The sequence below is a fragment of the Falco rusticolus genome, chromosome 15 (genome assembly GCF_015220075.1).
Source record: "Falco rusticolus isolate bFalRus1 chromosome 15, bFalRus1.pri, whole genome shotgun sequence".
NCBI classification, from domain to species: domain Eukaryota; kingdom Metazoa; phylum Chordata; class Aves; order Falconiformes; family Falconidae; genus Falco; species Falco rusticolus.
In genome coordinates, this window is record NC_051201.1 from 11220611 (window position 1) to 11457177 (window position 236567).

At 40.8% G+C, this 236567-nt stretch overlaps 1 protein-coding gene across 2 annotated transcripts; it reads right to left on the reverse strand.

The window, feature by feature from the left end:
- Positions 1-905: 905 nt before the first annotated feature.
- On the reverse strand, positions 906-186627 carry CHST8 (carbohydrate sulfotransferase 8). 2 transcript variants are annotated; one of them, XM_037409536.1, is made up of 4 exons: positions 186296-186627; positions 143849-144072; positions 4731-4768; positions 906-2305 (listed from the first exon to the last, which is right to left on the reverse strand). In XM_037409536.1, exons 2-4 carry the CDS (start codon positions 143955-143957, stop codon positions 1160-1162), a joined length of 1293 nt encoding a protein of 430 aa, XP_037265433.1. In that variant the 5' UTR covers positions 143958-144072; positions 186296-186627; the 3' UTR covers positions 906-1159. The 2 variants fall into 2 exon arrangements, with proteins under 2 accessions (XP_037265433.1, XP_037265432.1); XM_037409535.1 differs by lacking the exon at positions 186296-186627 and adding an exon at positions 186054-186235.
- Between the last annotated feature and the right edge of the window lie 49940 nt (positions 186628-236567).

Below are 236567 nucleotides of genomic sequence, written 5' to 3' on the forward strand. Positions count from 1 at the left end.
TGGTAGAGTTTCAGACTTGTTCCAATATGGCCAATTTAAATGTCATTGTTTCAAGGGGTTAAATGGCATGTGAACAAGGATACGGTATATGGAATTAGCGTGAAGATTTACAAAACCAGTGGAAGGTTGAGTATTGGATTCTCACAAGAGATTTCTGCTAGAGATGAAAGAAAGCCTTCTCTTTAAGTACAGAAAATGAACAACTGAAGTAAAACACCTGGAATGTTATTTGTGTGTTAGGTCAGATGTAATTGCTACTGAAATAAACAAGTGCAAATTGTCTGCAGCAAGGAAAAGAACTATCCTGTTGGGCAGGAAGTTGCATTTATTATTCCTTGTTATTATGAAGGAAAGATTTTTTTTTTTATATTCCTGGTGACTATGAAGATTAAACCAGAGATTTATGTTAATGCAAAGGATTAAAAGAATCTTAACAACATTTATAAAGATGCAAATGTTCGCCTGCATTTTATCTTTTTTCAGATGAATGTGCCATAAGGGAAATATTGAGGGGGGAGAACACATCCTCACTCTGAATTGCAACATCTGGTTTAATACTCCACTCACATGGTCCCTATTAGTTGTTTTCATCAGTGTGGTTTTGAACAGTGTATGATAGACTTTTTCTCCCTAACTATTTTAAGACTCTCGGGGTATAGCCATCTATGACCAACTTCAAATATATAGTGCCTGTTTAGTGTATGGCTTCATGCATTGCAGATTTCAATGAACTGTAAATATTACTCAGTGTATTCTTTTTTTTCTTGCTACTTTGTCACTTTCAGATTTATTTTCTAAGCAGGACTGAGCTTGAAATACTGGCTCCACTGCAGAATGTCCCCAGTTTCAAACTGTTCTCTCAGTGCAAACACAGGCCACACCAGCATGGAAAATTATGTGATTTATTTGGGAGCCCTGACATATTATACATATATGTACATACATTTCATATGGAGAAACTATAGAAAAAAATATGCTTTGAAAAAGGAGGCAATTAAGGTGAAGGTGTAAACATCGCTAGCCATTTATGTTCTGTTTTGGGTTTTTTCCTGCTCTTTGACCAATTGTTTACTAACAGATGAGTATTTATAAACAGAAGCCACCTGGATTTCTTAGGCAAGTCAACTGATATGACCGTGGAAATGTCACAGCTCTCAAATCAATATAAATCTTCAAAAGGTTTTGAGTAGTTAAACATCAAGTAATCCATATAGTAAAAGTCATAGCTTCGTTGCCGTTGAGAAGGAGAAAGCTGTGCAAAATACTGTTGTGTAATTTTAGTGGTAGTTCTTTCTTCATTGGAGTGTCTATCTTTAAACTTGGGGAAAGTTAAATTTTGTGGTGCACCAATTAAGTGCAAGAAAAAGTTTGCATCTTCTTCCATACTTTCAAATTTCCCAACAAAGTCGTAGTCTATTAAACATGGGCTGCAAAGCCTATTGACATGATCCCAGTGGATATCCATACCCACTGGCCTATGTACATCCAGGAGATACTGAATGAACTCTTTAAATTTGACTCCAGAGCCTGTCCTTAATGCTTCTTTGGTGGCATTGACACGGTATCTGGAAATGATGGCTTTTCCAAAAACCGGGTGGTAGTAGTTATTTGGATGTTCAAACTTGTCCCGAAATGCAGATACCAGCTTTTCAAAGGGTTCACGAATAAAAAGCATCTTTGTGTAAGTGTTGAGCCTATGGTAAATTCCTTTGTGATCAAACCCATCCAGTCTTTTTAAATAGTTTCCGTAGTGCACTGTGTTGTGCTGTATATCTTTTGTGGAAGAAGCCAGCCCGTTAAGAACCATAAGCACCCGTTTCCAGTTAGAGCAGCCAGCTTTTGGTACTTCACAGTATAAAACTCTGTATTTGTCTTCTACAAATATTCTAGAAACATGATAAGGAGTGATTATTCTTCTATTATTACTCTTGTATTTAGAACATGTTTCCCTCATAATCCTCTTTCTTTCTCTTTGGATCTGATAGAGACTCTTCCACTTGTTGCTTCTATCCTCAGATTTAAGCGTGGGCAGGTTGAGAATGGAGCTGTTTATGGAGATCAGGATTGGGCTCTTTTTAATTATAAATCTCCTCCTCCGTTTATGGAGCCCAATAGAATTAATTTCTTCACCTTTCTGTTGATCTTTCATTGCAAATGTTATGCTGCTTTGCTTTTTGTCTGTGCTTTGAAGCTTAGTGGGCACACTTTCAGATAGGTGTAATGAATCGCTCTGCTTTACTGTTGCTACTCTGTCTGCAGTATTTTTTCTTAATCTTCTATCCTGGTTATTGCTGGAAACACAGTCCTGATGGGGGGAAAAAATAGATTAAAGGTGTTAGTAAATGAGAGAGTGTCAATCTTAACAGCTTGTACAATTTAGTGGGGATCTTTCATACGCTCTGAGTTCAGCAGATTTGTACAGCAAAATGCATTGCTCCAGGTCCTCAGCACTGTGCCTATGTTGTGGTATGGACTTTTCTCTTGTCATCTGGTTCTGTGCTTACATGAAATTCAAAGGCTGAGATGAGCCTGAACTGGTAAATTCCTGTTCAGATTTGGTTTTAACTGTATTTTAGGTGGTGACTGTACCCAGACTTTGATAGAATAACTTTGTCTGAGATATGTTGTCTTTGAAATTTCCCTAAAATGTATCTGAGTATTTTGAGGACTTCAATTATTCCAGGCTGCTTGTTGTCACATGAATCAGTTTGCCACCCCCACCCCCCAGTAACTTTATCTTTGCAGTGAGGGTAGTTGTGTGGAGAGTGAAGGCTGTCAGGGAAGGGAAGGTTATAATGTTTGCAAAGTGGAGTGAGGGTGTAGAGGGAGCAAGAGTGGAAAGAGGGAAGCAGAAAGGACTGCAGTGAGAAAATGGAGGCTTTGCAGAGAAGTGGGTTTGGTGAGGGCTGTGTGAATGGAGACTCCAAAGGGAGGCTTGAGTGAGGTGAGCCTGGGACCAAAGTAACTGGGACTTGATGGGAAGCAGTAAGGGGTGGGAGTGAAGCAGTGGCAGGGGTTAGGCAAGTGAAAACAGAGTAAGAAAGGTGGGTCTATGGGTAAGGGGTGTCTGGGACCTGCTCTTCCTCATTAGGCAGATCTCACTGGTTAATACTTCTTCTGGCACACAGCCCTGATGTGCTCCATTACTTCCTGCTGAATTAAATCCCAGTCCACATGTCTGTGCCTCTTGGACTACAATTAGGTTTTGAACACTGTTTAACTACAGGTCATCCCTGTTTTGGGAACTCACCTGGGAGCCAAGTGCCATATGAACCACAAGGGAGTATTTCAACAGAGGAGGCAGATGTAGATGCAGTGTGTTTATTGCTTACCCAAAATATTTAATGTTTGTTTAGAGGTTTTACAAATTGTGAGTTTCTGATTTTTCAGTCTTAATTTGCTCCTTACTAGTATTTAAAACTTATTTAAAAATAAGATAGTGGATGAATTTTAAGGTGTACAGTATGAGGATTAGTAGGGTCATGCTCTTTCAAGGTGGCAAATCAAATCTTAATTGTAATGGTGATTTTAAAAGTGTCTGTTGGCTGAAAAAAGTGATGCTCTAAGTAACTTGTACTGTTATGGAGGTTATATCTTGCTACATCCTTTTAAGGGTGAGAGACTTAAAAAGTCTTAAAGAGACTCAGTAGTCATTATGAAAAGCATTGGTGATAAAAGAAGAAAAAAACCAAATTGTATTATTTTGTAGTTGACTTGCTTAAATTGTTAACTTCTATACAAAAGTCCGAACAGATCAGTATTAAGTAGGATTTTTAGAGTACTGTGCAAGTTGTTGCAGAACTTTAGGCTTCTAAAATGTTTTGTTCGCTATGGTGGTAGTGGAGGTGGTATGTGATGTGCAGACTGGGAAAACAACTGATAATTTGTCATACAAGACAGTGTGTATTAAGTTGCTGGGAGTGATTGTTGTACTCTGCCCTTACCTAAAGAGGTTGTTTCCAGTAGTCGAAGGTGTATTAAAGTTTTTGTCTATGTAAAATACTAGAAATACTTACCTATATTACCCTTTACAGAGTGGCTGAAATTCAATTGAATAAGAGTAACTAGACTCATGATGTGGCTGACATTTCAAGGTTATCAAATTCAAACTTCCTAGATATGCACACATTTAGTGATAACGATGATAATGAACCTATAGTTTTTGGGAAACTCAAATGCCATGATTTCAATGTCTTCTGTCAGTCTAACTCTTCATCCAGAAGGTCAAGCTGGAGCTGTAGAGATGGAGTGATGTCAATTACATCGCACTGATTTCACCAGGCAATGGCATTTGGGTAACAGCTGTCAGCTGCACAGTTGTTCCTTTGTGTATCTTGCACTTGTCCTTTAACTATGAAAGCACTGCTATTTTGAGTGTGCTAACAGCCACTAGATGGAGGAATTTCACCAGTATTTTTCTTTTAGCCCATTTTTAAGTACCACCGAAGACATTTGTTTGATCGGTATGATTGCATACAGAATATTAATATATGCAAAGTTTACAGTATCTTTTAGCAATATCCAGTCTAGGAAAAAACTCATAAAACTAAAGTTGCATAGCTTATCAAATTCATATTTTAAAAGGAAAATTTGTACTTCATGGCAAAGCTTTGATGCATCTTTCCTTTTCAGTGCTTCATTTCCAGTCTAGTGGCCTTATCTGAGCCATCTCTATCCATACTGCATACTCAGGATTTGGTACGTTTTCTTTATGTACTGCTGAAACTTACTTTTTTTGATTGCTGGAATCCCATGTTATATTTTATCCCTAAACAAAGAAAGAAATCAAAGTAATTATTTAGAAAAAATAAAAACATTAATTTTTGCTGGACTGGTTAACAGTATGTCCTCTCGGTAACTAAAAAGAAAAGAGGAACAAGTTCAGTTAATGCAACAAGTAGACCAATGATGAATCATACATAATTCATGTATATTTCATAGTTAACAATATCCTAGAAAGGCTTTGTTTAATTTATAGATGTCATAGCAGTTGTAGAATGGTGTGAATGTCTCTACATTCCTTTTACAGATGGGGAAACGGTGATGGAGAAAAGTGATTGCTTAACCTCGGCCAAAAGGCCAGTAGCAGAATAAGAAGCGGCTGGAATTAGTGATCCTAGGTTAGAGCTCTCAAAAAAGGCTGTTCTTTGTGTACTTGCCAAAAGCTGTGTCGTTCCTCCCCCCTGCAACTGTGGATAGTATGGTACTTAATCGTAGTAATAGCTTGCATTGAGTACTGCTGTAAAATCACAGCAACACACAGTGGAGTTGCATGTAAGTGAGGTACAGTTTGCAGAGTTATAGAGAGACAGCACAGAACTGTGTTTTGTCAGATCTTCTGACTTCTACAGTGATTTCTGCTTGAAAACATAATAATAAAGATGTGAAAATCCTAGAAGGCAGCTTTAGCACATGTGTAGGATCTCATTACTGTTTCTAACCTCCGCTGAGTATAAGTTAATAATAGAGGAATGTATAATGGAAAACACTTCCTAATGATGAAATTAGTTTGGGGCTTTTCAACTTATAAGACTGCTATCTGTCATCACTGTCACTGTTGCTTGAAAACTTCAGTTGCCTAAGACTTCAGTTTAATAAGTCTGCATTGCATTACAAATCCACAGCCTTTTTGACAAGGACAATTACAGATAAAGGTATTGCAAAGCATTATAAGTGAAAGCGTCGCTGGGATAGCTCAGTCCCATCAGACTAATTTTCATGGTGCTATGAAAGCTCTCAGAAGTACTGTGTGCACATAGTTCACATTGTACTTTATTGCAGTTAAAGTAGACTTACAAGATCAATCATGTTTTGTTGTGTTTTTTTTAAATCGGATCTACAAACTGGTGTTTATAGTCGAATCTAGGTAAAATTGCTATGGTTATTTCTATGCTGTTAGAGCTCATCTAGCAGTGCTCATTACTCTTTTGGCTCATGTTTGAGCTTTAATTCCACTGCAGCAATTTGTAAGCAATAAACAAACTTGAGTTAAGTTGGATAGGGATATTGTGATTCTGTGCCTATTAAAAGCAAAGGGCATATTATTTTTACTTCATCAGAAGTAAGTTCCAGACATCCCACGGAAGGACTCTTCAGCCTTTTCCTAGCAGCTTCTCAAAAATGTTTAGCTGTAAAATAAACTCAGAAGGTGTATTCTAAAGAGAAACGGAGCTAATCTATAGCATCCTTCTGTGAGTTCTGGAGGATTAAAACTGATACTGTTGCACCAGGCTTTAGGAGATGTTAATTGAGCTGTTGTGCAGTTCTTGGTGGGATCAGTTAAAGAACCACATTTATTCTACGGCTATGTAATATGTTACAGACCAATGAATGTATGGAAACTGCTGTCCATAAAGAACAGCAAAAACTGAGCACCAGTGCTTTGAAAGAATTGGTACTAGAGCATGGGTGATCTGTTTAAACCATGAAAATGTTCTGTTTGTCAGCAGACGTAACCTTCTTTTTTGCTAACCCTAAAGGTATAACTCTAAGCCACTTGAGCTAGATTTGTATTGGCTGCTTGGCCTTTGCTCAAAGGCATCGTTAATACAGCGAGTTGGAGTAGTTGCTTAACTTTCACTTTAGGCTTTCTTGTAGCAAAGCTTGAAATTGAATGTTATTTTCCTTATAAATTCAGAATATTGTTATACTCTTCTTTCTTACAGGCAGAAATCATGTGTGTCAGGTACAGCTTTGAGAAGTTAACGCTGTTAAGAAATTTAGTCTGGTATTGTGGGTTGGTCAATTCTGCTCATTTTATATGGATAACTTTTGGTTCTTGTGTATATGTAATGCAATGCACTTAATTCTTGTAATAATGTTATTACAGACATAGCCACTATTCTGTTCAGTACCTATTTATTATTCTAGAGTATTTTATTTTTGGTCAGTCTTTAAATTGTCTTTAAACTTTAAATTGAGCAGTTCAAGTCACACTTCATCCTCTGTCACAGATCTTGCAGGCTTACTTTGGCTGTCGATACTATCAACATGGATAGGTGAGAATTTATGTATTTGAGTATTGCTCCTACTGTGAGCTAGTTATGCCTACCAGTGTAAGATAGGAGAATGGTTGTGCAGTCCTCCCCAAAAGATATCATGTAATGTTGACAAATCTGCTGCCTTTCTGTGAAAGCGTTTTGAGCTTTCCACAATTGAAAACATAAATAGGTGAGAAAAGACTTGGTCACCTATTGGAAAACTGAGCAAGTATTTTGGACAGAATCGGATGCAAATAGGCATTTGCTGTGTCCAAATTAGAATGTAAAACTTAGGGTTAATTTTCTTTTTTTAGCTGTGGTCTCTTGTCCTGACTTCGATGGGAGCAGTGATAGCTTGTAGCAAAAACACACTCTTTGTGTAATTACCTGTTTAAGTTGCTATGTTTCTGCCAGGAGCAATAATTATTAAAAAAACCCACAAAATTGCAAAAAGCAGCTATGAAACCTGTCTTGTGGTTAATTATGACTAATCATGTTTTTGCAGTAGTGTTTCATAAAGGTAACTTACTTTAGAGATTAATACTTTGCACTGATATGCTGTGCTTTAAAAAAAGATTTAAAATAAATGCTAGTAGGAGATGAGTAACTGTTTAAAAATTATTCTTAATTTACTGGCTTTAAGATGTAATCAGAACAACAATTCATGTTTAATGTAAATGTTTGGTGAAGTGCTTGCCAATCTCTTCAATGTTTTCTGAATTTGTGATTTCTAAAGTTGGCTTTTTAGCTGTCTTTCTCATGATACAGTCTGTCACTTGAGATTTAAAGCTACATAAAAACAAACCCCTCTTAAGTGCAATTAACTCAGCAAAGTTGTATTGCACAGATCTACTATACTAATCAAAATCTAATTGTAATGTCATGCTACATCTTTACTATCAGTGTTACTTACCAGTTCTCAGATGTTATTGCCAAAAAGTAATTTTTTTCCCCCATAAATAAACCACCAGTGTCTGCTGCACCCAGGTGAACTTAGTGATCGTTAAACATTTGGTGCCAGACACAATGATGACCAACATCTCACTACAGTTCAAACAGAGAGAATAGCTGCACGACAGAATCATTCTATCAATTGTACATTATGTCAGTTTTCGTGTTCTTTTCTCTTCCCCTTGTACAACCGTGATTTTTCCAGACCTGAGCTTGGCCTGTGTTTTAGGTCTGCTTTTGTTGTCTTTCATGAAATACTAGCCTTATGCTTCATCTAGTCCCACCATATACTTAAACCCATTGTGAGCTTTTTTTTTAAGTGCTACTAGCAACACAATAAAATGACCATAATCTTCTCTGTGTAATGCTATCTAGCTTTGCCCCTGCCTTCTCCTCTGTCTCTGCTTCAAGACCTATTTGGTTTGCCTCTGGTGTTTTCCTCTGTTCTGAGACTACACTACAGCTGAATATTTTAAAATAGAAATGATAACTTCAAGTCTGCATCTGTGACTCCACCCTTTAATGGGTTTTTCTGAACGGTGTATACTTGTTTGCATCACCCTAACTGATTTGTGAAATATACTCTGGAAGGGCTGTCGCTTTTATTGCGTGAACATCTGTGTCAAGTGTCCTATTTGTATGCGCTCCAGTCTTAGGTCTTTACTCGATGACAACAACATGTACTTAATAGAGAATGAATAATAGACTAGTAATCAGAATTCTGGTTAGCATTAAACATTTTCAGTTTGAAAAGGATTTTCCCCACTGTACTGGGGTTAACGGTCTTTTTCTGGTGGGGTTTTTTTTATCATTTAAAATGAAGAACTGCCCATTTCTGATCAACTTACTCTGGTGTCTAATTGTTTATGTATTTGAATTATATTACTCATTAAAGAAATGTTTTTAAGATTGCTACCATACCATTGTAAATAATTTTTTTACGCATATAAAAAATGTAGTGTATAAACCTTTTCTTAGAATGTGCTTTTATTTTGAAATTGAGGCCTAATTAATGGATTAAGCTTTTTATGTCTGTATGCTTATTGTATGCTATGTGTATATGCTGCTTGTATCTAAAATATATAGCTTATTTTATTATGGACCCCCCCCCCCCTCAGAAGTCCCCACCTACCTCATTTTAGTACGGATGAAATTAATGAGGCAGAATAAAGAAGCCTTAGCAAGACTGTAGCACATCTTAAATTGTGCTTCAGGAAAGAAGCAAACCTATACAGTGACTACATAACCGAACCTCTTTGAGTCCCTGGTGAAGCTGCAAGTATGCAGTGTCATATCTCACAGATGAGTAAACTTTTACAGTGAATTTCTTGGTTAAATGATACACTGCTGAGCCCTTGTCAAAGCTAAATGCTCAGTGACAGGACACGCATCATAGTGTTTTACAGACTTGTGAAGTCATATATTTCTGAGATACAGAATGTCTATTTTCACATCTGTTTCACGCTAATTGTTGCAGTGGTAAAGACAGCACAAACAGTTTTTACTCTGTTCTCTGTGAATGAGGGGTTGCATGCAGGCAAACTATAGCCTCTTGCAATTTGACCAAAGAACTTGTCTGTCACTCTTGAAATGAAAGCAGTCAAACGCAGCTTCCATAGCATTTCTCACTTTTGTGGCAGAATAATTATATATATAATGACAAAAATAAATTTATGTATGAATTTTAAGAGTGAATTATTGGGGAACTCATTTGTAATGCAGCTTTTCTGGAAAAAAAATAAATAGGTGTTACTGTAAATATTTTATTCTCATCTCTATTGCTACAGTATGTACCATGTAGTGGGTACATTTTTCCACTTTACATGGCAAAGTGTAGCATGTTATTTGTTACTATTCCAGCTTTTTGCATGTCAGAAGCAGAAGCTGATAACTGCATTTGCCAAACTGACCTGTTTTTTAGGTTGTCACGTGTTGAATTACAAACTCAAATATTGATTGTCTGAAATGCCAATGTTACCCCTCGTCGTGTGAAAAAATTAAATCCAGACTCATACAGTGAGTCTTTAGTAACGTCTAGATTAGAATGTATGTATCCAATTTCTAATTGTGATGTTCAGTTCACCAGATTGCTCAAGTAGTGAGATGTGGTTTATCCACTGAAGACTAAGGTTCTATGGCCCAGATTCTGCTGTACATCTCTGGGTGTATCGGATTCTCACTTACATGCTATCTAGGTAGTTGCATGTGTGTATCCTTAACATACCATGTGTCAGTGGACTGTGGGCTGTAGAAACACTTCCAGCTGGTGTGAAGCTGTCCCAGCAGAGCCTGGGGGCTGAGCTGCTAAGAGAAGGATCCTCCAGCAGGCTTCATTGTAGGGCACATGGGCTGCATGCAATAAAGCTGCAACTCCTTGAAGAACCTCACTGTGAGAGTGACATAATTTTGCCCCTGGTAGGTGGTGTGTGTTCCAGGGGAATCTTGATTTTTATAGCTATGATGGAGAATAAGGACTGTTAACTTGAGAGTAGTTCTTCTATGGTGCTATGTTAGTATTTCTCCAGATGCAATTATTGGCTCCTCTTCAGTGCTTTCTACAATCTCTATTTTTGGCTAACACTTACAGCCTTTTTCTTTTGTGCTTTTCCTGCTCTTAATATTCATGCTTTGTTCTTTCCAATAACTTCTTTCCCTTCACTTTTCTTTCCCTGTATAAAGAATTCTCAGGCTCTGCTCTGACACTGTGATCCAGCACTTCTGAGGGTGTAACAAAAGTTAAGCTTGTAATATTTCCAGAAACAAGAATGTCTGCATTTGATTAACTCCATTTTAATTGATCCTTCTCAATTTGAAACTTACTTGTATTCTATTGCTTTACTGTTGTCTTGCCAGCAATGTTGATGCTGAAAAAAACAAACCACAAAACTCTCATAGGGAAAATCTAGCTGGGATATTTCATACCCTTCAGAGGGATGTTCATTAACAACATCATCTGACAGGATTGCATTTTTATTCTAATAAAAATATACTGCATTTAAAGCAAGATTTATAGAAAAAAAATTATGTATTTCCTCTTTTGAGTGCAGTTAAATAAAATGATGTTTATTTATTTGCTGTGTGAACATTAAACCTTCTTATGTTCTCATGCCTTCCATGGTTCTGGTATCCAGCATCGATCTCCTATTACTCTTTGTCACAAAGAAAATGATTCTGAAGTCCATCTTGCTGATTTAAAGGAGATGGAAACTTAACAGACAGTTTTGATGGTTGTTTCCTTTGAACAGAGGGGGATGGATGGAATGTTTCTGTGGCTATTTCACAGTCTCCAGAGCAGCCCTTTGGAGCTCCAAGTAGTTAAGTATGGCTCTGAGCAAAGAGCTTCTCTTTTCCCTATTTTGAGAAGGCATAAGAAGTTTGCCAGCTACCAAGGGTTAGGGTTTTTAAAATCTCTTTGAGCTGCCTTTCATGTGTGAGTTCTTTTGTAAATCAGATAACTCTGATTTTTTTATTATTTTTTTTTATTCCTGAGTGTTTAGGTTTTTTGTTTCAATCCTACCATTGCCAAGCATGCAGTTCTTAATAGTTTAAATGTAATCTATTCGAGAACTTTGAACTCTGACTTGCGGCTTATTCTTAAGGAGTTGTGGTGAAGTAGAACACTAGCCAAAAGACAGCCATTCACTCTCCTTTTCCCCTCTCCTGTGCTAGTATTGTGCACAAAGTGAATTACTTTGTATTGCTCTTGAGCTTTTCAATCCGAGTCAGTTTCAGAGAGGTGGACATTGAGTCTTAGCGCAACCATTAGCTTCATATTTCTAAACCAGGCAAATCTGCAGTTTCCCCATCCTGTAGGCAATGCAGTACTGTGCTGGATTTGTGTCATGGGGTACTTACAATGGTAGCTGCCTGTGTGCTCTTCAGTTGATTAAAACACTATTACTCTGGCTTTTTGTGGCTGAAATGACTTTCCATCTTAATGAAGCAAGGGAGTCTCTGGACAGAAGTATTGTATATGGGGAAAGCAATGCAGTTCTGAAGGGCATACCCTGGAAATAATTAAAACCATTAGGTTCATCCATCAGTTTGAACAAGAACAAAAAAAAAAAATTAAAATGGGGGAACTGAAGTAGAGATCAGTACACACGTTAAGTGACTTGTAATTTTTGCCCCTTGAGGACTTTAATACTGTCAAAGAACTTGGTGTTCCTGGTCTGTTTGTGGTACTGGTAGCCAATACTGTACATCTAAATCGAGCAAAACTGCAAAAAGTCATCATTCAGAATCACTGCACTTGCTAAATTGTGGCTGCTGCTGTGTTGTCATTGCTTCCTTCTTGATTTCCTGATTAACTGCCTTGTATCCAATACTCTTGACATAATGTCCCTCCTAACATTTTAACTTAGGCCATCCTTCATGCACAGCTTTCTCTGCTTTTTTGGGTAAGGGATTCTTGGAATAAAAGATCACAGATTGGAGCCGGTACCTACCGTTTCTAGACGTGGGTGCCACCTGAGTACAGTGTTCATGTCTACACAGTGTTTCTCAGACAGAATACCCAGGCTATTCTCCTGCTGTTGTTTCCCCCCCACAAAAGCTTTATGCCTCTTGGACAACTTGCCTTACATCTGTTTTCGTGTATGTATTTGTGTGTTGTGTGCTAGTAAGAAATACTAGCTCTTGAAAATTTCATTTATTTTCCATTATCTGAAATGCAACTTCATGTGAGAAATAATTGGTTTTATATGGTTTGCTTTGCAAATTCTTTAATTCATTGGGGTCAAAGCAAGAGAGAAGCAGAAACAGAAATAGTAGCATTTTAGGGGAATAATTTTCTTTTGAATCAAAACCCAATTAAAGTGTTGCTGTGACTTCCTGGTAAGTCCCACCACCTGCGTATCTGCAGTGACTTTGTTTGCTGAGTATTGTTCAAAACTGTGGTGTTAGTCTTGTCCAGAAAGTTGTTAATTTACATTCAGACTTTGTAATGAGGCTTTCTTTCATCTGTCTTCTACTCCATTGTTGAGATCATAAGTTGTTTGAAGAGAAGATTCTTGTATTATTTGGAATCTGGAAACGCTGATACTTCCCTGAATTGCAACATGCTAATAGAACAGGTATATGAACCTTTAAAGAAAGATCACATACTACAGTGTTTTTTCATACGTTCTTATGTTCCAAAATATACCAAATCAATCTCCTTGACTACATACATAATCATGTAACTTACACTTGGTCTGTTTCCTTGATAGCTAATAAAGGAAAGTGAAATGCATGGTACCTTTATCTTGCAAGCTGAATTAAATGAATACAAGAAGCTGTTTGTGAATTTATGAGGAAGGTATCACTACTTGTTTGTTTTGTCTTCTCTTTGGTATTTAGCCATGTTAATTAGAGAGTGCCGTTTTCTGTCTTAATTTGTATTCAATAAGAATTCTATGAGGAAAGCAGAAAAGTCAAGCTTGTGCTATTGCATTCGCTATTCTTTTTGTGGATGTATCCCTAGGAATATTGTTAATTAACTTCATCAGCTTTCAGGCACTGTCAGCAGTTACTTGCAATTTCTACCTATTACCCTCAGTTATTCTCCATTCTTATATTTAATATTTGCATATTGCCTTCATAGCATGACTTTGACAAAGACATTACACTTTATTCAAGATTATTAAAAAGCAAAAGTTAAGGTTTAAAATATAGCACTGCATTTATATTTAGTAGCCTGGAGAACTGTTCAGGTAACCAGAAGAGTTTGAATGAATCTCGGGCAAGCACTTGATGTAACTTGTGGCCATAGTGGAGCATGGGATAGCTAGGCAGAATAGCTCACCTAGAACTCCAGAATGTTTCAAGAAATTGTGGAAGTGGGACACTAAAGCTTCAATGGTCTTTCTGTTGAAGCGAGGACAAAGTAATACAGGTGGAATTCTGGACTGCTTTTGTGTCGCTCTGTAGCGGTATTTCTTTGGGAGAGGAAGCACAAATGGAAAGAGAGAAGGCTGCAGGCAAAACTTGAAAGGCAGATCTACGGAGACATGCCTCTGAGTGATAAAGTTCAATGATGTGATAGATTGACCATGTATCAAATGCCACAGATGTGCATCCAAGTGCTGTACATTATAATGTTACAATTGGCTGGAACTGATAGTTCTCATAGTTAATTACTGACAGGTCTTCCTAGTATAAGAGAAATATGTAGCATTAGAAAAAAAAGTTAACACCTGCAACTTGGCTACAAAAACATAGTGCAAAAAGGGTGATAATTGGACAAACTTTGATTCATGACCTGTAAGAAACAAGCAGGAGATAGCAGTTCTGGGAAAGGTGTGAGGAGTTGAGCTCTTTGCCAGGCCTTTTATTCCTGACTAATGAGCAACTGAAGGACAGTGGTGATTTTCTGTTAGCTGTTTCTCACTGGTCTTGTTCTTGTCCTTCGTGGAGGACTTCCTATTTCTTGTTAAGGAGCTCACTTACTCTCTTCCGCCAGCCAGATTTTAGCGACTATTTGGTAGAACAATTTGCTTGCATAAGAATAGTGTCTTGGATTATTTACTTTTGTATCAGTAAGAATGAGGGGGAAATTATTCTTCTCAGGGAAACCTAGTGATAACTGTTTCTGCTAGCCATGTAACACAGTGTGGTACCCAGGATTTGTCCTGAGCTGGAAACCCAGGTGGGAAGAGTCAAGGTGCTAGTCTTGAGTTCTAGCAAGACTGAAACTTTTTAAGGGTAATTGCAGGCCATTTTAAGATATTCTGAAACTTTTGGAAGTCACGAGTTAACTTTTGTGTAAAGCTAGGAAAAATCCATGTAAAGCTAAAAAAAATGGCCATTATGTTTTTTAAATTTATGACGTTTTTTGGAGAACTGACCTACTTGACTAAATACAGTGAACCTAAGATGCTAGCCAGGAAGATAAATGATGGAATAATCACTGTTAATTCAAGAAATAGCCATGAAGTTGAAAGTGGCAAGGAAGTTATATATCCTGAAATGGCCTGGGAGTAGTACAGATATCTGCACTCTCAAGAGATCATGCTGTGTTACCTTATTTAGTGATCCAGACCTTTGTCTGTCTTTCCAAGTGAACACTGAACTTGATAACAGTCTTTATCTTGGTTCTTCCCAGTTGCTGTATAGTCAGTGGGGATACAGATATTTTTAGGGGTGGACTTGCAATCAAAAGTAAGGGGAAGACAGTCTTCAGTGGTATTTGGTTTGGGAGTTCTGCTGTACTCACGTCATACTTTGCATGGCTTGCATGTAACGAGTGTTCCAAAATAGTGCACTTCTCCTTTTCCAGGCAGAAAGGTTTTAATTTCCCTCCACCAAGCTACTACTGTATTTTTCTACGTTGGACCCCATATTGAGGGTTTTGTCTTTAGCAGTGTGTTGCAGCAAGTGTGTTGTATGGCAGCTGCTCACCTTTACATCCTTGAAAATAGTAACTGTGCTGTATTGGGTCTGGCCAAGCTCCCCAGCAGCGCTCGCAGTGCTGTGCTCACATTGGTAGCTAGGCAGGGGGTGATAACACACCAGTGTTGTGGCTACTGCTGAGCACTGCCCGCACGGCACCAAGGCTGTCTCGCCAACCCCCCCTCACCTGCAGGCTGGGGGTGGGCAAGATCTTGGGAGGGGACACAGCCAGGACAGCTGACCCAGAGTGACCAAAGGCGTATTCCATACCATGCAACATCTGCTTAGATATAAAAACTATAAGAAAGGAAGAGGGGGGCATTTATTGTTTATGATGATTGTCTTCAGGAGTAACCGCTATGTGTACTGAAGCCCTGCTTCCCAGGAAGTGGCTGAACATTGCCTGCTGATGGGAAGTAGATAATAACATCTTTTGTTTTCCTTCACTTCCATGTGCCTGATTTGCTATTGCTTCATTAAACTGCTTTTACCTTGACCCAGAAGTGGGTTTTTTTCCCCCATCTTATTTTTTCCTCCCCTGTTCTGCTGAGGGGGGGAGTAATAGAGTGGCATGGTTGGGCACTTGGCATCCAGCAGAGGTCAACCCACCGCAAGTGCTTTCTCCAAGAAACTGGAGACATGCTCCAAGATGGCTCTAAAATGTACTTAAAACAGAGGGGAGTGAAGCAGACTTACCTCATCCAGAGGTCTCTAGTTTTAATACTGTGGGGTCTCCAGATGCTATAATGTTGTCTCAGGAAACTTAAGAAATAAAAGGTAACCAAGCCAAGTCACAAATTAAGTGAATTGTTCTCAACTCCAGTTTGTAAAAAACCAACATACTGCCGTGTCAAAGCACTTCAAGGCTATGGTGGCAGATGACATGAAACTACATCAACAATCAGACACAGGGAGAGAGGTGCCTATGCCTGACAAGACAATGCCAGCAGGTCAAAGAGGCAGTCAGATTGTCCATGGAGGCCACCAGGTCAATAGGCAACCTCCATCAATAAAGTGGCAGTTTGGTGCTTGTGTTTTCTCCTTGGCTATGTAAATGGCTATGAAAAGTAGTAGTAAGACACCTGGAAAGCTGGACTTAATGTCTGTACAAGTTGTCAAATATCTCCTTACCGTAGTGGAAGGCACACTGCTTGAGGACAACAGGGTTTTTTAAAATGGGAGAGAAGTTCTTTTGTTCCAGTTGAAGGGATGAAGAAACTTTGTTAAGGTAGAGTGATGTTTCTTGCTGCCTGAGAAATCTGACTCATTAACCCTAGGCAACAGGAGAAGAAATTCATAGTAACTTGACAAAAGAGTACTAAACAGGAAAAGAGACTGAAAGGTGTTAGACTTCTCCCAGGGAGATTTGAAATGAACAGAGAAACCTATTCAGGATGGAAATGGGAAGAACTCCACATAAACGTGCTTGTGTATTAGATAAGGACTGGTGGTTCTTTTAAGTTGCAGTAGGTCTAAACTGTTTTGTGCAAGACTGTGCTGAAATGGACATGCATTGCTGAGGGAACTAATGCTTCACATGATGTGTGTGTCTTGCAGGTTCAGGTGCTTATAGAACATGGTTAAGCTTTGGTGAAGCATTGTATCATGTGGGCATTATATGGCAGTTCAGCAGGAGTGAGATTTGGAGGACATTTGCTCTGTTAACTACTGCTCACAACTCTTAACATTAGGAAGTGGGTATCTCAGGATCTGATCCATTTATTTACAGCTTGGTATTGGCATTGGAGGGAGGCCTTTGGTGCCTCTCTCCCTACACATTTCCCAGAAGGACTCTACATTTCCATTCTAGCATTATTTGTCTACCCAAAGTTGACTGCAAATGATTTAGATGGGATGCACAGAGAGCTGCTGCTGAGGTAAATGGCTTTCCCCTATCCACGTGGCTCTTGTGTTAACTTTAGTAGTCACTGCCTCTGCCAGGTCCCTGCATTTTCTTTCCTCTCCCCTGCACAACTTAGAAACATGGGAGCTGACACAGAAGTAAAAGAGAAGCTGCAGCAGTGGTGTGGTGGTATTCCTCAGGTATGTGAATGAGAGAAATAGCTTTCTGTAGGAACTGGTGAATGTTCTCTTCATCTGCACACCTGGATAAGCTACACTGGTCTTCTAAAGGAGTCATTTCTGCTATGGCAGGGGGAAAAGGCAGGCGTTCTCTGGTCACTCTTCCCTGTTTCCTACAGGTACTACTACTTGCTGTGCAGCCCACTGCCTGGGCTGCAAGAACAGAAAGTACTCTTAACATATTTGCCTGCCGCTGACACTCTGATCCATCAGTGGTACCTGAAGAACCCCTCTGCCACTGCTATTTTATGGCCACATCTGCATTTTTCATTCATGCATAATACTTTCTAGTATCCTAATGTAGAATGGTGCATCAGCCCAAGAAGGGGCCATATGAACTGAGAGACTGAATTGTTTGCATCTACCTTGACAACCCAAATTTGGGATACCGTTGCTATGACAATTGAATAATCTGATTTTGTAAGTCAGTGCATACAGTGAATAGGAAATTGGTTGCTGAATATGGTTAGCCAAGATTGTGACTCTTAGCTGATGAAAAGTGTGTGAATGTGTCTGACTTTCATTGAAAGCTTTTCTACGATGATCATTGTTCAGAGCATTTCAATACATATTCGTGGTTCACTCAGTGCATTGCATACAATTATATACAATTCATTCTTTCCATTATGCATTGGCTAAAGGATCTCTGAAGTAATCTGCCACTCTGAATTCAGTCTTCTGAGACAATTATCTTGCATATGGAACTATTTTCTGACAATGAAACACATGACTGACTGGTTGTGTGGCTTACACGTAACACTTTTTTGATGATCTGCTCTAGTGCTGATTAAACCCCAGGATTATAGCAGGAAATTATACACATACAGGACTTTATCTGGCTATTTGTTTCATCTGAAATGCAACTCTTTCACTTCAGATGGAGACGTTTTACGGAGCTACTGAATATCTTGTTGAGTTGTTGTTGAGTATGCATGTGGGTTGTACTCTTGTGTGGGAACACTTAGGTAAGACCTACTTTTGAATCTTGGAGTAGTATATGCAACTCTGCTAGGTAGCCTCTAAGTCTCAATCTTTTGTGTGTTACCTCAGTTTTTTATTAATAAGTATTTTTACCTTTGACAAGTCATTTCCTTTCAGTCCTTATTTCCACTTTTGATGTTATGTTAAACACATTCAGAGTTGTGATTTCATTGTAACTGCTGGTGATTATTACATTTAAAATGAACAGTGTCCATCAGAAACAGCCTTTTACTATTTACAAATCTGATTTGGTGGTCTTCTCAATGTCTTACAGTCAATCTGTTGGGGGGGGGAAATAAAATAATTTCTATTTTTACTCCAGTGGCTTAGTTCTCTACAACTTTATTGCTCATTGTTCAGAAATGAAACACCTAAAACCTCTGAACTCCACTGTCTGAAGATTTGCTAATCAGAGAATCTGAATTGGAAGCGTGGGTTTAAAAAACAAACAAACAAACCCACAAACCCAACTTTGTTATAACAGCTCCTGTTTAAGCAATAGTTACTTATGACTGTATAGCACTGTCTTTTCAACTATGAAAAATTTGGCATTTACTTCAGTAGGTACAGGATGAGTTTCTCAGTGAGTGAGTAGTAATGCATTATTGATTTTTTTTTTTTTTTTTTGCATGTGACTGTAAACCACTCTCCTAATCTTTGTACTCATATTGTGTCTTCTTGCTGTTCTTGGTTCCTAAGAAGAATTGGGAAGTTAGTGCTTTTCCACTGAAACCATGTATTTTGGAAAACTACAGTGAGCTTGCAAAAACCCAAGTTTCTTCCTGTTAAATTTTGTTAAAGAAAAAAATATTGGATAAAATTGCCAGTGACATTTTTGGATTCCACAAGAACTTTAATGTAGGCGAATAAATGTTTAAATATACTCACAAAGTTTTGGTCACATTTTTCATCTCATTGTTAGCGTGCCTCAAAAAAAATGAAAACCACCAGGAAGATGTATAGAAAAGAACATCAGTATTTCACACACTCGCTGTTTTCCAACCTTTTCTCCTTGCATAAGAAGGGACAGAATTTTTAAAACTGTCATAATGTCTTGTAGGAGAAGTTTTAATTATCCAAAAAGTGAAGATGTCAGAAATGGTAACACATAAGGACTAAGTCAGAAATAAAATTTTGCAGCATCATTTAGAATGGATTTAAATGTCTTATCTATGTTTCCTGATGCAAATCTAGCTTTGCCTTTTGTGGTGTAGTGGATTTTTTTTCTGTTTGTTTGTGGGTTGTTGGTTTTTTTACTGCTTTTATATTTTCTTTTTCATCTTAAAGTATCTAAGTCCTTCTGTCAGGAATCGGTTTTATGCTTTTCATGCAATCTCAGATTCTGTTTTCACAGATGCTCTAAACTTTCTTTGGTGGAGCTGAAATGAACCGAGACTTGCAAAGGCACAGCACATGCAATTTCAGATAGCTTTTCTAGACCTTCTGCTTTACAGGACATAAAGATTCTGTTTATTTTGAGAAAATGCATAGTAGCATGGCCTTGAGTCCCTTCCCATAACTGCTTGTGCATTTGGTTTGTTTGCACAAAAGTGCAGTTCTTCAGTGTATATTCCTTGGAGAATCTGCCATGCCCAGTATGCAGAGGAACTTGACAAACCTGCTTTTTCATTTGTATGTGTTTGTATGTGGTGCAGGGCTGATAATCTTATAAAAGAAGAGAATATTTTACACTAACAAAAAATCATTAAAATTATAGGAGGCTTGATCTGATTGCAGTTTAATACCTCTTAAATTTGAATCCATAGTTCTATTTTGCTTGTAAACAAATAAGACTCCAGACTATCAGCTGACATAACTGTCCTTCCCCCCCATTAAGGAAGGTGGTAATTACCGAGCTGTTGACAGCAAGTCCTAGAAGAAGCAATGTGAGTGATTTCCTTGGTGACTGTCAAACTCTTTCAGACAAGGCTTTCAAATTACATTCGTAATAACAGAAGTACACTGTGGGAAAGATAGGCAATGTGGTCTTTAGCGAGCTTGTTTCTTGCCGATATACTGAAATGAGCTACCAGCCATTCCAGCTCCATACTGGCATATTAGCTTGGGGAACTCACTGAAAGACTAAGTGATTCATTGCAATCTTTATTTTTACAGAGAAGCAACGACATCCTTAAAGTTTAGATGCAGAACCTCCAGTATAAAGTCTGAACATATTTTTGCAACACTGTGTCCTCAAGAGATCTTTTCTGCAGTGACTGATTTTTGTATTTCATAATGCTGTGTTTCTTAAAAAGAAAATAGATACTGTCTTGAAGAGAATTAATAGAACAAAAATTGTTAAGTAATCTGCTATGAGTAAATAAGCTAAGTACAGGTCAGGCATTTTCAGAGTTTGTTGCTGTGCTAGTTTTGGCTGGGATAGAGGTAATTTTCTCTGCAGTGGCTGGTAAGGGGCTGTGTTTTGGATTTGTGCTGATAATATAGAGATGTCGTCGTGATTGCTGAGCAGTGCTTACGCAGAGCCAAGGCCTTTTCTGCTCCTCACCCCCTCCCCCACCAGCGAGTGGGCTGGGGGTGCATGAGAAGCTGGGAGGGGACACAGCTGGGACGGCTGGCCCCAGCTGACCCAAGGGGTGTCCCACACTGTATGACATTGTGCTGCTCAGCATATGAAGTTGGGGGAAGGAGGCGGCAGGGGGGAACATTTGGAGTGATGGAACCTTGTCTCACCAAGTAACTGTTAAGGTGTGATGGAGCCCTGCTTTGCTGGAGATGGCCGAGCACCTCTCTGCCTGCCGATGATGGGGCGGTAGTGAATGAATTCCTTGTTTGGCTTTGCTTGAGTGTGTGGCTTTTGCTTTACCTGTTAAACTGTCTTTATCTCAACCTGTGAGATTTCTGCCTTTTACTCTTCTGATTCTTTCTCCCATCCTGACGGGGGGGAGTGAGCAAGCGAGCGGCTGCATGGTGCTTAATATCACTGGCTGGGGTTAAACCACTACAGTTACTTAATATACACAATACTAATTTTGTGTTTTGCTGATGACGTTTTAAACGGGCTCAATTTTCAACAGTTTGCAAGATGGTAGGTTTCAAAGCTGAGGTTACATAAAATTATGAGTTTAGCATGTTTGACTTGGTCTGTAGGCTTGGATTCATCACTAAACTTCTCTGCCTCGGTCTCCACAGCTGTAAGATAGGAAGAATGTGCCTTCCTCAAGAGGAGTGCATTGCATATTAACTGACCAAATACAAGCAGTTGGTGCTCTGCAAACTTTATAATGGTGATCTCCTCTAATTAAGGATTATATTGCTGATCACAAGCAGTGCTTTTCAACAAAGACTGACACTTTGTTTTTAAACTTCTGCCCAAAAGGTTTCCTTGTCCTATTCTATGCTACCTTCTTTGTCTTCGAATTTCTTCCAAGTTCGATCTGTGTTTATATGTTAATGTTGATGGACATAATCACTGTTGATGCAGACATTTTCCTAATGCTCTTACCATGTGTGCTCCTTTGATGGGATAGATTTTCAAATACCGTTCATTATCCAGTTGCTTGGCCTCACATCCTGTCTCGCATAAATTGTGACAGTGGACTAACTGGTATAGAGAATAGAAATATCCCTTACAAAAGCTATTTGTGTATAAATGAACCACTTGTGTGATTTTTATTGTGGGAGCTTGTAAACTTTATTTTGTTCTATAGAATGTTTCAAACCAATTCAGATGTAGATAAGATACGTAGCTATTAAATCAAAAGGTTTTAATGTTTAGGTTTTTTTAAATACTACTTTCTGGTCACATTCTGAAAATCTGTTTAATACTGTTTAAAATAAGCCTGTTCTGTTAATTTTTAGGGATGATTTCACCTTTGTCAATAAAGTAATGCAAATAAAGTCTTCCCTGTTATGTTAAAGGCTACAGAGATCTAAAACTAGCTATGTTATCTTTGCTTAAACCATACTCCTCTGTGAGTCCTCCAAAAGGAATTAGTCTGTTTTATTGCTGTACACCAATTTTCCCCATAGAACTGTGCCGCCTCCTTGTTCTCTTTCTTCTCTTTCAACACCCTAAAGGCATCACAATAACCAAAATGAGTATACGCAAACATCTTGAGAGAAGTGTCTATTAGGATTTCTAATGTTTTGAACGTTTTTCTGCCTTCCCTTATCTGCATGTGGCTTTGTTTAAGCAATAAACTTGCAAATAATTAGAAATCCATACAGGGATTTCTCTTGCCTTAAAACTACATGGAGACTGAGGAACCCTAATTCACTTGCTATTGAATTAGAGAATTACTGAATACTAAATTAATACAGGAACCCAGAGTCAAGTGAAGAATCTCATTTGTTTCAATGGGATTTGATTATATTTATCTGTATTTAATGTTTCCTTCAACACAAATGAATGTCCAGCTATTTGTGACATGTAAAATACTGCTACTAGCTCAAAACTATTGAGTACCAATTCCCTTCTTCTATGCATCACTCCTATTGAAATTGAGACAGATAGTAATGAACACATCATATATTTTTATAAGAATATTGCTGTTTTCATTTGAAGTAAAAGTTATTTTAAATAAAAATAATTGTGGTGTTTTAGACAGTAAGTTACAGCGCTAAGAATGCAAATCTTGTTAAACACAATTTAATAAGATCAGAAAATATTTCTAGTTGATTTTCATTGTCCAAATTTGGTGAAAAAAATAGATAAGGTATACCTACTGCAAAAAGCAGAATGTAGGAAATCTGTAATGATTTTCTTCTTTTTTTTTTAATAGCCAAAGCTGCTATTTGTAGTGTACATGAAAGCCTTTGTTTTTGCTATGTAGTGAAAGCTAAAAACTTCTGTTTTATGTGGCTCACTTCCTAAAAGTAAGGTTGTACAGTAGTACCACCATCTCTCATCAGATTAAGGTGAAACTGCATAACAGCATGGGCATGAAGATGTCAGGCTTGTATTATTTCTGCTCATGGTCCGTTATTTTTCCATTGATCTTTACAAGAATTGCAGAATCTTTTAGGTTGGAAAAGACCTTTAAGACCTGTTAACACAGCAATGTCAAGTCCACCACTAAACCGTCTGCATAAATGCCACGTCTACATGTCTTTTATATACTTTCTATACTTTTTCAAGCCTATAACTCTTCTAAAAAGCATGTCATTAGATAGATATTGAAAAGAGAATGCTGATGATGGCTCTACAAAGCCAATAAAGCTACCTTTATTAGCTTTTATAAAAGTAGTTATTGCTCATAGGGTCTTAGTCTCCGCAGGCAGTGAACCACATTTAGATGTTTAAAATCTATTTCTCACAGGCATCTCCAGAAGCCTTCTCCCCTGCACTTACAGTGCTCCACCATTGTGAACATACTACTTCTTGAAGTTTCTGCCCAGTGAAGTCAAAATACAAAGTGTTAAACTTATTTACTTGTTAGGTGTTGCTAGCTAGTAGAAGAGGTCACTGGTAGCTCCTGGGAAAGGAACAAGTTTCTTTCCATTTCCAGTCTTAGAATAGCTAAGACAGTAAACATTAATTTTCATTAAGCACTTTGCTATAAATCTCAGTTTAATATCCATTTCAGATGTTCTAGATAAATCCTTAACCTTTCATTTGTTCCCTCTTGTAATCCTGTATCACTGATGAATCTTGGCAGTGACAAATGGCATTGTTAGACCCTGCAACTACTTCTGTTCATGTTCTTCCCCAGTGTGTTTTCTTTAGAGGGAGGAAGAGGGGAAAGGGACAGGCTGGGAAAGACTGTTGGAATACTAATGCCCATAAATGGCATCCGACTTTTCTTTCTTTTTCTCCTGTTCCTCAAACTCTGAGCCTGTCTGCAAAAACTAGAAGCTGCCCTCTTACTATTTTTTTTTTTACTGTTTTTATTTTTAACTGGACTGATATAAACTATTTGGTTGTCTTGGTAGTAAATTAAGTAATGTTAGATGATCACTTAGAGATCCACAGCCTTCCAGATCATTTAGTTCCAACAATTATGCATATAAACATGTGAAGTAGGTTGTTTCCTCAGGTAGGAACTACCTTATGTCATTGAGATCACTTGCAACAAGTTTATAGTATTTCTGCAATAATTTGTCTGGTAGCCAGTATGATTGAAAAAGTGACGCACACTTTGTTACAGTAACCAGAAAGTCCAAAAATATGCTCCTTTTTAAAGTTTCTAGACTTCTGTGGCAAAAAAAGCTACTGATTGTCCTACTGAAGAGAGAACTATTGTCCTACCACAAGTGAGATGTCACATAAATAGCTGATTTGTGTTGGACTAGAATGAACTTGAACTCTGAAACCTTTGGATCTGCCCCAACTTTAGCACCACCTGATGGGAAGACTCGCAGACAGGTACAGTAACAGCTCAGATTTATGAATAGTGTTATTCCAGGTGTCAAAGTGTGAAGATAGATGTAATTAAGCAATAACCCTGTCTTCCCAAGGACAAATTAAAAAAAACTTTCTGTACTGCTTTTTCCAGTTAAGATCAAGGTGAAAAAAAGGATTTTGACTCAAGGTTAGAATATAACTTCTAGTGAAATGAAGACACCAGATTAATTTAGGAAGCTTTCGTTTTGGGGAACATTCAGTTTCTCTTATAATGGGATTTCCTGAAATACAAATTTTATGACTATCAGAAGTATTAATGTGTAATATGTTTAAAAAATCCCAAACCAACCAGGTCCCACCCACCCCAATCTACTGATGCGATATGAGGTGCTTTAATTTTCTTTGTGTATTTTCTGTTTTGAAGAAAACAGTACAGAAAATTTTAAGAAATGAAGTTAACTGTACACGTCAGCTTGTATGTAATATAACAACTTTGTAGTTAACGCTACTATTAAGCGGTCATGAAACAGTGTAAAACTGTTTTAAAAAATATTTATCTGATAGGAAAACTTTTGTTTGGGATAATGGGAGATACATTTCAAACCCCGAGTTTCATATGGAAAATATGCTTTGTGACTAGTGAGGATCTGTACTGGTAAGGTTTTCTGGCCTGAGCAAGCTGAACACAGCTGTTGGGTTGCGCGCTTGCTTGCTGTGTAGTACAACCGGTGGAGCTTAAGACATTGCATCAAACTGTCCTGTGCTAGAGGCTGCAGGGACTCCCAGCTGTTAACGCTTCTGCTGACCTGTAGTAGACCAGCACAGTGACCTTTTTGGTAGCTGTATAACCCCAAGTTAACCTGGGGGTTATGTTAACCCCGTAAGTTTTGAAATGAATGAGAAAGTTGCTCAGGAAAACGGCTGCAGTATCCCAGAACAGGGCAAAGAACAGGCTCAGTCTTCTGAAGAGATCCATGTCTACAGCTCCTGGCACATGGAAAAAAGTTAAGTACATTCAGTACCTTCTAAGACCTGGCTCAGACCCTATATTTTCATGATACTGCCAGCTCAATCTCGTTTCCTGTTATTGGTTTAGTGGGAATAATCTTTGCTTAATATTAATAAAGTTTTGGGGCACCCTTGAGAGCTTGTTAAGAAAGAGCTTGGATTCTCCATCACTATGTGGAATGTAACAATAAGGATAATGCTTTAATTGCATGGTTTTGTTTGTCACAAGAAATAATTAATTCTGTCCTGTCTTTTTGAACAACCGCGAGGATTTTTGTGCTGCTTGTTAATATATTTAGATTAGATGCTAAAGTGAAAGCCTAAACATGCTGTCATCTTCAGACGCACTCAGGCAATTAGGGTGCAGCTTGTGTTATTGTTTTATAATTCAAGCCTAGTGAAGTCATAAATTAAGAAGCTCGTTAAATTTTCAATTGCATTAATAGGAAAATTCAACTTACTAAATTCTTTGGTAAGGCCTAATAACAAAACATTGGAAATACATCTTTATTTTTTTCTCTATCTTTGTTAATCCTTGTTGCCCAGACAGCCTTCTCTACTCTTAATATAGGAAAAATAAAGTAATAGGAACAGAAGTTGTAGAAAACAATGTCTCCTACATGGATTTTAACATTGATCCTCCTTGTCACATTTTAAAGCATTTTTTTTAAACTAATTCTTATGGTTGACAGCCTGCCCCATAAATAGCAGCAGGAATCTCAAATAAAGACTGATAACGCTATTTTTTACTTGCCAATGCATGACACAACTTGATGCTCTAGGTTGAGATATTTTTACTGTTTCCTTTTCTAAATAGCTCAGTTTACCCTGCAATTGGAAATTGTAAGTGTGTGTATTTAATGGAGCATGCAAATATGAAACTGCTCGGTGAGCTGTCTGTACTGGTAGGAATGGTTTCATATCCATTAAAATAATAATGACTAGATTCACAGTTGTGATGAATTTCCTTATTTTTTTTTGAGTACCAGCTAACGGTTCAAGCCCAAATTATTTGAAAATTAATGTAGTTAAACCCAGTTATGCTGCAGCTGTTTTTTATTATTATCATTATTCACTGTATGGTAGGATGCTCACTTTGTAACAGTACGAGTACTAGAGAAATTCTTCATTCATCTTGATAGGTGTTGTTTATTTAGTGGTTATCTCAATTACTGCCAAATTGTAGTGAGACAGAGCAATGAAATAATGATGAGGGGACATGAAATGATTTGCACATAGTACCAACTCACTCTACATAAGTATATACACAGAAAGAAAAATATATGGCTCGATAATTTGAAGACTTCATTGTAAATGTGAGTCTTTTCCAAACAGTAGACTAATAAACTTTCTGATGCCTGCTGCCATTCAAAAGAAAATTTTTGAGTGAAAAAGCTATCTTCTAGATCTAGTCATACCTACCAAAATTGTATCTATTGCCTGTTTGCTCAATTAACTGTTCAATCTGGACAAACAAATGACATAGGGCAAAAAGAATCTGCGTTTCATCAGGCAATTTTAGGGCATCTGTTCCTGAACTATGTTCCCCCAGGTGCACAGGTCCAACCTAGTGCTCGTGAATCCAGTGAACTCCTGTGGACTGCAAGGTTTGAAATCACGGACCTATTCAAATTCTCCAGTTGCATCTTGCAGCAGGACATTCAGTAAATGATCTTTTGCCTCAAAAAGATATTTGGTATTTGAAATATTAGCTCTTTTTGCAAGACACCTATCTAACTGCAAGGTCAATTACATTTCTCTTCTTACTTCTGTGAAACCTAGTACTTTCTTTTTGCAGGTGTCGGGGGTGGAAATTGGTACCGGAGCTAAGTGCAGTCTGGCTTGGATGCTGCTGCTCTTGTAACTTTCTTATAATAAGATTTCATGCTAATAATGGTGTAGGGCCAAGTCATAATCTGATGTGTTCCAGAACAGGGGAACGCAAAATATTGCAGGTTGTTGGGAAGGGTGGTACTTCTAGTCATGCTTTTATGAGGTGATTTTCCTCTGTTCTTATGTTACTGTCACTGTCAGTAATGAAGTGAGTTGCCAGGAAAACAGGACCTAAATACCCTCTGAAAACATAGCAAACTAAAATTAATCAGGTTTTTAGGTTTGATACTTCAGGTCTCTAATTTATTAAGCTAAAACTAATGGTACTTTTGGGCCTGATTCATGATGTTTAATTGCTCAAGCTTGTCAATATAGGACATACAGCATTCCTCTTTTTTTATATATATATTTTTTTTTTCCTCTTTTTCTTCCCCCTGCCTCAACATCAAGTCTAGCAGGCTCAGGTCTGTGCCAGTGCACTACAGTCATGCATTGCCTCTAGTCAGGGGTCATGACAGAACCAAAATGCTGGCTCTGGGGAGGCTACCATGTCTTCCTTACCCATTTCAAATATTTTATACAAAGTCAGAAAAACAAAACAAAAAACCTTCAAACCAAAAGCCAAACCACAAACAAAAAGGAACAGGCAACTCATAGCTCCAGTAACGTACGGCCTACTGGAGTACCCAGTTAGATTTCTTTTCCTTGTGGTCTTGTCCAGTTACAAAACCATGGGCCCACAATGGTGTGGATTGCTCTTTGACCTGTGACATTCCTTATTTTCCCTGTTCTTATTGCTGTTTACTTGTGACCTCATCTCTGCTGAGCTCAGCCAGAAGGTAGGTAATAACTCTTCCCTTTCTCTTGTCACCAGATGTTAATTAGTGAATGTGCTAGTTTTGGCTGGGATAGAGGTAATTTTCTCTGCAGTGGCTGGTAAGGGGCTGTGTTTTGGATTTGTGCTGATAATATAGAGATGTCGTCGTGATTGCTGAGCAGTGCTTACGCAGAGCCAAGGCCTTTTCTGCTCCTCACCCCCTCCCCCACCAGCGAGTGGGCTAGGGGTGCATGAGAAGCTGGGAGGGGACACAGCTGGGACGGCTGGCCCCAGCTGACCCAAGGGGTGTCCCACACTGTATGACATTGTGCTGCTCAGCATATGAAGCTGGGGGAAGGAGGCGGCAGGGGGGAACATTTGGAGTGATGGAACCTTGTCTCACCAAGTAACTGTTAAGGTGTGATGGAGCCCTGCTTTGCTGGAGATGGCCGAGCACCTCTCTGCCTGCCGATGTTGGGGAGGTAGTGAATGAATTCCTTGTTTGGCTTTGCTTGAGTGTGTGGCTTTTGCTTTACCTGTTAAACTGTCTTTATCTCAACCTGTGAGATTTCTGCCTTTTACTCTTCTGATTCTTTCTCCCATCCTGACGGGGGGGAGTGAGCAAGCGAGCGGCTGCATGGTGCTTAATCACTGGCTGGGGTTTAAACCACTTCAGTGAAGTTTCCGTTTACTGACTTCCTGATCTTCAGAGGGATGAGAAAGGACTTTTCAAATAGATTCTGACTGGGCTCTAAGGTATTTATTTCCATAGCTAAAGGTTGTTGCACCCTCAGTATAGAGAAGCGTGTCAAATTTAAAATTTACAGTCACGATAATGAAGATATTCACAGTAAGGAAATACTGGTTGGTGAAACTTCAGTAGTTATTCCCCTCTTCCTGAAATGTGGAAGTTTACAAGCAAGTTTCTGTGTAAGGAGGTAGTTTGTCGAGTAGATGATACCAGCAATGAAGGGGCTCATTTTTGTTTTGTCTTGAACCAGTATAATTCAGTCTTAGGTGAATTGTCCTTCCTCTTGGCAGCTACAATCCTGTTTGCAGTTCTAGGCTTACAAGTATCACTTATGTTCGCTGTATTTGGAGGTGTATAATAAAGAGCTGAGATACAATGAAGGGTGCCAGGCTCATGCTCACAGGAATAGGATTTCCTATAGAAATGTAAAATTTCTTGTAGAAATGTGATCTGCATTGAAGATTGTTTTCCCGAATCGGTGTCATAATGAAAACAGTTTTGTTTGGTTTGGTTTAAGCATCTATCTTTAAAATTTATAGCTATAACTGAACAATTTGGTTGAACTACTGGCTCTGTGCAATGGTTTCTTAAAGACTGTTTGTTAGAGCAATGTGTTCTGGCTTTTTGGATTTTTCCTATTGTTAATCAATAATAAGTTTTAATGTACTTTTCCATTTATTTCTTTGAACAACACTGCTGCAATAACGCATATTAGATAATTTCATTAACCTTGGCTTTAGACTTGCACTAAGAATCTCCTTAATTGGGCAAGTGTAGCACAGATGTGAGGCCTATGATTACTGTAGCTATGCCAATCTACTGGCAATGTGTCATTTTTAATGTGACAGCTGTATTCCAGCAATCAAGGGTTACAGCTTCTGGCAGTGTGATGTTCTCATTATGCCATTTCTGCTCTGCAGTAAAATAATTATTTCAAAGCAATCTGCTTCCTTCTCATCCCTAACCTGAGATCAGAAGTCTTCCTGTTTATTGTTTTGTGACTTCTCATCTAACCGTTATCTGCAGCAGCTGGGTTCATGTTTAAAAGTTAGTGTTCTAAGACTGACCTAAAGTGTATTATTTAAAATAAAAAGTGTGTGTGTGTACTTATATGTGTGTGTGTATATATATATAAATAAAACTAGCAAATTAAAATCTGTCCCAAAGTACATTTCTCCTTTGAGTAAATGAACTGGGAATACCTAAAAACTGTGGGAGGTTTTTTTTATACTTATGTCATATGCACAAATTATTTTATGAAATTGTCTTTCAGTAATCTATGACATACTAAAATGAATACTTTCTATAGTGACTTCATCTCAGGAATTTTAAAATAAAGGCTGTGCAGTGTCTATCTTGAGAAGTTGCCACAGCACAGGCTTGAACCAATTTGACTGATTTCACTTGAGATATTTTTAAGAGGGATATTTCCGTTGGTTTTTTTTTGTCCTGAAACAGTGAATGTTCTTTGAAGTCCAAGTGGCAAACAATGTGAAAGTGAGTTAAGAGGTGTTATGTTACCACAAAAAATAGGCTCACATTTGCAGAGAGGTCAAAGGCTATCCCTCTATCCCCTTTCCCCCCTTCCCATTTCTGAAATTGCTCTGGGCATCTGAGCAACTGGTAAAGGAGGATGGGTTTTTTTTAGTGTCATAGACCAAAAGATCAAGCTAAATTAAATGGGAAAGTACCATTAAAGAAGCCTGAAACAATTCTGAATTATAACTGTGTGACCAAAAATAGAACCAGCTTTTCTGGGATCTAATGACTGCAGTGGTGATAGCAATTGCAATGGAAATTAGAAAAGCATCTTGTAAAGAGAATCACTTTTCATCAGCACCTTATTTTTAATAAATCAGTGCTGAATTTTAATTTGTAATTCAATTTCCTTAATGCATTCACCTTGTGTAACTGAGAAATCAATATTATTGGATGGATGTATTGTTTTTTGTCTCTCTACTTTAAAGGTCACAACCTGATTCAAGCAACTATAAAAATTAACATTTTTTCAGTAATCTTAGGATAGATAAGATTTCCCTGTAGCCTTAAGAAAAGTATACTAAATGTGCTTTTGGCAGCAGAATAGTTTGATATGTTATTGCTATGTGACAAATCCAATACAGAATCCTTATTAGTAATCCTGTTAATGTTTCATCTAATGTGAGGGAAATGGTAAATAAATTGTGGCTTCAACCCACTGCTGAGCTTCCAATTACTATTTTTCTCCCTATCTGCTTGCAATATGTCATTTTTTTAATATGACTGAAACGTTCTAACAATCAAGGGTTAGGATCCTAACAGCATGAAGTCCTCATTACGTGATTTCTGCACTACAGCAAAATAATGATTGTGAAGCAAGCTGTTCTCCATGTAACACTTATAGAATAACTCATAAGACTACCCATTTACCAGCTTCTGGTTATGGATTCAATTACTTTATGCCTCGGGTTTGTGGATGTTGGAATCATGTCATGCATCTGTCTTGAGCTGTGCCATAAAAAGCATTCAAAGTGAATAAATTACAGGTGATGTTCCCCAGAAGCACTCTGAGGTTTTTGCTTTTTCCCATGCCACTGAAGGCCGTGTCTTCTAAAAGTTTAATGAAGGTTTCATAAACCATAAAAAAGCCCACTAGAATGTCATGACCTTCTTTCATTTTCTGATACTGTGCAAAAATCTATGTTTTCCACAATTAAAAGGGAGAAGAGTATTACACTTGAGAGACAGCATTTAAATGATACGTTATAGTCCCAAATACATATTACACAGAACTGAAGAGGTAAATAAACAGTATTTCAGATGGCTATGCAGATCTTGTAAAGAGACATTTTATTTTTCCAAACAATACGTCTTTGCCTCCTTCAGTATGCAGTATAAAACTGGCAATGAAGTATTTATGATTTCATCTTCTTATTAGCAAGTGACTCTAGGTACAGCTGCTGTATATAGTTTCTTACGTTAAGCATATATAGCAGGGGAAAGTTCAGGGTGCCTGACTGTACTGCATCTGATCTATAGCCAATTCTTTTTCTTTCTATTACTATACGATAAAATTAAGGCATAATGTAAGGCTGACCAAATGTTTTTTAGAAAAGCTTATTTTTTTAAGAGGAAGGGATCCTTCTGTGTTGACAGTAGAAGAGAACTTGTAAATGGTGAGCAATGGTTGATGGGTGATCTAAAATGATTACCAAGTTTGAAACTCAAACAGCGTACAAACCATACCGCAGTTATAGCTCAATTATTGATTGTGCTTTTATGAGAAATTCAGCATTAGCTATTGTTTGTTTGCTCTCTGGTGCCCTGGAGAATGCAGCGAGATGCTTGCTTGAAAATGGAAATAATGAATTCACTCGAAGCAGGGTCTTGCTCCCTTTCCTCTTTCTTTTTTTTTTTTTTTTTTTTTTTTGTGTCATCCTCCCACCTCCACACACACCCCCCACCCCCCATCTTTCTCAGCTTTACCCAGTAGAATTCCACAGAGAACGAGGTAGTAAGGCTACCAATACTGTCCTAACTCTCCTTAATATCTGGTAGAGCCCTACACGCTGTGTAGCCATACGTTGTGCTCCCAGCTCACACTTTGCCTTGCAGTCCACAGAGCTGATAAACAGTGCTGAGGCAACTATGGTGTCAAATATTTTTCTCTCTCACAAGTACTCTGAAGCAACCTGAGGGAAAATTTTAAGATTATGCTGACATGATGAGAGAGGTTATACGTGGTAAATTCTTCACTGTTTCAGGAATTTGGCAGACTAGCAGGCTGGCAAGTATTCCCTCATGACAGACAGGGAAGCCCTGTGATTCAGGACCGTGCTTGTTGCATGCAGACATGGAGTGCCAAGGTTAGACCACATACATGGACTGCCTTTTGCCCTATAAAATTAGGTTTCCGTACCTCAGAAAATGTTGGGTTTTGCCCAGAGGATGAAATGTATGAACAATTTTTGGATGTAGATACACTGTTCTGATGCATTTGCTGTGTGTGAAATGCGTGCCTGGTGGGTATGAAGTGGGAAATGCTACAACACCTGAGGAATTTGTAATCAATATGCACAGCTCTCTTGCTTTTAAGGTTGGCATGAAAAGAACTTGAGTAATGTTAACGGCTTGCTCAGCTCCAGATAGCAAACTACATCTAGGGAGACAGGTGCTCAGGTGTTACACTTGTGATTAGATATTTAGGTGTGGGGTTTTACTAGATATGATAGTGACATTTTTATGATTGTTTTGTTTTCCCTAACTGCTCTATTTTTGTAGTTTTTGAAGTGTTACTTTTCTGACCTTTGTTTGATATCCCTCATTTGCAGGATCACTCAGAGAGCAAAAAGATGCCATTTTATGTATCATTAATTCCTTATAAACATCTCATCCCTTGTTACTGTTCCTTTCAGTGTTTGATTAACAAAAGATTAAGGATTTCAAGTCACATTTCTCTTAAGCCTCCAAAACTTATGGGTGTTAAATAATTTTCTAGCCACGTGGCTAACATCATACATCAGCTGCATGGCTTCTGGCAGCATTAGGGAGGAATATAACGATCATATTATCATTTCATTATGCTAACGATTAATAGACAAACATATATATATATGTGTGAGCTAATGGGCAACCTACTCTAGAGGCAATGCCTGCAAAATCATTACCTTCCAATATACTGAAAGTGCCAGTTGTCCACCATGTATTGGTCTAGAGAATGTTTATTACATTAAACATACTGGGTATTCCTATTAATATAAGCTACTTGATTCAGTAGATACCACAGATATCCAGAAGAAGAATATTTAGTGGATGATGCACACGGAGAAACAAGAATCAAAGGGTTCTGAGTGCAAACACTACAGACTGGATGGAATGGGAGAGAAATAGAAGAGGCTGTGTATGAGGCAGTTGGATTTTTTGTGATTAAAGGAATTGGGAGGTACCAAGCTCAGCAGAATGAGTCAGAGAAAGTGTTTAACATCATTTTAACATAACTTCTCATAGGAGAAAGGCTTTAATGTCATCTCTTTTCAAAAGCTTATGGTGTACCATTGTTATAGACATATGCAAGATATATGTTGGAGACTGGATCACTGCACTCCTTTTTTTACCTGCCAAGTCTATCAACTGAATTCTGAATTACTGCGGTGTCTGTACATGTTTCTGAAAGCCCTGCAGTGGCAGGAGGCAAGATTCTTTTTGAGTCAGTGAGGAGTAATTTTCCAAGCAACAAACTCAAATGGTTTCCCTGATAGATGATGGAGTGGCAACGAGTGTTGGCTGCCTGTAGATGCCTGGGGGACCTTGCAGTAGGAAAGGCTGAGATGTGTCTTCTGGCACAAGAATGAGGAATATGGGTGTATAGGTATACAGATGTGGAGAATGTGGCAGAAGTGGAAATTCTCTGAGGATGTTTGCTGAGGCCTGGGGAACTTAAGGGCATGTTACAGTTGTGGTGACTGTGGAGAATTTTTAGCTAGATCCAATTTTGGGGGCAGAAATGCATGCGTGGGATTGGCCACCCATAACCATCCCAAGAGATTACTTTCCCCTGCTTTTCCTATACTGCTTCCTTGTTGTTACTGCTAGAAACATGACAAAGCAGTTGCTCCCCTTCAACTATGTTTTGCCTTACTAAAGATCTCCTTTGACTCCTAGGTTATTTAAATTCCATTATGAGAAAAAAAAAAGGCAAACAAACCACCACCTACCACTGTTTGTCACTCTCCTGTCATTCCTGCCTATATACTTCTGCAAGAGCATTCTCCAGGCTCAATTGATCTGCACTGCAGATTTGAATCCTACCCTGGGGTGACACTGGCAATGGTGGGGCTTCTTAGTTACTGCTCTGCAACATCTTTTTGGAGGCAGGCTGTTCTTTTGCATAGTGTAGCAGGTGTCTGTAGGAGACTTCCAAGTTGGCAGAGGGAGTTTAGGCTCTGCTTCCTTGACTGGATGGTCAAACACCATCTAACACAGTGCTTTTGTCTTGTAGGGCAAGGGGTTATCAAGCTGAGATGCTTTTCAGCTCTACCGTTAGGACTCAAGGGACTCATGGTGGGTTGCTGTGGCTTTTTTCCTTTGTCATTATTGAGGTTGATCTTTTCCCATCCTTTCGCTGTGGTAGCCCCTCACTACTGGAAGGTAAAAGCACAACTTATGTGATATGTTGGATAGTTGTGTAAATGAGTGCAGATGTTAATTTAATAAAGAAAAGTTACTATTTCAGTCGTGGTCCTCAGTCTCTCTTCTGTATCCAAGTCAGTGATTTCCTGTAGGTTTTTACAGTCATCCTATGAAGCTGATACAGAAAAATAACCTTTGCTGTAGAAACCTACAAGCGGGTTTGGGAAAGGATAGCATTCCCTTAAAACTTGATAGGATAGCAATTAATTGCTTTTATTCTTCATTGAGATACTTTTAGTTTCTTACTACAGGAATACAATTCCAAAATATAGGGTATAATATTTGTTTTACTGAAGCCATGATGCTTACTTCATTGGGACCAGATTTTTATATGTAATGTTTAAAACTGGCTGATGTAATAGAACTGGCTATTGTTCTACTGACATAACTAAATGTGAAGAAGACTGACTATATGAGGTACGCCTTGTTGCTGAGCTGAGAATTACAGGTCAAACTACATCGTGCACCTAACTAATAAGTGGAAAAGAAACCAAAAAGTTCAAATAAATGGGCCATTTATCGCAAGATGATCAAAATGCAGAATCGTGAAGCCTAACGTTTACAAAATCCCAGCTTGCTTTAGTAATTCTACATCTTCTAGAAAGAAACCTTGGGATTTCCATTCATACACTTCACTAGAGGTTGGCTCTTCTTATATGTGAAATAGGAAAGGCATTATTAGCAAATAAATCCTGGATGTACTTAAATGGGTGCTTCCTGGATTGACTGTTAAGGACTCTGTTATCTATCATACCCCTAAACTAAATTCTAGCTACCTATGTTACATATCTTTCATGTTGTTGTGTAACACCATGTAGTGTGAAGCATGTGAAGTTTCACAGTGAATATTGCATTTTTGTTGTCATATACTACTAGCTGTTCAACAGTCTCTTTGCATCTTGTAAATACTTATTCACAGTAATTTTTGTTTAAAAAATAATCTTACATTTGGATGCTCATAAGGCTTTAAATTGCATAAAGCTCAAGAGTACTTTGTAGAGCTGTTAGCATAAATATGCAGAAACATTTTTTTGTCAGTAAAGAAATCCAGTGGGCATGTATAGATGTGAGTTTTCTAACTGCAGAAACATTACATGTACCTGCAGAGTAGAAAAGGACTGATCAAGACTTTTGAACTGTTGCCCTTGTGTGTTTTATTCTACAGCTGAACATGTTATTAAACCAATCCAGGCATACCAGGCAACAAGATTTGATGAGACCTATTGAATGCAGAATTTTCACAATGGAACTGCACAAATTTATTTGGCACAAGTATCTCTTTAACTATTAAACTCTGAATAAACGTGTGGCCTCTGTAACATTTGCACCTACATAATGTGATTGATAAACTCGGGAATATTAACCCGAATGCAAAATACAAGAGTGATGTCTCCGCCTGAATCCGGTCTTGGCTTCAGCTTTCATGAATGCTTTGGTGGCAGAATGCAGTTAGTTGCTTCTCAGTGAAGAAGGGTATGTTAATGCTGTACAGGGATCCTGGAGAAGGCGGCTGTCTCGGGTGTAAGCCACAGTTGAGTCACTTTGGGCTTACTGTTAGTTGTAGAAAGGGTTGATAAAGTTCTTACGAAATGGCTACAGCGGAGTAATCCTTTCTGTGATGTTTTGTTCAGAATGGCAAGGGGAAGAAAAAGCACCCCTATTTTTGGAACTTCTTATGTTATATTGTCAGGGAGACTTTTAATTGTTTTTTTGTCATATGGTGCCCTGAATGAAGGCAGAGGGTCAAGCAGTGTTGTGCTGCTTAGAGGATGGAGAAGTGAAGCCTTTGCCTGCTCCACAGATGGGGCAGGCATGTGTCCTAGCAGACAAATATATTTTCCAAATATTTTCCAGGTGGTATTTCTGGTGGTGGCTGGGTTTGTTTTGCCCCTGGGGAAGGGGGGCATGGGATTTTCCAGCTGCCTGCGGTTGATGCCTGCATGGAGATGCAAATGATTGCTGCAGCACCCCAAACAAGATGACAATCCAGCAGCAGTCAGATGCTCAGGCGGGATGAACGTCTCATCTTTGTATGGTTCAGATAATCTTTAGATATGGAATAAATAAAGTAAATTGGGGCAGTGCCCTGGGATTTGGCTGCTGCCTTGTAAGACTGAGGAGTCGCTTTAGGTCTGTGGGTCCCTGAGCTCAGCCAGATCCTTATGGGGCATGTGGCTTCTTGAAAGGAGGAAGGCTTGGCAGGGGGGAGTATTCATTAGGAATAAAATAACCGGGCAGCAGAGGATGCAAAATTGGCCTCAGCTTCCAAGAGGAAGCTTCCAAGAGACTTCTCTGGGTTATCTATATGCATGAAGCAATTTGTGTATCTATAAGCAAAGATGGTTACAGTTCCAATAAATGGGAGGTGATTCTGCCTGCCTGCTCTGATGAGACCCCACCTGGAGTACCCAGTGCAGGAAAGATGCGGACCTGTTGGATTCGGTCCAGAGAGGGCCACAAAAGTGACTGGAGGGATGAAACACCTCTCCTATGAGGAAAGGTGGAGGGAGTTGGGGTGGTTCAGCCTGGAGAAGAGAAGGCTGCAGGAAGACCTTATAGCAGCCTTTCAATACTTGAAGGGAAGTGGCTTATAAGGAAATGGGGACAGACATTTTAGTAGGGCCTGTAGCAATAGAACAAGGGGTAATGGTTTTAAAGGGGGTAGATTCAGCCTAGACAGACTTTCTTCAGATAGAAGGAAGATTTTTATTTTTTTTTTATGGTGAGGGTGGTGAAACACTGGAACAAGTTGCCCAGAGAAGTGGTAGATGCCTCATCCCTGGAAACATTCAAGGTCAGTTCGGATGGGGCTCTGAGCAACCTGACCTAGCTGAAGATGCCCCTGCTCATTGCAGGGGTGTTAGACTAGATGGCCTTTAAAGGGCCCTTCCAACCCAAGCCAGTCTGTGAAAAACAAAAACATCTAAGCCTGAGACAGGCAATGTGAACATTGCAGCAAGTCACATAGGTCCTGAAGAGCCATCCAGTTATCACAGTTCCTGACTGTTCAGTATGAGCAGGCAGGTATATAGAAAGTCTCTTTCAGGTATGTTGTAGACACAAATCTAATCACTAGCGGTGGTCTCTATGTTCTGATGTTAAAGTCGCTCTGTAGTAGCATTTGCTAAAATTTCTCTTGAAATTTTATAGATTCCACCCACCCACCCCAGTTCTCTGGAAAATGTGAAGGTTTTAGTTAAAAATACTTTGTGTTTAATGTTTGAGCCAAATGCAATGTACATGAACAGTGGAAGGCTGTGGTTTGGATGCGTCACACTGTTAATTTTTGTACCTGGACACACTGCGATGGCTGGAGACAGCAGGATGGCAGATACAGTCTGAGCTGCTATGGAATCGTGGGGGGAAGTGTGTGAGATGTCTGAGGTTTGGCTCTGGTTAGGTATCACAGCTGCACTTGCGACTGGGATTTGTAGCTTTATTTAGATACACTTGTTTTATGGTTTTGTTTCCCTGAAAATTGTTGCGGATTTCCTCAGAAGAATTTTCTCCTTCCCTGGCCTTTGAAGATGCTGCAATGTTGCACCTCGCAGTATTAGTGTAAATTACTTTTCAAGAAAAGTCAGTTTTAGAAGACTTCGATGTTCTGATCTGCAGCATGGGGAAAGGCAAAGAAAACTATCATAAGAGGCTAAATAAAACTAAAATAATGATAAAAATGGAAAAAAACCCAAGTCTTCAAGTTTATGATAAATTTTCTTGGTAAAATAAGCATTACAGTACTTATTTCAGTGACTCCATTTTGTTTCTGGGAATGTAGAAAAGTGCCAAAAGCTACCACATCACGGATGACTGTGCAGCTCTGCTAATTGCAACAATACTTTTTCTGCTGTGAGTGCCTGTATGAATCTGAAGCCATTTAAATGATTTCTTTTAGGCCACTGAACCTCCATTTGGCGGTAATAACTTCTTGGTTGCTACAACCCTGTGCTGGATTTGGAGCAGTGACCTGTAGATGAAAGGCTCCGTTTCCTATTTCCAGTCCCCTGAGTTAACCAGTCTTGGCCCGTTTTTCTTCCCTTCTGCAAGCAGCCACTTCTGCCTCTGGAGTTCCTGACTGAAACAGGCAGCAAAGGAATCATTCGGTGGCTCATATTTCCACTTGGGTTCAGTGATCAGGATCACAACAGAATTAAGTGTGTCGAACTGAAAGGGTCTTTTGGCTTTTCTTAAATGTTCTCTGTGATATAAATGTAACAAAAGTAGCCTGTATTCCAATTAAACTTAAACAGCAGTTGTAGCAGGGAGCAACTGCTGTGCACTCACAGGATAAATCAGCTTTCCTACTGGGATCCACAGCACAGTTAAAAAAGGAAAATCTATTTCAGCAACCTCCCATAAAAAGCATATGCATTTCCTTTCTATCTTGCTTAGTTCTTATTATGTAGTTCTTATTTTTCATGGATACTGAATACCTATGACTCCATGTGGGGTCAAAATCCTTATAATTTCGGAGAATCTTAAACAGTAACATCATGTCTGCACCACCTTTTGCAGGCAGATGATGGATAAGCTGGGCTTATCAGCTTTGTTTTAGTTCTATTCCAGATCTCCTGTGGGATGTTGTGTAAGTCATTCCTCCCTGCAAATGGGAATAATGATTCTTTTCCTGTTTGGCTCTTTTTCTGCCTCAGGTGGAAAATCTTTGGGCCAGAGATGGTTTTTTGAGCTGTTTGACCCGTACCTACCACACTGAGTCTTGAACTGGATTCTAGTTGGGAGGACTATCATGGAGCTGGACCAAATCCAGTTCGTTGTCACCATTTTTGTTTCTATTCAAGCCACAGCTGCATCTGAGCCCATGGAATACGACTCATTAATGAATAGAGAATGATCCATTTTGAGTATTTGAGTACATAGAAAAGTCTACAGAGATAAGCCCTCAGTGGAAGACTCACTGTCTACCCACTGGTGGTAGCTCTGTTAGCCGTGTTTTAAGACAAAAGATGTTTTTCACACTTGGCAGAGCAATCCAGAACTGCTATTTCTCCAGAGGTGCATCAACAAAATTCACTTTTCACTGGCCAGCTATGATTACGTGTTACCCTTAATTATGTTTCTTTTTGCCTCTTGCTACTGTACTGTGGGTAGAAATGACCTTAGAAAGGCATATTAAAAACTGACACTGGCTTGTGCGAGGCTTTGACCATTAGTATTGTGGTAGCCAAAAGGCTCAGACAGCCAAATGTACCCTTCTGTGGACTCCAACCGGACCAAAAAGAGAACAGATTTAATTAAAGCTATTATGGAAGTAGCGCTGCATAATGATTTACCCGGAGTGAAAGCCAAAGTCACATTTGTTGGAGATTAATATAACTTCATATGTTTGAAAGTTCCCTATGTTAAATGTAATAACTGAAATTTCATATCTGCAAGCCTAGTTGTTCCAGGCATAAAATGAAAACCAACTCTGTATTTACTCAGGCCATTTCTGTTGTTTGAATCACTTTTATGGATACATGAAAGAAAGTCTGATGAAATGAATTATAGATATAAAAACCAGCAAGAGTACACAATATAAAAAATCTGAAAGGCATGTTAAAGGTAGTCTTGGGAGTTCAGCTTGACAAAAAAAAAAAAAAAAGTATTTTCTTCTTCTCCCTCCTCTTTTTTCCTGCCTTTTTTTTTTTTTATTGCCTATTAAATTGAGATGAGGACGAAGAAAGATATTAAGAACTAGTTTTTCTGAATTGGAATAGGAAGGATTGTGAGGCAGCAGGAAGCCCTGTGCATTGCAGAAAGTGGATGGCAATCAATAATAATGCAATTGTAAAGGTACATCATTTTACAAAATACATCAGTGGGACGGTAACCTGGAGGATGTGTATGAAGCTTTGCAATAGGAAGAAAAGTTCTGAAGTATTCATTAGCTAACCCTAATTGCCAGATTATTTTTCCTGAGGCACATGAGTATCACAAGAAATCCACAGAGTTGCAACAGATTAAGAGGAAGCTGCTTAAGTGCCACCTGAGAGAGTGGAATAGTGTAACACACTTTGGAAAATGGACATCTTCTGGTATATATTTTTTTCAGATGTATCATATTTATTAGCTTTACAGGTGGTCTTGTTGGCTGTACCTGAAGTAGTAATGACTCAGAAAATTCTGCCTTCCTGAGAAACGTAGGAAAATAAATGGACATAAAAGCTTTCTAAAGTCTATTTAGAGGAAGAGTCAGTATTATACAATGAAAAACATTTTCATTTGCTGTTGTTACATGTGATGAAGTAAGAAGCAGCAATATCTTTGAATTGTTGATTAAGTTTTGTGCATCTCAAGGTGATTTCTGTTAACTAAGTTTTTCCTCCAAATTTCACATTCTCTTGATAAAATGGCCCATTGTTTAAAAAAACGGATAATTTACATCATCCTTAAACAGAAGGAAAAGGTACCTGAAGATTTTGTATAAGTGTAATTAGGCAGTTATTCTTAATGGAGAATTACTTTCTTGATATGTAGCTATGAGTCTCTGTGTTGTATTTTCTGCAAGTAACAGAGAAAAGGGAACAAAGCCAAGATGAGACAAAAAATCTGAAAGCAAACAAGCACTGTAGTATGATTAATGTTTAAAGGAGAGCTGTTGGATAATGGTGTTGAGCTTATTATAAGCACGTCTAAGGAAGTAATTTTTCTCTTTAAAGTATGTATCACCTTGGATTTGAAATTTAATTTGTTTTATTTTTCATTGATATCTTGCTTATTAAGCAGAGTGCTCTTTTGAAGGGGAGAAATGCTTGAAACAATATTTTAAGAGTTGATTTATTGAAATACATTTAAATACTGCTGAAAGATACTTATTTTTTTTATTAGAAATGTGTGAATGTTTAGTCAAAAATCCCAAGCTACGTTTCAGATTTAAATTCCCAAAGTAAACTCTTCCTGGTTTGACTGGAAAGAATATAGCCTCCAAAACCAGCTCGTTCTGTCTTTCAGACATGCTGATGCTCATCTTTGAGCAGACGTAAGGATTTCCTAGCAATTTGTCTCAAGTCTGATACTGAGTCCTTTCGTTCCCATAGTTCTTAGTAGTAGTTCTTCAGGTGGCTGTTTTAAAGACCTATTGGATATAGCTGCAGATGTGCTTTGTTATTTCTGGCGTTTGAAGAGGTGAGCTGTTGTACAGAACTTTGTTATACTTGTTTTGACGTAAGCAATTCCTTTAAACACTGTCAGTTATTGATATTTCTAGAGTACTAGGACTTCAAGACCCAATCAGAATGGGAGGAGCCATTCTTTCAGATCTTACTCTCCAAGAGGAAACTTGGAGGCAATGGAAACAACAAAAGTCTGGAAAACATTCACTGTATTACTTTTTGTTCCCAAACTAAAAGAGAAATTAATACATGATAAAGCTTGACAGTGTTTCCAAAGCTTACGTTATTTTGTTTAAGGCTTATATTTTTCGTTGTCTTCTACCGTAACATCTCCAGAAATATTCTGTGAAATAGGAACAGTCAGCTTGCAAATACGTTGTCAGTCCAGTTTCATGGATAGCTATCTGTATAGCGAGAGGTCACAATGGGGTGGAATCAAAAAAGACGTCCCAAGCTGGTTTCCTGTTTCCTTTGAAGTGTAACACATCCTGCAGCTGTCAAAATTACACAATACGTTTTCAGAAAGCAGAGATGATAAGACTGAAATGCTTCTGTTTTTGAGAATTAAAAAACTGTGGATGTCTGGTCACAGGTCACATGTTACTGACTACCTATACTCTTGTTGGGTTCATTTATTAGTAGGAAAAAGTAAACATTTTTTTCAGGTTCAAGTATTAGATTATTTTCATTTGAGGAGTTCATTGCATCTTTTCTAATTATGAATTAAAATGTGCTGGATGTAAAAATGGGATAAAATGCCTTTTGTAAAAGTAACAATACTAGTTTTAATTAATCCAATTTAACATAAGATTTTCTTAGGGATTAGATAGCGTTTTTTTAATAATTTGAGTAATAACAATTGGTTTTACTAAATAAAGTATGATTATTGGTATGCCTTATCTTTCTTTAAACAAATGCTGTATTTCCCTGGTTTAGGAAAAATTACAAGAACAAGGATTACAAAGTCACAAAATTCAAGTGCAAAATTTGGATGCTTCTGGATGTTTGAAATAATTAGAGCTGAAGAGAGGCCTTCGTTCTCAGCGAGTCTGTCATTTTTACAAAATTATGTAAATATTGTATTGGTATAAGCAAGATATTGTTGTAAACTCAGAATGTTTCCTTCCTTAAACTTTTGTACAATTCATCATTTCAGGTTTTTGAAAAGAATAATTATTTTTATTGGGGAGAATCAGAATGTTTTGTTTAAGGCAGAGAAAAACATTTTGAGGTGTACTGATTTTATCTGAAAATTTTCTGGCAAAACAGTAGCAATTTTGCAAAGCATGTGATTTTTCACTAGGTATTATTTTTCCAATGCTTTAGTGAATAATTCATATTGAAATAGGGGGGATGAGCTAGAAAAAGTTTGTATGGCCAGTCTCTGTAGTAGTGACAGTAATTGTGGCGGAATAATTGATGAAATATCATTTAAGTTTCATTCCCCTGCTTCTGCTAGTTGTAAATACATTGTGCTGTAGGCACCACATTCACACTTAATTAAACTGATTAAAAACAAAAATCACTTTGCCTTTATCTTTTCTTTTTTTTAAAAAAAGAATTAAAATACAAACTATATACCTCAGTGTCTTAACATTAAAATAAACTAAAATGTCAGCATTAGCTGTTCAATTCGTTACACAGCTTACGACCTCAGCTCTGTTAAGCGTCTCACAAGCCATCAGTATTTACTGTTCAGTCATTGCTGACTTGCAGCGTTCAGAGTTATGGGTAATATTAACGATTACTAAATTGCAAATTACTTTTCATAGCTAAAACACTATATGTTTTACCTATAAATGTGTAGCCTGTTGTAGAGATTTCAGAGCAGATGAAAGGTTTTCTTAACCTTGTAGCAGATGTGCAAGTGCTTCTAATAACTATTCACAGTGCAAAATAGCTTTGCATAAGATTTATCTTTTACTACCTTTCTTTGCCCATAGTATAGCAGACTGTATAACTGCATGGGATCATGTTAATGGGCTGGCTGCTGCATACCTGCTCTAACTTTTGTTAGATTTTTAGGTGGAGCAACTTAGACATGAACTTCAATTGATGCCTTCCATTGAAGCTGCTAAGAACTTTAGTTCAGAGGTTATATTTAACCCCCTATCGGATAAGGCTATACCCAGACAAATTCAGTGTATAAAAACAAAGTGCAGATTCAGCAATTCATTTAAGCTGTTAACTTCTAATTGGCTCTAGTTTTCTAATATTTTCTTACCTTTTGTAAGTTTTTGAATTTGTAGGGCTGTGTCAGTACCATCTACCAACAAGCATGCTGAGCTGCATAAAAGTTCAAGTAGTCAAAAGTCAAAAATAGTGGGACTTTCTGTGCAGTTGCCATGCATGGTGCTTGTTGTGACTGCTGAGTCTTGGGTTTCCTATGTTGAGACAACTCTTGAAGATAGGCTCTGTTTTTTTGAATTTAAAAACTTTTTAGTTTTGATAACTGTAAAGCAGTATTTCTGTTCTGTCTTCCCAAGTTATTCCTTTCAAGGAATTTTCCATAGTTCTTTGACACTAAGTCATTTATAATTTTCCTATTCACCAGAGCACTGTAATCTTTACTGTCTATTAACATATAGTCACTGCAAGACAACCCTAGCATATTAGGTCTCCAAAAAAAAAAAAAAAAAAAGCCTGCTATTAAATATCTATTACAAGGGTAGACGTCCTTTAATTAAAGCACAGAGGAAAAAGTATTTTGCTAGTATTTAGAAAAATACTCATCATAGTTGACATGTTCTGGTTTTGGAGTCAACAAGAAATGAAAAGAATCCTATTTATTCAAGGTTGCAGAAGAGAGCTTGTTAAAAATCACTGTCTCTGAAGTGCAATGCCAAATGGTTTATACTTTTTAAATGTGTGAAGTTTGAAAGGTAGAATGGGCTGATGTGTTTTGCAGTTCCTCATTAATATGCATTATCATTGAAAAAATAGTTTAGCTTATTCTCTTTTTTATTAGTAAAGCTATAACTGGGTGATCCTTGGGAGGCTGAAAATACCACTTCTGAAACAAATGTCAGAAAATCATACAAATTTAAACTTTTGAGTATCTCTTCTGAGACTGTGTGCTAGTTCTTGCTTTTCTGACACTTAGGCCCCTGTCCCTGTAGTTAATCTTGCAGAAATGTTGGGAATTTTAATGTGCTATGGGTCACGTAAGATTCAAAGTCCATTAATGCAGTTAGAATACAGGCCAGCAGCTGGATTTGGAGACTTCTATTTTACGTTTGTATCTCTTGATTTGTATGGTTTCATGACTGAATCTTCAGACTTGTTAGATGCTAAAACAGCATAGGCAAAGTGTTAGTGCTGGACTAGCTTATCAGTGAACTTGACTGGGAATAATTAGTTCTGGAAGAAGACAATGGAATATCTTGGGAAGATAAAAGGCAAAGGGAGGAGAATTAATAAAGTTATTTTTGAAATTAAGCCTGCTAGATAAAGGCATAATTGTCAGCTAGATACTGCTGAGTAGTTTTGACTGGTGTGATGCTATTGGCATTGGTAGTTGGGTACGCTGGTATTACTGGGGGTTCTAAACGCCTGTAAATTAAAGGCAGCATATCACTGTGGCAGCTTTCCCCTTGCTAGGGCCTTGTTATTGTAATTGTCCCTGGGGGATGCAGCAGTGAACCCAGTCTGTACTGGGGCATTTCTTTTGTAGTGCTGACCTGAGGTAGCTGGAGCCTGTGGTGTCGAGCAGGTGGCAGTGTCCACCGGCAGTGCTGCCTGCCCTTCCCGTCCATGGCCCTGCCAGGGAGGAGGGCAAGGGACCAGGTCAGAGTATGCAAGGAGGGTGCTGTTGGGTGCAGGGCAGAAGCAGAACCTTTGATCTCTGTAAGTATTTTCTATTAAGGATATTGCTGCCAGCTCTCTAGATTCGCATGGACTTGGGCAGCATCAAATACAGACGTGTTCTTTCTTGAAACTATCACTTCCTTGGCACTGACAGGAGACCAGCAAGCATCTCAATGATGGCTGTAGGGCTGTGAAGGAAATCCAATATGTGTTTTTATAACATTTTTATTATTCCGCAGTAGACAGCCACCGCCTTTTACATAAACAGTGGGTGGCAAATTCAGGAGCTGAAGTTCAGCAGTGATGAGATATCTCATGTAAATTTATTTTGTGTAACTGTTTCCACATTTGTTTGGAAAAATAAGATGTACGCATATTTGAGGTACATGTATAATTTTTTATCCTTCACGCTGTTACTTTGTCATCTTTCATTCTATGTTGGGCAAGGATTTTGTGCTTTTACTTCTAATCAAAACTGCATTATAAATAACTCCACCTACTTAATCTGTCCAGGAGTGAATAAGCAGCATTCTGACATCATTAGACCAACATCATTTGGATTTTAGTGGGAAATACAGATTTTGAAGGTCAGTGATGGAAAAATTAATGTTGGGTTATCTAAAAACTGACAGTACTTAGCAAGTCTGCTTAGAGATCAGAAGTGATGTAATTTCAGCAGGATGGATTAGTTGTCAAAGCTTTGAAAGTATGCAAAAATGTAATTCATCATCGGGTTTTTCAGCTCTGTATATTGCCAGTAGAATTTTGTGAGTGTGTGTGGTATGAATAATTTGCCACCATTCAAATGTATAGGAGGTAAAGAGAATCAAGATTTTGTGTCATGGTACTTCCTTCCATTGTGATCTGACCTACCTGGCCAGTTTCAGTTGCATGTTAGTCCTGTTCTGTCTTTAAAAAAAAAAAATAAAATCACATTGTTTTTCTTTACCTACCCTATTCCAGGCCTTCCTCTTAAAATATATCCTTGACAACTGTCCCATTTCTCATTGATTGAAAAGAAGGTGGTCATGACTTTCCAACCATACTCTGTCAATTTGGAAATAAAAGATACTGCTCTGTCAAATGTTGAGAGAAATTCTCCTTTTGAAAAAGAAGAAGAAATTGTCTAGCTAGCATTAAACAAAGGCAGGAAGTGAAGCGTTTGTTCATTTTATGAAGTCTGGTGAATTCTGATAATGAATCCTTTTACATATATGATATTGAAGCTTTTCTAATTCCAGGCAGATAAGAAATAAAAGTTACATATTTCAGCTTCAAAGACAAAAGTAACCTTTTATCACCTAATTTAACAATCTTCTTAGTAAAATGTCTTAGAAGAATGCGAAATGTTATTTAAATAATAAAAAAGCACCATCTTTGAATAGCAGGGTTTTTTTAATTGCCATAATCAAAGAAAAAACATTTCCTTGCTTGCTTTAAATAGATCCTCTTAATGACAGGTTTTTCCTTAATGAGGAGGAGAACAAAGGAACAGCTCTGTGCATGTTGGTGTGACTTCAGTATGACAAAAGTTCTGACTTTTGACAGCCTGCACTAGGAAAATAGGAAAACTGGAAGTGGTTTAGTTAATGTGTAACTATGAATAGCTAGTTTGCATTTTAAAACATAAACTTCTTTATATTAGCATTTGAAAATATGTTTTAAGTAGAAAAAAAGCCAAAGATATTTTACACTGCAGGTCGCATAGTGTCTTAATTCACACTTTTTTTTTGATAAATAATACCAAGTATCTTTTAAAATTGGGCATTCTTGTTTAGTAATCTTCTGTGAATTTTGTGAGTGATAAATAGCTTAGAATAATTATACAAGTCAAGGAGTTTTTGGAGAGAACTTGTTCTAATACTAAAACTAGAAGGGGAGACCTCTAACATACCGATTAGTAAATAACAGCAGTTAGTGCTACTTAAATTCATGTGGTCAAGTTAACTGATGTGTGATAATACCTAATAGCAAAGGAGAAGATAATCCTATACTTAATGGTGATCAGATTTTCTGCAGTTGACTAAACCTCAAAAGAATGTTCTACGTGTGGTTCTTTGCAGAGAGCATTGTTGGTTTTAATAGAAGAGATTAATTTGGTCTTAACATCTAAGCAGTAAGTCAGGTAAAATATGAAAATGTACAGGAGGGGTAGAAATCTGTTTTTAATATTGGATCTTAAAGCGACTTAGTGAGTCCCATTTATTTTCTAAGGAATCGTATTCGTTTTCAGAAATTGCTGGGTTCTGTAAAACTTAGGAGGAGTGAATCCTTCTGCTACGAAGAAAATTGTGGATGCCTTTCTGGTGTGATAATACAGCATAGTTACCCTGCTGCAATGTCTCCCATACCTTCGTGGGGAGTTGCACCTCTGCCAGAGGTGGCTGCCGTGTGCTGGTGGGTGTCTTGGGCTTGAGCCATTGCCAGAACATCTGCCTGTGCCTGCAGACAGCCAGGAAGGGTAACAGGGTAACCCTGGGAGGTGCAGCGGGCTTTCCCAGCTTAATATCACTATTCCTGTTGTGTCTTTCCCCTAAATTTCTTAAATTTAGCCTAAAAGTACACAGATGTTGGATGAGACAAGAAAGGGCACCAAGGTGGAGCTGGCAATGATGGGGCAGCAAGAGGAACTGGGGGGCAAAGCTTGGCTGCTCTGCAGCAATGAATTCAGAAATTGTTGCCCTGCTGAGGAGGTGGGGCACTGGTGTTTTCAGGCAGGAGGGAATGTTTGCACCGCTATAAGCTTTTTGCTATTCTGTCAAATTGTACTTATTTTACAGCCACAGGCTGCTCCAAGAATAATTATAGTTTTTGATTGTGTACTAAGACTGATAATTGTTTGATACCAGTTTAATTGGAGAGGAAATGGCCACTAGCTTTTGAATGGCAGGAATGCATGTAGTTTCTTTTGCTGTCCGTAAAACTATGAATCGCAGAAACATATGGGTAGAATTATGGCTGTTATCTGAAATGTATATGAGATAGAGGGCTGGGGAACGCCTCCCTCCAGTCCACCCCTCCAGTGGCGTCTGCTGGAAAGGTTACTGTACAGAAGCAGTTTTGTAAGAATTTCCTCCCTTCTGCTCACTTTTCTCTCAGAAGCATCTGGTGCAAAAATGAACTAGAATATGAAACTGGATTCATTATTAAAATAAGAGATTATAATTTCCACGTCATTCTCTCTATTACCCACCCCCTACTCTTTGATAGTAATCTAGTCTCATAATGAAATTCATGAGGCTGCAACAACAAAGGAGCTCATAGAACAGGAGCTTGTCAGATGGTATAGATTTGCATACTAATGAAGATTATGATGTTATTAATATTACAAAAAACAAAGTAGTATCCAAATGAGGAATGATAGATCACAATTAAACTCCAAAAATAAATTAAGGAATGTATTCTGCAATACAGCTACATCTTGCAACTGCTGAAGACAGAAGTAAACCCAGTTCTTGTAACTGAATTATTTTGATTTGTGTGTTATTTCAAGAAGGTTAGTAAATGTAGACTTGTAATATGTTTTATGTTCTGTACTTTATTGGAAAAAAGGACTCAAAACTTCAATTATTTTCAAGCTACAAAGGCTGTTCACAAAAAGTACAATGGATGGGAGTTCATAGGACTGAGGTTCAGAAGAACATCATGCCTTTGACTTCCAAGTGTGAGGTTAAGACAGGAGGCTTATCCACCATTGGGTTTTTATTCCTGTCTTTGCTAAAGGATTCTTGACTTAACTTTGGACAACCTTATGACAGTTCCCTTTGCTTGTTTGTTCAGTAATACAGGCTCATAGACTGCACTGAGATCAGGAAAAGAAGGGCAAAGTGAAACTAAAGCTTCAACAACTCACATAGTAGGCTTTCCATCTTCCATGTCTTCTGAACAGTTAAAGGTCTTGGTTTGCTCCAAAAAGAGCACTTGGCGTTTGCTAAGTCTTATGTCAAATGACAATTTGAGCAGCAGTTTTCTGGGCTTGATTCCCCTTTATTTCTGCTTTGCATGATAATGATGCCTGTGCAGAGACACACGTGATGCTCTCAGAGCAAGGTAGTGGTGTTTTTAGATCTACTAGAAAGGAATCCTAAAGTGCAGGAGAGTAGACACGCTCACTTCCAGTGGATTTGCTTTTCAGTTAAAATATGGAACTGTGAGGGTTACCTGTGTGCATGCAGCACTATGATTTTCCAGATTATTATTTGCTACAGTTCAGCAAATTGAATGTGTGTGTTTGTGAGGAAGATGAGGAGGGTCAGGTTCTCACAGTATTTGGCTGCCATGAGAAGCTTATTCTGTAGCTCCAAAAACACAAGGAATTAATTCAGCCTCTGTCAGTCAACGGGAGAATTATAAAAAAGCTGGAGTGTCTCATTGCATGGGTGTGATTGAAGATGGTGATGTGTTTGTGAAGATTTCAGCGACTCTTAGGGATCATGATAGAGTTGAGTGAAATTTAGTGTTTGTCCGTGTTTGTGAGCCTAACAAAGCAATTCTTGCTTTTCTGTTACACTGTAACTTATCAGGGTAGTTTTGCCCAAGTTAAAGTAGTCCAAGCCTTAAATCTAAGGCGAGAATGATGCTTTGACAATGAAGCTTGATAAGGACAAATTGCACCCTGCAGACAGTCAGATTGGTGCAGTTTTGACGCAGTCATTGTGGGAGCAGGACTCAGTAGTGTGCACCTAGGAGGCCTGCAAATCACAGGTGCTAAAAAATCCCAGTGTCACACCTTTGCTGCTCTAAAGGGTTTCTGTATGTTTGTGATGTTTCTGAAGGAAAGGTGAGAGACAGGCAGCCGTTTGGTACTCCAGTGCTGGTCAGCCTCTTGCAGAGCTGTAGAATGGAAATACAGGAGCCAAGGAGGGGAGGTGGCAGATGCTGAACATCAGCAGAGGACTCTGCTGTCCAGCTCCACAGCCTGGGGGAACACCCCAGCCCACAGCCAGCTTCCTCAGGCTCTGTGCAGGAAACAAGAATGGGTCCATTATGCAAATATTTCTGTAAAGAGAGCCATGGATTCATGTTCAAATATTTTTAAGTGTCTTTGTTTATAAAATTTTGCCTTAGGCTTATATTTCTTTCACATTTAATTTTAAATAATGGGTTTAATGTGTTTCACATTAGAAGCAGCTTAATTCTTTTTAGGGATTGTGAAATAAGTGGTTTCATAATAGTGTCCTATGTTTAGTAGCCTCTTTAGAGCTTGATAGATTTCCAGTATCTCTTTCCTTTTTCTCATGATAACAAAAGGTTCTCACTTCACTGTTAATGTGGATTAATAAATCTACATTAAATAAAACATGTAGGAAAGTGTCAGTTCTGACAGCCAGAATTGTACTCATTTGTGATGTCTTCTTTCAGAGGCATTGATGAGTGAGCAACAGTTCCTCGTAGTACTGCTTTATCTGATCAAAAACATTTTAAATTTGAGAGAACTAATACAGTACAGTGGCCTGGGAAGAGTACTGCTTGTTTAGTCTCTTCCCTGTCAGTGCAGAAGTCTTCTCTAGTGGCTGTTTGTTGGCGTCTGCCTCATCGCAGACAGCAAGATGGATGATGGTACCTGCAGGATAAGCTATGCATGGCAGACACTGGGATATGTACTTCCTGATGAACAACTGCAATTAGGAATTATGTGGATCTTTTAGCAGGGCCTCTGACAGACCCACTCTGCTCTCTTTGGTTGCAAGGAATGCGCATCTCTAAACCTCCTTGCTTTAGCTGTTCTCTTTCCTCAGGCTCCCAGTGTACTTCTCCTTCACAATTTTGCATTAGTGTCTTTGACTGATGAGAGGAACCCCTTGTGAGGTTGTCACAACCTGCATGTTCAATTACTGTGTATCTGAACACAGAGCTGTCAGCTTCCTCCCTAAGCCAGAGTTTACTGTGGAAGCCAGATTGAGCTGATCTGAGCTGGTGGAAGTGAGAAATTACTTCTTATCACAGGCTAAGGCTATTGGGTGGCTCAGTTGTACTGGCCTTGATAGATATTGCAGAGAGGCTGTGCTAACTCCTGGGTTAAGGCACAAAGACACAGGTCAGAGGACTGGGACTAGAACAACGAACTCTAATGGCAGAGGGACCAATCTGTGTAAAAACGTCGTTGCAAGTTTGAGATGGGTTTGTACTTTGTACTTCTCTATTAAACAGTGCTAATCCCTTGATGTGAAACAAATTCAGAGAAATTTCGGGGTTCCTCTTAGCAACCCTTAAACCCTAATTCTTCAGACTTACTCATAAAATACCACTTTGGACTGTCATATATTCTGACTATGAGGTAGAAGACTGTACTTCCATTTCTGACTTTTATTGCTTATGAAGACAATGATAAATAGAAGTTTAATACAGTTTTGACTAAGACTGTAGTTTTCTCTTTGCCTTCCTCAACATTGACAATGATCTAGTGCCTATTTGCCAGTATATGCATTAGTGGCCTTTAGACAAAGCACAGCGGTAGCCTGGTATTTAACAGTGCAATAATTGCATGACAGCATCGTTTAATGGAAGTCTTTGTAAAACTGGAGGCAAAAGAGCTCTTACAGCTTTTACTGCGTTCAATAAGACTTATTTTTAACATCTTTCTCAAGGAACTAGGGACTGTTTTGCAAATGTTATACTTTATTGTTTGTTTTTCTTCAGTGGAGCACAGTGACTATTTAGTATGGGGAGCTAGGGTGTTTAGCAAAGCCACCATGCTCCTTCCTTCCTTCCCTCCTTCAGGTATGGTAACAGCTGTCTGTGCTGTTTCTGTGAGTCTGGTGCTGGGCTGAAATGTTGCTTCGCAGTGTGTTGGTACGGCTCGCTAGTACATTCAGGTACCAAGGGCAGTCTTAGTTGTGGTTTGTGTAGCCCATTAACATTGCTGGGATTTTGATGGTACTGGGGCCGAAGCTTCCTTTCCTTCCCCTCTGTTCCTCCCCTGAAATCATGTTAGTTATGAGGATATTGCTTTATGCAACAGAAATGAATCCATTATCTGGCAGAGAATCAGTTTCTACAAAATATAACTGTTGAGGTCAGAAGCACTTCACTTTCTTCTTCCAAACAGAAATGTCAATACAATGCAATTTTCAGTTCTCTTGAACTGGTGCATAGCTCTGAATGAGTTCATAGCAGGAAGTGCTATAATAGCCTCCATTCACTGTTGTTGCAGCCCACACTGTTTTTCATCCAAGAGACATATGCCATTGACCAGATCAAGGCTCTTGCTTCATCCGTATGAAGTATCTACTCAGAATGAATGCATTTGCCCCGCTAACAGTGAAGTCTGATTTTTCTCTGATGTGTGAGCCTGCTTTGCAGAATTCAGAGACCATTGTTTCTGATTTGACAGAGACAATGAAGAAAACGGATTTCTAGAAATTTCTGCATATCCTTAATTTTTGTGGTAATCTCTAATGAAGGTACTATAGGCCAGGGCAACCTCATTTAACTTGCAGCCTGCTCTACTTTGGGCAAGAGGTTGCACTGGAGACCTCCAGAGGTGCCCTACAACCTGAATTTTTCTGTGATTCTGTGACACTCTTGCATTTTAGCAGGTCATCACATTTCTACTGTGTTCATATTTTGTACTGGTTAATGCTACCTTTCGCAGCTCCACATGTAAGAAACTTTCCTTTCCTTTGGAAGCATTAAGGTCTCTGTTGCACTTTCAGTGATTCCCAAAAGAATTAGAAACAGATTGTATGAATTCTATTTATGAGTATTTTTGAACAGAGCTGTGAGACACGGCTGGGCTTAGGGAGTTGGTGGGTCTTGGTAGGAGCAGGTGAATACAGGAGAGTGTTCTGAAGAAAAATGTAAGTTGAATCCTAGTACTTAAGAGGTGATTGCTCTGAAGCTGTGCTTCCCTACTCATTTCAGTGTGATCATGATTTAAATTACCTGTCTGCTGTTTCTTTTCTGCAAGAATTTTGCCTGTAAGTGGTGCCTAAAGCCATGTTCTGCAGAGCCAAAATTTTGCTATTTGAGGTTCAATTGATTTTTCCCCTTCAGTTTAAAGGGAAAGCTTCAGGACACCAAACATCAATACTGTGACATTGCAGATATGCTGGGCAGCTGATGTTAAATGCATTGCACGTTTGGATCTTTTCCTGTGGCTTTCCCTTTGCTCAGATGCCTTTTGCAATTTCTGAATTCTTTTTCCCATCACAGCCTCATTCCCCTTTTAGTTCTTCTTATTGTATAAAGTCTCTTTTAAGAGAGAAAAAAAATTTTTTTTCAAAGGATTTTCTGTACTCGGTATCATTGTTGTGTGTCTGTTTTATGTCTCTCTTGCTTCCTAAAACAATTACCTCATCATTTCAGATCTACTTGTATATTAACAGCTAATCAGCTTTTTACCCTCTGGTCTTCGTGCCCTTCTTCACACAGTTTCTGACACTGTTATCAGCGCGCCTCCCCTATTTTGTTCACTATTTAATTTTTGTATCACTCTGTCCTCTTTCATCTCTCTGTGCCATGCATATTTCAGTGTAGTTTCTCTTCTACCCAATTAATTTTGTTCTATTTCCTCTGCCATTTGAAGAAGCTTCACTGGTGAAATAGTTCACATAATAGAATTCCCTTTCCATGCGCTCAGTCTGTAGCAGTATATAGGCCCGATCACCCACAGAAGTCACTGGCATAACTTAACTGGCAGCAGTGCTGCAGACATTATCCCTAGATAAGGTACAGTGGTGCTGCTTTTGTGCCACTTTCAAACAAGCTCTTTGGGGTAATAACGAGCCGTGTCATCTATTGCCAGCATGGTTAGAGATGAGAAATGAACGGCGTACCCGCTAGCATTTCCTTAAACACCACAGACAGCCTCACAGGGGAAATCTTCAAAGCAGTAACAATATTAAGAAACTGAACCACGCAACTAACAATATTTTGATAAGAATTTTCCTTTAAAAAGCCTTTGCTTTACTCATGGAAGACTTAATATGTCTGAAGTATTTGGCTCCGTGAAAGAAAAAAGAAGTAATCTCAAGTTTACATGCAAGTTGGCAGAATTTTAACAAATGAGCCTTCAGGTTAGTGCTGGCAGGATAATGCTTTAGTGCTGATAGTCTTCCAACACTTTCTGCAATTTTTATCATCGGTCTGGAGAGGATGGGCAAGTTCTCCTATAATTTACTACAAAGAGATCATAAAACAGAGAAGTCCTGAAGAAAGATCCCCAGTGGTCTTTTAATGTCCTGTACAGCTAAATCCTCTTTTTGAACCTTAACTGAATTTGTCCCTTAATAAAAAGATGGCTAGTTAAAACAGATTAATATCTTCACTGTTTGCATTGCTTTAACTCACAGTTTAAAATACAAACAGTGTAGGCAAGCACAAAAGCCCTGTTTCCGATAGTGATTGTGATTTTTAAGAAGGTTCATTCACAATCAAAATAAGTCACAGGAGCCAATTTTTCTCTTGGGCCTCATGAAAACCAGTAATGAATGATACTAATTTCAGTAAGGGAGACATCATATGTGGATGTTACTCGTAACATTTATCAGTGTTTTTCTGGTGTATGTTCGGTAGTGTAATTCCTGATTTACAGCAGCAGGCCTGCACACAATTCATCTAAAGGCATTTTGTAACTTTGTCATGCGGGGGTTTTTTGCAATAATTGTAAACCTTTTTCACCTGGGAAATAATCTTTATCCTTCTTGTGGTTAAGGCTTTGTGGTTGAGTGTAAACAGAATAATTACCAAAGTGATACATTTCCTTCCCTTAGAGTAGTAGACTCTAAATGGACTCAAAGGACATCAGGGAGTTACATACTGAGGAAAAAAGGATCATGTAGCATACTGCAGTCAGTACGGAGATCTACACATTTTTAGTTCATGTTAAACCTATGAAAGAAGGTGGTGTTTTCAAGTGGAGTTAAAAAACCAAAACCCCACAAAAATGCCCCACCCATTTTGATCCTGTATATTAAGAAGAATTTTTGCTATCTAGATTATCGGATTTCATGTATGTATATTAGCAGTCAAAATGTTGAATTAAATTTTTAAAAGTGCTGAAACGACACTGTGAAACATGCCTTCATCTCCCCAAATCTGAAAAGTAACCACAAACTTCATCTCCTCAGTCTGCAGAGCCCAAAGAGCTCACTAGGTATGTCTCAGCTGTGCTGGGGGGAGGCAATACTTGGCCAATAGTAATGCAACAAAATAAACTTAATGACAAGACTCCTGTTGGCTTCCAAGGAGCAGGATTTAGCTTTGCACTTTCCAAAAATACTGGTGGTTTTGTAGGGTCTGATTTTGTATGAACAGTTGCTGAATATCTGGTTCTTGTGTACCATATATTGTGAGAGGGGGCGAAAAGGAGTTAGATGTCTTCGTAACAGATTTGCTCAAACCTCTAAATCATGAGGTATATAGCTGGGTTTTGTACTTGCATTTGGTGCCTCTTCTTGCAAATTTCTTCTCAGCAAATGTAGGCTAAGTTTAAAAAGTCAGTTCCATGATGTCCATATATAGCTGAAAAGATTATGTGAAATCTGAACTATATGTTAATCTTGCTGGGGTTCAATGCTGTGGCTCCAGAGGGCCTATGCACCAGGTACATGCACAAGAACACACCGAGGCTTAAAATGTGTACTTCCTAGGGACCACTTGGAGGTTGCAAGTACTTGACTACGTGATGTTCCATTCTCATTAGAACTGTTAATTCTAACTAATGTAGGAATTTTTTTCAGATAAGAAGTTTTGGAACCTGGTTTCATCAGTAGTAGAATTCCAGATCTTTTAAGTGTGAGTCTGCAAAACACACTTTTAAGATGAATTTGATTTTTATTTACTTCCTGTTTCCAAGTAAATTCCTGGTCACATACAAGAACTTTATATGTTGCCTTCTGGCAGTCCTTGAAAGAATTTTTTTTTCATAGCAATTAGGCATGCACCACTTTAATTTACAGTTCTTTCTAAGAATAACTAGAAAGCACTTCAATCAACGCATCTTTTGTGTGTGTAAATGACTTGCATGCATTGTGGTGCTTGAAGTTCTGAGAAAATAAATTTGGTTTTGTGTGTCAGAATAGGCAATACAGCAGGATTTTATTGTGATCATAATTTAACATAGTATCCAGCAACAGAACCATAGTTAGGGTATTAGTTCAATATTTGGACTGGTGCACAATTGGAAACATAGGAAGAAATATTATAGGATATATATAGGACCACAGGTGAAAAGACACTCAGTAAAATATTCCTCATTTATTGGTGGAATAGCAAAACCAGTTCACATGCTGTGTTCATGTGTTTTCCTCCTGCTTCAGACAGTATCAGGCTTCCTTTGAATATGATGCAACATCAAAGTGTTAAGAAGCTTATAAAAAGGAAAAAGAGAAGGGAATGTGATTTGAATGAACTCAATATGGGCTTTCTTAGTATACAGAGCAATATATTTTAGCATACAACTAGGCAGACTGTTTTGTACTGGGAATGTTTTTTGTAGTGCCTGTGACCCTATGAACAGCTAAACTGTGATTAGATGCCTTTGCCTATACATTTCCTGAAAGCAGGTCTTCTGAAGTGAGCAATGCATGCTGAGCTAGAAACTCATTTGAAATCCTGACTTGACCAGTTCAGATATGTGCTGAGGAATGATGAAATGATTTTTGTAAAGGCAGATCGGCCTTCCAGAACCCAAGGGAATGATGCCCTTCAGTTCCTGGCAGGATCGTGGCATCCAGTTTTTAAAAGGCACGTACAAAATGGTACTTCGAAGTCAGTATCTAATTGAGTCGTTGTCCTAGTAATTGGTTTGACTTGCATCTTTTTGAAGGCAAAAGCAAGAAGAGTGCTTTTTTTGGTTGGGACTAAACAGAATTTATAATATTGCTATGTTATTAAAGATGGTAGGAGGAGAGTATAATATTAAATGAGAAGGGTGTGATGGGCTATTTTGGAGGCAGAGGCAAGAGTGTGTCAGTCGACTGTGGCACAAGGCGGGAGATAAGAGGAAAAACTGAAAGCTGAATACAAAAGAGCGCTCCTCTCTCCTGCGCATGTATGCAACAATTAGATCAAAGACCACGATAAGCATGAGCTTGATGAAATTTAAAGTTGGCAGCACTGCCTGTTTGGGTAATGAGGTGTCAGTGGAGTGAAGATCACAAAATGTAACTACAAAAGAAGCAAGCCTGCCAGGCATTGTTAAACCTTTGCTTTTGACTGCAGTCTGAAGATTCTCCTGAATCCTTTATGCAATGAAAATTTTAAACAATGTGATTAACCTTAACTATGTCATTAATATAACACTGGATTTGAAACATGCTGTGCAGTCTCGGTTGCACCCTCTCTGTTAATCTGGTATTTGTAATTGATTAGGGTGCATAATAGTAGGCAAAAAGATGCACTTCAATCAACTGGGTACCAGCTTGTACACACAAGAGCACAAGAGACTCCTGCTAGAGAAGCGTTCATAACTTAAACGACACAAAGGAATAGGAGTGAATAGATACAGATTCTAGTTGTTACCTGTTATGCTAAAATTTGAGATTATTAAAACTGAGAAGCTTTGAATAGTTCACAATTCAAACTTTATGTACAATTTAAGCATCAATAGTACTACTATGTTGTACATAATCAAGACCGTAACTATCCATAGAATTTAACCAAATGGGCCATTATTAATTCTACTGAAGTTAATGAGTGCTTTTCTACTGATTCAATTTGAATCAGCATTGGATACAAATACTGCTTTAATTTTATGATAACTTATTTAAAAAAACAGAATGCTTTTGTACCTGCTTCCATTCAATAAATGCCTGAGCCATTCTGGGTCAGTAAGAATCTTGCATACTTTATTTAATTCTGGATATTTGCCTGAAGTTACTACACATGGAATTCCTCAAAGCATTTCCTCGATGGCTATTTTCAACAATTCTTAACTGTTGCTTCGAATGAAAACCGCTTATTTTTGTGTCTACTTTCATGTGTTTACCCTGGTAAATACCAGGGTAAATTTATTGCATTATATTTTATTTACTGTATTATAATACAGTAAGCTCTGGGAAGATGCTAACACACTCTTGTGTTACACATCACCATTTGAGAAATCTCAGTGTCTTAGTGGAGGGATCTTCCCCAAATGATATGGTTGGAAAACTGAGGTGTAAATATATGGGCTTTACCTGAAATCACCAATTTGTAACTATGCTTAGCCAGTGGGAGAACCTGACAGTCCTGTCCCCCACTTCTGCAATATACCTCCTAGGCAGTCCTATTCCAGTCTTATTTTACCATTTTATTGCCATAATTCCATTTGTTAGCCAATATACCTCAGATGTTTGAGAAACTTGGGTCTTAAGTCTTACATACTCTATAAAACAAGCCGGTTCTTACTGGATTGAATTATTTCACTAGAAATGTATCTCAAAATCTGGTTAAAAGCTGTGATTTTTATTTTGCATGGTTTCTGCAGCAGGGTGTTACGACTTCATGGAGCTGCATGATGCTACCAACTAGTGTGTTAGAAAAAAAACATGAGGCTGTGAAAGTTATGCAGATCTTGTGATGCAGAGGCTTTCTGCCTGCAAAGTAGGTGATTGTTCTGAGACAAACTGATCACACAGTTTGCCCCATATTTCCTACTATCCCATCTGCCAGTAAATATTATTCAGGCAAAATACTGAAGCTCCTTATTTTTATTTTATCTTTCAAATTTTGACACCTAGAAATTGAACTACTTATTTTAAAATATCCTTCATCATCTTTCACTGAGATTTTGATTAAGTGATGACTGGTTTATCTGAAGTGTTGCCCTTCACAGTAATCTTTGCATGTCAGCATGATGAGTGCAGCTTTATTTGGCTAATGTTATTTTTCAGGCTATCTTTGGTATATTTTTCTCAGTTTGCTATGCATTTTTTTCTCCCCTTATTCTTCCTTGTAAGAATTATGCCTAACTTCTAACAGAGTGCTACAGATTTATATAAAACTCATGATAGTATGTGCAAGTTTGTGAAATTAATCTGATCCTCTGGTTTGTACTTTCAAACAGATACTTATCCTTTGCTAAGTAACAGGAGTTTTGTAGCGTTTTAAATGACCCTTTGAAAGGCTTAATTAAGGGATTGAACTTTCATGGAGGGTAAATGATCATTCCTTAACGTTGTGGCTTATTTGTCTTACAGCAGTTTTATCAATAACCTGATCACTTTTTCTTTGTCATCTATTTTTATTTTTCCTTTAGCCTACTGTATTGTGGGGGAATTAACTAAATAATGAAGACAGAGTTATTTTAATTGTCTCCAGTCAGATTTTCAAATTGTCTCATGACCTCTGTATCTGAGTGCCTGTTTGAAACAATTAATTGGTGACAAGTCAGGCAGGGAGGGTGGTGGCAAAACCCAAATTGCAGACACGTTTGTTTTTAATTTAAAGAATCACTTTGCTTCAATGGTCACATTCATCTGCTACCTTGATGTGCAACAAAATATGAACAAACTTAATTATCTAGTTGCAAAATGTTTCAGTATCTAGAAAATGCAGTACTTAAACCTGTGAGGAGGAGACACTTAACTTCCTGATGTTAATGGTCTTTAGAGTATAGCTTGAAATAAAGTATTTACCTCAATATACTAATTGTTCATATATTTATTCTTAGTAATGTCTTGACTATTTTGAGCTATTGATAAAGATTTCATTCATATTTAGATTTTGGTGAAGAAGGATGTGATTGTTGCTGAAGTTCCTTTACTACTGATTGTACAAGATCCTCCTTTTGCAGTCTTCTCTGCTAGTTGACTTTTCTGAATTAATTGATTTAAATGGATTTCTGGTTCTACGTACCCTCAGGTATCCTTATGATAAATCAAAGCTACCTTGAATTTATCTACCTTTTCATATTATACGCTATCTACAGGAAAGCCTGTCAGTACCGAATGTTAAACTGTGTCTGTTTTATGATGTTCATGTAGAATTGTTAGTCCAAACTGCTGAAGAGTTCTCTTCAATTAATGGAGGGAAAAAAAAAAAAAGAAAGAAAAGAGGGTGTCTTTAAAGAACAGATATGTTCTCAGAGAAATTAAATACTATCAGGAGCACTTTACATTCCTTGGCAGGTTTGCATGTTGTGCACTTGGGGAAGAAACATGTATTCAGAGTTCTGTGAGGTAAGCAGCCTATTTTAGCCTGGAAAAAGAATAGCAGAAAATAAACAATAATGAGCAAAGTCTGTCTAAACCTCTGCTTCATGCTAATAACCAGAAAAGTGCAGAACTTATGCTGACAATTCAGTCAAAACAGCCAGGTCCTAGGTCATCTGGGGGAACAAAATGCTAGATTTCAATCACTGTTCAAGAGGCTGGATTGCTAAAACTGCTTTGAAGTTCTCTCTTGATGTTCTGTTGAGAGATTGAGAATCAAAACTGCAGAGAAGTTAAGGAAAAGAAGCAATACCTGAAAAAAATAAGTTCATAGGCTTTGAGTTCAGGTGGGTTTTTTTCATGTTTTGCTTTACAAGAATGTTTTAAAAAATAGTCTTCAGTGGTCAAAGAATTGCTGAAACCAGTCTAACTATCCCAAAATGAAAACACAGACTTAGAAGCTAAATTTTGGGCTGCTGATTTTGAATGTGTGTTCCTGATCTCTAGAGTCATGTTAGGAGATGCTATATTTAGAAAATGTCTTTGGTGATCTCACGTTACCCATAGTTCTTAACGCCTAAACCTTTTGTTTATTCTGAAGGTGTTGCAGTTTCTTGTCTGAGCTAGTCTGATTGTCCAATTAAAAGGTGATTTCTTGCTGTTCAATGTGTCTGTTGGTATAATTTTTTTCATCACAATCAGTCATTCACAATGGCAATCAGTTGATTTGAATTTTATAGCACCGGCAGTGTCGTGGCTGTCTCTCTGAGACAAACTTCCCACTAATTCCTCTTCCAGTATGAGAACTCCTATTACCTCCGAATTGCATAGACTTTACTGCAGTATGCATAACACAATAAATCAGGAGCAACAGTTAATGAAATTGTACTGTAAGGTACATAACAATTTTTTAAATAAGGAGTATTTTTAGGTATATAAACTCATTACTGTAATTTCACTTTCCCTATGATATCTCTTCTTTCTAGCCAGGGTAATGATCTGTCTTATCACTAAAGTGCCTCTACTGAATCTTTTGAAATGTCAAAAGAAAGAACTAATATTTACATCAGAATAATAACTACAATTACTTACCCACTTTCCAATTCATTTGGAGTCGATTATTCTTTAGTACTAAGAGAAATAGAGCCTTATTGTAATACTGGAATGAGTTTAATTAATCCTTTTTCACATACAGCAGTCTGATAAATGAAGTTCAGCCCATAATTTAAGAGCTTGGGGAAATAGTATGATATTAAGGGTGCTTGGAGTGATTGACAGTGTAATTTATCATAAAGAGCAGTAGTCTGTCTTACCTTGGAGTTCATTCCAGTTTTGCAATTAATGATTTCAACTGGGGAGAAGATCGTAATTCCAGGAAGACTTTCCAAACAAAAATTTTACGAACTTCTTGGTATCACCTGTCATTTACTACACAGGTGTAACCCTTTATTTTTAAAAAATGACTGATAAAGAATGCAGTGTGTAATACCAAAAGAGGTGCTGAAAAGTTCATAGGAGCTGGAGAATATGATATATTTGTCTAATAGAATTTCCCACAAGCTGGTATCATATTTTCATCAGGAAGGAGAAAGGGTAATTGGATTTAAATGTCAAGATGTTCCTTCTGTAGGTTTGAAGTCACACATCTATTTTCTCAGCTGCAGTTTTTGCTTGTGATTATGAAAACTGTACCCACTTGTCACTGAAGATGACAGTAAAGAATTCTCTAGGAGTGCAGTAAATGCTGAACCGTAACCTAAAGGTTTGACACAAGCAACACAACACCACTGGTACAGACAAGAAATAAATTATTCCATTGGATTTAGTAGATAGTAGGAGAAATAGTGATTTTACTAAGAAGCAACCCAGATAAAGCTAAGAAAGATTAATTCAGCAACAGATTTCTAATTCAGGAGAATACAGACTCATGTGTCCAAGAGGTGAAGGCTGAGTCACCTGCAGGAGCACACTGGCAGATTTGTTTTCCTATACCCCACGTTTTTCTAGATATTTAGAAGCAAATGCAATGAAACGTTCCTAGATCATCACTTATTTCCCTAGATTGGCGCTTGTGGTATGTTTAATATAGTAACAAAAAGTAACAAAAAAGGGGTTTTAATAAATTATATCAAAATGTGCAGATAGCTCCTACTACAATTTCCTCAGCAGCAGTTCTGTTCCATACGTTTGACCCTTACTGCTATACTGAGTAGGTGTGGGCTGACTCCTGCTGAACTAAAAAATAGCTTCAGGAGCACAGTTAATGCTAATAATCATTTGGTAAAATGGGGTAAGAAAGAACTGTCGTCATCTTCCTTCAGTGTCTGTATTCAGAAAGGGTGTCTGGGCTATGCCTTGTTTTTTCAAGAACCTCTGAATTGGAGGAGGACCTAGGGGATTTCTCTCATGTTGCTGAGGTACGAGAACCCCCACAAAGGCCATCTTCTATGAGTGTTTGGTTCCTATTCCTGTTGTGTGTTGTGTTCAGCTGTAAGTGATTAGATGCGTAAAATTACTTTTTGTGAATAAGGACAGCATAATTTCTTATGCACCTGTATGTTCTATTTGTTATAGCTATGCTAAATATACTTAAAATAGACTTGTTTTACAAGAACTGTTCTGAGTATATTTGTTAATTTTTCCCTTTCAGAGATCAGAGAGAGGATGGTAGTAGTGCTTTAGGAAATGCACAGCTCATGGATACTATTTGATACTGAGGTAACTTTTGTGGATCTCTCCGTCTGTGCACTCTTATTTTGAATATGCAGTATCCTTGCGTTCTCTTATTCTGTTCTTTTTTCACCCCAGTTCTGGACTGGTATCTCAAAGATCCAGCAGCATTAAAGACTGGTTTACTTAAGAGTACTTCAGTATGTAAGGTTGTACCTTGGTTTAACAAGGGAAGAGTGCTGAGCATCAGGGAAAGAATTAGGGATCTGTGATTGCCTGTTGGATCAGATCAGGAGAATTCATAATAAGGAGGGATGGAGGCAGGGAAGCCAAATTACCGGTGCAAGATGAGGGAGAAGTCTGATAAAATAAGGGAAAAGAAGCCCTGACCACCAGAATTCAGTATGGCCTTAGCTTGTGTTTTCTAATTGATTTCTAATAAATTTCTACTTATGCTTTATCTTAGAGCTGAAGAGCATTTAGAAGCCTGGTAATGGTGGTGGAGCTCAGAAACCTTGTTCCCCACTGACTGGCGTGCTACATGGCATATTTGTGACAGCTCCCTGGCAGTCAGTTAAATCTCCAGAAGATCTTGTGTGGACCTCAGTTGTCCACTGTCAGAAGAGCTGGGCTTAGAGACTGCATTCGAGCTAAAGACCTCAGCTTTTTTTCAGACACTGGTGACCAGACCCTACAGCATAGTGAGAAGAGACAAAAAACAGTGGTTACTGACACAGAGCAAGTTGATTCTGTGGGGCTTGCTCAGATTTGTGAAAACATAATCCCTATATTGCTGTTCCTAAGTAGTTCCTTCAGCAGAGTACAGGCAAAACATTTATTCTCTCACTGGTTGAAAACTGCTTTTTCCTTAATGAGTGCAGTGCAGGCAATTTTTGTAAAGTGTTCCCACTTCCTGCACGCTTGACAAGTCAATGAAAACAAGACGGGAGAACGTGAACACCGCTTGGGGTGAGGGCTGATTTGCAAGGCTCCTTGTGGAGAAGAGGAGAGTAAAAGTTTTCATGTTCCACTGATCTTCAGTGCAGCGGGTGACTGACGGGCATCTGGAGAGCATCGCGCTCCTTCCTCCTCTGGCTTACTCTCTAGGTGCTGTAGTGCTCATGTACCAAAGCTGCTCTGTCAGAAAGTCCAATTTGACAGTTAAAAATTTCTTAGTAACTTCAAGTTTCTGAGTTACTTAAAGCAATTCACAAGAGATGCTGGGGTTGGGAAGCAAGAGCTTTCAAATAACCTGCTGCTGTTGATACTGTTTATGATAGTGCTGTCTTATGCTTTTACAGTGCCTTCTCATTCCAGCATCCTTGGTAATGAGATGCATCGCTAAAATTCAGTGGGTGGACAGTAATAATCAGATGATAGATTATGTGTGGCAGGGTAAGTGTGTGGCCATAATTATTACCAAAGACACAAGTGCAAATCCCAGTTCTTACAAATAGCTCTAAATGAGCTTTCTTATCTGTGCATCATAAGCATGGCCTCCTTCAGACAATGGATAATCAGTAAAGTAGATTTTAGTCATTTTTATCTAAGGATGAAAAACTACAATCCTTTTTTTATAGTTTTACCGGTATATGTGGATTGTCACAACTAAATCAAAAAATATGACTTTATTTTTTCATTTTATCATCACTGTGTCTCATCACGTTACAGTCCCATGTATATCATTACTCCCTGGGCTGTTAATTAAATGCTTTTTTTCATACCTACCCTTGAATATCAAATTAAATTGTTGCTTTGATTTTTAATTCCTAGTTGGATGGGAGCTTCAGGGTGTGGTGGTGTATGTTTTGTTTGGGGTTTTTGTTTTGTTTTGTTTTTATTTTGTTTTGTTTTTTTAAATCTATGAATGCCAAGGAAATTAAACCTCTCCTTTTCTACCAGTTTGGACTGACTGGTGTACCTGGCAAGGCTGCTTCTGTACATTGCCAGGTTGTTCAGTACCATATATCTCGTGTACTTCATCCAGTCTCAAGCTATTTTTTAAATTCCACTAGTTATATGCTAGCAATACAAATTTTTGTTGTGCTGTGACTCATCATTGGCCCTATGTAGTCTGATATTGGGACACCTGGTGATGCGATGGAGTTACAGCTTCATCATTATTTCTGTGGTATTTGGTGAAGAGGGAATGTTAGGAGTTAAGGTTTTGAAGAACAGCCAGCCAGTTGAAATTGACTATCTTACACGTTAGGTTTCCTCTGCTGGAAGTGTGCAGTTTGAAGCTAGAGACCCTGGAGCCCTTCCACAGCCCTCACTTGCAGAGAGCTGGGCAGAACTGGAGGAGGCTGTGATCCACCCACCAGACACAGGCACAACCCCCCAGACTATGGATAAAGGATGAGGAAGCCAAAGACATCAGCAGAATTAATCGGACACTATTTTTAAAGCTGCAGGATCTTACTTTTTGTTCTTCCCCCCCCTCCCCCCCATACATACACATTGCAAAAAGGGGCCTGCAGTGCTCAGTGAGGAGGTCCACGAGGTCTCTTTGATGCTGCCTTAATTTCAAAATGTTTTATAAAGGGTCACATGGCAGGCACAGGGGCAAGATGAAACCTAGTATGTATAAAAAGTTTTCCTAGGCTTAAAAAGTTTAGGAACAGCAGTTCTTGAGAGGATGAGGTATACCTTCACAACGCCTGACAGATGTCTGCCTAACCTGTGCCTATAAAGAATGATAGGGTTTCCATAACCTCTCTTAGCCGCCTATTCCATTATGATTACCTTTTGATGTATAGAGATTTTCTCAATAGAAGTCCTTTTCACTGAGAATTAAGCCAATTATGGCTTGTCCTCTCCCAGCAGATACAGAGAATAATTCATCAAACTCCCTCTCACTAAGAGCCTTTTACATTAAAACAATTGATCTCATGTCCTCTTCTGATCCTCTCTTTTACACATGGTGGGGGAAGAAAAAGCATTGGATCTTTGAATTTTCCTCTATTTTTTCCAAAGCATTTTTTAGCATTCTTACTAATTTGCTTGAAACCCCCTGTTCTGATCCGTTTGCTCTGACAGGGTGTACCTAGAAGTCAAACAGATTAATTTCTCTTCAGACTCCAGATCTTTATGATGCCTGTTCCTGGCAATTAGTGACTAAAACAAGAGTCTTATGAGTGTTGTGTGTTTGGTCAGATCTGTGAACATATGATCTCCTTATAGCCACTGTTGAAAACTTCCTTAGCTAAACATAAAAAGTCCTGAATTAGGACGATCTTCACTTTTATAACTGATCTTTAAAACAATACCTTACCGTGAACACCCCCCCCCTTATGTTTTTTTCCAAGTTCATTCTCTCTGTTTTATAAAATGTTCAGAGGGAGCAAATGAAATAAGATGAGTACAAGAATGGTGTTGAGGAACAAAGGAAATTCCCCAAAAGTATGTTTATGTGCAGGATCAGTTAGAAAACATTTGCGTTTTCTCTCACAGCTTTTTTCTGCTCTCCACAACGTTCAAGTGCCAGTGGTAGGCTCTATGTCCCATATGGTATGTAGATGTTCTAAGTGATCAGTAATTTATGAAGTTGGTGATTCTTAAATGATTAAATTTTCAACAATGATAGCAGGTTCCTTCTCTGCTCTTGTAGTTATTATTCCTCTGAATAGTTATATATCAACAAATGCTGAAATAAATATTTTAAAACATTTTTTGTAATTGTTATGGCCCACATTTTGACTGACAATCTTTTTATTAACACTGAGGCTGTATAAAGAGCATTCCATTTTTTGCATTTAGGATATTAATCATCTTTAGTGATGATGGTTTGCTGTAATTCCCAAGTGACCGAACTATTCTTTGTACTCTGACATAATTTTTAAATTATGGATATAATGATTTACTTGAAGAGAATCACATTATGTAATGGGGCAGACTGTTACAGCTGTAAAATCCCACCAGATAAGGTGGAAAGTCAGTATGGTAATAAGGTCACTTGGGATTACTGTTTTCTAGAACCAATGTCATTCCCAAACCAAAGGCAAGATTTGGCTTCGTCTTTACGCTTGGCCATAGTTGTAATGTTATGCTGGAAGTGTAGTTTTCAGAATCCTGAAGTGTCAGCATGACTGTGGTTTTGAAAGATGTCTCATAAATGATAAATGTGAAAAAAATAGAGAAGCTTTTGAAGACCTTTGACTTGAAGCCCCGAAAGTTAGAGGAAACATCTTTTTCTGGCGTTGTCCCAGTTCTAGTAAATATTTTAAATAAAAATCTCTAGCTTGCAGAGGCTATCCAGCTTCTAATTTCTGAAGAAATTATTTCAAATATAAATTTAATTGCTGAAGAAAAATGTTACCAATTATATAAAGGAGAGGAAATTGAAATATACCCGATCTTTTATGCAGGAAGGAAATTTACCACGATATTGTGCAATATTTCAATCTGTAAGATCTGCTTTGAAGTAGTGCACGAATGAGTGGGGATAAAGCTGCGTCTAGTTCCAGGCACAGACCTCTGATATGGATGACGTGCTGAGTCAGCAGTAAAGGTTTCTGTCCGTCTGAGCACACTCTGAAGTAGAGCCAGTTTTCTGCAGTGGTGATCTTTCTATTTTTTCAAGCTTCCTATCCATGTTGAAATGATAAACAGAGAAGACAATGTCTTGTGTAAGGCTGTGCCTGAATAAGAGTGAAGTCCCAGTCAGTGGCAAAACCTTGTTGTTGAATTTTTAGGCTGGATGTACAGCTGTCATTGGATTAATCTCACTTTTTTTGTTCCCAGTGAATCCAGGAAATTATGAGTTGGGTTTCTATTGATCAGCCTCTTCTGTCATATAGTCTTAAAACAAACCTTGATTTTTACAGTGCGTATGGAGGATTCCTGCATGGCCTTTCTGTTCTTGTGCAAAGCTGTGCAGTAGTATTTCCCTTGGCTTTGCTCATCTGAGAATTCTTTTTGCAGAAACAGAATGAGCACTGAATTGGGACCAGGAACCAAGTGAATAGAGCTTTATTTTAACAATAACAAAATTAAGTGAATAGTACCTTTAAATTTTTCAGCTACCTGGTTTAATTTTGAGTTTTAGGGTTGCTGTCTGAGCAGTTACGTTGAATTTGTGATTCTGTGTTCTTGCTCATTGCTCTCCTAGCACTGCTGCTTTATTTGCAGTAGCATCAGCCCAGTTTCTCTAATTTGCTTTATTATATTGGCAGTGTCCTTAACCAGTGACAGCCAAGGCAGCATGTTTCTGTTACTGGTTTCTTTTTCTGTAAATTGTAAGAGTTACTACTTCCCCTTTCCTGTTAATGTATCTTTAGTTTATGATAGATGATATCTCTGGGAATACCTTAAGCAGCAGAGGAATCTGGCTTGCAGTGTGTAGCAAACCACAGTTTGTTTGTTTATTGAGTTCATTTTAATCTCTGGATCTGTGATCATAAAGTGCAATGCAGTTATTCCTTTATCTCTAAATTAAGGTAATTGTGGGGGTGGATTTATGGAGAGGTTTCGTTATATCAGATGGAATTCTTGTTTGTTTGTTTTGTTGGATGATTCTGAAAGCTGGAGAACTGTGGATAAAGAAATTAAAACACTTTATTGCTGCGTGTGAGGATCACTAGGATGCCTGATCTCTTCTCAGAAGCAGGATTTGGAAGGCTATGGATGAGTTTGCTTGTTGCAGAAATGTAAGATAATAAAGGTTGAGACTGATTTTTTTTCTGAACTTTGTGAAAACATTATGGTTTACATCCAGCCTCCTTTAGCAATAGTAAATTTACCATTGTGAAACAAAGTAATATTGAGATAATATAATACCAAGATTTTCTTATCAGAGATTTGTATATACCAATTATATATTCTGTTTTCAGCTAAGTCTGTTGTCACCAACTAGATATAAAGCAGAAGATGGGTTGGGTAAGGGAAGATATTTTCCTTTAAAGTTCCATCTAGTATCGGGAGGATTTTGAAATATATTTCCCTCTGCTTCATAGCAAAGTCCCCTTCAGGAAGTGGGCTGGCAGTTGCAAGGTAGCGGTGTTTTCCTATGTTCCCATTTTCAGCTGAGCTGCTGTCACTGCCTTTGGACACACTCCATGTCATGGCAATGGTGAATTGAAATTTATTTGCTGAAAGAATCCTTATTGAGGTTTACAGTGCACTAGAGCAGGCAAAAAGTCTGCACAGTCAGTTGCAGTGACAGAGATGAAAAGCAGTAACTTATAAAGCTTTTCTATTTCAATTGCACTTTAGTCGTGTATTTGTACACTTCTCTTCCCAAGTAATATATTTAACAGCCTCTGGAATTTACGATGCATCACAGTGGTGTATCACAAAATTTTGGAAAAGACATAGGTTAAAGCTATCCTTTATCCTGAAGTCGGTGTTACCTCCTTACCACTAGTGAATCTGTGCCATTTTGATTGCTGCTATATTATGTCTGCCAGGGATGACTTGTACCCCTAAGAACTTGTAGTTGTTTTTTTTGGAAAGCATTGAGGTTCAGGATTTGTATCGTATTTATATGCTAATGTTTTAATCAGATGAATTCTCCTTCCTGCATTTTACTTAATAAATGATGACCTTTCTTCTCTGCTCCCTATCTAGTAATATATTTAGATGTTAAGTATAAATCTTAGAAAATGAATTGCTTATGTATGTTTGCCATATGATATAGCTCTCTTTTGGTATGAACGAATGTTTTGTTTAAACAGGAAAACAGATTCCCTAGCATCTTTCTTTTCCTTTTTTTATGTACAGAGTTAGGCAGTTCAGCATGGTTCTTATAATAATATATAGCTAGTATGCTGTATTATGAAGACTCTAAGTACATAATATAGTAGATCTATTATGTGAAAGCATACTTAACTAAAAAAACTCATCTGATGTGGGACTCAGTTTGCAGTCTGTTCAAATATATCCTTCTCTGGTCACTGTGAAAAAGGATGCTTGGTTGAACTAAGATGTGTTTGGTTTTAGTTTGTGTTCCTCCTCATGCTTCCCCACCCCACCCCCCCCCCCCCCCAACTTTCAGTAATCCAATAAAAGTTTTTCATGTAGGTGCAGAAGCATGTGCATTGTAATGAACATGTGCATGAACTAAAATTTTAAGTCCACTCTGATTGTGTTATGACATTTTCTGTTAACACTATCTGCTGAATAAAATGACATACTAAATGTATAAATACTCATTCTTCAGGGCAAAAATTACTCCATTACCTTAGATGGATCAGTATGTAGCCCCAAGAGTAAATATTTAGCTCTTCATAGAGAGCCTTTTTAAATCAGGATGGCATTTGTCATGCAAGCCATGTGTTAAAGGACAGGATATTCCTAAGATTTTGCTTTAAGGCATTTGTTAAATATGACACAGGCTGAAGGAGAATTTTCGGTGTATACTGTACAGGTACCTGCGGGGCTGAATGTCCTGGCAGAAAGAAATCATCATCATACCGATAGGCTGGTATAGAATTTGTATCTGATCATTAAGCCAACTATCGATCGCCTGTGTCATTGTAGAAGAAGGCATGTTTGAGATAGATGTAACATTTGCAATAAACACTTTAACGTTGTTACCTATACGCGTGAATATTTTATATTTCAGATGTCTGGTGGTGAGGGTATTGATGTCAGGATTAAAAGACTTGACCCTACTGCTGCCTCCTGGAGAACCCCTACAGATGCTAAAAGTGGTTCTGACATGAAGTTCTGCCGTGAAATGCTTTGAAAATTATGCCAAAGAGGGAAAGAGAATCAGCACAAAGGAACAACATCAAAGCTGTGCATTTTGGATTTTAAGAGTAAAGTGGAGCAGCTGTGAGCAAAAGCTCCTTTAAACAAAGACTGACACAAACCTGTAAAATGACCTTTACCCAGAGCAGTGTGGATGTGATCAGTAAATTCAAGAAAAGCTGAGGTGCTGTATGGTAGCTTAATGAGCTTCATGGAAAGGGCAAGCATGAAATTAGTGACGAATTAGTTTGTTGTAACTTAGGTATTTGTTGTCTTGTTCAGGAAGGATGTTTTCAATTTTTTTCCAGCTTAAGAGTTGAGATTAATCAACAGTTTTAAAAATTAAATGCAAGGAGCAGTTTGGAAAAGAGGTAATATCTTTTGTATTCAGCTGAGGCTGTGATACTGGAGGGAGAGAGGTAATGAATGCATGAACAGTCTGAGTGGAAGCTCTGGATGTGTGAAGAAAGGGAAAAAAGTGAGATATATACCTTCAGGAGATACTTTAAGGAGTGGCTAAATCACATCATATGCAGTTATATAGTGGTGGTTCAGCTTTGGAAGGATGAAGTTAAAACTGTTTGATTCATATGGCATATTAGAGATCTCCTATTTATTTTAGCTTTTACTCATCAAAAAGAATCTGTAAAGAGATTCTGTCCAGGGTAAAAAGAAGAACAAGAAAGTAATGGTTTAACGTTTTTGACTTTCCCATGAATGTCTTATAACTTCCAAGAAATCTCATTTTTTATAATGTTGGCAGAAAAAAGCTACTTGTTCAAGGGACACTGTAACTAATAATTGTTTGACTGTGGGTGAGTGCACATCCATGCATGTGTAAAGGTAGCTCCTGACCTGAAGGCGGTTGTTTTAATGGGATATGTTGACTAGGTTGGCACTAACAGAGTGGAGCTGTGTAAACATGTCTCTTGCCAAGCCAATTGTGATTAAAGCCCCCAGTAATAGGAATTTCAAATATGGGATTAGAGATTCCAGAATAACTTTAAATTAGAAATAAAGTTGGCAAAGTTGGTGGAAGCACTGTCAACAGCAGCCACCTTCAAAATTACGGGCAAAAACATTATTTTGTAGAGTTTGAAAAACAAATAAGGAGTAGAATTTTTTTTTTTTTAAATTTCCTGTAATTTTATGGGTAGCTAAAAAGCCTGCCTGCCAGTTTATAAATAAAACTAGAATGAGAGATAAGCAGCTATTTGGTGATAGTGTGATACCTACGCATGCGTTTTCTCCTTTTTGAAGACACAAAACAATCAATGCAAGGATTGTAATGGATGTGGGGAGCTAACTAAAGAGAAGATTGCAACAGATCCTATTAAAAGGGATATTATCACATGGCAATTACTAATGATGTTCTTCAGAGATCAGTCCTGGCTTAAACCTGCTCATTGTATTGATTAATGATGTGTGTGGAAGAAGCAGACGTGTACTGAAACTTGTGGATGGCATGAGTGGAGTGAGGTGCTGCAAACACTGGAGACTGCAAAATCATGTACAAAATTAATAGCACAAATCTTCTTATTTCTGCCCTTTTAGGGGTCAAACATAACTGTGTGCTATGAGCGTAAAACTTTTGGAAGTGTTGGAAGAGGAAGAGGTCTGGTGGGCTGGGGGACGGCTGGAAGTGGCAGCGGGCTGCAGTGTGAGATGGGCAGGTGTGGCTCTGGCAATGCCCAGCTGGGTGCTGTGTAACACCAGCATAAGATGAACTGGCCTGACTTCCAAATGGGACAGTCATGGTGGAAGGGGAAAAATTGTTTTGAAGAGGGAGCTATGGAAAAGACGATATTCCAAATGAGGAGTTTTCTTTGAGATCAAAACCCAAGGGCTTGGTAGGAGTCCTTGGTTTATGTGAGCATATAGTTAGATAGATAGATAGATATAAACGGGATTTGAAAGGAGACCGAATTGCAGTTTGTTTGCAGTAGTGTAAACTATATTAGTACCATACTGCAGAACTCATGTTGATAATCTACAGAGCTGGAAGATTTCCCTTGACTGGTAATTTTGATTTTTCTCCTGCTAAATTAGTTGTTAAGTGTTTTGAGCTCCACGGCTCTCTGTGTCTTTCAACCAGGGCATCCATTAAACACTTTCCTGAGCTTGGATGCCTTCATCAGGTGGCTGTACCCGTGCAACACTCCTCTTTGTGGGTTTACATTGCTGAATTACCAATACATTTCCTACTTGTTGAAACAGTGCTCCACATTTTTCAGCTCTGAGTCAATCCTGTTCCTTTTTCTTCTAAAGCTCACCCCCTGCCAAAGGTATTTGTTTCTTCTATGCTCATGTGTGCTGCGGCTAAGCTATGATACTCCTCGGTGGGTGTGAAAGTGAGGATTTTTTTATTTCTCACCAGGGTATCAGAGCTGGAAAATCTCACATATTACAGCAAGATATTTCTTTTGTCTGTGTGGTAGAAGGCGTATAATGCTCATTTTCAAAGTCTGTTCTGAGTCTACTTTATGTTAATTTGCCATTGAATTACTATGCCTTGAGCTAGGAGCTTTAGGAAGCACAGACTTCAGTATTAGATAAAAACCTATTCAGTCTACTTTGACATCAGCTCCCCATGCTGCACAATATTAATTTATTTTTAAGCTACAATTTCCTCTGTATTTGTATTAGAGAACAATAGTGTGAATGCACAAAGGAATGTCACAAGCGAGTTAGCGATCAAAGTGGCCACCTACCACACCTTTAAGAAAATAGTAAAGGCTTGATCTGAAAGGTGCTAAAGTTAAAATGATGGAATTGGGCACTGTCGTCGGAAATGCACCTGCATCTGTAATTCCTTCTTTTTCCTTTCAGCCTCAAGTGGCTGAAAATTCTAATCAATTAATTTTATACTGTTACCTTAGGGTACCTATGGTATAACAGAAAGTCTCTAAGAAGTGTGGTATTCTTGTTAGCTTTGTGTGTGGTTGAAAAAAATATCTCAGAAAGTAGGTAGTACATGGTGACTTGGTTAACCATTACCATGTTATAAGATTTTCTGGAGTTAATTTCCCATTATATGAATATTTTTCTCTTCTGTCCTTTTCTTCCACTCAGAAGCTATTAAAAACCCTAATGGAATGGCAATTAACACAGCATATTTGGATTTCCATTGGTTAAAATTTCACTGATGCCATGAAAAGTATTAATTAGGCTCCTGTGGTGGCAGCTTGAGCCATCCGCTGCCACTGTATTGCAGGGGCGTCCCTGGTGTGAGTGCTGCCGACAGGCCTGTCTCTGCTCTCTGGATCTAAGCAGTGAGAAGGACTCTGGCTATTTCTGTGCCCTTTGTCAAGGATGATACAGACTTCTGGTCTCTGCTGCAAGGGAAGTGCTGAAAAAAATCATCACTTTGCTCTTTTAAAACTTGCTTTTCCAAAAAATGCTGCCAAGAACAGCCCGGTGTTTTGAGGATGATAGCTTAGATAACCTTACAGGTCTTATCTTTCTTGAATTTCAAGACATCTTTGATGTTGCGAAATTTCATTAACTGATGTGATAGACTATGCTTTTATATTACTGGTCACCGAATCGGCTTCTGGGCAGCAAAAGAAAACCCACTTTTAGAGCCAGTAGTTCAGGTTTATGCTGCATGCCAGGCTTCACCTGCTTAGGTGCAGGCTTCTAACAAGTCTGAAAATCTCCAGACTTGTTCTCTGGCAATAAAATTTATCAAAAAATGAATGATTAACAGGAAGGTCTCTGGATTGTGAATGTGAAATTTCAGAGGAAAAAAAGGTGTAAGTGAAAACAAATAAACCTCTTTCAGCTTCATGTTCACGTTGACACCTCCAATATTTCCGTAACTGTGGATGCACGTAAGTTTCTACAGGCAGAGGTCAGAGTGTTAAAAGACTGTTGTGTAAACTGCAGCTTTGGTACCATCTGAACCACTTCTAGACCCTGTAGATCCCTGCAGCTGCTAAACGGTTGATGAATATACAAGGTGAAAAGTGCGCAAAATAGTCAAATTGAAATTAAATACAACAGCAAATCTTATTTATTTTCCTGAAGCTGATGAATTTGACAATGTCTGCCGCACATATTTTATTAATGTGTTCAAATACATAGACTGAAAAATAGGTCTGATGAAATGAGATGCATTGTAGATGCCTTTCTCAAATAAGGCTTTTGTACCCACATATGGTATATGCATTCCAACAAATCTAATGGCTCTTTGCTAAAATCGGGTGGTGGGGGAGCATGGCATTCTTTAGTCTCAAAACTGGAAGAAACTAAAAAATTGCAGTTAGTGTCTTCTGAGCTCAGTTTAGCTTCTTCACAAGTAACAAAGATCCAATGCCCTCACTTTAGAACAACATTTGACTTGCTGAACACTCCAGCTAGATTTAATGGGCTTCCCCATAGCATGGTAGCTGGTGCATTAAGGGCATTGCTATCTATAATGTGACTAGGAGGATGCAAAGGAGGAAAGGAGAAATGTGAGATTCTGTTTTTTGCAAGATTATTTCTGGGAAAATTCTGTTTGCACCCAGCATTGCTTGCTTGTCTCCTAAGAAAGTGAAAGTCTTCAAAGACTAGTGTAGCGTGGCATCTGCCTGGAGACAACTCTCAAGAGGTTTGCTTTGGTAAAGCCCCAAAAGAAATAGACTATTCCTAAAGATATATAAAATGGGAGATTTCATTATATTTTGGATTTTGGGAGCCAACTTTGGAGCAACATTTTTTTCAGCTGCTTTGGATCCACGAGTACTCTGACAAGATGTTATGAATGCCACAAGAAAACCTTCAATTAGCATTTGCACCCAGTCAGCCACCAGAGACTCCACACCTTACATTAGTTTTCCTGCATAGGGAACTACTTGTTGATTATTTTTTGTTTGTTTTAAAGGACAGAATATAATTTGAATGTATTTGCTGAATACTTTCTGCCTAAAAAACATAGGATAACAGTTTATAGATTCATAGATCTGTAAAGGGCTAAACCCCTTTACAATCTTATTTGGTTACCATAATAACTGACTTTTATATTCTGTACCATGGTGCTTGAAATATGTGGATGCTGCACTTTGTTACCTCCAGAAATGTCATTTTCTACTGAGGAATTTTCAGGTGATCTCATCTCTTTGCTGCAGGCTTGGCACATGATATTTTCTAATTTTTTTTGAGGTTAAATATAATTGATATTTCCTTGTATGTGCTCGGAGAGGGACCTTGTCAGATATGCAAAGGAAGGGAGCCCAGTAGGGTTGTGGCAAAGTTATGGGTTGGAGCTGGTTTGTATGCGGTTATGGTTGTATCACTGCTATATCCTTAACTGGCTTACCCCAGCCAGCCTCCCTTTCCTCAAGCAGTTTGTGGCCAACACAGGATGCTCTTCATTTAGCAGCTGCTGTACCTGTTGTGGATATTTATTTCTGCCGCCATAGCCATGAACATTTTATTGGTTGCTGTCAGAAAGAGTCTACGCAGTATCCATCCTTGAATAACTTCAGATGTGAGAGCGTTTCCCTAGCATAATACTTACAAGCTAGTGTTTGAGGATATACGATGAACGGAAGTTTTGTGTGTTTTCTATGAGAGCATGAAGCTTTTGGTGTAGAGCGGTCAGTGTAGGAGGGAATGCCATCATGTGAGCCATGGTATTTTGATGACATCCACAGGCAGGCATACATGGCAAGTCTGTCCCTCTAGTGAAACAATGCACGATTACACTGTTGGCTTATTTCAAATAGAAATTGTAACACGTTTTAAAGCAACAGTCTCATAACAAAGTGAACAAAGTTTTGTACCAATGACAGCCGCTGAATATTGCGGTGTCAGCCTTAGGGCTGGGTGGCTCCAGGATCTTGCCTGGTTTATCAGTTTACTTGGAAGTGAGTTCATTACAGTAACAGAGAGTCTCCCATTGCGGATTCAGGTTGTATGTGGAAGTTGTCATGCACGGGATCTAGGTCTACCACAAGAATATCTCATGCTCTCCTTAATATTTGCATAACTCCCAACACCATGCGGCTTAATTAGTTATACCATCTTAAATGATTGAATGGGAATTGAATGCAAATAACATAAAAGGAGGACAGCTTGGTTGATTTCAAGAGTCTCAACTCCCAGGATCTCTTCCTACCTTTTCCAGGAATTTCCTGTGTGATGCAGTTAAGTGTTCACTTCTGTTAACCTCCTTGAAAAGATGAGGTGCAATACTGTGGAAGTGTTGCCTGCCTTAGCATAGGTATCACCTAATATTTTTGTGAATTTTAGGTAGCCAGTGCAGCAGTTTTCCAAAGTCCATGCCAAGGCTCTGTATGTGGTTAACAGAAACCAGTAGATGCTTTCAAAGGCATTCAGAGGTTGTTCTGCTTGTTTTCTCTTGGGGACCAATGCAGCCAGAGAGGCAGCTGGGCTCCTACCCCATCAATGTTTTCCAAGGGCTTTGAACTGTATCAATAGAAACTACTTCAATGCACAAATGCAAGAAGCTAGTAGTAATAGTGCTAGCAGCTACCCTAACACTGTGGACTTGATTTTAGACGTTCACCAATTATTACTGAAGAAAACAGAAGTTTGTGCCTCCCTAAAGTTCACATGCCGATAGACAGACTTTGTTCAGCTGGTGTTTAAAGTGTCAGTGCAATGCTAAGGTCTGTCAGACTTCATTTGGAAAGTGCCCGTGGTTTTTGATTAGAGCACAGAGTACTCAGGAAATATGTTGCAGAGTTATTAGAAGGGAGTTATGTTCAGTGTCAGCTCTTGAGCGTAAGGCCAAGTGACAGACTAAAAGCATTCAGAGCAGCTCGTGCTTAATTCCATCTGCCAGTAACAGCTTCTTCATTACAAGGAAAAGGAGGGAAGGAAATAAAAAGAAAGCCTCATATAACACACCTATGCATTTTCAAGCTCGTTTTCTGCCATATATAATTGCAGTTACCAGTTTCCATTTATAATCCAGTAATTCACTTAGTGAATGTAATACCTGTTTTGTTTGAAAGGAGCAGTTGGAATTCTGATGGAAGATTTAATCTTACATGCTTTGGCTCAGTTTTAAAGGGGCATTTTGAAGCCTGATTCTCGTAATGGATTTTGCACCTATGTTTCCAAATAGCTGCATGTGATAATACTTGGGTAAGAGTTGTGTGCAAGAGGAACTCTCAGGAAACACTCTGGGAATAGAGGGTAAGGCAGCAATGCAGTAGGCATTTATTTGGCACTTATTTAGTTGTTTTTCTTGGCAATCTCTGAACTTGTCTGAAATTCTCTCATCCTGCCAATTGCATTTAATGTCCAGTATTTCTGACTGACTGAAGCTGGTAAGAATTGCAAATCTTTGCTTTACTTCTCCATTACTTTTGACACTATAAAACACTATAAAAGTTCAAAGCATTGAATGAGTTCTGACTATACTTTTTTATTCCTCAGAAGTTCATGGAAAATATTGCATTGTTTTAACACAGAGATTGAAATTTAATGTGCTTCTTGCACAGCTTGTGTAGATTCCTGACCTCTGAGATGAGGAAGAGCAGTTTTGCTTCTAGTGTCTGGAGACCAACAGGGCTTTTTCAGCAGATGGGGACTGCCTGTGTGTAGGTTGCCTGCATCACGCTATTCTTGGCACAGTGGTCATTATACGCTGTGAGAAATTCTCTAGAGAAAGTAAATATTGAAACTCCTGGGAAAGTTAAGTCTTGAGGCAAAGGCAACCTCAAGTCAGAAAAAATATGTTTCCAGTAGGAAAAAAATAGCTGTAAATGTGTTAGTTGCAAAGCCAAATAGAGAGGTGCGAATGAATGAAAGAGCTCTAAAAGCTGGCTCACCCACTGTCTGATGATATTGCCATTTTAGAAGTGCACAAAACTAAGTATTTTGGCCCAGATCAAGAAAAATATGATGGTGGAAGTGCAGGTGCACTGGATGAAACAAGTGTAACAGCAGATAAAAATATTCAGTTATTTGTCTACAGGGCAATGTGCAACTAGGGTCTTTGGAGTAATGCAACCAGTTGCCCATGCATTGCTCAGAATCCTTCTGAGGTGAAAAGGGTGATACCGACTAAAGCTGAATGAATGTTTTTTCATCATTGGAATCATGTTGTGTATTGCTAAAGCCATGCTGGATGCTGGGGGAGCACTAGTTGCTGGGGTGGCATGCCACCAGTAAGGGACAAGAAGGGAGCATTGCCATGCTCCCACAGCAGTTCTGGCAGCTCTCGTCGTACATCACCTCTGCTCTGGCAGTGCAGGCGTTGCTACCTCCAGCAATGTAGTCACATATGAACAGAACAGTTTCTCTGCGTGGCTCTACTTTTGCTGGAGTTTGGCACAGGTAGCTCATTGGAACAGCAGAAAAGAAAGGCCAGATCAGATGTTTAAAAATTACATGGAAATACATGGTAAAGTTTCGAAAAACCCAGACCCACCATGCTCCAACAATGTATTTTCTGAACTATTTGCTCAAGCAAGCAGATGCAGTCTGCTAAAGCAGCAGATAATACATGAAATTCCAATTCATAGCAAGGATGGGAATATTACTGTCTCTCCCAGTTAGTGACGGTTTTCCTCCTAGCAAGGGAAGGCTAATATTTTGAACTGAAATGTACCAATTTAATCTTCTTTATTTCATGAAGAATTGTTTTTAATTTTTGTTTTTAGTAAGAATGTATAAAGTAGTCATATGTTACACTTGAAGCGTAAGTTCCAGAAGTTTTGAGTATTACAGGTTTGTTGACTCTGACAGTTTTCATTTTCTGTATGTGACCCAGGAGTATTTAAGAATAAAGAAACTAGTTGTGGTGCATACTGATTCTGGGACTTGGGAGAAAACTTGAAAGTGCTGCCTCTTGGGCAGACTGGACAGAACAAATCTGATTTATAGACTTTTGTTGGATTTCTGAAAGCACTTAAGTAGTTTAAGACCACAAGTACCATTGACTTGAAAGTCAATAAGAGCTTTCTGAGAATCCAGTCCATAGACAGTTATTTTTTAACATGTACATCTTCTGCAGCAAAGGCAAGCAAAAACTGCAGTAACTGACTGCTCGCACCAGATTACATCCTAACCTTCAGCTGGATCTTCTTGCATTAGAATCCCTGGAGGTCATGCCTTTAGCAGTCCCTTGGGGCACCAAGGAAAGGTCCATTCCAGCAGGTTTAAAATCTGAAAAGAAAAACTTAATATCTAGACCACAAAAGTTTCGGCACAGGCATGGAGATTTTGGGGAAAATCTATATTGTTTATTCATAGACAGGAGTCGTATTGCTTTTTTTGCCTTTGGTTATTTATGTGCTTGCTGTACTACTCTCAAAGATGTAAGTTACCAATAGAACTCTTGAGTTATGATTTTTTTAAAATTTATTTTTTTTTTGTGAGGGCTTATTTTGTCTGTCTTCAGGCAGCCAATTTAGGTATTCTCATTAGGAAACTAGGCCTTCTGTGTGTTCAAGGAAAAAAGAGCAGGCATATTAGAAGGTATGAATACCTTCCTTTTGTATTCACAGCAAAACACCGGAGCGAAAAACTATAGTCATGGGCCATCTTTTAGTAGTGGAATTACATAGCTCTGTGGGGTTTTTTTCTCCCGAGTAGAGGCTTAGTCAGGGCTAACAAAAGCATATTCCTGGGCAATGAGAGTGTTAGAAGGCAAGCTATCCTTTGAATCTGTTGCAGCGGATACAAGGTTTATGATTACATGATGATGATAGAATTTGTACTCATTTCATGTTATACTGACATGGAGACAAAAGACATTTACTTTTCCTGGATGCTTAACTTTTTATTGTATTTAATTCTTATTGGAACTGTAGCTGGAGTAACTAGTGTGTTTTCTCTCCCTGTGCTGCTTTTCCTTCCCTGCTATCACACTTGAAAAATGAAGAAAGGTGTCACAGCAAGAAAGTGCACCTGCGTTGCAATGCTTTGATGGCTTCTCCATTTCTGCCCCGGAATTCTTATACATGCATTGTAAACACAGACATTTTGGTTTGCATTTTTCTCTCTTTCATAATATTATTTATTTATAACATAAAATAAAAATTAATGTGTCAGGTTTCTCTAGCATACTTCCGGATTACCTGGTGGAATCAGTAGAAAACTCATTGAGGGAAGGCATTTTCCTCCAAACCCATTATAGCCTTTCCAGAAGGGGCTAAAGTTAAGATTGGAAACATGCCTCTTCATTCTCTTTCCTAACAGGAAACCTGATTTTGTTCCCAGTCTAACGAACCCATCTAATCTTCATAATCCTACCAGCTTTCGTTTTTTCTTTTTCTAGTCCTGTAGTGTTTTCTGCTCTTTGCTGAAATGATTATCCAGAGGAGGTAATGAGTTTTGCGGGAACAGGCCAGTCAGACATTCAGGAATGATGACACTTGTGGCAGTTGCAGAGGCACATGGAGAGCTGTGGATGTGGAGAGCACTGCAGAAATACGTGCTGCCATCTCTGAGGGCTCTCCTTAGCATCACATAGATGAGTAACTGCATTCAGTGGTGCTGGAAAGATTAACAGACCTGTGAATGTGGATGCTTTGTTCTGTGGCTCACTAATACCAAATGTGGCAAATGCATATGGTTGTGTATATATCTATATAGGCTCAATATATGCGTGCACGTGTTCTCCAGTAATAATATTCTGCGCTGCTCAAAGAACAAGGAGCACCCAAATGTAAGCGGTCAGTGACATTCTGTATAGGCCCCCATAAATCTGCCCAACTTGGGGAGAATAGTTGGGAGCTGAAGACATACATGGCTGATTTTGAATCGGTGCCTATTTGTGCCTTAATACATTGGAGAGTTTGTTCAGGGACGGTTAGTTCATCCTTGTGAAAACATTAGCCTTCTGTTGCTGCCAAGGTCATTGTCAGCTTCGGTTATCTGGGGCCCTGGGACACATTTCCAAATCAGTGAAGCCCTTGGAAGGTTTACTTCAGTGTGTGTCCTTGTCTCCTGTATAGTCATATAATAAATACCTGTTACTATTCTTAACACAAAGCAGATGTATTATTTTGGGCAGTCCTTCAGCAACTTATGAAGTGTTAAGACCGTTATACTGAAGCGACAGCAAATGGATTACTTGGTTTTTCTCTTTTTCCTGAGTATGCTGCGTTTGTTTGTAGTCTTTTGCCACAGAATGATTCGTTGCTAGAATGATATCGCTGGGAAAGTGTGAGTTTGCTGTGCCCCAAGTGCTGGGTCCGTGTAGGGGGTTATCACCCCTCCCTCTAGACCCCATCTCAAAGGGCTGAGAGTCCTGCTTTTACACCAGGTGCCCAGGGTTTCTGTCTGTCAGAAAGGACTGGTTGTCACAGTGTTGCTGGAGCTGGGTTCAGTCTTCATAGTGAGTGAAGACGGTGTGAGTAAGTTTGGCAGGCGGCTCAGGACTGTCTCAGGAGAGTGTGCTGTACATCTGTACTACATCTGCCCTACCTGCAGCATAACTGCTGCTGGCAACTGTGCATCGGGGAGATGTTAAGGCTGCTTATGACCTAGAAGGCTGAATGTCTCCAGCCTTGGCGGTTCAGATTCTTTGCTATTTAATCCAAGTCCAGGCCAGCCTCCTAGAGCCATAATTGAGCCTTAATTATAAAGCATAAAATTAGTATGCGAGAATTCTCTTTGAGACACCACAGTGGACCCCATTATCTCCCTTAAAGGGAAAGTAATTTGTTCTGTAGAGCTTTGAATATAGCGTGTTTGCATGTGGTAGGAAGAATTCATGGGCAGTTGATAGGCAAAATACAATATCTATTAAAGTAAATTCATAAAATATTCACTGCATTTCATTTTTTGTTTTGATTTTTTAGCCTTTTTAGGGCAGCTTATTTGATAAAAGATTAGAAATGAACAACATTTCATGCCTAATCAACACCTGGTAAAACACCACTTCGCTTCTCAGTACTGACCAAATGTCGCCATTAAGCAGAATATTTGATAACGCTGTCATGCTCAAGCAGCAGCTATTGTCAGTTAGTATAATGAAACAGAATTGCTTTCCTTGAGGAAAACCCAATTAAGAGAATTCCAAATAGCAGTGAGTAGTCTGCTGCACTCCTAATGCTATTGATCATGCAACATGTCACTTTGATGACTGTTCAAGGCCCTAAATCAGGCCAAAGATTTCTATGAAAATAGCTTCATTTTTCATGTATGTGAACACATATGAAAAACAAAATGTTTTTTTAATTTATTTTTATTGAAACCTCATAGCTGTTCATTCAGACTTTGGGTTCATGTTCCACATACGAAGACCTATAGTGCAAGCTAAAATACGAAGGATTGATATTCAAATACCTGTAACTAATATGAGAGTAATTAAATAGATGTGTACAAATGAGTGCTATACGGTAATTGAATGTGGAAAATATTTACTTTTTCATGTGAATTTTGACACATGAATTGGCATGCCTAAAAGTTTGAAATCAAAGATTATAATCTCTGCTGTAGTTCTGAGTAACAGAAAGAATCAGTTGCACACAACCTTTTAACAACTTTCCTCACCTTCACTGTGGAAACCCCCAGGTTTTTATTACTTTCTAACCCACTTTCTTATTATTTCTAATGTGTTTTGATAGGAGAATGGGAGTGTTGATTATGAGTGGAAAATTGACCTTTTGTTCTGAATTTAAAACACATTTCCATCTTCTGCAAAATTCACAGTTTTCTTATTACCAAAATCAACATTATATGTCAACAATACAAAGGGTGAATGTGATTAACCACCCACTCACTTGGAACAAGTGGTATCTTGATTCATTTAATTTAGAACATCTAAAGCTGTCAGCAGCTTACCATCTGCTAAGGGTACCTGCTGTAGTCTGAAATGCCCTCTTAGCGATATGCAGGTTTGGTTGTATGAGAGAGATCAGGTTTCCTCATTTGGAGAATGTGTTTGTGTAGTTTTCGCTTACATAAAAACTGAGCAACATAAATTGCTTCAAAAGGTGTAAATTAATTGCTCCCCAAATGAAATTTGTAAAGCCTCTGATGTAATTTGTGTCGATACTATAGTAAAAACGGATCATATGGCATCAAAAATTGACTGTGTGTGCCCAAATAAAGATCTTTTCATTATGCAGATAGGTCTGGAAGATGTGTATCCCAGCTGCTTTTTCATTGTTTCTCAAAGTGTTTCTGGATGGGCACCAACTTAAAATGCTAGAAGATGGAAGTCTAAATTTAATATTCTGATTTTTACTTACATATTTGAGTGTTAGCAAGTTTTGCTAACAAAGCATAGTCATTGCAGCTGGGGTGCAGTTCTGATAGAGCAGAAGAGACTTGAGCTGCTCACCTTCTCTAACCTCTGGAGTGGCTGGTTTGAATGGCAGGTGAGGCATGGAAGATGTTGAAGTTTATTTTCTCAGCTGCATCTTTTATGCAGATAAATACTGAATATTGGTTCCAGTTTTGGCAACCTGGCACCTTTTGTGACTGTTGTCATGAAAGCTTTTGAGTTTGCTGTAGCCTAATAGCTATCCTAATTTGCATTCTACTTGAAATTAAAAGCAAGCCTTTCATAAAAGCAGTCTGAATTGGTAAAATCAGTGGCAGTAATGTAACAAATTGTTGAATGCTCATTGGAATGAACTGTGGAGGAAAGGTAGAAATACATTACCCTTAAATTGGAAATAAAACGCCAGAGACCATGTTAAAATTAAAGTAAAACACGAAATATAACCAATAAAATTATGTAACACTGGGTAACGATTTCTAGCCCATCTATTATTTGGCACCAAATGCTGCAGACTAGAAAAGCTGGCAATAAACCCCACGAAAGCTAACAGAAGTCTTTGTGGCTTCAATTTGCTTTGCAGTAGAAGCTGAATGTTTTTGGGGTGTCAAGTATACAGCCACTTACTTGTGTTTTATTTTTTAAAATACCCAGGAGTTTCTCATCTTGCAGTGTTACAGATCTTGGCAGGTTTAAGATTCTTCTTTGTAAACATAGCCAGTGCAGATTCAAGGCATTTTTTCAGAGTAATTTTCAAAAGTTGGCCTGTCTATGACCATGTAGCATCTTGGGAAAGAAGGAAAAAGATTTTGGAAATACTACAGAAAGTCTACGTGGTGTGCTTTCAAAATCAGCTCAGCTTTTTGGGAGTGTAGTGGAAAAGCCTCACATCTATGGCCCTTTAACCCCATTCCCCCAATTCCTCTTTAGCAGTATGTTGTCTGCATTTAGATTAAACGCACACCGATTGGCATTGTCAGTATGGAAAATACATTTTTGTTTGTTTTCACATCTACCTTTTATTTTGTGTCAAGGGTCAGGAGCTATACTTGTCGTCTAATTCTTCCACTGCTTTGAGCTGTGCAGCCGTAAGGAGAGCAGGCGTCAGTGTTTGTGCCTGGTTCTGTAGGGCCAGGCATTTGGGCACGGTTCAGAGGGGTCTTGTGTTCAGAACAGTAACAACTTTTGCCCTGTTTTTCTAGCTTCCAAAATCCTTCCTAAAGGCTGCTTGTTTTTGTCTTTCTTGTGGCTCTTCAGAGTTTTCCCTGCACTGTGAAGTGTCGGTGGCTGGAGAGGGTTGTTGGGAGTGCCCTGGGCGAGAGCCATCGGCAATGCTGGTGCCAGGCTTTTGCATAATGCCCTAGAAAATACTTCACTGGCTCATTAACAAAATATGAAGATGCTAGGTTTAGTTGATTGGAAATTCTCTAGTGTGAAGAAAATGAAGTAATGTAGGGAAAAATACCTGTACCATCCAGGGGATTTGGAAAGAAACTTCTGCAGGTAAAGTCTGAAGTGGTAGGATTCAGTAGATTGGATTTCATGGTTCTGAGCACACTGCTTGGTTGAAGAACAAAAAGTTGTTTCATCTTCCTGTGGCCCAGTTCCCCTATGTAAAATCAGGGCAAATTCAGCTCCTTGGACACACTGTTTGGCTGCCTTGCTGGTTTGGTTTGTGAATTCTCATGTGCTCTGTGTCTGTGCAACAGCCAGCACAAACAGACACCACCCTGCAGCCCCAGGGACCCTGCTCTCTTTACTCTCTTCTTCCTTTTGTAAGAGAAAGAATGAGACATCCTGAACGTATTATATTGGAAAACCACATATACTTGGGTTCTAAATCACATTTGAGTTGGTAAACAGATTGTACAAACAGAGTTTTCCAGGTGAACCTAGCGACTGTATGGTGTGTCACTCTTGGGTTTATGCTTATTTTAGCATATTGATTCCAGCTGAGGGTTGTCTTGCAGTAAAATCAGAGCAAAGCAGGGCTGGTGACTGCCCAGAGTTTTCTGTCTGGAGTGTAGCTCCTTTCATTTTCTGTGGTATCAAAGAGGCTTTTCCCCCTGCCTTTCTGTAGTTCTGCAGTTGCGCCCGTTCAGGTGTGTGTTAGCAGGTCTGTAACGCCGGGGGAGAGGGAGCTGTGGAAGCACAGGAGCTTCTCCCAGGGCTCATCACTCACCTGTGCCAGGCTGTCACTGCTAGTAGCTAACGCTCTTCAGTTCACCCTCCCAGCACTCTCACTGCTTCTTTTCTCCGACCTTAACAAAGCATCGTGTTTGATCAACTGGTAAAAAATATTTCTCTCTTTCAGAGTGCTGTTTGCTTGCTTTAAAAAAATATATATATAAATTTGATAACAGGTCATAAAATAATTCCTTCAGTAGAAACATTTATCTTTATCCTTATCCTAATGGTAAAAATGTCTGGCTAGGAGATTGAAATCAGTCAAATGATTCATATTACAGGTAAATTTTATCGCTTCCAATGTAGGGAAGAAAGTAATTTCCATTTCTTTTTAGAGCACAGTGAGCCAATTTGCTCTGAGGTTGATCTGTAGGCTAAATTGTGGGGAGTCATGCTGCAGACTGTTTTGATAGAGAAGTGTGTGAGGGGAGAGAGTTAAATGCTTAGCCAAATGCTTAAATTCCTTGTTCTCTCATACCCTCAGTGCTGGATCTGACCCCTTTTTATTTAATCAGTTCTCTGTCTCTCCTGCACCATTTTTATGGCCTATCAAGTCATTAGAAATGGTTTAATCACCGTCTGATCGTAGCTCTCCTCTCCAAGGTCTTTACCAAACTGGTACCCTCAGATATTTGTGTATATGGTGTTGTAGTTTGTATACTGGGCAGTGTTGCTGTTCATACACTTTGCAGTAAAGTGTAAGACGCTTAACATCAAGCTATTTAATGCGAAAAGCTAGCTTCACTTTTTAATATTTTTTTTTTGAAAATTGCTGTTTTCATTTCTGGAAGTGGCTGGCGTGCCAGGCCTCTACTTTAAGTGTCTAAATTTTTTAGTTCAGGAGCAGTGGGGTACTGGGCTTTACTAAGTAGATCCCCTTTTTTTACAGGTACCTTCACAGCACTCTTTCTTCTGGCTCCTGCTGTCTGAAATTGCTCTTTCCATAACTAGTGCTTTTCAGAGACTGTTTTCATTCCAGCTGGATGTGTTTGCTGACCGTGTCAATTTTTGTTTAAAATGGTCCATATGTGCTGCTTGCAAGGCAACAACTTTGCTTATAGGTCTTAAGTTAAAGTGACAATGTCAAGGCTGGTAAGGCTTAATATCTGACCCTCCTGAAAAAAATAAAAAAAACCCAAACCTCAGAATTCTATTCTGGGTTTTTGTTTGGGGTTTTTTGTTGTTGCTGTTGTTGTGTTTTGTTTTGCTTTGGTTTTTATGCTTTCAATAAACTAAGCTGCCCACTTTATTGGGGGGAAGTGTAGGATAGGGGGAACACAGGAAAATACTCATCAAGGGCACAAGTTACATCAAAGTTACAAAAAGGTCACCAAATTATATGCAAAATAAGAGCAGGATAACATGGCAATGCACAACTAAGGAAAAATAGCGGTTTTTAAAACAGTTAAAAAAATACAAAGCTGTATGTACGTTATGATGTCTTTATGCTCTTACAACTGCACAAAGCTTTAATAGCAAAAACGAATTTTGTACAAAACTGATTATAGCTTTTTGTAGTATTCCCAAACTTGATCGGTTGAAATGTAAATTCTGTGTGGGCCAGATCATGGTAGAGAAGCTAGACAGTTTTGGAGAAGAATGAAACAAGGCAAGCCTGTTTGCATCAGCTACTTTTGGGGGCAGGAGAGGAGAGAATTTGACTAATACCAAAACCGCTCACTGAATCCTTGTGAATAAAACAGAAATCTGTTGAGTCTGTAATAATCAAAATTGCAGCTCAACTGCTGGATTTTCCTTTTCTGTATGCTAATGAATGATGCTCATATGCTGTATGTCAGCTGCTGTTATTTTCTAATGTGATTCCCCCTGAAAGAAACGGCAATATGCTATGGTTAAAATGCTTACCCAGCTGTTGAGATAACAAAAGGACATCTCACCTTTGGTAAGGTTAAGCAAGTTAAACCTTTTCATCGATTACTCATAAACTTCAGGAACAGGAGAGAATAACAATTTCAGAAATGGTTCTCATACCGTATGACCACTTCTTTATATGTCTAAATCTTTACTGTGCAGTCTGCGCCAAGAATATCTATTTGCATTTAACTTATCAGTATTTTGTAACTAAATCCAGGAATGCTGCTTTTATTTCAGCATACTAGCAAGTTCCCGTACTAGTGATGATAAATGTAAAAAAAAAAAAATTAAAAAAATATAACTACTAAAAATATTGTCCTTTATTTGAACAAATACCTAGTATTTTGTGGCTTGCTAAATGGAAGAAGTAACCTTTTTTTTAATCTTAGAAGCACAGACTTGTAAATATTCCTCGAGTACCAGACTCTAACCTATATGTCCTTCTTAAGAACACATAAAACAGATTTCTTCAATTCTTGCATTTTTGCTGCCGTTTCATTTATTATGTGGGAATCAATATTCTTCCAAGTATAACTTGCTGATATAAAAATGAATAACACAAGGTACATATTATTTGTAGTAAATAATGACAGGAGCCAGAAATGTTTTGTGTGCCTGTGTTCCAAAATGGTATACTACTTATAATTCAGTACATGAACCTTTTAATTCCGTTTCAATAAATTGCTTATGAGCCCCTTGAAAGCCAGTCCAATTTAATAACATTAGATGACAAGAACTTTCATAAAAATTAACTCCATTATCTTTCCTTATTAGTGAAGGCATGTCAGATATGAAAAAGCCTACTATTGCTCTGTAGGAATATTTTATATTTGTTTTCTTAATTAAGACATTTTTAAAATTAGTTCCTTGTGAAAGTTTACTGGTGACAGTTACTGAAAAGTTATTTAGGCCAGTTTTGTTATATTTCCTTCATTAGTGGAGTAATTTACTGAACTATGAAGACCCTCAACTCCATTCAGGTATTTGCAATTTAACAACTGTTTTTATTTGGGACATTTCAGACTCGTAGCAAGCTCTTTGATCATTTGGATTTTGTCAGTGATTGAAGATCTTTTTCCATCTAAGTGTCTACGTTAAAACTCTTATAGTCATTTATTCTTTCCTTTCTTCCACCAAGGTGCACTAGTGTTGCCAATGGGGAAAACCCTAACGTTGTCTTTTTTTTAAATAATGTGAATAATTAACTTATCATGACAGCTACATTTAAAGAGTCCTTTCTGTCAGTAAATAGGTTTTGTATTTTCACAGGAGACTGAAACAAATATAGGTACCTAATTTTGGAAATTTGCATGCCTTTGGAAGTTGGAGCTGTAGTCTTGGGAGATGAGTTTTCCTTGCCTGAACTCCCTTTTAGCAGCTCCTGTCTATCCTTTTCTTTTGGCCTGCTTTTGCTGGTTGCCATGTCATATCACTATGATAACTAAACATGATTTTGTCTAATATTACAAAAAAAAACCCAAAGCCAAACCACCACAAAACTTCTTTCTTGGGTAATACGCATGTCAAATTTCTCTTTTTCTCTAAATTCTTTTATTTCTCTAAATTCTTTTATTTCTCTTTCCCTTCTTCTCTTGCTGTTGTCAGGGTTCTTCTTTGTCAGAGGGGCTCCACGCTAAGGTGCCATGAGGAAGGAATGAAGCCTGCTGGGAGTAGGCAATGGGAAGCAAGACGTGAGGGCGAGGAGAATGGAGGCTCTCAATCCCACCTAATAATAATAATGGGTTTTGTACCATTAAGCCACACTCTAGAGAAGTGAAAAGCCTTTGTTGTTTTAGATGAGTTTACAAACTCAATTCTTTTTATGACCTCTGCCTTTTTTCCTCCCTGAAAAATGTCCATCAGTCAAAAATTGCAGCCCAACAGATCTTTCAGTCTCTGCTGTCTCTGATCTTCTGAGTTACTATTTGCTTCTACCTCTCTCCTCCTTGAGGTATTGACTTAATACTTATGCATACATCCCTTCAAATACAAATTTGTACATATATAACTTAGCTGTATAATTTAAAAAAGAAATCTTGGACATTTTGGGGCTGTCTACTCCATTTAATCTCATTTTATTTCTAACCACTCCTGGTCCAGCCTTCACTGACATTTATAATAGCCTTTTATTTGTATTGAATACTTTTTCAGTTGACCCAACACAGATAAATATCACCCTATAGGGATCTAAGCAGATATGAATTTTCATGACTCCTTTCATATGTATAAGATTGACAGGGTTGCCTTTCCAAAGAGAAACTATGATTCAATTCCTGAAATTAAGCACCTGCTCTTTAAACTGATTTAAACCAAAGAATGGGTCAATAAGAAAAGAATGAAATTAGTGGACCTTGCTCTTCTGCACTGGAATTAACTTTCCTTCCTGACTGAGTAGAAGAAGATCAGAAGTCAGGGTGCACCAGCATAATGCTCCGTACTTTTTACTGACAGGCAAGGTACTTGTAAGGATTTAATGGAATACCTTAATGCATCATGTTTTGTCAAACTGAATTACATATCATACTCTTGAATGGATTTTAGAATTTAATACCTTAGAAGGGACGTCAAGTTGTTGGTAAATAAAAACGACATACTGTGCTTAAAATTAAAAAAATAAAAATAGTGATGTATATAAAGCTGAATACACACATTAAGTGAATTTAGGGTAGTGGTTTTTTACTTCCTTCAGGAAAAAGACAGCAATCTATAGTGTAATCTCAAACGATAAGTGCAGGCAATACTCAGCTTTTGTCTTTTTACAGAAATAGAGTATCATTAATACCGTCCATGCCAAAATTTGTCATCAACAGCTGTCCAACCATGTGGAAGAAGAAGCAGTCAGTCTTTCTAAGAATGGTTCCTACACTTAAGGGACACATAGGACATTCTATAGTTCCTTTGTACTGGTTACAAGTAATTTTTTTTTTTTTTTAATTATGACAGACCTTGAGCTGACTATCACTTATTTATAGGTACTGCTATGATGAAAATGAAGGACCTACTACTTGTGCTTGATATAATCTTCACTTTTCCATTGTATTTCAAGGAGAGCTTGTCTGTGCCCTTGAACAGTTGCAAATTCTGTTGTAATGATTGTGTTTTCAAATCTTCTGGACAATGTTTGGTATACTCAGACATCATGATGTATCATCTTACAAGCTCTTGGGGGAATGTAAGGAACAAATTGTGGGGATATGCTTGAGTCTTTATTGACTGATAGGCATCACTGAAGGAGGCATTTCCAGTTGGGTAGACCACAAGACTTTGAAGAGTGTCAAACATCCACTCTCCTCTACCTAAAATTAAAGTTTTTCTCTCTCTTGAACTGGGTTCTGTCATAATATGAAAAATCAGAACCAGGTAATCTGTGGAGCTCGAGAGGCTTGCCTGTCTGTTTTCCGTAGAAGTTGCTCAGCTACAGTGGTGGTAGGGAAATGTAAGAGTGGGTAAATGAATGGCTGTGTACTAACTCTATTTGAAGGGAAAATAGAGAACAATAGGAAACACTCCTTGCATTTGCACATTTGTATCATTTTAAGAGCTGATTGTAACCGAAGTACATTTGAAACAAATGGAGTCAAAATATGATTAATTTAGTTCTCAGTAATGTATTGCTCTTAACACATACCTGTTCAAGCTACTGGATGTTCTTTGTTTCTTGGGAAAAAGGCAAGTAATGAAGGAAGGAGCATCAAGAGGAAAGCTTTCAGTGGGACATACATGTGTACCTCACCTGCTGCCTTGTCATTGCTTTCATGCTTAGCAACCCCACAGAGTTCAGTGGAGTTTGGGGAACTCCATTATGAAGCTGAAATCGGGGAATAAGAAGATTGATCAAAGTATATGTTGAAGCCTAGGAGATGTGAATTGCTGCAGGAAATTTGGGCTAGTTACTTGAGTTCAGATATACTGGATTCCACTGTGGCTCCAAGCATGGAAAATAATACTCAAAAGCTAAATCTGAAATTCAGGACAGGAATTTTACCAAAGCATTGAACCTTTAGCAACAACCGTGGACTTAAGTGGAGCATTCAAACATGAGCATCTTGGAAGATCAGTTTGATTTTAAAGCAACATAAATAAGGATTAAGGTACATGACTTTCCTGTCTCTAAGCTGGGATTCTTGAGTGGCTTTATAAAGCTTAGAATATGTATAGGAATTCTTTTTTTATTTTTTTTAATCATAAGCATATTTCCCTTACGGCATGTTTCCTGTATGATCTCTAGAAACAGTTCTATTTTTAGGTGTGTTATTTAAAATGTGATACTGATGGCACATCTAAACATTGCTAAAAACCTCTCAAAATGCTTTAATAAGACTGATTTTAAAGCATTTTTCTGGCTTAGTTGCAACTAGAAATAACTGAAATAAGAAGCCATTAAGAAGCTAGTCACACTTCTTTAAAATTGATACTAAGCTGTTCATAACACATGGCGAACAAAATAACATTTTTTATTTGTTCATTAGAGAATGTGCCTTAAGGAGAATGGATTTTATTGCAGTAAACTAAAATAGTTATGCACTGAATAAATACATGACAAAACAAGGAGGTAGAAGAAGAATCATAAAGACCTACATATCGTAGAGCGTGAACTGTTGTTCAAACAGTATGACTGCTTAGTTGTTGTCCACATGAGAATCTGAGTAGGAACCTGTACTTACAAATATCTTGATGATGTGGGACTTTTAAGAGAAGAAATGGAAGGACTGGGTTACAAGAAAATGAATATTTGATATGCATTTCAAATTTATCTTCTGTAGTTGTCTTTCCATTCTTTCCTTACTGATGCTTGTTATCAGTAGTAATGCAGACATGACTGCTCAGCACTGACATGCTACTGAACACAAGGTGCATGTCTATTAAGACGGGATATACAAAACAAGACAAGAAGCTTTTTCTGCATGTCTCGGTGTCATTGCAGTGACAATATGACACCATTGTGCACTGCAAGTACTGTGAAGTTTTTAAAGCTGAAATTCAGCTATGTCAAGGTGCTTTACTGAATTCAGATGGCAGGTGCTACTCCCTAATAGCTCCTTCAGTGGACAGTAATCTCTGTGTTCATGTACTCTTCTGTTTCTCTTACTTGGTTAGCCTCTTGCGTTGCCTTCCTTTCCAGCCTCAGGCCCAGTATTTCTTCCAGTCATGTCTTTGTGAAAGTAGGTGATGGCTCAGTCCAACCTGTATGTAGTGTATAAGTCTCTCCTCATCCTCTGATCTTAAGAACATTCAGTAATAGTGACTTACTGTTCACTTTTGTGTGGACATAGGATTATAACACACAAGCCTCAGAAATTTCCCAAAAATGATTTTTATATCCTAGCCAGAACAGGAATGTAAGACTACATTGGCCAAATTAACTGTGTGCTTTGTAGAAACCTTCTATCAGTAGGTAAGGATTTACTGTAGGAGTGTTCTCCATTACAAGTTTGGATATTGTAACATTGGTGACTGATCCTGAAGGTGTTCTCAGAAAGTGAACAGCGCAGTCCAGACCATCCACAGAGCAAAGAAGTTCTGAGCAACCTGCTCTAGTGGAAGATGTCCCTGCTCATGGCAGGGGCTTGGAACTAGATGATCTTTAAGGTCCCTGCCAACCCAACCCGTTCTATGATGTTAGCTCATTCTCCTAAGTGGGTAAAACACATTACATGAGGTACTGTTTGCTCTGCATGAGAATCCTAATCGCTACCCTAATCCTTGCTATGCAGTGGAGTGACCAAATGTAAAGCCCCAGACTATGCTGATTTTTGCTTCTTTCCCCAGGGTCCAAAGGACTCTTACATTTAGATCTCATTACAGGTGTGCACCAAAATCTAGTAAGTTCTTCAAAAGTCTGTAATGTGGAAAGCTGTATTTTATCAGAAGCAATTGCAAAGCAGTAAGACACTTTCATTTCCCTTCCCAGACTCAGAGGTTACACTTTGCATTGACAAAGCATCTACTGCGGTATTTGGTTTCCTTTCAAATGCAGCATAAGTTTAGACCTAGAGCAGGTAGTGACAGCCATTCATACCATGCTGCATCATGTGGGACACGGTGCAGCAACCATCCTGCTGTTTCTTTGCTCTAATAAACGAGGAACCTGTGGGTAAATTACAGCTTGTGGTGCATGATCACGGACATTGTAAGTGGCTGCACTGCAGTTGTCTTAGCAACAGCCACATCCCACAAGCTAAAGAACAGCTTCTTAACTCACAAGCGGATAAAGAGACATTGATGCTTTGTCTCCACATGGAAAAATACATGCACATTGTATTAAGTGTTCTCCTCCCCGTTAGAAATAATTTATAGGGAAAGCCTGTGATAAATAGACATTTTCTCTTTTACGTGACTGGCTTGGATTCTTCCATGTGCTATGGGACACTGTAACCAAGAGGACATGCACACAGTATACCTGCAAAAAGCAAAATGCCCTAATGTTATCTGTCTGAACAGGAACGTGTTCTGTACATATGAAAAAAATCTTCCCAGAAACCTGATGAATTGCCACAGAGAGGGCTTATCAGGATTGGCCTCAGCCACAGAAGCTGATACAAAGGGAAGACACCCCTAACTGTTGCTGGCTTTGAATCAGAGCTGTGTGTATGAAATGAGCTTCTAGAATCCTGTGAGTGAGGACCGTTGAAATGAAATAATTGATATAGGCACCAAAACTTGAATTATTCAGTTGCTTTTCTAATGCATGTTTTGAAATATGTTGATTATGGGAGGCTGGTGGTATGAATTGGGCTTGGAGGCCGTGTAACTGTGCCCGATACAGCTTTGTGATACAGCAATGTCTGTTTGCTGTGCTTTTATCCTGTGCTGAAATGAGAGTGATTACTCTATCATGACTGGATAATTTTCAAAGATTTTACTGGGGATTATTAGTTTTACTGCTCTAATAAACATATAATTAAACAGTGCCTCTGTATTATTGGATCCTAGTCTGCTTTGTATACAGTGGATTTACAGCGTGTCAGTAAATATTGAAACTGATGCAGTAGTTAAGATTTACATAAACCTTCTCTGGGAGGAGGATGAGAGATTTCTACTGAGACTCATCTGACAGTGTGCAGTGGTAGGAAAGTATCTGAATGTGAGGAGAAAACACTGGCTAGTTCATACCTTTCTCCCCCAAGTTGCCTAGTTTTGTTTAAGCTTTCAGCCTTAAATATAGCATAGTCTGCGCTTTGAGGGAGCAGAAGTCGTTCTCAAAGTCTAGGACAGCATTCCCTGACATAAGCCAAGGCAAATGAACATCTAATCTGCAATCTAAAAGATAACGTTGAAGCAGGAGAACGTATTTGGGAGCTCTCTTCTTCTGCTAGATTGTTATGGCTCTATTCAATTTGACATGCCCTGAATTGCCAAATGCATTCCACCAAAGGACTTGAGCTGAGATGTTCAAACCTGACATTTGATTAAAACCACAGCATACTTCATTTGGACTGGTGAACCTTTTACAGGAGGGGAGGAAAAAAAAAAAGATCCTAAAAGATATTAAATTATCAATTAAACAAATTGCAGTTTAGGTACCATATTTTATGAATGTTTTGTGAAACTTGCTCATAAAAAAAACCCCAGCTCTTGACAGACCTAATATGTTCAGGTTAGTTTGTTTTAAGTATTAATCAGCCTTGCACAGTGCATACCCTATCAACTTTCTTAACTGGGGAAGACCTCTTCAGTGGTACACTCAGTATGTGCATGTTGCAGTTTCATTTAGATTAGGTGATTATTTAACTTACCACGATGAAAATTTCTTCTGAGAAACGTTAGAAGAATGGGTCCCAGCAATATAGAATGAAGGCAAGCTTTATCAGTGCTTCATTTATCAAACTTGGAATGATTTTCCCATTTGAGACTACTTGGGGGGAATGGCTGAAATGTAACATATTTTGGAGTGAGTAGGATTCAAAGGTGCCACATCGATTCCCACAGGGAACAGCCCTAACCAGGTTGAAGGATACGGAGTAATAGTATCCTTCTATTGATAATCTATCTAATGAGAAAGATAGGAGTAGGGCAGAAGGAAGCTGTTAGCTGTGTGTTTCCAGTGACAACGCTGACAGCAAGCAGCTGTACAATATTTACACCCACCAAATCAGACAGAGTACCCTATGCAGGCTTTCCCTGCTCCTGTGGCTGTAAGCATGGTCCATACCTCGTGCAGGTCCATTGTTTTAAAAACTTAGTTTTATGTGGAGAAAAGACTTACATAAGCATACTATGTGTCTCTGTGTGTTTTCCTGCCTCTAATACCTGTTGAACTCACTAGCCAGCATCAAGTGAAAGGAGCAGAAGGGATTTTAGCAGTCTCAGTCCCACGAGCTTCATGGAAGTGGTGGGCAAGTGAGTAAAAAAGCTCTGTAAATGCCCCCACTAAGGGAAGGTGGTTGTGTGATCTCTCATGCCAGATAGTGTGCAAAAATTTGCAAAGCAAAATGGCTTAATAAATGCCCCAGCTGAGCAGCTCAGTTTTTAGGTTGACACACAAATCTAGGAAATGAGGGTTTCTCTAACCCTGGTGCTTACAAAACTGCTTTTTATATGATCTCTGTTGTTGAAGGCCAATCTGAATGGACCACTACCGAGAGACTGATAGAAGCACCTATTGTGTATTCAAGGTAATTGTATTGCTTTAATGAAAATATTCTCTTCAGAGATTTTTTTTTTTTTAAATAAGAGATAAGCACTAGGGATCTTTGAATTTACCTTTGGAATCAAATGGTGTCCAGAAAGATATCATTGCGAATATGCAAGGTCTTAACTCTGTTGTCTTAATGATGCCTTAGTGCTGTCACGTGAGTAACGTCACAACTATTTATCAGGCTTTCCAGAATCAAGGATCTAAAATTATATTTTTAATTGGTGGCTGCTAATTATTGCATACAGTTTATTTTCCTTTGGTTTATAGGCTGATAGCCTGTTCGTTATCAGACGTGATACATAAATGAGTCTGGTGGGAGGAAAATGAGAGTTGGAGTAAATATTAAGGAAAATTATACAGCACTTACATTCACGTAATTTTGATTTCTGAATTGTGCTGCAGTAACAACTACCCCAACTAACCAGGCTTTTTCCGAAGGTACTTTGCATTCTCCCTCAAATGTTAACATTAGCATTATAAGATAATTTAACTCTTATTTTTGTCAAATTAAGGTCCTTTAAAAATTATTTTATAGGTAGTGCTTTGCAAAGTCCATGGAACAAATTATGTAATTATTACATTATGCTAAAAATGTGAGTTTTATACTAATTATACTATAGATTCAGTCCCTGGAATTTTGCCATAGTTCCTTCTATAATACTGCTGTCCTGGGAACTGAATCATTTGGCACCTGATTGCACTAATTACTGTTGAACTTTAGAACCTTTAATGCAGTGAAAATTCAAATATTTAACATGCACTGATATTTGCAGGATGAAAAGGTGGAATTTGCACAGAAATATAATATCCAGTTTTTTCTGTAATAATGCCAATAACTTTGCGGTAACTCGCATTAATATTTAGTACAGTAGTAAACATAAGGAGCTGGCATTATTCTGTTATGATTATGGTCAATAATACCTTGGCCTTAGGTGAGTTTTTCAGCTCTTCATTCTTTGCGTAACTTGATATGGGAAGGAAGGAGAAGCAATCAGCTAATGAACCAGTTTATAAATATCCAGTACATGTGCTTGACCTATTTAAAGGATTGCGAAAGGGAGGTTTTTGTAACGTCTAAATACAGGCAACGGTTTCCATCCCTATCAATAGCATAGAGAATTATTTTCTACTCCCTAATTCCTAACAAAAATGAAAGAAAAGCTTCTGATGCTTAATGGCATGTAAAACTATGAACTTCCTAATCAGTGTGGTCTTTTCAAGCATAGTATTTATGTGGGAAATGTATTAGATGTCTTTACAGTAAGTCATTTTGTATTCAGCTGCCATCTCCCATTACACATTTACTTTTATATGTGTGGCTGGGAAGTGTTATTTTGCTTTATGGGCCTCATTTAGGAGAGTATTTTGTTAGAGGCCAAAGCAGACACTTGCTATCAGGAAAAGAAGCAGAGGGGAATTAGGGTTCCTTGATCAGAAGCACAGTGAATGATGTTCCCAAGTATCTGGTCTGTAACTGGTGGTTTAGGTAAACTTCCTCCGACCCATTTTGTTACTCTTCCCCACATGTCACTGAAACTGCTTTTCTGCTCACGCTTCTGAGTGTCACTTGGTTGTCCAGATCCCCTAATTCTCACTGAAAACAGTCTAAATGCTTTTGTCTAACATGAGCACATCTTCGAATATTAATTCTCTCTAGCACGCATAAATGCCACCTTCCGTGTATTTTGAGTTCTTTGTGAAGTCTCTTATGTATGTTACCCGGGAAGATATCTATCTAAATGGATTTCTGGTTTAATCATCTGGATTAGCTATTTGCAGGAGGCTCAACTGCTATGTTTTTTCCAAACTTTACTTCTGTTTGTACTTGGCATTGTCCTTGTCTTATTAAATAACTGGAATGGTCCCAGATCTTATCTGTATATTGCATGAATAATTTCAGCGGGTCATCATTTTCTGACAAAGCAGCCTGTGTAATTTGTGAAGATTTGCTTGTCACATAAACTCAAACTTGCCTTTTCCCAGAATTGCTGGCATCAGCGGTACCTCTAGGTAAACCCACAAAAACGTTATTTTTTCCTTGTAAAAAAAATCATTTGGTGTATATATACTACCATTGTTGTTTCAAAGACATACCACTTTGAAGCTAGTTCAGGTATTCAGCATGTGTAATAGCTGATCTGTTCTAACGATCCAAGTCTTTGAAATGACTGTTTTGTAGAAAGAATTGCTGATCCCTAGAAATACAAAGGGAGGCCTCCTGAATCTGTGCACGGCTACTGTTCTGCAGCCTCTTTTACTATGGTTCTGTGACTGCTGCTTGACCAGCCAAACGTGGGCTGGATGTGCAGTAGCACACCGCTGTCACTGCGGATTTGGTGGGGGCAGGTAACCTTGCAGAACCTCAGTTGCCCGCTACCAAATGAGAATAATGGCTCTTTTTTACCTCATAGAGGTAAAGGTGGTATCTGGGGGCTTGTGAGAAACTTGGTCATTGTGCTGTGGTGATGAGGATCAGATAGGAAGCGAACTTTCCAGCAGGAATTAGGGAAAAATATTCTTTTATATCCATATGTGGGAAGATGTCCTTAATGTATTCCACTTAGTAATGCCTTCTGCCTCCCTGAACAAGCAATGGTGGTGATCAAAATAAAAACTGGGCGCAAGGCGCCATCAGTCCTTAGCTTGAAACTCTTGAATCTGAGAGTAAATGTGCTATAGCATCTGTGGGGGAGAGGGACGGGGCTGGACAGCATTTAAGGTTCCGAGTACAGCTAAATAAGACCTTACATTGAAGAAAGGTTCTTTACCCAGGCATGTACTGAATAAGTATTTACTTATTGCAACAATCCAAATACATATAAGTAATGGCTTATGCAGCATAGATGCTGCTGACATAGTACTGCTTCTGGAATAAATCTTCAAGAGAAAAGTCAACAGAAAAAAGATGAGATTTAATGAGTGAGCTGTGCCAGATGCATACTGTAAAACTGTTTGCCTACTATGCATATATAGTTTTATCCTAATGACTTCTTCACCAAAAATATTCATAAATATTCTTTTCCCACATTACAAATAAATAGTATGTATTCACATAAAGACTAAGGAAATCAGGCATGAAGAGCCCTTCAGCTGCCAAGGACAGTTTTTTAAATCTTTTTAAAGCAGTTCCTTAAGAAATACTTGTGCTGCTTCACAACAAAAGAAGAGTTAGTTGAAGGCGTAATCAAACAGGTCTCCTGCCCCAGCCTGTGTGTCAGTGAATGCTTCAGGTGAGCCAGGGACCATGGCCTGAAGGGCACCATGAGGCGCTTGCACTCTGACCAGGGGGATCACCACCACTCTACTTAGTGTTTCTTAATCTTGAATTTTTGCAAGGCTTCTGTTTGTAGCAGTAACGATAATGAGAAAAGTGTTAATTCTTAGGTATTTTTAAATGCATCTTAAGGTTCAGATTTAGCCTTTAAGCATGCTAACGACGTATTACTGACTTTTTGCCATTTCCTGACAAACTGGAGGGTCTGTCTATAGTTACTCATATGCTTGATGCTCTGTCACTTTGTTCTACTTTGGCTTTCCTGAGCTAGGCTAATTGGATGGCTCTGAAGAATGCAGGGAGTGTTTTGGCTTTTGAAAATGTTCTCCTTTTCAGGCTGCTTTCCAACCTTTTCTCCCCTGCTTAATGACCCATTCAAAAATTTTTTCCAATGAAATTCTTAGACTAGATTTACATAAGATCATTAGAGTATTCCAACTCCTTTACTTTAAAATATTCATGGCAGTCTCACATTGCTGGCTTCACAGAACCAATTTCAGGCAACACTCCCATCAGCTTCACTGAATAAGGATGGCAGGGTAGAGCTTTAATTGTCAAAAGCTCAAAAGCTTCAGCTTTGGTAGCCGTACTCCATGTCAAATACCAATTCAGATAGTGCTTCATTGTGCATTCTGCGCACTCTGTGGAGTTGGGGAGAGGCTGGTTAGATGCTTTTCATTGTCCCCTGTCTTTGAAAACAGATTGCAAGAACTTGTTGACCTAAATCGCAGCCTATGAAAATTTTCTGTGTGTCATCTGTGTGTAAAACTTCACTGCATTTGCAACTAGAAAAGTAAAGCAGTCTTGCATCATTATATTAAAAATCCTGTGCAGATTTGTAACTTGCTGGTCTATTATAATGGTTGCTGGTCTATTATAATACTTGCTTTGGACAATTTTAAAACGCAAGAGATGCTGTCCTGTGACAGGGTGGCTTGATTTGTCCACAAAAATGGTAGGAAATCTTTATATATGAGGTGCCTCTTAGCTTAAGCGGCGGAGTTGTTTTCAGCGTCAGTATAGTATAAACAGTTTCTTAGGGAAGCTGGAGTGGGGACATCATCTCAGTTGGCAGGCTGGCAGGGAGGAGAGCACGCTTGAGCCCTAGTGTTGGAAGGCTCACTCAAGGGTCACAGCAGAAGAGCAGCAGCAGAAGAATTTAAATTCTCTGCTTTTGGCAATAAACTTTGTGTTGAGCTACTGCACTCTACATGGAGAGTCACTGCAGCAGCTGCCTGTAGTAGTAAACATGCTGCAGGCATCCCTGTGGTATAGCACTTAACAACACTGGCCCTCGTTCTTGAAGTGTGTGCCAGCTCAACAACGCATGGGGCCTTCGATTCCCTCTTTCCTCTTCAACCTCTTCCAATGTCTGTGCCCAGTAAGTCCAGATCCAGAAATGTTTTGCTCAGTATTGTCTAGTCCTTCCTATTCTGCTATTCCTGGCTTAATGAACAAACCAAGATGCAAAAAAAAAGTCTCTGGAGAGCAGTGTGATGTAAAATGTCCCACCATCTTAAAAATTTATTACTGAAGCAACTGTGCTTGGATATATTTTTAAAATGGAAATGAATAATTTAAGACTGTTTAAAATATATGAATGTAACTTTAAATTAATCAGGTTTTTGTGTACATTGCTTAGCAAATAAAATATGTCTCAAGGGTTTTTGTTTTGTTAGCAAAGCTCAGCTCCTCTTTCTTTTTTTTTTTTTTTTTTTACCACAGAAGCAACTTTTGAAAAGGCTTTTATTAACATTTCCATAAAACTGAAGCGTGCCCTTCATCCTGCCTCCAAACCCATGCCTTGCAAAGCAAGCAGACACTGTTAGCCATACCAAAGGCAGATGAGAGAAGAAATCTTTCTCCGCGGTTAGCTGAGACAGAGGGGAGGGTGTTCAGTGAGGGCAACGGCAGCCAGCCCTGCTGCCTGCAAGCCAGGCTGTCTGCTGGGGCGTCTGTGAAGCCACTCTGCAGGTAATGCAACTGGGAGAAGGAAGGGAGAGTGGGTAGGTGCCGGAATGGGTAGGTGTGGGCAGCAGCCAAAATGGTCAACTTGAGCTGCACACGTAAGGGAGCAACCGGCTGCAGAACAGGCAGATTTGGAAAAGAGTGCGATATTATTTGTGTATAGTGTTTGTGGCTTTTTCTGTGGAAGTGCACCGTGTGCTCTGCCCTTAGTTGACAAAACCTGTTTTAATGTCTGTGGTAATGGATGATACCTTGGTAAGAGATTGGTCGCTCAAAAGCACGGCTTCTCAAGTTTACTGCTGTCTGGTTTTTAACGTGTGTGAATATTCAGGCCTAATTTGACTTCCAAGGTCCATCAACTGCAGGCTTCTGCTCTCAAACTCATCTGCTGCAACAGTCCCCCTTTTGAGGAAAGAATTAAATACCTGTGAGTCAGAAAGCATGTGGCTGACAGGGATGTGCAAAATTCAGTCTGAACCTCCTGTTGTGTTTAATTTGGTGTGAGGACAGGATTTTAGGTCACCTGTATCTAAAGCGAATGGCACACCTGTCAAGCCATAGTCTTTTCAGCCTTGTTTTCTCCTAGATTTGTCATTTGGGGTGGAACAAAACAAGTGTTTTTTCCAGTGTTTGTCTGTCAGAAGTTAAAACAGCAGCTGACCTACTAACTCCTGTGGTCACAGAGATTAGAAGAAAACTTGGCCAAAGCCTTAACATTGATGTATGATATAAAACCTTGTAACTGATTTATCTTCACTGAAAACTTTTAGGAAGCCTATCTTTACCTCTTCATTTGCTTCATAAATCATTATGGGTTTAAGCGTGTTAACATTTACCGTGCTTTTATTTCTGTGCAGAGCTTGCAAGCTCTGGAGCGTGCGAAGGGAGCCATCAGAGGGAAGGCAGGCAGGAGCTGGCGGGGAGGGCTGGCACTGCAGGGAGCCTAAGGGAAGGACCTGAGCGATGGGAGCGTTGGTATGATGGGCCGCAGGTGCTGGTGGAGGTGTGGAGGGCACAGTCCAGTTTTGTGCCTGTCCCTGGAAATCCTGAGTGTATTGTATCTGTGGTTCCTCTAAACAACTCGTGGTTTTTCTGTATGAGTGAAGAGCAGCAGGATGAAGTTTTATGCTTCTGATAAATTGGTCTGCCTGTTTTCCCTCTCTTTGGATTAAGCAGTGAGATTGCAGTGAGTACAGCTGCTATCAAAGAGAGCCTCATACTGAGAGGTATCTGTTCTATTTTATTCCAGCAGCTCAAAGACTGGGGTATTCTAGTACAACCTTGAACTTCATTTTCCATCTGCCTGGTGTTCAGACTAATTCTCATCATGGTTTTTAAGGACAGCATTCAAGAACCTCCATTTTTACACATTGCAACAGTTCTTGGAAACCAGATCAAACATGTAGGATAGGAAACTGCTCCGATTATGGGTACCACCAAGGATTTTAAAAGCTAGATTTTATGGTTTTGCCCATATTTGACAGTGATCATGTTTCTGCTCCTACAATTAATTAAAGGTAACAGGGCCTTTAGAAACTAGTTCTGGTAATTCTTGAAGTGCTCTTATTTAGCTGCATATTTTTGATAGCATCTGTTGAATGAGGCTATTGGATCAGATGAGTGCAAGAGCCACTATAAGTGACAATGTAGGAGAGGTATTTCTGATGCTATCTGCATAAATTCTGCTATTTAGATGAAAGCAAGAATAAACTAATCTGTAGATCACTAGGTAGGAAATATTAATCATGTGACTTGGTTCATGCTGGGACACCCAATCTTCTCTTACTGTTTGCACAGAATCTGACATAATTATTGATTTATTTAGCATTTTATTATTAGCAAATATGTATGTCTAAAAGAAGCTGTCCAAAATTAAAACACAGAATACAAAGGCTTCTATAGATACCATAAGTCAGGCAAATGTTCTTGGCTAACAGAGTGTGCTTGACTGACATTGCATATCTGAAAGGAAACCGTATGGTAGGATTGTGTTTGGTTGGTTTTTTTTTTGTTATAAATAAATAAATAAAACCCTTTTAGAACAAATATTTTCTAGGATCAGGCCAGGAGGAACGTTTCCTTGTAAAGCTGGTTAGCTTACACAATGTGCCCTGCACCCTGAAAAATGCACAATCATTTCTTTGTATCAAACTGTGTTTGACAAGTGGAGCAGTAATATTTGGCATAATTTGGTAATTTATCCATTTTAATATTAGAAGTTGCAACTATTTATGGAATTTAAAGAGTTGAGCTATTAGAAGACAAACATCCATCTGGGAGCACAGTGGAAAAAACAAAACACATTTAAAATATTATTTAATATGAATTAATTCTAAGCCAAGTGTGACAAACAACAATTGCCAACATCTCATCCTGTCTTGCAGCACTGACTTGTAAACTATAATCACATCTGTTGTATTAGTATTTGTAATAACTACGCTTGTGATAAACGATCACATCAAATTTTAATAGCTTTCCTAATGTTCACAAGGATGATTGCATAATGAGGTTACCTTCTCTTAAATTTACTGTGTGAAAAATGTTGCATGCAGTATACTAACAAAAGTCAGCTTCCTATCAGAGCAACTTCCCGAACAACTACTTTGTAGCAACAACAGAATAGTGAAGCAGCAAGCAGGAGAAACAAAGCTTCCCAGAAATATCTCCTGTGTGAAGGAGGTAGGGACTGGGAGCATGATGTATTGTAGCATGCTTCAGAGGCAGTAGCTTATTTATTACTTTTTACTACAACTCAGCTTACATGGTATATGTCAAAAGCAAAGTAAAAGACAATAAGAAAATCAAATCAGGAAAATAACAATAAAAGTAATGACTCCTGATCTTCTATATACTCAAATCACTGCTTCTTAAATTGTCAGAAACTTTTTTGCACCATATATATTGTCTCTATAATTAATGCCTGCATTTTGTAAATTAAATCATACCTAAAATATATCATGGGACCAAAGTATCTGAAATAAGTTACTTGAATTTAGTGAATTATTTCATGTATCTTTAACAAAGATAGTAGGAGTTTCTTTCCTGTGAAGCAAGTTTCTACCTGCACTAACACAGAGGTAGGCATTGTACATCAGAGTGTACTGCTGGGTTAAGGGAACGTGGCTGTCACCATATGCTGTCCAGTCTGATGTTCTTATGAGTTTTACATCTGAATAATGCAGGATTCACCTATTCTGTACGTTGTTTGATTTTCTGTAATGTATAAAATTTACAGCCACAATCCCTAAGCCTTTGAAATTTATTTATTTATCTGTGGGCAATTGTAGCCCTTGTCAGAGACTCTCTGATAATCTGAAAAAAGCGCCATTAGAAGTTGTTTTATAGCCAGGCTGGTGACTAGAATGAGAACTTAACTAGCACATTTCCCTACCTAGTACACATGCTGCTTCAGAGGACCTTGCATTACCCTTGGTGCAGAAAAAATGAACAAGGATAGCTGTGTGTACTCAGTGGATCAGATTCTGATCTCTGTTACAACAGTTTATATCTAGTTATTTATATTGGTCTGAAAGAGATCACGTTCTGGTGGTTTGATCTATGCTATGCAGTATTAGGAGAAGCTGAATTACCCAGTAATTTGGGTCCTACTATTTTTGTCGCAGAGAATCTGTACAAAAGGTGTATTTATAGTCTAGCAATTCCGTTGTGTGTTATTTAGGGGCTGCAGTAATACTATAACAAAGTATAAGAGCCAAGATCAATAGCTGATGCTTGAACCCTGAGATATACCCACTTTATAATCCTGGAAAGGCTTGCTTCTTTATAGTTTTACATACAGAAAAGCCAGCCAAACCAGCACTTGGACTGAAAAAGAATTGCTCAGGTAGAAAGAAAAGGAGATCACCCCGGGTTTCCTGGGCTTCTGAAGCATACTGTAAAATGCTGGGGAAAAGCCAGTGTTACATCTTTCTCTTGTAGTTCAAATATAATATCAAAACACAACATAAAAGATAAGATTGTATTTAGGATATGGATTCTTCAAACATATACCTAGTTCAAGACATAAAAATGGTGTGAAAACAGTTAAGGCAGGAATTAGAGGCTACACTGTGGCAAGGAGGCGTCCTGCAAGGAACAGAGGACCACACAGCGGGGAATTCAGGGCAGCAAAAAAAAAACCAGTGCATGCCTGTTAGCTGCTTGTGGATAGGACCCGGCGTGCCATTTCCATGGCTGTGGGTCTGCCATTCATCCATTGTCCAGAGAACTGCCAAATGCTGCACAAAATCTATGCCCTGGCAATTGAGTAAATTAGGCAGGCATATCATTTATCAACCTGCTGATTAAAGCCATTCAGCTGTAATATGTTAGGAGACAAAGGACCCCTCACTCTCTTTAAAGTTTGATTTGTGAATGCGTGTGTGCACATGCAAATTGCAGAGACACACATGGCTTTCACGGTCATGTGTATAATATGTTATAGTAAATTGCGTAGCCCGCCAGAAAGTATGTTTATTGTCAATTTCCCTGAGGCCCCACTCATCTCTTAAGGACTTATTTTGACTTTCCAAACCACTGAACTGCTCTGACTAACCAATCTTATTTAAATTAACCTGACAGATGTGAAAATTTCCTCCTTTTTGCAGCCCCAAACCCAACTCAGTTCTGCAGCAGCGACTTCTTTATACATTTTAAATGCTAGGAAAAAGCCCTGACATCTTAGAATAGTGCAGGCTGGCAAACCTGATGTCCTCAGAGCGATTGGTTTGGCATGCCTGCACTGAGCCTAGTAAAGGACAGCCTTTGGCCAGGCTTGCTCTTTTACCTCTGCTCCAGACCGGCACATGGACAGCCAGGACAGGGGTATTCTCTGTAGACCGACACATCAGAAGGCAGCTGGGGCTGCCAGTTTTGGGACACAATAGAGTAATTTGCAGTTGCTGGTCCTGCTGCTGTAGCTGGTGGGGGGAATGCAGAGGTATCCCAAGGCTGGGATTGCTTTTCAGGTGGGGAGGTCAGATTCCCCTTATGCACTAAGGGGAATACTGGAGGTTTAAAAAAGAGGCTATTGCCATGGAAGCTCTGGGAAGGAGAGGAAGGCACATAGAAATTACCTGAAGGGGGGAAGCAATGGCCTGGTATCAATAGGTTGAAATCTTTGGTGGCTTACATGCTCATTTGACGTGTGTGTCCCTGTGTCAGGGCTTGCCATGGAGAAAAGCAGCATTCTGTTCCTACCAGCCAAGGAAGCTCCTGCTTTTTTTTGTTTGTTTGTTTTTAGCTCAGTGATGCCAAAAATCCCAGAATTAAACTCCGTTGCATTACCTATCAACTGGCTTCTTATTTAAATCTCGCATGCTGCCTGCAGGGTAGCTTCTGGAAGTCACCAGGAGAGTGGCCGTGCCCAGGGTGAGCCCAGCGCTCCAGCCTGTCGCTACGGGAGGGAGGTTGGGCGCTGGTGGAGCCTCCCTGGCCGCGCTGGCAGTGGGCAGCGCCTGTGTTTTGCTGCCAGCTTTCCCTGCAGCGTCTGGGCTGGGGTATCTACAGGTGAGGTAATTATTTTGGTGACAGTTGGGAGTGCTGGCACTGTGCCAGGTGGCTCTGTTTTCTTTGGGAAGGGATGTGGAATGATCAATCAGCACTGAAAGCATTTGTGTACACTTCAGGATTGCTCATTACTTTATTCTGTGTCTCGCATTTTTGGGAGCTTGGTCCTGTTAATTGAGCTACCTCATGCATGTTTATACATGAATCCAGAGTGCCTAAACAAAATACTTAATAGTTCTGCTTTGGCATCCTCCACAGATGGACTGAGGGAGGTTTGTGATGCACATGCATTAGGACTAAAATCAAGAAGACAAAACATGCTCTCAGCAGTATCATCAGTCATTGGATAAGGATTTTATATAATTGACTATCCTGTGAGTTGTCTGATCTGTGTCCTAAGCTTGGACTGACTCTCAGGTCTTCAACTTAGAAATGCAAAGAAATTGTCTTTGGTGGAAGCAGAGTCTATATTTTTTTTTATGTGAATAGCTTTTAACAAGGACAACAAAAGGCAAATCTCTAACACCAGCACTATTCCTTTACTAGCAACAATGCCACTTGTTCAGCAGAATATACACCTGATTTCAGCTGTTTAAAAAGACACCAAAAAAGGAGATGTTCACTTGGCAAAATTGCCTCTTCCCCCCCCCCCCCCCCCCCCCCCCCCAGCTAATTTTTAAAATCTGCTGGATCATTTATTTTTTTGGGGGAAAAAAAATATTAAAAAATCAGTCCAGGTAGACGTTCCTGGCATGGAAAATTTTAAAGAATAGGTTCTAAGTTTAGCAGCTAAAGTACAAGACCTTAAAAGGGAGTGCTGGGTAACTGCAATGATATGCTGCTCATCTTCACTTATTCCTCAGTTTCAGAGAAGACCAGGTGCCAAAAGTTATCTTCATGCAAAATAATCTTATCATAAATAACTGGTTCCAGATGGAGAATTTGTGAACCTAGTTGCTTTATCTACACATATGGTTCAAGAAAAATTTGTCTCAGTATAATCAGAAAATAGTTTTTTAAAAAAACTTTAAAACAAAAAAAATAAAAAAAGGGAAAGAAAAAGATGGCTTTGTGGTAGTGGTATAAAACTAGGATTGTGGGGTTCTTGATCCTATTTTTTTTTTCCCACAGATTTTCTGTACGTAGTGACCAAATGACTTGAGTATCGCTTCCTTCATTGGTAACATGGGGACACTCACAGCATGTTTGGAGGCTTAATTCATATTTGCAAAGTGCTTTGAGACACTTAGATTGAAAGTGCTGTTAATACATAGTACTGATATTAATTATTAAATCATACTTGGGTTCTGTGGATGTCTCACAGCTGGCACCTGCAAACCCAGGGATTTTGGATGGCTAGCCCCTCAAATAAAGCTTGCTTGACAGGACAGGAAGTATTAAAATTGGTTATTTGGCAAGGATGGCCTTCAGAGATGTGTTCATGGACTGAGAACAGATTTTGGCTTAGTGGATGTAGAATCAAACTTCCAAAAGATTCTAGAGATTCAAGATATCACTGCGTAACTGGGGTTGATACACATTAAATCCCTGAGTATACTGCAAAACCGTACTCATGTCGGAGATGTTTTCCTTTGTGTTAGTGCAGTACTGACCTGAGCTGATTTGTTTTAACAGGCATGTCTGTAACCATCATGTAGACAAATCTGTAAGATCTGTATTTCTTTGAAGCCAAATGAACTTAAATACATAATGCATTTTTAAAAAGCCTACTCCTTTTTGTAGATTTTTTTTTTTTTTTTTACAGAGAAGTGTTCGAGTTTTTCTACTCTCAAAAATGTGGGGAAATCTGAACGTGGGTTGTGCTTCTTGTATTAGGTATTGTTGTGTTGGTGTTACATAAGGAGGAAAATTATGTAATGGAGATACATTTTTAAAAGGAGGGTTTCATTTGGATGTATAAGAATATAATTCAGTGTTTCAATATGGCTCATGAGCTTTAATGCAATTGTTAAATTTGAAAAAATCAGTCTTTTTCAACTTTAGTTTTTGTTTCTAGCTACATATTTCAGTAAATGAGAGTAACTGATGAGTTCCGGCAGGTACCATGTGCCTTAGGTTCTTCCTGTGCAAGCTGGAGAGAAGTATTTATTTCACATATATTGTAGAAGCTTAATTCATTTATTTTTGGAGAGTTTTTAAAGCTTTTTGAATAGAAGGGCAAATATTAATATTTTGAAATCATATGGAAGAAAGAACACTTCCAAAAATCTTTTTTCTCTGTAATTTGTGATCTGTTGAAAAACACCTTTCTCCTAAGCAGACAGACGGAAGGTAATGCATCTGTGCTGTTGCAGCCCATCAGTGGGAGCTGAGGCTGATCGGTAGCTTGTGTGATGAGAACCAACATTTTGCATCTGTAGCGCAGTAAGGATATTGAATAAATACTTCGTAGAGAGATATGAAATGTTAACAGTTGCTGCTCAAAGTCTGCTTTGTAGTTTGTATTGCTGGGAATATTTTGCAGTTCAATTTGGTGGAAGTACTGCTAATGGGCAGAAATGTAAACATATTTGTGCAAGGAATTTACGCAGATTTCTTGCTTTTTTTTTTTTTTTCCTTTTTGAAACTGCCCCCTGAGCGACTTTCTGACACCAGAGCCTTCTACCATCTCTAAATGTTGCTGACTGAGAAAACAAACAACACTGTCACATTTGGAAAGTCAAAGCAGAAAAGTGTCTCATTTGTAGAGCTATTCATTTCGATTTTCATCTTGCTGCTGTCACTGAGGATACATGAACAACAGCAGTTGGTATTATCAGGAGACCTAAGCAGACCTGTTTCGTTGGCTGACTTGACAGCTGTTCCGTGAAAGAGATTCATGCTCACAAAATCAAAAAAGTATGAAGACCAGATTTTCTTTTTAACCCTTTTTTGGCTCACTACCCGGGTTATGCTTTAATAAATAACCAAAGGGAAGGATTTGGTTGCTGTGGAAAACAGTAGAGGGATTTAGTTTAGCAAACTACCCCGTATGTGTTATGTAGCACTCCTTAAAGCAGTGTCCCTGACTTTGGATCCTCACAGCCATCTGGGGAAATTAAACTGGGGCCCAATTCCCTTGTTACCACAAGTAGCATATAGCAGGGAAGAGCTTTACATTATTCTCCTGAATGCTCCATTTCTTAGGCAACCCAAATCCTTTTGTTGGGCAGCTCCTTTTCCTTTAAAGTAGCAAATATGCAAATATTTACATTTTTTAAAAACTATATTTCCTTTTAGTTTTCTGCTTGATCCTTTTAACAGAAATTTATTATTTTAACAGATACTATTGCCAGATAGTTGTGTTTTCTAAACAGTAAGGATCTCTTTTGATACTGGTTTTAACGTGGCTGTTTTGAGATTTAGTTCCTAATACAACATCTATCTGCATGTCGACCCCTTGGTACCAATGTGTTTTATGCAGTAGAAGAGTTTGTCTCACAGTTATTTAGATGAGAAGAACTTTAATATCCGTTTGTTTAACACGAGTCAGTACTAATTGCGCTGCACGAACATGCATTGGTGACACTGTTTCATTTAGCTCCTGCTGCAAAATTCTGCAAGTTTATCATATGTTACCATGAGGTGTTGTTACTGTGAATTGTTACAGTGAATGGGAAATAAAAGATTGTGGAAATTAAAGTCAAACCTGATATAAAACTGCTCCATCACAAATGTATATGCCTCACCAATTACACTAGAAGGATGCCAGATTTCAGTAAGTTTTTAGTTAGGGCTGTGAAGTGTGGTTTAAACTACATTGAAGACAGAATGTAAAATAACTGCAATGTGTGAATGAAACTAGTGCAGTTCCTTCCAGTTAGCCCAGCCAGAGTTCCTGGGTATCTTTTTTCCAAGTCTTTTGAAAGGTGCTGTCCCCCTGCTCAGAGGCTGTGGGGCCATGGTTCTGGTCAGGCACAGATGTGCTAAGGTAACTGCTTTGGTCTACAACCATTTCACCATGGTTGTGATTAGTCATTTTCAATGGATCACCCACCTATCTTGGACCCGGTGTCTTGGATTGCCTCTATATAAATCTAATTTAAATATTTAATTTATTATAGATACTCTGTTAAGGCTGTGACATTGAAATTCAGAAAAGCTCTTTGGAGATCATACCCAGAGATTTTGTTAGCTCTTTTGGATTTTCCTGCACTGGGACATGTGTTAACTGTGGCATTTGCCTTTGCAGTTGGATATGAAAACAGGCCTCAGTGTACTTTATCTACCAACACTGAATGTGAGCACAGGCTTTGACGTGTGCGATGAGATCCATCTGTACAGCACAGAAAAGCACAGAACCACTTTACTCACTACTAAAAGCCATGGATGGGACTGCCCTTGTTAATAAATGCTGTTTCCATTAATATGTGTTTACAGGACAAGTCTATTTCAATATGTATTAAACACTTCTCTGGGCAATACATGGCATGTGGATATGTGTGTGGGAAGGTGCAGGTGACACTTGTTTGAAATGGTGCTCATCAGCCTTGATTCCATTGCTCATGAGCCACTGAAGCCATGTTAAATACTGCCCTTTTTTCACAGGACATTTTCTGTGTCTTGTATAGCTGCTCCCAAAAACGTACTGAAACAAGAGCTCAAACTGATTGAATTCTCTAGGTGTGTAATACAGTACTCGGCTGTGTCCTACTTCCACTGTTGTCAGAAGAAAGAGTGGTAAGAAATGACAAAGACCTCTTCTCTCAGACAGGGCTCAGATGCTTTCTTACCCGTTCACAACAATGGAACCTGATTTTTGCAATTAGCTGAATTGCAGCTGAGAGTATTTTTACTCTATATAAGTATGAGCAAGAGTCCTCATCTTTTATTGTTCGTTACCGAGCAAGCACACCGCACAAGTAGTTCCTTCTCATTACAAGCCTTATCCTCTGAACACCTGAAACATTTTGCTTATTAGGTTGTTTAGGACATGCAATGACTTTAAACAGTGAATGGGTGTGTTCGGATGTAGTGTCGTGTAAGACCTAACAATGAGGTTGGAATGGGGATGCAGAAAAGGTGGGAAACAAAACTGCTGGTTGCTTTTAGAAATCTTATCTTTTCAAAGTAAACCGCAGCTTAGTTTGCCTTACAGACTTACAGAAGTCATTCACCTAACTCTTTTTTAAGCGCATAAGCAAAACTAATTACTTCAAACTTAGCATGCATGGAAGCGCTTTGCTAGATTCAGACCTGCAGTCAGACATTATCAATTTTAATTACTAAATGCTATACTTTTTTTATCTAGGTTTAAACACTCATCCCAGTTTTTTCAGCCCAAAGGCTCCTGGGACAGTTTATATATTCATACCTTAACTGACCAAGTATCCATAACAAGTTTTTCACAGCCTGGGAATTTCAGCAGACGGAGGGGACAGTCTGGGTGTACTTGTGCTGCAGCACATTCTTCGTTTTCTAGGCAGTGCTATCTTTTTTTGTCATTTAAACGCAGGCAAGACTATTGGTTATAATTTCTTCTTTGTAAAGAGCCCGTGCATGCATACACCCCATCCAGGTGATACCAACAGTAATTGGCACAGCCTGTGGTTTACACATTGGGTAGAATGAAGCACTTGATTGTCTTACTGAGATTGTAATATTGGGTAGCAATGGAGTCTAGATGTTTTTAAACAAGGCTGTCTCCTCCAACTCCTGTTTTATGAATAAATTATGAGTTAATTAATTATGTGATTTTATCCCCTTTCCTCTTACAAGCACTCCTGCTGAGGTTTTAACATGTGGTTACACAGTGAATTCTAGGTGTTTTAAACAAAGCCACCCCTTCCAACTCCTTACTTTTTCATTAATAAATTATGAGCCACCTAATTATGTTTTTCATACCCTCCCTGAAAACTACTGTGCTAAGTCATTTGTTTAAATACTTGGTAATATGCTTCCTGATTCTGAATAGACAGTTTGATACCAAGCCTCAGAATTTTTGTAATCTACTATAGAATTATAGAATGATTATCAAATTATTATTAGGGAGTAGTACAGATCTATGTCTCTTTCCTTGAGAATATGATTTGCTCAGGAAGAGCTTTCATATTATTTGATTTGCATAGTATGAATTAAGATTTTTAATTCCTTTTATACCTGTTTTGTAGTATTTGTTGCATCACATAATGACTACAGACGCAAGACATTTATTTATTTTTTCTGCTAAAATACATTAATTTCAAAACTTTAGGCATCATATACCATGTGAGATGGTGAACATGAGTATGTATCTATAAGCAGAGACTGAAGAAAGAAAAATAAAAACCTGCTGAAATTGGCTGGGAACAAATTGCAAAAGCTGAAGAAGCAATACTTCATTAGCATTTCTGTAAAATATTTACCTAACCTCTACTGTATATAACAATCTCTACAATATATAACACCTGTAGGATCCACCACTTTGGTTTTCCTCCAGTGAAATAAAACAGTTTTGTGAAATACATGAATTGGAAATTATTTATTTTCTGAATCTTGTTTTCTCATCCCTTGTCCTTTAGTACCACGTAAACACAATCAATTGAAATATGCACTGTAGTCTCTGGTTTAGTGGTGATGCAAATCTGCTCTGTATGAAGCAGAGAGTAGCTGGTGCAAGTATTTCTTGTTTCACTATTCTAGCAGTCGGTTGTCACTGGGGAGGGCTATCAGCTGGCCCTGACCCCCTGCCAAAGGACAAAAATTCCATCTATATTGCTTTGGCTGGTTTCTCAAGATTGGATGTTTCGACACCAGGGGCTGTAGGAGCCAGGGATGAAATGACAGGAGGGAAGGGAAGATGGAGGTGATGTAGTGTCCCCACAGCCCTGCTTGTGGGCAGGGATGCACAGTCTGGATGCTTCGGTGAAGGGGAGAAGCAAGGAGGAGGTGTCCTGCGCCAGTGCTGTTGGCGAACGGGAGGGGTTGGCTCTGGCTTGGTGTTTGCCCTTTCTGGAAGGTTTCCTCTTCTCAGTGATGGCAACTGGAGAACAGTAGGGCTGGGCAGAAATTATGTTAGCAAAATCATGAAACAGCTCTCCACCATTCTTTTGTTTCAGTTTAGAAGGTGAGTATGAGAATTTGCCTTCTGTATTCTGAGAAAATTGGAATCTTCTCCTTTTTTTTTTTTTGTGTGTGTGTGTGTGTGTGTGCAGAGAATGGCATGAGTGTAATGCAGTTAGTTGGGGAGGGCAAGCTAGCTAAATGAATCAAGCCATAATTTCAGAAAGGTTGGTGCCTGAAGGTGAAGCCTGGGAGGTTGAGAGTCTGCAAGGCACCTCCAGTGACATTGTTATTTCCCTTGTTTTCTGAGAGAATGTCTAGTAAATTCAAAAGCTGTAACATTAATGCTTGCTGATGGTTTCACCTACTCGTATTCTCAGTCTGTATTGAACAGGAAGGCGGAAAATAATAAAATTAATTTATACCTTAATACCTACATGCACTCTGCTAAATTTGCCAAAATGCAGAAGTTCTTTTCTCAAGGAGTAGGAAAATTAGATAGTTGATATGTTGGCAGGGGAGTATATGCAGCTAACACATTATAGATCTTCCTGAGCCCTTTATTATATCATGAAAAAACAGCAAAGGTTTTGGTTGGGGACCAATGATCTTTCGAGCATATAAAATTTGTCATAAATCCATTTCCAAACTGCTATTCTAATACTTCAGTTCCTAAACAAAGCCCGTGCGTTTTCAAAAGCTAGGACAAAGCAATAGAATCTAATACCCACTTGGTTTATTAAACGTGATTCCCATAAATCCAGAATATTGATATTTAATGATGTTTGATCATTATAAATTTCTCTGTCCTAATGGTAAGAATAGAAATGCATACTAAAAAGCTGAAAATGTGGTCTAGTAGCAACAACAACAAAAAATTTATCACCAAATACTCAGTGCTTTGTTATGTCTCAGTTCTAGGTGTTCATCAGCTGAAATGCAAGTTACTGTTAAAACTTGTAGGATAACAGGGTAATAAATAGAGAGCAGGTGGGAAAAGACATCCTGCGCCTGATGATTACATGTGTTACAGTAGCAATTCAGAGATTACTTTAATAATAGACAAGGCTGCAGCCTGCTGAGCAGATGTATGTCGATACGTCCTTGACCATGCACAGAACATGTCTAAGCATCTTGCTGCAGTTTTGAGCTTCACGCAAGGACAGCTGGCTGCTAAAAATAACTTGAGATAACAAACTAAAATATTAATATGTTGTGGGGTGCGATGATTCCGTGTACACTGAACAGCACTGCCTTGTAAATGATAAATTTCCAGAAGGAGAAGGGAGAATTAATTCTTATATTGCCACGTGGAAATAGCTCAAATACACACTGAAGCTATTTTCAGTGTCCAGACAATTGCATCCTGTATGGCTTTCTGAATGTGAACTGACAGCCTGCTACAGGAAAGTGCAAAGCAATCATTTTGGGGCTCGAGCCAGGCATAGCAATGGAATCATGGCTCCTCCATAGCTGCTCAGTGAAAGAAATGCAGAACGAGCATGTCATTCTATATTGAACAGAAGGGTAAGAGTTTAATGACTGTTCAGGGACCTCAGGCAAGACTTCCATCAGCATAGTTAGCCACTGTTGTTTTCAAAGGAGCCATGAAGTAAACACTAAAGCTGTAAGAATTTACTGTGTGTCTCTTGGCCCATGTGAAGGCTGGCAGCATGCCTACATGTGCTGTTTGTTAAATATAGCAGAAAGCCTTTCTTTTATACCACTTGTGAAATTTATGAAAATCAGTGTCCCTAGTTAAATTAATTCTAGGTTTTTAGAAGGTCTCCTAATGGTACTGACAGACCTGCTGCATTACTGGTAGTTACATCTTCTACCCAAAGTCTTAAGTCAGAGTGACATTGCTGTCATGGGTTAAAAAGTGTGAGGGAGTTCTTCCTTTGGCCTTGAGCACATAGACCAGGAAACAGCTGAGCTTGTCTAGTGCTTCAAATTGCGTATGTGCAAAGATTTAACTGCTGAAACAAAACAAGAAAATAAATCGGTTGGTATTATAGTCTGTGTTGCATTTGGGATCGCTCGTTGATCAAGAGGTTCGGGTATCAAGGATTGCACTTCTGCAGTGAAAAAGCTTACAGCATCCTTGAGGTTCATGGTACCAGCTCAAACCAGCTCCTGAACTCTGCCAGGTGTGAACTCTGTAGACAGGCACAGGCGTGTTAACTTAGAGCAAGAACAAATAAAACCCACAAAGAGGATTGTTTTCATCCTATTTTCATCTGGGGGTGGGTGGGAGAGAAGTATATATTTAGTTGACAAACAAGCTATCTTTGAGCTAATTTCCTGTATGATAGCAATGATTCCTCTTCTAAATAATTTACACTTTCTTTAACAGAGTACAAGCAGTACAAACATTTAATATAAACAGCTCTACTAGTTTATCACTCTTCCAGCATGTGTGCAATGCTGTCTGCAAAACAATATTTTGAGTAGAAGACTTAATTAGCCAAAGCAATCAAGTAGGTAGCTAGCTCCTCAGCTTCCAGCAAGGACTTTAACAGATTTACAGTGGTTGAAGATCTGATCTTACTATCTGTACTATGTCAGGTAAATTTTAAACTAATTCTTCCAAAGTATGTTCAATGGGAATGTCTGTGGCGCTAAAAAGCAGCCCAAAATATGTTCTTGTGTGAACAGCTGTATGAAACAGGCAACTGACTGACAGGGTGTGTGGCTGGATGAGGGTGGGGATGAACTTCTGCGAGGAGAGCGGTAGCTGCAGCGCTGTGTGCCTCACCAGCTGGGCAGGAGTCTTGCATTTCTTAATGACAATTTTGTTCAATCCATTGCTTCCTATGATGTGCCCTCCCAGTGAAAAGTAAATAATTCCTGTCAGAGACAAGCATCAGCAGTACAACTTCAGACCTGAGTCGGCACTACTGTGCTGCTGAGGGGTTTCAGACTGTCCTTTTGCCTGTGCATTTAGCAGCCTGTACTTCCAATTCTGAACTTCAGATGAATTCCATCTTCCAGCTGATCTACCCAGCTATATTCAGGTGGTATTCAGTAGCAGCATAAACATTTTGAATTGATCTGCTTCAGATGTTTTATTTGTTATTTGGCCATTTAATAGCAGAACAAACATGATTATTCCCTGTCTCTTTCACCAATAGCTTTTTCACAAAGCTTGAAGATAGGAAAGTCCTGAAACGTGTTTCTCTTGGATTGTTTAACAGCTCTGGGCTTGATCCTGTAAGCTGTAGGTAGTGAAAAAGCACAGCTAAGCCACTGGTAGGATTAAGGAGCATGCTGTGTTTATCTCAAAGAGCGGTAGTAGAAAGTTGACATTGAAGTCTGGTGTACTACTGGAGTCTGAGGATATTGCTGGCTGCCTAAGTCATTGTGAGCCACTGGGCTGTAGCTGGAGGCACAGTATTTCACCGCAGGTGCTGCTGGCATTGTTGCAGTTGGCCCCCTGACAAGCTGGGTTCCCACTTGCCCTTGAAGTCCAATCCTTGTGCCTTGACAAACCAAGCTTTTTAGGCAGCAACAGGAGAATCTCAAATCCATAAGGACTGGTTCAGTCTGTGCATCCTTCCAGCATCTGTGCTGCCCCTTCCCTGGGGTGCCCACTAATTCTGACGTTCTCGCTTGCCAGCCCACTGCCCTGTGAAGTGCCCGGCACTTTTATCTGTGCTCAAGGCCTGAGCGAGCTGTGCTCCGTGATAGAGCTCAAATTGGCCTCAGGGGAAGGTGGTTTTAATAATAACAATGATGATGATAATCATCATCACCATCCTAACTGTCATATTTTAAACATGATTTTTAAAATTGGCTTAAAAGCATGAGGTTTTTTCAAATCCCTTGCTCCTGCATTCAGGTGATTACGTGAGTAGTTCTCATTTTATTTTTCATTAAATAAGTGTTCCGCCGTCATATTAGCAGAAAAATATTATAGATGACTATAGAAAAAAACTCTCTACTGTGTAAGATTAACAAAATAAATAAAAAGAATTTTAAAATCTTGTAAATTGATACTGTGAGTTCCAATAGCCTTCAAAATGTGGATGCTATAGGTTTTTTTATATCTTCAGCCAGCATTTTTAAATGAAAACACTGAATTAAAAAGAGCTTTGGAAGAGTAGAAGCTGAAATATACAGCAATACCACAAGAGAGAGGGAAGAAACTTTCACAGTGAGGGAGGAAGGGAGAAGTGTAAGTTTTGTTTCTTTGCTTCAGTTTCTCACAGTCCTTAGTCTGTTTACACAGAGATGCTTTTCTGTCCTTGTTATATCACTCTCTAGTATATTAAGTATAAAGCAAATATTCACATTGTGTCACTGATTTGCACGGGAGTAGGCACGTGACTAAGGTTTAGCATGTATGACTGTGTTTGCAAAATCAATGCTTCAGGCAAAGTCTTTCAAAAAGACCCCTGCAATCTGGTGTTAGATAAACATAGATGTGCTGTGGATAAAGCATTTTAGAAGGTATGGAAATGGATTTTTAAACCATATGAAATACACCTCATGGATTCCCCGAAGTCAGGCCTTTGTTGGATAGGAAAATGCAGGAGGCTGACAGGCAATAACCTCCCAGGCAGCTCCTGGTGGGCTGATGCTTTAAAGGTGATGTTGGAATCGCTCATCTAGAGTATATGCAGCAGACTTGTCAGCAGTAGGTAGTGAGGAGCTCCCAGCCCCAGGTGCTTTTGGCAAAAGGTTAAGAAAAAAATGTTATGACAGTAACAGAGCATGTGTCAGAAACTACATTGCTCTTCTGTAAATGAAAGTGAGTGCTGCTGAAAATAGATGGTGCTCTCTGGTATCAGTGCAATGTAGTTTTCATGCACATTTAATCTGGCCATCTTTCATTAAAACCTAGTGCTGAACTGGGTTTGCGGAATACATCTGTTCAGGCTGTGGGCTGCTTGGAAATGAGGAAACCTTTGATGGGACAGGAAATCATGTGCAGTGATGGCTGGTTAGAGCGTCTGGGAGAGGCAGCGGACTAAATTATGTGCTAAGGTACAGCAGTGTGGTCCCACTGGAGTCACGGTTTTAACGTATTTGCTACAATTTTCCTTTCTGTTATAATTTTTCGTTTGTTTAGCTGTATAGATATTACAAACGTAAATGGGCTTGGGAACAAAACCTGAAGAATATCGTAGAATAGTTATTATCAATCCAGAAATGCCATCGTGGAATTTGAAAGGACTGAGAATCCCATGTGAGGAGATCCCAGGCTTCATAAATGTAGGGAATGGTTTTTCTATCCTTCACATTTATGTATCCCTTCTACTGACTTTGTTAAATCCAGGAAAGTAGCAAAAATAAATTCCTTAAATAAAACCTGTAAGTAGTGTGTGAAGATTCCAAGCTGTTTATGAGAAAAAATGACATTATGTGAGCCTTATTTTTGGTTACGTTAACGCCCCTCTATACTTTCTAGCAATTTACATGGACTTTCCCAGGGTACAAATTACAGTGGAAAAGCATAAACGAAAATCAGACTCCATGACGTTAAGCAAACTACACTTGATAGCTGTGTTAACTGATATGGTTTTGTTATGCTTGAATGCCTCCGTTCTCTTTTCTTTTTATTCTGAAGAACACACTGAAGAGGGCACAGGTAGAGAGCATTTTATGCAGCCTAGGTGGGATTTTCTTGCTTGCCTCTCCTCCAAAGGCATTTCTCTTCCTTGAGAAAATAACTACTACTTCACATACATTTTAATTTCATGGATATTCAGAAACAGCACTTACATTACAAACTGTAATCTAAGGAACGAAAGCTGCTGCTCTGCCCTGTCGCTCATGTGGTTCCAGAAAATCAAGAGAAGTGGCAATAATATTAAAAAATCAATGTTGATTAAAACAAAATAGCTGTACATTGGCTGATGTAACTTCAAGCTTTGGAAACCTGAAAGCTGATAAAGCCCAGTGTTTGTAAGTTTAATCTCTTTCTGGAAACTTGATGTCAGGTGTTTGCAATGAACAAAATAATGTATTTTTAAGTAAATATTCTATTATAATGTACCAAAAGAGAAATAAATGAGGTAACTAGGATTAAAACAACTGGAAGCATATTTTCAGTGCTAAACTTACGCTTGTAAAAAGTAAAGTTTTTAAAAGCTTTTAAAGCATAAGCTTTATAAAAAGCATGTATATAGCATGATATGTACTGTCTCAGATGCCATTTTCATTTTTTGATGCTTTTTCTATTAGATTAATAAAGCTGTGTAATTTGGGAGCTATAAGAGAACATACAGCTTCATTTCAGAACAGAATAATCCATGTAGTCAATGCAGTGGTTTATCTCTAAAACCTCTGGAAGGTGAGTTGCCAGATAATAAGTAGTAGAGACTGTGGCATTTTAAGATGCTGCTACCCTTTATCCATTTTGTTTTGTTTGATTGTGTCAGGCATTTCCATGTTAAATCGGTAATCTTGGCTCAAAGCACCTTTACTGGTGGTTTAAGTTAAGGCAAGTCTAAACTAACCCCTAGGCACGGCTGGGCTGAGTCCAGACTGCCATCGCCTTAGTTTTGTTGCATGATTCTTTTGCAGCCAGGAACTGGGCTGGTTCCAGCAGCTAACCTTGGTGAAAAAGTTGCATATCTAGGAGGGTGAAGCAGCTGGAGGAACTGGATTGGACTTGTTATAACCCAGGGGAAAAAAGTTATTTTTCATTTGTAACTGTTCTGTAAACAACTGTCTGACTGCATTGAAAATGAGAATTAATTAAATTTTTTTGGCCGGCCAAAATGTGGGAACAGTGATCCCTGGTAGAGAGGCAGAAGCGTGGATCTCATTGGGATTAACTTCCTAAGATGAACTCCAGTCTTGGCCTCAGATCTATTCTTGCAAAATACATTATTTTCACAGAAGTACATTGAAAATATTTGGTCACTAACAAGCAATCTTAGAATTACGATGTAGGAACAAAGATTTCTAAAACTTTTTCTTATTTTTTAAATTGTAGTTGAGTACATACACATTCCCCCTCCAATTTTTCAAACACATGGATATGTAAACTTTCCTCTATGGCATTTCTATAGTTAGAGTTCTTCAGAGTTATTAAATTAAGTTGTGAATGTCCGTATCTGTAAGCAGCTTTGCTTTTATACCCATGCAGTATTACCTAAGTCCTTAATACTTGAAACAGCCCTACGCACATGATTCCACAGTACTGTATGCCATTGGCATACATGGAATTTGCTAAATGAGAATTATTAGTATTAAAATGGCATTTTCCTAGAACGATTGCTGTGTGTAATTTACTTAAATTCAGAGAAATCTGAGGCTAACCATACTAGGCATGCTGTTACCCTTCTGGTGCCTCGTGAAAAAGTCCCATAGGGTTCCATCCAAGACACTCCTGGTAAAGTCATCCAGAAACATGGATCTGTAATCATGAGAAGTAGTTTAATCCAAGTTCATAAATGTCAGATCTTCCAAATTAATGTGCATGCTGTGGGTTCCACACATTCCCATATGCTTCACTTGTGTGTGCCAGTACCAGAAGGGAATCCATCCTGCATGTTCCTATACATAATGGGTGCCCTTTCCTGCGACACGCACACACAGACATGTGGCATAGAGGTACGTAATGATATTTTGCATGTTTAAATCAGCTTCATGCATTTTAAAAAACATGCTCAGAGCAGAGGCAGTATTTTTTTTTAAAAAATTATAAGATAGTTCCTGTCCATAAATTGTGATTTTGCCCTTAAAAAGAAAAGACATACTGTAAAATCTTATGTGCAAAGTATTACTGCTGCTTGGCCGTGTCATCCAGCCAGTCTCCAGCACACCTCTCCATGTTAACCAGAGGGGAGTTCTGCTTATGAACTGGCACAGTGAAGCTCATAAATTTAAATATATGACTAAAGGCTCTGAAATTTACAACCAGATGGACTATAGTTGGACTCCTAAATCCATAATCCTTCACCTAAATAAGTGTGTGTTCTGGTTTAAAAAAGCGGTTTTGTTCAGTGGGGATTGTTCAGGAGGGGAAGTACTCCAAAAAGGTGTGTATTTATGTATGAAACTATGGTATTTGTATGTAGAAAAATAATGTTGTATTGAATTTTTTGTTGTGGGTTTTGTTGGAGGTTTCAGTGGGGGAAAAAAAAAAGTAGCAAAACTTCTGAGGAACAAAATCTAGTATTTGGTTGTTGAAATCCAGTTACCTTAGAAATGAAATGCTTTTGTTTGTCCAAAAAAGTTTTTAACCACTGGTTTAGAGAATAAAATGGTTTATTTAAATGTTCAAGAATAAGTTTACGGAATGAAATTGGTACTTCAGTGTGCCTCAGGATCCTGTATAGCTCAGCAGACAATACTGCTAACTGAAATAGTTACCCTTCACTCTTCTGCTAATAACAGCCACAGTAATTTAAGCCACTGTATTTATACAAAATAATTACAATGTACATCTTCACAGAGAACCGTTGCATAGTTTCAGTATCAATTTGACAAACGTAATCAGTAAGAATGAAGCTTATTACTGAAACAGCAATAGAATTTTTTGGGTGTTGCTAAACAGCATTGTAATTATAGGGTTGGGATATAAATTGCTCTTGTGTGTGAGAGGAGGTAATGGCTCATGAAAATGCATTAACCTTTCACACCAGGGCATGAGACGATGTGTACTTGCCTCACTCCTGTAGGGTACCAACTTCTTTCTGCAAAGATTCACCTCAATTTCCATAGAAGGGGAAAAGATTGTAAAATCAATAAAATCATTATGGTTGTAGCTAATCTATTTTAAAGAAATACTTGTAAGCAATGTGCATTATTAACACAGTGAGATAGGTCTGTGCTTACAGGCTTTGCTGCCAGTCAGCTTCCAGACACAAATATAACCACACAAACCCTCTGGTCTGCAAAGTGTCTGACAAGTGTTTACATTTTAACATTCATTAGAAGACTCGGTCAAGCAATTAATGCTTGATTAATTGATTATCCCATGGTGACAGTTCATTTTTTGAAATAGCTGCCAACCTGAGCAGGACAGTCAGACCAATGACAGAGACATTGATGGACAAACACTGGACTTACCGAATAGCTGCTAGAGTGACAGACCAGCACCTACGGAGTTTAATCAATGCCTCAAAGACATGGCAACACTATAAATGCTGTTTATTTCTTTTCTGTGCATTTATGAATTGTTAATGCAGTCAATACATATTAGCTTCATTTGCTGTTTGGTTAAAATGCAATTTGAATTTTCCAATTTAGGAGTTGCCTTAATATCAGGTTCTGTATAGTGAAATTTATGAGTCCTTACAGATTTATAAGGTTTTATTGATGGCTAGAAAGCCAAGTGTAATTTCTTATTTTGTTTATTCCAGCATTACAGAATTAGTAAGAGATGACATTGCAGGGCTTATTGAATAAATTCATTTCCTTGGCAGCATGTGGATTTTGAATTTTCTTGAGTTAAGCCAAAAAAAAAGTGGATGCATCAGCAGAAGCTAGTAAATAGCAACTGCACTGCAAGAGGATTTCAAGCTAGAGCAATGCAAGGGAGAAGCTCTAAACCAGAGCAAATTATCCACAGACAGTAAATGTGCTGGAACAGATCATCCCTTGCCTAATGGTACTGAAGTCCATTGAATTACCCAGGAGACAAGTTTGGCTCAATATTAATTTGTAGCAGATGTTTGACTAACTAATTATTTGAAAAAGCTTGAGTGTATTGCGATATAATAACCTAATATTGCAGCATTCCAGAGCCTGTTTTTGTCTTATCCTTGCAGTAGAAACAATAATGCAAAAGTCATGGTGTAAGTTTTCTTGAACGGTCACTTGGTTTTGTGAGTATAAAGCAACAAGAATCCCAAATCATTAAACGATTGCAGCTTACAAGCGAAGTCAGGAACTGACTGATCTGTGTCGTAGCCCATGGGCAGACATTATTTTGAGCCTTGATGAGACAAATATTCAGAGAACTGCTCTTCTCGCATCACCTGCCTCCATTGCTCTCCCTGCTCAGTATCCTCTTTCCTTGCACATTATATATATAGGGTGACAGGGCAGGACCATGCTGATGCAGCAGAGATGGTTCTTTGTTCCTTCTGGATCCCTTGTTACTGGGAAGCTGCCCAGGGAAGCTGCTGTAGCTCACATCTTTCTTGACAGCCCTGCCTAACGACTTGAGCTTGTTCTCCTAAAGTCAGTAAGAGTTGCCACTGAATTCAATTGTAATTTCCACTACCGTTGCTGTTGTCGTGTGAATTCCAAGATTGCTTGGACTGATCCCAGATGGTGATTTCAGAGACCCACTGTAGGGAAGAGTCTTCTCTACACACCTTACTTTTTGCACCACCATGTCACTCATTTCTGCTCTGTTTGCACCCATCGGTTTCTGGTCTGTGTCCTCCCTGAAGTTCTAACCATGCAACCATCATGAGCTGCTCTGGGCATGACCGTGATGCCACAAACAAATGCAAATGAAGAACAAGGAGGGGCATCATGCTGTATGTCTTCTGAATCATGAGTTTGTTTGGGTGTCACAGAAAGAGATTTTTATGAAGAGAAAGTAAAAAGATTGGGCTGCTTTGCCAAAGTAAAAGGAGCTTTGTAAGAAATACAAGTGGTCCTGGGTTAGGGAATAACCTGTCTTTTACTAATGAGAATATTGAAGAAACTATACCTGATAGCAATTTATTCCATAGCAGACTACCTTGAGTTTTCCTCTACATCATATTACACTGTCCATTGCTAAAGACAAGGTATTTTCATGGTTAGATGGGCTGCTGATCTGAGCCACCACGGCAGTTCCTATTCTCCTCTTAACAGAGGCTCCTGTCATTTCAGTGACAATTAGCAGGCAAGTCCTATTACAGGAATAAGATCACCTAATCCTCAACTCTGGTACATGCTATTCACTATGATAGCTGTTTAATTAAAAGGCTTCTGCAGGCTAGAATATTTTGTGCAAAAAAATCCAGAAAATACAGAAATTGTGTTATAAGATCTCACTTAAAAGTGACAGGTTAGACACCTGCTACTTCAAAATTATTACTCCAACCCTTTTAATTGGTATAACTACTTTTCTGTGCTGCTCAGAGTGACTTTTTACAACTTGTGGTAATGTAGGAAAGGTGGCAAGGTCTGAAGTGTCACTAGCAATTTTCCTCTCTGCTGCATTTTTAACTTGTTTACAAAGGTGGAAAGCAACAAAAAGACACTTGGAGAGAGCCCACCAGATACATTATCCACTCGGTGGTTTGATCCTTTTAAACTTGTTCATTAGGTGTAGCAAAGAGAGAGAAACATTGCAGGAGCAATTGCAAGAGACCCTGGTTGCACTCTGAAGTGCATTCAGCCATTAAACAGTCCGCCACCGTGCTCCAAGCTCGGTGCACGCTGAAGAGTGTGGAAGTCACTTGGCAATGAAGAAGTCCTGGTTTTATTTAACGCTAGGTACTGTTTTTTGTCTTATTTTTTTGTTTTTCTAATTGTCTATTTTTCTAATAGGAAAAGGCCTAACTTCAAGAAATATGAAATCTAACCAAAGTAAGATAAGGGCAACCTGTACTTTCAGTTTAGTTGGAGCACAGAACAATTTCCATGAAGGATGATGATCTATATTAGAAGAATCCCTTCCACTCTTGCATCAGCTGTCTTTGGCCACATGTAGTTTGTAAAATAAATCTTGTTCTTGGCTCCCCTGTATATTTAATTAGCTCTTCTTTATATGGCTTTCTACTCTTCAGTGTTTGAAGTTTTCAAAGTATTTAGCACTAACACAAATCTGCTACCTGTAGAGTTACCAGTTGAAGTTTAATGGTGGGAGATTGAGATCACTTTTGTTGTTGTTGCTTTGGAAAATGCCACCTAACAGTCTACATATAAACCCTGACCATGCAAGCAGAATTTGGCTTTAAAGGCTGCACCATAATGTTGAGTTAGTGTAATGTTACTAAGAATTCTCAATATCAATGCATTTTAAAAATTGTTCATTATAATTTCTATTGCACAGAGCTAGAATAACTGCTGCGAACCTCCCATGATATACATGCTATTTCTGGTCTTTTATTGTACTTAATATTTCACTGGATTAACTTAATTATGAGTTGGGGGTTCAGATTCCTAAAGGTGTGCTCTCTTGGACTGATGCTCTTTCCAGTTACCACAATTAAATCTCAGTTACAATGAAACAAAACAATTAACAATCCTTAAAAAATGAGTGTTATCCTTTTTCACAAAAATCTATTTTTTTTTGTAGCAGCCTACATTACTTATTTCTCTTATTCATCCCGAAGGCCCAGGATACACTTTCTCAGCAGCTCTTTCAATTACAAGTATCAGTATTATTATTCTTTGTCATGTTTTGTATTTTGTTTCCCAAGACTCTAAATCTGTTCCTTTTCTCTTCCGTGTTATCTTTAACATCTTCATAGCAAAAGCGCTGCGAAAGCTATTGGAGAAAGATCAGTCTGTCTGACAACATCATTCTTTGCAGCATGGTAGATTTTGAATAGAGGCTACCAGCTCTGTTATATGGAGTAGCATTCTCTTTAACAAAGGAGGATAAGTATCAGAAGCATCTGGGGAAAACCTCTGATTCAAAGTGCTGCACTGTGAATACAAATTGTAACGTCTACTAAGAAAAAAGCATAGTCTCATCTTTAGTAAGCTGAGTTCAAGTCTATTGAAGTACAGGTGCTGAAGAAACTGATAAATACTTGGGGCAAAATCCAAAGCAAGTCAATGGAAAAGTTTCTAGTGACTTCAGTGGTCTTTGAATCAGGTTTTCTAAAGCTATTTTCAAAGCATTAAGTACGTGAGTCTTCACCTGCATTAGAAGCTAACATAACCATTGAGCAAATTAGCTATTTATGTGTGTGAGTGGATAAAGCAATCCTACAAAGATCCGTGAGCCCAATGTGCCAAGAGGTTGAAAGCAGAGGTGTCATTGGAACCCACTGAGACTGACCACTGATGCTTTTGGGTGTTGAAGTGGGAAGGCTCTAACTTGCCTGTAGGATGGCTATATACTGCCCCTGTCCAGTCACGCTCACTTCCAGAAGGGCTTGCACACGGTGTCTGGGCAGAGGGACAGTGGCTGAGCCGAACTGCAGCTTAAAGGATGAGGTTGCCATCAGCTGTAGCAGAGGCTTTGTGAATTACTTCTGCATCCTTCTTGGGGGAAGCTGAATTTTAAACCAAAGATGATTCTAAAGCTTTGGATATTTCCCCAGATATATATTTCCCTTTCTGTTGTTTCAGATAAATAAATAAATGTTAGTTAGAAGAAGATATCTGAAAGATGTATGTTTGCAAGGAGGGTTAAATGTGGTAGCCATGAACAGTTGGGCTATATCTAATGTGCTGCTTCTCTGTGTCTGGCCCCTGTAGAATTGTACACAGCACTACCCACTCCTGGTGTGAGGGATAAGCAGGATGGGTAACCACAGTGGGGGAAGAGAAGAGCTACATGAAGAGTCATCCTTAAAAGTTCCCCAAATAAAGACGAAACAAATGTGTGGTTTCCAAAGACATGCTGCTGGATGTTTTTTCCCCTTCTAGCTGAGTGAGGCTGCAAAAAGGGCCATAAAGTGCAGGTGCATTTGCTACTGACCCTGCTTCTGCGCTGGCCCAGTGAGCTAAGGCAACTTTTCAGCTGTGTGGTTATTTCTGTCTGGTGTGTAGCACTCCTGATATTACACACCCAGGAAGGACTGTGTTTTACTTCAATCTCCTTTTGGAGAGATTATTTCGGATTCGTAGTTCAAACCAAATGCATAGCTTTAGGTGCATTACTGATAATTATGCCCTTAAAACAGTAGTTTCAACCTTTTGTTAAGTCTGTGAGCCTCTAAAATTATTCTGTGGACATATGAACCTCCTTATATTGAGGTCTGCTAAGTGTAAGCTTCCTTTTTTTACTTATACCTTTTTTTGGACCTTTTAGTTAGCTTAAAAGCAATCCATGGACTTCCAGGGGTTCACAGACCTCACTGACTTATTGACAGCTACTGCACTGAAGTGATTGTGAAGAGGCAGAAATAGGGATGCCAGAGCTGTGCTCACAGATCAGCTCCACAGTGTTTCCGAGCGTCCAGCATCTGGGCTGTTTTTGCAAAAGTAGAGTTGATGAATGTGTCTGTGAGGGAGATGTACAAGACTGTTTATGCATTGCCTCTAGAATAAAATTTTGCTGGGGAGAAATCCCTGCGTTGCATCTTCAGACTGTAGGTATACAATATTACTAGCTAGAAGCTGTTGAATTTTAAGTGTAAGGTTTGATTCCTGTGGTTTGTACCCACTGTATGGTAACGTTTTGTTATGGGAAACAGTATCTAACAAACCTCTATGTAACATATATGGTGTATCATTTTATTTGCCACGTCCGGCAGAAAAGCAGCTAGAAAAGCAGCTGTCATGATTTTTAATTTTACTGCCTTCAAATAAGCTTTCCAAATGCTAATTTTCTTGTAATGCATTCTTCAGTGATTTTAAATAGGCCAACATAAACAGCATGTAATTTGCAGGTTTGCTTTCTTTTTTGAAGCACCTGAGCTAGACTCTTTTCGTAGTAAAATTGGTATTTAATTTACCACCCATATTATTTTAATCACAGTAACAACTTTCAGTTTGCGTACTGTGTAATATTGCTTTCACATTTTTCAAAACCAGTTTATATCTGGTGAACTTCTGAAAAATTTTGCTTTAGTTTCTGAGGGTTATGTAATTGTCTTGTTAACATGGATCATTTGATTTTATAGCAGATTAAACTGCAGTCTTGATGGTTCATTTTTGCAATATGCTGGGTTGTCAGAAAGGTACAGAGAATTTGAATGGCTATATATCTTATCAAATGCAAGTTTCATTAGCATGTCATGTTAATACTCTCTTCAGTTCAAGAAATTTGTGTGGCACTTAAAAAACTATCAGCTTCTCTATAAAGCTTTGGATAAACATTTTGGAGTTGTTTGTTGGAGGTCATTAGTTTTCCTATATGCAGGTATGCAGTGATTTGCTTTTGGCTTTTGAAAATAGACACCAATGGGAAGGTGGTTCCTCAAGGAGGGTGCTGCGGTGGTTGGGAGGTTATCCTACAACACAGTTTGTTGTTGGGCTTGGGTGGTTTTTTGGTATACATGTTTTATGAAAAAAAGACATTCTTTGGCAGTAATTATTCTGTAATTAGGACTAGAATGCTTGAGGGATTATATCTTTAACTTGATAAAATCCTCTAACTAAAACTAAGTCACATTTTTTACATCTCACATTTCATATCAGGTAGATCCCCAAAAGACACATTCATTTCTTTTGAACGAAAGCAGAGCTGAGAGCTCAACACAGCAGGAGGGCAAGTTCTATTTAATGCCCAGTCTAGAGGAGGGCAATGGTTTACTTTATAAATATTATGTTGCCTTTGAAATGCTGCTTAAGCAGACAATGTCAACATTTTGAATTGGTAGCTAAACTAAAAAAAAAAAAAATAGGGAAAAGAATAAACTGAGATTTTATGGTTTTTTTCTGCTGCGATGTTGCTTACCTTTCAGTGTGGGTCATTTTGTTTAATCCAGAAATTTTCATTCTGGTTTGGGATGTGTTTTAACCTTTACTCTTTTTTTCTTTTTCTTTTTTTTTCCCAAGAAATTAAATTTTGTAAAATTTACATTTCAGATATATTCATTTAGAAAGATAATTTTTGGTTGAAATCACACTTTGCAAGTTACCGATTTGAAGAATAGAGAGCATTCGCTGGATGTCTGGTGGAAACCTTGGGAAAGCTTCCCCTGGACTATGAAGAGCATTATCAGATGGCACTGGCCCAGGGTATTGACTGAATATAAGTAGTAGTACCTGTAGATAAGCTTGAATGGTATTTGTTTTAAACTCTGATTTATCTGGGTCGGCCAGTGACACAAGCTATTTGGCGTTTGCAGACACCAATCATGATACAGCCTCGCTGGGTAACATGCTAATGGCAAAATGTTTCGTTAGCTTTTGTGCATTCATTTAAAAAAAACCCAACAAACTGCAGGGTATTAAGTCCAAGAAATGCAAAGAGTAAAACTAGAGAAGCGCTTTTTCCCCTTAGTAGGAATAACCTACAAGATAGATTTGATTTGAAGAAACATCTTGTGCTACCTTCACCTCCTCTGAGAATCCTTCTGCTATCGGCTGGTCTCATCAAGTTATGTTTGACACTGACGCCACGGTGGCCCACTGTGAGGGTGGAGACACTGCCAGCCTGCTTTTATTGCTGCTTTTACACTGAGGGATAAAACCCCTATCATCTTTAGGACCTGATCTTGCCCAGAGAAGTGTGCAATTATTAGACCTGTTGCAGAGAAAAGGAACCAGCTAAATCAATCGGCTTTCTTCAGTGAACTTATTAGGTAGCACCTAGGCCTGCTGGTAAAGGAGAGGGGACATTTCAGCTCCATAAATTAGAATAGCATGGAGAGATAACAAAGCTTGAAAATGTAGTCTGGAACTGTTTCCATACATTTTGCACGCATTGTCTGTCTGACCTGGTCACTCCCTCTCAGTGGCTCGGAGCCACAGTGTGTGCTGCCCGGGGCAAAACGTCCTGGCAATGGCAACGCTGCGCTGAATACCATTTTTTCTTTTCCTTGTGACAGGAACATTATCAGAGAAATGTCTCGTGGATTGTCCCTTTCCTAGTCTAAAAAACCTGCGTGGCCACCCACACCTGGGTTCCCGTTTCCCCATTTTACAGTGCCCTGCAGCTGAGCCCTAGCTGTGGAGGAGATGGACACAGCAACCCAAACGCAGCTATGCATTCAGGAAATCTTTGATTCCTGCCCAAGAACATTTCAGCTTGCTAGATAAAAGAAACAAGAGACAGATTCATGCAACTAAGCTAAGAAAAGGCAGTAGTTACACGCAGCAGACCTAATGAGTGCTGTGTTTCAGGAGCAAAGTCAAAGCTAGGAAACAGAGCTGCCTTTTCCGAAGGTAAGCCTCTAACTCTGGGCACCTTCTCCGCTGAGGCAGGAGATGGTAAATATTTTGCCACTCTCAAGACCAGTGTTGCTGTGCTTGCTTCTGATTCCTGTAAATGACTACAAGAAGGTGGTTTGTCTTGCTAATTAGAGCTGCTCTTGTAGCAAATAGGCTTCTTTTTGAATATTAACAATTTGCCCTTCACTTGAATGTTTTTACAGCATCAGTGGTTGGTTGCTAAAAGGACAGTAACTCAGAAACGTGTAATTGATGAATATTAAAATATACGGAATTCTTGAAATGCTGTCTCGGCAGCATTTCTGAAACATCTTTCATTATAATCAAATGACTATCTGTTTGTGGTGGCATGGAGGGCTCTGATCAAAGTGGCTAAATGCTGTAAAAATGCCGATAAATACACGCACCCTTCTGAACTCAATAGGAGCCGGTGTTTGACTCACTCCCTAATTTGAGTAATTTGAAATCTAATTATCATTAAATGGCAACAAAACTATATAAAGATCGAGGGACAGAAAGATGCCTTTGCTACTCAGGGTAGGGACAGGGCTGGAAGCAGCATGCTTGGATGAGGGAGGTGAAGAAGGATGGCAGTGTGCTGTCTGCCGTGTCCCTGAGAGGCAGTCTGCAGGCAGCTCAGTCCTGCTCCCCAGGCTGTGGCATGCAAGACCTTTAAAAGTGGGAGATTTTTTTCCCCCTTCTCAACAATATAAGTAAATAACCAAACAGAACAGCGAGGCTGATGCTGCAGAAGTTTCTCCCCAAAGCCCCGAAGCAGAGGGGGCAGGAGGTGCCAAGATGACAGCTGTGTGCGGTGAGAGTACCGTTGCTATCTGCTCAAAATCATTCAGGGCAAAAAGGAAAATTTTTGCACTTGGAAGGGGCTGTGGTGATGGCACATGCAAGACTAATGTGAAGGGTAAATCAAGTACAATTCAGCCTTTGAAGTTGAAGGGGAAAAAAGAGTAAAATGTACCCATCTGTGCTGCAGGTCTCCAATTTCTAATCTGTGATTTCATGGAGGAAAGAAAATGTGTCATTGGATTCCTTTTAGGAACTGTGTCCTTGGCTTATTAACAAGCTTTATGTCTTTATGTGTTGTCCAATTTCGGGGGGTGGGGAAGAGCTGCATTTGTGTGTGGGTGGTATTATTTTAGGATATGTCTTAGTTAATTATTATCTACTGAAACATCACCTAGGAGATACTCTTTCTCTGTCATGCAGCTTGGTACTTCATGCAGTAAAAGGTAACTCTTCCGTAGTTCATTAAATTATGTTGTGGTGAACTTGTCTCCACTGAGTCTCAATTAAGAAGTGAAGCCAGTGCCTTTAGAGGAAAAGGCAGAGAACAATCAGAATATATTGAATATGTAATTTGATCTCTGGTAACAAGCAAGAGGAAAAATATGGTGTGCAAAAGTGTAGACTTTAAGAACATGTTCAGTCTCAAAGATTTGTATATGGAAGTATAATATAATTACATCATTATTTATTAGGAGTATTTAGTGCTTTTGAAAATGTAAGGTGTTCTAAGTTCTTTAACTATTGTAAATTTACTGTAGTAAATACTGATCTTCCTTACTGCTTCCCTTTTATGGATATCTTCATTTTAACACCCCTGGGAACTTCAGTCATACTGATTCTGAGCCCGTTGTCTATTAACATGTTTTATAAAAGTGCAGTAAATTTTCTGTTACATTCTAATTTAATTAAAAATTTTAGTTTGAATATTTTTTTTTTTAAAAATCCTTTTTAAAAATGTTTAAAGTATCTAGCACAAGTAGTCTCTGGATGTTTTTCTACAAAAGCCCTGCAAAGCTCTTCAAATGTGAAGAACAGAAAAGGACGTTATCTCAACTTTTATTTCTTAGACCTCCTTTCCTACCATTCTTTGTGTGCTGCACACATATATATATATTTTTTTTTAATTTCTGTTTCTCTCCCATTCACATGCTTTTCTTTCCTGTTATAATGGTTTAAGGTTTGTTCGTTTTGATTTTCTCCAGCAAAGTATAAATCATCCCAAGAAGCGTTCTGCAGGTAGCGGTGAAATATGCTACTGGAACAGGCAGTGACATGGCTGGTTTAACATGCAGCACTGAACACATCATCAATATATAGGTGTTAAACAATACCTGACTTTGTACATTCTTGAGTAACTTAATTCCCTTCAATAGCATGAGAATGAGCGCCTCATAAATGCAGAATAATTGGAATTTTAATTAGGTAGTGACTTAAGGATGCCTCAGGTTTACAAGGTAATAACATCTCTTGAGCTAAATGAATGGAGGGGCAGGTTTCAATTTAACAGCTTATAAAAAAACAGTTGATTGGTTTCCAGTATTAATTTTGGCTGTTCACAGTGTTTGTGAACTTGGTGGCTGAGGTGCTGATGTTTGTTTTGGGCAAATGAATGGTATCCCAGCCCTGCTTAAGTTCTCACTAAAGTCTTCAGGATGAGTTTTAAAGAATTATAGTGAACTACATTAAAGTCTCAATGACTTCAGAATTGCTTTGCTGTGGCATAAAATTCATGGTATCTACCTGCAGGTTTATACATTTACTTTTGTGACTATTTGAATACGTGTCTTCTCATTTGTTTACAGTGGAGTAGTGAGAGGAATTTGTTTTCTTGTACGAGATAAGCATCATCGTGTTTTTCCTAGCAGCTGCATGCACAATTAGAAGGACCCAATTAAAGCTGCATTCAGTTCACACAGAGAGGCAGTGATTGCTGTCTGTAATTTCTCCTGTGGTCTGACTTATGGGCATTAAGCTGTGCAGAAGTTTATTAACAAATAAACTCAAGTCAAACAAGTGAAAAAAAATAAATGCAACAGCTTGAGAAAAAGAGTCTCCCCTCCCACCCCTCTCAGGTAGCCACTGGGCAAATGACCAGTTTCCTCTGTTTAGGCTTGTGCTTTCTCTCCTCCTGGCCACAAGAGTAAGTATTTGTGTGTCTCCTCTGCTTCTGTGTCAGCCACTCTGCAGCAGATGCAGGCCAGCTGAAGACTCCTGTGAATTCAAGCCTAAAACAGTTCTAAAGCCAAATATACCTTCGTTTGTTCCAAGCATTAGCTGCGCTGTCATTACAGAAAGCTCAGCACTGCCAATCACTGTGCCAAATGGAAGGAGAAAGGTAAATGAATTAGAACAGGGAAGGAACAGGGCATTGGAGCACAGGCACCTTCTTGAAGGATGAGGAGTTTCATTCACAGCCAGCTCTTTTTCCCTTCCTGAGGCTGTTGAGTTCCAACTGCTCTGTAACGGGATTTGATGTCCCCTGATTTCCTCCCAGCCCATGTAACTGTCCCTGTGTACGCCCATACGTACTCAGTGGCACAGCATGTTTCACTTTCACCGTCCAGGGATAGCCGAAGACTGTTAAACACCGGTCTCTTGGCTAATGCACTACAAAGAGCAAAACATCAGACATCCAATCCCTGCAAAGAGTTTTATGAGAAAATGTGTGGTTTCCAACTAAAAAGCAGGAACAGAAGCCCCAGAAGATTCTATTTCTGTAGGTATGAACAGCCAGTGCATAGTGATTCTGAAAAAGAGGGAAAGAACAATTGCACTGATGTGCAGAAGTGGCAACAAAGGAAGGGCCTGGCTGGAGCATTTCCTCCCTTAATCACCACATAGGTCTCCTAAAGTGGCTGAAACCAAGAAGGGACAAAGATGGGACTTAATTTTTACAAGATGCAGAATATTCTGACCCTCAGGCAGCAGAGCACGTCAGGCATGGGAGCAGAGCTAACAGCTGAGCCACTTAGTTGGTATTGAAGTGCATTTCTGCACTGATGCAATGAGCTAGCATCTTGCAGGATAAGGCCTCTACAGAATAAGATTAAAATCAGTTAATCACCCGCATATGTCAAGTGGTGACACATCCCAAACCAGTCGCTTACTTTCAAAAATATATAGATTATTCATTTGAAGAAAATGATAAAGATGTCCACAAGAAGTTGCTGTTGTGTAGGGCCTATACGAGATCAGTTATTTGGCTTTTTATGCTCTCTTGACTGGTGCTAAAGCAGTAAACTGGCAGTTTTGATGCTGATACACAAAGCAAGCCGTAATAGAGAAGAAAGCCACTTTTAATTTCAAGCTCCAATAGAATCATGAAAGGAAAATTAATGTTTACTAAATGAAAAAGGATAATATTGCTGGAGAGAGGAAGTTTTGGTTAAGCTTTTAGGGCAAGGTTAATAACTTTGAGAAATGGAAACATGTATTACAAAACATGTTTAAAATGACATAAACTTTAGAAAATCCAGAAAGCATTTTAAAATTACCTAAGCTCCTCAACGTGGTATCAAGTTTTAAAAATCAAGCAAACTGGATGATAGCTGGCATAAGGAAGAAGGCTTTCTAGTATTGAGACTTTTCTGTGAAAATTTCAGTATAGCCTTATAATTAGAATAAATGTTTTGAGGTGAAATGAAAGCATGCTGATCAACTTTTGCACATTTCTGTAATGCCTCTGCAAATTTCCAGGGGAATCTGAGAAGCATCCAGGTTTGTTCCCTAGGAATATACTTTCATAAAGCTGCCACTCTGAGAGTCTTCTGACATATCACAGTGCGATTCAGTTTTGCCTCTGATATGTTGCCAAGCACCATAAACAAATGCAGCTCTGAGATGGCAGGTCACTTCTTATTTTCCCAGACACAACAAAGAAGTGTCAACCTCTGACAGTTTTTAAAAGTAGGCATTAAAAGAAATATCAAAGCTTTTTTTTTTTTTTTTTTTTTTTTTTTTTAACCAGTCAGTATCTGAGAATGCTTACAGAAAAAGAGAGGATAGGGAAATCTGTGGAAGTGGAAGCTGCGCTATATGAGTGATTTAGAACTACATCACTGTGTTTTTGTGTGGATAAATAGATTTGGGGTTAGGCGACATGAACTTTTTACCATCAAATGAATGGACAGTGGCTCTGGTACAGTCATCTGGTGGGTGGGTGTGCGCACCACTGCAGTGGGATTATAACTGCTGCTAGTCATGCATTGGATTTTGTGATAATTTCAGTTAATATGGTTTGGTCTTGGATTTTTGTTGTAGGATCTAGCAGTCCTTAGGTACCTTGAATCCCCTGCAGAGAACCCCTTTATAATAGGAAATGGAGACATTTAGCAGGTGAATTGCCTGATTTAACACAATACAGCACAATCTGTGAGTAGGACAGGAGCAAACCACAGCAGTTGTGGATCCCAGTTCTGCAGTCTAACACCAAAGTGCTCCGACTCCTGTGGAGCACTTGCTGATGGCTGACAGGAAATACTGGTCCTATAAATGCTGGCCTGCGATGCTATAGCTTGAGAGTTGTATTTGCTTTAATGGGCTTTAGGCTAAGAAATGATATAAAAAGGAAAAAAAAATGGCCTGCTCTCAATACTATTTTGTAAATAAATGCTGCATTTTTCGTGACTGGCAAGGATATGGCAAAGTCATGAAAGCAGGGAAAAAGCGTCGCATGAGACCATCTCTATATATTACTTGTGATAAAAAGCTTATACATGATTGCTTTGAGCACTAGACTGCATTTCTTTTGAACAGGTTTGCACTGGCAGTGTGCTGTAGGGTTTCCTTTGTAACCATCTGTGCAGCGTTTGATCCCCCTATAGCAGTAGACTGATGAAGTCATTGCCAGTGCTTCTTTCCAATGTGAAAAACAACCAGGTTCACATTCATGGTCAGTCTAAACTACACCCATTTCAAGCAACAGAAAAGAGAATATCATACTCGTAAGACCACATTTCCCTTATAAGTGCCTTGCCTCAGCAGACAAGGGAATAGATCTTTTTCTTTTCATCCCAGTAACTGCAGACCATTGGGAACTTGTCTGCACACAGGGAAGTTCTTTGCTGGGAGAAGTTCAGCTAAAGAAGACTCAGAGGATGTGACTGCAGAAGGTTCAGCCACTCTGGAGTCGGTTGGTGGAAGCTACCCCTACACACATATAACAGTATGCCGATTCTGCTTGGAGAGTGTCAGCAAGCCCGCTTGCCTCTGCTACAGTCACCAGATCCTTTGTTCGTGATTTCTGCTGATGCTGTCAGTTGAGAAGCAGATTAAATGGCTTCCAGTTTATAAAGAGAAGTAAGTTGCAAATTGTAGGAAAATTACTTCTGAAATTATATAACAATGCTAGTTCATTTTCGGTCGTATTTATAAGAAGTTTCTAGTGCGACAAACAAGTGGAACGTTGTGCACTAGGACAGTATTATGGAAATGTACAGCAAACACGGAGATGTGCATAGGACTGTAATTTGTGAGTAACAAGGTGTATGTGCTCTGAATAAGTAATTAAGAAAATTTCAGTACGGCTATAATATTGGTATTTGCTCTAAGGCTCCTGCAATATACAGTAAGGTCTCTGCACTGTGGCTGCCTTGTGCCATCAGGTTTGCAATAGCGTTGGCATGCCAGCCCTTCAGACTGCTGTCTCTCCTTCCTCCCTCTCCTCCCCATCACACCCTTAGCAAAGCAGAAAATAAAGAAGATGACAGTATTATGTTAGGAACTGGTAGATGAGGTAAGGACAGCAATAACTGCAGAATCTCAGTCAGATGAGTTTCAGCCTTGGTTATAGTCATTCTTGACTTTTGAATTCTGATACAGTCAGAGTGCAAAGCCGGTTCTATTCCACTCCCTGTTTTTACCCATTTGGAGCTTTCACAACATGCATCCTTTGAGATGTATTTTCCACCTTTTCCCAGTTCCCAGAGGAGCGTGTGTCCATATATATTGATCTTAAAAGTTCTAACTGAAAACTCTTAATGATTTGTGAATTCAGTAACCATATGGCAAAACCCCAATATTTTTTTCTTCATGGACTCATTCACCGTATAGAGAGGAATTTGCTACATGAATATAGGTAGATGTAGAGGAATATTAATAATTCCCTTAGTTTTTATGTGGCAAAATCTCCTATTAGAAAAGTAGATACCAATTTAGAATATCCTTTCTGTTCTGACTAAAGTCCATAGTCAGTACAGCTATAGGCAGAGTGGTACAGCTGCAGATACTATGCCCCTGGTGCAGCTTGGACACAGTGGTCCTGGTATTCATGACCTCACCTGACCACCTGCTTGCTGTTCATGACCACAGTCCTGTCTGCAGCCCAGGGGCTGGCTGGTCTGCAGCTCAGAATTTTGTGTGGCATTTGAAATCCACCTGAGAGCTGTCAGGACATCACTTGCTGATGTTTGTCCATGTTGCTCCCTCTTGTACCACCCAGATGCAGCTCTCACAAATCCAAGTTCTCCATGCTGCCAGTGATCTCATAAATGGGATTGGCCCTGGCCAGGGCTGTAAGGGTGCTCGTTAGCCCTGTCACCTCTTCCACTGTAAAAACCGAGCGAGAGGGCACGTGCCATTATGCTGAAGAAACCTCTTGCTAACCACTGGGCTGGACAGACCCCTTCCCAGCTGCTTTTGTGGTACCAGGACAAACACAGCGGTGGAGTGCCTGCACATTTAGTTACTGTAAAGTTTTTGCATGTTGAATATTCTATCACAGACAGGAGATTTATACATTAAAGAGTCATTAGCAATAGGATGGGCATATGTGTATTAAATTCTTCTTGTGCACCATGTGTAAATGTGCTTCACTTATCCAAAACAAATCCTTTCCTGTGTCTGTTTAAGAATAATGGTGTGGTTACTGCAGAAGCCAAGATTTGTATCATAGAATCACAGAATGGTTTGGGTTGGAAGGGACCTTAAAGACCATCTAGTTCCAGCCCCGCCACCACGGGCAGGGACACCTTCCACTGGAGCAGGTTGCTCAAAGCCCCATCCAGCCTGGCCTTGGACACTGCCAGGGACGGGGCATCCACAGCTCCTCTGGGCAGCCTCTTCCAGTGTCTCACCACCCTCACAGTGAAGAATTTCTTCCTAATATCTAATCCAAATCTACACTCTTTCAGTTCAAAGCCATCCCCCCTTGTCCTAGCGCTACGTGCTCTCGTAAAGTGCCCCTCTCCTGCTTTCTTGTCAGCCCCTTTAGGTGCTGGAAGCTGCTCTAAGGTGCCCCCGGAGCCTTCTCTTCCCCAGGCTGAACAACCCCGACTCTCTCAGCCTGTCTGCACAGGAGAGCTGCTCCAGCCCTCCGGTCATCTTTGTGGCCTCCTCTGGACTCGCTCCAACAGGCCCGTGTCCTTCTGATGTTGGGGGCCCCAGAGCTGAACCCAGCACTGCAGGTGGGGTCTCATGAGAGCAGAGCAGAGGGGGACAATCAATCCCCTCCCTCGACCTGCTGACCACGCTTCTCTTGCTGCAGCCCAGGGTGCTGTTGGCTTTCTGGGCTGCAAATGTACGTTGCTGGGCCATGCTGAGCTTCTCCTCAGCCAGCACCCCCAAGCCTGTCTCCTCAGGGCTGCTCTCAGCCCATTCTCCGCCCAGCCTGTGTTGATGGTTGGAACTGCCCCAACCCATGTGCAAGGTTGTGTATACATATCTATAATTATATATATAAGGTATTTCTAATTATACAGGGAGAATGACTAGAAGAGCATTGTGTTTCTATATGGCTTATAACTATCATTCATACCACTTCTCAACCCACACCCCTGCTTTATCCTGCATTCTCCATGGTAATAGCACTCTTCATAGGTGCTGAGAAAACGACTGTCGTAAGTGAAGTTATTGTCTCTTTAATGACCACAGGAATATCTACTGTATTGAATATATTGGCTTGGGAAATCTGTTTTGCCCACCCTAAATGGCTGTCTGTCTTAAATATATCTGCTCAGTGTGATGTGTGTTATATAAATAAAACTACACAGACAGCGTGTTTGTCAATCAGCAAAAAAGGCTCTACACCTGCTATCCCGGGCACATATACTTTGTAAGCATTGGTTTCCAACAGATAAATGTAATCAAGGTTTATATGCTCACAGAAGCCAACAGGATGGGATTTTTTCACTTGAAAGATCAGAAGAAAATTGTAACTAATGTTGTGGAAAATTACTTTGATATTGCTTTCTCAGTACAGCATCACAATTAGGTAGCAATGTGAAGCATAGGGAAAGAATAAATGAATAGTAACAAATCAACACAAACAGCTACTGTCAGGAGTACTTTGCTCAGTGAAAGTAATGTAAGCATTACTTAAAGTTTTATGGCTGTGGATTTTATACTGGTTTAAGTAGTACATCAAGGTCTCACCATCATGCTTGCTAGGACTAAAACAATCAAGAACAATTTCCGGAACAGACAGATAAAACTAAAGTACCAAAGTAGTTTTATTAATCTTGTTTCATAAGTTGTACTGTCTTAAATTAAAGATGACTGGACATACTAACAATGAAAAATGGCCTTTTGGACAATGCAAAATTCTCCTACGCTGCTTTTCAGTGGAAAATAAACATTACCAACTTTTCTCCAGCCTTTCCGATGAGATTCCAGCATCTGGCAAATATGTTTTACTACATAGTAACTACACAAGAAATACAAAAGCAAAGGCTAATCCAATAAAACCTTGACATGCAGAGTCTGTTGTCCTAAGTAGCTTAATGATACATGCATTTGTTCAATTCTATTGAGGGGGCAATCAGACAAGCAAATTACAGCAATTTCTGCTCTCCATTAGAAACAGGATTTTTTAAGGAGGAACACTGGACAGACGAAGGGAAGGATCCTTCTCAGCATGCCAGAAATGTCGCTTGTGATTGACAGATTTTCACAGGAGACTGTCTAGAGATGAGACATGCCTACCTCTCTTTTTAATGAAACAAATGGATATTTTTTCCTGTGTCCTTTAAGCTGCCTAATATGTTTTAGTGATAACTGGTATCATTTTCGGAAGCAGTGGATGTGAGGAGTTTCTGAGTCCACTGAGAGTTGAAAGCACTTAACGCACATGAAAAATCAGCCAAACAGAAATAAGAGTAATTGTATTGAGCACCTTTTACTCAAGTGTACAGTCTGGTTCCTATTAACATAAATAGTAATTGAATGTGAGAATCGAGCAATTGATTACACAGCTTTGGCAGTAACAGTGTTGTTCGTGTTTGAGCTATGCAGAACCCTACCCACAGCAATCGACTGTGTTATGGAGTGAGTTTTTCTGCTGGGGGTAGGAGCTCAGTTCAAACTCACTCATTTTCATTTAAATGTGCTTGGGCATCCCCTTCTACAGTTGCATCCATCTCAAAAATCACTTCACAGTGCACTACAATCAGCAGCTGGTGTTCAAAAGGTTTGTGGCAGAGAGAACAGAGGTACAACCGATCAAGAAGAGGGACCAATAATGAAAAAATGGAGAAGAAATGGCACTTTTTTTGAGACACCACTAGAAATTCCTTCTCTTTCAGGAGCAAAGAATTAACTTTTCAATGTAAAGGTACACATTCGTAGATGTATTAGAGTACTGCCTGCATTTGCTGTCCATATGTCTTTCCCCTCATGCCCAATCTACTGGCCAATTTCAGTTGAATGTGACCAGTACTGCCAGTTTCAATCTGTAAGCTCTTTTGCATCCAAGTATACAAAAATAAATTGCAAAAGCACTGAATAGACTGGTTAATTCTCTGCTTTGCACAACACTGATGATTCATTATTTCTCTAGTTTCAGCTGAGTGGCTGTTTTCAAAATTGGTGTGCAGTTGGACTAAATAATAAAATACAGATTGTTTAGTGACATGGAAATAAGCACTTAATAAACCTGGACACAGAAATTAGCACTTAATGTAATTATTTAAGAGGTCTTTGTGTTAGGGTTCAGCTCCTTTAAAAATGTTAGTAATACTTGAAAGTATACACAATTGTGTTCATTGTACAGTGACGATGTCAATCAAATAGACTTTTTATGAAGCATGTATTTAGTCAAAGGAGAATTTCAGTGCCTGTAAGAGCAAACGTAGTGACCAAACCTTGGCGCACAAGGGCATTATTACGAGCTGGAGTGTCTGCACTGGCATTTGTCCAGGCTGTAAACCAGCCTTCATTACAGCCTTAGTCAAAGAAAAAGTGACTGTAAGTAAATCAAGAGATATCATGCTTTCTCATACTTCTTGTGTGCTCCCCCTTTAAAAGGAAACCACTGTTACAGCCCACAGTTTTCTAGTTGTCACACTGATGTGGTCTTTGTGGCTCTTCGCAGTTTAAAGTTAGTAGCGCAGGAAGACGGCATGTGTGTGAAAGAAAGTTATGAAAAGTTGCATGGAAGTTAAGCATGTTAAAGGAATGCATCCCAAAGTATTTTATGTTTCTCGCATGACTCATTTATGCATCCCTTATTTTGCATCTCCATGACACGTTGAATACAATATACGGGCAAAGGTAGATTCAGAGGCATATATTTGCAGAAACTGAACTTTTGGGGAGAGTTCTTATTTTCATATTTATAGTGGTATATCTGCTAGCAGAAGTTGGTCTCAACTTTAGCAGAGAATTAATTCCATGCACCTGGACCCTGTGCACCTTGGCAAAGATCCCTGCATAATCAGTTAATGGGTTCTTGGAACTGTTTTTTAAGCAAGCTCCTCTTTCTTTCTTTCTTTCTTTCTTTTTTCCTTTTTTCTTCCTTTTTTTTTTTTTTAAGAAATTGATAATTGATTTTAAAATAGCCTTCATTAAAAAAATCACATGCCTTTGTTGAGACAACCTCTTGAAGACGTAAAACATGTTAAGGGTATAAGTATAAAATGTTGAACATGAAAGAGCAAGTGAGTCAAATAGGAGTGCTAACCTGGTGTCTGCTGATGAACTATTTCTTCTGGATCCTGCAGGTGAATGAAGACAACGAGCCCAGCTGCTCCAAACAGCAAGATGAAGGAGAACATACATGTCAGCCTCATAATTATTGTTCTCAGATCAATCCGATTCTGACCCAGGAAAAGAACTGCACACAATCTTCGGGATGCTCTTCACTCATAGTCTCACCCTCTCATCTGGAAGTCTGGCGTAATACATCTACAAGAGGTAAAAAACCAAACCTCTAAAACTTAACATACAGAGCATTTATTTTTTTCAATGCAGATTAGTAGGTTTAAGTCCTTGATTAGACCAAATAACTAATTTACAGTTAATTGCAGGCATGCAGTCAATTTCTGCCCCATCACTTTGTCTTTAATTATATGTCACTGTGTTTAACATGTTGAAAAAGACAATGTAGAATATCGTTAAAAAGCGCAGTTTGGGAAAAATGGTCATGCCACAGCTGCAATTTGCACAGAAACCCTTCTTAATACTTTGCTTGCTTCAAGTGAAGCATGTGTCACTTTATTTTTCACCGGTTAAACAATATGAAAACCATAAAGTGAGATAATGCGGGGGAAATGATCTCAAGAGCTGCACCTTGCATGTCAAACATGGGGAGAAGAATGAACAACTGGCAGCTGCCTGCTTCACCCTTGATAAAAACAGTCGAACTAAAACTGTGCACCACTGGTCGTCATGCTGCCCACTGGAAAATCTCTGCAGGTGCATTGATTTCCAAGGCAAATCCTGGTCACACTGCTTGGACCTCCCGCTACTGGCTTGCAGAAAACATGAGGAAAGAGAACGTGGGCAGCAAGCCGGCTATCTCTGCAGGAATGATGGGCACGGCTGCCTCTCCATCCCTGGGATCTCCCAGCGAGTTTCTGGGGTCGGTTCTGTGAATTCTCACCGCTCACTCTAACACTTGCCATCATATGCAGTCCCAGTGGAAGGGCAGCAGCCCTAGTCCCAGTTGGGCACACTGTATGTCATTCTAAACCTCTTGCTGAGCACAGCCCTGAGGCAAATACTTCACTTTAAGCCCATGAATAGTCGCCCTGGAACCAATGCTGGGTTTATTTTCTGTTAAAATTGTGGCAAGTATTAACTGTGTATTTTTATTATTTTTTCACCTTAAACATTTCTCACTCATTTAAAAGTAAAACTAAAAGAAAACGTCACAAAGTTTTTCAACGCTAGAAAAGCCAAATCCTTATGGGTCTTTGCACAAGTCCATCTGTGCCTGTTGTGTGCATGTGTATGTAGTATGGATGGACTTTTTGCACATATATTTATTTATATTTTCTTTAAGGTTCAAATACTAACTCTAAAGCCCTAGGTGAGTCAGATTAAGGAAGGACTATTAGCCTTCAAAGCAACTGTGTTATAGTTTGAAACACTGCTGTTATAAGCAAACAATTAGGGAATATGAACCACCCTCTCTCTGGTTCACTACAGAATTTGTTTGCACTACATAGTCAGTGGTTTGAAGAAATGGGTACTTTAACCAAATCCACCTGTGGTAAGGCTGGTACAACACCAAAATCACAGCATTGTTTTGTAAAACTGTCCAGTCAGAGCTTTCTAAGAATTGCATTTGATTACCTAATATAAGCATTTTCCTTTTTGTAACCTATTTACGCTCTCTGCATGCTCATGGGGAGGAGGATGCCTCTGCCCCAGTCTTACAGGACAGGTGTGAGGCAAGTGCCTTGCCCAAGATTGCACAGAAAAACTGTGACGCAGCAGAGCTGAAGGGTCTCCCAGCCCCTAGGCTGGCGTCAGTGGCGCTGCCCTTCTCTGCTGGGAATGCCCTGGCAGCTGGTGGGATAGAGAGCTGGCAAGAAATGTGTAATCATAATTTGAGAGAAAGCAGCTTAAAAACATCCGCTCCCAAATAACAAAGGTTTTATATTTGCTTAATGCTGAGTTTTAAGGTCATTTTTTGCATGAATTATACTCTTGAGCACATAATGCGTTTCTAAAACAATTATTATTAGCTTAAAATGCTAAACCATTTTCCCTGGGTTTGATTTGTTGCAATGTTTTTGTTTGAAGTAGAGGCAGCATCAAGAAAGAAGATCCCTAGCTAGTTTTTAATTAGTGTGAGAAATGCTACAGTAGCAGTTTTTAACAGTTACAATGTTTGCATTATTCCACATCCTATAGGACAACTGTGTTCAGGATCACATAACCTTTTAAGGTAGACATTACAGTGTCTTCGGGACACCTCAAGATGCAACAGTAATGAAAGCTAGATGAAAGCATGTATTGAAAGAAGAAAAGGCCACGTGTACTTGTATAACTCTAAAGAATGCTGCTCATTGCCTGTTGCCGATACACGTTTTACAAGCAGTGAATGCAGAGGGAGTCCGAGAAGGAAAAAGAAAGAGAACCTTTCTTCTCAGCAAAATTATTACCTCTCAACAAAACACAAACTTCACAGATCTTTAAATTATGGGTCTAGGCTTTTTCCCTCCCTATTCTCCTGTAATTATTTTTTCAATCAGTTGACTTTAATTAACGTGTCCTAGGAGAACAAAGCTGGTGAATGGGAATGGCTGTTTTATACATGCTGAGCATGTGCTTCCTGAGCCCTCCCAGGCTGGTCGTTGAGTTACAGGAGCAGAGCAACTCTGAAAGCCTGATAAACATGAACCAAGTATCCTCATTAAGGAAACATTTGAAAATTGTTTACACTCAAATCATGTCATTTTAAAGATGGCTGAGATAAAATAGCTACAAAAAATTGTAGTGGAGCATCAGCTAAGAGTTTCTTCAGGCACTGCTTCCTCAGGTGTGTGGAGAGGGATGCTGTATCTGGGAGCTTTGGATTGATCCATGCCGAGCCCCAGAAGCTGGGAGGCAGAATTTGGATGAACCCATAGCCGTCAACTTACACTTTGGATTTATGGTTGCATACTTTAACTGTGCTCCTACAATGGGCAAGAATATATTTTTATAATTCTTATTAGTATTACTAAGAGTGCAAGAAGATAAGGCTGCAAGCAGCTTCCAATCTAAACTCCATTTTCAACTGCCCTGAACTTACTAAACAGATGGAAAGCGGTTCACTAGAATGTGCAATAATGAAATGAAACATCTAACTTTTAATTTATTCTTCCTTTATACATTCCTGTGGTGGATAAAACTCCTAAAAAACATACAAAAAAATATGTTTTTCTAAGCTTTCCCATTACCATGTTATGTGAATGCTCTGCCCTTGAAAGCAGCAGAAGTATGTGCATACACAGATAGTAATTAGCACTCAGATAGCACTTTCCAGTTCAAAGACATTCATTAATCACCGTAGTACCCCTATGAGGCTGAGGTGAGGAAGTATTAGCATCGGGTAGGAGAATAGGTGTTGCATCATTAAAACAAGCCCTTTAAGGAAAAAAGTGTACAGTTTTAGGTAAAACCCATCCAAATATGTTTGAGGAAAATATTAGAATATTATAGCAACATTTTCAGGTGCCAAATCTTTTATTTACAAACACAGAAACAGGACTAATTTCCCCTGCTCCCAAGCAGTACTGAAAGACACTGCGAACCAATATGATGGGAAAGATTTATTTAAATCTTTTAACAAGAGTGGCACTGAAAGTAGTGCTTTGTAGGTCTGCAATCACCGCCTGGAAGCCTAATGACTGAATATTTTTACTGTGAGCAATTTGACATTATGATAATAGACCAGTCCAAGAAAGACAGAGAGACAGTTTTCTACCAACATCTCTGTTTGATTCCTCATCTGAGATGGGTCAGCCAGGCTGCACTCAGGGTTGTATCTGATAGCACGTGGCTGCTTGTTCATTCATGAGTTTTGAGGACCTGACATTCTCCCCCTTGTCTGCTAACAAGCCTATGTGAACAATGGCACTGATAAGAACAATCTAAGGGCACGATGTAATTCTTGGGTAGAAACTCAGGGCATTGCCTTTGGTCCATCTAGAACTGGATCTTTACCTAATAGTAGCCACGTTGATGCTTCAAAGGAAAGTAAAAGACAAGCTTGCAGAGCAAGGCAGTAGGGTAACTTGGCCCCAGGAAAAGGTCTGTTGATCTTTAGTTGAGTTCACTTTCTTCTTATGTGGGTAGTGTATCTGAGACTGGCTGCCTCAGGAAGACACGGTGCCAGGGTGTGCAGCTTTCACAGCACTACCAACAGTTGCTTTTCGAGAGCTTGGTCACTCGCAGAGAACCAGAGGGATGGGGGCACAATAGCTACAGCCTCTTGTTTCTCTCTGTTGGCTGCTCACAGACCCTGCAGAGCCCAAACAACCTGACCCTCTGTGCAACTGGGTGCTGGTGTGTTTTCACTCTCCTGGGTAGCTGGTGACCAGCCCAGCTAAATTAGCCTGAAGAGGAAAGGAATTGTGCCAAGATGAGAACAGAAGAGGCTCTTTTCCTATGGAGCCAGAGGAGAGGAAGGACCAAGGAGGGCCAGAGACCCTGTAAGGCTCCTGCCCACTGTGGAGCACCTTTGTACTCTCACTTCTTGGGGCTTCCCTGCAAGGGGCTGATGCAGCTCCCAGTGAAAGAAGGAACACAAACTATTGCCAGCGTCAGGTTTACATTACCATAGACATCAGCAAGTCAACAAAACACACAAGTTCTTTGCAAACATCCACTGATTGCTAAATTGGACAATTACAAATCACCTATGAATGAATGTAAATGCCTAGTTCACATGTATTTGGTAAGCTTCATTTCTCACGCTGTGCTGTGCGAGCTTTAGTTGATAGCAGGCTGCAGGTTCAGAGCGGAGTCAAAGCCCACTGTTTATTCAAAGGAGGGCAGCGGTATGTAGGTATCTGCCTTTTGAAAGCAGAGATTGATGCATTTCCACCAGGCGCTTTGTGTGCTGTTGCATAACCAAGTACTAAGCAGCAGAGATTAGCTTGGGCACGGGGGCTAAGCCATTCTTGGGACGCAAACTGGGATGTCTGCATGGTGCTGTGGAGCTCCCTGTGGAGGCAGGGGTCCGTGCAGCGCTGGCCGGGCTCTCTGTACCGAGAAACGTGGCACTGCATGGGCACAGCCTCAGTGGTGTCTTTTATCTTTGATAAACTGTCCCCAGTTAACAGCATGCATTGATTGGTAGCATTGCCAGTTCAGAGAGAGATGTTTATAAATGAGAAGTATTTTTGAGCCAGTCTTTACCTGATAGAAATGAAAACTACACGTCAAATTTCAGCACTCCTGTAGCTGATCTGGGGAAACTTTTGAACTGTTGGCCGCTGGGAGCTGTGATGTTTTTTTGTCTTCTACTGGTTTTGTTTAGTGCATTCTGAAAGGGTGCCATAACGGAGCACTTACTTTATGTGTTATTAAGGTAATTTTAGTTAGACTGTGTAATATAGAGACTGGCATAGTGGCAGCGGGCAATTAGCTGAATAGAAAAAAAAAAAGAATACTATTACTACAATAATATAAGGAAAAGATTTGCTATTATTACTGAAAAGATCACTTCTAGATACAGTAGCTGTGTTCCTGTGAGTTGTCTGAACAGGCTGCTTCTCATCTCTGAAGCTGAGCCAAGCATGCATTTCCTTGCTTCAAAGCACTCGAAGAGACAAAAGGCCTTCAAACACAGGGCACTAGCTTTTCCCATCACTCAAGTGTCCACTCTCTGCTTTACCCCTGACTTCTAGATCAGGCTTGTCCTGACATTTACAGAAGAAAAAAGGATTTATAAACGTTATTCATATTCACCAGCAAAACTATATTTTTATAGCAGTTTTACAAAGGCAGGCACTCTACTAGAGGTGGAGATATTAAAAGTCATATTATTCTGTAGCTGTCAGCACTTCTTGGAAATAGGAAATGCAAATGAATCCCAAGTATTATGCCCCAAATCCTCTAGCTTCTTTAGCATAGAAAGAAGTAGGAAACTGTTAATCCTGTAGTTGCTTCCGTTCACCAAACATTCATCTTTGGGAGCTGGATTTTCTGTCAGTATATTCTTGCTTGTGTATCAATAAAACAAAAACTTTGATTTTCCCTGAGATTTGGAAAGTGCAATTTGTTTCCAGCTGGTACTTCATATCACAATATTTTGTCTGGCTTCCTTCAACTTCATATGTAATTACGATATTTTATTTAATAAAAAACTGTTTTGAAGAAGAGCGAAATAAGAAATTTTAAGTTGGATCTGTTCAAAATGCCTCGCCCCTGAAATCTCCCCCAAATTCTTTCTGGAAATATCTGGATTTCTATATTTCCTTCGTTTGGGGAAAGGATTAAACCTGCTTTGATGAAATCACCAGTGAAGTTAAAGGTTCCTCTGACTCTCGACAAATCCTTGTAAATCAGAAGTGAAGTACCTGAGGGGAGGGAGGTGGCTCAGCCTTCCCACCTCTCTGTAATACCAGCCTATGTCTGAAGGATGTTGAACCCTTGCCACCAGGTAGCTCCAGTGCGTACGCCCTGTGCTGCGGATGCACAGACCAGTTTGGCAGATTGAATTCAAGAAGAGCAGGCATACCTGCCTTGTGTGATTTTATGCAGCACTGCTTTGAAGCTCTCAGTTTTCCTAAGAACCACTTGCAGAGGCAGGAATTGGTGCTTGGGTGAATGGGACCTACTGACCTGCCTGATGAGCTGGCACTTCATCTTCCCTGCAACTTAACTAGTCTCTTCTGTGTCCCAGCGATCCTGAATGAACGTGCTGAGCTGATCACCAGTGCATCCAGTGCACACCGTCGCTGTTGCAGGAATAAGCAGAACTTACTGCCTTTTAACAGCTCTGTTCTCCAGTCACTGATGTCAGTATGTGCCTTGGCTTTCAGCATCTCCTCCAATTATGCAAAATGGGGATTTCTCGTCATGAAAAGAATCGTGAAAATTACAGGAGCCTCTTTTGTTCACATATACACGATTCCATATACCACAAAGAGTGGGGAAAAGGGGGCTTAGAGGCTTTCTCTTATTCCGGTGGAAACTTGTTTTTGTCAGGTATCAGTGGGTCCAGTCTACTCTGTTATGTATACCAGTTTTGTCCTTTGGATCTGCACACTGCTAGAAGGTATATTAACCCATTTAATATGCCAAAACCTGAATTTTGGCATAACTGCAAAAAGCTATGATATTGTTTTATGTGGCTGAAGTCAGAGTGATAACGTATGACCCCTTTTCCTATTCCAAAGCCCCTGGCAAAGCTTCTAAAGCTGCTTCTCTCATTTCCATCACATGTTGCAATAGCAAGCGGGCACTTCTGGTTTCCACTTTCATCTAGAATTTAAGACCAAAAGGGACAGCACTCAGTAAACAACCAAAATAATCCTTTCAAAGTTGAGAAGATTTCTTTCCTATCTTTCTGGGTGCAAATTGTAGCAGGAGTCATGTGTTACTAATCTCCTCAGTACTGCAGCAGGTCCTTAGCAAGTTAATACACACACCTCTCCAAGATCCTCAGGGGTTATAATACTATTCCTAAGCTAAAATATAATCTCTAAAGCAGTTTGCATTTGAAATGAAAAAAAGTTTTCTTTACTTTGTTTCAAATTAACATCTCACAGGAGCTGTACAGTGACAGTGTAAAAATGGTGAATGTCAATAATGAACTTCTCCAGCTCTCTTCCGCACCACAGCAGAAGGCACAGAATTTGCACGGCAGGTCTCACACGCAGGCTGCCTAGCCCTCCCAGGCTCTGCCTGGCAGCAGGATTTGTAGGGATATTGCCCCGCCTACAATATTTCATACAGAAAACAGTGCTGAAGGCAATGAACTCTCTCGTAAAATACAGCAGAAAGGTTCTTAGTTTTTCAGGTGCCTACTTGGTTCTAGTTACAGCCTTGTTTGAAATGCTTCCCCCTCCCTCCACTTTTTCAGTCTCTTTTCTATTGAAAGTAACTATCACATTTTCAAAGGGATTTTTAGGTGATTGCACCATCACATGACAGTGGTGGTTGCATACCCCTGAAATAACTCTTCTTTAGTTGTCCTGGAGGTGCTTCATTTGGCTCTTCCACAAGTTTCCTGGCTATTCTGAATAAAACCACCTTTTTTCAGAAGATACTACACATCTGGAATAAGCTGGATTTCCAGAGGTACCAAGCAAGTAATTACTCCAGACATACTCCCTCCTTAACGTCACTATGAAGCAAATGTATGCTGGAGTTTTCTTTTATAACTTAGTTTTTCTCTGCAGTTCTAGATGTGTTGTGGTAAGGCGAAAAAAGATGACAGAAGGTAAAGATTTTATAAGCTGCTTTTATATATATATATATATATATTATTTTGTGTGTGTGTATATATATATAAACTTAAACAATATGTTCCTAGCCATTGGGTAAAAGTTTTATTCACATGCCAAACCTCTTGACATCATGAGATTTTAAATAGTTTTTAGAACAACAATTTTGAGTGGCTTTATGTATGTGTGGGGCCCTGTCCTCCAACATTACAGCTTAACTTTGTGCCGTATGTAACACGGTTCATGTAGTACAGTGCAGAGATTCACCATTCCTCAATGTTATTTCTTTTTCTTAAAAGATAAAGTATCTGAAGTGGAGATTCTTTGCCTGGGAGTCATAAGCAAGCAAGAAAACTAGGAAAACTGTGAAATGGTCCCTGTAAGCTAGGTATTAGAAATCTTTGTCAACAAGTGAGGGTGGTTTTAATTCTGCACTTGAGGAAACAAAACAGCAACATTTCTGCTACAGCAGAAAGGAAACAAACTCCTGGCTCCCACTGTGTCTAGTTCCCTGTTGATGCTACTATGGTTACTTCAGGAAGAAGGTAATAGCCCTTGTAACCTTGAAATGGAACACTTGGCGGTGGTAGTGGAGAGGGTTCCTTTATTGACTGAGGCAACTTTTGTAATGATGTACATCTGACTGTTTTCACCTAATACCAACTCTTAATCCTTCTAGCCATGGTGACTAATTTGTTTCTTATTGAAATTTTACAAATGCTTTCTCCCTAATGAAAGATCACCATCTGCTTAGTCAAGGTACTTTTTTTACTTAGACTATGCCTGTATGTCAGAGCTAAGTTATCTCATCTTGTTCTTGATTTCAGCAGTTGAAACACAGCAACTAATTGAAAGGAGATATTCTATAAGTAGATCTGTTTGGAAAACTTTTTTTTTTCCTTCTCTAAAATGCCTCTTAAATTTTCTTTCCAGATGAAAATTTTCCCCCAGGATATATTGCAAAGCAAACTGAAACAAATATTTGCATTTTATGTTGAAATGTAACTGCTAAACAAAAGGAAATAGAATTTTTATTTTTAATTCAGTTATCATGTTACTGCAGTGTATAAAAGGAAGCTGCATGGAGTGCTGAAGGATTAGTCGGCTGGTTGTGCAGAGGCGTAGCAGTGACATTCCACCGCCGGCATAGGCTGGCAGGCCTGAAGCAGGGACTGAGCCCCTGCAGCTCACGAGCCATGTGGGACCAAGGGGAAGAAGATCATCTGCAAGCTGAGGGATCTCCTAGGTGTGTATTAGGGAAGAGAAATATCTGGGGGCTTTGCCATCACTTAAAGAGGAGTGAAACGGTTCTGTGTATGAGGGGAAATACCTGTGGAAGCTGGTGGAGTTGCAGAAAGGCAGAGCTGTGATGTCTCAGGAGTTTCCTGGGGATGCCAGCCTAGCATCTGGGGTAGGTGGTGCCTGTTCAAAGGCAGCATGAGGGTACGTTTATCAGCATTATACCAGGGCATTGCTTACACAGGGTAGTGAACATTGGCCCTACCCTTGCATTCCTTGGCTTCTGAAAGTTTTGCATTTTGGCAAGGTCAGCTTTGGGGAAGGGGTACAACACCACCTGCAGCTTCAGCAGAGTCATACTTTGAAAGACAGGTGTGCACAGCTGCCAACAGAGAGCCATGGAGGAGACAGACATCGTCTGTGTTCAGCAATGTGTCTGTTTTGTTAGGTGGTGGTTGCAGTAACTGCAAGACTGGGTGAGAAAGGAGGTGCAAGGCTGTCTGGCAAATGACCCTAGGTAGGTCCCCATTTCCATGGGGGAGCAGGGACACCAATATGATGGTCACTGTATAAGGAACTGAGGTGCACTTCTAGTTCTTCCTTATCTGTATGCTGGCATGCACCAGAATTTCTGATGCTCCGGAAACATGTAGATTTCAAAGCAACTACTCAGCCTTTTAAACAGAAGGTGATTTTCAATGTTGAGCTGTAATGAGAATCCTGAATAGGCATGAACTGTCTTTAAAATCTGTTCTGTAATGCTGGTACAGTGGGAAGTATTACTATTTGGTTTGCTGTTACTCTATTTTTAAGCACCTTTTGTCAGATTTGTAATAAGAACAGATAAGGCAAATAGCTGCTAGGCGTGCGTGTGTGCTCTAAGTATCGGAGATCATTAAATGTCACTGAGAAAGTTCCTGTTGTTACATTGATACTCTATAGGAAGGGATATACTCTATTGACTCGCTGCGTTTGACATCAGACTCAGTTTGTAACTCCATCCCTTCTCAGCTTCTGCATTCGGTGAGGGGAGAGTAGGTGCAGCCTGAAAACTTCTGTCCTTTCCTCCCTCTTCTTGCTGTAATATGGACAGGCATAATGATGCCTGCTCCTGGAGGTGGAAAATTGTCAAAGTATTTGTGACACAGCGGAATCCTTCTGGGGAAGAAAAAGGGTGTTCTGGTATTCTTCTCCCCAGCACCAATGGACTGCTGAGATGCTTCCCAGCACGTTGGTACTGCTGAGTTAACGCTTGGGTAACTGAACAGTGAAGATAATATAAACCAGGGATCTTTTCCTGCCTGGTGTGTTTAGCCCTGTACCATGCAGGGTTATTTGGACGCCGGGGCTGGCTCTCAGGGCTGGCATTATCATCTCATCCCAGTGCCTGTGCCATCGCATCCCTGTGCCTGTGCCGTCTCTCCTGTGGGTTGACACCAATCAAGTTCTGGCTGAGGGCTTGGAGGCTGTTACCTCAAACATGAATATTTGCATTCGTTACTGAAATTGAGGCATTTGCATGCAAAGAACGTGATTGAAGCTTGGAGAAATTATTTTTCGTTATCTGAAGTCCCTCACACTTAATGGCTCTGTAAAAGGTGCAACAGCACTGGGTTTTGACTGTAGACAGTATTGTGTGCGTCTAATCCCACTGTGAGCCGTCCCACCATTGACAAAAATTGCTAAGCCCACGGTGCGTAAATATTTGTATTAAGCTATACAAATTTAAAATCAAGACCTTAAAAATAAAATAGTTACTGACCTTTTAGCTCATTTATAATTAAAACCCATTCTAATGTTGTGCATATAAATAATAGATAGTTGTTTTCACAGATCAATGCCTTCTGCTTTATAAGAAACATTTTTAAGTAAAATTACTGTGCCTTTAAGTTTAATAGGAAAATTTGATGCGTTAGCAACTATGTGTTGATCTCTGTGCATTTTTCAATTGTAAATTGCACTTTAAAAATTCAAACAATTATTAATATTGATTTGGACTAAAACAAGATTGAATTTCAATATATTTCTGGCTCTTTTATGAATTACCCTGCACAGCCAGTGTGATTATGATGAAAGAGTATTTGCACGCTCAATTTCTTTTCAGCAAGAAACCTTGAAGAGTGCTAGTTGTGTTCAGGCTGATAATGATAAATCCATGCATTCAAGGAAAATAAGACTACCTTAAAAATCTCAACTGAAGCATAGTAAATTAACATTTCATCCTATACGTGCAGTTCTTATATCATGCTAGCTGAACTTCTGTTATTAACAAATATTCAGAATTTAGTTAGAATGCAGCTCGTTGCCTGAGCCCTCTGTTTTGGTTGTGCATCGCGTGCAATTATGAAATGATGTCAATCCATCACTGCAATTTCCTGCGACTAAGCAAAGAGACGAATATATTCATGTCCTAGAATGCTCTAAGACACCAATTTATTTAAGTGCCGTTAAACCCATGTGTCTATGCTGCGGCTGGAACAAACATTTCATAGCTCTGTCGGTAAAGGGTTTGGAGCTTTTCTTCTGATCTCAACTATAATCTCAAGGCCTGTTTGTTAATTGCTTACTCAGGTTACCCCAGCATCTCCCTAGATGCCTTGCCTCAGGGACAGCCCTTCCCTGGCTGTGGCCAGCAGGGTCACTCCAGAGGAGTGCCCTAATTATGGCACCGATGGGGGGTAGCAAGGGGTCTCCCGAAAGCCCTGCGATACGTGGACAGAATTGTCTGGAAAACAGAAACCCTTTCTCCTGGGGAAGAGAGGTGTATTGAATCAGGTCAAAATGTCAAAGTGAGATTTTTGTAGAAACGGATTTTCAGAAAAATGTAATTTATTGGGCCCTTAAGTGGCGTTTTCATTGTGCTTAGCTGCTAACCGCTCGGACAGCTGTGCAGGAAACCTGACAACTGCCAAGGGTCTCCTAGGCACGCAGGGGGCTCTAATTCTTCCCACTTCACCCTCTTCCTCGCCCTTCACGCCGTCCACGTGCCAGGAGGGCAGCTAGCTGGGGACTGCTCACTTCCAGCAGCCTGCCTGCAAAGCAGCTGTTAAACTCACTTTTTGCTGAAAGTGGAACTAAGGAGTGCGTAGCAGGCAGCAGCCAGGCGAGCCTTCATTTTGATTCTCCCAGGGAAGAATATATTTGTCTGAACTTTCTTTTTCCACATAGAAAACTTTGGTTCTGTGAAAAGGCCATTTTCTCACTGAAAATCCTTCTGCTGGAGAATTCCCCAACCGGCTCTTTTTCTGGAACTTACTCCTACATAGACTGAAAATAACCCAAATTTGGTGACTTTCCAGTCATGTTACAAAAGCTAATGTTTTGCTAGAGGCCCTGGAGATGGCTGAGTTGTGCTACTTATACTAAGAAAGGGGTGGTACCCAGCTAGTGAGCGTCTGCAGGACTGGGTTGCATGTTGCTGGCCCTTAATTCAATCACATGTAATGAATGATTAACAATATTAAGGCACTTAACCTTGAATAGCACTGTAATTATTTTGATTATGAAATAAAATCCAGAAAGCATTTATGACATTTACTATATTTAAACCTCATCATTTTGGAGAGCATCATTCAAGAATTTTCAACACTTGAAATCATTAAAACTGAAAAATGAAATGACGCGTGTTTTTTTCTTTACCTGACACAGGTGCTCACTAGTGTAGTTGCTCCCTTCTATGGGTACAGAAGTAGGTGAGTAACAGCAAGCGCCCTTGTGTTCCTTCATTTCACACCTAATCTTGTTTCACCATTTTATGCTCAGATGCCCATAAATGTAGAGTCACTTCTCTGTTACTTCACATTGTAATAGCATTGTGGTTTTGATAACAGCAAGTCAATTTTCTTTGCCAAAATGGCTTTTTAACAAAACGCTACCTTTCAGAAAATGTATTCTTTGGTCATAATTCTGTGATATAAGAGGTGCTTTCCTTGACAAAGTTAAGTTCTGTGTCCTATATTGCCAAAACTAATACTGTGAATTTTACTGTAATTTAATAATATGTACATGTTGCATGATGTATAGCATTTTGATACAAAATAGTCTTAAGGACTCCAGCCTTCAGGAAAAAACCTGAAGCGGTGTCAGTTCGGTGCAGTAAATTCAATCCATAACCCCTCTCAGCAGAGAGAAGTCCGTTTTCGAAGAAGGAGGGATATTCTTCCTGTTAATTTTTCCTTAGGTTGATCCAGCTCCTGCCCAGTCACTACATATTCTTTAGCTAGACTAATTTTGGATACACAACAGCTTTTGTGCCTTTCCAATCTCAACAACCGTGGCCAACAGAGCTAACTGCGTTGCCTGAGAACATGTTAAGTGTACCAGCTACTGGGCATTCCCTGCCCCGTGTCTGGTTAAACTGGAGAGAGCATGCCAGCGGTCAGGTGGTGGGGCTCTGCTGCACTGGAAGGATGCACTGCTAATAACGATACATCCTAGTTTTACTGTGTTGGATTTTGCAAGGAATTCCTTTCATTGTCCTGGTTTTAGGTAGTGAATTTTAGCATTCTTGGTGTCTCCTAGGGGATGTTGCCTGACACCCTAAGCTGGTATCAAAAGTCTCACTGAAAGCAGCTTCTGGGTCCTTAGTGCCTTTCCTTCCAGACTAATGCCTCTACTCATCCTAGCAAGAGAAATATTCAGAGCCTGAAATCTACCTTTTGGTCCTGGATGTTCTTCTGCCTCATCAGATGATAGCTCATGGTTGTGTGACCACAACAGAGGGAAAACAGTGTAGGATTTGAGGAAAATATATTTTCTTAAAGTCAAACCAGGCTGCACATTATTTCTATCCCACTCGCAATTAGCAGCGTGTGGGCTGACCACTAGCAATAAGTTTGTGGTTAGAACCAAAACGTAGCTGTGCTGCTCTGGGTGTCACTTGTTGCTGTGAAAGTTTAACAAAGCCATTAGAGGAGCTCCTGTGGTTCCAGATAGCAATGTCTGAGCTTTGCAGCCCTCTTCAGGGCTAACAATGACTGGAGTTTGTGTACATTCACCAAGGTCAGAATTACAGCTTTGCCTGTACGCTGACTTGCTGTGTGTGCCTGAGAGTCGCTGCACCACAGTGTTAGATCCCCAGAATATCCAGGTATAACGGAGGGGTTAAGTGCACCATTTTAGACTTCATTCCAGACTTTCCCAGCTCCCAGCCAGCCCCCTCCGTTACTTTTTTTTTTTTTAATTGTTAATATTTTTCATTCTTTTTTTTTACAGATTAATTTTGCATCCCTTTTCAGTAGCATCATGGCTGTATTATTAAATGTTGCATTGCCACACCGGGGGGATTTGAGACCTCTTCAAACCATTAGCTCTGGTTTAAACACACTTCCAGCACACACTATGTGAAGAAAGCACTAAAGAGCTTCTTTCCCACATAAGTATATTGTAATTGCAATATCATAATTGTGTTCCAAATATTATTAGAGATCAGTAAAACAGTATGAATTAAGAACATCAAGACTGACATAAGTAAACTGTGCATCTGATGCTAATGGTTGTGATGTATCTGTGTTTTAGAGACCTACTGAAACATAAAAAAAAGCTATTTTGACTTGAATCATTAGTAGTAGCTTCTTTGCTGCCTCCATTTATCTATCTCTCCCCCTTGCCTCACCCTTTTTTTCCTACACTGCCTATCTGTAATGAGCAACTTTCTGTTAAAGTGTTTTAATGTCAAAGACATTAAAGTGATAACCCAGGGGACTTGGGAGGCAATGCAGACAAACAGCAATGGTAGGCAGAGGGTAGCAGCTGTGTGGTGGAGGAATTTTCAAGCTGAGTGTATACGAGCTATTTCTAAACTGTTCTGAAAAGCACCCTTATTGTCATACTTACTTATCTGTAGAGGGATTCGGGCGTTCTTAAGAAAAGAATTAGGAGACTTATCAATCGGGAATATAAACAAACTCCCAAAGTGAAGACCTGTCTGAGGTGGTGAAATGGTTGAGCCACGTCGGCAGCATCACCTGACCCTCGCTCCCACAGCTCTTCCCCATGTAGCAGCAGGAAAGGGCAAAGCTGGGCAAACGGATCCCTTACTGTCCCTTATCATACTGTGGCTTGTATGATACCCTTGACCGACTGCTTACCACTGACTAAAACAGTAAGTCCTGACCTTCAGCACTCCCTCTTCCCTTCACGCTGAAAACCACTGTGAGACTCAATCAATCTTATCAGAGAAGAAATACTCAAGATAGCAAATGAGGTGCTGAAGCAAACGGTAGCACAGTGTTAAGTAGTGCATGATCCTTTCTGAATGGCTTCTTTTTGCTTGGCTGAGATGCCTGAGAGTTACTGGAGACAGCATCTTGCAGAATGAGAGAGGAAAAGAATTAGCAACTGTTTTCCTCCTACCTTGTGCTCCTGACTGTGGATTTGCTCCCCTTCAAAATGTTATGACTAATGCATAAAGCATTGCTCCTCTCCAGACACTCAACTTTTCACTAGCTTGGGACTTAAAAAAAAAGCCATGAATCTGTCTTTGCCTGTAGGTCTCCAGGCGTGTAACCTTTGCGGTATATGCCATGCTGGCATTCGTTGCCTAGACTGCGCTGTGTTTATCAGCCTCGCTTACTTGCTGTGAGTATTGCAGTCTCTAAGATCCTTCGGTATTTACTCTTTGCCAGCCTCCCCCATAACTACAAAACTAAATGGGAACTGGAGCTCTTGGAGAAACAGCCCAAAAGGGCCTAGGTGGTATTTTGTGCTGAATTTCTCTCCTTGGACCTTCGTATATCATCGGTGTGTCTTTCAAGATACCTCTGGGGTTTCGAAACTAATTTTCCATCATCATTAGCGAGAAACTTATCCTCGTGCTTCCTTTCATTAACGTCTAATACATGAATGGAAGAAGTGCTGTATATGCACACTCTTTTTAACTTGATGATGCCATATGCAAAAAATTAAATGAGGCACAGAAGCAATGGTTAAAAATTCTGCTAAACTTCCTCATTAAACTCAGCAATTATCTACAAGAAGAGAGACATCTCAGCCCTCTCCCTCCACACCCATGATAAAATCTCCACATCTTGCAGCTGTTCAGTTTTTGCCTGGGAGGAGAAAAATCACATTTAATTGCCGTCAAGGGTGAGGACAGCATGGTGGGTGCATAGACGGTGACATTCAGTTTGTATCTGTCAGTGAGGTGGCTGTGACTTTGCATGTGATCTGTTTGGATATTGTATGCAAGGTCACGACTCTATGCAAAATCGGTGGAAACATTAATTGAGTTCCAGCTATGTCATGTGCTACTGTGCAAAAAAAATGATTCATGAAGCTCCGGGGCCATGATTTGCTGTTTGGTGGCAGTACCACTCAAGCAGTTAATACTGCTAGCCCTCTGGTCCTGCCTGCTGCATTACATTGGCATAATGTCTTTGGGCTGGGTAGTGAAGTGAACTGAGGAAACTGAGAAACAGTCCATCAAGAAAGAATGGCACTGAAAGAAAGTCGTATTTGTGGAGATAAATATATTTTCAAAGCACTAAATCAGATTAAACCCCTCCGTGTTCTGTTCTTGCAGTACAGTTTATCTATTTAGTCACCTGCACCATCCCTGTCACTGTAATAGCTGAGATTTTCACAATCTATAGGTGTGAAAACAGCGTTGTTGCTCGCATTTTACAGATGAGACGCTGAGGCAGAGAAATCTGAAGAACTTGCCTTAGGGAAATGGGGAATCTGTGGACAAGAAGAGGCTGAGTTTGGACCTTCCACAGCTCAGGTTAATATCCCAGCTACTGAATCCTCCTCCTTTGCCTTAGTTACTGGAGAATAATGAAAAAGGTAAAATGTTTCTTTTTTATGTAAGAGGAAAATTGACTATGCAAATCTGAAAACGGGAATAGATTTTTTTAAACTTACAACCAGAAGGTGTGTAAATCTGCCAAGAACTTCAGTTAAGCAACTGTTTCACACTAGCTAGGATGTAGGTTAGTCGTTTCAGCAAACATACAGATAATTAACAGAAATTCCTTTTGTTCTAGCTGACAACATAAAAGCAATGAAAGAAAGGGAAGAAATCACTGGGGAGTAGCGTGGTGTCTTGCAAGGTTTCCAGTGCAATACACACAGGATTACACTGATGAGCTTTTCTAGTGCTAATGAAGGGGTGTCAGGCTGGCAACACCAAAACCTGATGCATTTGCTGAAAAGGAATAATATGAAGAGTAGCTGAAATTCCTTTTTCCAGACACCACTGAATAGTTGTAAAGGGAAAGCCAGGTATATTTAGTCTGTCCTTCTCTTTCAGCAGTGGTACAGCCTGCTGCACGGGCAAGTGGTGACTGAGAGGTGGGCAAGCGAGCAGGTTCTTAGGTGTTGCCAAGGCTGTGGCACAGCAAAACAGTTTGCCTGTAGGGATAAGCTGGATATGTGCAATGTATAGCATTATATTGTTATTACATATTTTGTGCAAATATAGCACATAATAATTACGTATTATGTGCAATATATAGCAAAGATATCACTGTCATCCCTCTGCAGTGTCCCTGCAGGTCTGAATGTGTGCAGAGAGGGTCTCTGTTCAGTGACAACTGTAAGATGAAGGGAGTTACCACCTTCCAAGCTCCTCTTTTCCTCACCCCCTCCAACAGCTGCTAACAGATCACTGAAGCACTGTATTAATTTATTGCAATAGCGAATCCTGTGATTAGCAAGATATGAATTAATGAGGCATCTCCTAGAAAGTAGGAAGTACCTTAACCCAGCTTTGGCCATGGTCACGCTGCATTGCATTTTGTTCTTAGTAATTTTCCTTAAAAGCCAAAACTTACATAACAAGTTCTGTAACAGAACAAACAGTGACCAAGTTCCCCAGTCAGGCCTGTGAGGCGCTCAGCAACTTTTTAAAATGAGTTTCTGATAGGTGTTTCATGAAGAGCAAGGTTAGCGCTGCAGGATAAATGCAGTTCTGAAGTTTCTGGAGCGGGCTGGGAGGTAGACGCAAAGTGTGTTTAACAGGCACCAGCAACAATCAGAAAACCACCATTGGCAAAAGAGCCTGCTGAGGTGTCTGTTGCTGCAGCCTTGTTTGCCAACTAAGTTGTCTGTAAACTCTGCCATCATTAAAATTCTCCACGGTGATAACAGCACTTTCCCTGGAACATTTTGTTGAAGCTTGCAAATGGAATTATCTGCTATGACTGCTCTTTTGAGCAGTGTAAATCTTCAACAACAGTCCTAAATAAACCTGTGATATACAGTGCATGGAACACCTATTTTTATAAATATCTCTGCAGAGGAACACTAGAGGTAGGAAGAATAAATTACAAGAAAAAAAATGGCATTTTAAAATGTGCTGTAACCCTGTTTGGTACTAGTCTCTCTTGGCACTGTTCTACATTAACTTAGCACCAGCCCCTGGAAAGGCAAAGGTCACAGCTTCTATTTACATAACAAAAAGTTTCTAAATAAAAAACATTAAAGAAGTGACAGGAAGCAAGGGGGGAGGGGAGCGGGGGGGCTGAAGTAGAAAAAAGTAGTATGAACAAGAAATAATAGTTTAGCCTCTGTGGCCAGAAAGATATCAGCATTGGAAAGAATATGCCATTTTAACAGAGATACATAAACACTGTCACCTGAATATAGTACAAATACTGGACTCCCTGCTGGGGAAATCATATCTCATTTCAGTTGAGGGACACCAAGTTCCTCTCTGTTGCCTTGTAAGTGCTCGGTACCTCACCATGCACGGGACAACTGTGTTTTTGCTTTAGGCTATGACTGCTCCTCAGAGATCTGAAATGACTTCCCTGAATTTGGGTGTAATCCCAGTCATAAAGTACTTCTTTGTCTAATCCTAAACTACTATTGCATGTAAATGTCCATAGCTGAATTTAGTGCCTGGAAAGCGAAGGAAATGTTTAGCACTGGCCCATTGAGTACCCTCTATCTTATAGTTTACAGCCCAGCCTCACATCAGTGAACTCTGGGCTGTTTAGAAAGGACCAGAAAACTTTGCCATATCCCACCACTGTAACTCAAAATTGCATCCACTTCATCTTGCAGCACATAGAGGAGCAGGGAGCCAGTGTTTCTGTCCCGCTTCACCCCAGCCCAGCCCTTCTCATCCTAACTCTGCTCCTTTTGGTAAGTTTTAGGATGGAAGAATCTATACTCAAAAGTAGGGTAATGATGGTCCAGGTGTCTTATTATACAGCAGGTAACAAATATAGTAGGTCTTATCTGGAAGGAACAGTCACACTGTACTGTCCAAAGGAGATTCATAACTATAGCCTGGTATAGAGGTTATGATGCTGCTATACTGAGTTAGCCAATATGCCATGTTATGCTCTGCTGTTGTACCTTTAAATAACACTGAGCAGGTATGATAGATCCAGTCATGTGCTATGGAGCTGGTATCATTTTCTACCTGTCTGGAAGATGACTTTTGTCACCCTGGCAATATAACTCCTATGCAGCTGCTGTGACTGCTAGATGTGCTGCTGGCAAAGGAAAACGCAGCTTTTTAGGCATTGGCCATGGTGAAGAATGATGGGGAAGAAATACAGAATTCATTTTCAGGATCACCTTCTACTCACAGCAAATGAGAAGTACATATGGATGTTTTCATTTTTCACACTATACTGCTGTCCCATGTGGCCCAGGCTTTGTAACTACTGTCAACTCAACAGTCAGTTGGTATTCATTACACCAGAACCAGAGCAAGGAATTTCTAAAGACCTTAAGGAAAGCATATTTGGTTTCTCATGATCGAGAGAAACTTTGGAAAAATCCCAAGCGTGGAAAAAAAATGGGATAAGAATTTTTGACTTTCAATGAGCCATATCTGCACATACACATTTCCTGTGTTACCATATTTCAGATGGACTTTGGAAACTGATGAGAAGTGAACACCACCCACCCTTTCCCAGAGATGTAGTGGAGCCCTGCTTCTCTTTTCTAATTCAGGGCTATGGTAATAATAATTGCAATATACTATCAGTTAAATTACCCTTCCCAGAGGCAGTGCTCCAGCCTGCTCCTGTGGGTACCGGGGAAAATGCTGCCTGTGAGAGAACAGGTGAAGCAGATTCTGGCCCACTCCATCCTCGCAAGCCCCAGCTGATATAGATATCGCTCTTACCAAGACCATTCAAAGTCTTTGCAAGAAGCAGCGTGAAGTTGCTTTTTTGCTGTGCCTCCTCTGTTGCTAGTCCCTCTTGCTTGCTTGCTGAGGCTGTAAGGCAGAGACAGCAGCAGGGAGAGTGGGAAGAGGACATGCCTGGTGCTGCTGTCTGGCACCACAAAAGGGCCAGTTCATCGGGGAGGGGATGGGAAGGGAAGGGAAGGGAGGGGTGAGTAGGCTGCTGGCCGGTGGATGTATGATGCAGGAGTGTTATGGAGAAGAGCAGCTGGAGACCACATTAACAGCAAAAGGATAGAAGTAGAAGGCTGAGATTGCAAAAGGGAAATGAGCCCTAGGTAGGGGAGTAGTGCCTGGATAGCGAAGCTAGTGAGGGAAGAAACAAAGAGACGAGTGGGACTCGCAGAACAGAAGATACTCCAGTGGTGTGAAAGCAAGAGGAGGGAAAGTGGACTTTGTATCCTGACTGCATCCCACCTGGGTAAATCACATTCTGCCTCTTTTTTTTTTTTTTTTTTTTCTCTTCTTCTCTCTGTGTTGTGTGTAATGACTGATATGACAGTCTCTGCTCCCTGCCTGTGCCGCTCCTGAGTGCTCTGCGTTGCCAGGCTATTGCCATACAATGCCTCAAAGGTCATGCCTTCCTGGGATAGATGATGCGACCTCTGCTAGCAGGCACACTGCCCTCTTTGGTTTGGAAAACATTTTGGAATCTTTTGGGCTGAAAGATGCAACACCGATGTATTATCCTCTTGCTAAAAGGATATACCCGAGAAAGAATCAATAGCGTAGCCCAAACACATTGCTCCTCACATGGGAGGCTCTTGGATCCTGCCCAGTGTTTGTAAAGCATGTGTAAATTAATGAGCATATTCATTATTAATAATGACACAAGCATATGAAAACCTTTTAAATAAATACTTGAAAGAGTACTAAGCCTGCTACCAGAATGAAGTCTAAGGGTTCTCAGCAGCAAAATGCAGTAGAAGATTGTGGCTGAAAGGAACAGATGTTCAAAATGAATGCTTTGGTGTGTTGAACTAAAATATAATTCAAACACAAACAGAAGACATATAGACTGGCTTTCAGTAGCGCAACCCCCTGAAATACCTATACAAGTAACCTTGTTTTGGATCAGCAAGGCTTATTCTATTTATTAAATCAATAAGTGTAAAGCCTGTAGACCATTTTAGTTATCAACCTTTTCCAAATGAATATCCCAAGCATTTCTAATCACAACCATCCGATTTCCATTATTTTGACCTCCTCCTCCTTTGGCTGGATCAATAATGTCTGATGTAATAATTTATCAACATATACTGGGAAAATTATTGATTCTACTTGTACACATTAGCCGGGAGAAAAATATGTCAGGCTCCCCCTTCCGTCTAAATGCCTTTCTAGGTTTAAATTAAGCTGCATTTGGTACTTGTGTGAAGGATATTAGCACTGTATGTAAACCAGATCACTGTAGCTGAAATGGATGTTTTACTTGCCCCAGTTCCCCTGATACTTTTATGGCACCCATCACTGCAATATCTGTTTTTCATACTCTAATTGCTTTGTGAAATCCCTCGCTCCTCTGTGCATTCGTGCAGCGTACTGCAACGCAGTCTGACACTTTTCATCCTGCCTCTTGGGGAGGCTGAACTTAAGGGCAGCTGGAGATTTTATTTAGTTGAGACATGTACTATATAGGTAGAAAGCTTTCATGTAAATCCTGGATGTTCACAAAAGGATCAAAAGCTTACATGTGTAATAAGTTATGGTATATGGGGTAGGATTAATATTTGGCCGTGATATGTTTTAGGTGTGAGGTTTATTGGTGAAAGTAATATTTGAAGAAAGACAGTGAAGAAAAGCTGTATGTTATGTATGTTACAGTACGCTATATTTTCTAATGGTACTGTGCCCGAGAACTATCAATTGCAATTCATCTACAAAAATCAAACACGTGGAAATCTAGCTAATTTTATTCTTAATAGCTTTGTGCTAATACACCTTTGGGGGAAGGAAGATCAAAATACTAAAGGTGCTGAGTCATTAAGTGGAATGAAACCACTAGAATCATCCCTTCCTCCAGCAGCTATAATCTGTCATCAGATTAGTTACCTAATGCCTATGTTGTAATGGCCAACTGTAGTTTCTTTTTCATATCCTTTTGTTTCAGATGAAGTGACTTAAAAATTGCAAATGTTTCTCCCCTTAGATGCGAGAGCATAAATCATGAGTAATACTGAGCTCTCTGCCTCATATTGATTTTTGTGAACTAAGCCAGATGGGTTCAGATATGAGCATGATCTAATATTCCCCTTAGCTTGATTTATAGATTTCTTTGTGCATTACCTGACCATAAATGAGTCTTGCATTATTTCTTGTGTGCCTGTCAAATTAAAGAAAAATATTCTTGTTGACCTTTAAACCTGGGAGAAAAAAATGAGTCGGAGACATTTTACTGCATGTATTACAGTGATCTTAGTGCTTACATGCCAATTAAGAGTGTGTGATTATGAAAGAGGCCTAGTAATTTGTGTTGTGTGTAATGATTTCATTTTCTTGTAAAGCACACAGTAGATATACAGACAGTAGCATAAGCTACATTGAAAATAACCCTGGAAGACAGAAAAGGAGGAGAACAATTTGGCAGAATTCATTCTTTAATTTACAAAAACAAGCACTGATTGCAAGAACTGAAATATTTTGCTGGAAGAAAATAATGTCCTTTAAAATGTAGGCACAGGAAGCAAAAATGCAGAAATGACTCTCACGTAAGGTGTTAATGCTGTTAAAGGGAATGAGCATCACAATGCGTTTGCTGACCTCAGAGACCTCTTCTGGGAGCAAAATAAGTTTAATATGTATGAAAAATAATGAGCAATGTATCATGAACCTATTATTAAGGCACAACCCTGGGTTCAGGACTTTTAACCAGACTCTGGTGGGAGACACTAAGTTTTGCCTGAGGAAAAAGCTCATGCTTAAACTGAAGGGACCGACTTCAACAATCCAGCACCTCCTCCCACAGTTTTCAAAGTGTTTCTATAGCCTAATGAGCCTATTAGCTCCTCTGTGTTTATTTGTAATTAATGCTCAGAGCTATCAAATCTAGGTGTTAAAAAAGAAAATATTTCCATCTTGGCCATTCTTCAGTTTTTTGACCAGGTGAAGTATGGTAAACACGCTCTGAAACTGCTCAGCAGACCAAATCCCTGTCATACTGCCATTCAGGCTGTATCTCTGTTCTGTATCAGGAGATGACATTTTCAGGAAGAACAAGATTTCAGCTTCTGTCCTCTAAGAAAACACTCTTCTAATGAGTCTTTCCATGCTATGTGGGCATGCCACAAAACCTGGCTGGTAGCCCTGGCTCAAGGAACAGGCAGACCTGTTTGTGTTCTTGGCGCTCTCTCCCAGATACCGCTCCCCCCCTCCCTGCCCCAATGTGTCTGTATCACAAGAAAAATCCCTTCTTAGGTTTTTGTCCATCTCAGGAATGTTTAGACTCACCAACCTGTACCTACATTTGGAAACAGGGGTTCGGGAAGATTAATGTTCCTTTCCAGTCTCTTGTTAAGACCATTGAACTGTTGAGTACCCCATTTCCTAGCTTATGATGTTTGTTATTTTATTCCTCAATGGCTCTGCTGTGGCAAGAAACCTCCTTTTTCTTAACACTTCCAATTGGCCAAAGCCTGAAGTGCAGCCAGTGTTTTACATCTGTCCAGGGATGCACCTAAACAGTGTATCTGTTTTGGGGGCTAGTATATTCATGAAAGAGGGTCATAACTATAGATTTTCTCTGGTTTGGATGCTTTATTTTAATTCCAGTGGCTGATCGCATTTGTTTATTTTTATTACAGTAAGCTTCCAGTCCCAGAGAATGGGATCGGTGGTGCTAAAGACACTTTTATTATATATGAGACTTCAAGAGATAGTCTTTGCCCTGAGGAGCTCACAATAAAAATAAGCAGGCAGATAGAGAGATAAAAGACATGATTCAGCATCGGATGTAATTTGCTGTATGAAGCTGATCCAATTGTATTTGAAGGATTTATTTTACAGATGAAGAAACTTAGGCGCAATGAAATGAAGTGACTTGCAGAAAATACCACTGAAGTCTATGGAAAAGGAGGAACTAAAACTCTGGATTGCCCCATAGCTCCCGGGACAGCCCTTCTCTTTGAAGCGGGGGGAACTACTTATGCGCTACATGAACACAACTACACATGCTGTACATCCCAATCTGTAGAAATTATACAGCCCTACACTGTTATGCCATGCAGCATATTTTTTTTATCCTTCTGCTGTGCATAAGCCTGGCACTATCTCTTCTTTCTTCTGTGAGTAGTTCTTACTCAGAGATACTTTTTGACTTCTAGCACAAATAGTGCTCTGAAGAGATATGTTTACTGCATAAAGACATAGAAAATACACGTAAATTCCCTATTCTGGTCAGTATATTTATATGAAAAGTATTGTGGCAATATATCAAAATGCAGTGATTGCCATTCGCCTTCCCATGGTGATTTATAATTGTGGATTTACATCTGGCTAAAAGGCACTGTTCAGACTGTCTAGCTTGCATGGTAATAACAGCAAGCTCTCCTCTATTTCCTTTTAGTATGGCAGTAGAGACTGAGAGCCCCTTCACTGTAAACAATTCAATGAACACACAAAATGAGAGTTAAAACCTTCTGCAAAATACAAAAATAATAAAGCATGATCAGTGAGACCCTAAATCATAATGACAATGTTATCCAGTGTCAGCTAGAGACACTCACTGACTACAATGGAGTTTTAAGTGAAGCATTTTTTGTGTCTGGTAAACAAAAAAAACCAAAAAAAAAAGAGGCAAGGAAATAACATTCAAGATATTCTTCATAGAATTGAGGGGCTAACAGCAGAAAAAAACTATTCACTCATACCATGGAGTTTTATTTCACGGAAAAAAATAGAATGCTGTAGGATTGAGATGTCTGGTTCCCTTTAACAACATTTTTCCTTCTGGGCAGTATAAACATCCACAAGTCACCTTCATATTTATAAATTATAAACATAATTATCTTTGGTTCCCTTTGTTGAACCCACTCGGGCTTCTTTTTTCTTCAGACACCTAGAAAAGCATATATATGAGGCTGAGAGCTGGTAGCTTGCTGTTGGTAAGAGCTGGACAAGGGTATTCGCATTTAAAAAGTAAAACAGACTGACCTGTAAGACCTTTACCATGTCATGAACAGGATCTTAATAACAGACTGTTTGGCGGAGGAGTTTTTGGCTGGCACCAGTTCAGCTTTCTTCCTGTCCTGAGATGGGTAACGGGCAGCCTGGGAACATGCTTCAGGCTTGAGGCAGTCCCCAGGCTTCCAGGGAAGGGCAATGCTGTAACCCATGCATTTCCCCTGAACTCCCCTCTCCCTACTTTAGCATTTCTAGAGCTGCATGGACAGTACACAAGTCCTAAGAATTTGCTCCAGACTGAAATACATCTCAGAAAGGCTGAAGTTAAGGAAAGAAAGCCGTAATTTACCTCTTAAGCTCATCCAGGTATTCAACACCTGAGCCATCTTTGCAATCTGCGATACCCTTCAGGTATCTATCTATGCTCTACAGATTGTCTGTACAGAAGAGAAATGCTGCTATTTTGCTGGACACACACTGCCCCTTATAAAAGCCAAGTTGAGCTCTTTGGTAGTATCCATCACTACAGTCAAAGTGTTAAATCCTTCTCCTTGTCCAGTGGTTTATTCCATAATAGAAACATAGATAGTAGTGACACAGAAAATCACTTGGGTCATCTAGTTTATCCTTTGCTGGGGGAAAGATTGTTTCTTGCATTTGTCGTCTTTGCAGATGATACCTCACCCAAAATTACCACCTGACCTAAACTCTGCCAGAGAAGTGGAATATTACTAAGATCAACCATGCTCGGGTGCCTGGTTTATTGTTTGTGTAGCAGCAGAGAATGCGATCAGGGTACAGCTTACAAGATGAAAAGGGAGGAAGAACTGTAAACCTTCCTCCTGTCCAGGGATACCGGCTCAGGGAAAATGCTGAGGGAAGGAACAGGAGAGAACAGAGCATTATGTGACTGTGAACAGTGCTGTTGTAAGGGGGTGGTAGTCTGTGAAGGTCATTGGGAATGACTGGAAAAGGAATAAATGCAGTAGTGGTATCTAGGGGAATCCTAAAGGACTCCTCCCCTATTCAAGGGTATTTGCTGCTAAAGGACTGTTTTCTTCCCTATCTCTTTTTCCTGTAAGATTCAGGAAAGAAGTCATACTACAGCGTTGATCTCTTTTCTTCCTAAAGTTGTAAAGAGGATTATGCCCCACAAGGCTCTGTACAACAGCTGGAAGGTACAGTTGCCCCTTAGCACCAGACCCTCTAAGACGTGATTTTGTGATGTCAGCAATGGTTTTTCAGGGCTTCATGTGTGCCTTTATACCAGAAGTTGCGATTTAATTTCCAGCAGGTGTTTGCTTTTGTAACGTTTGAGGTGACTTGAGGACAAGACCTAGGGCAGTGAGAGGGAAAAGCAAGGCTTTGCTATGCTTTGATCGATCCAGGGTCCTGGCTGCAGCAGCCTCATGAAATACCCCGTCCCTGCCACTGGGAATTGCTGCAAACTGTTCCCATCTTCCTTGGTCTCCTTGAAAGGAGACGGTCATGGCTGGGCAGCCTCCTGTTCTCCACGAATCCCTTGGGGTATGGATGGCAGGTCTCTTTTTAGCTCGTCTGGCTCCTTCCCACACCTACATTGAAGTCTCAGCTCTTGCTCTCAAATTTACACCTTCCTCTTGCATGCTTTTCTCCCCTTTGCCTCACCAGAACCTCTGGACAACCCAGATCCCTCTTTCCTTGCCTTTAGCATTTGCACATTGTGCTGTAATTGCCTGATTTTATTTGCACATTGTGCTGTCATTGCCTGATTTTATTTTGTGTATTTTGGCAGTTATTGTGGTGTCTGGCAGGGTATACAGGACTGACTACGCTGAGAGCAAGGTCCAGTGACAGATCAGGGAAAGCAAAACCAATTAATGGATCAGCGTCTTACCATGGACCGGACCGTGTGTTCCTCAGACTCCCCCTGCCCTCCTTCACCCCCTGCCTTTCATGAGCTCGCCCCTCCTGCTCCATAAGCAAAGAGCACAGTGTGTCCCCTGGGTCTGGGACTAAGTTTCACACTGGGGGTCCAGGCTGTGCTTCTGCTCCACTTGCCCAGACTAAGCCCGCCCTGTCATCCGCTGAAGGGTCAAAAGACCTTTGTGTTCCTACTGCATGAAGAACTGGGCTGGGCTGGCCAATCTTTTAAACAGTAAATTAAGAAAAAAGTTGGCATTTTGGTCCAAACAGGGTGAAGGTAGAGAGAAAAGGTTCTTGTTCTTGGGGACAGACAGGAAATACTGCTTCCCAAATTTGTTTATTTTACTTATGTTTCATCACAGGATTTTAACTTCCCTTTCTGAATGCTATCAGCGCACAGGGACAAAAAACATGGTATTTTGGTACACTGTTGTATTTAGAACAGCCACAAAAAATTAGAATCCAAATCTTATCCAACATATCATATGATTACGTGGCAGACCTGCATAGCTGGAGATCCTCTGTGCCGTGCTCAGCCCTTGACAGAGCTCTCACAGGCAATGTGAGTGATGAGCACCTATTTACGAACTGACAAATTTGTGTGGATCAATGATTATTAAAAAGAAAATGTCATTAAAGAGGACAGTTCAGTGCAGTATCATCCAGGACCTGTCAATGTCTCTGCTGGGAAAATGAAAATAAAGTCATCTTACAATGCATATTTCAAACATTTTGCATTTAGTAATGAACTACAAGAAGCAGCAGCAGCAGCCTATTTCCAGCGTGCATTTTGGTGTCCGTTAAAAACACTGATTCTCTGAAAGGCAGGAGATTATAATTTCTTGTAATTCTTCCTAAACCTTGCTGGGATCTTTTATTTACACAGTATTTGTAAATTGAACTGCATGTTCTTTTTTTAAAATGTGGGTAGCAACTGACTAAACATCTTTCAAATTACTCTAAACTTAAAAAACCCAACCACAAATGTTTTACTTTGATACTTGTAAGCAAAAAAAGATATATCAATTGGAAATATTTTTTATTTTGAAGATTTCTGTTTCAGTGATAATAATGAAACACTTGTATTTTGGACATACCTGAAGCAGTTCCTTCCCCCGCTAATTTTGGTTCAACCTCTGAACAGAAAAATGATTCAGAGTTTAATTCTCACAGATATGAGACCTGCAGATGTTGGTTGTCCACTTTGTATTGTGGACATATATGACATATATGAAGCCTGTCATGGCTCTGCCAAAACAGAGTGAGGTGAAGTGCTAGTAAGATGGACGATATTGCTAAGAATAAATATTTATACAGTATGAAAATAGGAGATCTTTTAGGAGGTTTTTCATGTCCTTTATGACAGCAGTGCTCATAAGCATTGCTATTATTAGTTATTGGAGGTTTGGGGTTTTTTCAATAAACTGAGGTAGAACTAAGAATTGGTTATTTTAAACACAGTAATATTATTACAGGTAATTTTTTTCCTCATAATTTTTCAGAACTGAGATCCTAATTGCAAATCCAGTACAAGCCCAGGACAAGAAGAGACAGTTGTTTCAAACAATAAAGAACTTAGTAAAAACAAGGGATGGGTACAGAGTGACGGGGAAGCACAAGGAAGAAGCTGGAGAAGTACTGGTTAGTTTGATAGATTATTCTGTCTTACAAGGGACATCATTAGTGTCCAGTTCTAGACAGGCATCAGACCGAGCAGGAGATGTGCAGAAATCTAATCCTGGGCACATCCACAGAGCCACACATGCTACAGTGTAGGAAGTTTTTTCCATCTTCCAGTACTTCGACTTTGCTTAATATGGCATATTTTTACAAATTTAGGTTCAAACTTCTCCCTTCATCTCAACCTTCCTGTTGCTCTGGGGGAGCTGTAATTCTTCCCTCTTACAAAGGTCTCACTCCCAGGCATGGTCTCCTTTTCCACGATGTGATACAACCTTTTCCTGAGGCTTTTTACATTTGTCATTTGTAGATTTGTTATAAACTTTAGAAAAAGCAGCAAGCAGAAGAGAGGCAGTGCTGCATGGTGGAGCCCAGCGGCGGGCCGAGCCGGGGGGTTTGCTGAGGACAGCTCAGGGCAGGGTGGGCTGGGACCTGCACTGCCTGTGGGGCACGCAGCTGATGAGCTGAGCCGAGAGCTTACTAGGGGAGATAGGTCAGTACAGCCAAATCACAGTACCTAGGTTAGGTAAAAACTATCTACATGGAGCACTTCTACTTCCCCCAAACTGAATTTCCTTCCCCAGAATTTAGTATTTCGTTACAAGTTTTAAAATCGAAGTTATTTAATCTTAAAAGAAACCAAAATTACAATTTTCCGTAGGACAGAAATTACTGTTTGACTCGAAGCAGAGAAGACCATGCTAAATGGAGAAACTGCATGGCTGGGGGCAGACACCTGATTTTACTTTCCAGAATGGCAGAGAGGTCCTTACACAGGGTGCAGGCATCATCCTGAGGACAGCCCTTCCTCCCATGCGCACAGCTGCCCTGTGCAGAAGGCTACTCCTAACGCTGGCAAGGTTTTTGCAGCAAACAAAAATTGACCTTAGGAGTCTTTACGGTCAGTTGTCTTCTTTAGCCTTGTCTTCTGTTGATACCTTGGCAGCAAAAGGGAGAGTTATGTGGTATATCTTCATTTGCAAAATTAAATTTGGAGAGGAGAGAGATAATTTCATAAAGTAAACCAATATAAACAAAAATAGCCCCTCTGGGTAAGAAAGTACAGCTGACTGGGGGAAGCGCATGTGTATCAATATGAATAACAGCCATGTGAAACCATGATGCTGTGTATTTCTGGTAACCAACCTTCAAAAGAAGAAAATGAAAACAAAGGAGGGCAATGATACCTGGATTAGAGAACATAACGTGTGAAGAGGCTGAGAAAGCTAAATTCATAGAGTCCAGTGAAAGAGATGGCTCAGGGGGAACATGATCACAGTCTATAAATACCTTCAAGGTAACAATAGAAATGAAGGGAGGGAATTATTCACAGTCTCAGAAAATTGTAGGCCAGGGAGCAATGGCCTGAAGCTAAGAAAGAAAAAGTTTAGGTGAGATATTAAGAGGGGGGAAAAGAAGCCCTGACAAAAGAAAGCGAAAGGGCAGTTTAATAGCTGAACAGGGAAAGTGCCCAGTGTAGCATAACTGCCAGGTTTATGCAACTAGTGAGATGGCACATCACTGGAAGAAAGAGAGAGACGCTTTAATCAGACACACGCAAGAGCCAGATCAGATTGAAAGAGTACTTCGTGGTCTCACAGGCTGTGCTCCAGGTAATGTCATCTAGCACTACATGAACTACAAGGCAGAGCTGTTTCTTTGAACTAGCCCAGCTGCTTCCTCTGTTGCTTGCTCTTACATATTTCCTTTATCCATCATGCACCCCCTGCTTCCTATCCAAACACAGATGAATTCCGTGTTGTCCCCTCTTACTGAGTCTGGCTTTCTATCCCGCTGACAGAGGAGTCAGAAGAACAGCAGGAAGAAGGAGCGGTTGTAACTAAGGCAAGTCCAGCCAAGAGGGCTGCTGGTAATGATGGATTATAGAAGGAAATATCAAAGTCACTTAAGGATGAAGAGCTGGAGGTTTGCATGAACAACACCAATAATCATATAAAAAATTCTCTGCAAAACTGAAAAGTTGGAAGAAACCCCTGCCTCTGCTCGGAGCACCTCAAGCAAACTCTGATGGTCTCCATTAAAAGAATGAGGAGATTTCCAGGGCTGAGTGGGACTGTTTGAAGACAAGGCTTTTCCTGGAGGAATTGAGTGAGTAGGACCCTATGAGCTCTGGTGGTGGCTCCCCACTGCCCAAGATCTCCCTGCTACTTCTTTTTGCCCTAGAATGCAAGGGAACGGGGTCAGCCAGGTCTGAGACAGGCTGATACTAATTCTCTAACACATGAGAGAAAGGTGTTTCCAACGTGTGCCTAGCACACTTCGTAAGGTGTGCTAATAATAAATGACAGCAAGTTCACAGTCCAGAAGACACCCTGGAGGCGGGGTCCTGTCACTCGGAGGAGTGTGGGAGGAAGCAGGAGGGCTGCTGCTACCCGTGGGTGTGGGGTCCTGCTGCAAGATGATACACGGTTATCACAGAGCTGGCCGCTGGTTGGCATCTAGTCAAACTCCCAGGTACACAGCAACCGGTACCCAGGGTGGTTTACGGCACGCTGACAGAGCCACTGCCAGAATAAATACTCAGTGTATAGCACAGAAACCTCTTATATAGAAACCTTTCATAAATGCTGCCTGTTGCCCTTTCCCGTCAGGGAACCACAGCAAAGATATCTGTACACAGAGCACTGTGGCCGTCTAAGGGCCTTTCCACAAATCTCACTTGGCATTGCCCCTAACTTGCCAGAGAAGAGACGTCTTTTTGCATGACACCCCTGTCTTGGTGCTTTCTTTACAATGAAGCACACATGGAGCATCACTGCACGGCTGCTCGGTGGCTGCCACCCGTGCTTGTGGGACTGGGGGAAAACAAGAGGCGGCAGCACATCGTACAAAAGCAGACGGGTTACACTAAATGTGAGCCTGCTGCATCTTTACTGCGAGGCCAGAAGAAGCACTGGTGTAGGGACGTAGTATCTGAAACAATTTTGTACCATTTAAATAGTTTCATTTTAGTTGTGGTGTTAGTGAAACAGAAAAGCCTAATGAATCTCTGCTGAAGTTCTCCAGTTGAGAGCCACCACTTTTTAGATTGATCCAGAAAGATGATGAATGTTTTACCAGAGCTATCTTAGTGATGAGCATCTTGCAGAGGGAGTTTCTTGGTTTTGTTGGTTTCTTGTTTACAAAGAACTACTTAATGTAATAATTCTCAGATAATAGAAGAAGTGTTTTCAAAAGAGATCTATGTTAAGTCAGGGGTATGACCAGGTTACAGAGCAGGTTCATTTATGGTAAATGCCAATCACTAAAAAGATCAGACACAATACTCTGAAAATCAAAACCGATGAAGTTTCGGTTTTCTTTGGTTTTAAAGGTAAATCTGTATCATTTGCTGTACTGAAAATCCCTGACAATTACCGGTGAAATAACAGATCTAAAAGACTTTTAAAATCATGATTTTAAAAGTCACCCTTCTTTATTTTAAAAGAATTCCCCATTCTAAGAAATCCAGATATGTACATGCAAATAAGTATTTCCAGAAGGTACGTCCTTGGAAAGTCTGGAAAGAATAAAGTCACAAGAGAGCTGCGTGGGTCTGTTGTACCTTCCTCAAAGTTGCTTTCCTTCAATAACTTTGTTGAAACAATCCACAGTTACATACATAAGCTCAAACGATCGTATTTCTGAATAGCTATTTTAACTGAAGGGAACTACAGTCATTCTGAAGACATATCTCTGTTACAATTTATAATGAATGTAATCTTCAAGGGGTAATAACTTCTCTCAATTACACAATTTTTCTGTTAAAAATGGCATGTTAGAATCTGGGTTGTCAGCTCCTCTTGCTATGGACACACATTTCTCAGTAAAGCATCTTAGGCACCCCCAGTATGCTATCAATAAGATCAGTAATAATGTTAAAACTTTTTTTTTTTTAATTGCATGTTAACATAATCTTTCAAGTTATTTTTCCAATATAAATACATAGGGACAACAGCTGTTTGGAGATCTCCAATTAGAGCTTTTTGTGGCTGTCTCTACAGAAAATGCCTTTGGCTAATATAATTTAAACCTCTTCTGTAAATGCGTTTCATGCTTTGAAGTTAGCTAATAATTTCTGTCATTTAAGAACAATGTTCCGTGATTTGGTCCTATTAGTAAAAGTGAGAAAATGAGCACTCCCCTTGGCTCCCTGCTCCCCACCTGCCTGTGTGCCGGAGCGCTGGTGATCTGCTGCCCTGGATTTACCGAGAGCTGCCCCGCTGCTGCCATGTCTTGGGTGGGAAGGTGCCGAGGGCTCCGGGCCGGCATTTTTACAGAGTGCCGGTAGCTGGGGGAACTTCAGAGTTAGGTCCCAAGGTCACAGCCAGAATAGGGAAGGAGAACTATAAATTACGAAGCGCTGGACTGCAGCCAAGCCCATGGGAAGCTGCATTTAGCATATCATTCTCTAAGCAGCAGGATGAAACCTTAACTCCCTTTTCAGACAGAATTTGAATGGAATTTGTTATAAGAACACTGATTGAAATATCACCAACTGACTTTCCATGACAACTCAGAAATGGGTTGCAATCGTGGGGGGATCCTCTTCCAACCGGCCCAAAATAATGATGAGGATGATGATAGAGCCCTATCTAATATTTATGAAAACCAGATGAATTTCTGTGCTAGCAACATGCTGATATTATAGCAGAGACCTCAGATAAACTCTTGACATTAACCTAAGCTCAAGTTTCTCCCAGTGTAAACCAAAGGTTGAAACAACAAGCTGATTCTAGTATTCTGAAGTAAAAATGCTGCAGTGGAGGTTAATAGCAATGTAGTTAGAACAATACAGCGCAGGTAAGTGTGACGATTTATTACTCGCAGATACTACATACAGACTGCCATCGGTGCTGTAGACCTTCTGTGTAAGGTGCAGAACTAGAAGAGCTTTACGTGAGCTATAGGCACCTTGGGCAGTGGCCCCCATGTATGTTACGTGCATATGCAGTATCTAATGCTGTGGGGATATGCTGAGTCCTCCAGAAGTTGTAGCATACACAATATGGGCAGTGCTATTCAAAAGCATTAAAACAATATAGCTTTTATGAGAAAAGGATGAATTAATTATTTTAAGGATGCAAAAGTTACTTTAGATTTTAAATGTTGAAAAAATAGAAAAAAGAAATGATCCATGTAAATTATTTGTATCGTAAACGTAAAATCTCTGCCTCTGGCTGTTGCACTGTTAACTCTGAGACCTATATTTAAAGATGTGAGATAATGTTATTGTCAGTCTCGGTGGGAAAAGGGGAAGCTTGAAAGCAAATCCCCTCCCCCCTTGTCTGCAAAGGAGGAATACTGGCATTAAGTGCTGAGACAGCTGCCATCCTTCCATCTTGGCACTAAGCTAGGTGATGGAAAGTGGTGAAGAGATGCTGGAGAGTCTGGGGCGGGCTTGGGGAGGCAGACGAGAGTCGTAGTTTATTGGGCAGCAGCTTCGTCAGATGGACCATAGAGCCAGAACTAGGAGGTTTTTGCTATTCTATATCAGTTATTCTATAACTGATTCTTTAAAACACTCAGAGCTTTGCAGCCAGGGAAGGGACTATTATTAGCAAGAAACACTAACACTGTGATCTGAATAGCTGTTGTGAAGAAAAGTCAGAAAAGTAATAAATTGGCTTCCATAGCTGCAGAGTTGGGTTTTTTGGATGCAAATGTGATAAAGTATACTTTCAGGGAAAGCTAGAAAAAAATGTCTTGAGTATTTGTTAAAATCTTAGAGATGGCAGGGAAGGAACTTTCCCTCGAACTAGCAGATGTAGAAGTCTGTGTTGGATAGCCCAGGTTCTGGAGTGGAAGATGCAAGGATGAAATAACAGTTGGGCGCTCTCCGCCTTACACCCCAGTGCTGTGATAACCTCCGGATGAACAAGTTTCAGTCAGGGCAGATTAGGACAGGATTATCTCTTCTTTTACTTGAGAAACCAGGCAAATACATTTCTGCTGCAAGAAAGGGCAGGCTGCATTCTGTAAGTACTGCTTTCTCTGAGCCTTTGGTATCTGCTAAAATGAAGAAAATAACTGCTTTTCTGAACTGCAACACAAAGAGAAGATTCACGGCATCCTCCTGTGTATGTGCCTGCAGATTCATATGTTTTATCGACCAGGATGCTACTTTTACAATTTCTTCCTTTATTTCATAGATCTTTTCACAAATAGATTTTGTGATCCCTAAGAAATGAGATATCCAAAGGTTCACAAAGCAACAATCTGTGTGGTTTTTTTGCCAAGTGAAAGAGCAACATAGTTTTTATCCCTTCTTATGCACTAGTCTAACTTCTGATTCACCCGTTAGATTTCTGAATTTATTTTACTAATTCAGCTCATACTGCTTTATATGCTTTAAGCAGATCAAGCAGCTCATGCAAGAAAGTTAAAGTATATTAAATAATTACTGATATAACATCTTTCATTAAAGAACTTAAAAGCAACAGAAAAATTAATTGATCTTTGAGCTAAGTAGTATCCCCGTTGCTGGGTACAAAAATGAAAGCATATTAAATCAAATATTCAAACATAGGTGCCTAAAGTTACTCATCTAAGTATACATGTCACCAGCTTCAAAACTACTGCTTTGAATCTCCCAGCTCAGAAGGGGGTAATTTTTGCATTTGAGGGTCACGCTGAACAGAATGAGAAACCAACATTTCTCAAACCATTTCTATGCAGGTATTAAAGGGACCCAGATTTAAAAACCAGGATCTTCTGCGGCTTTGGCTCAAAGTGGCAACTGTTAAAAAACAAAGCGACTTTCATTTAGCTCCTGGCTATAAGTGGATGTCAGATTGCAGGCATTCAGGTTCAAAAACCGCTCAGAAAGTTGATGTAACTGATCCCGCCACCTTTCCCAACATAGGTAATTACTGCTCTCTCAACGAGTGTCATTTACTGACATGAGCTGACTTTCATGAGGTTGGTTACTGTAAGAATGGAGGTTGGCAGGTCAGGCCCTAGGAGGTTTTGTCGTGGTCGTGCTGCTCTTTGGCAGCACTGAAGACAGAAGTCAGCCTCTCTGCCTGCCTTCTGCGCCGGCACAACCTCCAGCCCCTTCTCCAGGAGCCAGGACTTGCACCTCCGAGTGAGTGAGGCTTCTTTCTGATGAAAAGTGAAAGACGGTTTATGGACGCTATGATACACATTTCAAATTAAGTATTTTAAGGGAGGTGCAATAATTGTCAGGTCTGCATATTTAATGGACCTTGAGCTGTAAACATGCTCCAAAAATACCTAGTTAATATCAGTTTGACAGTGAATTGGCACAGCACTGAGCTCCGATGCATCAAATTAGCATCGATCCGCAAAATGTTACTGGAAGGTTTCTTAAATCTGCCAAGTTTTAAAATCAATTCAGAAGAGGGCCCCTCTCCCCACCCTCCCTTTTTTGAAGTCCTTTCTAGTTCCCTACTAGTAGTCTAAGGGCATTCCTTCAGAAATGCTTTAGAAATGTTAATTCTTTTCAAACTTTGTTTTCCCATTCAAGAGCGATCAATTCCTCTTAGGGTGTTTCTTTGGTGTGCAATTTAAAATCCTCTCCCGCTCACTCTGGGTCAGAGGAGCAGAGCTGTGACCACGCAGTGGCCAGCCGAGGTTCAGCTGGGCTCTGTGCAAATGATGCGCAGTTGATATTCTGGGATGCAGGTGCTCCGCCGCCTCCAGCGGATGGCTAATAACTTCCAGGTGGGATCTGAAGGAACTGGCACTGCCCCATCACATTCCTCTATGGCTTCTGTCCTGGCAGCTTCAACAGCTTCCCCTCTCCCTGTGTGATGTTAATACAGCTGCGCTTAGTGGACCTGGCTATGCTGGAACACCCTCAATAAACAGAGGAAAGCTGGCAGGCTCTGCTCTCTGAAGGGTTCATGACTCCGCCGCAGTTTCAGCTCCGTCTGCCAGTGCCGGGGTTTGTTAACCTTCCTGGCAGCCTGCAAAGCCACGCTGCTCTGGGGCGTGCTGCCGGGGGGCTGGCGGAGGCTGGGCAGCAGTCTGCCACGAAGGGGAAAGGGTTCGAAGGAGGCTTATGCTGCTGGAGGAGGAAATCTGCCGGGCAGCCTCGTCCTGGTTGGTATTAGCTCACTTTGCTTCCATTTTGCTCTATGGATTTTCAATAACTATGATAGAAGAGCATACATTCAAACAAAATAATTAAGACATAATAGTGACATTTTTCTCCAGAATTTTTATCTTTGTCTAAGCAGGGGTACAAATGGTAGGGTAAGGTTCCAATATCTGTTAACACAGCTTTCCTTGAAAACACACTGTAACAGCTATTGAAATGTTTTGCCAGCAAGAGTCATGTAACAGCACCTGTGAGAGAGGCTGTGACATTGGTTTTTATCCCCTGAAAGAATGGAAATTGGGTGGCTTTCAGAAGAAAGCCATTGAATGAGCTGCTTAATGTTCGGTTACTATTCGGGATGCATGCTGTGGCATGGTTACCGTGAGGCGGCACGTGCCAGCACCTAATGGCTCCAAAAGCAGTATTGCCAGCCCTGGAAGGTTGTCCCCAGCATGGCAGGGAGTGTGCTGCAACAGTGTCCCCACCTTGCTCCAACCTTTTTCAGGCGTCCTCCTGCTCTGCTTTTCACCCGTGGGCTCGTGCTGTGAGGAGGGGGCCCTGCCATCCCCTGAGTTGCTCTTCTCGCAGCATGTGCTCCACCGCTGAAGCCACAGCTCCGGGTTTCAGTGGTGGCGCTGGGAGTAGAGACCGTGCCTGCAGAACGTCTCCCTGTGGAGTGGCTGCTCCAGTTCCTGTTGGACTGCTGTGGTTGCACCTCTCTGAGATGTAAAACTCCCGGAAACATCCATGGGACCTTGTTTGTTGTGGCTGTCCCCACCAACTCCCACTCTGCACCGTAAACAGGAGGCGGCTGAAGGTGTTGCTCCAGTGGTTCAGCTGAAGTCAAGGAGAAATGTCGGCTGCTGCGTGATGACTAAGGCTCACATGCTTATTACTTCTATCAGTTAGAGCTCTTAATCACTTTGTGCTGTTTCATCCTATAACATGAATTCACTTCAAGCTGTGAAATTCACCATTTTTGCCATGACTAATTTGTGAAATCTGCCACCTTCTTTCGTGGTTCGCTTTGTGCCCTAGTTAGGCATCATCTGTCTGATTAGAGAAATCTGCGATTTGTTCCTTGCAGTTGAGCCATGACAATTTCATTCCCCTCCTTTCTCCTCTTTGCACTCAACTGGGATTTCATCGTCACTTTTGCCTTCTGATGCAGTGGGGACAGAGTGGTGTGGAAACCGTCTTTGCCGGGGTTTGCACACAGTGAGTCCTGGCTTTCCTCCTCTGTGTGGTGTGTGAGTAGGGCTCAGTCTTGCATCGGTGGCCCTCAGCCTAAGGCTTTAACCCTGGCTTTCGATAAAGCCACTTAGGTCTAGTATATTATGTTTACCATCTCACTACGTTTCTCCCAGCCTGGTTGCTACAATATTTTGGAAATCATTTCCCACCTGCCTTGCCAGTGCCTTCTTTCATGATACATTCATCTGTTACTCTTTATATTGAACAGTGCTGGCATTACTAAATGCTATAAATGTACCCAGTATAACATAAAAATACACAAGCAGCTGACTGGTCTTGCCTACAAGAAATACTATTAATCTTTCATATTTTTCACACGCTCTGGGCAAGATCCAGAGGGTGTTCAAGGAACATCTTGTAACTGAATCAGGTCCTAAATTCTGATTTTCTCCCTGATTGGTTAATGCCTAAAAATATTTTCCCACACTCTTAATGTCTTAATTGTTTCTTGAAGATGTTGCCAGCTCATCCATCGTTTTACCCATAATTTACATCCTCTTACAAACCCAGTGAAATATTATTTTAGTGTTTCTGTCGCTGAAATACAGTGATAAATGGTTTTCTTTTAAGATCAGTGGGAACAGTGTAATGGATGTGCAGGACAGCTTATTGACTTGCTCTTGCCAAAATACAGTCCTGCCATGAAGTTCAGAAGGATCACAAGCTGCCCTGGATACTCCTCATGCTTCAACTCATCCTTTTTAATGTTAAAGCTTATGGGTTTGTGCTACACAGAGTTTTACGAGATAATGATAGGAGAGCAAAGGAAACCTTCCCTCCTAGCTCTGCTCCTTTTCACCATAACTTTCCATCTCACTCTTTCTGTACTCTGCCTTTTTTTTTTAACCAGTTTCACTCAGTCTGTGTTAATCACCTCCCTGTCTGAAGCACAATCATGTAAATTAGATCAGCAGCACCATTTCAATTGACAGATAAATAAACGGACAAATCTCTGAGAAACTCTGGCTGTAGTTAACCCTTCCTCAGAAGTCCAGAGGAGGAGGTTCATGAACGCCCTAAAGTGTACTTTGTCCAGCTATCGGGGATGATCCTGCTTCTGCTCATACAATTGACAAATGTATTTGAATGACTCGGAGCAGGATTGTGGTTGGTGCTCAGCACCCCACGCTCCTCTGAATCTGCTGCTTTCAGCACAGGAGTCTTGCAGCCGTACTAGCCCAAGCTATTTACTTAGCACCACTGTGGACTAATCAGATGGCAATAAAAGCTTTTACTGTGCCATCCTGTTTGTGATCAGCAGAAACATAAAAAGCATGTTAGCAAATTGATTTTTTGGCATTAATTGTGAGCAAAGAGCATTATACTGAGTACAGATAGGGTGGGTTTTTTCAGGCAGAAAAATTCTATTTTAGTATTTTAAAAGTGATTCTGGAAGATGCTGAGCTAAGCCCAATGGACATACTTTTCAAATGCCATAAGGCAAAGAGTAGTTACTGAATCTCCTCAGTCTTATTAGCTTACATAAACATAAAAATTTGAATAATGTTTAAAAAGCTAAATTCTCCAGATAATCCATAATCAGTAAGTGTTCATTACTGAGATGTAGCAAATATGCATGAGATTTCCCTGGTGACATTTTGGTTACATGATTTAAAAGGTGTAGAAAACTCTCCTCCGTGTGGGGCCCAGCAGAAACTTCCGCAGGCTCCAAAGGTCGCTCGGCGGCAGCTTGGACCTTCCTGGTCCCCTTCAGGAATGAGCAGGAGGAAATCGGAATTCACTGTCTCATTTTACAGCTCTGGTGATTTATAAATAAATCATCCCCACACGATGATTGATGTCTCCATATAAATAATTAAGTCTTGACCTTATGTTATGACACCTGCTAAATTTTTTGGCACTTGAAACCAACGCTGAGGAGAGATCCGTGACACCGGATAAATAAAGGTGGGACAAGATTTGAGGGGGAGGGAGAGGCAGCTTTCTGTTTACTCTCATTTTGTTTTGTTTGATTCCATCAGCTAATTGGGATGATGATTATTAATCTCCGTTGCCATCTACTCTATGGATTTAATTCCTGCCTGTGATTGCTGTCGGAAAGTTTGCTCCATTAGGAGCAGACTTTGATTAGATTTCCAGTAGACGCAGTTTCCCAGAGCTCCCCCAAATCGCGGTGTGACCTAGCCCAGGCACTTTATACCCATTTTTGTTTGCTGTTTACTTGGCTTGGTGGCAGAGCTCCAGCAGCCCGGGTGACACTGTCATTCTGCTCAACCAGGCTAGGTAGCAGGTGTCAGCAAAAGTTTAATTTGGAAGCTCATGAATTCAAAAGGAGAGCTTAACGGTTATCCCCAACACAGAGAGCTGTTCTGGCCTGCTCCTGGAAAAGAGAAAATCCCGGGGACATGAAAGGAATTGATGAGACGCCAGGCACCTGACAAAATGAAATCTTCTCGGGCTAAACTGGTGATCGCTTTTTCATCAAATGATGAGCATCATTAATAAACAAAATGGACTTAGCGACTGCATTCATGATTTTCACTTCGGAGACCATTCAGGTTTACCATCCATCCTCCCTGGCTGGTACTGGTAGATACAGCCTATTCTCTGAGGAGCTGCAACTTTTAAATCTTGCAGTAAAGGACAAGCATTTCAGGGTAAGTGTCCAACGCAAAAAAAAAAAAAAAAAAAAAAGAGCAACTCTGGGTGTTTTTAAACCTCTTTGCCCGCACACAACGCAAGTCGGCTACAGAGGGAAAGCAGCGCTGTGATGCCGTGATAAGGAGGGGCTCGCCGAACCCCTCAGAAAGCTTAAAAACCCGACCAGGCAGCCAGGCGCGGACCGGGGGGCACAGCACCCCGTGCAGACACCCCCGTACGGAGCTGCCCTTCGTTGTCTGTTGCCGCGGTCCGGGTACGTGCGCTCCTCGGGCCCGAGGTGCGGGGGCAGTGCGAGGTCCGGGCTGGCCGTGCCACCGGGCAGGGCGCGGGGTGCGGGGCTTACCGCGGCCGGAGGCTACAGCGAGCCCCCGGCGCCCCGCGGACCGGCTCCAGCCACGGGAAAGTGCCTTAACACCGCGCAGCCCGAGCCCCCGGGAACGGGGTTTCCAGCCCGGGGAGGTGCCGGCATTTAGCAACTAGTTTGCTTCGGATCCTGGCACCGGCGTTACCGAAGCCCGGGGCAGAGCCGCACCCGCGGCTCCATCCCTCACCCGCACCGGGCCGCCGGCTCCGTCCCTCACCCGCACCGGGACGCCGGCTCCGTCCCTCACCCGCACCGGGACGCCGGCTCCGTCCCTCACCCGCAGCCGGGCCACCGGCGCCCCGCGGAGCCCCGTGTCCGAGGGGCCGGGCCGGCCCCGCCCGACGCGCCGCAGCCCCGGGCACCCCCGCGCCGCACCTGCCCCTCCAGCCCGCCGGTACCGGCGCCGCCGGCCGGGGGCAGCCCCGCGGGGAGGGGTCGCGCCGCCGCGGGGACGGACGCGGGACGAGGGGCCCCAGCGCGGCGCCGCCGCAAGTTTGGGCACTTTCCCGAAGTGGTGCGGGGAAAAGTTGGGGAGCGGCCGGGCGGGGCGGGGGGTACCGGCGGGGCGCGGCCCGGCCCGGGGACGGGGGACTCGCCACTGACCTGCGCCGCGGCCGCGCCGCCTCGCCGCGCTCAGCGCATCCTCCGCGCCGCGCCCGCCCGCCGCCGCTCTGCGCGCCGCAGCCGCGGCTCCGCGCCGGCGATCCTCGGCGGGGAGGGGGGAGCGGAGCGGGACAGCCCGCCCGGAGGAGGCAGAGGCCGCCGCCCCCTCCCCGCCTCCGCGCCCCCCCGCGCCGCCGCGCCCCGGCCGCCTCCGCGCCCCCGCCCCGCGCCCCGCTGCGCACCTCCGGGAGCAGGTGCGGCGGCCTCCGGCGGGGAGCGCGGCCCGGCCCTGCTGCGCCCTCGGCGCATCGTCCCTCGCCGCCGCACGGGGAGAGCGCGGGCGGTGCCGGTGCCGGTGCCGGTGGTGGTGGCGGTGCCGGTGCCGGTGCAGCCGCTGCCGCCTTTCCAGGGGTGCCGTTCGCTTCTCAAGTTTGACACGTTGTGGCGGCGCCGGCCGCCCCCCCGGCCGCCTTCAAGGCTGCTGAATTATGCATTGTCTGAAGGGCAAATGCCGGCGTGCGGAACGGGGGCTGCCGAGAGGAGCGTGGCTGTGTGTCGCCGTGTGTCGCCGTGTGTGTGAGCGCACAGGCGCGCACACGGCTCCTGCTGGGGAGCGGCGCCGGGAGCTTGTGCCTGGGCGTCTGCCCGAGGCATTGCAGCCCCCGGGGGGGCAGCGGCGGCGGGGGGGTCCCAGGCAGGGCGCTGGGGGAAGCCCTGCGGTCCTGCTGCCGGCTCTGTGGGGAGGAACGGGGCAGGGAGGTTCCTGTCATCCCCTCGGTGTGGGTACGAGCATCCCGCCGGGCATGTCCTCCTCCGGTCTGCAATTTAACAGCGGTGTGGGAAGGAGGTGTATTTTGAGACCAGCTGGGAAGATCGGTCGGTGTCGCGCACTTAGTTCCCAGAGAAGGTGGTTGTGAGCACAGACCCCAAGGGGAGGAACAGTAGAAGTAGTTGGAGGAGAACTGAAGTGGTGATGGTGCCCTCAAACAATAAATCACAGCAGGTGTGCTGTGGCCGGGGCACAGCAGGGACCAAGGTGCCTTCTCAAGAGCCTGGGATGTGAACTGTGGAGTAACTGCACAGAAGGTGCCGCTTGCACTCTTTGCTGGCTATTTCCCACCCTAAAATACCGAGAGGACTTTCCCGCACAACTGTGCAGTGGAACAAACAGTCTACTAAGAGCAAAACCAGGTCATGTCAAGGGTCCCCAAGAATGGGCTCTGTGGCATGCCTGGCTATTGCTAGGTGTAATGAAGTGGCCACTGGAAGAAATTAAGGAACATCAGAGCTAGACAAAACAGTAGCCTCAGAGCCCGTGTATCAAGGGGGGTACGCTGTGCTCTGCACCCCCTCCTCAGCTTGGAGAGCGGTGGGTCCCAGGAGCTGCCCATTCTGCCAGGGACTCGTGGAGCTGAGCGCTGGCAGCCCGGAGGGAGCGGCGGCGGGGCTTGCCGACAGACAGAGCCAGCCGTGTTACGTTGGTGTACCCTCCATCCATCCTTAATAAGGCATTGTGAGCATGCAGTATTAAATGTGTGCCAAGATGGATCGTATCTACAACCCTCTGAATAGTTCCAGGTGTGTCTTATAAATAAACTATGACATTTATCCTTTGACTCGATTAACAGGAATACATTATACTTAGTCTGCTCCCTAGCAATCAATTGTTGCAACTAAGTAGGTGTTATTTATTAAAGTATTGATTAGGGACCCAATCCCGTGGTCTTTAGGCAAGCCAGTTCTTTGCTGATGAATGGAATATTTGATTGAGAGTTTTGAGATCAGACTGTATATAATTCTTTTGTCACAGGGAAAAAAAGTGCATGTGGTACAGCTTTCCGGGGGAGATGCATTCATACCACTTGGAGTTCAAAAGAAGAATAACACACATTCCTTACATGAAAACTGCAATCATTGCTTTACTTGAGTGCCTTCTGTCATTTTCTTTGTGATGCAGTGTGCATAGGCTTTAACAGCAAAAATAAATAAGTCTAACTGGGGAAAGTGCATTGAGTTACATACTATAGATGTAAAACATTCCTTGATGTCTGTTGCTATGGCAGGTGACTGGGGACAATACTGTCCTCTGAGGGCCAACTCCTGTTCGTGCGGCGTAAGGAAACTTTCCTGCTATATCATGGTGGCTGCTTTCGCAAGCAGGGTGAGCAGAGTGTGGCTCTGTGTTCTTTTTTCAGGTTGTGTTATGAAAAATGCTTTCAATGAATGACCTTGAAAACAAAGCCCAGATAAGGGCCCTGGCATTAGGTCCAGTTACAGTGAGTTCTCTGTCTCCCTCCCTGCAGGACTCACAATTACGTTTTTCTTCAATTTCGTCTCCATTACTTGCAAAACATTCTTGGAAATTTGAAAAATAAGGTATTTCAAAACAATGATTTCTGGGATTTATTTTTGTATTTGGGAGGATTTATTTTTACTTTTTTCCCTCTCTGTCTCCAATGGAACAGAAGGCAATGTGAATCCCTTTTGTTTACCTCTTTGTTTCTGCTCCCGACTGCTTAATAACATGAGCAGATATGCTTATGGCTCTGCCTGTAGTCTGGTGCTAGATAGTGACTATTGCAAAGTTAGGAGGAAGAGCAACAATCAAAAAGCTTTGGTTTTGAGAGGGTAGAATGAAATAAGAGGACAGAATGGGAAAAAATATATATATAAGAAAAGAATATACTTGGTAAATGCGTATGCTTTAACAATAAGGAATTTTTATTTGGGTATTTGTATGAAATGAGATTTCTAATTATGTTGAGATTAAAACATGCTAAAGCAAATGCAATATTTACTGAAGGGGATCTTTTGCATTATTAGTTGTACGGACTCATACACTCAGAGTGCAAAGAAATATCCCAGCCTATAATCTAGTATTGTTGTTGTGATCTAGTGATACTAGTACCATGCTTGCAATCAGGATTGCTGGTTATGTACATTACAAATTGTCACTTAGAATCCTAGATATAATCTCACTTCTTTCAAAATTGGAAGGAATTGTTTACCTTTGTTTAGTCATAAGCAAATGCAACTCATCTTTGCAGAATGTTTGCTATGGAAGGCTGGAAAACATTTGGGGGAGTACGAAATTAATTGTAAAGATGGTTTTGGTGCTTAGACACATGCAAAATATTTCTGGTGGAAAGGACTGGAAGTTATTTATCTCAGTGATCTGGAGCCTGATATTTATACCAATGCTATCTGAATCCTTTAGAAAAAAGGTTATTTCCCCCATCCTGCCAATTATTTGGAGGAAAAAAAGAAGTTAAAATTTTTAAAATTTTATATTATAGGAAAATTCATCTTGTATTCCGTCTTTATTCATGTCTCAGAAAATAGCACAGAGAAAAATGAAGAGAACATATGGTGTCTTCTATCAGTCAGTCATCATTACTGCTTCTTCACACTATGTCATCACCCCACAAATAGCAAATGAGTGTGAATTTCTCCCTGCTGAAAGAGAAAAGAGAAAACTGGTTAGTGCAGCCAAGTAAAAAAATAAATTAATAAATATCACAGTAGCATAAACGGGAAGATTATATAAAATATTAAAGACAGAGAATGCAGAGGGAAAACCCCCTAAACTGTCAAACAATAGTATCAAACCTGCAAACGTTGAGCTGGAGCAGAACTCATGTATTTCTCTTGATTTGATAACCAAGCTTGAAATATTGATGGGACACAGTCTCTCTTGCCCATTCTTTATGAATGATTCTGTGCTATTTGAGGTGCTCAAACAGACAGTACTCAAATAAGAACTGCGAGGAATGTAATGTAATAGTTTGTCTCTGGGGCATCCATAAAATCCTGAATTTCCTTTTTAAGCAGACATCTAGGAAAAATATAATTTTATTTAATTCCCCAATGTTCCTATTACACTTCTAGTGTAAAGGTTGCAATTCAAATCCTTATCTGCAAAGCCTCTCTGCCATTCTTAAACTCTCTTGCAAAGAAATATATGACAAAGCAGCCTTGGCAATAGCTGCCATAGGAACTTAATAAACCCCAACACTGGAAACATCCATCCCAGCTTTGGAAGGGATATTTCAAAATCAACCTCCTATAGAAGCAGCAAAAGCAGTTGAGGTTTGGGGGGGGGGGGGGGCGGGGAAAGATGTGTATGTGTATACATTTGTCTGCAACCTGGTAGATTTCCTGAGATCAGGCAAAACCTCAGGACAGAGTATTCATTTTTTCCTTCCACCTTTCTCCCCTCCCCTTCCCTCCGGTGTTGCTGAAATACCGCAGAGACCCAAAGGCAGACCCTGTGAATAAAGCTCCTGGAGTGGTACATCCAGAGTAGTGCAACAAAGCAGCAAATTAAGAGCCTCATAGGAAATTCTAAAGCAAATCTAGGCCAGATTGTCTCCCAGATCTCTAATCCTTCATTCCCTTTGGATCCTTCCATCAAAAAGCAGCTCATAAGGGGATGCTAATGCACCTGGAATTGAGCCCCATATGTAAACTACAAGGGGAAGCAAGCTCATTTGTAAGCTCCTTTCGTTTTGATGCCCATCTGAACTGGGTACGTAAAGGATGTCTGGTAAAACTATGGTTCAGACAGCTGCCTGGAACCATGTAGACACTTGGACTTGAGTTAAATGTCTTCTATGACCAGTCTAGTATAGCCATACCTGACTGTGGAAGCAGAGCTTTCCTCTGAAGATGGTTTTCTAAAAATTGCTTACATTGCAGCCAGCCAGAGAGGGTGAGCTCAGCAGGCTGGGGAATGGGGCAGTGTCAGCTAGGGTCATGGAAAAGCACAATGGTGGGCAATGCTCGGGATAGAAGAAAGCAGAATAAAAGTGAATTTTCTGGGAGTTAACAAAGAATAAGAAAGTATGAAATGATTCCATGCACCCTGCCCCTGGAGCAATGCTTCTGCGTGGGTAGTATCTGGAAGGTAGAAGTGGCAAGGTTTGTATGGAGAAGGAGTATCTTTATCAGACCAAGGAATATCAATGGGACAAATTGTTGGGTACACAAACCATTCTTTGGGAGAAAAATAAAAACCTCCAGAAAAATTATAGAAACCTCAAAAGACAGAGTTGGAAGAGATGTATTAGATCATATGGTTCATCCTTTGGTAGCAGTAGCAAATTGTCCCCTAGAGACAGAGGACATCAGTTATTTCATAAAATATAGCCAAAAGGCCCAGAAGGAGCAATGTGGTTTAGACAGGGAAGCCTGAGAAGCGTTTGATTTAGTCTTAAGTGAGAACAGCAAGACCTACCAGGCTCAGAACCCAAAAACTGCCCTTGAAAGTACTCTTTGGAAACCCGGCTGACAATCTGGAGTAACCAGGAGCTGTTTTTGTCCTCATTACACTGAGTAGGTGCTGGAAGAGATTCTTTCAGTAGGACATACCAAGATGTATGTTGAGATACTCCCCACACAACATACAAGGGCGCAGGTGTTTGGAGTATTTTACTGCTCCTGTTTTGTTCATCCTAGAGGAGTGTGGTTGAGATGGAGTGGTTGCCCATGGCCCTTTGAAGGATGGAACTTGGAGGGCTTGGTTCTGCCAGGTCATGTTGCTCTCTAAGATGTAATTTGTTGTGAGTAAAACAATGTGCTGTGCTAACTTTGGTTCTCCGCTAGAGATGTACTCAGGTCCCATCCAGTTCTGGCATTTGAGGCTTGGGCTCTCTTGGAATGGTTTGGCTTTCCTGGACGGATTCACTTTGTCATTTCCAGAGACAGTAAAACTCAGGGACAGAATTCATATGCACCTCCTGTGCAGCTCCTTATTGTCCGGGTTTGGGCAAGAAATGGAACCTTGATCTATCAGTATAGAGATGGACTTCGCTGTGCAGCGTTTGGGATGACCCTGAGCCTGTTTTTCCAAGTGGATGAGTGGAATGAATCATACTGGAAAGATGAATTGGAGAAAAATATGCTTAATGCTGGCCAGCAAAACTGATCCTGGTGGGATCACTCCATCACTGAAGAAATGTGTCATAGCCCTTTCATAGGTGACATAAACAAGTTCCTTTTTAGGCTGCCAGGAACAGGGGCAGATCTCCTGACACTTGCATTCATTCTTCTGGAGTTTATGTGCTTTGTAAGTTGCTGGTATGACTCAGCAGAGAGGGAGCACAGTGCAGGCATGTAAGCCTGCTCCTGAGGAAGAACTGTTCTGAGGACCATCCAAAACAAAATAACTACAAAGTGTAACAAACAACGCTTTTCCTAGCCTCAGGTTAGACCTGGCTCCTGCTCCCCTACCATGGACCTCCTCTCCCTTCAGCCTCTCCTGCCTTCTGCTCCTTTACCCTAGGACGCACGCCTCTGCATCGTCCATCCCCCACACACATTGCCCAAATAAAACCACTTCTGACCACATCTCCCTTCCACGTCTTTTTTTCCTTCACTGCTGCTGTCTTTTCCCTCTCATGTTACTACTACCAGTTCTACATTTCCCCCCCCTCCCCAACATATAATGTAAAGAATAGATTTTGCGCATGGTTCTTGTGGAGGGGGGCTGAGCCTGCAGAGAAAGCTGGTGTTCCTTGTTCTTCCTTCTACTGTTCTTTTGCATCTGTCATGCTGTTTTCAATAAACAATTAAATTAAGTACATGTATTTAAGTCAACTGGGATTTCACCTAGTCTGCTTGCTTAAATATCGCTCCTGTGAAATGGGAATGCCTTGCTCTGGAACTGCTATGTTAGACATGGTTTCATTATATGATATTTTATCTTGTTTCTCCTGTACTTTCACTGACTGAAATACAGAGAGGAGAAAAAAAATGGGGTAAAGGGGATGCCGTAGGTTTAGGGCTGGCTTTGCATAACCTCATTGGTTGGGGTTTGTTTGCAAACCCAAGGGTGCTTGAGATTCAGGTCACTTCTCTCAATCCCCCTGCAGTGGTAGGCGTGTGTGTGAATGCATCAGAGAGGAGAGATAAATGACTCACATTATGATCCATCTTTATTTCAAATAGTACTCCGTAAAAGGGAGAGGGTGGCTTTTGTGTTGCAAAAACCCTGTTGATTTAATTTTTATTTCGCAGAGCCGGGCGTGGCTTGGGCAGTGGTACTATCTATCTTAACACGCAGAAAGTGAGGGCAGCACAGATGTGTGATTTTTAGTTTGGCCAACTTCTCTGAGGAAAGCTAGCAGATCAGTTTAGAAAAAAAAAAAAAGTAAACTATCTTTGGCCTGTAGATTTTTTCTTGTTTCTTCCCTCTCGGTTTTCATTTCTGAACAGGCATTGTCATCTCGTCTCATTAGAGGTAACAGAATCTGAAGGGTAAGACGGCAAAAATCCTGGCTATTGACACATGTGATGCAAACTAGCTCTTATTTCCTTTGTAAATCGGGGATTGTGGAATATTGTAGCAGATGTCAACTGGGGAAAGTCTGCTGTTGTCCTTTAAAAATCAGCTGCTGCCTAGGTGCACTGGCTTTCTGTAGAGCTAAAGCAGTGATGCTTCCAGAATCAGGCTTCCAGTCTTCCCTGAATTTTGAATCACAAAAGCAACTCCAAGGTCACTTCCTGGAATACCTTTGGATTTTCATCACTTTGGGCCATCTGGACTAGATGAGCAAGGTGATATCAGTGAACTCCTTTGTGAACAACTATCCATATGACAAAGGGAAGGATGCCTTTACACAGCGCAAAAAGGGGAGGCAAAAGCTCAGGGTGGAATCAGGATTTCAGTTTTATTTTGAACCAAGCAACGTAACCTTTAAATTCACAAAGCATTGTCAGCTCTTATAATCCTTTATTAGTCTGCTTGGTTTTGATTTCTGTTTGTATTTTTAATATCTAGGGAAAGACAGATTTTGGCACCCTTTAGTCTGAACGCTGTCAACTGTCACTGTAGCAATAAGGTGAGTAAGAATTACTTGTGTGAGCAAGATATAATTGACTGGGCACTTACAGAGAAGAAAAAAGGAGGAAAAAGAAAAAGGAGTACCTTTAGCTTGATTCAAGCATTCTGTCCATTCTGGAAATAAAGGAAGAGAGAACACAAGCTGCTGCATTTGTGTGATTGCACTAAAACAGCAGCTTGTGTTTACATTTTAACTTTCCATGACGAGGCTGCTGGCTGCATGGCTGGAAGCACAGATTTGGGATGTGGCGAGTACATGTTTTGTGGGCCCTGTTATGGTGCCCCAACCAACCTTTTTACACTTTTACTCTTTTACACATGAGTGTCAGCTTCCGAGGCAAAGGCTTATGGCACTGGGGATTTCATTTTGTCTTTGTAAGTCTCTCCAGAAAAGGAGAACATGCAGAAATAAAAGAGACACAAAGGTTTGCTCTCGTGCTCTCGAGCTGATTTTCCTCGTACAGTGAAAGTGGTCAGCAACTCTGTGCTTCTGTTAATTCAGTGCTGCATTGAAATTCTCCGTAATATCATCTAGGGCCGGACTCTGCCCTCACATTCACTTTGGATGGTTTCTTAGTATGTCAAACATCTCGTTAGCCTCCCAGTGTGATATGGTAAAGCACAAAGCAATATTTTATGGCGTGGCAGACCTGAAGCACCAATTGCAATGTAAATGCTCTCCCTCTTGTATCTAATTCATTCGCACTGGTCCCTAATACAAGTGATCCTCTGGATCGCTTCCCCAAATACGGATGGCAAAACCACATCTGTATGCTGGAGATGCCGATGGCTTTTCTTTTCTAGTAATTCCTTTTCTAGTTACGAAGCTCCCCTCCTTCCCCTCCCCGCTCCCTAGATTTTTGAAAAGACCGAATGAAGACTTGACTCTAGGTTGTCACTCTGCAAATCAAGCTGTTTTCTAATCAACCAAACACTCAATTATTTGCCCTTCTGTACCTTAAAAAGCAATGATAGAGATTACTGATAGGAACTCCATGATAATATGTCAGCCCTTTTTCATTAAGCATGCCAGCTTGCGTTGTAACCTTGCTGCTGCTGCCAGAATACAGTAAACTTTTTGTTTGATCCCACAGGGTCCTTGAAGTTTATTTCATTACAGAGTATAATATCTCCTAATGGAAGCTAGGTAATAGACATACCAAGAACTAGCAAACAGGAGATTTTGTGTCAAAAGAGAATTCAATTTTAATTAATCTTTTCAGAGTAATTCAATTGAGTCTTCAGAAGGAATCTATTTCTGCTTTTCCCCACAGTTTCCTGCACCGATTCTGCATATTTTAAATCTGTAATTCAGTAGTCAGAGAGTACATCTAAGTAGAAAGCAAAAGATACATGTTAGACCGCATCTTGGGAGATTTGCTTGTATGCAAGGACTGGATCTTTTCCTCTTAACTACCGTGTTTTGGAGGCAGCAGGAAGATCTTAATGTTTTTTCCCGTGTCTCATTCTCCCTCCTACCCTCCTGCAGTGTGTGTACAGGTATATGTGTAGCTATGTGTATGTACGTATATGAACACATATATAAATATTCCATTATTTTTCATTGGCAAGAAGACTTTACTTTTCTGGCTTTTAATTTAAATGTGAGAGGCCCATTTCTTTGTTACTTCCTCTGTATCCATTTAGCAGTGCAAGAAAGAGTTATGTGTCAGCATGTATAGGTGCAGTATACGTGTGTTTAGTCTCTCTCTGTGTCTACAACCTCCCAAGCCTGATGTAATAATTCATACATGGGTGACAGGCACTTTAGAAATTATTCTCTGTAAAATGGAAAGAAAATAACACAGAATGTATAAACTTGTAGTATTATCTCCTTCTAGCTAGTTCTCCACCCTCTGAACAAATACTTTTTACATTTTTATTCTTATCATCTTTAGGGCTGAAAAAATCATCTCTTGGCATCACTCTTGATTTTTCTGACATGGCTTTCAATTAAAGCACTTTTATTTCACTGATGATGTTGTATTGATTATGATGGGACTGCATGTCACCCAGATGCACTCTGCTAGGGAGGGTCTGTCCTGAAAGGATATGGGTAGAAGGTAGGTTAGGATTCACTTGCTTGAGGTGTAAAAAGCACAAAGTCATATGATGTCAGAGTAGTAGCTATTTACTGACACCCACTTTGTGCAGAAGTATCTAAGGTTTACCATGAAAGCGAGGGACCGGTCGGCCAGGTGTGTGCAGGAAGGCACGTTCCGTCTGTGGGGCGGCGCGTGGCTCTAAGCAGAAAGCCGAGAGCTGAACCACTCCCGCTCCCTCTCTCATTCGTGCCGTAGCCTGTAATAGAAAATAAATTAACATACTCATTTTAATCTTAGGCAAGGAAGAGTGGAATATTGCTTATCTGGCAATACAGGGTGTCCATATCATCTCTGGAAGAATGGGGAACATGCAGGTGAATAGAGACACCTCTGCAGAGCCGGAGCCTGGTGAAGGGTGTGTGGAAGAGCTGTTGAAGTGAGAGGAGCTGCGTGCTCTGGAATCAGGCAATAAATTCCCAATTTATTTTCTATTTAATTTTCTCCTTGGATTTATTTAAAACTGTTTTGATAACGGGAGGCTTCTGGATCTGGGAATTTAGCACAGGGAGGGGAGAACACTAAGATTACGTATTGCTGTTTCTGTAGGTATATATAGTATTGCTTTTGTGGTGTAGCGCAACTTGAATTCAGATGCACTGCTTCCCCTCGCCACGGTAGGTAATACATCTAGCCAGAAAGCTTCAGTGGGGTAGGGCAGGAAGAAAAAAGAGAAGCAAAGAGGTGAAGGAAAAAGGGAGAAAAGAAAAATGGATCCATAGAAAAATGAGAAAAAAGCAGTAAAGAGGGTAAGAGTGGTGAGCAAGAACAAAGGGATAGAGCCTATGTTAGAAAAAGGAAGGGAAAACATGAAGTGGCTTGAGGATGCTGAGAAAACTCATCCTTCCAAAAAATGAGACTCTTTGGGAACCAGAGCAAGACATGGTGCTAGAGCATTGCCTTATGGGCTGAGCAACGGCGGGAGTGAGAAGGAAAGCCTAAAAGGAAATTGAAGGGGGAAAAGAGAGTGCTTTTGAAAGCAGGTACAGCTGGTATCAAAAGGGAGGTGGTGCTGCTTTCTGCTGGGGTGCAAAGGTGCTCATCGTTCTTTTGCTGAAGGTTGTGACTGATACAAATGCGAGGCTGGATCTACCACAAGAACTCCCCATTTTCAAAGAAATACGTTAAAAGAACTTGACTACTTTGTACTTATGGGCTATTTATTTGACATGCTGTAGAAACTTGCTTTTCATTAAGTGAAAAGAGAAAGTGAATCTGAGCTAATAGCCTAATTTATAAAAGAAAGCATCTTTTCCTCAGCATGCTTAATGAGGGAGTCGAGCTAAAGCAGAGAAGGCGGCAGAAGGCAGCCCCACATGTCTGGCACGGGAAAGCAGTGGCCACTGGGCCAGCAAATAGTTAGACCCAGCAGCTATTAGCATTTATTTAGGGGCACTTTTGAAATCTGTTTGAAATCACGTGCCTGCAGAAACAGGGGCTGCTGGCACTGAAACGCCAGAACGTGGTTAGCTGTCCTCCCAGCGGCAATGGGTTTTGGGAAGACCCTCCCTGCAGCCCCTGCACGGGCAAGAAGACATGAAACTAACACATAGTACACTGTAACGCTAACAAAGAGCCTCTTTGTGTGGGTCTTCTCACCAGCAGGTGTCTGTAATTCGATTTATCGAGGACTCTGACTTCCTCACCTAGGGCTCCTCTTAGCCCAGGTGAACCAGACTGCCCTGCCCACGTCGTCCAGTATCCACGCTGCCACGCGGTGTGGTAGGCTTACCCGGGGAGTGGGTAACGGATGAGCAGAGCTAACGACTACACAGAGTGAGAAGGATGTGTTGTGGTGTAGAGCAAATGGCTGGAGTTGTCGTTTTTGTCTGCACTAAGAGCTGTGTCTCTTCAAAAACAAAACAAGATCAACAAGGGCAAGGATTCTGTGTTCAGCTGGTTTAATTCCTGTGGGAATACTGGGACTGAGAGAAACGGGTAAAAATACTAAAACCTAGAAATGTTCATGGCTGATTCTTGAGAAATGTGCTTAGAAAATATGATTAATAACAAGGAACCCAAAGGAAAAACCCAGCAGTGTTCAGAGCTCTCCATGCCAGGCTGCAAATAGAAGCCCTCTTTTTCTTGAATCAAAGTGCAGGAGAAATATGAGGAAAATTTGTTTAGGTTTTGTGCCATTGTATGGTATGGCTGGCATCTCATCAGCTACCTGTTAAGGAACAATGTTAGTTACAGCATCCTATTTACTGCCATCCTTTTTTATTTGAGCATGTGTAATTTAAAGTCATTTGAAGAACTAGCAGTGAAACAAACTGTCTGAAATGCACAAGGTTATTTCCTTAAAATCTGGGCTTTAATGACGTGCAAAAAGGGACTTGCTTAATTTCCCCCAGGCAGTCTTTGATTTTGCGTAGTTCCTTTGAGCCCAGCCTCATATAAAGTTGACTTGGGAAGGCAATGGGCATCACATTTCCGAAGGGGGAGAGGGGCCAAGTCTACTTCTGCATACAGCAGGGACGGTGGGGTGGCAGCAGCACTGCCTTTGGCCCTGTAAGTGAAGAAACCTGTTTCTGAAGATGCTGTGTTTACCAAGCAGGGCCAAAATGAAGAGCCATGTCAGCCCTTTAATTTCTGCAGAATAAACTGTGGAGAGTTTTCCCTTCTCCCCCCTCCCCATCTCACAAGCACTTGGCTTAAAATTAGCTCTGACTCACTTGCCAGATTGCTGGTAGGTAGTTCAGAGCTAACACCTCTGCTGGGGGGAGAGGCTGGCGCTGTTTGACAAGCCTTTCTCCGAGTGCAGTGCACGCAGCCTGGCACAGAGTTGGGACGTAGATGCGCTGGGATCTTCCCTCTCGCTGCCATGGACTTTGCCTGGGGTGTCATGCCTGTTTTAAAAACCTCTGGGTGGTTTTCTTGTGTTTCTTGTCAGTGTGAGTCACCAGCCTCATGCCTTGGGTTGCCTGCCTAAGCTGTGAACTGCAACAATTAAACCAAATTGCTGATTTGTGCAAAATGGCCTGGTCTCTCCATCTGACGCGAGGTTTAGTGACACACAGCTGTCCCAGGTGGACTTTCCGAGAAGATGAGCAATCTCCTAATGCACTTCCCATCCAGCATCCTGCTCTGCAGCTGCGCGGGTCGTATGGCCAAGAGGCATCTGAATGTCACCGGTAGAGGAAATGTGTCAGGTGCAATCATCTGTACTGCCTTTACCAAATGCAATGGTAAGATCAAAGGTCTAAAGCTCCAGTGAATAGAACAAAACAACAGATAAAAGGTCTAAAATAAAATGTTCTAACTCAGAGCTCGCAGATGGGCTCATCCTTGTCCCTACTTCAAGACTAGCTCTTGCTAGCATTTGCTCCCTTTATTGCCTTCATTCTTCAGCTGGCTTTGCTGTGGGGGTTCAGTAACGTTCCTTATGTTTAGGGGGTATGAAATCAATAATTAAAATCCTCACCTCTGTAATTTGCCCTGTATTGACACAGCCTGATAGCTTCCCTGCTGAAGGCACTGCCAGCTCTCCAGTGCAGACATGGCTGGCAGAGATGGGGCTCTTGGCTGGGAATGTAAAGCTACTCATTCTGGTGAACCTAAAACTTTGAATTAACTCTTCTGAAATTGAACCCAGACCTCCCTGAAGACATCCCAGCAGCCCCAAGGGTGCCATTAGGCTGTAAGTTCTCCAGGGCATGGGCCGTCTCATCCCGTGGAGCTGTGTCTTGCCCAATAACCCGGGCCCTACACACAGCTCTAGGAGATGTTGCAGCATGTGCAGTATGTAACTGCAATAAGTGACATGATAACGTCATTCAGGCAATCGTATCACTGAAAGCTATTCCCATGCCGACCACCTCAGCCATTTTGCTGTAAAGATCTTCCAAAAATGACAGTGGGAAATAGGAAAAGGTTTTTATTTTTGTTGGGTTTTGCTTTTGATAGTCTTCAGAACAATGGAAGTTATTTTTACTCAAGCTGTCAGGGGAAAAATATCACACTGAGGCAGAGGCTGAGCTCAAGACAACTCAGGTGGAGCAGGAGCTGAAAGAGCGGTTCCCCACGTGCAAGCGCCTGCTGGGGCTCTTGCCTCCACCGGCTGGCTGCTCCGGCCAGGTTTTGTCCGGGAGCTGGGGATGCCTGACCAGAAGAGGGCTGGGATACCTGGACATCAGGAGGCAGGGGGAAGAGACAAGAGGAACCTGGACGAAGCGGTGCTCCATCAGAGTCTAGTCCGTGGCACCTGGGAGCAGAAGGTGAGCATTTCTTCTTTCATGCCTCTGTACAAGGGGGAGCAGTGTGGCACCATTGAAAGCTGTGGCCTTGCTAAGGAGCAGCGTGTTCTGCTATTGCTGCCCCAGCCAACAGATAGTGAATAAGGTTCAGCTGAGGCTGAGCCTCTGGGGATTAAACCCACTGCAGGAACGAGGAGAGCCAAAACTTCTGTTATAAAAGCAAAAGGAAAGAAAATGATGTGAGAACAGATACTTGCATGATCTTGCATTTTGGAAAGTCCAAAGGGATGGTAAAGCCGCTGAGAAAAAAGCTTTGGCCTGGTTCTGCATCTTTCTTCTAGGCAACCAGGCAGCGTGCATGGAAGCCTGCTTTGAAGCACATTTCAAACGGAATTGTCATCGCTAATATTCGGTAATTGCCGTATCTTGTCCCTGTATTATACTGCATTCACAGGCAGACAGTATTTTACTGAAAGCATAGCAAAATGCAGCCCTGATTCAATGCAGCCTCACGTGTGTTATGGATGGGGAAGGGAGGGATGGCGAGTGGCAGTGCGGCACCCCGTGAGCCAGCCAGAGCGGGGCCGTGTCCTCAGGGCTCCCTGTGCCACCTGCGGCCACGCGGCGACTCCTCGCCCCGCTCACAGGCTCGTGTTTGGTGGCTCCTGCTTGGAGTCAGGTGTTCTCTGCCCGACACGTGAAATAATTGAATCAAGTACACCTGGCGTGCTAACAGCTCACCTGGGTCTCGAGAGAAAGTACAGCCTTTTGCACTAATATAGCAGGCGGTGCCGGGAGGAGGGTGACGTGCTGGAAGGTGGTTGTAGCTGTTGGTAGCAATGGGGGTTGCCCAGGATCTGAGAGCTTCATTAAAAGCTGATGTGTTTTATGTTTTGTCCACCCGTATCTATATTTTACTAAAAACATGACATGTGAAATGTAGATTAGGATACTTCGAAACCACCTGGTTCCAGGAGCATTGACTTAGACGTGAACACCTGAATTTCGTCAGGTTTGAGGATACATTCCTGAGCAAAGACAGGCTGCCCAGCCACTGAAGGAAGTTAAACACAAGGGAGAAATAATTTCTGTGTTCAACTGCTGCTAAATGACAGATACTTAACAAAGCACATTTCTAAACAAACATCTTCAATATTTTTCTAGCCGTATTTTACAGCTATGGCTCTTGAGACTGGTTCTAGTCTGAGGGACAGGCATGACAAAATTCCTTGGTAAAAAAACACAAGAAACTTTGGGGTTTGAAATAATTCTGTGAATGTCTGCCCACGCCCCTCTCCATCTCCGCCATCCTGTGCCATTCCCCCACCTGTACCCTTATCCATCATTGCTCTGGCCAGCCAGAGGGAAGCAGCATCTTGGAGAGCAAAGATGTGTCTTCCCCAGTGCCTGCAGACTGTGCATTAGTGCTCTGTGTAGGAACAGGCAAATTGAGACCTTGATGGGGAAGGATAAATACACCAGAACAGTCAGCAGTGCAAAAGGTACCCTATAAATGGCATGCCTTAGATGAAGGTAGCTACAGCGTGCCAGCAGAGATGCAGTGGCCATATCCTGCTCCGAGTGGGACCCAGCAAGCCAGGATTAACTTCATGGAAGTTAACAGATGCTCCAGAATTGCATCAGCAAAGCCGCAGATGGAACTGGGTTTTCTGAAATGTTTGAAGGAGAGTACACGTCTCCTGGCAGAGCAAGCGCGGTCGGATGTAGCCCAGGAGCGGCAGGGCTGGGTGCCATTTTACTCTTTTTTGTTTTTTAATAACTCCAGGTTTTAGCACTTCCACTTATTATTGCAGTGGCTGACAGGGGACCTACGGGAAAATCCAGTTTTATTGAAACTGAAAAGGTCAGTTTTGTTGAGCGTTTCCATGGTGATAATAATAAATTAAATATATTCAGAGTTTTCAAGCTACTCAGATCCATGGGTTGGGCTGACCAGCTGGAAGATTTTCCCACAAGCTATTTTAATAGTGTCTTGTTGCACGGCTTTTATGTGTGGGGTTGGCTTGAGGTTTTTTTTCTCTTTGTTAAGCCAGATTCTTCAGTCTTTATAGTGCTGTCCATGGACAGACCCCTGGCAGGAAGCCTCAGGAACGGGTCCGAAGCCCACTGGGAAGGCAGCTTTTCAGTATCGCTATTTCAGTGTTGATTGTCCCGCTAATAGGTGCTTTGAGCAAATATTCCTCCGTTTGCCTCTGGCAAATGCCACCTGGGACTCAGCGATTTCCCCACTGACATCAGTGAGGTCTTTGCTTTGTGTTCAGTGCGGGTTGGGTTAGTCTGTAACAGGATACATTTTATTAGGGCTTAGATTGATTTTGGTCAATTGGTCAGGCAAATACAATCTCTCTTTCGTGCCTGGAGCATTGGATGGTATTTGCAGCTACTGCCAATTTGGTAAGGAGAGGTACAGTCACCCTTCTCTGGGGTGCTACACATTGAAACGTCCCCTTTTTTGTCTGCAGACCTGCAGGAAATCCCTGCCCCAGCAAAGGCATGCTGGAGCCCAGGAGGCTTCTCTCTGTGCAGTGACTCCTAGGATGGAGCAGCTGACACATTTCTTGTTCAGTGCTTGTAACTAAATGCCCAGTCCTTCTTTATGAATTTTCAAATGATTTCTCATCAGTCTCACGTACTTTCTATATTTCTTTTCCCTTCTGCTTGTTACTAAGGTGCCATAGGCATAAAACTAAGGTCTTCCCTTTTAAAAAGTTCATCTGCTCCTACCACTCGCTGCTAATTAGTTCTTTCTTCCCATAACTTTGATAAAGTGCTCTCAGTAACCAGGTATGGTGGCATCTCCTACAGGGTTTCTTAACTTCTGCACTGTGCAGCGCTGTTGATGTGGAAGCCCTTTGCATGATCGCATAGATGGGGGTCCTGTCACCTCCCCTGGCTATTCTGTAGACATCATCATATGTGTGAATTATTGAAAAGGTGTAGAGCAGAGATGGCACTGAGGTGGCACTGGGGAGAGCTCTGCTTCACAGTTAGGTTGTCACCTTTATCCCAACCTCTGATGTCAGGGAAGTCAGGGCTGTGATTCCCATGTGGTACTACCAAAGTTCTGTGTATCTCATGCTGGATTTCAGCCTAGAGGCTGCCTGAGTGCACGACGGCTGGGCTGGCTACGGCCTGGTGGGCTGCTGTCACTGGTGGCTCGTCCCCATGGGCAACCTTGGACAGCAGTGGAGCAGTGTGAGATGGCTGCCAGCCATCCTGCTAGCCAGCTCCAGTGGATGTGGGGCGCAGAGAGCAGGGGAGAGCGTGTCAGTGGGTGATGCCCTGCAAAGACCAAAACCGAACTGATTTTGTTTTATAACTTACTTTGCATGGATGTTTGTACCTTGAGAGAATCTCTGCGTAGGTGAGCCAGTGCCAAGGAATCAGACATGAGCTACGCGACTGCGCCCTGGCACTGTGCTCATTGCTCATGTATTTTGGGTGCTGCCCACACTGGCCCCGTGGGCGTGGGGAAGCTGTGAGCTACAGACCCCTCTCGTCCCAGCACCGCCGGCTGAGCCCAGCCAGTTTATACAGGCAGCAGGCCCTTGCGGAGGCAATTGTCATGTTAATACAAGATCTGCCTGGGTTTTATAATCAGTGCCCTTTGCTCCCTCCTACCCCAGACTCCTCTTTTCACCATGGCTTCTCCTGCTCTGGTTGCTGCTTACCCCTGTGCAACCTTTTTACCACTCAAGCAGCTTTTCTCTTGGAATCAAGAAGCTGGGAATGGCTGAACCTTGTATTTTACTTGCAAGACACAACTGTATGTAAATTAAGGGCATTAGCTTTGGCTGGGTTTTTTCTTTCTTTCTCTCCCCTTGCCCACCACCCCACCACCCCCCAGTAACAATATGTATAACATGGTAATCTTTGTGTAATATCCTCACAGTTTTTATAGCTCCCTGTTTCCCTATACCCTTATACCTGCCAGTTTCTCTATGCATACACCATATGGCAGTGTGTAGTTGGTGGGAGGTTGGGTAATGCTCCTCATCTTACCTACCTTTCCACTCTCCACCACAGCTGCCGGTTCGTGCAGAGTGCTCTCTCCGGTGGGTATTTCCCACACTGCACATGCATTAAAAATTCCTGACCTAATAGCTTTTAGCTATTATAGCTGACTTCAGAGGCGTTCTTCATTCTATACAGCTAAGAGCTGTTTCAGTTTGCATTCAACGTGACATAAATTGAAGACTGAAGACCTGGAAAACAAGTAGATTGCAAACGTTGGTTACCCACTGCCACTTCGAGTTTGTGTTCACGCTGTGCTGCATTCACATGTACACGTACTTGCTTACTTACTCACTAGGTTTTTTTTTTTATTTCTTAGGGCAGACAGTTTTGCTATTAAAATCTGCAGAAGTTCTTGTTTTCAAAAGCAGGTGAGCACGGCAAGTTACTGTGTGTGACTGTTCTTCTCCATTTCCCAGTGACAGAAGTTTAAATGCAGCCAGCAAACTCAGAAGAGACCAAACATCTTTGTGATCAAAATGATGACCTAGCAAAGGAGCTGATTTAGTCTTGGTTTCTTCGGGAATATGGTGAACTCCATAGAATTACTCATTTACTACACAAATGAACTAAAATGGGTCCTTGCCCCTTTCTCCCACCACATAAATCCCATCCTCTGTGAGAATATTACTATGATGTATGGTATTGTAGGAAGCAATTACTGAGATGGAAAGAAGAAGAAATACTCAAAAATTATTACTACCAGTCATTATTGACTTTACAGCTGAACTGGAGGGCCTGCTTTTACTTGGGAACTGCCCATGCTAATGGAAAGACAACACAGCCCAGTCTGGGGAGGGAAGGAGAGGAATTATCCCCATTGCGAGGGTAAAGATGTGAGTAACAGGGACCTTGAGGAAGTTACTCAGGATGAAGCAAGGAATTTGTGGCAGAGCTGGAGCTCACTGCAGAGTCCCAGCGCAGCAGTGCCTTATCTGAAAGATCATCTTTCCTCTTATTAATAATGAATATGATCTTTCAAATAAGGTTTTATGTATGTTTAAATTTAATAGCTCATCCTTCAGGAAAGGCTCAATCCTGCTAGGTACTACATCCAATTTGGGCTGGTTTAGATCTGTTGGGAGCTGAGGATGCTCCTCTCTTCCTGAACCAAGCCCTTAGTGAAGCTGATGCTATTGACGGATTACCATTTATAGCTCTTTATTGCTTACTGTAGGTTTATTGCAAACTCCTTTCCTGCTTAGTTCTCCTTCCCTCTCTCAGAGCAAACATAATGTACAGCCCATGTAAATATAAAACATTAAGCAATTACTGGGTTATTTCAGATGCAGGGCTAATAATACATCATTTCTGAAAACGACAGCTTCAGATGTAGGGCATGTTGTACCAGTCGTCTCGTATGATACTCACTGGAAAGTGAGCTCAGCCATTACTGTTGTATCCCTGAGTTATTACTCACTCACCCCAGGAAACAAAGGGGAGTCCCGGAGGTTAATGTGGTTAGTAAAGCAATTTGAGAAAGCTGAGCTTGTATCTGCTTACACAGTGTACAGAAGATATTTAAACAGCAGACTTCCATCTCCTGCTCCTGTCTGCCGACTCCTACATCACTGTCTTGCTTTTGTAATGACTGCCAGTCTTCTGCTGAAATAAGAAACGGTGGATGTGAGAATTTGCTGTGTATGAGGTCCCTCAGGCAAATTGCCTGGCACCAATTTTAAGAGGCTAGATGGGGATCTTGCTGAAAATGAAGACTTCTGAAGTCGTGTGGCTTTTGTGCCCCTTCTGTCATGCTCTGCCCTGGGATACAGCCTGGAAGCAGCCTGAGCAGTGCGAGGAGGGAGGAGGGCTGCAGTCTGGGCAGCACTGCATTTCTGAAGGGGACGAGGGACAGGGATGTGGCCCCAGCCCTGGGAGGCCACATCCCACCGCTTCTCCCCTGCCGCCTTGGTGCTCTGTGTCTGGGTAAATGGGGAAGAAACGCCATTGCCTCTCCTCCCGGGGGCAGGAATATTGCCCCGGCCTTGTCTGTGGGGAGAGAGGGGCTTGCAGTCCTCTTAGTCTGATGCAGAGAGCCGCTCCAGAACCCTCCCTGGGGCTCGGTGGTGCGTTGGCACGAACACACCAGCAATACCAAGCAGTAGCATATCTGCATCTCTCCCGCTGCCTGCGAGCTCACGTGAAAACGCTGGGGCGTTGGAGGCCCGTGCAGTGTCAGTCTGTGTGTGATTAGCGCTGCCATAAAGTGGGTCGCTGCTGCCAGCTGAGGCACGGGGTGCTCTAGCTGGCTTCCCTTGGCAATGCATACAATGTGTTTGAGGGTGTTAAATTTTTTAATAAGTGCCAAAGGCACGCTGGTAGGGCAGGCTCTGCGAAGTTTGTGCTGCCCGCGTTACGCCTGTTCAGTGGGTAAACAGCAGAATGAATCTGTCAGTCCAGTGCCTCCACCAGCACTGAAGTCCCTAAAAAAGATGTTTTTAAAGAAAAGTACAGATGCATCGCGTTTCCTTGGAGTACACCGTTGGGGAAAAAAAAAAAAAAAAAAGCTAGGATGTGCTCAGAAAACCCACTTGCTACTATTTATAGGCTTCTTTGCTCCACCAAATAATCCGTCTCCCGAATTTCTGAAGTTCATTTGGTAAAATCTTAGAATCAATGCACTGCGGGTCCTCACTGTGTAGCAGGCTCAGAGTGACTCAGCGACAGCACGCTAACCTCTGAGCTTTGCAAATTACTATGCTCTGCACTATTATTTCTGCTTTAATAGATTTTGTTTTGAATAGACACATGGCTGTTTCCAATCAGGAGCAGCTCCTTGACGAGCCCCGAAGGCTCGCTCTGTGGCGCGGAGCCGTGGTCTGGTGCCTGGCCTTTGCAGGGGGGGGCTGGCCGGCTCCACGGATGCCAGCCTCGGATGGCAGCGCTGTTTTTTCCTTTAGCAGTGATAAATGAGTTTTTACTGATGGATTTTTGGCTGGCCTTTTCCAGGCATTTGGCTTGCAGCTGAGCTAGTTGTCATAGCAGTAATGGGACTGCCTATGATCCCAATAAGGGGTCAGTGTGCTGACGGATTATCTTGCCCTTTCCTTTTTTACTTGAAATGTGAAAAATGTCCTGCTTATATTTTCTTGAAAAATACCTGATCCAAAGTTCTGGTTTGGGACCCTTGGTATATGGGGGTGCTTAGGTGGGAAGGGTTGGTATGGCAGAAATGCAAACCATAGGAGTGGGCTGTGATTTTAATCTTTGAACCTTGTTAAATTTGGAGTACTGGAGGGTGCATCTTCGGTGCAGTGTCCATATTTAATTTCTGTTTGTGTAGGAGTAAGCAGCGCTCACTTATCTCTATCATTTACCAATTACATAAACAGCATTTATAATTATGATTCATTTATTTAGATTTTCTCTTGTGGGACTTCCATGAGCACAGAGATTTAGAGAGAATTAAAAGAGTATGGCTAGGTTACTAGCAAGGCATTCTTTCAGGCTTGCTCTGGCTGTATATCATTCCCATTTGATTCAGCGTGCAAGTGCAGTGGCCACAATCTAATTCTTTATGGACATAATAAAAATCTTCCAAGCTGAACATTAATAGACAGCCTGTTTGGATGGCTCTGATTATAACCTGCAACAGGACCAGGGCAGGTTTGTTTCTGGGGAAAATAACTAAACTTGGGGCACCCTGACCAAGTCTCCACACACCGTGCTTACAATACGCTTGTCTTGGGAACATACAGAAGTTTCCAGTTTCAGGCCTGTGCTCTTGTTAAATTCAGAATTTCAGTGCATTTAAGCAGCAGTGATCAATAGCTCTTCACATCTTTCTGTCTTTCTGGTTTGCAGAATGTGCTGAGCAGGGCTGAGCTGTGACTGAGATGCAGCTGTGAGTAACAGGCTGCTATTCATTCCTCTGGGAGACACTGGCCTGCTTTGGTAGAATTACTATTTTTTTGAAGAAAAATTTTGATTTCTCATAGAAGCCTTAAGAAGCTGCAGAAATTAATATTTTTAGTTCAGAACTGGAGAAAATAAAAATGTTTTCAGCTTTCCCATTAAAAGCAGACTGGTTCAGGAAGAAAAAACCTAAACATTTCTGCCGTTCCCTGTTCTGTAACCCGGACATCCCAGACAACTTGGACCTTTCTCACCAAAATTCCCCAGTGCACTCATGAAAGAAAATTAGAAGGAAAAAAATTCAAGCAACCTTGATATTTACAAAGGGAATTTTTATCAGCTCTCAGTTTGCAGAAGAAAATCTCATTCCTGCAGAAGAAGCAACCCAGACATATCTCTTTTAATGAATTTCAACCACAAGCATCAGTTTGTGATGTATTGGCCAAAGTCTAGTCATGAGAGTGGGATATTGATAGCGCTGCAAGCAGGGGAGAGATTGGCAGATCGCCTTTCTCACATTTTGCAGAAGAAATGACAAATCTGTATTATTTACTATCCTTAAATAACTTGCCGTAGTCCAAAGTTCCCCTCTGTACTTAGCCAAAGCTTGTGGTGACTTACAATAATGTCACTGAGTTAGCAATTCAAACTGAGAACATTGGGACTCAGCCACATACCAGTACACCAGTATTAAGCACCCAGTCCCAATGGTTTATAATTAGAGCAGGAGGGGAGACAACCTTCTAATTTACTGCTCCCCCAAGAGTGGCAGAACTGCTGGGCTGCCCCCCTAGGCTCTTGGGGCCACTAAATGGTTAATTATTAAATAAGCCTGGGAGGGCTGTGGGCCAGGAGGGTCCCATCCTGGTGTCCCAGCACCTCCTGGTCCAATTGCTGCTGGGAGTCAGGCAGGATTCCAGGAGCCCGCTTCATCCATGCTGGCACCCAGGCTTTTCTCAGGGAACGTTTCAATGAAATAGATACATTCTCCTTTTTTTATTTTTCTTTTTTTCTTTTTTTTTTTTTTGGGGGGGGGGGGGGCTGTGCACAGGGGGAGGGAGATGGGAGGAAGGTGATTAATTGATGTTTTCTGACAAAACATGTTTTTGCCAGAAAATCCCTACCCTACCTACTGATAATTAGAGGGTTGTTTCTGGCCCCCATGTTTCAGGCTTATAATTCTGTTTGGAGATCAGATGGTGAATTTTTACCACTGAGAGCAATTTCCTAAAAATCTGTTTAGTATTCTGGCAGTTTGCAGGATGGGGAAAAAAAAATAAAAAAACCAAACCGCTTAGGGGCAAATTTTCTGCTTGATGCACAGGGAGTTTTAACACATAATAACTGCAGCTGGGTGGGTGACTTGCTATGCTGAAATTTACTTCTTCATATCTTGAGATTATAAGGCACGGTAGTTTTCTATGTAAACTGTGGGGTGTTTGCCTTTTTAGATCTCAACTTTGTAACTAAGAGGAACCAGGTTAAGTTTGTAATGCATAGAGAAGGGAAACATGAACTACTGCTTTAATCAAAACCAGCTGAACCAGCTCAGGTAGACTTCTGCTAGTGAACAACATTACCGTTTCTTAAAAATCATATGGTAATTGAATCTAATGTTTGTGCTGGAAGCTGAATGCATTTCCAATGTGAATTAGACCTGTGTAATGCAGAGCAGTGGTGCATAATTAAGGCGCTTCATAACTAAGATTGTTACATTTGCATGATACCCCCATTTTCAAGGCATCTGCAACATTCCTCCCAAGATGAACCTAATTACCTTAAGAAACTTACCAACGATTTGGGACAGAGGAGAAGTGAGGAATGTAGGAATTTAACACGGTGGTGTAGATAGGGGCAGTGGCGTGCTGCGAGGTGAGCCATCGGATGGTCTCTAGTATTTAATGGGACGCTGGGACTGAACTGTGCCGTGGACCATAAGATTATTTTAGAGCGTACCTAATGCTTTTTCTCTTCAGAAGCTTTGATCCCCTGAGCAAGGGGAGGATTTGTTCTAGGTGATCAAGCTAAATCTAATCCAAATTAAACCCATGATCCACTCATGCTGGAGATGTAAAAGGTCTTGGCACCTGCTGCTTTGGTCTCCTGAACCCACTCCAGCTGAATCAAATTACCTGCTAATGGAGACACGGCTGAAACAATCCACATGGCTGCCCAATTTTCTGCTTCTTTAGCACTGGGTAGGTCTCTCAGTGGGAGTAAAAACAGTTTGGAGGCTGCTCTGAATGTCTCTGGCGAATGCCAGCCTCCAGAAGAGTACCACAAAGAACAGCAGGGCCTGGGAATGGGAACCGTAAATCTGGTAGGTGAAATGGCAAAGTTTGATGTCTAAAGAAAAGCTAAAAGAGAATGCAGGTTCTGTGCGAGCAAGATTAGGAGGAATTAAATTCTGTCTCCAAAATACTTTTAATTAAAGCTGACTGGAAAATCTGATATACTTTAGAGGTTTTGACAGAGAGTGAGACATGGATAACTTGGGGTGAGAGTTTTTGTTAACTTTGACTTTGAGGTCACTCTTGGCAATGGTACCAAGTATGTTGGATGAGTTATTAATTTTAGTTTTAAAAGTTCTCAGATTTCCATAAGCTTTTACCACATTTTGAAGTTTCCTTACGTTCATCGTATGTTACTAAGAATATAGAAGCTGTAATAATTTTAAAATTTAGTTTGCTTTTACAAGTTTCTTAAATCATCTTAATCTGGCAAAACCCATTGTTGCATTCAACATGTAAGGAAAACGCAAAGAACCCCATTAGCTTTTCTCGGTCACTGCTAAGTTGACATGGGAGGGATGAAGATCATACTAAAAAAAAAAATAATCTTAGTTTTAAAAAGCTTATGTGAGTGACAAGTTGTTCCTAGCTAGCACTCAGAATACACACAGAATACAATGCCAATGTCAAAATGGTCTCTTTGCACAGAGAATTGTGGAAGAACAGAGAAGCAGAACAAAACGCTACCAACAGAGCTCCGTGAAACGCCTGCTTCACTTCATAATGGCTGCTGCAGTAACCTTCTTCTGATTTTGACCTTTAACAATGCTGTGGCTGGAGTTTTGGATTCAGGTGGAGACAAAAAACCTAAAAATAAACCTAATTTGTTCTAAGACAGAAAACTGAGGTCTCTGTAACTTTAACATGCAATGTTAACTGGTGTGCTCAGGTTAACTCAACTAGTTCCTACAGCGAATCACTTGAGAAGCTTGCGGTGTTAATTTAAAGCTAGGAGCAGAACCTGCCAAAAGACAAATCAGGCAGGTTTCCCGCAGCTTTATATTGCTCCAGAAGCCTTCTTCCGAATGAGTGGTTTTCTCCTACTGCTAATTCATTAATGTTACTGTATATTACTATCAGAGTAAGATGTGGGAGTTTCTCAGGGTGAATATTGTCGTTACGGCCATAAGCAGCAAAAACCAAGGTGGCTGTGAATCAGGCTCTGCGGGGGGTTGCTGTAAGCGAGTTTGACTCGTTATGGTTGTGTCTACATGGTTCAATGCAGCACCAGGCTGGTGATGCCTGTGCTGGCTCTGAGCAGGCTGCCGTGGGCCAGGGTGCTGCACTTTGCTGGATCTGGAGACGGGTCCTGGTGGCTGTGGTAGTGTGCTGGTGTGCTTCGGCTAAAGAGCCACGGCTATCAAAGCGCTTGACCCTTTGGTTGGTTTGCAGGACTTTTGAGGGTTTGGGGATGGCGATGAAGGGCTCCTTGCTGGTGCCTGCATTTTAAGAAGCTGTCTTCTGTAGCCCTTGGAGTAGGCTCTGTGCAACTAATGCAAAAGCAGTCCCTAAGAAACAAGGCTAGAGAATAAGAGCTGAGGTTGGACAGGGTAGATATCCAGCAAGGGAGCATTTTAAGTGTGGTTACACAAGCTTGTCTGATCCTAAAATTTGATTAAGAACAAATAAAATTATATTGCTGGGCAGTCAGAGACTTCTCTGACCACTTTAAGCCCTTGCCTAGGGCAGTCTATGAATATTCAGTGTGATGACCTCTCTGATAATATTGCAATCACCTGAACATACAAATCATGGCACTTCTTAAATCCTTGAAGTAGGATGTGTTTTTCATTAATTTTTCTCCTTGATTGACTGGCACACCTTGAACTCAACTACTCAGTAGTTAACACTCCCTGATCACTGTATGCTGATCTTGGCTATGCCTTTCTCATCACAGGGTTGATTATTTCAAGTTTGAAGTAGTTGTGTGAGCACCTGCTAAACTGGCTTCAGATTATCTGAGTGGTGGGTTTGGGTTTTTTTTGGTGTTTCATGGGGGTTTTTTTTTGTTTTGTTTTTCTTTCATCTTGTAAGAAAAGCCCCCCTCCGCAGTGTCTGGATTAACCAGCTCTGCTGCCTCTCTGTGTGGGCTGAGGATGCTGGGCTCCCACTGCTTCCTATTCTGTCAGCTGTGGACAAAGAAAGCATTTGATTCCCTGTGTCTTTGCACCAGGACATTAGCCTAAACAAAAATATTCATTCACAGTTTCCATGTAGGCCCATTTCCTGGACTTTGACCTTTCCCACTGCTCTCCTTCAGACTCTTATCAAGCGGTCCAGGTCTCTCCTGAGGGGGAATGCCCCACGCTGGCTAAACTTTCCCAGCAAAAGCCCTGTTACCCTGCACAACCTGCAGACTATCCCCTTATTTATGCATGCATGTTTGTTTCTTTCAGAATTGTGGTGTTCTTGATTCCCACTCAGTATAATTTACTGTAATTGCTAGATCCTTTTCTAAAGAACTTCCAACTAATCAATTTTCCTCTCTCCTGTATTTCTGCAGTGGAGTATTTTTGCCTGCTCTAATTGAAATGCACCTATTGTTTGTGCTAGTTCCCCAGCTTGCTGGGACTATTTGCAATTCTGATCCTGTCCTCCCACACATTTGCAGTCCCTTCTGGCTGAGGGTCACTTGCAAATGTACTGAGAATACTCTATACCCTACCTTCCAGGTCACTATACTATGGCATTGAACAGAGCTGGCTCAGGAAAAAATCCCCAAAGAATACCTTTGTTTTGTGCATCCTTCCGTTTTGACAGTAAACAATCAATAACTCCTCCCTGGCTTAAGTCACCATGTCTTTCTTGCATCCACCTACGGTAGTTTAATCTACGTTCTGTGTCCATAGCTTATATAAAAATATCATGTGGAAACAGTGTCAGAGACTTACTAGGTGAAGTATGACATTTACCCTTCTCCCTTCACCACAAGGTCTGCTACCTTGCTGCAAAATTAAATGATATTGTTTTGACATTATTTTTATGTGACAGATTCATGTGCAGTGCTGTACATCTCCTTCATGTCCTCCATGGCCTTACAAATCACTTGTTTATTTGTTCCAGCATTCCTGACTGCCCTTTCATTCCTCACTCCACCATCCTCCCCTGTGTGCAGCACGGGCACTGCTATTTTCCAGTTGTCCTGTGCCACCTCCATGATATCTGGAAGGTGAACTTCTAATGATGTCCCTGACTGGTAGGTGCTAATTGGCTGAAGTGATCAGAAAAATCTAACTTATTCAGGTATCTCTAAGTCTGGGTTGAGGTTGTTTGTTTTTTTAATTTCCCTTAATATAGAATGTCATAGTTACTTCCATCTTAGGCCTTAACTGTTAACCATCTACGTGGTGTTGACCTTTCAATAGCGGTTATTGCTCAAAAGAAAGCCTCAGTCATCAGCCTCTGCTACACGGCAGCGTGACACTCCTGGTTTTCCTCCGATAATTCAGTTGCTTATCAGTTTTTTTAGTTGTACCGTGGTTTATGATTTTACTGACCTTGTTCCAGCCTGCTTTGCAATTTGTTAATGCCTGCCCTGGTAGGGTCAGGCACTTTGTAAAGCCACATCAGGCAGATGGGCAGGGAGAGCAGCAGCAAGACCCTGTGGTGGGCCTTGCCAGGGTTTGCACTGCCTTTCCCTCCAGCTCGCCCAGAGCTGCTCGGCAATCACACCGAAATAAGCGTGCCTTAAAGTCGCTTCCATCTCTTGTTCTAGGTCTATGCTAAGTCAGTGTCGACTAATTAGATGATCTGGCCCTCATTTTACCATTTAGGAGGCAGAAGGCAACTGGTAAATATCACAGACAGCCCTTGTCCTCACGCCGAGCCGCTCTATTGCGTTTGTGTCGCGCGCGGCTGTGTGCGGTGCAGCCAAAGGACCGCAGCTGGGAGGAAATTGCAGACAATGAAAGTCCTCTGGCCTAACCGGTCATTGTGATATATGGAAGAATTGTGTTAATTTATATAAAGTGGCTTTTTCTAAGGCTGCTTCTACTTAAATTTGATTTTGAAAAGAAGAAATTATTCTCCCTCCTTCCTGCAGACATCATAACGGGTTTTTTGTATTCAGTCAGGTCACTCGATACCTGAAGCATCCCACTGCTTTTCTGCCACAGATAAAATAGTGCCTTTTGTTTCCCCTTGTGCAGGCCTGACCTCTCCTCTTACCCTGCCATCCACATCTCTCTGACGTTTCCATTTTTGTGGGCTCAGCTGGTGCATGAGGAGGCCTTTGTGGAGGATTTAAAGGAGACAATCTCGCAGGTCCTGACACCCCCCTCCTTGTTTCAGCCCTTGGCCTTTCACGACTGCAGCAGGAGCCTTCTTCCAGTGTTTCAATTCAGTCTGATTCATCTTCCTTCCAGCAAATCTGCCGTGAGAGCCCTCTCGCCATCTGTGTGGGGAAATTGCATTCCCCAGAGGGCACGCGTGCTAATGATGGCCCAGTCCCCAGCTTCCCCAGCTGACTGCTGCTTCTCGGGGAAGTTCAGCTTGGACGATATTTGAGTCATCCTCAGCTTTGCAGCAAATTCCCACAGGAGTCAGTCCTTTTATATCCCAAGATTGCAATGATCCTGTGACCCATGAGGGGTTATAGGCATAGAATGGGAAGTAATGGGGGGATTTTTATTTGCACTACTCTTCTTACATGTACCAAAATTCCGTGGGCCTTGTTGGGTGCACTGGAATAGCTCTGCTTGCATGTGCTGCCTGTGTTAGGCCATTTGGTCAAGATGCATTGACAGCAGAAGTTCAGTATATTCATGATGAAGTTGCAACAAGAAGTCTGAAGACAACTGAGAGAAACATCAGGGCCTTGGGATGACTGGTTAAGGGATCAGGAGCACAAGCAGCGTTCTCCTCTACCCTTCCAGCTGAAAGAAGTGATGAGGGAAGAAACCAGAGGAGCCAGCAGATCAATCTGGCTCTAAGCCCGGTGTCACCAGCTGAATTTTGGGGGTTTTGATCATGGGCTGGTTTGCATGACACCAGGCCTGCTGGTGACAGGTGGGGTACACCTGCCTCAAAGGGGGGAAAGGATCTTTGCACAGGAGTTAGCAGGTCTCACTGAAAGGGCTTTAAGCTAATGTGAGAGGGGAAGGGATAAAACCAGGCTCACCAGAGATAAGCCTGGGGGCAGCACGCCAGTATTTGAGGGATGGTGTGCTAGCAAGGTCCTTTGGTCTTGTGGAGGCAGGGAGCAGAGATCCATGCAGCAGCAAAGATACAAGGGTTATTGATGTGTTAGAAAGCATGGAACCACCTGAGAATGGTCGTGTAGGGATTAGGTCTTCTCCTCCCAAAAAGGTGTGGGATCAACAGCCCCGCTGAAGTGCATCTGCACCGATGCACGTAGCATGGGCAACAAACAGGAGGAGCTGGAAGCCATCGTGCAGCAGCAAAACTGTGACAAAGTTGCCATCGTGGAGACACGGTGGGAGGCTCGCACCACTGGAGTGCTGCAGTGGGAGGCTACAAACCCTTCAGAAGGGGCAGGCAAGGAGGGTGCGGCAGTGGGGTAGCCCTGTATGTCGGGGAGTGATTTGGTTGTCGAGAGCTGAATGATGGTGGTGATGGGGTTGAGTGTTTATGGGCATCAGGGGGAGGGCCGGCAAGGCAGGTATCCTGGTGGGAGTCTGTTGTAGACCACCCAGCCAGGATGATGACACAGATGAAACATTCTACAAGCAGCTGGCAGAACAAGGGAAGCAATTGTCCCCCTGTGCTTGGCACTGGTGAGACTGCACCTCGAATGCTGTGTTAGGTTTTGGGACCCTCACTCCAAGAGGGACACTGAGGGGCTGGAGCGTGTCCAGAGACGGGCAACGAGGCTGGTGAGGGGTCTGGAGCACAAGTCTGATGAGGAGCGGCTGAGGGAACTGGGGGTGTTTAGCCTGGAGAAAAGGAGACTCGGGGGGACCTTATTGCTCTCTACAATTGCCTGAAAGGGGCTGCAGGCAGGTGGGGGTCGGTCTCTTCTCCCAGGTATCTTGCGATAGGACGAGAGGAAATGCCCTCAAGTTGCATCAGGGGAGCTTTAAATTGGATAGTAGGAAAAATTTCTTCACAGAAAGGGTGGTCAAGCATTGGAACAGGCTGTCCAGGGAGGTGGTGGAATCACCATCCCTCGAGGTTTTTAAAAGATGTGTAGATGCAGTGCTTAGGGACATGGTTTAGTGATGGACTTGATGGTCCTGGGTTAACAGTTGGACTTGATGATCTTATAGGTCTTTTCCAACTTAAATGACTCTATGATCTTATATAGGAGCGCTTCTCTTCATGGGATAACCAGGGCTCAACATTAGGCCACAGGTGACCCTTGATGTATGAGCTGAAGAGAGGGGAGGTGGTTTGAACGTTGCCTTTGCCAAGGGCAGCATCCTCGGGGAGTGCTTGCCTGCAGTGGCTATGTCCTTGGTAGGACCTTAGTCTGCCTTGCTGGACAGGAGCCTTCTCTGGGGTACAATATATTCTCCTCTCTTTAGGAAATATTGTTCTCTTCCCCTCTGGACTTCCCAGCTCTTCTGACCAGGATCCATTCCCAAATCTTGGGTTTTATTTTACTTTCATTGCCTCCTTTCTGCTACTCGATACCCGAGCTGGAAAAAACCAATAAAACCTTTACAAGTAACAAAGCACTGCTACTCTGACCCTGTGGTTTTTTTCCCTGTGTCTCTGTTGTATCTTTCTTTACTCATAACCCCTCCACTTCATTTTCTTTCTTATTACTCCTCTCCTGCTTGTCACTTGCCCATTTTAAGATTTTTCTGCACTTGATAGATCTGGTAATGAGAATTGGATTGCTAATAATTAAATAAGTTTCTGTGTGAAGACAGGGTTAGAAGGTCAAGACTAGCTGGTTCTGAAGAAAGCTAGTAGGAGTTAATGTATATATTGGAATTTGAAGTCAAATTTCTTCCTACTTGCTGTTTTAAAAAATAAAAGGCCATGGAAATACTAAACTGCATTGAAAGACAACAGTGTAAAAACTAGTAATTTTTTAACACATTAAATTGTGAGTGCATGGAACTTGCTATTTTTGGTATCGATGTATAAGTGATGCTCCTGGGGAAAAGGGGTTATTTATATTGTTAATGAGAATTCATACCATTAGGGAAGATTTAATAGAAGAAATTTCTAAGATGTATGCTTAAGGTATACTTATAAAAGTGCATGTGTCCCTTTGGAAATAAACACTTGGGCATGAAGCAGCCACTGACAGGAGAGAGTTTTGTTATGGAATACGTAGCTGGGCATTGTGTGGTAGCAGGCACTGCCTGGGGGCCACCACTCTGCCTGCAGCAGCTCCCAGCACGCAAGACGCCCAGTGGAGCATCTCCTGGCTGGTGAAATAGGGCATTTTAGGCAGCCTAGCTGGACGTGCTTGTTGGCTTTTTTCAGGACAGTAAAACTGGCATCTCTGTTTCAGAGAAGCTTCAAGAGATCTCTTAATGAGAACACGCAGCTAGATAGGTTTTAATTTTATACCACTTCCACTATTAAACACACAGAATGAGGCTTTGAAGGAGTTTGTGCTTTGTCTTCCCAGCACACACCACAACGTGCTGTCTGGCAGAGCTGTTACCTGGAAGATTCTTTACCAACCATACACCTTGAAACATCTCTCTGCCCCCACATGTGTGCACGTATATAAATATACATGCACCCGAAGAAGCATTTTCTCCTGTTACCTTTTTTGAATATTAAACATTGTTATTTTTCTCACTATTTTGCTTTTCATTCCCTCTGTAAAGATGAGATTAACTGACAAATTAGACCCAAAACCAATCACAAAAAACCTGCTGCTGACTGATGCAGAACAACATGGTATTTGATTGGAAATAACCACAATATTGCAGCAATAGTATTGGCAATAGAGCAATAAAACTAAACACATCTTTAGAAGGCTCTACATACTGAATGATCTAAGCCTTGTAAATCTTCTGTCATGCAGCAAAATACCAGAATAACTCATTTACGCTAGACAACAAGGTAGAGAGTGTGAGTCAGTCTCCAAAAGTCAAAGCATACTCTCATCAGCTGCAGAACACGGCTGATGGTGGGTGTATGCTTGTTGCCTTGCTAATCTGGTACACAAGCGTGGTGGGGCATCTCCCTGTGCTCGCTGTTACACAGAGCAAACCAGAGACGTTTTGCCTGAGGCATGTGTGTACAAACTGAGAAGGTGGAGGTGGGAAGTGTGTGAGGTTACTCTGTGGGATTGTTGGTCCGGGTGCCACCGCTCCGCAGCCCACACTTTGTCAGCGTTGCAGCAGTATGGCCAGCCCGTGACGAAGCCTAGGTTTTGACCATGGAGGCATCCACATCAATAATGTTAAAAGAATAGGTATTATTGTAAGTCTTTGATAAATAGCTACAGCAAATAAGGGGCAGATAAGATGCTGTGATAAAAAGACAAATAGGTTACGTGAGATACGCTAGGAAGAAAACAAGTTAGATAGCTTTATAAATCACAGCAAGGAGTTCTGTGATGCACAAGTTTGCTCTTTGCTATAGAGGCTAATGGGGAAGTATGGGCAGTACCTACGAGCGGGAGAGCTGGACAATGGTAAATGAGAGAAGTGAGATGTAAGGAGAGCCTCCAGGATTACAGGAAATTATTACTGTTTTATCATTACACCATTTAGACCTGGCAGCTATCCTTTCACTTCTGTCAATGACTTCAGTTTAAAGAACAACAAAAACGTTCACAAAGGATTTGAGGTCCCCGCAGAAACTCCAGGTGATGTTAGCGGTCCTTGGAGCAGACCCTGTGTTTTGCTTCCCTTTGGCATTTAAGTACCATGTGCTTCTTGGTCCCTCTTGGTCTGTGACCACACTTCACACCCTCAGGGAAAGCGAAGTCAGGGATTTCATCTGCTGCCAAGCAAAAGGGTGCATTGCACAGCTCCATCCGTGTGGCAGCAGAATAGAAATCTTGGTGGGATCATTTTTTTGCAGGGATGTGGGAGCCAGCAAGCCACAAGCCAAGTGGGGGTGTTGTCAGGATTTCTGAAAGTCCCTCTGGAGCTGGTGTGTTTCATCCCTTTTTATAATCTTCTTGAGCTAAATGGCACATTGATAAACTGTCTAGGATAAATAGTGTTTTCCAGACATTACCAGACAGTGGGGACTTTTTCAATGATCCTTTGTCACTGTTTAAGATCAAAAAGGTTTGTAACCAGTAAAATGAGAGGAAGAAAAAGCTTCTTGATATTGCAGCGAGTGTTTAAGTATCCCATTGTTTAGTTAACATGTTTTGACAGATGAGGTTTCAAGATGCATAAAAGTCTGGGAAAAAAAACCTGAAACCTATATAAACCTCATCAGTTGAGAACTGGAATTTAGATTTACTTCTTACTGAATAGAGCTATTGTGTTGTACCATGGAGCTAGTGAAAATGCATAGCCATAACAGCGCTTGGATTTAAAACACTATATACCAGGTGGACTTGCATGGAGTGATCGGAATACTAAGTGTCACTGGTGGTTTACAATGAGACTGAGAGATTATTTGTTTTAGGAAGAAAGATGAGTAGGCCTGCTGTAAAAGTATGAAGAATCTCTGATTGGGGGACACATGGTAGACAGGCCAAACATCTTTCATTATGATTAAGCAATATCAAACGCTGAAGTTGGATTGCTTGTTCTGGTGATGCTGTTGCTCCCTGCGTGTCTTAGCAAGTTAATCTGCGCCTCTGGCTCAGCAGTAGCTGGGGGATGAAATTTGGCATTTAGAGTATGCTTTATCACTTGTTCCCCTCCTCTGATTTCTCTATTTGAAGTAGGGTCTATGTGTGAGAACAGTCACTCAGAGCTTTGATCTGCTTCAGGATTTGACCCAATGTCACTGTAATCTCCACCATGCAGAACAGAAGGCTTTAAAAAAGAGCATGGCGTGATCTCCACCAGTTTTGAACTGGGCTTTGATAAGGTTTGTGCTGCTGTTTGATTTTTCCACATCCTGCAAGCTTCCATGTGTAGTACCTGCTGTGCTAGGGCTTCAGAGGGGAATCTTGGGGACCTTGCCCACTACTGAAGTTCCAGCTTCTGATCTGGTCCTTGCCTCGCTCCCTGCAGAGGAAAGGTGACATGCAAGCATGCCATGAAAACATATCACTTGCATAGGAATTCACCATTCTGAGCCTTGCCTAAGCCATACAGAGCTCCTAGCCCACAATAGAACAGAAGCAATAACTGTACTGCTAAACAATAATGTTTGTAAAATGGCAGGTTTTGGCTAACCGAGCTTCTCAGCGCTGTCCCTCCTTGTTGGCCAGCAGGGCCTTCTGGAAGTCTGGCCAGCCTTGGCTGCAGGGACTTGCTGCTGGTACACGCATTTGGCAGAAAACCATGCTGGGAAAAGCAGGCGCAGTTACTGATCTGGATGTAGTCACACTCGCTTACACTTGAACTGAGTTTGATCCCCAGCTCAGCAGCAGTATTTAGATTTCTGGTGCTCTGCTGTGTCTGCCATTTGCTCAGGCCACCTACATGCAGAGGCAATTCTGCAGCTCCTCAGGACTTATAGTAGTCCTGTTAGTTAGGGTTTTGTAGGGGGTTTGCTTTTTTCCCCAAAAAATATATTTAAACAACTAGTAGCATGATGTTCTGCTTTACTAAGCCAGTAGCAAAGGAACTGAATGCAACAAGAACAGCAGGGAAAATATAGGAAATATGTGTGGGATTAAACAACAGGCATCTTCTCATTTTACCAGCAAAGCTTTTACTGAAATATCTTTACAGTAAGAATTTGACTGGTTCTGATTTTACACAGAGTAACAGTAAAGATAAATGCAAAGTGGTAAGCATCCTAAAATTTCAATCACGGGAATACTTCAGGTTCTGGTGGTATGCAAATATACTTTCTTTTGTTCATAAGACTATTGCAGTGGCTTGGGTATTCCTAGGGTAAAAGGGGAATGGTCTTGATGGATGGAGCCATGATTGCCACTGGTGTGTTGTAAGTCCTCTTCTATGTATCGGCAAAGAGGTGCTTGCTGCTGTTGTTTGTAACCAAGAAGACTGAGGGCTCCCCAAGGCTCTGATTCCTGTGCTCCTGGCCATCCGTAACTCTCAGTGTAGCGGCATTACATGAGCAAGAAAACGAAAAGGAGAAACCATTGGATGTCTATAAGCATTTTTGAAAAATCAATCCAACAAAATGTTCGATGAATACATTTGCTAGTCATTTATGCAGCTCTATAAGCTGCAAATAAAGATGGGAAGGAGGAAGGTGCATCGTTATATACCTTATTCCAAATAAATAAAAAATGTTGTCAGATCATCTACTTGTAAAGTATGAATTGAACAATTTTTTGGTCCTCTGTAATAGTGTGTCAGAGAACTACACTTAATTAGTGTCAGCTTGGCTCACCAGTGCATGTTGTCTTGACCTTGAAATTCTGTAGGCCAAATTATTAAGCTGCTCAGATTCTTCATGGATTTGTTTGCTCGTTTTGGCTAGGTATTGCAAGACATCCAAACAGATGTATCTCATTGTTGGATTTACTCCTGAAGTGTTCAATTTTACCTTATGCCCTTGGCAGATCCTTCATAGCAAACTGTTTGCTGAAAAATAATTTCTGTGAATATCTTCCCATTTGCTTCCATTTACTGTAGCTGATGCCTTGAAGATTTCTGTTCCTTCATCTCCTTGTTACCCAACTTAATCTAGTTATTAGCCTGTAAACGTCCCTGAGACCTTAAAAATCTTGTCCACATGGACTGATGGCTCATTATTACTAGAAATAGCTTTTCAGAACTCATTTGTATGTTTTGCTGGTATGTTCTGCCCTATTCTTAAGAGTTCATGTCTGCTCTAATTTGAGAAAAGACTTTGATTCTTAATTTTGTACCCAAATACTGGGATGCTAACTGACAGCATCTCCTTGCTTTTCTTTCCGTTTTAGTATATACAGCATTTAAGAACAAATCAGGCAAAATCACTCATTGACTCCTTAACTGTTAACTCCAGCAGAAGCTTTGCTGAATAAAGATAGAAGGTTTTGGCTATTTACCAGTTTTGATGCTGCAGAAATATTGGAAGGCCATACACTTTATCTCCCGTGCCTTAGACAAGCATGATGGAGGACACAAGATCACCAAAAGGAAGAGTTGTCAGGGAGCAGAGGTGGCAGAGAGGCTGCAGGGTATGAAAAGGGAGGATATACATTTTGGGGGAAGATATGAGTACAGAAGTAGAAAGGAGACTTTGAACAACTGGAAAAATCTCTCTGATACCCAGCACCCACAGTATCATCTTCAGAGGCAACTTCTCATTTCATTTGGCTTTCTCAGAACTTAGACTCATGTACATGTAATATTTGATGACTTAGGCAGAAATAAGTCTATTTTCAAAGCTAATCTTTGCATTACATATTGAATCCATTATAGATTCTCTTCTACTTTAATGAAAAGCCTGCATGAATGGCTTAAAAAAAGAAAGAGCTTGCATCATAAATCAGACTGAGGCAGTTGCCTGAAAATTAGCATGAATATGTTGCAGTGAATACTGCCCCAATCAAATAAAAGGTAATAGTGAAACTGTTCAAAGATCTAAGCATGAGTAAAAGAGATATAAGTGTATTTTGCATTCTGTGGCATTTTGTGCATCTTTGTAAGGGGCAATATTTCCATAGCATTTAAAGGACACATTCTGTCTTTTTATGTTGTGATGCAGTCTTCGACATGAAAGCAAGTCCCACTTAAGCATACTGCTTGGATCAAGAATTTATGGCTCGTATTTAAAAAAGAAAAGAAAAAAAAAAAGTGGTCCTTCCTTCTATGGAAGAGATGTGGAACTAAGATATAAATTAAGTCCTCTGAGACTTGTAAGCCAGTGCATGGAAGTACACAGTTCCATGTACTGTGTCCTCATAACATGTCCAAAGGATGATCATGACAGTTCTGGTGGTTGCATGTACAGGAAAAGGGAAAAAATCAAAAGGGAGGGGGACATAATGTAGGCTGTCCTAATGTAGGTGTTTTGCTCCAAAGTACTGTTTTACATTGCAGTCCTCACCTATGGAAGAGAATGGTTGCCAAGCAGAGTGAAATAATTAATTAGGACTGTGATTATAGTGTAGTTTTTCTTTGTTAGTTGTCAGTGTTTTACCCCTAAAGATTCAGGAATGTTGGATTTGTAACAGAAAGGAACAGACAGAATAAGGACAGCAACCAAAGTAAACTTGGAGCCACTCTGTATCATTTTTCTGTTTTCTTTCCCAGGGTTTGCCGGGCTGTACAAATGCTGCCTTGTTGGCATTCCTATAGGCAGCATGTTTTTCTGCCTTGGTAAGGAAAAAACCTTTTCCACTTACCTGCGAGAACAGTATACTCAAAGTAAAACTATTATTTATTCATAGGACAAATGGGAAAGTTCTTAGAGGAATCAAGTATGTAGAGTGAAATGGCAAGGTTTTCTTTTACATCATAGATGGAAGTGATTTGCTGTCATCCCTCATTTGGAAGATCCTCCTCATTGTGGATGTCCTAACCCATCCATCCCCATGCAGAACATGCAGGCCTCTGTGCGCTGCGTTGTCATGGGTACCTGTGCTTATCCATGAACTCCATTCAGAGGGAGCCTAAACAACCACATACACACACAGAGAAAAATTCTCTTTTCATTAAGAGATGAATTTGTGCTCACGCTTCTCTCCATCTCTCTGTAGAAGCTTGTTTGCTCAAACACAGTAATATGGAGCCAGATATGAGCACAGCTGCAACTTGGGGGGTGGGGGGAGGATGCTTTGGTGGCCTTCTGTGACAGGGTTACAGTGTTGGTGGATAAGCGAAAAGTAACTGACGTCGTCTACCTGGACATGTGCAAAGCATGTGATGCTGTCCTGTGTGACATTCTTGTCTCTAAATTGGAGAAACATGGATCTGATGGATGGACCACTCAGTGGATAAGGAATTGGCTGCATGGTTGCAGCTTGATGTCCCCATGGAAACTGGTGGTGATGGGTGTCATTCCTCAGGGGTCAGTATTGGGTCTAGCACCCTTTACCACCTTTGTTGGTGACATGGACAGTGGGATCAAGCGCACCCTTGTTTGATGACAGCACCAAGCTGCCTGGTGCAGTCGACATGCTGGAGGGCAGGGATGCCGTCCAGAGGGACCTTGACAGGCTGGAGAGGCAGGGCTGTGCACACCTCATGATGTTCAACAAGGCCAAGGGCAAGGTCCTGCACCTGGGTTGGGGGAACCCCCAGCATCAACACAGGCTGGGCGGAGAATGGGCTGAGAGCAGCCCTGAGGAGACAGGCTTGGGGGTGCTGGCTGAGGAGAAGCTCAGCATGGCCCAGCAACGTACATTTGCAGCCCAGACAGCCAACAGCACCCTGGGCTGCAGCAAGAGAAGCGTGGTCAGCAGGTCGAGGGAGGGGATTGATTGTCCCCCTCTGCTCTGCTCTCATGAGACCCCACCTGCAGTGCTGGGTTCAGCTCTGGGGCCCCCAACATCAGAAGGACACGGGCCTGTTGGAGCGAGTCCAGAGGAGGCCACAAAGATGACCGGAGGGCTGGAGCAGCTCTCCTGTGCAGACAGGCTGAGAGAGTTGGGGTTGTTCAGCCTGGGGAAGAGAAGGCTCCGGGGGCACCTTAGAGCAGCTTCCAGCACCTAAAGGGGCTGACAAGAAAGCAGGAGAGGGGCACTTTACGAGAGCACGTAGCGCTAGGACAAGGGGGAATGGCTTTGAACTGAAAGAGTGTAGATTTGGATTAGATATTAGGAAGAAATTCTTCACTGTGAGGGTGGTGAGACACTGGAAGAGGCTGCCCGGAGGAGCTGTGCATGCCCCGTCCCTGGCAGTGTCCAAGGCCAGGCTGGATGGGGCTTTGAGCAACCTGCTCCAGTGGAAGGTGTCCCTGCCCGTGGTGGGGGGGCTGGAACTAGATGGTCTTTAAGGTCCCTTCCAATCCAAATCATTCTGTGATTTTCCCCAGAGGAAAGGCCTTCTGTAATAGACCGACTGTATTGGTCTCATGACCTTGGAAAAATGAAGGACCCTCGGGATATTTCCAGGTTTGGTCCTGCCTCCGAACTACTCCAGGATTCACAGTTGTAGCTGAAGGACCAGCTGACTGCCTACCCACCGACTGCCGGCTCCTCTCTCTCTCCTAGGAGAAGTGGAAGCAGCAGATTGGAAGTAAAACAACACAAAATAAAGTATCAAGTAAAGATTCAAGCTTCCTGCCCCCTCCCCCCTTCCACCTACTCTGTAGATATTTCCCAGCCTGTGGCCTATGGGTTCCCAATTTCTGATGGAAAATACAGGCTGATCTTGAAATGTGACAGCAATTCAGAGGGAGGAAGGAGAGACTGCCAGATGGCTCTGCTTTGCACCTTCTTCAGTTTGCAGGATAACGCTTCATGATTTGCCATAAATTTATCATTTCCCCCCACCTCTGCCATGGAATGAAGCTAAACTTTTGGCCTCTTGGCTCCGTCTTTCCACATAAGTAGCAAAATGATGTGGTGTTGTGGAGGGGGGGATGAAGTGAGTTTGTCGTCTTGTACGCATATGTGCAAAGGAGGAGAGAAAATGGGGGCGGGGGGTGCTGTGGAAGGAAGAAGCAGCAGCTCATGAAGAATATAACTAGCAGAGCTGGTTACACCCCCTCGCTGCCCACAGCGAGCATCTCATTCCTCTGAGAGTCTGACTGGAGGTATCTTAAATCCGCGAGAGACGAGAAGGAACTGTTTATTTACATGATCATAATCTAAGGCAGAATTACAGCCTGAATTCATGAACTTTTTGAGGTATGTTATTTGCTGCTATACAAATTGAAATGTCACTTTCTTTCCTAATTTTCTTTGCTCTCTTCCTGCTAGTGCAGCATAAAGCTGTGAAGCAATTCTGCTGGGGCATGGTGGGCCACTAATCTTCACGCAGGGAGACAGCGGGATGGGATGTGCTTCAGATCTGTGTTTCATCCTCCTCCTCCTCCTCCTCTGTCCTTCTTCTGGCCCCTCTTCAGAGCTTCCACAGAAAAAAATTTAACCATGTTGTTATTCACTTTCTACACTGTAACTAGTAGCAGTGTGAGAATGTCACATTATGTGATTATTTTTGGTGGTGGTTACACCGTGTTATTTACCAGGGACTAAAGAGTAATATAACTATAAATATCCATTGCATGACCTTAATACAGTCTTTCTGGTTTATGAAAATGTTATATTTTTTTTATGATAATCTGCACAAATACGGTATGTGTAGCAGAATGGAAGTCAGAAACTTGTAGTTGGGAACTCTAATTTTTCCAAGTTCCAGAGAGAATTCAGCACAGAAAACATGTCAATAGGAGGCTTTTTGAGCATGTGTCACTTTTGCAGATAAACTAAGTTTATGCATGTAATTTCCATATTTTGATAGAATTCTCGACCAGGCTTTTAAAACTGTAGTCCTAAAATCCAAAGTGGTGTTTCAGCACTTCCAAGTTCCAGTCAAGTTCTGTGCATGCACTAGGTAGTTTAGCAGGACGGTGTGGCTGAATCACCCACACACAGACAAAGCGGCCCTCCGCAGCTTTGCTCCCTAGTGTTTTGCGCATGTTTTGAACAGAAGTCTTCTTGTGTCACTGATGGAAGGAGGAGTTCAGCCCAGGAGATGCTCCAGGTTGGTCATCTGCTCCAATGCTGTCCTGCTGCAGCCGAGGAAGGGGTTATGGCCCTACACAGCCCCAAGCAACCGCCCCAGTTTCACTTCAAAGCAGTCATCCCCAAACCCCACGGGTCATTTTGTCTCCCTTATTTGTGCCTTTTCCATTGTTTTGGTGCCTGTGCAGCAGTACCACATACAACGTGAAGCAAACTGTCCCCAGGGATGATAAATTTTTTTGCAGAGCCCAGTTTTTTGCCCAGCTCGCAAAATAAATCATGAGCTGATCTGTGGGCAGGGCTGCTTCAGCTGTCCCATTCAGGCAGCTCCCACAGCTATGGCAGGATACCAGAGGCTTCGTATTAGTAATTGTATGAGCAGTTAGATATGCTTAATATTTTGGATGTAGTCTAGATGCATTTTATAAATAAGTCACAGTGTAAATATCTATTGGTTTTACACTGAAATCTACGCAGCTTTTCAGTACAATGTTATCTTAAATGGCTTCTTACTGAGCAGAGTCCTGTAACAACTAGCCCTCTGATACGGCCTAAGTGCACACAATCTAATATTTGCTATCATTTCAGATACAGGTGTCTCAAATGTCCTGCTTTGTTCAGAGACATCCAAACTTAGGTTTGGCTGTAAATTTACTGTAAATGTGCAAGGAAATTAGCTCAGAAATATATCAAAGCATTAGTTTGCCAACAACTCTGTGCAGAATTTTTGTGTTCTCAAGAGAGAAATGTGTGAATGTGCAGCCAAGGTAAGAATAATTACATCCTTTATGTCTGCTTCTGTTTTAAAAGTTCTTCAATGCCACTGCAGTGCCTAGAAGGACAAAGCTGCTTTTGCTACAGAATATGTCTAAATGGAAATAAAGATAGCTACAAGTATATGTACTGTGCCACGTATGTGAGCTCTGGTCAGAATAATAGCTTTAATATAAGAATGCATACTTTCTTGAGGGCTTTTGCTGTATTTTTGTTACCCCGACAGGGTTTCCAGACACCGAGAATAAATCCCTTTCTTTATCCAAAAATACTATTCAAATGAAAATTGTAATTTAGACACAAAGGCATGATTTAATATAATCTGTGCAGGTTGTAACAGGAGTCTGTCCTTAATAAAACATTGATCTTAGTCTTATTTGTCACTGTTAACATGTTTTTTTCTTGCAAAGAACTGTCTCCAGAAGGTCTGGTTTAAGCAATAAAGCAGGATGAGGAGATTCCCTATTTTCCAGACTGTGAGTTTGTTTTAGAGGGGAAAATTGTATTAAGCCTACATTTAAGCAGAAACTCAGCAGGAAAACAGACTGAAAATAAGCATGTTTCAATAATCTAAGATTTTTTGGGGGTGGGTTTTTTTTGCTTTTTATCATAAGACCTTGGTGGTAAATCTGCTGGAACTAAAAATGTGCAGTTTTTGTAAAAATAAGTTACATTTTTTCAACTCTATCTCCAAAGTGTTTTCAGGCCCTAAAGTGAATTGAGACAGTTAATTTCAAGCAGGAGGTCTTCTGATTGCTTTTTTCATAGTCCTGAGTGGTATGTCATGACCGTCGTCACGAGAGGTGGTCTCAGCACTGGGTGGATTAGGTGTTCCCCAGGAGGCTTCTGTGGTGCCAGCTGCACAGGGGTGATCCAGAGCTCTCTTCTGATGAGGGCCTCACAGAGCTCCAGCTACTGGACCTTGGAAATAAATAAAGTAATGCTGTGTGTACACATGCCTCTGTTAGCTAGTGTGAAGAAATTTGTGGTGTTAGTGTGATCTGGCAGTCTTGACATGGTTACATTAGCAGAAAGTTTCCCTGATGAATGCCTACAGCTTAGTCTTTAACACAGGTGTGTCATCTTGGTGCTTAGAAAACAACACAATAAATCATTTCCAGTTGAGATATTGCTAAAATATTTTAGGAGATTGGAGTGATTTCAGGAGAGACGGGCATTTAGGATTTTCAGGCAGATTTTCTCACCCTCAGGCCTGGTTTCTTACTGCAGGGATAGGCAAGGCACAGAGCAGGAGGTGAGGTCTGCATGGGTCTCATCTGCTACCACAGGTTGTCCCCAGGAAAATGCTGTCTACTTGAATTTTCTTCTTAGGAAGTGGTGTTGGCCAGGAGGCAAGGGATTTCTTCATCCCAAAAAGGGTTTGAACCCTCATCTCCCATGTTCAAGGGGTTTGCCTGAGGCACGCAAGATTAGGATCTTATTTTAAGCTGGTTTTTTCCAGTTAGCTTTCTCTTAGCAGGTTCCACGTTTGTCCACACGTGAACAAATAAATACCATACTTGAATTCAAACTCCCGAAGTTTGTATGTGGGAGAGAAGCTGCGCTTACTTCTACACAAGCCCTTGGTATGTGCTCCTGCACCACTGTGCTACCAGTTTGTCAGGAGGATTCCCAGTATAAGTGGAAGCTGTTGAAGAGCAGGATCATTTCCTCTCTTGCAAATGCCAGGGCTGGGGAGGGTTTGGGAAATCACATAGCATCTTTGTGACAGACAAGGTTTAATACTTCTTAATCATTGCTGTATGTGAACAAAAGTACACTATTTTGTAGATTAAAAATACCTGGTGAGTGGCATCTGTTTCTTGTGGGCTCTGAGAACTGATCCAACATTGCCTTTCTTTAAGCTTTCACAGCGTAGGTCTGTCACAGTAACACTGGATCATACTATGACCGATGTTGATTGTCCCAGGACTACACAAGGTAGTAGCTGTTGCAAATACTTTGATCATTTCACTTCTCCACAGCACACATGCTGCTTTTATGAAGATTTCATAAAATCCCAAATAAATAAGTTTAAGTAAGGAACATGGGTGAGAGAGAGTCAACTGTGGTTATGGATGTGTAGGCGAGAACAGAAATCTTGCACCTGATATGGGGAGGCTTGTGCGTTTGTATCACCCAGCCCATCTGTTTATCAATATTATGATCACTCAAGAAAAACTCTAGTTTTAAACGCTTAGTTTTGATTTTCGTAGTTTTCTCAGCAATTTATATATGATTGACAGAACTTTGGACATAAAAGCCTATTTCAAGCACAGAAGCATTAGACCAATCATGAGATTTTATAGCTACTGCATTTGGATCCTTTTCACTTGCCACGTAATGCTGAAACGCTGGGGATTCCCATTTGCAATTCCTCTAAAAAAACTTAGCAAAAGTTACACAGTATTTGCATACTTTGCTGTATGTTTTGTGCTACCTGATACCATGTGTGGTCACGTGTGGTCTTTATGAAAACGAACACTGCAAGATGCATAGCCATGAATCCTGTATTTGCAACGTGGATGCAAACACCTGAGTTACTACTCCTTGGTGAGTTGTGCAGTGACTGGTTGCGCATGCTCTTTGAGCTGGCTGTACATGGGGTGTCATACACCTTAATCTCAATACAGTGTGTGGAACAGCCTGATTTAGTGTTGGTGCTTCCATGTGATAGCAGAGGTTTGACACTGCATGTCTGAGTACACCCTTAATTACATTACTCTTTCTCTGCTCGCTATTGGTATAGTGAGAATATTTTTCCATTTCGGTGATTGAAGTCTCTCTGACATCTAACCAGTGCCTCACACAATAAAACTGTCAGTCCTTTTATCTCTCCATTATTCCTTAAGCAATCTGATTCTCTATTTTTCATTTCATATGTACATTGGCTGAAAACCTTAACAATATTAGACTGTAAGTTTTATCTGTTTTATGAGGTAGATTGCTGCAGTGCCTTTCCAAATAATAGCTATTTCTTCCACAGGTTCTTTGCTCGAAGACTTAAAAGTCTTTGTGTATCTGCAATTACCATCTGTTAATCCAAAATTATAATCAAACTAACACCTCCATTGTATTAGAAATGGTTTGGATGTTTTCTCTAATTTAATCTCATCTGCAAAATTTGAAATGTAGCTTTCAAGCCCATCAGTCATGTATTTTTATATAAATAGTACAGTGGAAAGATTGGGTTCAAAAGGTCAGGTGTGTAGCTTGCTTCTAAGCTCATTTTTGGGTTACATGTTATATGTACTTTCTGCTTAGTCTTTCTCTTTAAAACCCTGTTAGTTCCATTTGATGCTTTGAAATTCTATTATGCTGGTTTTTTTCTCTTCTGGTAACTTTTTTTAAGAATAAATCTCTTTTTTTCTATCCTGGTAATAGAAGAACAACCGAAGCTTTGGGTCAGTTGGAGTCTTTCAGTGAGTTTTGGATCAGGTCTTGAAAAGGGGGGATAGAAGTAACTAAGGTGGCAGCTCATAACCTTTGGCATGCCTGTTTGGACAACAAGCCAGGACTGAGGAAAACAAGTTAAAATTGGCTAGCTGCGTTCCTTCCAGTGTTGTGCGGATAGGTAGATGTATAGATGTGTAATACTTGATTTGAAGTGTTTCTGTAGTGTTTGGGGCACTTGGTGTTCCTATATTCTACCATTCTGCCTCCAAAATATTGACCTTCATGCTAGTGAGCCTAACGATGTTCATTTGGAGATTTTAATAACTGGATGTTGGTGAAGTATTCAACACATCAAAATAGTGTCAATTGTCCCTCTTTTATTTTTCTAATCTGTATTTAAGTTTCTTATTTTAAGGCCAAATCACTGCTGCCCTTACAGTCTACGTGTGTTTGAGAGGAAAAGTCTGTTCACATGTTTGGATCAATCCTGTCTTTCTGTGGAATGTCCCTGAGCCCTTTTCATCCCTTGGTACGGCAGTGCTGTCACGCCAGGTGCCCGCCTGTGGGCAGCCACACATGGCTTGCTACATCTTCCCTGGCTTTTTAAGGAAAGATCTATCGGTCAGATTGAAGCTTGGCTAAGATCATGTAGCTTCAGCCAGAAAAGCAATGATATTCATGTTCTGTGCCTCAGGAGCAGCTGGGAATGCCTGTTTGAACAGAAAATACTGTTTGTTCAAAAGTTGCCTCCTGCATGCGGTTGGCGGGAGCTATTGCTGCTATCAAATTCTCACAAAAAGAGGGGAGGGTGGGAAGGAAAGATGACATCGCCTGCTTGTGGGTGACTGGAAGCGTGTCTTTGCTGACAAAGCGAAGAGAGAGAGGTCTGAGGAGAAGGAAGGGGAGAAAGGAGATGCTTAAGCCACTGAAGAGTTGAGCCAGCATTTGATAGTGTAGAGATTGAAGATTATGTGTCTCTACATTCCCACAGATTTTCCTGAAGTCACTGGAATCTCTCAAGGACTCAGCTGGCACAACTAATGGCAGGATTTAACCCAGCTGATTATATTTGAAATAGTCTTTAAAATGGTAAATACGTTTTCTGAAGGTCCATCATGTTAGTAGAAATCTAGTACCTTTACTGAATCTATTTCTTGTGTGATCCTGGATTCAGACAAAAGCTTGTTAAACTTCTGTTTGTACAGTTCATCCCATCAAGGTTGCTTATCATTGTTGCACAAGAAAAGGAAACATATCAAATGAAAAAAATCCGTTTTATAGTTGGCAAATGCCTGTATTTTGTCTTTATATGATGTGTTGTCATTCATCATCTAACCTTGGGGAAATCACGGGCACTCTAACAATGTAAGAGGCCAATAAAAAAGAAAATTATTTCAGTAAAAGTGTAGCTAGGGATATGTAAAAGAGAAATGCCCCTGGGTAATAAAAATTACCCATGCATAATGGCTGTGAATGTATCAACCAGACGTACTGTATACAGCGTGCTGCAGCAGCTCAGCTATAGGATGTCCCTGCTCACCGGGCTCAGGCTTACAAAGACAATGGGGGGGAGAGAGTCGGGAGAACATGAGGTCAAGCCCAAAGCAAAGGACTGAGAAGTCAAGTACTTGGTAAGCGCTCGTGTGTCTCTACCTATCTCTTTCACCTCTTTGTTAGAGCTGTCTCCTTTGATCTTGCCTTTCTCATTATTACTCTCTGCTACAGAATTTGGGCTCAGTTCCAAGGTCGAGGCCTGCTCCTGCTGAACATCTCCCATCCTTCCCCCGTTACTCAGCCTGTCTCATTAGAGCCTGGCAGACTTGCACTGTGCCGTAGCATTGACATTCCTCACTCTTTCTTCAGTGCACTGTAGGGACTGTTCTCTCCAGATAACAGTTGGGTACGTTTTCTACTGTCATCCCCTCTGGGCTCGGCTGGCATAGCTTTAGGAGGCTTCTTAATGTGCAGCTCTTTAGCCTTCACTTTAGTTTTCTGAGGACCTCGCCCCAATCCATGCCTTAGCCGTGGCACTAAATATTCTAAACAAGAAGGCAATCTTCTACAAGGAACTGCTTTTCTCAGCAAGTCCTGTCCTGACAGATTGTGATCTCAGCAAGCGGTGCGGCTTGTGGTGAAGGTTTTAAGTTTACTGGGTGTTTTAATTTTATATTTTACATTTTTCTTTATTGCACTTTTTAATTTTACTGACTCTCAAGCTAGTGAGAAGAATAAATCTAAGATTAGGGATAGGTCAATAGGTTATTAGGTAACTGGGACTATGTCCTTCCTCTTAGCCAGAAGTTATTACACAGTGAGCATTTTACTGCCTTGGGCAATTGCCTGTCCTTCTTGTCCGACCAGCCCCTAATGAGCCAGAGTGACATGCATAGAGCAAGTCACTGTTGATAAGAAATTATTACAAAGGGGTAGTTATGCCAGCTAGTACTGGGGATGTGGGAAAGGTCCCTGAACTTTGACACTGACGTTAGAAACGTCTTCCAGAAGCAATAAGTCAGAGCTGTCGTAGCATGTAAAGCTCTTTGCGGATAAACAAGTCCAGACACAATCCCTCCTCCTCTTCTACTGCACATTACCCCAGTGACTCTTTATTAATAGGAGTCTCCTTCTTTTCCATGTGACATTTTCCATTTGCAATGACATAAAGGATTCACAGTGAAGGCCAGACCCTTCCCCACAGCAGCCACTGTGTTTACTGGCTCCCTGCCTCCCCGTTGTCTACTACAGCAAATTTAAGCTTCTTGTCTTCATCTGTGTAGCCTGTCACAGCTCCTAGTGTGAGGAACTGTGAGTTTACTCTTTGAATCAGACTGTTGCTGAATCAAGTCCTTTGTATCTCCTTTTTCTGATTTTAAAAGGGTTTAGCTAATCCTGTTGGCACTAATATTTGAGCCAAAAAGCTGGGTAAATGAATCCATGATGAGCTCTATGCTGCTGTAGCTGGCTTCCTCTGGTACCAAGCTAGGTGTTTTAAAAATAGCTGGGGTACCAGTATGCTGCAGCACAGTCATTTCTGTGCCTGGAGCAGAGACATGCCCAAAGAGTCTAAATTAGTAACAACTTGGTGGATTTTCTTCCAGCTGCGCCAGTGGTTTGTTTATGTAGATAGCCAAACAGCAAACACCCACAGAGTTGTTAACTCTGCAAATCATCAGTAAGTATTTCCTAAACTACTGCTGACAAATTTCTGATGAGACCTTAATGTCTGTAAAAATCTATTGGATGTTGTCAAAGCACCATTAGTCAGCCTGTCATCGGGCTCGCTTTGCGGTGTGACTCAGAGATTTGCTTTCCCATACTTACTGCAGAAAAGTGAAACTGGGAAAACCTCACACTGCGAGGGAGCTGCGTGCAGCCCAGAGCCGCTGATGAGCTGGTGGACGGTACCAAAATGCCTGAAGATGTGATTTCAGAAAGAAGCTTGAGCCTAAAGAGGTTTCTCCTCTGTTCTTTGTATCTCTGGAAACAAGTGGATATTACCTCTTTTCAGTCTTGGGAAAGCAGCAAATGTTACTGCTTTTCTGCTCCTACTCCATACAATGGAAACGGGGAAGGGCGGTATCACGAAAGGGGTGCTGCACATGTAATTAGTAGGAAAACAACACACGAAGTCAGGTCCAAATGAGCATGGCTGTGTCATGCTTAATACTGGAACTGTTCTGGTTTATACCTATTTTATACCTCCTGATACTCAGTATAACCCCCTAAATATTTCCATTGTAAAGGAAGCTGGGGCTGGAGGAGAGCAGGCTGCCTGCTACAACTTGATGGCATCCCAGGGTGAAGCCTGCACTTTGCTGTTGCTTGGCATCTCCCCAGTTCTGGAACTCAGTAAGAGCCCACATTATTTTCTGAAGCTGAATTCTTTATCTCTGGCTGTCATGTGATGCCAGGCTAGACTAGAAGAGTTGTTGCTGTCAACAGTAATAGCAAAAAAGTTACCACATCTTCTGAAAATAAAAACAAAACAAAACAATCGCCTCTCCTGCCAGCATACAAAGCAAGGACACCAGGCAACAGCTCAAACAGAGCCCCTGCATACAAACAAACAAAGACGCCTGTCAGGGCTTAAGGGGGAAAAATGGCACAGCTGTAGCACCACATTAGTGGAATTGTATGAGCCTTTTTATTTTCAAGGATGCAGACAGATGCCACCTGAAACACAGGATGCTTGGAAATACCACGCACACACACAGATTAAACCACACAGGTTCTTTGAGGTTCTTTTCTGTATCTCGTTAGCACGAATTATATTAACACTGCTAATGCTGATGGAAACCAAGTGAAGCTGTCCTCACAATAGTTTAAACTTGTACAGAACCAAAGGGTAGTTTAGCAAAACAGTTTTTTGAGATGACAGATAACAATTTCTTAGAAATCGTGTCTACATTCTTGACTGTAAAGCTAAAAACAGACAATGATACTTCAATTTAGAGGCTAGGCAGTAGAGGATGGTGATCGTGGATATTACTTTTGTTGCCCAAGTTGAATGTCATTGTGCCTAATTTTCATGGATGCATCCAAGTCACTCTGCAGAACCCGTGCTCAGCGTAACTTCTGCAGGGGGGCTGCCAGCACAAGGCAGCTGTGCACAGGGCAGACAGGTACACACTCTGGAAACGAGCTCTGAGTGTCTCTGCAATAAAACGAGTCTCGCTCTTATCAAACTGGTAGTCTTCCAAAAATACCTGTAAATATGACCCATTTTAAAAATGAATGTTTGATTCATTAAAAGACGAAGAGGCGTATAACATCCTTAGTGCACTTTGTAATTTTGGCACAGTTTCCACCACCTGGGAGAAAGGCTGCATTTTGTCTTAAGGGGAGAGTGCAGTTGTGTGAAATAGCCAATTTTTACAGTTCAAAAGATAATTGAATTCCCCGATTCACAAGCTCTTGGTTTTTATCTTCTCTGTCCTCTTCTAGCATGTTATTGCACAATCCCCTCTGTTCCTTCCTAAGCTCCCAGATCGGAGCTTGCTTGTGGGGGTGGGCTTTGGACACTGGGTAGTGTAAGTGGCCTGACCAAACTGAAACGGTGCTACAGTCACAGGACATAAACTGCAATTAGATAATCTGATGGCCAGTTGCTTATCACTGTCCTTTGAAAATCGAAGCCAGGAGCCGGCTGAGTTAAATTTCCAGTCAGATGCAAAGGAGATTAGATGAGTGGTTTGTACAAATAGGAAGTTATGTATCTCATCTTCTGCAGTTGGTGCTGAGGGCTAACCCAGGGAGTCACTTTGGGTCAGGAACATTGATGACTTTTGGCCAGGCACAGCCACACCACTGATTTCACAGCAGTGACAGGCATGGCTCCATGGCAACCTTGCTGTCACTGGGCCCTCTTAGACTGACTGTTGCCACACAACAGAGCGGCGTAAGAAAGCAAAAGCTG

Bases quoted from the DNA above. Each gene is read 5' to 3' on its own strand.
- CHST8 (XM_037409536.1), bottom strand. From the start codon at position 143,957: ATGAGGCTGACATGTATGTTCTCCTTCATCTTGCTGTTTGGAGCAGCT. The intron at 4,769-143,848 runs GTTAGCACTCCT...TTCTTTGTTTAG, and splicing joins AGTTCATCAGCAGACACCAG to GGATAAAATATAACATGGGA. The intron at 2,306-4,730 runs GTAAGTTTCAGC...TCCCCCCATCAG, and splicing joins GATTCCAGCAATCAAAAAAA to GACTGTGTTTCCAGCAATAA.